Source organism: Echeneis naucrates, chromosome 2 (assembly GCF_900963305.1).
Source record: "Echeneis naucrates chromosome 2, fEcheNa1.1, whole genome shotgun sequence".
Taxonomy (NCBI): domain Eukaryota; kingdom Metazoa; phylum Chordata; class Actinopteri; order Carangiformes; family Echeneidae; genus Echeneis; species Echeneis naucrates.
Genome location: NC_042512.1, coordinates 13,641,179 through 13,845,078, shown reverse-complemented (window position 1 = coordinate 13,845,078; position 203,900 = coordinate 13,641,179). Strand labels below are relative to the sequence as shown.

Here is a 203,900-nt window from a genome sequence, read left to right as displayed (position 1 = left end):
AAACATGTGCCTGGACATTCCTGAGAAATTAGCAGCTCGGGCACAGAGAGACAGATAATTGGACATCCAGCTGATTGAATGAAATGGCTATATCTGGGTCATGCCTGTGTGTTTAGGCAACAGCAGGGGGGCGGCCAGAGCCTTATTTAAATAGAGCAAAGATAGACAGAAAGATTTCTGCACTTCAGGAATGGTCTTGTTTCATCATCAAAGTCAGACTTCCTGTCCTCCACACAAAGGATGTTCATGTTCCCCAGATGCCACGAAGGGCCAGAGAATGCACCTCTGCCATTCAAGCATCCATTATTTGCAGTTAATCTGCTCTCTCTGATCTGGCCACCTGACCTGTTTTCCGCCTTCTTCTTTTTTTTTTTTTTTTTTTTTTCCTCCCATTTTTCAAATTTTCCTCATGTTTTCTCTGGAACTGCGGAATAAATCTGGGCGGAGGCTCTCAGGCTTGTCAGCAGAGAGTGGCTCTCTTCTTCTCTGCATTGCCGCATGTGCACATAACATGAATTATTGATTAAATCGAAGAAGGAAAATGGATTTTGGCAAACATGAAGATTTTGATGTCACTCATGCAAATGCTTTTTAACATTCGTCTCTTTGGTGGGCTCTTCGGTATGTTCCTGTCCTTATTCGTCCTCCATCCAAAGTCACATTTCTCAGAGGCACGTGCCAGCGAGCCAGCACCCTCTGAAAACCTCAAAACAAACCAGAGAGAGCGAGGGAGGCACATCGGTGGTCCCCCCCACTGGGGAGAAAAGGGGATTATGGGGGATTAAGGCCCTCTCTGATCCTCCACTTTTCTTTCTTTCCTTTTAACAGGAAAAGTTGTCATCCTAAAATCTCCATCTCTCAGGCCGCTGGAAATTTAATTCACATGCATCAGATGGTTCAGTTGAGGAAGTTTCGATCAGAAATGTTTTTTAATAAGTGAATCAGGTCTGACTGGTTTGGCCATCATTTGTTTTCTTTTTTAGCAGGTTCACAGTCAAAAGCAGCTGCTCAGTGATGAAGAACAACGTTGGAATTCTTTCGGACTGAAACAGAGAAGTCTGCATGTATGTCTGTCTGTCTGTGTGCAGCCACACAGTCGTTACACCATCAGACACAGCAGGAGATACAAAGAGCTTCCCTCCTCGTCAGGTTGTTTATAGCCCAGACTGCTCCAGTTTATTGGAAAGTCAGATCTACGAGGTGACGTCATGGTGCTGTGTGTGTCCCCCTGGCTGTTAAATGTTAAAAAGTTCTGCAGACACAGTAAAACACGAGACGCAAAATCACAACAATTCAAGGGTGGCTTGACCACAAATCATTTTGTCAATCAAATATGCCACAAAATAAAGTTCATCATCAACACGTGAGCCAGATAGCCAGTCTAGCTAACTAGCCTACAGATGTCACAACATCAGCAGAAGCTCAGGCTTTTTCATTTTGACATTTAGACAGCCAATCACGGAGCATGACTGTTTATGGACCTGCCACATTTCAAAGCCAGCTATGTTTGTAATAGAAAGCATTTTTCCGTTTGTTGAACAAACTCAATGTTTTAAAGGTGTACTTCATATTCCAGTGTGACCTGCAGAGATGCTGAACAAACAGATTGTCATTGAGTCCCATCCCGGAACAGACTGAGTGACATCAACTGTTTGATGATGTGCTGGACGGTTTGTTCTCCAGCCAACAATGTGCTGATCAGCTCAGAGTCACGTTGCCGGCATGATCATTAAAACCGTTCTCCCCTCCTGCACATCTCTCTCCAGGCTGGAGGAAGGAGAAGCCTCGTCCTCGTGCGACATTGTAACGTGACCTAAAAAACGGAGCGGATGGCAAAAATAGCAGGGACGCTGCACAGACGTCGACGATGCCTCTCGGTCGAGGCGAACGTGATCTGGTTCTGGCTTCCATCGTCCTGAGGTCAAACTGGTGCAGCATTGTGGGCTAAACAGTCAGATCAGACTTTTTTAATGTGTGTAAATTCCCCACAGCTGGCGTTTTTTTTTGAGCATGTGTGCCCCAAATGTCCAACAAAGCCTGAGGCCTCACAAGAAGCAGGAACTCAGATCTGGTGCAAGACTCCCGGGATCAGCTCTGGCTTTGTTGAAAAAGGTAAATAAGCAGCTGAGGGCATCGTCTGTTTGGCATCTGCCTGTCTGTCCTGACACATCTGCAAGAGGGTGTAAAAGTCCCTTCACAGAAACTCACAAATCCTGCTTGTTGTTTGCAGAGACGGAGAAGGGGTGTGATCGGTGTGCAGATAATTTGACACAGCAAAGTTAAACAAACCCGTACTTTCCCTCAGCATATTTGCTCTGGGATCGTCTTCCCTGCACTGGAACCTCCTCCACAGACACAGCAGACCTTCCTTAGCATTGCCTTCCTGATGCACTTTTGCTCAGGGGGTCATTTAGTTTTCCTCCCTCCTGTAGCTGCTCACCCTAAATGTCCTGTACGGTCACGCGCTGGACTTTAACTCACTCTCTGAGCTGCCTCCTTTTATTTTCAACGCAATTGCAGCTCTATTTCTGTGTATCCTCCCTGTCTTCAAAGCCTCATTCAGCCCCCGTCTGGTACATACTGTTCAACCACACACTCGTGCAAATGTAAGTGCACACGGTCTGAGGTCAGCTTCTTTCATTGCAGCGTTTCCTGTTTGGGTCCCAGCAGGAAGACAGATCAGCAGCCTTCTCTCCTCCACAGGCCGTCCTTCTCAATCTCATACCCATTTCCATTATCTCAGCAAGGAGAAACAGTTTCTATCAGCAATGCCAAATATTTCAAACCTTACCTCTATTTTCTTTCAGTTTTATTATATTGTGCTAAATGCATTTGATAGTTGGAAACATATGTATGTATCACATTTTTCATATTCAGCCACAACAGCAAGTTTCAAATTAATTTTCATTCATGCAAAGGAATTTTACCATTCAAGACAAAATTTGGGGATTTAAGCAGAGCAGTCACATTTCCATTTCCTTCTAAATCGTAATTTCAGTCTTCCTGATCAATAATAAATTGTAGCAGCTCTTAATAAGCTCTTGTCCAATTTTTTTTTTAGATTTTATTTACATCCATAAAATACTCATCTTAGGTTTGTTTGGATGTTTGAAATATGATCATGCTAAAAATCTGGCTGCGTTTCTTTGAATTCTTTCCTTCCAAAGATGTGTGGGATGGTCTCACGTTTTCAGTCGGGCTCCAGGCAGCAGACAGTGACACGTGGAGCCCACATCAGCAGGAAGAAAATGCAGATTGAAGCAAGAAGAGCGCGCGCACGCACGCACGCACACACACACACACACACACACGCAGGGTAAAGCAGTGACATCAAAAACAAAGCAGTTCCGTTGATTCATGCCATGCGACTGCATTTTTCTCAAGATGCAGTATTTATTTATATAGTGACAGCCACATGTGATCACATCATATGCAGCCACGTTGCACAGTAAATGATTTCCATGTCCACCGACTTAAATGGGTGTTATATCCTTCCTGTAATTACCAGTTTATATCAGGAGCGTGACCTTCAGACAAGCTGATACTGATTTACTCTCAGCAGCATCAGATGATTTCAGAATTCTGTTGAAGCACTGAACTGCCTGCATGGAAAAAGGTTTTTCATTGTGATCTAAAACATCAAATTTCCTCCATCATCCTGTTTGTTACCTGATACATGAAATATAACTGATTGAGTAACAAGTTAATGTTGAAAAGAGACGAAAAGCTGCACTGCATTGGTTTGATGTCATGATAGAAATACACAGAGGCTGAGCTGATATTTGGGTCGGTCCTGCAGTGGAGTCACCTCCTTCCCTTTTCGCTGAGAGGCTTTGAGGAGATCAAGGTGCTCCAGCACGGTTCATAATATACACAGCATTAACATCTGTTCTGTCACACACACACACACAAACCAACAGTGTGCACAAACATTGTGTTTCCATCAGACGCCTATCAGAGCAGGTGCAGAGCTGCATGAAATATGACACAGAAAAACTGCAGTGAATGAAAAATTGCATGAAATTATTATAATTTTTGTAGGTGAACATTGTGTTTTTCCCTGAAGACATTTTTTTTAACCTTGTTAAAATCACTCTCACGTGATTGGTTGTATTGGCTGAAAATGGCTAAATTTACTAGCTAAGCACCTGGGTCTCTCCACCGATCAGGATAAAAGCCAGACCAGAACATGAGCTCACCGGTTGGTCTGTTAACTCGCTGCCGGCTGTATGCAAACTGACGTGTGTGGTCGTGATTGGCTGAAATTACTGAAGTCGTGTCCAGCTGGCTGGTTAGCTGAGAGATGATTGGACGGCTGGAGACGGCTCATTTCTCTGTTTATTGTGTTTGTGTTGACTGTTAAATGAGTTTTTAAACTATATGGAGACCAAGTATGGATAAAAAGAAAAGAAAAAAAAAAAAACAAGCAAACAACCTAGTCTGGTTTTTGTATTTCTTTTTACTCTCATACTTCCAAACTCCATCAGTGAGCGGAAGAAGGAAAGTTTCTGTTGCAGTAACTTTAGTTTTAGCTTTGGGTTCTATAATGAAACTAATAGCAGAGCTGCATGATTGTCATGTTTCTCATAGTTGTAACTCCTCTGACAGCTTGTGTTTCATGTTATTTCAGATGCCATTCCTGTTCCCACCTGCTCCATGTACCTAATCGTCTGCAGGCCTTCATCTGCATACCTTTCTCCTTCCTGCACATTTAACGCCTGGTTTTCTTTACCTGACCGTGGTGCTTTGGATGACACAATCACGTGTCAGTGTCAAGTAGCATGAGTTTAAATTATGTTTTTGTTGATCTTTTGTGTTGGTAATCATTTTATCTTCACATTACCGCTTAATTATTTGTACATAAACATATATATATCATTCCCACATTCTTTGTTATCTTCCTCACACTTTTGTAATTTGTCACTAATTACATAGCGGTTAAAAAAAAACAGAGAGAAAAATTTTTTCCTCTGCAGGTCCGAGATGATTTGACATGAAGCCTGAGGTGATAAACTGGTATGAAACAACTCTGCATAATGACATACCAACACAAATCAAAAATGTGTTTCTCCCTCATACGGATTGTTCACAGGGCCTGCAACCACCCAGACTGCTAATGCTCTCTACCAGCAGGAAAAAGACAAATATCAGCATCCAAACACCCACACACATCTGGTGAAAAGTACTAGGTGGCAAACAAGCAGCCTCCTCACTTTAAAAAAGGCTGCAAAGTTGATTTGTATGATGCGTTTACCTCAGTCTGGAGCCAGAACGACAAGAGAGGAACAGCCGTACTGTCCAGTTCATAGCAGCGTGCAATGAGGGGGAGGTTGGAAATGTCCCATATTTGACCCACATTAGTTCATAAAATAAGGTGAAGTGAAGCTCACATATAATATCGTGAGCAGCTTTTCTAATTTTCTGTCAGTTCACTACCAGATTTCTTCACTCAACATATGACAAGCACAGCTGTTCTTAGTTTTACGGTTGTATGACAATAAATCAAAGTACTGAAGTTGAGTGCACCTCATCCCTAAGGGAACATTAATGTGTGAACTCAGTTCCAAGGCTGAGCATTCAAGAGTTATTAAATTGTTCAAAATATGGTGTGGTACTGCACCTTTTAGCAAATGTTCTCAGTCATATTTATGGAGGAACAATTTAAAGGTGCAATAGTTTGGGCAAAGGGAAAGATGATGCTCATGTTTCTCACTGCCAATGTTCAATGCGTCGTGAAAAAAAGCTCTACAGTGATAAAACTGCAGCTGTGGTTTCTCTGGGTCTGTTTGGGGGGGGGGGGGGGGGGGGGGGGGATAAAAAGAGAACAGTATGTACGGACGTCTGAAGATGGGAAGTAAGCCAGGGGAGAGGAGTCCCATTATTTCATTTCGTTCCTTCCATTGCTTCCTTCTCAGATTCATTCATAATTTACCGTCTCACTGTTCTGTCTGCAATGGGGATGCAGAGAGGAGCCCCCCCCCCCAAAGCTTGCACGCACACTTATTCTTTTGATAGAATGGACAGTCTGGGACTCCCTGCCTCCCCCTAACTGCCCTACTTTTTGGTTGAGGTGGAGCAGAATCAGCCTCCTCATCTCTTGAGCCTGACACTTTAACAACACTGCCTCCATGTATGCACATGTGGCATGTGAAGCATCTCTGCTTCGAGACTGTTTGTTTACGAGACTATTCATAAGTCGTGAGCCAAATGCGTGCCGGTGAGAAATGGATGTGGACTGCAATCAAAATACGCACACCAGGCTAATATACATCCACAATCCCAATTCTGGGACACCAGAATTGACATAATCTCACATATATGGATGACAAATAGAGTTTGTTGTGGAATATTGGCTTCATCATGAGCCATTTGTGAATATGAGATCAAATTTTCGGCTTTTCATCATACATGTATCCCAGCAGGTAGAGAGCTGCTAAAACACCCATGAAGACATCAGACAGCACATGTGGGGGTAACTGAACTGGTCGTTGCCGGGCTCCTCCAGTAAAATGCCGTTTATAATAATCATGCAGATTCTTACATTGTTTTACTTAAGCAACAGCTTGAATGACATTTTGTTGTTGTTCAGTAACAGATCAAAACTCTTCCTCCATGACTGCTGGAGGATTACGACGCTGAGCAGCATGTACGTGGGCTGGTGGGTGTGAAGCTGACTCTGCACACCCCCACATGTCCACTTGGCATATCCAGTATATTGTATATGTGTGTGTGTGTGTGTGCATTGAGGACTGTTTGACTGTAAATTAATCACTATAAGTCACAACTCATGTTGCGAAGTGAAGGCAAGCCGCCGTGTTTCTACAAGCAAACAACATGATCTATGCTGCACACGTTTATTATATAAGGTCGTTTTAGGACAAAAAGCAAGGGGATGTGTCGTAGCATGCATTAAAAGGTGTTTGTTTACGTTGCTCAGGTACGCAGCAGGGCGAGGCCATGCTGAGGCGTGTTTCTGGATTCAAGTTTGGCTTGTGACATCTATTTTAGACCTCAGCTATTTTCTGGAGTTAACGGGCCCGACGGCCACGTCATGCACAGTCACAGCAAACTGTGCAAAGGAAAACATTCCTCAGACTAACCCCACCCAGAGTTAACATTCATCACCTTGACCTGGTTTCAGTGTGTGGGCAGTGCCAACACAAAGCCTCCTCACTCTCACAACCTCTGGAAACTCAAAACTTTGATGAAATTCCCCCATGACCCGCCCAGAACTGAACCGTAAACGAGTCACATGCTGACCCTTAATATCTGAGCTGATAAAATTGGTTTTAAAGTTGCCAGGTCTGGCCTGTAAACTGGAAAAATGGTGATGTGTTGTTTAGCCCCATAGGGACAACATGAGCAATCCAGCCCGGCAGTCTCAGGAACCTGTCTCCTGATCAGGATTACTGGTTTGGGAGATGGAGCTGTCCAAATCACTGTGCAGACTATAATTGTCTGAACAAACAAAAGAAAGTAAGTAAGCTGTCTGTGGTCTCTGGAGGTAAATCCACACTTAAATTGACGGTAATCTGTCGCCTGAGGGTTTGAAAAGCACCAAAGCTCTAAAAGTTAGTGACCGGCAGCAGTGGAATGTAGTTTTCTCTGCAAATTGATATTTCTTTATGCTGTAGAACTGTTCCTCTGAGATCAAGGGCAAACAAATCCTGCACGCCCCTCCAGCTCACAGAGAAGAGGGAGGATGAGCATCATCCAGCATATTTTCTTCGTTGTGGCGTGAGCTGCTGAGCAGAGTGTCTACACACACACACACACACACATGAAACCAGTTGAGCTGCAGTGCCACCAGTCATTCAGCGGGCGCTGGATGGGAGTCAGGCCTCAGGCTGGGAGCAGGACTTGAGCTGTGGTGGAGTAGTTATCCATTTAAAATGTGCACAAAACTACAAAAGTAGTTCAATATTTGGACGTTGATTTAAATTCTCTCTTACATGAGAAAACACTGAAGGTGTCTGGAGGATAAGAGTCTCTAATAATCACATTTCAATGAAACTGTCGCTATTCTTAGGACGAAAACATTGTATTCTCACACCTCTTATTGAGAAATCATCAAATATCCTTGTCCAAAATTCAAACATACTTAAATTGAATAACGGGGGGCCATTTGTCATTTTGATCACCCCTTTAACTCTTTTTGGATTAAAAAAAAATATTAAAAAATTAAAAAATATATATAAAAAATATTACCAAAGAGGCTTCTGCAGACACTTTCAGTACCACAAAGGCATCATTGTGGTATAAAAGGCAGGTCTCTTCTTTACCGAAAACCTTTGCTGTTGGTGTCATATCTGGAGTCTTGGCTGATGTCAACAGCCCAGACGATTGAAGGTTTTCGAGACTTGCTTTAAATAACCTGCTTCTTGGAAAAGAGCCCAGATATACTGTGCTGTGAAATCCAGCACATCTGTGAGGAATTTGATCTGCCCATTAAGGATGAGTGATACCACTTTGTAGATATCATGTTTTCATTAGAAGAGAGTTTTCTTCAGGCTGACTTGTTGCAGAAGTCAGATAAAAACCATTTGAACCTGCACACATCTTGCATCACATCAGCTTTTTTTTTTTTTTTTTTTTAAACAGCTTTCGGTTTTGGCAAAGTTTGCCGAACAGTAGTCAGAATTCAGGATTTTTATAGTCTGAAAAAGATTTTTTTACACTGCAGGTCAGCTGTTCATTCATTCATGGCAGCCAGCCAGAGGCGCTGACAGCTTTAAATCATGCATGAACATAGCTGAACAAAGTGAAATTTCTGTGTTCCCATGGCTGAATGTAAAAATGTAGCAGTGTAGCTTTTGGAGCCATTTAGTTGAAATGCAATATTTCCTGCATGGACTTTGTTTCATTGGAGAGCCAAATGATGAACAGATAATCATGATGATGGTGACGCACATCTTTAGGAGATGGAGATGTGTATTGTGATACGTCTGAATGAAGTTCTGTTCTCTCTTTCACAGGAGAAAAGTCAGTCTTAATCAGTTGTTTATTTGGAAATGGTAAATCCTTTCGACTCCCTGCAACCATGTAAATTTTTAAAAGACGATGCCAAAATGGAGGCGATTAATATGTCACAGTGAAACGTCATGAAAACAGCATGTGATAAAAGGCTGGTTTTCTTCACTCGGCTTAATCCGTTTCGATGGAGGGTATGAATGGCATTTAGTGAAAGGGTTTCTTAGCGAGTGACTCACTGACACTGCTCCTGGGGAAAGATCCTATGTTGTGTAACAGTTTGTTTGAGAAACGTTTTGCATTGCTGTGGTGGAAAAACAAAATTGCAACGCCCCACAATGACAGACAAAGAAATGAGAGGAGGGAAATCACTGGGTCGGGCCATGTTTGTGGGACTGGCACTGTGAGTTTGCGTCTGTGCCCGTACTGTACAATGCGCTCACTCACAGGGCAGAAAACATAAATGCACTGTGCCAGTGACACTGCAGCTTGTTTCTGGACTGTACTTTCTAAGAGCATGTTTTGTTTCATATTTTCTCATTGACTTGATAATTGAAACTGACGTGTGGAGCTCTGGCTGTTGTGACAGCGGGGCTTGGAGGTGTTGACAGGGCAGAGCAGAGGGCTGTCCGGCTGAAAACATGTTAATAAGGTCACATTCACACAGCGGACACCCAGACAGGCTTGTTATTTTCATCCTCCAACCAACCTTGAAGGAAATTATCAACTTAGCTACAATTATTCGTTGAGGCTGTTCATGAAAACAATCCTGATGTTGAGTCATTTATTACATGCCTCCCACACAAGTGAACTAAGACTCCCAGGTTGTACATATGAGCGGCTCACACATTGGATCAACACAGTTTACTCAGCAGCTAGAACCTTTTCACAAATATTCAATGAACTCATGGATTTTAAATGTGATATACTATGCAGTTATTTTACTCTGGCGTCAAAACCTCATGTTTATAATTTTTATGTAGATTGAGGAAACATTGTGAGCAAGAAGGTATTTTTTCCAGCTTGTAAAGGTTTCCTCTTCAATCAGTCTAAATCCACATTTGTACAATTGTGAATATTTCCAAGACTTTTTTAGGCCTTGCATAAGCATTTCCACGACCTCTCTTGCTGTCATGTTCCAATAATGTAAAGAGACTTATCACTGATATCTTGATCTAACAAATTCTGGCTTTCCTCAGAGGCTGATGCAACATTTGAATGTGGATCGATTTTCTGAAAAGGGAATATTTTTGATTTGTTTGGAGTTGTCTGAAGTAGCACAGTCACACCCTTGTTAGCCGGCGGAGGGACTGTCACCTCACAGATTATCAGGCGACCCAGCAAAGCGGAAGCTGGAACAGACTGTACCAAAACAACAGCATCACGTCGACAGTTAGAGAGCGGACTCTTTGCTTTTTTTTCCCTGCAGTGGTCACTCACAGCTTCACTTTCATCATCCGATCTAAAATACAATTCAACACCCCTTCTGATGTTTCCCCTGATTTGGTCTTAGCACAGCATCAAAAAAAAAAAAAATGCCAACAAGCAAATATCTTAAGTCTTTAATGAACATATTCAGCAATACCTTTTACGTCAACATCAGGTATCCAACTACAAAGTTCAGGTGGGGGTTTTTGCGATCATGCTCAACAGTTTTTGGCAGACATTTACTTGACACTGCTGCCCCCACTTGTGCAAATGCAGTAACACCAGCAATCCTCCCTTAAACAAACACCCGTAATAAGAACAACACAGGTTTACATTTAATCTGGTGACAAAATCAGAGCCAAATGAGACACGTATTCTAATGGCCACTGCCTGCTGGGCCCTGTGATGATTCCCACTGCTTCTTGAGCTCAGCTAGTTGTCTTTCCTTGTTGTAGATGTCTTCAGACATTTGCCTGAAGTAAAGCAGATAAAGGTTCACTTGTTTTAGTGTGCTGCCAATGTCCTTTTAGTCAATGAAAACAAATGAAAAGCGGTGTGTGGTTTTTATTGGAAAATCTCTTGGTGCTCTGGAAAATCCTTTTCATGACTTAATTATGGAACAATGTTTTGAATGTCGGAAAAACAACTAAATATGTCACTTTACTCAGCATTTTTTGCAAAGCATAGTTTGGAATAAGTGTATTTAAGTTGTATGCAATGTTGCATGACAGTTAATAGTTTGATCAGGGTTTGTTTTTTGTTTTTGTTTTTTACCTGTGGACAGCTTGGGTCCTGCTCAGTTGGCAGTGAAGGCGCTTGACAATGGCTTCATAGCGCTTGTTCTGGATCTGAGGCAGCGAAACACAAACATAATAAAGTTTGGTGAGTTTTCACTGAGACTCTGACATGCCCCTTAGGATGAATGTGTACGTGTCTGGTTGATTGTTGTTATATAAACGTCCGCCCTGTGACAGATAGTTTTCCCTTTGCCGTACTGCAATGTCTCTCTTGATCTGAGTGTGCGTCTCATGCTCCTCTTGCAGTCTCTTTCTCTTCTCAGCAATGTCCTTCTTTGTCATAGAAATCTTTTCCTTCAGAGCATAAATCTCTCTCTGCAGAAATAAGATGCAGATCAATGAAATTCCTACTGTGCAGAATGATTTTGGAGATTTATAATTCAGGATAATTTTTTCACCTTTGCCATATGCACTGTATTTCCATTTGGATTATTTAAGTCTTGATTCAGGTCCTCTATCTTTTGCCTCAATTTCTGGACCAGTGTCCTCTTCTCCTCCAGCCCCTGATGGGCCTCTGTCTGCCTTGCAGTATGCAGAACAGCTGCCCTGTGACCCTCCATCTTCTTTCGGTAGGTGTTGAACCTTTCCAGTGCCATGCAAGCTTTCTCCTCCTCGTTACATATAAGAAAGTGGAGTTCTGCGTTTTCTTTGGCGACGGCTACACAGCGATCGTGCAGGCCTGTTGTCTGCCGCTCCAGGTGCTCCATGTCGCCTTCCAGCAGTAGGATTTCCCTCACTGTCGACCTGAGCTCCTGCTCTGCCATCTCACCTTTCAGCTCCTTCTCTGAAAGAGCTGCCTGGAAAGAGGGTCATCCCACATTCAAATCAAGGGGGAACTCCCAAACCAACACATTTCAGTAATAAACTGTTATCTGTTGTTTATTGCCAGCACTGCCAATCACCACCCCTCATTACTGATAATATATATGTTTGAAATGTAGTGCAATCAAAGAATGTGCAAATCAGAGGTTGGACATTTTAGCCTATGTTGAATTAAAGGTCAAATGAACCTGGAGGGAGCTCAGTGTCCCCTCTTTCTCCCTCAGGTCCTCAACCTGGCTGTGGCCATGTCGGCTAACATCCTCCACTGCCTCGGCTAGAGAAAAGCCAGTTTCATCATGAGTTCCTGAGAAACAAGGAATACAATTTCATTTAAAAACAAGCACAATACCGCAGCGAGGAAGAGCATTTCAATATCAGTGAAATGGTGTACTAATCCCAACATTTAGCACAATGAAGTGAATCAATACGAGGCTGAGGTGAGAGCATTTAAGCTAGCAATTGGCTAAGAAGCCAACGTTAATGCAGTAAAATATTTAATGGCAAGCTGAATTTATGATTCACGATTTACTAACATTATTATTATTAATTGACATAATAATCCTACCGTCATCGGCTCTGAAATGTGACATTTTTCCAGTTTTCAAGCCGAACTTAAACTGCGTTAGTTTCGTCTCAAACAAGCCAAAACCGAAACAAAAATATCTTTAGTGACGAAATTAAAGCTAATTCTGAAAAATGAAAGACTTAATGAATAATGAATGACTGAATTTACTATACTGTTAAATAAATAGTTATAAAACATACACAAATGCGCCAATCTGCCTTAATTCTTAATGCTAGCTAACGTAAAAGTTTGGTAACTATTGTAACTATTTGTTATCTTAAATTCAATATTTAACTTGGAGTTGCACTGTGGTGGGGCAGTCACGAGGTTAAACTACATTTCCCAGAACCCCTTTCGGTGCTCGTTGACCTCAGTCACCAAACTTCATCCGGGCTCTTTTCCTGCTAGCTGCAGTTGCAATGGAAACACTTCAACAACCTTCGTAAATATAGTTATTTTTTTTTTTACATTTTTGAGCTGTAAATGTAGTGGCATGGCCGTCGGCCGCTGGCTTGGCTTGTGCTCGCTGTGCAGTCGTGTTGTTTATCACAATGGAGGAGGAAAAGGAGCACGGAGGACACTGGCGGGATATGCCAGCATCGGACGAGCTAACCTTCCAGATGTGTCTCACCTCTCGGCTTCCGTAGCACCGAGACGCCACAGGCACAGTGACCTGGGGAATTTATATCACAATGAGTCTGTCCAGAAGTACCTCCAGCTGCTCCTGGAGGAGCACAGAGACATCTGCAGGAGGCTACAGCACGTTTACCTCACTGAGTCAGACAGGAAAGTGCTGAGGAAGAGACACACAGAGCTGCTGCCTCTGGCAAACATAGCTGGCTGTATTGAAAAAGCTCAAAAGGATCATGAGGAAGTCTCTTCACTCCTGCATGGTGATTATTTTAGATTTTTTTTAAAGTAAGAAATAAGCAACTGGAGTACTTATTCTTATTCTAATGATTTCCTGATGTTCTTTATATATTGGGTCAGAATATTCAAGTGCATTTGCAGTTGCAATTAAGTGGATTTTCGTTCATATTTTTTGTCAAATCGTAGCTGGCTTCAAATGTCTGACTGACTGCAGGTTCAGCTGGTGCCAAAGATGAAGATGAACAGCTGGCTCAGCTGTTAAAAGAGGAGGAAGCGCAGATCTCCAGCAAGATTTCATCCTTGAGAAAAGATGTAAGAACAGATGCTCAAAATCCTATATGTATTGGAATGCATAAAAGCAATTGTTAATAAATGAGTGGCTTTCTTTCTCTACAGTTGATCAAAGAACTTGTTCCCACTGACCCTCTGGACTCCAGTAATGTCCTCCTGGAGGTTGTATCAGGAAGAACAACTGGAGGTGTGTAAGAATGCAAGAGCACCGGTTTCATTAATTTCCTGTTCTGTTCTGTTTGTAACAATTTAAATGTATCATCTTGAGAATAATATGTTTTCTCATGTAGTGTGTTATCTGTGTATGCGGTTTTAGGTGACATCTGTCAACAATTCAGCAAAGAAATGTTTGACATGTATCAGGGTTTTGCATCTTACAAGAGCTGGGACTTTGAGGTTTATAATTACGCACCTGCTGAGTATGGTGAGTCACGTCTTGGTTATATTTCTGTATCATTCATCCTTTTTAGTCTTAATGAACAGCAACAATTTGATTTGTTGGGGCAGAATCAGTGCTGTAAGTGCAGCACTCCTTCCAATGCTATGCCAACTTAAAACATTTGAAGAGGGACATTACAGCTAAAGTTTAACATTTTTTTCTTGTGAGTCACAGGTGGTTTGCACCATGCAGCTGTCAGAATAACTGGGGACAATGTGTACAGAAATCTGAAGCATGAAGGAGGAACACACCGGGTGCAGAGGATTCCTGAGGTGGGCCTGTCCTCCAGGATGCAGCGTATCCACACAGGAACCATGACTGTCATTATCCTGCCTCAACCAGTGCAGGTACACTTGTTTCTTTACCACCTGTGTTCTCAGGAGTCTGCATTTATTCACATGGCGAAAAGCATTTGTGTCATGATTTTTATCTGTACGTAGTTTGATGTCCACATCGATCCAAAGGATCTTCGCATTGACACATTCAGATCTCGAGGTGCCGGGGGTCAGAGTGTAAATACGACAGACAGTGCGGTGCGCATTGTTCATCTCCCCACTGGTATAACATGCCATATTTCTCAAGCAATCACAGGATTTTGTAACACATGCAAAAAGCTCTGTTAATTTAAATAGACACATGACTCCTAGTTTACTCTTCCAACAGGAATAACAGCTGAATGTCAGCAGACTAGGTCTCAGCTGCAAAACCGGGACACTGCCATGCGTGTGCTGAAGGCCCGGCTCTACCAGAGTATGATGGGTAGAGATACTGAGCGGAGGCAATCGGCACGGAAGCAGCAGGTGAGCGAGCGGCTCGCACAGAACATATTTTTACAAGATAAATAAACGTAATCCTCACATGTACTTAACTACAGGTGGGTACCCGCTCCCAGTCGGAGAGGATTCGCACCTACAACTTCAGCCAGGATCGTGTCACAGACCACAGAACTGGATATGTCACAAGAGATATTAAGGTTACCTATACAAAGTATCATTATGTCCAAATCCTGCTTAAATCATAAGACTCTGTTAACCTGTACATTGTCTTTGTTTGTAGGAGTTCATGAAAGGAGGCGAAGCCCTTGATGACCTGATCTCCAACGTACTTGAACACGCAGAGAGGGAGGCTCTGCTGGAGATGGTAGAGAGCACCGGCACCAGTCTTAGACAACATGAGTCTGGACAGTCCAACATAACATCCCGTCATGTGGACTGACCATACAGTGGCTTAGTAGCTAACTGTAAGCCATTTATATTTTACCCAAATTGTAATATACATACACACTTGCTCTCAAGACTGAATGTGTAGACATCATGATTTGTTGCCAATTAGGGTGTGGTAAAATCACCTATCAGCTTTATACACACTCACCAAAAGCGTGTCACACCCTGCATATGTGGACCAGCTGATGAGCAACCCAGTACTTCCTTCAGTGTTTTTTCTCTTCCGTCATCCTCTGATAAACAAATGTTCTCTTCACCTTTGCTGAACAATTTGTTATGGATGCTGGAATTTGAAAGTTAATTGTTATGATTTTTTATTCGGTTATGGCTAATGAGTGAGTAAAAAAAAATCCCAAAACATACATCTGTACATAATGTTCTAATTTCTCACAAAATCATCATTTAATGTTACATTTTCCCATCCTGTAATCTATGACATTTGCTTACTTTAACTGACATGTACTGCAATGAAGTTTCCACAAAAATGCCATATTAGCTTTTCATAAATGACATTGGTTAAAAAAAATACAAAAGTTTTATTGTCCAGCATGGATTCATCTCAACAACAAAGAAATATCTGTTCTACAATCATCAAGCCAGGATGACTAGAATATCGTGGATATGTGACCTTACTATAAAAGTGTTACACACCATGATGAAAGACCTCAGTTGAGAGAGAAGAATGTGGATTGTATCCAATGACAGTTATCTCATTAAGGAAAAAAGGATGATGGGCAAATTATCCTAAAAATGTTAATATAAAAAAAAAGAAGAAGAAGATATTCATGCACACTTCAAAGGTCAAATTGCCAGCCTGTTTCTATTAAGGTTTGTATTTGTGTAAAAGTATCAGACAGGCTTGATGTTTTTCTGCATTTGGATCAGTCATCATTGTCTCTCTGTCTGAGGCTCCTAGATTTGCCATTCTGTGTCTTGTTTTTCTTGAATGAAGCAGGTCCGCTTTCATCTCCAAGGGAGGTGATAACACGCTCTTTGAACTTGGGTTTGGGCTCTGGCGGCACATCAGCTGGAGCCTTGGCTGAGCTTCCCTCCACTTGCGGCAACTGTAAGTCCACCTTCGCACTGGAGAGGAAAGAAAAAATAAAGTAAGCCTTGTCAGCTGCAACTGAAATCAATTAGCAGCTGAGTCCTACCCAGCCATTTAAAGGCACTGAAACCTGCTCCAAAGTCTTCACTTACTATGGATCCTCCTCTTGCTGGATCTGTTCCCAGGTCCCATATGGATTGGCAGTTTTCAGCCTTTTGGCTTGTGTCTGCACTGGTGTCCGCTGTTCCTCTCTCTTCTCCTCAGGTACGGCTGCTGTAATTTGGACCTCCTCCTCTTTTTTCGGAGTTTCATCATTGGCTTTATCTTCTCCCTCCTTTTCTGACGGCTCAACCTCTGCTTTCCTTTTCTGAAAAGAGAAAAACTAAGCGTTTGTTCTTTTTTTCCATGGACAGAAGAAGCAGAATTAGGTCCTTTTTGTTGATCATCATGCACAACTAGAATTGCTCTCACCCTGAAGCTGATCTTTGGGATTTTGGACTGCTGACTTGTTTCTTCAGCGACTTCAGCCTCCTGAGATTCCTGAGTCCTGTTGGGGCTCTCTTCATCTGAAAGTGGCTCAGACTGAGGGGTTAAAGGCTCTTCCTGACTCTCTTCTTCTTTGACGGGTGAAGATCCAGAGGCCTCATTTAAATGAAAGTTCTCTGGTTTCTCCCAGCTGGATTCTGTGAGGTGAGAGAGACAAAGCATGTGAATATCTTACAGAATCTCAACAAAATCTGGGAAAAAGAAAGAGAAAGTAAAAAAGCAAACACAGAAAATAAGTGGTATTAAGAGTAAATTCTTAAAAACATATTCCACCTCCAGTTTCTGTGTTATAGTAGTATGTATAACCATCAGGACTGATGGCTTCCATCCAAGGACAGCCAGAAAAATTCTAAAAAAAAAAAAAGATACAAAAATATGAACAAGTACTGAGAACAGAACAATGCAATGCAGTCTAAAATGAAAACATCCTCAAATAGCACAAAAACGTTTTGATTATTCACCTCAGTCTGTCCAGATTGCGCAGAACTTTCTCCCTGGAGACCCTGTGGATTCTCCCATTGAGATTCTGTGGTTAAAACAACATATTATCACAAAGACATTGGAAAAAGTCAGTTACTGCTGAATTATAGAGTTATGTATTTTTAAAAAAACTTTCAAATGACATGTTAAAATAGAAATGCATTTTTAGGTTCGCTTACCTCCAGTTATTGTGTTGTAGTAGTATGTTTGGCCATCATCTGTTTGTCCTTCAACCCAAACCTGTGTTTCTGGTTGTTCTGTGAATTTCTTGCTTGCTTTTTCTGCTTTGTTTTTCTGTTTTTTTGGCTTGGATTTTACCTGAGGTTGAGGTTGAGGTTTAGGTTGTGGCTGTACGGTGCTTGCCGTTTGGGCTGGTGAACTTATTCCTAACACAAAAGATGATTTCAGTTGACCAAAAAAAGCTGAAAAAAAGCTTAGGTTCTAGGCAGCCCATACACTACACATCATTTTCAAGAAAATGTCAAGCACTAACCTGCTGCCTCCCGCTCCATCCTCTTCAGATCTTCCTCATAAGCTTTCATCGCAGCCTCCTCCATTGCTGCGAACTGTTTGGTCATACGTTCTTCCTGCTTTGCCTTTTCAATACTCTTCTTTTTAATCTGCAGCGAGATGGACAGGAGGACACGGGTGACTGGTACTAGCCAATCAGAAGAGAGCTTTGAATTGAAAGTGTTATGTCTGGAGTTTTATCTCCCTTGCCAGTCCTGAGGGCAGTGCCAAGACAGGCAAGTTTTTCTTGGCTCCATGCTAATCACTGAGAAACCCAAGTATTGGTTGCCGAACATTTTTATTTGTTGTTCACAACAACTACCCACTTAGCTGATCGAGTACAAATCAATTCAACATGTTAGGAATCAAACAATCATTTTAGCAATGTGTCAATGAAAACTGATTTATCCCTGTTTGAACACAAAAAGAAAAACGTGTACGTACTTCTGATATTTTGGCAGCCACATTTTCTTTGTGATTCTTTCCTCTTTCATGGAACTCAATACTCTGCAGAACAAAACAAGCAACATGAGCGACATTGGCATGACATTTGGGGAGTCCTCAGCATCGTAAACGTGATATTACGACCCACTAACAGGTTTGTTGTCTGCAATCCAGCACTTGCAGTACTGACAAAATTTCCTCGGTTGGGACTTCCAGTAGTCGGCCCTGAAACAGCACAAAACAATCTTATTAGCCAGCACATGTATATAAGTTATATTGCCTTTAGCAGGGACAGCTAACGTGCTTGACCTGAAATCAGAAATCCTGCCCAGGGCTAAACAATTCAATTGTGCTGGTAGATACGGTATAAATTAAACTGTTGGCGTAAATATTTTACTTACATTTTAGTTATGTATTTGTGGGTTAAAGTGCAAAGAAGAATTTAAAATGTGGGAAACACACATAGACAAACCGCTTCCCACATTTCAAGAATAACAACACAGTCCATTTCCGATGACGTCATCGTCAATCGCCGAGCAACGAAACGAAAAAACGCGGCACAAAATAACATCAGTTAGATGTTAGAAAAACAGGGAACAGGAATCAATACATAAAATATTCCTTTTTTTATATAATTTATAAGAAACTGTAACAACCCTACTTCTTACTTTGTGATTCTTTAAATACACACGGTCTTTCTTCGTGTGTAACGTCCCATATGGTCTAGCGGTTAGGATTCCTGGTTTTCACCCAGGCGGCCCGGGTTCGACTCCCGGTATGGGAACAAACTTTTCTTTTATTATTATTATTATTTTGTTGTTGCTTTGGTTGCAGGTCATTTAACACAAACCAAACGCATAAACTAACCTTTCATGCGCAAAAATAACAAATGCTAATATTAATGCAGTCACTGATAATGCGAAACCAAACATTTAGCTGGGCGTTAGTAGTGCTGGTTCCTGTTTTATGTCGAGCATCCAGAAGAAATTAGAAAAACATGTCTCTCCATGTAACGGATTAATGAATATACACTGAGGCAGTGGAGAAGTGCGTTTTAAAACTGTGACACGTCTAAACGAAGGTTTCTGGATTGTCCCTTGCCTACGTAATCACTAATGGACCGTGCGTATGAAAGCTGCGACCGATCGTCCGCCTTGGTCCGCTTATCGTGGTGTCCGGGCTGGTTGCAGGTTTCCTCCCCAGTGCCGCGCTGAAGCTCCGGGACTGTCCCATGAACGGGACCATGGCCGCGTCCTCGCACCGGATCATGCTGGGGCCGTTGGTGGCTGCCATCGACCAGGGGACGAGCTCCACTCGGTTTCTGGTAAGAGGCGATCCCGGCCGCATTCAATAACTGGCTCGGAACCACGTCCTTGGATTTACTGTCCAACCTCTGCGTGACAGCGCTCATTCAGCCTGGCTTCTGAAAACACGTCCTCAGAAGAAGCTTTCGGTGGAATACCCTGCAACTCGTTTAATCGTCAGTTTCCTTAGATTTCGAGATATGTTTTCATGTGTGCATGTAGAAGGTCAATATAAAAACACAAGTGACTTTGGACACGCCCCTCAAATGTGCATGTTGGCTGGATTTATCTTTTTGTCGTTTGGGTATTGGTTACACAAAGCACCTATATTGGAAATGTGTGTAGAAAACATTTTCATCCCACAATTTCAAGACATGTAATGTGCTGTGTAATAACTCAAATGACACAAGCATTATTAGTTGGTATTACGTCCATTTCAGGAGTTTCCCTTTGCTGTCATTGATGTTTGAATGTGTAAATATTTGGTAAAAGTTTCTGTGTCTGATTAATCCAGGACCCAATCTTTGAGAATTAGCTTGATTAAACTGTTTTGTCCAACTGTAAGTTTTACAATAATCTTTATGAAGTATGAGACGTGATACTGACATGTCAAAACAAAGTAAACCTGGTCAGAAATGAGTCAAGTGAATTCTTCCCCAGGTGAACTTTGATTGAAACATTTTGATTTAAATATTTTTATTGTTATTATTTATTAATGTATTATTATTTTGTGGGGGATTTAATCTCCCTTCTCTTAAAAACGACAAGTTGGTGCCCAAGGTGCAACATTGTTATTATTGGATGTGCCTGAAGGTACATCAGAGAAAGTAATAACATCACGCGCAAAGCATCAAACTATTGTTCTGTTTGTAGTTGAAAGGCAGTAGCCTGAAGTCCTACAGGTCAGACTCATGAGTCAAAGGATGCTAACTTTGATTGAACTGCAGGAAAATTTTAATTAACCAAGAGGAATGAGAAGGTACTTTTACCATCACTTCAAGAGTGACTTTTCAGTTAGGTCTCCGATGAGAAATGGAGAATTATGTCATACACCTGCATTTCTGATTGTCTTTTTCTTGTGGTTTCTCTTTGAAGGTGTTTAATTCGAAAACAGCAGAGCTCCTCAGCCATCATCAGGTAGAAATCAAACAGAGCTTCCCCAAAGAAGGGTATGCAAAAAGACCAGAGGAATATTTAGCTCAGTTCAAATTTCAAAGAGATGCAAATACAATCAGAAATATTAATCCTTTTTTTTTTGGGGGGGGGTCCTAATTTTCAGATGGGTGGAGGAGGACCCCAAAGAAATTCTGCAATCAGTATACGAGTGCATGGAGCGGACCTGTGAAAAACTCACCCAGCTGAATATAGACATCTCAAATATTAAAGGTACGTGTACGTGGCTGCTACGTTACAACCTGCCTCGAAAGTAGTTTCCATTGATTGTCTTATTTGTTTAGCTATTGGAGTGACCAACCAAAGAGAGACCACACTTGTTTGGGACAAGGAGACAGGAGAGCCCCTCTACAATGCAATCGGTAAAGTTGAAATTTTTTTTTCTGCAACTATTTCTACGTTGCTTTTGCTGTGGGAGATGACTGATTTTAACAACTGCTGTGTTTTTGTTCAGTTTGGTTGGATCTGCGGACTCAATCGACCGTTGAACGCCTAATTAACAAAACACCGGGAAGGAATAAGAATCACTTGAAGGTGAAATCCTCATTTATATTCTGTTTTTTTTTTTTTTAGTTTCTCACAACACTACACAATGTAAATTGAAGATTTCCGACAGTAAAGGCGTCTGTGATTCATCTCGTCCTACAGCATAAAACCGGGCTCCCTATCAGCACTTATTTCAGCGCAGTGAAACTTCGGTGGCTGATGGACAACGTCGCCGAGGTGCATGAAGCCGTCGTGTCGCACCGCGCCATGTTTGGCACCGTCGACTCCTGGCTCATTTGGGTAAGGGGGCGCAGGCACCAAGCCTCAGTCACGCAGCATTTGTTGAGATGTTGAGATTGCGGAGCTTACATTCTTTGATGGTTATCCAGTGTCTGACGGGAGGCAAGTCGGGGGGAGTCCACTGCACAGATGTGACCAACGCCAGCAGAACTATGCTCTTTAACATTCACACCATGGACTGGGACCCAGAACTCTGCAAGTACGACAGTTGTTTGATTTTGTCTCGCATGTTGTCTCTGTGTTACATTGAAAGGTTTGTAGAAATTCACAATATATTTATCCATTTGAATCCCATCAGATATTTTGGCATTCCCATGGAAATATTGCCCAGAGTGAGGAGCTCTTCGGAAATATACGGTCTCATGGTAAGCTTGTCTGGTGCCATTTCTAATCGAGCTACAATTTTATATGTCTTTATATGAGCCTTTATTCTAATACTGTATTGGTGTGTTTACTGTGACTCTATGACTGGAATGTCTCATGCCACAGGCTGCTGATAAAATAATGTTAGTCTTTGCTGACTGTGAAATACTTTTGAGGCATTTTTGTGTGCCACTGTCTCTCTTTTCTCACCGGTAGAAAATATGTTCTAGTCGGGTAAGTAAAACTCGCCATCACTATTTTACCTCATGCAGAGTAACCCGCCCTGCTTTCCGTGGCCAAACCGGAACACACCATCCATCACACAGTGCATTTCCAAGAATCATACGGACATTTCTACAATCAAAACCATTTCGTTTTACTTTTGCATTTGAACTTCTTGTTATGATTGCTTAAGAAGCAGCTTGAATTTATTCTGCTAAATGACATATAGGAGGTTAAAAGCATGCTTTCATTTTCAAAGTGAACCCTCTGTAAAACAAAGGGCAAAAAAAACCAAAACCCTGTTGGCAGCAGTTGAAACTCTCGCTCTCAAAAAAGCTCATGGTTAATAAAGAGAAACAAGCACAAATAAAGCTCTCAGGCCTATATGGCCATAATATACAACTAAAAGCACTTGAGACACAGAACGAATGTGAGCGAAACTTTTAAATAACCATGTGCCGACAAGGTAATTGCAATCAGCTTAATGAGGAGTGGTAAGGGTGACAACAAAAGCCAAGAAAGGACAGGAAGGAAGAGAGGTGAAGGAAGAGAGGTGAAGGAAGAGAGGTGAATGAAAGAAGAGGGAAGAAAAAGGGAGCGTAGATAGTAAATGTCAACATATCATAGGCGAGTCATGGATTGACATTTGGAAGCATATAGATCCTTCAGTTTTGATGCAGTAACGAAGCTGTCAACCTGAAACGTCACACATACTACAATGTTGCTCCTCAAATGTATTGCTCTGAAATGAAAACAATCAAAATGAAAACGACCAAAATTTTGATCGCTCCTGCGAGACCATGTACAAAAGCAACGTTCACCCTGATAAGTCTTTTTGGTGCCTCCAAGGAACCAATTGAAGGTTTAACCATCAGGAAACTGTATATTTAAATTTGGCTTCAGTGGCTTTTGAACCCAAATTGACATGACAAGTGAAGGCCTACAGAGAGTAGAGCTCAATTGGAAATGTGCTGGATGGTTCCTGTCCCTCATTGCTTCTGGTGTAGCATGCTACTTGGCAGGTTGTCACTGACAACCCCAGTTTTCCTGACAGACTATCTTCTGTCATGTTAGCTAAATCTCTTCACTCTTTGGTGTTGTTGTAGTGAACCTACATTTATTTTCTGTCTTTCAACCTCTCGCCAAAACAACCTCCTCACACAGGAGTGAAGACATTTTTGTTTACCCAGGTTCACATTTGCCCTTGTTTTCTCTCACAGTGTTTCCACTGATGCGGTCATATAAAAATTATGTGGTAGAAGTGAAATTGGTGTAGTTTTGTTATTTGGCTTTAAGCAGTCAAATAATGTTTCCCTTCTTTTTTCAATGTTGTCTGGGGAAGGTTGTTACCAAAAACAAACATATTTCTCCACACGACTGATTGTATTTTTGTTTCTTGAGAAATTATAGCTGCTCATTTGACCAACAAATTTCCATCATTAAATGACACCCAGGTGTATAATTGCAAGTTAACAACATTTTGTATTTTTGTCAAACTTTATTTTTGCTGAAACAAAAGTTTTTCTCACTTGTGAAAAAAAACCCAAAACCCTTTGTAATCCTCTGTTAGTATATAATCAGGAAAAAGAAGCGCACAGTTCCATTAATAAAACAATTCATCCTTTTTCTTGACAGAAATCTGGGGCTCTCTCAGGAATTCCCATTTCAGGGGTAGGTTTATCTTTGTTTGATTTTTCTAACATTGTCTCAATGTACATAAAGCACTCTTAAAATTGGGTAATTGCATGTGTTGTGAAACAGTGTCTTGGTGATCAGTCGGCTGCGTTAGTGGGACAGATGTGCTTCCAGGATGGGCAGGCCAAAAACACGTAAGAGGCTTTGTGTGTGGGTTGTTGAGTTTTTAAGATTGTCATTGTGGTTATGGGAAATGCACGGGCTCCTCTTTGTTAGAAATTCAGCAGAACTTTGTGTTTCAGGTACGGAACTGGCTGCTTTCTCCTGCGAAACACAGGAGCCAAGGTACAGTACACGGACTCAGATCCAAACACACATGGCGACGTCCTGGCACACATTACATGCAGTGACCTTTTCTTTTGTTTTTCAGCCTGTCATGTCTGACCACGGCCTGCTGACCACTGTGGCGTACAAACTTGGCCGGGACAAACCTGCCTGTTATGCACTGGAGGTAGAATATCTTAAATAGATTCTTCGTACAAGATGAATTATCGGACGTGTAGAATTTTATTCTGGTTTTAGAAGACAGGATGTGATCTTTCCGCTCAGGCTAAATTTCTTTGTCTTAATGACATCTTAGGGCTCTGTGGCCATCGCAGGAGCTGTGGTTCGCTGGCTGCAGGACAATCTGGGCATCATCGGCTCATCCGAAGAGCTCGGTACGTCCTCAACTACAGAACTGCTGCGGACTCAAAGTCAAAGTCATGAAAATAACACGCGGGTCCCAATCGTATTTGCTGAGGAAGTTGAATTTAGGTCAACTGTCTTTGAGTCTGAGGATGTCTCACATCATCTGTAATGCTTCATTAGTTTTCACTGACGGGTGGGGAAACCCAGATGTTGAATCTTGATGGTCATCCACAAGGACACCAGTCAGTTAGAAATGATGAAGCATCCCAAAGTCCAGTTCATTGAGAACCTTCGCTGACTTCTTGTTCTTCTTTACATTTCTTTTTCCTGTCCAGAGAAGTTGGCTGCATCAGTTGGCACGTCATACGGTTGCTACTTTGTTCCTGCATTTTCAGGTCTTTATGCACCGTACTGGGAACCAAGTGCGAGAGGGTAAGCTGTCTAAAGTTATTCACCACGACCTGCAGAAATTAATCCAAGGTTCTGATCCACTCAGTCTGTCTTTTTCCGTGTCACAGGATCATTTGCGGGTTAACGCAGTTTACTAACAAGAACCACGTCGCATTTGCTGCACTGGAAGCTGTCTGTTTCCAGACACGGGAGGTAGGATACAATTCTCAATCAAGACAAACAGAGTTATTGTGCTTGTCAATAGACGAGGCCTCTCGTGTGGTAATTGAGGTTTTCTTTTGGTGCAGATTCTGGACGCCATGAATCAGGACAGCGGAATCCCGCTAACTCAGCTCCAGGTGGATGGAGGAATGACATCCAACAGGCTGCTGATGCAGCTGCAGGCCGACATTCTCTGCATTCCAGTTGGTGAGATTTACAGCTGTTACACTCTGAAACTCAATCCTCACCAAACCAACAAACGGTGAAGGATTAGGCTCTGATCTATCAGTGAAGATTGCACCGATCAATTCAAAGACATGACTGCCCACTGCTGGTAGTCATGGAACAGCAACAACAAATCATTGGATTGAATTTACTGCAAGTGCCTCTAGATTTGACTGCCTATGCAGTAACGAATAAATAAAATACGACAAGCTGAAGTGAAATAAAATCCTGACCTGATAAATATTGTTTCCAGTGAAGCCATCCATGCCTGAAACCACAGCACTTGGGGCAGCGATGGCAGCCGGCGCAGCAGAAGGCGTTAGTGTGTGGAGTCTGAGCCCAGAAGACCTGAGCGAGGTCACATCTGAGAAGTTTGAGCCTCAGATCAACCCCGAAGGTACCGTGAGCTGATGACGCTCTCCACACACACCGTTTCTCAGTAGCTGCTCGTTCCAACCGCTTCTGTGTCACGTGTGTGTTTGGCAGAGAGCGAGTTTCGGTACGCACGATGGAAAAAGGCGGTCCAGAAATCCATGAACTGGGAGACAACAGAACCTGTTTGTAATGGAAACGGTAGGTAGGACGACTCTTACATTTGATCCAGTTTCAGCCTTGAAACAGACAAAACTATAATAACACTTTGAAGTATCACTATCCTTTAAATTCATAAGGCTGCAGCTTCAACAACAATACGTTTGACGTGTCATCTCTAATTGTGGGATATTTATAATCTAATTGAAACAAATAAAACGACATGTCAACCTTTGTCTTGGTTTTGATATATTTCTGAAGCGACTACACAGAGTGCAGGTTGTAAGATAGATTGTGAATTGAATCTGTTTCTCTGCTGTGCTTTTGGATTCTTCTGTTGGGACGACCAAAAGGTGAAACCAGTATCTTCAGCAGCGTTCCCCTGGGCTTCTACATCATGGGCAGCATGTTGATGTTGATTGGTGCAAGATACATCATAGGTCAGTGTCTAGTGTGTACACAGTGTAATATTTGTAAGTGTAATATAAGGACTCTGAATGGCAGCTCTACGTCCAACATGTGTCAATAGTTGTCGACCAGGAAATTGCCAAAAGAAAAGGATAACTTCAACTCTGCTCATCAAAACATTCCTCATATTGTTTGCAAGTGAAAGTGAAAATGATTTGTTTGAAAATGTAACTTGCCTTTCTTGTTTTTCTGTCAACACCAGGTCACACATAGGCTCCGGCTCCTTAAACCCGACACAAAAGATGGACAGTGGAAACTCGCTCTTTGTGCTCAATCACCTGCTCACTCTTTGGCACAGTTTTTCCAAAAGACATTCCAGAAGAAAATGATGATGAATGCTAGCACTGACTGGAAAACCAGGACAAATTTGAACTCATGAGACGTTTTGTTCTCATTCTGCCAGTTTTTTTTAATTTGTTGAATTTGCCTGATAGTTTTCTTTTCCAGCAGACGAGAGCATATAGTGCACATTAGATTTTAATTTGTGTGCATGCAGTATTGCCTTTCTTTCAGCGGTAAGTGTGAATTATGAGCCTATTTATGTAGAAACTACTGATGTTGTGTCAGGTTGCGACTGTATTTTTAAAGCAGTCTTTAATAGGGCTCATGTAATTTGCATTAGTTGTTGTAATTCATCACATGACTGTTAGACTTTAACAATCTTCCATCAGTCATCTCGTGACGGTTCATTGCTAAAGACTTGCAAGCCCTTTGTATTTTCTGCTTTGTCTCATGTCAAATGCGCACTAATGAGAGACTGACAGTTGGGAGTACGACAGGCAAGTTGAAAAAAGGGAAACAAAGAACTGACTGGGCTGCCTTTTGGCAAAAGTGGCTTTCTTTCTATTTGCCTGAATGTTTGTTAAAAGTCAATCTGTATTACGAGCAAACGTGCAACGAGGACAAGTTTGGACATTAAGGCATTTAAGGACTGAACAGGCATATGGAAATAGATATATTTCTGTGTATTGGACAAAACTAAACATGCCCAGAGGGTCAGATGTGAGTAATACAGTTAATGGTTGATGTATTGAAGAGAAATCTTGATCTTTTCCATCCCAGGAAGCTTGAGTACTGTCATAGTATCTAACTCCTTTGTGTTGCTCTGCTCTTGAATCTTTCTGTTCTGTTGCTGTTTTGTGGAGGGTTTTTTTGTGTGTTGTGTAATTTTTTTCTTTTATCAATTCATTATTTATTTGTGTCAGCTCACAAATTCTTTAGTTGAACAAGTGGAATGCAAATCATTCACATGCATCTGTATACGCAAGTCAAGAGAGCAGTTTTATTGCACTAAAAAGTAGAGATGTCAAATTTTCTGAGTATTGAATTGCAACGGAGCTTAATGAAACTATTGGAACGTGAACTTTGCCCTTTGCCATATGGTTAAAGTTTGAAGGACTGACTTAAAGGAAAGGTATGAGTCTATTTAATCTGTTACCAATTATTGTCCTGTTTTTTACCAACAGAAACAGAAAGAGTGCTTCCATTTTACGGTGCTTTAGTTAATCATTAAACTGTGCAGTCCATTGAAAGAATGGAATGACTCTGTGCAAAGGTTTGAAATGTTTTGGGCAACAAAGATAATTTACCCGTAGATAGTCAAAAGTGGATTGAATTTCACAGAAATGTCATTTCAGGGAGAGAGTGTGGACTGTTGAAACCGTCTTTAAACGACATGCACGCGTCAAACAATGTACGAGTAGGTGCAATGCTGCTGAACTGCTGACCTTTAAAATGTGAGCAATGAAATGTTGAGCTGGAAACAGGGTGAGTTGAAATGATGAAACTGTGTTTGTATGTCATCAATGTTTCTATAAAGAAGCGGCTTTTAAAGGTGAATAAATGTCAGCAAAAATGTCACAATGTCTTTTCCAGTTGCACTTTGGTTTTGCATGTTGCGGATGATTTGGAGTGGAAGACTTTCAATCACGTATACGTTGTTATATCAAGTGCTGTTCAATAGCTTTTTCCAAAGAAAATATTTAATATAAATTCCCTTGTTTTCTTAATCAGCAAACAGATCTTACTTGCGCGAACAGGAAATACAACCTGCCTCCTTTATGGAGGAAATCCCCGGGGAGTGGTGTGTTGACATCACTTCCAAGTTATTTGGTAATTGCTCTGTTTAAGTGCCAACGTTTCAGCTCTGGTGTGAGATTTGTCCTTCAGATGTTCTATGGCTCGAACAAGTAAGTATTGTTTAACTTGTATATTAGACAAAAAAAAAGAAAAGAAAAGACAGCCAAAAGTCATTTCCTGTTCTGTTCTCTGTCAACATAAAACACCTAAAACGTTTAATCTGTGATCTACAGATACTTGAGCAGGAATGAATATGACACAGCTTTTTTTCTTTCCATGCTCAGTAGTTATAGGGAGCAGTAATGTTGCAGATAATGTATTTATTCACATCGAAAGACAGTTCCTTTTTTTTTTTTTTTTTGGTCATTTTGCTTATCTACATAGACCATTTGCATATCATAACTGACTGTGAGAAGGCTGTTGGTATGTTGAAGTGACTGGCTGACTTTAGAAAAGAAATACTCTGTTTTAGGTTTAGCAGTTTCTGAATCTGCCTGAAATATATGAATGAATATCAACTTTGTCAAATAAAGCAAGTCAAACTGGATTTGCCCTGCAGCATAAAATGGAATACCTTTCCTTTGACAGCAGACCTGCCTCTGTAACATGTAAACCAGGAAGCTGCATCCAGGAGCGGGACAGTTTGCGTGGCAAGTTGTTCCTCATTTTGGAATTTACGGCCAACGGTAAGCACCTCTTAGGTGTTTTGTGCATGGCATGAATGCTGTTATACACAATTAACTGTCCTGTGCTGACAATCTGTGTGCACTCCAGGTGAAGCCTCCGCTCGGAGTGGTCCACCCTGTTAAACATGTTGGATCCAAGATTAAATCAGACTGGGGCAGAGCAGATCTTTTCAGAGGCCGCCAACTTCAGCCAGGATTTCACAGGTCAGATTTCAAAAGGTGTACAGTTATATTCAGAGGAAAACTGTCCAATCTTGGTGTTCCCGAACACGCAACTCAACTTGTTCCAGGACACCGGGAAAAGTCAGTCTACTTGTCTGATTCTGATGACATATTTTAACTTTGACAATCTGAATTTTGAATCTGATTGACTCCTATGACTTTTTTCTGACCCTTGAACAAGCAGTGTAGACTCATGTAGGGACCGAAATGACTATGCATAAAGAAGACAGACAAGGTTGATTAAGCACATTTTGCTCTGGTTTTTGCCAAGTTCCAGGTATTGCAGTAAAAATATTATAATTATGAATTGCAGCTTAAAAGGGAATGTAGAAAGCAAAAGAAAACAAAGTGAATACTTTCCAATTAACATGAAGAAATAGGTAATAAAATCAAGGCAAATGAACTGAACACCACCAAGAGTTGTACTTGTTACAATATAATGTAATGACACGATGGCTGTTTTTTCTGCAGGCTGTCCCGTCACCAATCCTGGGCTGCCAGACTACATTGCAGGTATACTGAAGGACAAAAAGAAGTCAGTAAAAGAACTGCTGAAGATGAAGCGCCAGATTTATGAACAGGTACTTCAAAACAGTCATGAACGTCATAAGATCAATTTTAGATAGGGTGCAGGTGTTGTCCTTGGATTTTTTAGCAAATGTTGCAATTAAGCCCTTTGTTAGTGTGTGATAAAAACAATATCTGTGGGAGCCATGCTTCATTCTTGTCGATTTTTTTTTTTTCTCTGTCAAATTGGGAAATCATTTGTTGATGGCAATTGTGACATGAAGGAATTTTGGGAAAGAGGTCAAAGTAGACTTTAGCACATGAAAATCCGAACACACCAAACGTGGGTGTGCTTTGATAGAAAAGATAACACAAGTTACACTCACATGGTTGTGTAAAGCAAAACATCCGATGACAAATTGGAAATTCTCCTCTTGCAGAGATGGAGCTGTTCTCAGGACAAAAGCATTTGTGAGCCTAAAGTGAAATGCGCTGAAATGGAACTCTTTGCCAGTGAAATGAGTCCTCACAGATTTGGTCAAGCACCAATGAAGCCCGACACCCCTGTTCATTTCCCTCCTACCGCTCCTGAAACCGGCCACATTACTCAACAACACATTCAGCCTCCAGCTCTGCATGGCCAAGTGGCTCTGTCCACTGGCGTCACAATGTCTTTATTTCACTGGCAAATCCAGCAGGAGATGCAGCGGATGGCAGGAGTTTCCCCCGAGCTCCTGAACATGCAAGATGGAGATGGCGACACGTACGTAGAGCTGATAAATGTGATCATCTGATACTGTCAGTTACATAGATAAAATTGAAAGAAGCAATTAAATGCTTGAATTAAAAGAAATGATAAAATTGAATCGGTCTAGTGTAAACAACGTTGGTTGAAAAGGCTCTCTCAAATTAGTGAGTCAGTACTCCATTCTTTGCTTTCAATTCATTTGATAACCTGTCAGTTAGCCATTTTCTCATTGCCAGGTTTCTGCACATCGCAGCAGCACAAGGTAGACGGGCCCTGGCATATGTGCTTGCTGCAAAAATGGCTGAATGTGGCTCCCTGGATGTGAGAGAGCACAATGGGCAGGTATGTTTGCTCAAGAACGTTGAATACATTAGTCTCACTGATGTAACGATGTGTCCTATAATGTTGATTTTCACGCTCCCTGTAAAACAGACAGCTCTACACATAGCAGCTGCTGCCAATCAATATTTAATAGTGCACGACCTCCTGACACACGGAGCACAGATCAACACCCGTGACCTGTGGGGACGAACGGCCTTACACGTGTGTGCCGAGAAAGGCCACTATCTGAGTCTTCAGGTAAGAGTGATGCCAGAAAACGTAAAATACTCTTCACAGTTAAAGCCACATTCCCAGATGCACCAAACTGCTGTGGATAATTCGGGCCAAAGACATTTATTTATCTGTTGATATGAACACTTAGTGAAGTCTTCATATTTTGAAGTCCAATGTTGAAAGATTGAAATTAACTTCTTCAAAGCTGTAGCTGTTTGCTCAGTTGTCAAAGCTTTTACAACTTTGGAATGAAACGATCACACCTGAGATCCCGAAATTTCCGAGTGGTCTTCTGACACCTTTGTGGTCAGGGTAACTGAAATGGTCTTGGAGTAGGATTGTTGGGGGAAGTGGAAGTCTGTAGACATAGTACAGGATCATGATTTATTTAAGATTGTCTGATTGTCATTTAGTAATTTCTCCAAATTTCCTTGATGTCTTTTTAAAACCTGCATTTTTGCAGAGCATTCGGAAGACCCAACCAGATGGCGACCAGCAGATTGACACTGAATGTTTCAATTATGATGGTGAGGATAAATTATTTTGCAGAAAATTTGGTGACAAATCTTCTCTTCAACTGAATTGTACTGTTGTCTTTCTGGAGGTATGACCCCACTACATGTAGCAGTTTTGTCCCACAACGCTGTGGTCAAAGAGCAGAGGCGTCTGGGAAACCCCTCTGTAGATAAGGCTGCGGAACTGGTGCAGAGGAGACAGACGTTTGTGGAATGTGTGAAGACTCTGCTGCTCATGGGCGCCTCCCACAGGACCAAGGTACAAAGGTTGAAGTTGGTCACCAGAAATGGTCACCAAAAATTGGAGTGTGAGATTAGTCAAGACAAAAATTCCACAAAGGACACAAGACAACACAACGGTTCTCACGCGTTTCTTATTCCATCCACACAGGATCAGAAAAGTGGAAGAAGTTGTCTTCACATAGCTTCTGAAGGTGCAAATGTGGAGTTAATGCAGCTTTTCCTTGACCACCCTTCTGAACTGTCCATTGTAAATGACAAGGTTAGTCATGCTTTTCACCCTAAAAGTGACAGTGAAGAAAACCCCCTGTGGTTAAGGGGCACTTTAATGGAGTAAGCTGCTTCTTACATATACTTCTGTTTGTTTCAGACATTAAGTGGAAACACTGCCCTGCACATTGTCAGTTCCTTGCAAAGTAATAAAACTCAAGTGCAAGCACTGAAGCTGCTGATGCAAAAAGGAGCCGACCCTGGGTCCAGAAACATCGAAAACGAGCTGCCGTGTCAGCTGGTGCCGCAGGGACCCGCTGGTGCCAAGGTGAGGTCAGAAACAGCGACGACAGATGCGGGCGCGCTTTGCTACTCTGCTTACTTTTTGCATTCCATCACCGTGAAGTAAACCTGACTGAATGTCATGTTACTTTTTAGGTCCGGCAGATCCTGAAAGGGAAGAATGTTCATGTTTGAAGCTCAAAACACTGTCAGTCAGACAGTCAAATCACTCACAATATTATTTGCCAAAACGAGGCAGATGCTGGTTGTTTCAATGAAACTTGCTGAATCGTTCATTACCATGTAATCCTTATTCACTATTGTTGGTTTTGATGGGTCATAAATACTGCATGGCTGAGTAAATGGAGTAAATGTATTCTTATGTAAGGTAAGTCCATAAATCATGACCTTGTTTGTTTTGGTTTAGTTTTTTTTATATATATAGATATATACACGCACATATATTTAGGGAGAAATCATTGGTTTGTTGTGTTTCTATGTCGTGCCAAGTGAAAATAGAAAATGTTCAGATATGTTGTACTCTTTGCTGTGGCATCATTATACTTGTGTATTTGCAGTAGAATAATGTGCATATTTCTACATGTTCAATGATCATATTCATGCTGATAATTCAGGTTGTAATACAATGTGGTGTAATATAATCAATATTTGAATTGTAAGAATTCAATTAACTGGACAGATATTTTTGAAATATTCTTTCTCAACTGTTGCTGTGGATATGTTGTCTTTGTGTCAACTCAAAATCACATAGATTGTGTGACATTTAAATGTTGGATATACTGTGGATTGTGTTGATGTTTGGAACAAGTTCGCTCTGTGTTGGGTGTGTGTAATGGACCACAAAAAATTAAAGTGGAAAAGTTGAATTGGATGTTTTTCTTTGCTGACCGTTGTACATGTATTACTTGAACAAAACTCAACTAGCATGTTATCACAATCTTTTGTGAATATGTAAAATAATTTGGTTCAGACAAATGGAAGATATTTTGAGTTTATTGTGATGAAAAATGAGAGATTACTGTACATGTTGATGGCAGTCACAAGCTTTCCAAAGACATTCTCAGCAAACAGCTGACAAATATAAATATAGAAAATGGCTGATGAAGGAAAATGTGACTTTTGGGAGTCTCTTCTGTTGGTCTTGGCTGGCTCAAGCCACCAGTTCAGAGACTGGTCTGCAGAAATACCTGAGCTCATCTTTGAGCTCCATGCTATTTGTGTTTCCAATTAACTCATTTCTTTTTCTTCTCCTGAGTAGTGGTGAACCATTGGTCCAGCAACTTCTTACTGTAGTAGATTTGCCAGGCGTGGACCTGCACAGCGATGACGATCACCAGGTACATGACAGACACGGCCGAAAAGCCAAAGATAAAGCGGTACGCTTTACCATGACGATAGAGCTGCTGGGCCACAGGGAACATCTCCATGCCTCCGTAGATGAGCGGAGCGACGCAGAAGAGGCCGGCGCTGATCATGGAGATAACCAGGTAGCTGATGTTGTTGCGTGGCAACGCCAAGAAGCTGAAGATTGTGGGAATTATGCTCAGGAGGTAAGGGTACTCCCACTGGTAAGGGGAGGCCACCACTTTGTGGGACACCAAGCTCAGCTGACTCACGATGACCTGAAGGAGGCGGGGGGAGGAGATATGAGTCACAACTGCCAATTAAGTGTGTCAGTTAGTACTGTTTGACCATTACCTGAGCTGCCATCAGGATCCATATGAGAAGATGGACAATGTTGAGTTTACGGATTTCAGACTTCAGGGCCACGCTGTGTAAAGTAAGAGGTCAAGTCACTGAGGCATGCATGTCGTATATAAACAGAGTAATCAGATTGTGTTTGTGCAGCCAAAATGTACTGTAATGAGACGAGGTAGCGTCACTGCAATCCCTTCAGTTTGCAATGCATGACAGTTACTGTGTCCTGTTTCTCCCCACCTCATCTGGTAGTGTGAGGCCACCCTCTCCCGGTGCTGGAAGTCACTGCCGTCTGTGCCTGCTGCTCTCGGGCCCGCTCGAGAAGCCATGATGGAGCTCTGACAGCGAAACACATCGGCACATGAATCAACACATGAATGTGAGCGCTGCAGGAACAGCACGATTCAGCTGAGGTGAGGTTAACCTGCAGTCTAATCCCTCAGCAGGAGCAGAACACAACAACATGCTTCAATGCCCCAAATATACGTGAGAACTCACGAGGACAAGCTAAGTGGAGCTAAAGCTAGGGCTAGCTAAGTGTCGGCTACAGATGTGTTTTTACATCCCTACATGAACACATATGCGCGTCAGGTGTGTTTGTGGGAATTGTATTTCAGACTGCCAGGTAAAGCGAAAACATGGTGAGTTTAATACTGTACTCACTTCTCCGTGCCGGTGTTCATAAGAAACCTGAACGTCCGGATTTCCGCAGCCGAGGGAATCCAGGTAGCGACGTGACGTCAGAAGAGGACGTGTGACATCTCGAGCTCTGATTGGTCAGAGTCCTCTTCCTCCTGTTGTTGTTTGACGGTGGTGTTGAGTTGGATTGTCGCCTCCTGTTGGATTAAAATGACGCTGCATGTTTGCAACTTTCCAATTAGTCCTGAAGTGTCCTGGAAAAAAAAAACAAAAAAAAAAAAAACAACAACAACAAAACAAAGGGAAAAACTCTACACAAGTCTTCCCTTTCCGACCTTTGCATTCCTGTCGTCATTACTTGTTGTCCTGAGGCTGTTTTACTGTTATAACCATTGTTGTTATCCAGCCCCACTTTAGACAGACAGTGTTGAATCTGAAGCTGTTATGTCTTTAGTCCAGGGTGAGTCAGGAAGAGCTGTTGGTCACTGTTGGGCCGAGGAAGATAATTCTAGTTAAGAGGAAGAAAGCAGTGAATCTGCTTGTTGGTTTGTTGTTGTGATGCTCTGAAAACCGTATTAATGAACAAGCAATTCAAAGAATATAAGTGTAGGAGAAATATTGTTTATTATACATATGTGTGTATGTATAACATGTATTTTTTTGTGTCTTGTTTTATAGGCTATGTGACATCAAGGACTTTTTTAACTGGTGCAAACTAAACAAAACAAAACGAAGGAGATGATGACTGATTCCTCCAACAACACAGGTGAACATCCGAGGTAAGGATATTGAGACTGTAACATCATACAAATACCAGGGTGTCCACCTGAATAACAGACTGGACAGGGCTGATGCCATATACAGAGAGGGACAGAGTCGGCTACACCTACGAAGAGGGCTTTAGTTGTTTGGAGTTTGTAGACCACTTTTAAAGACCTTTTATGAAAGTATTGTTGCATCAGTTGTTTTTTATTCATTTGTGTGTTGGAGAGGAGGGTTGCTCAGAGAGGGATGGCAAGAAAATCAACAAGCTGATGAGGAAAGCTAGTTTTGTCCTGGAGAATCCTCTGGGGTGTGTTGAGCAGGTGGGCGAGAGGAGCATGTTGCAGAAACAGCCCCGCACACCGGCTGCATGTGACCTGGAAACACCCTCAGTGTCAGATGAAGCGTTTCCTGAAGTCCTTCATCCCGATGGCAGTCAGACTTACAGTGCCATGTAGCGTGTACTGCTGTAGTTCTGGTTGTTGTTTGTTTCTGCTGTCATCACTGCAACTGTAGCACTTAACCCCACTGCAATTTTAACTTTTATAATTTTTAAAATCTTTTTTATTCTTCTGTCCTGTTCCTGTTCTACGTTATGCTGCAGTGACAAATGAATTTCCCCTCCGGCATGAATAAACCTTTCTTTACTTTTTATAAATACAGGATGGATGGATTGCTGGGACTCCACAGCGGTTTTTATCCACCTCTCAGTTGACAGAGTTGGTTTTTGTGAACGGATGTGGGGCTCTTTGTGGATATTTCTTTGAGTTGTTTTGATTTCTCCACCTAAGCGGTGGTTGACCTCTGTGTGTCGTTGTGTGTCGGCACTGAGATGGGCTGGTTCACCTGCCCAGGTGGCCCCGCCCTCGCCCGGTGTGAGCTGGGATTGGCTGCAGCAGCCCGCGTGACACGGAAGTGGCAGGTGCGGGACTGATGAAGCTCAGCTGAAGTGTGTCGGGCCTGATGAGATGGCGTATTAAAGACAGGACAGGCTCAGTTAGAGTCGAAGCTCCGGCGTGGTCGGTTCGTGTTCAAGCTTCTCTGCTTTCAGAACAGGTACGTCGAGGAGGCTTTTTGTTTGAGGCGGCTTCAGCCGCGGTCCTGGCGTCGTGTAGTGATCGGTCGTGTGTATGTGTGTGTTTTCTAGGCTCTTCCCGGGTCTACGGGATCCTGTGTCAGCCGCCTTTCTCGGTAAAGCGAATGAAGTTGTGTAGTTGTTGTGTTTGTCACGCTGTTTGCACCACGGAGGGTGGCGGGACTCACCGGGCACCTGTCTCACTGCAGCCATGTTTGTTTGTGTCTGTTTCCGGTTCACATGTGCCGCCAATCACATTCAGATGTGTACATGTATTTGAACAGTGGGATTCACTCTGTTTTTGTTTCTTGTGCAGAAAATGTGGAGAAAAATAAAAAATAAATAAATAAATGAAGAACCGAATTCAGGCTCCTGGTCCGGAAATCACTGAGGTGGGCGCGAAAAGACAGGAAGTGAGATCATCAAGGCTTAAAAAAAAAAACAAAACGAACTAGTATTGTTAAAGTAACAATTTCATTTTTGTTTACAGGGATTTTTAGGTATTGAGAAGCCAATGCAATGGCAAAACAAAATGGAGGACTGAACATGGATCAGCTGTTGAAATGTGTTCAGTCAGCTGACTAATATTTACATGGTAATGTATGTTGGCTCAGTCAGCATGGCCCCCCCCTCCCCAGTAAAGGGGCACACCTGGGCTATGACCCTCACTCAGGTAAGAGTAACAAAGTGTCTCTTCATTGTGCTTTTTGTAGCTGTGAAATTTGGAGTTTTTGGGAAGAAGCTGGGACTGAATTTGATGGGTTGTGGTTGTTGTTGTTGTTGGAGGGAGGGTGTTGGTTGCGCGGTCTCTTGCTTTGGTTTGGAACTTCCGCCTCGCGTTGACTTGACTTTGACTTTCTTGACTCTTCCACTTGCGCGTATTGTGTTCGTGTTGTGTTGCGGTTTGGCCTTGGTTTGGGGTGGGTTTGAAGTTTTTGTGAGTGTAATGGTACAGTATACATATTAATTTAAATGGTGCCCATGAGCTTTATTTAATACTGTCTTGTTTCTCTCTGTTAGTGCTGTAGCAGGAGTGTGTTTTGTGTTGGAGGTGCTGCCAGTGCTGATGTTGGGCAGACTCTCTGATGGGACAAAGCTGGGCCAGGACTCCCCTCCCACTCAGATAAGAGTCTCATTTATTCTCAGAAATAGCAGTGCAGTAAATGCCCACCTTGTGTTGCTGTACCCTGAAGTGGAATCTGTGCCGCTGCAGTCGTCGTGGTCAGTGGTGCCAGCAGGTGAGCTTGAACTTGTTTGCAAGATGACTGTTGCTGTAATATTATTGCATCAGTGGGTTGTCACTTTTCATTTGGTGTTGGGTCGTCACGTGGCTTCTGTTTTGTGTATGTTTGTGGGGGGGGGGGTTGTAGTATTTATTGACTGTCCTTCTTCTGGACAGTAACTGCTTGTAGGGGTTGTGTGTGCAGGTGTCCCTCCATGGAAGCAGTGCATGATGTCCGGTGCCAGTAATCAGTGACCTGTCTGGGTGCAGCTCGTCCACCTTCCCGGTCCACGACGGACGGATGGCTTCGCTGGAAGCTATTTGGTGAGTCGGTGCCATTATGTAACTTACCAGGTAACGCCTTCCACTATGTTCCATTTACTGCAGCCTTTCTCTTTCAGGTTCAACCTCACATGGGACTGCAGCGAGGGTCAGCTGAGGGTATGTACAAGCAGCAATTGTGCTGTAGCTGATAAATGAATTACTCTTTACAGTAACTGGATAGGTAATGAATGTCCTTCCTCCTTGCAGAGTACCGGTGTGATGGAAGGGGCCCGTCAGTGACGACGTTGGACTGATCAACTTTTGACATTAACTGTGAATTTTTTTTGTATGTTGTAAATAGGCAAAAATTATTTTAATTTATTTCTTTAATTTTTTTGTTTGTTTTTGGGGGGGTTGTACATGCGTCGCTAGTGGTTGTAGTGTAATATGTGGTTGCGTAGTGTGGTCTGGTGAGGTCTTGTGGTTCTGCAGTCAGTTTGGATGGTGTGCGCGTGCTTTGGGACTTGGTTGTTTAACGGTTGTGGCTTCAGGTTTGGAGCATTAGTCTATGCAGTGGTTGTGAACTTTGGCTGTTGTGGTTTAGTTGCTTGTCTGATTTTGGTTTGTGGTTTGGTTGTGTTGCAGAGAATGTTTGTTCTGTGTCCATTAACTACTCTTCTTTCTGGTTGCATTTCCATGTTCGTGGAGCTGAGCTAGATCCATTGAAGCATCATGTCTGCCTGTCTGCAGTTGGAGCTGGAAGGTTTGCACACATCTCTCTGCATGCATCCTCTTTAGCCACATAGCTAGTGGTGTCACATGTGGTGCAGTAAATGTGGTTGGATGTTACCATGCTTGTCTGTTGTCTTGGTTTCCCTTTTCTTTGTCTAAGTGTAGGAGCAGTGCTGCAGAGTTGGAAGTGTCCCTCCCCCTCATGACAGCTCAACTGTCATTAAGTGTTCTCTTGTAGCTGCCTGCTGTCAGAAGAAAACAGGTGGTGTGGTGAGTTGCTGTTGTCATTCAATGAGAAGCAGTTGTTTGTGTCCTTGGATGGCTGTTTCTCCTTTCAGTGGCCTGTAGATGGAAGAGACTCTTGCTGCTCCTCCGCTGGAGGAGGAAGATCTTGCTGATGATGATCCTGCTGCTGCTCCTTTGCTGGCAATGCCCCTCCTCCCCTGGATGATGATGCTGCTGCTCCTTTGCTGGCAATGCCCCTCCTCCCCTGGATGATGATGCTGCTGCTCCCCCTACCTGGATGATGATGATCTTGCTGCTGCTCCTTTGCTGGCAATGCCCCTCCTCCCCTGGATGATGATGCTGCTGCTCCCCCTACCTGGATGATGATGATCTTGCTGCTGCTCCTTTGCTGGCAATGCCCCTCCTCCCCTGGATGATGATGCTGCTGCTCCCCCTACCTGGATGATGATGATCTTGCTGCTGCTCCTTTGCTGGCAATGCCCCTCCTCCCCTGGATGATGATGCTGCTGCTCCCCCTCCCCTGGATGATGATCTTGCTGCTGCTCCACCTCCCTTGGATGATGATCTTGCTGCTGCTCCCCCTCCCCTGGATGATGATCTTGCTGATGCTCCACCTCCCTTGGATGATGATCTTGCTGATGCTCCACCTCCCCTGGATGATGATCTTGCTGATGCTCCTCCTCCCTTGGATGATGCTGCTGCTCCTCCAAATGATGTTCATGCTGCTTCTTATGGGTAGGGTATGTCCAAGGCAGAAATGTAAGTAAACTTTTTTTTTTTTTTGTCATTATGTGATGGCAGTGAAATGTTGGTGTTGCTCCTACATTTATTTGCTTGTGGTGTGTATTTTAGGATTGTTTGGTTGTTGGCGTGTCGCTTTCTTTGGCCTGGTTAATGCTTCGAGTAATTGCTAAGTGAGGTTGTTTCTTTTAGTTGGTCATGGTGGTTGTCGTCTGGACTGACTTGCTGCTGCTTGTGTACGTTTGAATTGGGGGGTGTTTTTTTTTTTTTTATTTAAAGTTTTTTTTTTTTTTTAAATTTATTTTTATTTGCCTATTTACATGTACTGTATTGTAAAATGTATTTAATGTGGTATTGACTGGTTTGTTTAATTTGTGGATTAAATTTTGAGGATTTGTCTTTGAGGATTTCATGCTATTGTGGAATTTGAGATGTAAATGTTTAGTATAATCTTAGTAAAGGAAAATGTACTACATGTCTTTTAAATTTAAAAGTTTTTGCTTTTATTTTCTTGGTTTTATTTAATTTGCCTATTTACATGTGCTGTATTATGTGGCATTGACTGGTTTAATTTGGATGTAAAAGTCTGTGAGGACTATGTTATTGTGGAATTTGAGCTGTAAATGTTTAGTATAATCTTAGTAAAGGAAAATGTACTACATGTCTTTTAAATTTAAAAGTTTTTGCTTTTATTTTCTTGGTTTTATTTAATTTGCCTATTTACATGTGCTGTATTATGTGGCATTGACTGGTTTAATTTGGATGTAAAAGTCTGTGAGGACTTTGTTATTGTGGAATTTGAGCTGTAAATGTTTAGTATAATCTTAGTAAAGGAAAATATACATGTCTAAAAAAAAATGTGAAAGTTTGGCTTAATTCATTTTTATTTTTTGGAAAACAATAAACCTAAGTAACGTAAAGCAGTTTTTGGTGTGAGATCTGTAGTTACTATTTCTGGTGTAACACTCTGACTTCTGTCCTTTTCCTCCCTCCATTTTCTTTTTTTTTTTTTTTTCTCGCCTCCCCCTCTTCCCCCATTACACTTCTCTTCTAAAAGCCTTGCTTGTGTTCAGGTCTTAGGTAAATTGTTTTAGCACTTTGCCCTTGCTCAGTATCCTCTTCTGCTCTTGTACAGGTTCCCCCCCCCTCTTTGTAACTCTTTATCATACTTCAATGTTCTCCTCACACTTGGTTTATTTCACAACTTCTCTAATCTCACGTTGTCCCTTTCCTCACTTTGACACTTAATCCATGTAATTTGTATGGAATGGGTATTTGTATTTGGTTTAAACTTTTTTTTTTTTCTTTTTTTTCCCCTTGAAAAATTTCCCTTCATTCTGAAAGTAACTTTCTCAGCAGTCATTCTCACCCTCCCCACTTTAACTAGTTTCCTTTCCTCTTCCTACATTCACATTTCCTTGTGACTACCACAAATTCCTTCATATTTCTGTTTAACACTAACTTTCTCTTTGCTGTATGTAATGTTTCACTTTTCTCTGTCCTGTCCTCCTTCCCCTCTCTTTTCTTTGTCCTGTCCTCCCTTCCCCTCTCTTTTCTTTGTCCTGTCCTCCCTTCCTCTCTCCTGTTTCTCTTTCCTTTTGACTATTTCTTCTTACAGACTTAATTTTTTTACATTTGGTTTCCTCTTGTCTGTCTGTCTTTTGCTCCTTTAATTCTTTCACACATTGCCTTTTATCCTTGTCTTGTTCATACAGCACCCCTTCATCTTTGTCCTTTTGTCCATTGTCTTTATTAGCAGCTCATCTTTTCTGTTGCCTTTGACACTCTGTCCTTCTTTCCCACCTTGACACTTTAATCCTTCCTAGTCTTCTGTTTTTATAATTTATCCTCATCTCCCCATATTGCCAATTTCCTTTCCTCCAGTCTAACATATTAAATTGGACTTTAATGGTCCTCCTTAGAATACATACAAATAAGACAAAATACTTTAATACTGACTTTTCTTGTTTTTTTTTTTTTTTTTTTGTTTTTTTTTTTCAGCAACTTTAGTATGCAAAGTCAGGAAGTTGTATGAAAACAAAGTAATTTGAAAATGGATAATGCTGTACCTGGTGGTCATTTTCCTACTTTAAGCACTGTAGCTTTCTTATCTGTGTCCTTTCCATCTTCCTCTCCCTTCTCTCCTTTTCTTCCACTTCAACACTGCCCTTTCTCCTGTGACTTTGGCAGTGATGGATCAGTAGAACGGCCTTTTCCTCTTTCACACTAGCTCTCTTCACCTTGACATGTGGACTGAACACCTCTTTCCTGGTCTTGTCTCTCACACTTCAGGTTAGGTGGAAAGCCTACTCTGTCCCATCACCCCTGTTTTTCCAAAAGTGTTTTGCCCTTTGCTTTCCGAATAAAGAGCCTGACAAACACCCTAGAAAACTTATTTGTTCATTAAATGTGAAGACTACAGCTGGAAGTTAGCTTTGAGCTACATCCAGCATATTTCCGACATGATTGTTTATGTACTGTTCTCAGAAATAAAGACAAATAAAAGAGCTGGCCTCTGTGTGCTTGACTCATGAGCAGTCTCTGCCTGACACCATGAACTCCAGCACCATCACTGCAGTTCATCCTGACTTGGTGACATGACAGACTCACTTCAGCACACGACAGTCCTACATGTCTCGACTTCAACATACCAGAGAAGAAAAAAGCTCATTTGGAAAGTTCTCAGAAAGATGAAATAAATACAACACCAGATCCAAATTAGAATTGCCTTTATTGATTTTATTTTTGTGCACCCAACCCTCCACAATCCATACTTGGGCCAGGAACACTTCCAAAACCTGCAACAACAAAACAAACACCAATTACAACCAGTGTCTGAAGGTTTTGGAAATAAAATTTTATCACCATATTGTTACAGAATAAATTTAAAATGAACTCCATCAGATAAGTATTGGTTGAAATTTCTCTTCATAGAGATGCAAATACACTAAAGTCAGAATATAGGCCAGGTATAATAATATTTGGTGTACCAAATATTAGTATCTTCCTTACAAATCACTTGCTGGGCAGGTCTCTGATGGAGTTCCTTACAGAAAATTGTTAATAGGAGGTCTTGGAAATAAAATTTTTATATAACCCCTTCCTTCTATTTCACTGAATCTCGGGGGGGCAGACGCCCCCCCTTACCACCTCCTCGCCACACTCAGGTGCTCTCACACCTGAGACCGCCCACTCAGGTACCGGAGGCGTACCTGAGCTGCATCGGAGAACGGACAGGAGACAACTCCACTATCACCCAACAGTGGTTTGGAACGGACAGGATTTGAACCGGGAGTCACACCATTGCCAACTTGCGCACACACACTTAAGACCACAAAGGAACCCTCTGCGCCACATGCTCCTTCTGTACCAACAAAGGTTTTCGGAGTCCTTTTGAGGTTCCACTTCTGGCACTGGGCTTGTAAAGACAATGTCAAGAGCAGGAATCGAACCAACAAGCCACAGAAGCCCAAGCTGCCAACCAACTGGCCGAGCTAATCGTTGTGACAATCACAGGAGCTCTGGGCGTATTTAACTTTTCTTTTTGTGCTGGAAGTGAAAAAAAAAAAAACAAGGTCGACCACAAGACTAGCTTCCTGTGTCCATGTTGGTCACAAGTTGCTCAAAGTGCTGTAAACAAAAAACACTCTTACCCTTTGGGTTGTGCGTTTCAGGTGCTGTGGTTGGTGCTTTGTGTCATTGGAGGCGGTGAGTCACACTGCAGAGTAAACAACGACTAGGGGAAAAAACAAACTCCAATGAAGGAAGGAATCAGGGACTCAACTTGGCCACACACACTTCAACAACTCCACTAAACAACCCAAACGGCACACTTCATGTCATGGACACACTCACCTTCTCCGCCTCACTCCATCATGGCCCCCACAACCTGCAACACAAACACAACATGGGAGGCACACACTTTGTCACTTGCACACAGGACGACACTTCTCACCCAGGGAGGAAGGGACCACCCTCAAAGAGGCTGCAAAACACACAAATACACCCAACGACTGACAGAAAAGACCAACACTAAAAACAGGCGACACTCACACACAACATGAGTAACTTGACTCTTGGAACATCACCACGTCCTGCACGACAGACACCATGACCAGAACTGCAACAATCACAGAGTGTCCCTTCAACCACACTAACGCAGCCAACATTTACGTTAGAACATCTACATCACCAACATGGCACATTCACCTTGGCCAAAGATCTCCACTGACTTTCCCTGACCTGGAAACAAACAAACGTTCCCCCGCATCAGCACAGCCACTTCTACACACCTACACTTTCTACAGTGGCTGCCACCGTTAGAGAGGCGCAACCAACAAGAGCACCAAAAGGGAACACCTACACGAGTAAAGGAAGACAAACAGCACCATCCAAAAAGAAGACGGAAAAACAAGCTTAACCCAACAAACTACAACTGAGCAAAGTCAGCCAACAACATCCCACCACTGCAGCAACGAATGACTAACCTGCAAACAATCACAGACAGAAGGACACACAACATACAGCTTCAATTAAACAACACAACAGGAAAGGTGGACCATGAGCAACACTGACAGACAGACAGCACAACCTTCACACCACAACAACACTGCTGAACTCAGTTGGGAACACAATAAACATGAGACTCACCTTCACCAACTTTTGGAAGCCGCACCAACATCCTGGAAGACAGACCAACTGAAAGTGTCAGTCCCACTTGTACACAACACAATGTGCTCCACAACTATGTGTGGAGGGGAGGAAGCCTTCCTTCCTCCATCACCAGCACAACAACACAACTATGTACTGCTACTCTTGTCAACGAGAGCAAAGGGGTGTAAACACCAAAACACTCACCTCCTCCAACAACACACACCACCACCCACAGCAGCTGAAACACAAAACACTAGTGGTGAGAAACGCACAGCCAAGTACAGAGACCTGCGACTACAACACCACCAACAAAGGGAAGAAGGAAAGAGGGACTTACCTTGACCACACACACAAGACTGCCCCTCACCAGCCTGCAACACAAACAGACAACGATTCACAGAAGCACCACTCAGGAAAACTGCACATTCAATGTGGGACTACAGGGACTCACCCCAGGCACCCTGCTACACCACCACATCTTCCAAGAAACACACACACACCGATCATACAAAATACATGCCATTTCGTACAAAGCCACATCAAACACACACAGCTATGCAGTGAACACATGAAACCACAACATCAACTCACACCAACGCAAAACAGACCGAATCACACCAGCAAAGATCTGGGAAACACTCACCTTCACCAACAGCAAAGCACCACACAGTGTTTTTCTCACAAGGGTGCACTCAGTGTGAGGAACAATGACAACACAGACATCCAAGCAATGCTTTCACAAGTCAGTCCAACAAACACAAAATGCAAACTACTCAATCATCAAAAACACACTTAGTGGCTGTGCCCCAGGTGTGTGTTAGAGGTGAGTGCTCTGACTCACTTCACACAAACTACTTCTTACACAGGGAACAGACACCTGCCACACAAGCACACACATCCTCTATGACACACTTCTACAACTCCACTAAACAATCCAAAAGGCACACAACACACTTGCTAATGCCCACAACTCAATCACACACACTCACCTGCAACAGGGGCACCAAGTCCAACTTCACCAGCCTGCTACACAAACAGTTCACAGAAGCGCCATTCAAATCAACTGAACACTCTCAGTGGGACTAAAGGGACTGACTTCCGCCAGGCAACCTGCAGGACACAAAGCGCAACATGGACTCAGGCGCGCGCACACACACTAACATGCTAAATCTCACACCACTAATGATTTCCCCACAACAGTGAAACACGCACAGCTATACAGTGACCACATGAAACCACAACATCAACTTACATCATTCAAAAGCAGAGCACACTCGAGAGCTACAAGTCCACTAAAGACTCAGCTTGTCGGAGAGGACAACAGCACACACCCTGGAAGAGAACACGCACACAATGACTACACAAAGACATGCAACAAAGTCTGCATCTCCCCCCCAGCGAGAAACACACAAACATCAAAACATCATCAAAAACACACTGTGCCTCACTTCCATCAAAAACTACCTATTACACAGCACCTCTAACACACACACCTGGTGCACGTCCACCAACACCTGCAACACAAACACACACATCCTCTCGTGGAGTTGTAGAAGTGTGTGCATCAAACTACCCAAACAGCACACTTCATGTCATGGACAGACTCACCTCCTCCGCCTCACTACATCATGTCCCCCACAACCTGCAACACAAACACAACATGGGAGGGACATAATTGGTCACTCACACACAGGGCGACACTTCTCACCAAGGCAGGAAGGGACCACACTCAAAGAACCTGCAAAACACACAAATACACCCAGTTATGTACCACACACATTCACCGTGCTGCTACGAGGAACGACAGTCACACTTCAACAACCCCACCAGAGGACACAACCACTCACATTGGCCAATGGAGGGGGGGGGCGCTCCTTCACAACCGGCGACAAGGAAACACAAACACCTATTCATACCACACAACGAACAATCCAAACACTGTCTGGGGGGACAGACAGTGAGTGTGAGGGACTTACCTTCAGCCAGGACAGGGGTCCCACCCAGCTGCCTGCCTGCAACACACAACTAATACCACAGCACACCTACACTTCAACAAACACACCACTTACCTGCATGGGGGAGGGAGGGAAGGCTGGCCGTCCGTCCTTCCTTCCTCCAACACCTGCCAGACAAAAACACAACTACATACACGCAACACATGACCAACATGTACACAGGAAACTGACTAGTCTTAAGACTGGGAGGGAGCCACCTCTTCACAACCTGTAACACAAAACAGTCACATTAACACACACGCACTACAAGTCAAAGACACCAAGGACAACACTCAGCACAGCCAAGGCAGCAAACCACACTAACATCCTGGGACACAACACAAACCCTACAAACAAACTACACTCCTACTCCACAGAGGACACGTCACGACTGGAACATCACCACGTCCTGCACTCCAGAGAAACCACGTAAAGAGACAGCCATCACCACATCAAACACCAAGTGTCACTTCTCCCAGACCAACCCATCCAACGTTGAGAATATCACATCTACATCAATAACATGACGCACTTATGTTGGCCAAACACCGCTGACACACTGACTTCCCCCTGACCTGCTAAACAACACGAAGCATGTTCACTCGTATTCATGCAATCAAACCTTGTACTGTGGCTGCCACAGTTACAGGTGCAACCTCTGGCAGACCTACACGAGCACAAGAAAGGAAACACCACCATTGCAGAAGCACATTCCCAAACTACCTTCACACAACTCACTACTGCTGACCAAAGTCAGCCAACAACATCCTACGACGACAGCAAAGAATTGCTCGACACAAAGGAAACAAACCGACCTTCACATACAGGAGGAAGTTACCTCTCACAAACCTGCAGAGACACACACACATCAGACACAGAAACACACCAAATACACACACAACGGGAAAGATAGGCCGTCAACAACACAAACACTGACAACCCCAAAAGTACAAACAGCACAACCTGGACCAAGAGCCACACCACCACAAGTTACAAGACTAACTTGTTGGGGCTAACAAACAATCACTACATTTACAGGACACCTAAAACCTCAAGTACGTGTAAATACATTCACTCAGCTGACATCCATTTCATAATTGTCAGGCTAACGCAGCCCAATAATGCGACTGACAGTCACCCTACTGCTGCATGTTGGAGCTGGAGAAGGTGACCTGCACGTTGGCTTGGGCTTTGCACCGACCTATGACCCACAAGTCAAAGAGCATTTCAACAATAACCATAGGAGGTCAAACCAAAGAAGCCAGCTAACTGCTGACGCAATGTCTGCAGCAAAAGCTCTTTTTTGGACAGACCCACATCCACTAACTTGCTGCCTCGCCACCCTTTCTTTCTGTCCACCTCTGCTGTGGTCTGTGATGTCACAGGTCCATCGGCAGTTGCCCATTACCCACAAACCAAAAGAGTGCATCTCTCATAGCAGAGGCAACATGATTTCAACAAATTCATCAGTTTCACTCCCGTGCATGAACACTGGGAGAAGACCAGAGGTCTGATTGGATGGCTTCATTGAGCTATCACCACAACTTCACTTCACTGTGCATGTACATGTCCTGATTGGTAGAAAACATGGGACTCACCTTCACCAACAACAGGAAGCCACACCAACATCCTACAAGATAAAAACCACTGAAAATGTCCGTGACAGTCACACTTACAACACACTGTACTCCACAACAATGGCTGAGCCACATTTTGGAGAACCCACGCCTCCACCAAATCAACTACACACACCCTACTTGACAAACGCCAAGGTGCAACCAAGAGGACAGACGACTACTGCGACTATATCGACCCTCCCGACCCTAACAGAATGAGGACAGGCCTCCAGAGAGCAGCCGTCCACACTTCCACCTCCCGAAACGCACAATACAGAGTGAAAACTTTAAAGAGCAAGCAGGCCAACCGGTGCCTGACAGTGACACACTCAAAGACGTCGAGCGAAACACTGCACAGCCCTGGGAGATCAAACCTAACACAGGGGAGGGGCCAACCTTCAACAACAACAACCTGCAACTAAACAAGCACAACATTTAAGGCAACCTGCAAACTAAACTACAGTCACACAAGCCACTTCGTCTGACATATATTCTACAGACAGAGAAGACAACCTGAGCATTACCACTCCAACTATAAAGCTACATGAAGCAATCCATTCACACAACGCAATTAAAGAGACCACGTAGGCAGCTTGGAAACTTCTTGGGAAAAACACACTGCCACACCAAGTGGAGACACGTGTTCAGAGTGACAGTGAGCCCCAACTAATCAAAATCACATCAAATCTGATTTATTTGTAGCACACGAGCAAGCACTTGGCAACAGTGGCAATGAAAAACTTCCTTTACGACACAGAAACCTCAGCCAGAACCAGACTGGGGGGGGATCAACTCTGCATCGACCAACACAAAACAAACAACACTGCAGGGAGGAACTCACCAAAGCTGCACAACAACACTCCAAAATCCTCAAAGAGAAAGCTAAAGCTGTGAACACAAATACACCAAGACAACGTAAAGAGAACACAAACGCTGCATGTCAAGTACAAACGATACAGCAAAAGAAGACACTTCACAATCCCAAAAGACACAAACACAGAACTAAGACACGCTCATGGAAACAGCCATTAAATTACATCCAGAGAAGGAAACAACCAAAGCTAGCCAAGTACACAACAGAAAAACACCCTTGGCGGCAAAGTCACAAACACACACCATCAACTATGCCCAGTGACTGGGACAGCTCAAAGGGGCTCACCTTCACCAAAAACAGGAGGCTGCTTTTGGAAAACCTGGACCAAACATCCTAACAGAGCAGCCAGGGACCCTCATTCATCACGAGGACACTTTGCTAACCTGCAAAAGAACAAAAGAAAACAAAAACACTACATGTTAGACACACTGACAGAGGCAACACACGACTGATAGAACAGACTACAGTGACCCACTGGCACCACAGGCAACAATCAACACTTCAACTACATCAACGCAATGACCACATATCACCAAGAGGAAACAGGAACAGGGCTCACCTCCACAAACAACGCAGAAGGACTCTGTGTAGCTCATGATTTCCTGAGTGTTTGTGGGTCTCCTAAAGGGGTGACACACAACAGAAAGTGGGAGGGAGAGAGGCACACACTCCATGGAAGACGCACACCAAGGACCCAGCCTCACTGAGCAGAGGAAGCAACATTTCTACGACTTGGAAGAAAAAACAAAATGCGCAACATGTTCAACATTTGTGGCATTAAATAAGCAACACAAACAGATGCACATCTCAGGTGAGATGAACTAAACTGGCAACAACTCATTCACAATCCCTAATGATGTTCAGCAGATGCATTTCTAAATACAAACTGATATTCACAAATCACACACATCCTTTAGTAGTTGTGTACATCAGTAAAACCAAGTTGGTGAACCTCACTCCATGTGCCGTGATGACTGAGTGCTGTGCAGACCCTGGAGGTTTACTGCTGAAGTCGATCACCACCTGCTTTGTTGACTGGTGCAAAGAGAACCACCTGCACATTTCTAACAGCTAGGTGTTCACATCAACAACAAACTGGACTGCTCAGTAAACACGACACACTTTACAAACTGGGCCAGAGTCGTCGGCAGAGCCACCTTTTCTGCAGTGGACGTTCAGAGAGGGACCGAAGAGGCTCAACATGCTCATCAGAAGCAACCAGACTACACAACATCTCTCTGTCGCTGCAATATAATCTGCACTCCAGACTTATCACATCAGCATCAAATTTCTTTTTGCACTACTGCAAAGGATTTCTTTCTCACCTTATCTCTACCACCACCACTTTATATTTGGTCTCTATTTATGATGCCGTCTCTTTCTATATCTATGTTGCTGTAACAAGGAATTTCCCATATGCGGGATACATAAAGTACACATCTACCACAAAGGAACACCTCAAAAGATGCACAATATGACACACTAAAGCAAAGTGGGCACATACTGAGCCATATCAATGATTTCTCAGTGGAGTCATTTAACACTTGCATGCATCCATCCTCATACACCTGCCATCTCTTGTTCACTCGCTGCCCGTTGGAATCGCACTGCACTTCTCAAACTCTACACAAACAATCCCAGGACTCAGTCCCTCATCTGCAGTTTTTCAGCTTCCAACAGCAACAATTTCTACTCAAGGTGACACATCCAGGTTCATTTTTAAACATGGAGGCCTCAGCGCCAATGCTTGATACAGACTGCTGCCTCATGAACCTTAGTGGGACTATATTAGTGCCTTGATGTTTGTCATCTTGTTAAATCATTAAATATTTGTGCTGTTTCTTATGCATTTCATATTTCACAATTTTATTGCAGATTGCATCATGTCAGGAAAAAAATAACTACATCAGCAACAACTTTATTCACGTTGCCAATCAGCACATCACATTTAGAAAACACTTTCAGTCCTTAACAGATGTAATGCATTTTATTTTACACTGAAAAAAAATTTTTTACTTTGGATATTTATATAGTCAAAGGTCATACAGACAACAGCAACCTGTATCATGCATTGGTTCTTTTCTAGGCCACCAAGATTTGTCATTCCACTTTCTACACATCACTACAAGACAACACAACTATGGCTAATGCACACAACTGTCGGAAACGCAGATGGACTGGATGCAGACGGCCCAGGGACAACAAGTCTGGTCTGGAACACCGACACGCTGCTGTGACAGGAAGCAAAGGACACGGCTCCAAGCAGAGCTCTGGAGAAAGCCATGTTTGATTAACATGCCAAGGAAACAAATTAGTGACAACATTTAAAGCCATTTCCTCCATCATCTCCACAGAACTTATCTAACGAGCCTCTGTTTCCAGCCATCTCCGCTGTTAGCTGACTCAAGGCAACCCAACATGAGCATTTTTTTCTAACTTGAAGCAATTTCAGACTCACCTGATGGAGCACATCAGTAATGTCCACCACAGAGCACCAAGCAGTCAAACAGTTCATGTTTTCTTCATACACAAAAAAAAGAAAAAAGACTTAGGATTTCCATTTACACACTTCATTAACAAAAGCGTTGGTCATTTTCATTAAAGAGCTGCAGAGCATTCAGAACTCTTGTGAAATACTGATCTATTTATTGAGTCACAGGTGCAGTGAATTCAGACAAGAACACACCTGATGATTTCAGCAAGGACTGCCCCAGGGGGATCCACATGGCTCCTAAATATTAACCAAAAAAGTTTTTATTTTACACATTTACAAACTAAATTGAAATTTACTTATTCAGACATGCAGAGATTTCAGACAAACAACTCACCAATAATGCCCACCACCATTGCAATCAAGGCAACCATTGATAGTTGTAGATGCCATGTCCCTAAATGGGGTTTGTTTTTCTTTGACATACTGCCTTTTCTGCTTTTACTTACAGGTGCTGTGACTTTCAGTCAAAAACTCCCCTGATGGTATCCAACGACGGGCAAACAGCCCCTTGTGTTTAGACAACATGTTAGATTTCCAGTTCAACCAAAGAGTTACTCTTTCTCACTAAACTGCAGCACATCCATAACTGCAATACTGCTTTTATTTGAGTCACAGGTGCATTGAATTCAGGCAATCAACTCACCTGAAGATCTCAGCAAGGACTGCCCCCATTGGGACCCACATGGCTCCGAATATTAAACAAAATCAATCAATCCAAACTGCAACGGGAGATTAGCATTTTCATTAAAGCTTCACAAAACATGCCACTGCCACATAATTTCTCATTTAGACATGCAGTGACGTTTGACTAACAACTCACCTGATATCACCAATAATGGCCCCCACCATAGAAATCACAGCAGGAACTTATGAAACAGAACAATTAGAAACAGGGCATTTAGAACTCCTTTGAAATACTGGATTTTTTTTATTTTTGCATTTACTTACAGGTGCAGTGAATTTCACAATCAAGAGCTCCCCTGATGGTTTCCTTACACAGCCAAGTGGGGGAAATGGCTGCTCGTATTTAAAGACTCACCACTTCACACAGGAAGTCTAAATAAACAAAACAGGGATTTGCGGATTTTCATTAAAACGCTTGCAGGATATCCAAGACTATTGTGAAATTCTTACCAGAGGAGGATTGGTCATCATTGGCCCTGTGTAGAGTCAGCACCAACATGGAGCTGCAGCAGGACAAAGCCAAGACAACCACTCAGATGAAGACAGCGTTTTTAAGTGATGTTTCTAATATCTGCTCAGCTCACCTGTGACGACGGCTCTTCTGCAATCCCCCAGAACCAGCACAGGAAGGGGATTACCATGTCCAACATCAACCTACTGTGGCTAAACACAAAAACAATTCTCGTATGTGAAACAGAGCACATTGAAAAGCTGTTACTTTCTCACTGCCACACAAAAGCAACTCTGTTGTAGCTACCTTCACTTTGAGCAGCACTGCTGAGGTCCTCCTCTCCGGACGGCGGCTGCAGACTGAGAACCAGAGCTCCTCCTCAACACCTGTTTAAGAAGGCAACGAGGGGGGCGGGGCCAACAATTACCAATCATCACACCTGTGATGATGACGACACAGAGAGAGGGAGGGGATTATACTGAGCAGTATCCAATTCAATCAGCACGTTTTACAGCTGACATTGTGTTAGTGATAGTAAAGCGCCTTAACAAGCCCCAAACAGCTGCGCTGCTGACTCCATATTCAACCGACGCACTGCGAAGAGGCTTAGCACAGCCAGACAGCAGTTTTCCAAACAGGCGCCATCTTGCTCCAAACAACGGCCGCTGAGTGTCACACTGATCCAGTCAAAGTATCACAGCACATGCTTCCCCACAACTGTCTAATAAATACATCAACAGCTTCACAGTACTGCTGCTGTAGTCAAATGGCGTCGTTTTGTTTTGCTACAGGAGCGCTAAAACGGCACAAATCAACACAAAACTGGAGGCGAACGTTTGGGGATCACAAAACGTGCTTACAATAGCCTAAACTGCGTGACCCAAACTCACCTGTGACAGGCAAACGCCACGCCGAGCCGCCATCTTGAATCTCCATTTTGTTTTTGGAGGTCGGCTGTCCCTCCGCCCTACGTAGGGAGATGAATGAAGTGGACTATTGAGGGAACTCATTCACAAAACCAGCAGTCGCTTTCGGACACTACTTTTGGCGCCGTTAATTAGCGTCATCACTGTCACAACTGACAAACTGACCCAACTCTCGGCAAAAGACAGAAAATAACTTTTCTGTTTATCACTCACTGCATTTTGTGAAAGGCACTGTTATTTTTATTCTCCTATTTGGTCTTTTATTATATTTTTATTTTCTGTTCTCTTGGCTCTTCGGTAACAGACACTCAAGTAATGTCAGATTACTATTAAAAACGGCTGATATTGTGTTTTACACAAATCATTAATTGCCTTGTTTTTTTATGTGCTTAAAATAAACTGTTCTATTCTGCTGGAATCGCCTTTTTGCCGGAGTGCAATGCATCATGGGGTATCTTTCTTGGGTGAGTGACCATCAGCTGTTCATTAGTTTTTAGCTTTTTTTTTTTTTTTTTAAACTCACCTGGAGAAAACACATTTAATCCGACCACAAACGCACAATCAGACGATGCTGTTTAAACAAAATCATAAAATGTCATCATACTATATCCCCATATAATACATAATCCTGTATCCTGAGTGAGGAGTGAGGACTGTGCAAGTCCTCTCTATCCAGTCCTGCCCTGAGAGAGAGTTGTGAGAAGTATCGGTTTATTCCGACATGTCTGAGTTTCCAGAAGGTTTCAGAGATCACTCTGCACCTTACCTTCTGGAAACTCATTCAGTAGTCGTTTCACTGCGCTTTCAGCAGATACATGTAGGTCTTCTCCAATTGATGACAGCAGAGCGAGAGATGTTATTTCTTTAATAATTGTCACCAACACACACACACACACACCAATTCACATATTTTTGTGTCTCAACACCTAAACAAGTGAACAGGCGTGAAAACAATCCAATGTAATCAGTAGTCAAACAAATAAATTACAGAGAAAACTAACACCATCCACAACCAAATGCTTTTTTACTACAAATCTTTGACGTCAAACAATCACATGTGCCAAAATGTGTGAATAACTAAACGTTTCTTTTTCTGTCATAGATCATGAACACAGCTACATTTCCCCATGAAGACTGACACTGACTTCCCAAACACTTCAACCACCTGCATGATATAACAACTGTGATTAGATGCGTCGTACAATGAAACTATTGTTGTTTCATGTGCAATATATGTGCCCGCTGTAAAGCAAAAACAAAAAAAAATCACATCACGCTGATATAATTTGTATGGTTGGATATAAGAATAAATGAACAATGTAAACATACAAGAACATACTGATGAGCAACATCTGGTAGTTTGGTGGTTTTATCGCTGCATATGTCCAGATGTCATGAATTGCCCGGGCGCTGCTCGTTCCAAAGCGTTATTTCTTGTATTTTGTCTGAAGTAGTTTCATGCTACAAAATTTACGTCATTAACATCATTTATATCGCTCGCGTTTAGCCACATTTCTCACATCGGGTACAGCAAGTATCCGGCAAATATCGAGTGGACGTATTGACCGGCGTAGAGTCCGGCGGCCTGGTCGGACGGCAGCTGGACGTGAACGGTGTCTCCTTGTCGTAACGGCAGCACGGCGCTCCCCGAGGCCTGATCGAGCAAGCCCTTTTTGTACTCGTCGTAAGTGTACATTACTGGCTCGTTGTTTTTCATCAGTGCCACCCACACGTTACCTCCTTTGCAGTGCACGTGGTAAGCAAAGTAGTAAACCCCTGGTATGCTGCAGGTAAAAATACCAGTTTGTGGGTTGTAGTCTTGATTACCATTGTGCAGAAGTTTGTCAAAAATTACCGGAGACCCGACAGGAGGGAACGGATTGGTGAGCTTCGCCGTGAAGGCGGGCGTCTCTGGGCCGTTGCCGCTGATATCGGCCCCGTTCCTCTTGTAGCCTTGTTTTTGGCCACCATACGGACCGCTCACGGGGAGAATTTGCCCGAGCTCAGGATATCCTGCAGGGAGTCCCGGCGGGCCCGGTGGACCGGGTTGTCCCGGTTGTCCCGGAAGCCCGGGAGGGCCGCTGGAGCCGGGGTTACCTTGTGGACCGATCTGACCAGGGGGTCCTTTCTTTCCGTCGCCGGGATAGCCGGGTATACCGGGTAGGCCTTTTTCACCTTTCTGCCCTGGAATCCCAGGAGGTCCGATCGGTCCCCCTGGTCCCATCAGTCCAGGGATTCCCTGTGGGCCCTGGTGGCCCATCTCTCCGGGCGTTCCTGCCTCTCCTCTTGGTCCCGATAATCCTGCGGCACCGGGGGAACCAGGAGATCCCCGAACACCAGCTTCTCCTTTTGGGCCGATGGGCCCTTGCAAACCTCTTGGGCCCGGTTGTCCGCCCTCTCCTGACCTGCCTGGAGGTCCCGGAAGACCTGGAGGCCCGAACTCACCTTTTGTTCCTGGATTACCTTTTGGTCCCCCGTTACCATCCTCTCCTTTCTGCCCCGGGAATCCGAGGCTACCGGGAGGTCCCGTCGGGCCCGGCGGGCCAGGCGTACCGCTCGGGCCTGTTAGACCGATGACGCCTGGAGGACCTCCTTGACCTTTGTCCCCTTTAGGACCAGGAGGTCCTGGAAGACCGGCATGTCCCTTGTGTCCCCGAGGTCCCGGGAACCCCGGTTTTCCGTAGCCTGGCAGTCCTGGACCCCCTGGCATTCCAGGAGGCCCCAGTTCCCCTTTCCCCCCGGATGGCCCCGGTTGCCCCCTAAAACCATCTTTTCCTGGTTTTCCGACACCTGGCAAGCCCGGGGGTCCCGGTTGACCTCTTTCGCCTGGCGGTCCTGCCAGTCCTTGCTCCCCAGGAGGACCGGGCTTTCCCGGTATCCCCTGTTGCCCGGGGACCCCGTTGAGACCGGGCGTGCCAATGCCCTGCGTGCCCACGTTTCCAGGTGGACCCGGTGGTCCGCCCGGTCCTTTCAAACCCGGCAAACCGGGTAGACCGAGTCCTTTGTCTCCCTTGGGTCCAGGCGGGCCAGGCAGACCCGGTGGACCTTTTGGCCCAGGCTCCCCGTGAGGACCTGGCTGTCCTGGTAGTCCCTGTCCTCCTGATTTGGAAATCCCAGGAAGCCCGGGAGGACCCGGGAGCCCCGAAGGCCCAGGAAGCCCGGTTGGTCCATCGCCGCCGCTAGGACCGAGATCGCCTTTCAGTCCTGGTAATCCGGGTCCTCCGGGTTTTCCCGGCAATCCCGGCATGCCGGGTTTTCCCATTCCTGGATATCCTTGAGGACCTTGAGGCCCTGGCTTTCCTGGTAATCCAGGCAATCCCTGGCCCGGTAGTCCCGGGGGGCCTTGAGGTCCCGGTGGTCCCGATGGTCCGGGGGGTCCTTGTATTCCCTGTGGTCCCGCTCTTAGACCTTCTCCGCCAGGACCAGGGGGAGGTGGCCCCTTAACTCCTCTCAAAAATGTTTGACCTGCAAAAAAGCACCGTGACACAGGTTCGGAAACGAGTGAGACAAATGGGATGGCTAAACAAAAACATTGATTTTTGCAGAGATTTTCACCTACATCTCAATCTTTTTTTATCATTATTATTATCTTTTTTACTTTAGTTGAGCTCACCTTTTCCCTCAGGTGGTGGCCTTTCTTTGCCTTTTTGTAAAGGCAGCTGAGGAAGCTCTTTTCCATACTGAGGCACAAGTGGCAAAAGTGGCATCTCGTTGCCCAAAAACTGTTGCTGAGGATGCCCGTCGTTGTACTGCGGCACAGGCTGGTGCTGCTGAGGTGGCTGCTTATGTCCGTAATACACCCCGCCGTGAGCCAGGCGCAGCTGGAACACTGCCGTGAGTAGACACAACAACTGGAGGGGGATAGCTGCCATTGCTCTGTAGTGATACAAAAAGTGTGATACGCCAGTAAATAAACTACAAAGTCAAAAAGATTTATTTGTTATTATCACTGCGCATCTTCTAACAATGTATATGAAGACCAATCATCTGTCAGATGGATGTTGTCGGGTCAGGCCAAATTTTCCGCTATAAATCTGACAGGGAAAGAAGGAAACAGGTATTCTTACTTGATCTAAAGGAGGCAAAATCCAGTGGAGCTCTCTGGAACTCACAGATGAGCTTTTTCTATACGAAACCAAACTTAACATTGGATAACTTGTTTTCTTGTCAAAGAGCCATTTTCAGGGACAGAAAGACATCACTTTCATTTTTCATGTTTTAACTCACAAAGACCGTGTCCTCTTTAAGTCTCAATGCCAAAGACAAAGCAGTCTTTTCATCTCGTGCGTGAACTCTGTTTGGATGAAATCTCTTCAGACACCTCAGCACCCCTTGCTTGATGGCAGTCCCGTGCAACAGAGAGTGCTCACTCCAGAAGGGATGCTGGTTCCCTCTGAAACGCTTTGCCAACGCTTACAACCGCAGCCTGTCCCGCTTGGTGATGAGCCACAGGTCTTTTATTGCCTCCAGCTTGGCTTTGAAATCAAATTTCCATTTTTCCTCTGTGGCCCTCTTCTGACTGAATCCAGATGGGGGACTCTGCTGCCCAATAAAGAAACGCTGAGCAACAGAGGCGTGTCATTGCTTACGGATGCAGGTGCCTGCCTTGTTTGTGGTCACTTCTGGCCTTTGTTGCGCTAAAGGGAAGTGACCCTGAACCAAAATAAGAACATTACCACCAATACTCTGTGCAAGCTCCACTCATCAATGCAACATATGCAAACGTTGCAACACTAATTTAGCATGTGTTCATTTCCTCTCAGACTCATTGCAACTGTTTATCAGCTGAAGGAATGAAAAACGTTTTTTCCACATTTGGATGGTGCACCAGTGAAAATAACTCAAAATACATTCAATGGTTCTGAGTTGCTGTGTGGAAGAGTCTACACACACACACACACACACACACACACACAGGAATGCAACAAACAGCTGACAGAAGGAGCCTCAGCTCCAAGACATCATCAAGGGAATGTACTCATGTGTGTGCATGTGTGTGTGTGTGTGTATTTGCTTGGATGTATCCAAGAGCTGTTTCTGTTATCTAACCCTTAAAAGAAAAGCATCTCTACAGTGACTTTCTTGGATGACCAAGTACACTCAAACTATACTCAGTTTCTGCAGGCAATCGTAACATGAGACATCTGAAGCAAAAAGGAAAAATCAAGAAAAAGAGAAAGAAACAGATACTCTGAAAGTTAATCAATCGTATTTTCATAGTTGCTGGGTTTCTGGTCCCAACCGCTGCTATTAAATAAAGTAACCATTTCAAAGTTGCAGCAACAAATATTTCAAAGTGGTACTTGTGTCAGAAGATGATGTCTGTGTGATACTGAAATAACACACAGGCAATAACATCTAAAATTGCACAATCACATTCTGGAACAAAGTATTAGAAAAAGAAATGAAGAATTAACCTTGTAGTAAGGCTGCTGGGTCAGTAGAGGGCATTAAAGCTCCATTTCTACGCCGTCAACATTTGGATCAGCCTACCACTAAATGTGCCTCCGATGGTAAGTCTCTATTTACTGGTCATTTACTGGTTTATCCTAGTACTCGTGAAGATTGCTTTTGGGCATCGCGTCACCGTCTCTCAGAGGCGCCTTCTTCTTTCAAAGCACGAGTCACTCCCTGAGCATGTTCTGAAACTGACTCTGTTTATCTTTTCTCAGTTCTCACTGAGCGGCTGATTTATCCTGGCTCGAACGTCGACAAACATTTTCGTTTCCCCCTCTCGACCCGTCTCATCCGCATCCTGCGTTAATCTTTCTTCCTTTTTTTTTTTTTTCTGCATTCCTTCACACCTACTCGGTGTCTTTGCAGAGCAAAGGCCCGGGGTCTCCTTCGCGGGCGACTGCAGCGAGAGGTGAGGTGACCTTTGGCTGGTTTGGCAACACTTGTTTTAAGGTGGCAATATTTTAAACTGTTGACCATGAAGGCAAGTAGCATCTGGGTGAGTTTCAAACTGGCAGCTGCGGTATTTGCTTACTGCTGCTGCAAACCTCTGACACGCACATCAGCACATGCACATGATTGCTCCTACACTACCCACAAAGTCTGCTCATACCGCTTCGCCCTTCTCATCGACAGATTTTTCCCTCTCCCACAGTTTTGTGAACCACAAGTCACCGAATGTCTGGCCGCAATTTTCATTTTAGGCAAAAATCACAGCGGGTGGAGAATTACTTTCCCATTAGCTATGAGACCTGTCAAAACATGGTATCTGGTGTCAGTGGACGGACGTTCGTGGCGACTCAGAGCTGAGCGACGCTTTGAATTTTTACATACTTGACGTGTTCAGAGAGAAACCATCAATGGAAAAAAGGATGGGAACGATGGGTATTAGAATCTGAGAGCATTTCCTCTCATGAGAGCTTACTCTGCACGATGTGCTCCACTATCTCGAGCAGCAGGAAAGAGACACTTGTGTGGATTTGGTGATTTTTATTTTATTATTTTTTTTGTTTTCTTTTGTTTTCTTTGGACTCTTCCAAGGTTTTGCCGGAGCTTTGTGTGGTTTTGTCACATTTTTACTCGCTCACCCTCATATTTGCACTGGCTCTTGGTGGGACACTCCACTGGTGAAAGATTATTTTTACAGGCAATAACAATGTTTGGCCAATAATCAGATCTGATCACGTATACTGTGCTTAAACCAGACTCCGGTGGGGAATTCTACAGTTTGCAGCTGCATAAATATATTTTATGTCATGTGCAAATTCACCTACACTGTGCCATGTTATTTCTCCCCTCTTCTTCTTCTACTTCAAAATAAGAATTATGAAGTAGCCTTCGTGTAATTAAACTCTTACATTTTTATACATCTACCTCATACACTTTAGAGGGATTTAGAGTAAAAGGTACAGTATTTAACTAAATATGCATGCCCTAAACTGTTGGTGGTACTAATGATTCAGCTGGTGACTTTAAACACTGCACTCAACGCACTTAATGCACTAAAGATCTATCGGCCAAGAGGGCTGAGCGCGTTGCATTTGTATGCAGATGGTTGAATTGGTTTTCCTGCTTTCATAAAGGATGTGAAAAGCCCCCCTCCCAGGCGGGTTAATAGGATAGATTCGTAAAACTGCCTAAAAGACAAGTTGCCCATTCATACTTTACATTCCCGCCAGCCTCATTTCATATATAAAAGTGGGCTAACCCTTCCAGAGAAGTAGTAATGGGTGACATTAGGAGCATGGGAGCAGTTTAACATTTAGAGATGATTAGGTGCTGATTACATGTTGCTTTGAGAGACAGTTTCTGGGAGTTTTTGCTGACAGTTTCACAACTCACAGCTTTCTATAAGTGAAGGGTTATTACGGTTATGCTTTTCCCAAACATCTCCATTAATTGACATCGTAAAATGGGCCCTGACCATTTTTGTCGCTGAGCATCCAACCGCTGCCGGCAATATTCGTGACGACGGTATTTGAGGAGACTTAATGTATTACGCAGTCACAGTGTAAAATGTGTTGCTCGGAAGAAATACAATCCTCCCTTTTCCTGCTGTCCAGATGTTTTTGCAGTGGAATATTTACGAGGCGCAATAAGGACTGAGACTGCGTCTTCATACGAGTTTAGATAAGAGATACTTTGCAATAAATCGACCAAATTAAAACAGTAAATTTCAACTAAACTACAACTTGTGGCACACAGACGGGGTAAAATAGATCACTGTGAGATCAATCGGTGGCAGAAAAGTTTATTCTCTTTGGATGTGATGCAACATTGTCACTAGAGCGATTCAAGTTTTGACACGTTTCTGTGCCTGCACGGTAGCAGGAGAAGCTTTGGAGGCTGACTTCCAATAGCTCAGGCTGCAGCTGCGGGATCAAGAGACGCGTTCTCCCTGAGCTACATAAATGCTTCCTGTTTGGTAGGTGAGAACTGGGAAGGGGTTCGAGTCTGAGACGGCGAGAGGAAAAAGTGCCAAGAGACATTAAGGCTGTAAAAAAAAATAGATGCTGACTGAAACATCTGATTCACTCTTGCCCTGATTTTCTCTCAGAAGCAAACTCCTGCAGCATCTGCTTGAAGGTCAAACTCAAAGTCTCGGCTTCTCAACAGCAAAAGCCATTCATAACAAACCCAATAGGAGGCCTTCACATCCTCTAGCAGCATCCAGCTCTCTCTATGATGCCCTCAAAGTCGTTCAAATACTACACTCGCCAAAAACAAGGGAGTGGATTCGCTTCACAACTTTGACCAATTCACTCCTCACTGTCTGGATCTGTACTGCTAATATGAAGCTGCAACCTGTGACCTTTACTCAGCGTCAGTTTAGCTTAGCGTAAAGGCTGATAAACTGAGTTTACCGGCTGTGATCAATCCTGAGGAAGAATGTGAGTAAACGTATTTTGGAAAATTTAGAGAAAACAATAGGTAAGAAATATATCGTGGTCGGGATCGAGCATCTGTTAACAGTTACAATGGCCTGCTGCTCCAAGACCAGGGTAAAAGAGTTCTAGTGATATTCTGAGATTCTCCAGTGTTGCGTTGAGCGGAAGAGTTATTATTTCAAAGAAACAGTCAATGTGCTTTTATCTTGGAGTACTGCTCTTACCATCATGTTTTTGAGGACTTCTGTCAAACAGATTTATCTAAAACAACACATCTCTGGGTAACCGCACGCTGATGATTTGGAAATAAAACTCACGTTCCTAAAAGGTGAATGGACATTATCATATTGAGTTTCCAAAAATGCAAAAAGTGCATCTTGGTGGTCGGCCCACATTATCTGCATATGCATATATACATATACATTCGTCAAGAATCCCAAACCTCCATATTGTCATTTTAATCTTCCTTCATCTTCTCACATCTGCTGAATAGTGCTATGTGCGTTTGAATGTTTCATGCTGATGAGCGCCAAATGACAAATAATAATAGAAACAAAAAAGATCCCACAACTGTTTAGCCTACGTCTCAACAGCTATTACAAGTGTTATGCTCATCAAAATGTTTTGCTAAGTTAATTGAGAGACTTGCTGAACCTCAAGTGCGTGAGCTCCTTTTACCACATTTTCCCCTAATTAAGAGTTTTCTCTCTGAGGAAGGAAAAACATGATCACTTTAAATCAAGAGCTGTTAGTTAGAAACAGCTGCAACTGTTAACAGAAGACCAACCAAAGTCGCCCTCACTTCCATAAAAACTGACCTTTCTGGTATCGAAATCTTTGTTTGCTTGTTCAAACCATATTTAACTGCAAGCTATTTCTATGTGCATGTCAACACACACATTTCCGCTCACTTTCGGGGGGGCGGTGGGGTTCTGTTGGAGTGAAGCAGGGATTCTCAATGGTTTCCTGGCAGGTGCGCTCTCAAATACTCTTTGGTCAATTTTTGCTAAGAGGTTCAAGAGGTGAATACAGCCAGGTCAAAAATGATCAGAAATATGTTGCATGAAAGGATTCCTGCAGCCCAGGCTTTCCATCTCAGAGTCAATTCTTCGATCCAGTGCTCTGCCAGAAAGCTTCTTTCTCAAATTGACTGTAATCCTATTTTCCTCTTATTTATGGGCCATAGTTAAAACTATAATAACCTCAACAGTGAATCCCTTTCTTCCTTCAAGCACAAAAAGTACCCATATTAGACTCTGAAATGTCAAGATGTTCCGTTAACTGATGGTAAATCCTGTCAAGATGTAGCACCGTGTTTTTAGTTTCACAAGAATTATTCTTCCCATGTGTCTTTTCAATTGTCTTTCTATTTGGAATGTCTGACATGATGAACACAGTCTTTATTTTTCTTTTTGCGTTGAGTCTCATTTTCCATGTTTCTCTCTTTATCCTTAAGTCTGTGAATCTCATGCAATTTCCAGTGACTCAAATATTGTTCCAAGAATTTAGGCAAGCTTTAACAGATCCATTCTTGCCAAGAGAGAAGAACTGAGAAATGACAGACAAGACGCTGCAATGGAGAAAACAAAGCAAAAAAAAAAAAAAAAAAAAACCCACAAACTGGGAGCTTGAATAGTCTCAGGATAAACCACTGAATACTTTAACGTGGCAAACGTGGTGATGCTTCCCTTACCTTAATGTGTGTGCTGCTGCAGGGTGGAAGTATCACAAGCTTCTGAGGAGTTCGGGACAGACGCTGAGCAGCAGCCTTGGTGAGAGTTTGGTTTTTGTCTGCAGGTGGGTGGAGCTGAAAGAGAAGAGAAGAGAAGCACTAGTTATGTTTCTGAGAGAAGGAGGGAGGAAAACAGGGTCTGAGACAGAAAACCTACTGCTGGAAGTACATGTTTTCAGTTTTACAGCTCTTTGTATACAAAGCAAAGGGAGAGAAAAGAGGAAACCAAATCAACTTCACCGTATATTACAAGGAGGAAGGTTCTCCTTTGAGTTGGACATCTTTGTGCATTCTTTGCGTGCTGAAAATTTAAGAGACCGGCTGAGGTCAAGATCACACTGCACAAGTGAACAGTCTACGCTTTCTGCAAAGTCAATTTAGAAGCTGCTCATATTTCTCAAATTTCCATTTGTTTTTTTGAGCCATTCAAAACTACCACAAAGAAAATAATGGTCCTTCTTCAGCTTGGTTAAAATTGCACTTTTGTCTCAGTCTCTCACGGCTCATTTGAGCATTTGACATTTCAATTGGTTTAAACGAAAGTCACGCAGGTACGATGTTCACCACGTTCGCCATCTCGCTGACATTGGCTGACACGTTCTAATTACTCAGGCCCACGCCGGCGACGCTGGTTCGATTTTGCCGGTGTCATTCGTGGCACCTCAGTTCTCCCCACCCTCTCTCCCTGATTTCCTGTCGCTCTTCAAGGTGTCCAAGCTAATAAATCCAGAGAGGCTAGGAAAAAAATTGTATTTGATGAATGAACTCATTTTCAATATTTGAAAATTGTTGATTCAAGAAAAACCTTTCATTGTCAGTCATTTGCACAGAGTTGTGTTTCTATTTCACTTGTTTGAATCCTTTGTCAAGGTACATGTACCGCTCAAACGTGACTCCTCCCTCATGTTTTTGGTGTAAAACATCAAGACACTTTTGCTCGTGTCCCAATTCTTTACAGTGCTTCACTTCACCGAGGTCCATCCAGAGGCACATTCACACTCTGGACAGCTGGTTCACATTTGAGGAATTATTCTTTGTGTTTTTGTTTGTGTTGCTATTTTAGCCCTCTAACTTGTTCTATTCATGCTGGAATCGCTTAGAAAGAAAACACTCTGGCCTCCCTCCTTTCACTGATTTCACTGTCTGCTTTCTTTGTGCTGAAATTCACTCAGTGCTAATTTGTGAGTGTTAAAGGAATGTGTAATGAAAACAGTCAGGGCCTCACTTCACGTTCCTTTTCTTTGTCATTGTTCTTCATGAAATCCAGAGAACATAAATCTATTTTCCCAGCATGCACCGAATAAAACAACAAACAGTCCTCTCTGTGGAAACGCTGACCTCATACCTGTCTGCCTCCTGGTGCTGCTGCTACGAACCTGCTCTGTAACGTGACTGCGTCGATGCAGACGACTGCGTCGTCAACTCCGAGCCCTTTCCTGTTTCTGATTGAGTTTGGTTTCATCTTGCCATTGGCAGCCAAAGCCATGAGTAATGCTGGTGGTGGACACGCTAACAATATCATTGTTTGTTCTTTGTATCGAGCCCTAGAGTTTTTCTGTGAAACTGGGAAGTCCTTAAAATGAACATGGATCTCACTCTCAAACCTTTCAAACAACTCAAATGTTCTCCTCAAGTAATTAATCCAGACTCCGCAAATATAATTTGTTGGCCGACAGACTTCATCCACCATTTGGCAACAGTCTATGGCAGGTTATGCTCCAAAAACAATATTACTCTAACATGAAGTGGGCGCTGGAAAACAGTTTTACATTTCCTGGCATCTCGCGCTTTTATTTGTTTCGGCCGGGGACTCTCTCATCCCTGACCGCTGCAGTTGATTGTTTTTATCATGGTGATTGTCAAAGTACAAGAAACGTGGAAGCTCACTTTGGACGTGCTTCAGGGTGTTTATCTAATCTTAATTTGCAGCGACATCAGAGAAAACTGCTGTAGTTGTATCAGATTGTATAACAAATATTCTTTTCTCGCGTTGGTTCGTTCGCACTGTGTGAGTACAGTTGCCCCTAACTCAACAAATTGCATCCCGTTCTGCTGCGGCAGCCTTGAAAGGCTCCAAAGTAAATACGCGTGCAATGCTGAGTAATTTTTTCATACTTGGGACAGTAACAGCTGTATTGTGTGTGTTTGCTTAGCGGAGATTACCCACAGAGAGAATGATGAAAAGAACGACACGACCCACTCAAAGAGAGGAGGAGATAATCTGTCTCCTGGCTTCAGTTCTGCCACCACGGATTTGTATTCCTGTCAGCCATTTGATGTAAACACAAAAGATTTCCATGATAATGGTCACTTCAAATACATACCCAGTGGACAACAAAGCTCCTTAGTGGTGAAATATCTTTAAAAACTGAAAATAAGAAGCTGGAGGATTTCTTAGCTCTGTCACTCCACTGCTTTGGCTTTTTCTTTTTTCTCTCTCTCTCTCTACTCAGGTCTCGCTTGTTGACAGCCTCTGGACGGCTTGCAAACCTTCATGACCTTTATGAGGCGATCCTTTGACTTTTTCTCAATTTCTGCCTTGAGGTCGACATTGTTGTTTCCTACAAAATGTTTTCGGTCTGTGGGCTTGCTTTTTTTTTTTTTCCTTCTATCAAACATAAATTTCAGCCAAGCTTCCCACCCGACTAAGGCTGAACAGACGACGATAAAACTGATCATTTTAATTTAAAAACATCTGTTAGTCATCAGGAAAGAAGCATTATTCCATGTATGCATGTCTTGAAGTGGTGAACCTCGCTGTGCTTCTGGCTTATATGCTACAGACAATGAAATCCCCGGTCTGCCAAACAGTCAGATGCACTGCAGATCAGAGACACTGTGCCACAAAATCCTATTTATTCTGTACCTCATCCATCATACGACACAAACTCTAAAGCTGAGTGGAAGATTTATGAGCTCTTAACTGATGTTTTGCTTTGCCAGCGCAAGATATTTTCAATGTTCATGCATCACGCTTATACGAAGGGATTTCCTCTTGTCGTCTTTTTTGAAAGCCAGCCAAAATGAATATGCGACACCTTTAAACTTCCCGACCACCCGTTTACTCTGTAAAGTTTTAAAGTAAGCGCACACGTGCTAATTTACAGATGGCAAGTGGGGGCCCGGCTGACGTTTTCTAGATCTGCTTTTCATCCTCTGTGGAAAGCACTTTTAAAAATTTGGCAAAACGAGACGAGTCGTCAACTTACTATAGTTACATGATGTAATTACAAGAAATGATGCAAACAATATACCGTTTACAGCTGTGGGGCAATAAGGCTAATGTTCTCCATGCAATGAGGCAGAACTACATATACGTTGCCTGATGTATTTTTCATAGGGTGAAGGCTATACGTCAGCCCACACTGTCTGCAGTGCTTCCCCCTAACTGAAACAGACAAACTGCTGGAAGCAGTTACTCAATGCGGTGACGAGCTGTTCACTGTCTCATGACCACCTCTGAATTTTTCTGTCTGGCTGTTAATCCGGTTGTCTCGGAGGCTGCTTTGAACCGGGGCTGCAACGTGAAATGTTCCTCTCTGTCTTTGCTGGACAGTTTGGGAATTTGGCAGCCAAACAAAGAGCGCAACAGCACCCGGACGCAGAAGTTCCTGGATATGACAGATCGTCTTTGTCTCTTCGTTAAAGCTACGGGAATGGCTCCAGACCGTGAAAGAAAGTCTGCCCCCTGACTCATTGTTGATGACTTTAAAACTGCTTAACTGGCTGAATGGTGTAATGACTCCCGTAATCTTTTATCTTTTGTTGTGCCAAATATGTAAAAGAAAATTGAAAATCAATTTCTTTGCTGGGATGAACCCGTCTCTCCTTCACTGTCCATTTGCATGCTGAAGCTAACATGGTGGTGAGAAGTCATCGACAGCAGGAAGCAGGCTGTCGCCGAGCCTTTCTGTGTTAATGGGCTGTCATTTTGCTGATTGCAAAGACGCTTGCTGAGCTCCCGCGCGAATCAATTGATCGTTCTCTGTGGGTTTATCGTGATGAGCAATTTACATCAATTCATGAAAAGCCTTTCAAATCCAAAATCTCCTCTTGTAGCAACAAGCTCAGAATCTTTTGAGCTGAAATTAAGCTGCTTTTCTTCTCAGCACTCAGGCAAAGAGAAGGTGGGACCCGCCGTGGTGTGTGGCAAATTTTGAGAGAAAATAAAGAGCCCATACAAACACCACAGATATGCTTTTGAAAGATCGAAAAGGCAAAGAAGTCAAATATTATCATTAACATGTCACGGTCAGTGAGCCGGTCTGTAGCGTGACAAGTGAGACGGCTCGCACAAACATAATGCTGTTCGTACCACTTAGTGCTGGAGCAATAACAAAATACAGCGTGTTCATTTGGTCGCTGTGTATTTTCCTTTGGTGAGGTCAGGCCAATTACCGAGCAAACCGAAGCACCGGTTCCATACGATATCGCAGGAAAAGGATCGTTAGCTGCAAACCGCCTTTGCCAACATTTCCTCTGGTCATTAAGTCCGTAGTGAAGGGAGAAATGGTGGGGTTGTCTGGGGGCACGTCAGCCTCACACGCCGGAGCTCCTTTCTAACTACATCTGCACCTCTGGGCTGGAAATATACCAATTTGTGGAGTATGTACGGATGCCGCTGTGGACGTCAGCCATGCTGTGGATCATTTTCCTGTTTTAATGCTTTCCTGACTATGATGCAACCGTCTGGGTTGACCGTACCTGCTCAACTTGCTGGCCGCAGTAAGTTGTTGAATTTGCTTTGGTTCGGGGAGTATTTCAGTGTAATCTTACATGTGGCCGTGCTGTTAGATACAATCAGTTTGGGATGGAAAACATTTCCAGATGGCTTGTTTAACTTTTGTTGGCACACCAACTTTCCCTGTCTAACAATAGCATTGATTTCCTACATTTCCCAGAATCTAGCCCTGAAGACGGATAGTTTCTTTGTCTAAATCAGATGTGCAAAACCATATGGGCATTAAAATACATTCAACTAGATATAGCCATCTATTTATCCACCTATACTATTGGCTTTGCCTATGAAAGAGAGCATTGATGTCATATCATATATGTAAATATATCATTAAAATCAGTTCTAAGCATATTTAAAGTAGAGTATTTAGAGGCAAAGTAGTATGCTAGTTTTGAAGTACAGTTGCGTCTATTCTTCCTTTTTCAGTCAATTATTTAAGTACGACTGTTCCATAGAGATTGGACACGTTTTACAAATTGCCAACTGCATTCATGTGTCTCAAAAGATTCTTATCTCTACAACTTTAGTCCATTCTTTTATGGCCACTGTTTCTATAAAAGGAGAAAAGTAATGCTGAAAATGGTTAATATGATCTGCAACTGCTTTCTTTTACTACGTCTGTGTCGCCTGGCAGTGACCAGCTCCTACACACTGCCTGGCTGTTAACTTCTGCCTTTATATCCACACACACCTAAACACACGTGCCTGCTAATTAAATTGAGAGTGCTGGAAAACTTTCAGTATTACTCATATGCGTACTTAACTAAAAGAAGCTACTCCATGCTAATAGGAAACATCACACATTTGTTGTGTGTGAGTAAAGTCCATATTACTGTCGCTTTTTACTGCAACTATGCAGAAGCATAGTAAGCATAGCAACAGCAACGTTATGACATTTCGCGTTTTGGTTATTTTTAGCTGGAATACCAAGAATTCATAACAGATTATAGACCAAGTCGTTATTGGGACGTTTAAATCAGTTTGGACTTGACGATTTCCGCTCCTTAACATTTGGGGATTTATGGTCTGTAATATAATGTTTACACTGGAACAACTGCTCAATCGTGTCCTATCTGCCATATGCACAGAATTATAGCACGTTCCCCTCTTTCATCCTAGTAATGGCAACTATGGTGTCATCTGACTCCGATCACAATCCGTCGGGCTAGGACATGAAGGCGATCTCTATCCGTCAAGATTGTATACAAAAGATACCGCAGCTTCGGGAAGCATTCCCTCTGAAATCTTTTATTTATTTGGCTGTAATTTTGAGCCAAAGGCTTTGGCCTTCATTTCATTCCTCTGCTGCCCTTGGAACAAGGGCAGGTATGTGAGGACTGGAAAACTCGCTTGATGGTGGGGAAGCAAATTAATCAATTTTAGGTGGATCCAAAAAAGAGCTTGCTCACAGCTTGAAAAGCTGCTGAGTCACTGTCTGTTTATCTGAGCTGCGGTCTGGCCAAAGTCTGGGCCCACTGAGTTTGGGGCAAATGCTGGAATTTGCTCAGTGCGGCACAGAACAGGACGTTTCCATTCTAATAAATATTCCTCAGAGCCAATACTACATTTCAACTGTTTTTATCAGTAGCTCACGGTGGAAATGTACATTTTGTTTTGATCTTGCTCCCGAGACAACATTAGGACTGACAGCCATTTTGCTTCAGCTATTTTCCATTTACAGAGAAAGAAGTTCCAGAAGGTAACTTCTGGTACAGAATAGCTAAAGTGAAACTGAGACGAAACACAAAACACCAAATGCCTTGGAATAAAATATGAGCTGGACAAATCTTCTACATTTGCTCAGACTGACTGGACTGAAGAGAGAACAGCGCTATTTCTACACAGAGATATGATTCTCCCAGCCTCACATCAGCATTTATTTTGCAACACAATTATAAAAGGATCCAGGAGGTCTGAAACAGAAAATAAACACGAGTTTAACAGTGGGTTCTTTTGGAGTAGTAACAGAGTGGTACAGCATGGCGTGGATTCAGGAATTAGGCTGCAACAAGAACTAATCATGTCCAGGGGATCAAATAAATATTTCTCTGTGAACACCATGCAAGCAGCATTCAACTAGTCTTTCTTAAACTCAAATAACCTTAATATGAAAAGCAGACTAAAAACATGTACATTATGTATATATTCAATGTAAAGTGGAGAACCTTTTGTTATTTGTCTGTTAAACCAAATCTCCATTTTAATTTAGCATCTTCCTTTCTTCAACTTTATGTTTTCATATCGTCTCTTTCTCACAGCATTTCTTTTCTTTTCGTGCTCTTTTCATGCACAGCATTTATATTAAATTATTTTAAATGTAAATGATGTTTTCCGTAAAAGACTCAGTAGCCTTGTGGTTTAAAGGTGCCGTATGAATACACATTGGATACATCTTGTCTGATCTGACTTTGGAACACTTTGGTGTGCGCGCTCTGGAGTCAGGGATGGCAGCTGTCTGGCATTCGTGTGTCTGGAGATGAAGGAATGAAAGATCACAGCTTGGTTAACTGGTCAATAAGCCAAATATCCTGTTTCTTTTTCACAAAACATGACTGTCAGTGCTGCCCAGACTAATTTCAGATAATGGAGAAATGATTGACTTCTTTTTTTTTCCCCTCTTATTATTTAGGCCATCTTGTGGTAGGTCATTTGCAGCACACATTTCACACTTTGAAATGCAAACAGCAACAGACCACAGGTATTTCAGTCACATGTAGTGAAGCGGTTGAAAGTATTCGGAAGCATTCGTGAAGTAAGGGAGCGTGATGTTGAACAGAAATACTTCCTTTCTGCATGCGATTGAGGCCAAAAAGAAAAGAAAAGAGAAAAGCTGCATTCTTTCCTGCTGGTGTGTCAGATAAAGCCACAAAGCCCTGTTTTATTTCTGCTCTTGGCAAATATTTGCATAGATATCTTCAAAACAGGCTCACTTTAACGCATCGCCAACCGGACCGGGACGCTGCGTTGGCCAGCATCGTGAACTGAATGTTGATCTACAACAGGTGTTTGCCGAGACATTCGCACATACGCACAACCCCACGTCCAGCCAGTCTCTCAGCGGCGTTAAGACCAACGGGCTGCAGCCGGAACACCAAAGCCACTCTGAGTTGAGCTCGTACATGTGTGTGTGCATCCAGAAACAGCAAAACTGAGCCTGGCTGGAAGCAACAGGAGTTGAAGCAGACAGTGCAAACAATTCCCAGCATTCCTCTGAGAAGCAGCGTAAACTGACCCTAACCCTTCTTTACCACACAGGCTGACGTTCACAGCGTTCGGTGGGAGTAACAAGCCTGAAGATGAGTTTTTCTATCTCAAACTTAACATTGCAATGAAATATTGCCAGTAACAAGCAGCCACTCAGAAGCGTTTCATACCCTGCGTACTTCTCCTTGCAACACCTACAATTCACCCACAACTATACACAACCAGCTTGACCTGCATCTTGTCTTAACAACAACTTACAACCTGAGGTTCTACTCCTCCGTCAGCAGAGCTTAGAGGGATCGTACCGTCTCTCCAGTCCCAGTTTACACACAGTCTAAGCCACAAATGATTCAGATGTACCTGATTTCAATAATACGTCAAAGATGTTGACATGTAAGGAAAATACATTTCCTCAGGACTCCTAATGCCCTTCATATACAAAGGAATATATCTCTAACGGTTACACTGACACTTTGCTGCTCTTTATTTTCTGGCAAAATGACATCCAGCGGTGGAAACGACTACGTCAGCCATCTCCAGGAGACTTTATCAACTCCACGAGGCTCATAACTCACAGTGTTGATGTATTCATCTCGACCTGCCTTGCATAACACTGATGTCTGAAACACATATGTCATTTCAAAGAACGTGAAAAGAGGTGAGAATGGAGAGAGTGAGAGAGAGACAGAGTCAAAACAGAGACGGTGTAATAATAAGACTGTAGCCAGACCAGAAAAGGAAAATGAAAGGCAGAGGGCTACTACGGGTCTCTGCAGCAGGCCGGGCCTCCTCGGCAGCTCTGTTCTGGGGTCCTGTTTGTCCAGCTTTGACCGACTGAGCGTGCCCTCTCTTCATCTGCCAGAAAGACTCGTTTTTATTGGCTGAGTCTCGACACTTGCAGAGAGATTACACACCGACTGCGCTGATTGAAAAAGTTGCTGCCTCAGTTTTCATGACGAATGCTAATTCACAGGCGATAAATCCCAAAATTTGCCTGCTTAGGATGGAATAACGTACACAGAAACTTTCTGCTTCATGGCTTCTCAAAACAATGTCATAATGTCTGCACAGGACGTGCCATTAATGGCATATGCCAGTACATTTTTAGCTTAACAACATAAATGATTTTAAATCATAAAATGATTAAATATATCAAGAAAAAGATTTAATATACTTTGTTTGTAAGACCAACAACCTTTTTGCCAACTCAGTCACACACTGAATACCAAGTTTATCTTTTAACATGCAACATGAAATGTGCCACAGTCCATAAGGAAGAAACAGGTCCTCAAGCTACAAATCCACTTTCTACAAAACAAAGAATAGGACCAAAGTGAAATATCTGTAAGTAAGTAAGTATATCTTTTTTTTTTTTTTCTTTTAGCTATAAGCATCCACTTTATAATAACAGGCCGACATCTTAAATCTGAATGCAAATGCAACATCTACGACGCTGATGCTGTCGACGTCTTCGAGGGGACATGCTTACACTGCACTGCTTCCTGCGGAAGATTTCAAGTGATCCTGCCTGCAAGAACTCACATTGGTCTGTTACATGACTAAGACCAGGCAGAGGGACTAATTGACTGCAGGTGTGTGTGGAGGCCATTTGCCTCCTTTTTGGGGCTACTGGTATTTATAGCATTATTCACATAAGCTGTTGGAGAAAAAAAATCTTGTGAATATCTGGGTACAGTATGTGCCCCTTTCAGACCACAGAACAAAAATGACAGCAGATGTGAAAAGTCAGCCTTGGCCTTGCTCTGCGACTACTGCTACTACAACCAGCAGTGGGAGACTTAGCTAAGCCTCAAATAAAAAAAAGGGAGACACTACGAAGAGCTCGAAAGCATTTGTGAGCCAGGAAATGCTAAACTCTAAGCCTTAGCCTTTTTGTACTGTTAGAGAGGAAGCTGAAGGGTGATCAAGGTAGTTTTGATGCAGTAGGGACCTTCAGAAATCATTCATCTTCACTGACTGATACTCTTTCACAGCACTCTCGACAAAGATGAAGCAAAAGCACTCTGGTGCCTGTGGTCGCCTCAAACCGCATTACAGAGAAGCATCCTCTTGAGAAGTGCTCTCTCGGTGGAACTGGCAGGAGACCTGAGAAACAAGATTCACACTTTGACTCCATGTTGAGATTTGGATGCATTCAGTGAGTGCCGGTGTATTCTTGCCTCCACGAGACTTGGCACAGAGGCACATACATGTGTCACAGACCTCAGCTCCTCTTGTCTCAGCCTTCACTCAGACTAATGTGCTCTTACAGGGTTTTCTTTGGCAGGGGCGTGGGTACCGTCTAGTTTCAGTGTCCAAGCTAAATAGAGAACTGTTGCAGTGGAGGACAGATGGTCCACAACGGCATGCGAAGAGCCTGACGAAAAATACCTCTGTCACACAAAAGCCCATACGCCGCTGGGCTCTTTAACCTTGACACTAGTGTTTTAACAGATGTTAGCCCTCTATTGTGCGAGCATTTTCATCTTCTTGTGTCTGATTACAACGCTGTGCTTTTTCCAAAGTAAAACATCAACATACTCATTCAGCAACTGAGCCTATTTCACACAAAATGCAGTGTGAACCTAGATACATCACAAATATGGATCATTTTTTATTTCAGGAAGATCAAAAGGATAAGTGAGTGAATTTTTTCAATAAATCGACTGCCAGTCGACCTGAATATGAGCTCAAACCATCGATTAAGTTTTGTTGCTTTAGGCTTGAAGATGTGCTTGTGTCTGTTATATCCACTAGTATTACAGCAACAACACAGAGTCATCCTCGATCGTAACAGCTTTTACTCCACTGACTCATAAAATACTGATTTGAATTGCATGCAAATAACTCGACTTGAGCAACTACATGTGGTAAATATTAGTAGTCAGGTTAAAACTACAAAAGTTTCTACACCATGTGTTCAATCCAAGCACTGCACTTCTTGATATTACACGATGATTCTAAAATTCACAAAACTTGAAGATGTTTAAAAGCCAACAAGCACAATAAGAGACACATCAGCTGTTACAGCATTCAGAAACTTATGCATTCACAAATTGGGAAGACTGCTAAACGACTGTATGCTGGAGGTTAAAATCTGTCACGTTGCCCCCTGGTGGTGTTTTACTCTAAATGCACCAAAGCAAAAAACGAAAAAGGAAAAAAGATACAGCTAAATACAGGACTCTGATAATTTAACATATCGTAAATGCGGTTATGGTCACTGTTTTCACATACAGGCTTTAAAAAGCTACTATTATACACTTACAGAAAGCTTTTAATTTCTTAATTTCCTTCCTAATGTAAAAAAAACCTACAATAATATGAGGCCACTCATACAATAGCTGCTCTGTATCCTCATTCTGTAAAAAAGGAAAATATTGAGCACACATTTCATAAGTGCCTAAGTACAGAGGGAAGTATATCCAGGCTACAGGGCCAAAGACATGAGCAATTTGTATATAATCCATGACCCACAATTCCTTGGGCTGGGTCCCAGCTGTCTGCTTGGACTCTGTTCGTAAATAAGATCTGATTTCTGAAATTGACGTACTTGAGGTAACATTCCCATGCTTTGACTCTGAAAAGCAGTCCAGGGTTCCAGGTTTGGCAAACACAAACAGAGAAACTTGGAGCCACAGGGAGGGAAACAGAAATAATGCAAGAATAACAGAAAAAGAAATATTAATAAATAAATAAAATTAAAAAAAAAAGCTCAACTGTCTGCGGCCAAAACTAAGGTCATTTTCAGAATAAACTCATTGATCATGATAAGTTCTTTTTGTTCTATTAAAATTACACTAATAAGCGTAATAGCAGGATATGGATCCAATGACTTTTGTTTTTGCTGGGTCCTTGTCCTCGTCCATCAAACATCTGTGTGTGCATCGTTACAGGTTCTGAAGAAGGCAGAGATACTGTAAGTGGAGGAAAAGCCAAGAATCGAGGCCCAAGGTGGAAAAGTATAAGCGCCTTTGCAACAAAGATAGATGTTACTCCATCTGTCAAAACAGCAGATCAAACTCTGGCAGATGAGAGACAAATCTGACCAGCTGGTTCAAACTCAATTTGTAACCCAAGAGGGTGCCTCGAAACATTCCTCCTGTCAGCACAATTTTTCCCCACTACAGACTTGGCCGGTGAACGCGGCACGTTCTTTTTTCTTCCCCTACGAAGGCCGATTGATTGGGAGTTGATGTAAGATTAACAGCGTTACACCCAAACTGCCACTCGACTGTCCAAGAATTACTGAGGGAAATTACAGCGCTTGTAACTCATTTCCAACTGTGACAGTGAACGAGAGAGATGAAGTGTGATAAAACAGGCCGGCTCGGAGGGAAACTGGGTTAAGCTTCGGAAACGTCTCATCAACTCACATTCTTAAGAGTTATTCTCCACATGACCACATACTGATCTTTGATTGGATTTGGATTGCTCATATCCAAACACAGAAAGATAAGTTATCGAGCTGCTCCTGGTAAAATTATGAAAGCTAAAAAGAGGAATTAAATTCCCTGAAAACCACAAAATCAGCACAACTTCGGTAACTCAAGTTTTTAAGATAGTTTGGACTATCTACTAAGATAGTTTGGAAGCGCTTGCGATGCCACGTTTTCACACGTTTGTTTCACAAAGCATTAAACCTCAGTTGTCACCCTGCTGCTGCACTGTAGCTGGCTGACCTTTCACCTCTCTACACACTGAGAACAGTCATAAAGTTTCTTATATGCACAAAATCGTCCTACTCTGACTTTGGGATACACCTCCAGTGGAAACAGCTTGATGTTACTTTATTCACACAACATGTGTGACCCAGCTCGTCTTGTAGAAGATTATCATTGAGATGATAAAAATATAGATTTTCTTTTAAAGATTAATGCCATAAAGCAAATAATAGGGAATGTAAATTATGACTGAAGAACCTGTCCAACCATAACCATTGACGTCTGTGAGATTTCATGGACTGCCAACATTTAGATATTTCAGTCTTCATTCTGTTTGGGGAAAAAAAACGCAAAAAAAAAAAGGAAAAAGGAGAAGCTCTTTACCTCCGACTTGCTTTCCTTTTGGATTCTCCGACCAACGTTTTGTGCCTCTGGGTGGTTTGTTGTTCTGGTTTCTCACCTTCCCTTGACGTTCCACTCCTTTTGTCTTGAACTGTATCTGAAGAGACTGTTTTTTTTTTTTTTGAGCACACTAGATTTTTTTTTTTCATCCCAAAAATCAAATCAAATCAGATTCTCACCTCTTCTTGTGCAACTCCAGATGTCAGGTCAGATAACTGGGACATTAACCCCTGTAATTTAAGATGAAAATGAAGACATTAAAAATAAAAAGATTGAACTTAAAATATGTAAATTCTGTAAAGCTGTTTTTGCCTCCTTCTCATTCAGGGCTCTGTGGACTTTCTCTTTCTTCACCGTGACCAGGACAGACTTGGCATCTCGGCCCTCAACTGGGGTCAATCTCAAGGACCACCTGAATCCACGTTGCTCCTCGCAGGATGGGACATGACAGAATAACGACAAATGTGTCAGGATCAGCAGAATGAATATTTCATTGGCAACCAAGCTGCACATTTTTAATGATATGTGTATATTTTACAAAGCTGGTCATTCTCATGCTTAGCAGACTTGTGTTTGAAGTTGCGGATCCAATCTGCCATGGATTTTGTTGGATGTTATTGCCTCTTTTTTTTTTTCTACTGAACGTTATCTAACAGACTGTAAATGCCAGAAGAATGATCTCAAACGATCCATCACATTCAGCTCCTTATTTATATCATCTTTCACCTTCCCGGGAAAAGAATGCCATTTTAGCGGTGATATAAAAATGCTTGTAACAGACACAGGCTTGAACAGTCAGAGAAAGTTATTACGGTGATAAAAAAGGTCAGATGTGCCCTCCAACCAGCGATAGAACTGCCTTTGAAGCCTTGAGCCCATTTTTTTTCTACTGACAGAAAAAAAAAACAAAAAACAACCCCCCCAAAAAAAAAACAAACGACCAAACACTGTGTGACAATTGAAGACAAGATAAAAATGGGAGGATGCATCAGTCTCATCATCTTCTCATCACCTCTTTCATTCTTTGTAATTCAAAAGGAAGCTTACTTTGTTGAGTTCAGTCTGTGAAAATTCCCTGGAAGATCAGGCAGTCACAGCCTTTTTGAATTACCCGTTATCTGCACCCTCTCCAGGTCCCTCTGTGGAGAGTCACTACATCCTTGTTTCATCAGAAAACTGAGGGCTAAATGAAAAACCTGTGCAAGAGCGACAGAAGTCAGAAGTCAAGCAGCACAGAGAGAGAACAACAAAAGTACCTGCAGTTTTTTCAGTTTGTCTTCTTTCATCTTTTTAATAAAATCCAGGTCATCTGCCGTCCGATGATACCCTTTATTTCATTTCAGCATGGAGCTTAGATGATCAGGCTTCAAAATATTTCCTGAACAAAGAGAGAAAAAGAAAAGCCAATAGATCAAAGTATTTTAGGAAAATGACTTCACTGCAATCAAATCAGATGTTTCAAACAGTCAGCTAAAAGGAGCAAACTGCCCTGTACCTCTGCTTCTCTCCGGAGTGCTGACATTACCTGTTGCACTCACGTCATGTTGTCCCAGTCTGCTTTGTCTGATTGAATCCATTTTAGTCAGATACAGTTAGACAAACGGGGACAGGAAAATCAGTTTACCAATCAATCAATTCATGAACATACCTCCGTGTTGTCACATGGTTCCTCATTTGAATCTCCATGACTAAGATCCAAGGGTCTCCTGACTTCTGTCAGAGGAGTCCTGGAGAGCTGGTGTCCTGATTGGTTGCTCAGGATTTCATCACCTCTGTCTGACACGTCTGAGCTTCTGTACATGTCAGGCTCTCCACAGTCCCTTTTGTGTGAACAAGGGGGAGCTGGTGCTTCTTAATCACCACCTGAGCATGTTTGCATCTGTGGCTGAAAGTCAAAATAGTTCCACTTTTGACCAGAAGATGGCGACATGTTCTTGTTTAGGGGGGGAAATCTGGACAAAATAGCATTCAGCTCATTTCGTACCAGACCCCAAAGGCAGCAAATACTTTGAAAATTAGCAACATTTAAAGACATGAAACTTGAGGGATACTTGCTTCTTTCATGCTACACTGCTCCTACTGCTGTCCAAACATTCATAACAGTTTCATATTTTATTTTCAGGTAAAAAAAAAAACACAGGAGGAGAATTTAGACTTTCCAGGACTACACGTTTCAATTTTGTGTTATTTCAAACCTCTTCTACTACATTTTAGAGATAGATATTGCCCTCTCTACTGTGGCACCATCACTTCACAGATTTCACAGCTGCTGTTACTTTATTTTTAACAAACTGCACAACAAAATAAAAAGCCATTTAAATTAGCTCCACCTCTATTACCTATAATTGAAAAACAAATTTTTAATGACTCCAAATGTGAATTAATGACTCATTTGACATTTATTTTTCCTTTACAAGACTGGGAAACGGTTTAACAATTTGTTCCTCCACTGTAAAGAGACTCACATTAACACATTCAGATTAACCAGTTCTCATGCACAATGTCCTGATTTAACTGTCAGACAGATAGACAGGCAGGTGCTGCAGACAGACAGATGGATCCTGATACAAAATAGCCAGATAGCCAACCAAAACCCCGTCTATCTTTAAACTGGCGGTGTCACACTGTCAGTCCCACATGTTCAGTGGAGCTCCAGGAACTCCAGGAGGAGAGTGCTGAGTCGTAAATACCTCTGTTTTTAAACTGCCCGCTACCAAAATGCCGGGGCAGAGAGGAAGGAGGAAGAGGGTCAGAGAGTGTCTCGGATAAATCGGTGCTTTATAACAGTCTCGGCAAAGCCCAGTGGAAAATACTGGCATGGTTTTACATTGCAGCTAACAAGTCATTCAAGTCATAAAAATCTATCTCAAAATTTCTTTTCTCATTTTCTTCATACCAGCAACTCCTCTATGGGCATGGATCTCTGTTTGCTGTGCATCTGTTATTGCTGATGGAGGAAACAGTAGACTAAAGTAGAGTAGTAGACTAAACTAAATACTAAATACTAAAACTTCAACTCAACAAAGAAGTCTAATTTGTGTTCAAGAATGATCTGAAACTCACTCGTGTTCCTGTCCTTGAGGACACAACCATAAAAATATAGGATTCAATCATTCAAAAAACATGACGTTAATCCAGCCAGGGATTAGTTTTTCAAATACGGCCTCTTTGGGAGCAATACACAAGGAGCAATTCCCAGTACTCCACCAAACATCCATTTACATCCAAGTCTGATCGCACATCAGTCAGACCATCACATACTCTCTTCAGTAAGCCAGACAGATCCACACTGGCCACTGTGACCTGTAAGAGCTCTCCAGTGCTCTCCAGTGCTGAGGGAAGTGTCCTGAAAAGGCCATTTACAGCTGCTCCGACATGTAACATATTGAACAGCCAAGCAGAGAAGTCGTAAAGGGACTGATAAAACCGCTCCCTGGTGGATGTGAATGTAAGACAAGTGGGAGCTGAACAGGTGCTCAGACTGAGTGAAAGACTAATGGAAAACGGGTTAGAGCTATTACTGTGAGGAGGAGGAAGGTTTTTTTGTTCATTACTCCCAAAGAAACAAAAGCAATGATGTATTTGGCTGCGCTTTGGTGTGAGACTGTTAACGGGTTTGTGTCTGTGTCTCTGTTCATGGATGGAACAAATTGTGGCACATGTTGCCTGTAAAAACCAACTTCCTTTGATGGGTTGACTCACATCTTCTCACATCATCTTCGAGACTTTAGCAGCAAAAAACTGGAATGCAGCCTCTCCATGTTTAGTCTTGACTCTGGGCACTCCCCGAGGTTCTCACTAGTTTAAAGACACAAAACAAAGATTTCTGTCCGAAAGAGCTTTAAAAGCTGCTGAGCAGAAAAATATTGAGTAAACACAAGCATCACAAATCCCCTCACCTGGAAATGATGTGTATTTTACCATTGGTGATGTATGGAATACACAGCTTCCTACCTTAAAAGATTACAGAATTAAAGACCTTAAATGTGGCAAATATGATGGTGGATGCATAACATGAGAGTAACATAGCCAGCTTGCAGCCCAAATCATAAACACATATGTTCACAAGAATCTGTGAGTGATGAGAGATGTAGAGTTGGAAATTCCTGGACCTGCACTTTCTGTTGTGCGGCTCTCAGAGCAGTCAGTAAAGTGAATATTGTGATGTTTGTAATTAGTGAGCAGTGTAAAATTACTGCATGTCTCAGGTCGGCCTGGGATTTGTTTTCAAAGGCCTCAGCGTGGTTTATTTCCAAACTGCTTCTCTGGTATGTGAAAGATTTTTGAGATGATAGATATGAGGATTTCATGATATATTTTCAAACTACAAATTCATTTTCCCTCCAGGGGTTTCCCTCATGTGTTCCTGCACTTTACATTGCTGTGCTCAGGCTTGCTCTTCTGCTTTTGAGTAGTGGTGAATGTATTTTTGACGACTTTACATCTGAAATTTCACCCAGTGTGCATGCAGGTTCATTACATACATACTTAAATTACTTCACATAGCTTTTGAAATACTTGCCAGAGCTGCCAAATTAAATATATCAGCATAACATTTGGCATAGCCCAAGCTGTAAACTTTATCCACTAGTGATCAGGTCAGTGCCAAAAGTGTGCAGAGACTCAGAACACTGATATACAGAACTAATGTATAAATTCACACACAAGGACACTTCAAAAAAGTCTACGTATTCAGTGGAGAGACCAATTCAAGTGTTTTTTCTTTGAAACTCTACAATAGTCAGCAGTGCTTCATGTTGAATAACTTATTTAAATTAATTAAATCAGAGTTTACACACCAGTCGTTGTAGGATATGTACAGCGGGAGTCTGGTCGACAATCATGATATAATGAAAGCAGTTGAAACCTCCACACACCCTTTGCTGCACTTCTATTTTCTTTATAGAGTTGAACATGCTGATATAATGTAGCCAGTCAGCCGTGTATTTGAGTCAAGGACAATCATATCCAATACATATATTTTTTTAACAGTTAAGAAAATTTTTTTGCGTAGGTGTGCGCCCAATTTCACAAAGCTGAGGCCAGAACAGCTGAGTCACTTTCCATATTCCACTGTAGGCTGAAAACCCCGTGTTTTCTCCTCACTGAATCACCCTCTCCCCCATCTCAACCCCTCCTGTATTCAAACCAAAAGCTGGGAAATATTTCCTGCACCCATCAACTGTTCTGCACTCACCGCCCATTTCATCTCCCAGATGATGTTAAAACGTGGCACTAAAAACAGTTTGAATTCAAGGGGAAAGGCTTGACATCGACAAATAACTGCAGATTAATAGGTTAACAACAACATATAAACAAGAAACTTTATCATCATCAAACACTAAATTAATCAAGATATTTGATTGATCATTGATCAGACTAATATATTCAAACATATCAGCAGCTGGCAGGTGCGATGTGCGATATGTGACCAGTACTGTGCAGTGATGTTGAAGTGAAGTAAAAAAAACAAGTTTCCTGTTGAAGAACTTAGTGCAGGGAGAATCTGAGTAGAGAGAGAGGAGAAAAAAAAAGTAGAAACTTAACTTTATTTTCTACAGCAGCTCTCAAAGATGCATCAGCTGAGAGGAGTTACAGGGGGAGTTAGCGTGTAAAAGAGTAATTGGAAAGTGTTGAATCTTTGGCTACGCGTGCGCGCGCACACACACACGCACACACACACACACCTGGGTAAATAAAGGTGAAAGAAAAGAGAGTTGGCAGGGAAATTTATGGCAGTCTGTCAAAGTAGAGAAACCACTGACAGCTGGAGGAGCGTGGCTCGGTCTACATGCAATCCAGCTCATGCACACTCCCACCAAAAGACACACACACACACACACAGAGGCACATTTACACATCCACAGGTCAGTCCTAACTGCGTTACCATGGTCTGATATTTATCTTGCTCAGAAAGAGGCAGACTCTAAATGGAAAACTAATTCATTTAAAAGCATTTTATTTCAGCTCTGTTTGCCACCTGAAGCCAAACCATAGCCATTATTGCATCTATTACTGCTCTGATGTCTGCAGGGGGGCTGCCATGATGATACTTCAAGCATCAGGTACCTAATTTTGGTGTGGGGGGGGCTTCCCTGAAGGGAAACAAATATTAGATATATTTTTTTTTTTCCAGGTATAGCATGCCCCCCTTGCTCTTTTCAGGGACAGTCACAGGCTCCCAAAAGCTCAGTCTTCTGTCAAGGGCTATATGGTACTGCCAGAGCCGTTTGTGTGTGTGTGTGTGTGTGTGTGTGTGTGTCTGCATGTTGGAGAGGGAGGGCAGTCATGGCTGAAGGTGTTGGAAGGGAGTGCAGTTTAAATTTAACTGCAACAGGGCTGATATCTACATGACAGGTCCTGTGTCTCCCCTCTGCTTGCTCTCTCTCACACACACCGTTTGTCTTTACAATCCTCAGCTACAGACATCACCATCTCTCTCTCTCTCTCTCTCTCACACACACACACACACACACAGAGAAGCAGCGGCTCGCTCTTTCAGTCAGTCAGGAGACGCTCCTCTTCCTGCCTAACACACATTAGACCACCTGGATTGTACAAGGCCAGCTGGGGACGCAACAGGGGAGAGAAAGGGTACAAACCGTCGCTAAAGAAGAGCAGATAGCAAATTCACACTGAGGATAACGCTTCATCCGAGCCGGCGGGCTAAAGGCACAGCCAGTGGCACTGCAGAGGCACAACAGCATAGTGGGCTAGAGAGGTAAGACCGGAGCTTGGCGTGGCGGGGCTGTGTGTATGAGTGTGTGTGTGTGCAAACCCTGAGAGAACCAATATGCATCTCTTTCATTGCGAGGCAAATGATGCAAAGGAGGCATGCCAGTGTGACTTTGTGTGTGTAATAAAACTGAAAGCTTTATGAAATGCAAAGTGATAAACTGAATACGTTTGGAATATTTATTATTTACACAAGAGTCACTGCTGTTTAATCTGGCATCATAGATATTTCAAAGACTGCACATGCAATTAATTAACAATAGATGTGCTCTAAAAGTACACGAAAAGGAGCAGTGAAATGCCGTGTTTAAATCACAGGCACATGGAAATGTCTGATTAAAACACTCACTGAGTGGGACCTAATCGGCACGATGGCAGCTTTTCCGCAAGATTGCTGCTAATTAGTCAGACATAGGGATTAGAGGTCAGAAGAGTGAGGCTGGCAGGGGGCTCTGGAGGGGTCAGGGAATCTCTGTTGATCTTAATTTGTTCAGATGGATTAAATTTAATCCAGTCCAGTACAGCCGGGGATTTCCAAAGGGCAGCGTGTCCATGAGAACCCACGACTGTGCCATACAAGATCCAAGTGTATGAGGATGAGTGAGGGAGGGGAGGGGGTCAAGTTACCAGGCCTGCGCTCATGTCTCAGTTTGGAAAAATCCTGAGATGAGCGGCGGGGAGGGACAACAGTCAAATATCAGGCATTTTAACTAGAGCTGAGTTTAACTCAGACACGCACTATGACTATTTTTCACTTTGGTCTAAAAAGATGCTGAAGATGTTATCACAGGATGTCCTGTGTTGGCATCTATGTAGAGATGAGGTGTTGGTATGTGTCTGCTTGTAAAGAAAGTTTATGGTTACATTTATAGCTGCATTAACATCTGATAGCTGCATTTTTGAAGATGTATTGTTAGTTTTATCTTCCTAAAAAGCGCAATATTAATATATTTTCAGGAAAAATAAACAATCGTAGTTTTTATTTTCAGCTTCCTTTTGGGCATTAAATAAAATGGAATATAAAGATTAAATGAATCCACAGGTGTTAAAATGTTCTGCTGATACGCCTACAAACATCCCTCCTGTGAGTAAATATTTGGTCTACCAGAAGCACAGCCCGGCACGCTCCAGATGCTTCTTGGGATTTGGCATGTGACGAGCATCAACAGGTTAATCTATTTAAGCGCATACGATAGTGGGACGGACAGCCTGGCATTCTGGCATTGGTTAAGCTGCCATAAGACTACAGAGAGGCCCAACAGACTGATCAGCCAGGTTAGAGTGAATGGATGAATGAAGAGAGTTAAAGTGGAGTAATAATGTTTCATTGGCCCAACTGTCTTTGACTTCACCTCATGTCGCAGGACTGACTACTTGAGATGGAGCTCTGATGATTTATAGTAAATGAGCAGCCACATAAACATTTGAAGGATTTCTATTTCTTTTTCCTGTTTGTCACACTGTCAGAATTTCTGGTCTGGTATCGAATAATTGTGTCAAGAGCTCTTTTCAGACAACGGTGGGAGGGGGAAATCTATGCTTCTATAATCAACTTCCCAAACATGATGGCTTCTTTGTTTGAACTAATAACTCACGAGATAAACTGTATGCAATGTCTTTCTTGGTATTACTGTGAGACATTCCCGTATTTTTAGGATAAAAGCACTGGTTCATAGTACTTGTTGCTTTTCCTGTTTGCCACACATTTTCTTTCAGCATGATTGACAGTTTGAGGGCAGTGGGGCAGAGATCATTAAACAAGACACGCATAAAGCCAAACCTCCTTGCACCTTGAGCCCCACCATCTGTAGGTGGGATTAGGCAGCCTGGCTCTGAGGGTTTATTGAGAAATTTAATTCATCATCAATGGGGAGATCTTGTTAGTGATTCCATGTTGTGAAGCGAATGAGTGTGTGTGAAAGAAGCAAATCTCTTCTTGATAAACCCTTAAAAACAGATCAAAGATGAATTCATTTGGACTTTAAATCTTTTTTCATCCTCCTGGATTTGAACTAAGTTTCAAGTAGCTTCCTTAGCAGAAAATTACTTGAGAAGAAACTAAATTTGGCTTTACCATAGCTGATGAAAGACAGCTGTCAAGAGAAAAAGTAATACCACTTGATTTTTGATCATCAGAATCCATGATATGTGTCTCACTGATGTGAGCTCTGACTGCAGTCATAAATGACATTATACTTAAAAAATTATGCAGATTTAAAATAGATGGTCTCATTTCCAGCCAATTATCGGACAATTGATTAGAGCTTGGTTTGTATCATGATTGGAAGAAGCTGGACTTTATAAATAGATCGCAGATAATAAGAACCTGAATTTATTACAAATAGAAACTCTGGAGATACAATTCACCTTTGTGCTGTCCTTGAGGTTTGACATCATACATTTTGACGTCAATACTTGGTTTCCTGCTAACCACCTTATTCACTGCATTTGGTGGTATAATTTCATGTTTCCTGCTGTGTTGGTCAGTCAGCTGAAAAACACAAAGCCAAAGTTGCAGTTTGCACAAAAAGCATCAACTCCACACAGCACCTATATGGGTCCCTATGCTACCAAAGAACTGCTTGGTGGACCTTTGAGGGGTCGCCCAGTAGAGTAGGAGCGTTGATGAAGGGCCACATGGCGTTTGCTGCAGGAATAGTGACTTGTTTAAATCATGGGGATCCTGTTTCTCTCACAGAATAGCAACCCTATCAGAGCTCTGGGAAAAGAACACTATATATACCAGGAGAGGAGCACCAATGTTGTCGAACATGAGTTTCTCTCTATCTCTCTCTCTATCTCTCTCTCTCTCTCTCTCTCTCTCTCACAGCTTGACCCGCAGCCCTCCGCTGTCAAGTGAAGTCAAAATAAATCAACTGGGATCGGTTAGTGCAGCGGGGTGAGCATTGAAAGATCAGATGGGGTCCCTGTGCATTTCGCAGAAGCTGTTCCTATTTGAGCAAGTGAAGACGTTCAAACAGAAGAGGCTATAAAGAGGGGAAAGTTAATATTAGCAGGAGCAGCTAATAGCGCTTTATTCTGAAGTGCAGGAAAGGACAGTTAAAAAATTCAATATCAGCTCAACCTGTTTGCTGAGGATGCTACACTTAAATGAACCATTTGGTAAAACACTTCCGCAGAGCCTTTTCTCCAGGAGTGTCACTACAGAGACCAAATAAATAATTCACATCCATATCTTTAAGCCTGTGCCGGACCGAGCGGCTACACTGTGATTTGCTTCTGGGGAGAGAGCCACTGCTCATCTCTGTGGAAGTGTAAAAGTGAGTAATGCCTGTGCTGCATTACTACACCATGAAGCGTTAGTGATGGATGGCTGCCTGCGCTGGATTAAAAACTATCAGCATGGGATGACAGCTGTAGGCCCTGATCTTATGTGTGAAAACATTGAAGGTGCATGGCTGCACTGGCTTTAAAGTTTCAGCTACATCGAACGAAGCCTTGGTGAGACAAATGTCATTTGTACATTTAGAAAATCTGCTCCTCTCACATCTATTTTTTAATGCTTGAGATGGGGTTCTGGATTTACTCTCTTTACTTGGCCCAATAACAGTATTACGAACTGTGGAAAGAAAAACTAAACAGTCAGAGCTGGCGGGAGCATATCAGGCACGGAAGAGATAAAAAGGAGATTGTTACTCTCATGAGGCTGATCTGCATCACAAGTGCTGGCCTGCGTTATGACTATGACAACCAGTGCTGTTATTTTTGCAAGTAATGATGACTTATAAGCAAACAAACATGATCTGGGAACTGGAAAATGAAAGTATGAACACTCAGCCTTTGAATATCAGACTGATGAAATCAGTTTTTTGAGAAGCTGATGATTTATTTATCACCATCTTTTCACTTGCTGATGCCATTACCGTTTCTCATCTACATTGCTCAGACTTGCCTTTATTTAGTGAGTATGTTCTATGTTAAATATACAACGAAGGTCCACCGAAGCCAGTTTCCACTGTGAGCTGCATGACAGGACCAGGACTTTCCATGATGCAGCAGAAACGATCATGTGACGTCCACTGCTGCTGTTACAGGTGCCATGAAATTCTTTTTTTCCTACTCTTCTGGATATGTGACTACTGGCTTGCTAAATTTGAACCTCATCAAAGAGTAGTTCATTCTCCGTGGGTACTGCTTATATTAGCTTGTATTGTAGCCATGCATTACGTAAACAAAATGATTACAAGGCTCCGGATCCTGCCAAGCTCAACGTATACCAACTCGTATCTCACCGCTATTTCTGCTTTGTGTTCCCACCAGGGACACGGCAGCTTTGGCTGTGAAATTCTCAGCATATTTAACATGATTGGATAAAACGACACAGGTGGCAGCCTGGTGCTAAAAATGCACCGCAGATAAAAAAGGAAAAAAAAAAAAGAAAAAGAAAAACACACACACACACACACACACTAACACTCCAAGGATCCTGCTGGAAATACTCCTGTTTGAGCTAAAGCCTCCATTGTTTCCCCTCTGTTTGCTGTTGCTATAGAAATGAGATCAGAGGTCTTAACGTGGCTCTGGTACTTCAGCGTTTACCAAATGACAGGGTCAATTATCCGGCTATTTTCTGATGACCCACTAACATTTTCAATGCTCCCTCTTATTCAAGACAAGTGAGGCCTGTTGAGATCCAGAAGGAACAGAGGGCAGGAGTGTTACCGTGGACGGCTATGTCACTGCCACACTCTTGGACAGTTAGTTCGCTCACTTTAGGTTGGACGACAGGTTGGGGTTGGTCTTCTGCACCAAATATTTTACAGTATGAAGATTAACTCGACTGCTTTCTGCTGTGCAAAAAAAAAACAACAAAAAAAACCAGCAACAACAACAAAAAAACTTTGAACGTTAATTTTAATGCTGACTTTGATGATATTGACGCACACTCTGCAGCAATGACTCATGCTGTAACAATGCACCGAAACTCAGCCAGAGAACAGAATTGCAGTGCCGGCCGCTTGTGCGACCAAGGCACACTGTTTTGAAAAAGAAGACATGACTCAGCTCACTGAGAAATACTGCTTTGCTGCTTTTTGAGGCAGCACATCAATTGATTATTAAGAAAGCAACAGAGCACAACCTGTACAGTTGTACCATGTGTGTCTAAAGCCTGAATCAGCACTCTCTACAATCAGGCTCCAGTCCGTAGCCAGATTTGGACACAATTCATCACAGGAGGATGAAGCTGATCAATGATTTCCCTGATGATTAATCTATCAGGCTATCAAAATCTTTTCCTCCCTCTCCAGATGCCATGAGCTGACGAAGCAGGAAGCTGGAGTCAGTATTATTAGTGTTGTGACGGATTAAAATCACTGACCTGCGTAGGTCATCTGCAGCCAACTAACCCCCTCTTGGTAAATTCATACACTGCTAATTAGTGAAATCTTGATTCGGGTATAATGGCATGCCAGCAAGACACTTCAGGTCTTTGTGGATACACAGATGCTACATCTACCTGCTTTTTGTAAATCAAACACAGTCCTATGGTTTGCTGATTTGCCTTGTCCTGGAGACAATGGTGTCATAAAAATTGATGCTCTATTCACAGCAGAGACATTGATTTGTAAATAGCCCAAAGCTGTGACTCATTGGAGGTCTTTTTCAGGAAGTTGTTGGGGAGCTGGGCTGGTGTCTGGCAAACAGGGAAAAGTCTATATCGACAAATCTAAGCATAAGATTTCAAATAAACCAAAGAATAAATCAACCAGGGGGTTCTTCCCTCTTTCAGGACATTACTCACATACAAAAGCAAAAAATCTGAGGAGGCTCATGCATAACAATGTGCCACAAAATACATCTGCATCTGCAACACAATTTCAGATCCGCCAGTGGCAGCAGATCTGATCTGCCAGAAATCTGATTAAACTGTTGACTTCCTCAGAGGAAAGTGTTTTAGAGACTGCAGTTGAAGAAACTCAACCATTCCTGCTGACTCAAGGCTCTTCTGACCACTACATTCACGAAACTGCTGTGAAAGCGACAGCTTCCAGTTCCCCATTAACATACTTTATTTTGGCACATCAAACAAATATTGAGCATCTCAATTACACACTTTCACGGTTTTGTGATTTAGGCTGATAGCGGAAAGCACCTTCAACACTTCAGCTCAAGGATAAACAGTTCAATGGCTCAGCAGGACGTCGTCCAGCACCACTAGGCAGTTTTTGTCATCTACTGTGCAGGGGGATGGATGACCTCTAATTTTAGCCCGGGGGTTTGTCGGCTGCTGGACAGTTTGGATTACAGGCAAAGAAGGGCATTTACGTCATTAGCTGGGGAGATAATGAGGAGTATAAAAAATATTCCTTCTTCATTTGTGACTTGATTTTTTTATGCATCTGATAAACAGGGCAGGTTTTCCTTTCAAGTGTCTGGGCTACACGGATAACGGCCAACAGGCACACACCGACTGTTAAACTGTTCTCTTTTGATTGCGCAATGACAGCATGTGTCTCAAAGTCACTTGAAAATGCTGACATGTTGTTCAGCTACAATGCTCATACGCATGTTGTCAATCACTCTGCTGAAATCGGTCTCTTTTGTACAATCAGCAGCACACAGAAAAAAATCTGTATTTTCTTTACAGCAATATTAAATAAAGCAAAAATGTTGCATTGACCAATCCAAAAGCTCATTTCCTACAGAATTTTGACAAAAATCCGTGTTGACACTAACCAGATTACATGCTTGAATCCGTGTTATCCGGAGAACTGCACACTTTGAGCCAAACGCATGAATCAATGGCATCTGAGAGGCAGCCTCCTCACCAGAGTTAATCTTTTCTTAAGAGGCCGTAGTATGTGAGTGCACTGAGGTGACAGCATGTGGACCAGCTGATGGCTGCTGAGACCCAGTAATCCTCAGCTGTCAATCCTCTGTCACTACACAGATGGATGGACAAGCAGTGTCATTCACCTTCCTTTTGTTCAATTTTTTACTAACTAATTGAAAAATACCAGAGCGTGAATAATATTCTATTTCACAGTTTGCTCGAGATTATACCGGATCAGACACACTAAAATTTTCATTTTAAGGAGACAGGTGAAAACAATTTAGTGATTTCTAGGATTGTAGAGCCATAAATGCAATTCTTAGAGACAAATATGTGCTGTCAGTCCTCAGTTTTGGGGGTAATGTACAACTCCTTATTGCAGTGCCTTAAATAGTCGAGTTTCCTGCATGAAATGAGAGAAACAGAAACAGACAGAAACAGGTTTTCATGGCAGAAAAACACTATGGAAAGTTGAGGCAAACTCTCTGTTCCTGGCTATTGACTGAAAATCAGCTTTGATAACAAGATGCCCTCAAAACACAATATTACAATCAGCTGTTTTGTGACACGAGCTTCCTGCAGGCCACAATTGCAATGACATATTTCACCCACAGTAAATTGCATTTCGGTGGACCACATCACATTGCTGACACCGAATTATATTTGTCAGGGAGATAAAACTTAAATCAAGAAGCATACAGCAGAACGGAGCAGCCACTTACATCATAAATGTACTGAGCCACATCCACATTTGCAAAACCACAATCTCTGCGTTGCCCCTGAATACTTTTTCAGTCATATACAGCACAGGTGTGACAGGACCTGCAACGTTGCTAATGAGAAGGTATAATTCAGTCAAGTACTCCAAGGGGCCACTCCTAAAAATTAAAAAGTGACGCCCTCTGCTGGCTGAACAGAGCATAAGGTCCCAATGAGGAGCCATGTTTCCTCAGAAAAGCAAAAACACTGCCATAAACTGGAGTCGTGGTTAATGTTTTTAACCTGCTAATCAGATCTAGCTGTTAGATTAGCTGTTGCCTCCAACAAAAAGAAAGGGCAGCAGTTAGTACACTGACAAATACAAATATGTCCCAGGGGGCATGTCTAACTTAAGAAGCCTGTCGTGGTTCTGACATGGGTTGTATATTTGCATTTGGCTTGTTTCTCACTTTTCATCAACATAATGTGTTCAGTGTTAGTCTGGGACGAAGCAGAGAGCACCACAGTGTCAGGTGATTTGTCTTCGTCCCCGGTGGCCCTTGTGGTGACAGATCATTTCAGCTATTCGCACCTTCCAACTATTGGATCTGTCTGGAGCTGCTCTGTCATGCTGGGCACACAGGGCCCTTCAGGAGGATCAGGTCTGTTGAAATCTAAATATTAAAGTAGTCTGAAACATAAATTAACCCACTTTCCATCACAGCACTCTAAAACAGGGGCCTGCTTGAACACCTCAACTTCACAGAGGACAAATGAAGCAGCTGGCAGAATTTGCACAGTATTGATGTGATTGATGTATTTCATGTGCTGCTCCCTTTTATCTATTGCTTTTCATGTCACTGGTATAGAAGGTACGGTTTTTTTTTTCTGTTCCTCTTTTCTGCCAAGTCACAGCTTGCCTTTGCAAATACAAATTTGAAATCTCTCAATTTAAAAACACAAATGCTCTGGTGACCCTGAAGACTTATAATTAACCAGAGTGGTAAAACATGTGACATTTCTTCAGCAGTCAAATCAGCTATGGACAAATAAGTGTGATTGGAAATCTGTTAGAATAGGAGGAGGGAGGAAGCTGATTGGTCTTTTGGAGGCTATCAAACTGCAAAGTGGAACCAGTGAGCTGAATGTGGAGAGCTGAATCAGGTGATTACGTGCAACACATCAGTGATTAGTGCAGCTTTAATTTGCTGCTATCCAGCTTCGCAAAGTCATGTCAAGGTCTGAAACACACCGGCCACTGAACCGGGTGACCCTCCACTTTTGATTTGCTCAGTGTGACAGCCAGCGGGGCGATATTATTACCCCCCAGTAGCTACTCGCCAACTCAAACCACATCGGTCCTCAGACTTCTCTTTCTCATAATCACTTGCTCCACAACAGACAAGGTTACAGTCTGATGACACTGAGCATAGAGCACCTGCCAAGACATAAAAGCCAACACAGGATATTAAATATACCGGGCGTGTTTAGAACATGCATCGAGGCCGGGCTAAACATAGAGTGAAATTTTTGTGGCGCTAAAGAGCAACAGTGGGGGACTGAGAGGTTCACTTCATGGTTGTCGTTGCTTGATTCAAAGCAGTATGACTGGTCTCATTAAATTCTCATCTGGTCTCAGTTCTGGTTGAGAAGTAACTGAACTACTGTACTGCTGCAAACTGTACACATTGTAAAATGGAGCTGATGAGATTACAATAAAGTCATCTCCTGACAACAGTGCTGCTCAAAAGCAGACAAACAACCAGAGAGAATGTTTACAAGTGCGTGTGCATTTACCCATTCAGTGCAGCAAGTTAGACAAAGTGCACGTCTGCTTGGCAACATTTCATGGCTTAACATCAGACTTGGCTGTTCTCCCACACTAAGAACTGCTTCAACAGGACAAATCACCTTCATTTTGCTTTACAATGTCAGAACCTTTATGTCAAGTTACCTGGATAAGCTCAGAGATCATGAACAGATCCATTTGTTTATTTTGGCTCAGGCTGCATCTGTGTTTCTTCTCTTTCTCCAAAGGTTTAATATCTTATCCTGAGGTTCATGAGGGGAAGTCTGTTTCTACACACTCTGGTCTTTGTCTGTGAGGACATCTCTCTCAAACTGATTTATAGAGCTCACGAATAGATAAAGAACATATGGAATAATATCCATTCTTTATCAGCACGTTGTGTGAATTGCTTTGAGAAAAAGTCCTTTTGGCCTTTATTGCTGCCACTTCACATGTGTTACCTTTCTGCTCTTTTCCTGAAACCTCTGCTGCATTACAAGAGTTTGGAAATTAAAATGTTGATGGCGACATGGCGCCCCCTGGTGAAAAAGACACTCCTCTACAGCTCATTGTGTTGCAGAGTCACTTCTGAAGAAACTTAGAAATTTTCATTAGATCTATTGGAACTGATTGCTAGTGACAACTACCTGACAGATACCGTGCGCAGAGCAGTATTTCAGGCCTGCATGATGAGCTAAATTCAGTGTTTTTTTTACCCTCCAGAAGACAAGCGAGAAATATTATCATTTAAAGACTGTCCACTTCCCAAATGATGACCTTATTCCATATAATCAGATTTAGAGGTGGAACAACACTGTTGCTGAATATGATCTGTTTCTGTGAGACATGCTTGCAAGGGAAATGTGCAAAACTGACATTGTTACGGTTTCTGGCCAGTCTAAAAGATTTCCTGGGATTGCATCATCTAGAGAGGAGGTTTTGATGTAAAAAATGTGCAAAAGTGTTATTTTTCAAAAGGCAGGCAGTTTAACAGCTATAAGCCTTGTAACAGCCAGTCACAGGCTCATGCAGATTTGAACAACAGTGTGCTTATGTGTGACCTCAAACATCTCAGTTTGTCTGCCTGATGGTCTCTGGGGAGACCCTCCTCAGCCAGTTTGGAGGAAGGACTTGAGCTGTGGACGACTTAAGTGCAGAGCAATTCCCAGACCACTTCTCCTGTTGCTTTACAGTCCAGCAGCGTGAACGCTTGCAGGAAACATCTCCGACAGCTTTATGGCACCTCATTCAACCTTGAGGCCTAAACGCTGATCGCTACCTGTTGCTGTGGCGACGCCCGCACTGTTTGTAAACATCGAGTTTAAATTTTTTTCTGGCTCGATGATGGAAACCCCTTCAGCACAAAGCGCTTTTCTCTGATAGTACATTTGTGGGTGCTATTAACCTTCCTGATGCACTTAACACTGTGTAATAACCTTAAAATATCCATACAAATAGAAAAATGACTATATTCATATGTCTGGAATAGAATATTCTCATGAATCAATCATCTATTTTCAGAGTGTTCCTTTAAAACAGTGTTTTGCTCTCTGATGGCATATACACTATATTTATTATTGAAGCCATTCACACACAGTTTACCTGTCTGCACAGAATTATGATGTATCATTAATGGGATCTGAAATCTCCATTGCACAAAGACCTGACTGTCTTAAGTCCACAGTAACAGCTTCTGCACTGTAACAACCTCCTACATGAACTCTTATATATTCTTATCAAGCTTATTTCAAGATGTTTTCACTCTCCACTGCCAAATAAATTTAAACCTCCCACTGAGCCAAAAGGAAAAGTGGTCATTCTGGATCTCAGGGCTTCCTGACCTCCTCTGGGTCTGTAAGTTTGTAGTTTAATCATCACTGACACTGAATCTTACTTGCTTTATTGCTGCCTTTTTATTAATTCTTAAGTTCTTGCAGAGTGTGGCCTGTTCGAAATAGCCACATGCGTGGATGAAGCAGGAATGTTTAAAGAATGATAAATAATTGATTTCACGAATCACTAATGCAATATGTAGGTCTGTGTGACACATTTCCTCCAAAGGACAGAGCAAATAAGTAACAGCAGACAACACACGGGCTTACAGTGCCTACGGAATCAATTTTGATAACTCCTTAACTCCTGACTGCCAGTGATATGCCAACAAGAAAGTCCAACAGAAAAAAACAAATAAAATAAAGAAATCATTTCACAGCTCTGTACCTGGATGTGATCTCACATTCATCACAGCTGGTTGGGACTTTCAACAACAACAACATCTGATTTGATCGAACATGTATTAGACACAGCATGATTAGCTCACCTGCAACTATCCAGGGCCACCTCTGATAATTATGCATGACTCCACAGTGCTGCTTTGAGTCAATACATGCTGAGAGGAAAATAAGCATTTTAAACCTGATTTGTCACAACCTCTTCTCTATGAAAACCAGCTTCCTACACCACATGATCAATTTTTCATGGGCCACAGACTCTGTGGGTTAGAGAGAGAGGAGAGCTGCTTCTGTAGCTGAACAATAACCCACAAAAGTGAAAAAGGCCACAAAATGAAAACATGTGATTTCTTACTAACCAAATTCATAAAGAAACTGCGTCATAATAGTTTGACATTTTGGGATATTTGCTTTCTTGGTAAGCCTTAGATGAAAAGATCTAACAACCTTATCTTTTCATAATTACTATAAAGCGATAGTCTTGTGGAATAGAACAACAGAAATCCATCCAGCACCTGTAAAGGGGAGTAAATGTAAATGTTTAGCGTGTTATTTTTCCCATCTTCTCCTTCTGCCAAGCTAAGCTAACCAGCTACTGGAGATACCCAGAAATGCCCAGTGATTCTCATGAAACGTTCTGCGAGAATGCAACAACCAATCATCAGATGAGACTAATAGTAATGCTAGGATGTAACCATTTTTGGATAGAGATTAAAAAAAAAAAGCACACACATCAGCTCGTTAAAATAATTCTCCCAATGTGGGTTCAAGGGTTCAAAACGAATGGAAAAACCCCACAAGTGATCTTTGTGTTTCTGCTTATGTTAAAAAGTGAACTCCTCAGGAACGCAGAAAAAAACCCCTCCTATTTAGAAACATTTTGCTGATCTGGGTCTATCCAGTGGGATTTTACAAAACTAAACTAAATGTGACAGAATCTTCTCCAGCCACCTTGCAAATCCATACTTGAAAGTCCATATTTAAGAGTGATGATTTTGTGTGTACACTAAGCTGCAGACAACCAGCAGATCCTCCTAAGAACAAACTGCTGCGCCTCCATCTTTCCCTCCCTTCCCGTACTTTACTCTGTGCTTTTGATCTAAATTTCTCCTCCCCTCAATCATGCTGACAGCAGCATGATGTCAGGCCGCAGGAATTTACTCCGATTGTGTGTGGCTGTGTAGCAGTGGGTGTGTACATGTATGTGTATTCTCTGTGCATGTTTCTGCATTACCGCACGTCCAATTGTCCAACAGGCTGCTGTTGGTGCTATGAAAAGAGTGAGGAGGTCTAGTTTTTGTGGCACACCTGTTTCCTCACCTTTCACCCTCTTGGGTTTAATGGCCCTACCTCTGCACAACTTCCAGCTGACATGACGAGTGAAGTCATGACTAAAAAGCTCTCAGGGACACTAAGTGTGCTGTACAGTTTCATGTATATTAACAAAGGTTGGTAAACATGTGGAGGAAGGTGTTTATGCGTGCACGTGTGTGGTGCTGGTTTATATTGTGGGTCCCAATAGTCACAGAAAAGATTCATGATCATAAAGTCCCAAAATAATGAGCCTAATGGCTTTCTAAATTGTTCAGATGTGATAAAATTACTCCGTAGCCATTATAGATGGACTTTATGGGGTTTATGAGTTAGTGATTGGCTTGCGGAGTTCATTGCATAAAAACTATTTGAATGAATGAGCCTTTTGACCTGGTAGCTAGTTGGTGGTCCCGGTTAGACTTGTCCAAACTGCCAACTGTTTCCAGGAACAGCTTTGCTTTTGGCTTCAGACATTGTCCTCATAGCTTAATGGCAGCACAAAGTAATGGAAGAAGCCCAGGCAAGGGAGAGGAAAAAAAGAGCAAAATTATGAATGAGCTGCTGTTTTTTATTAATAATTTCGAGCACGATTGACTTTATTGCCATGAAAATTTGTGATGAACTGTGATCATGTTGGTGATTTGTCATCACATTATTCTTTTGGACTTTACATTGTGGGTGTGATATGGGCTCTGGGAAAATACTTCAAACATAAGTCCTACATTGTTTAAGGTTTCAGGATTGTTTCTCTCATATATATACATATATATTCATTATAAATTAATTAATTCTCCCTACTGCTCAAACCATGCTTTACTTTCTCAAATTATTCTTTTCGCTGTTTTTCTTTATGGGCAAACCTGAAAGAATCGCCTAAATTTGTTGCATAAGATCTGAGCACCTGTTCATCATAACGTCACCTCGGCACCGATCTTGCTCATGAAATGAAAAAAATAAAAAAATAAAAATTCATAAATCACAATATTCAAGCTGCTCAGACAAAAGCGTCTGGATGTGTTTAGTAAGAGGACAAAAGCGTGGTTAAGTCATCTCTGGGCAATTCCACACATGTCATACACTCGTTCAATCATGCTGTTGTTGTCAATTACTACTTAAGAGGTATAAACAGGTAGCTTCTAGTCTATAGACTGGGTAATACCATGACCTCATATGAAATATTGTTGATAATTTGTTGACCTCTATAATGTTGATAATGTTTCTTTATATTAAAAGACCTCTTGACCTGAACTTATTTGGATACTTGGATATTACAAATGGCCCTCACAAGGTTATCCAAGGTCTCGTGGCAGCCAATTAACTTTGTGCAACTTAGTCTTCATACCTTCTCTGTGAACACAACGCAGTCATGGAAAAAGCGCGCACACACTGCGTTCATAAGCATTTTAATAGCCATTATTTTTCGCTCCCCCGTAGTGAATTAAGGCTGATGGGAAATTACCCTACAGACTGTTTTTTGTGCTTTGATTTGGCACTGCTACCAGTGTCTTTTTACACCCTGTGTTTATTTAGAGTGGGATTAACTCTCGTTTTATCATCTTCTGTATGCGAATCAACTGAAATCTATTTGCTTGCTTTATTTCTCACATTTAAAAAATTATTTTGGCTACAAATCTGAGAGATTTGATATTCAATCTTATCTAATCTAATGATTCCAGTATATTTTAGGCACCATTGATCCCATTCAAATCTTCCAGGGACAAATCCCTGAATGGAATCAGTATTTCTTTAAAGACAGAAATGTGTTTTCAGCAGTATAATTACAGTTCAACAGATTATTTTGACATCCGTCTGTGAACAAATCTGCATAAATTTTGACTTCTCTGCTGGACCTATGCTCACTATTCCAATGTCTCAAATTTAGACTCCAATTGCTCCAGGTTTCCAGTAACCATCACATTCCACCAACTCACATAAAACACTGATCTCAAACTTCATTTACTCGATTCCTGTCTCAAAGGTGAGGGACTCATTTGGAGATACATCAAATCCATTGGGAAGCTATTTTCCCATCCCCTCAGTGAACCTTTTTATGAACTATGTGATATATTTCTGATCCATCTTGGACATTTTGCAGATACGTGATACTTGCACATGTAGGAATCCCAGCGAGGCTACGTTACATGTCTGTGACCTTCGGATCTGTTGCTCAATCTCCGCTCAAATCTGTGTCCTCAAGCTCATTTCATGCACGTGTAAGAGTGAAGGACTACTCGATGCACCATGTCACAACAAAGCTGCAGTTGTGCTGTAGACACTAACAGCTCAACATAATCAAACTAATAACTAATATCTACAACAGCTCCTCTTCAACAAGGGTCTAGTGAAGCTCAGGGTAAGATTACAAACACAAACCGTACTATTTCCTTCACATACTGTCCAGAAAGACCTGCACTTACCCAAATTTGTATCAACACACACACACACACCTACATTTTGAACAGTTCTGCCTTTTGCCTGTAGCCCAGATTTCTGAGTAAGCCGATGTGGAGTCTGTCTTAGACTGCAGGGAATTACCTCAGCTCTGAATCATGTGGCGCCTTGCCTAGAGTGTGCACAATGCAATCACCCAGCCATCTTTTTTACTCATAAACTGTCAGAGGGCCTCACACAGAGGCTGGACCCACACTGAAAGAGTGTCGAACACATTGTTTCGAAGTTCAATTTGGGCTGTCTCAGGCAAATTCAGTCAGTGTGGAGTTTCATTTGCCTGAGTAGCAAATATTATTTTACAGTCTCACTTTGTTTGTCTTTTTTTTATTAAAAAGCCAGATATATATTTATGTTTTATCACCAAAAAAATAAATAAATAACATTTAACGATGAGGAAAACATACCTCCCACCACAGTTGCAAGGTTTCATGATTTATGACTGGACTGTTATGACTGAGGCTCTGACATAAGGTGAATTCTAATGTGGTACCATAACCCTAACCCTTAAATATATCAGAAATACATTGTTAGAATTGACACTATTTTTTGTTGCTGGGTTACAAATGGCAAAATACAAGCAAATATATTGTGAAACACTTCTGGAATAGAAACTCTCAAGCTCAATTAGCTGGAGACATTTTGATGCAAGTTGAGCTGGCTAGATGATGATGCAATGTCTTTATTATTCTCTCTTACATCAAACCCTTAGAAACGAGTCCCAGCATGCCTTTCAGATGCGGTTTGCCTGTTGGACATATTTACTTAAGCTGAACATAATGCTGAGAAAGCTATAAATCATTTGGCAAAAGAGGGAACCACTTTTTTTGTTTTGTTTTCTTTTGTCTGAGTTTGCAGCTTACGGCATTTACCTATTTATCATTTATTGATGAATTGTCATCAGTGGGTTACTGAATGGCTCATTCATGAACCAGATGTTACAAAGACACACTGTACATTCAAAACAAACCTTGGTAGGTAGACATGATGCTTTTTATTCATAGCTCACTATGTCATTTCTATACCCCTTCCACCGATCACTCCCCAGACCCAAACACATCAGACCACCTACTGTATCATCATCTGAAAAACAAACTAACTGGTAAACAAGAATCCAAAATACTCCAGTCCATAAATCCTTTTTTTTTTTAAGAAAAACTGAATTGACATTTGCGGAAATTCATCAGCCGTGAAACACAGTCAGCAGCTTTATAATAATTCATAGCAACAACAACAACAAAAAAAGAAAATAAATTCTCCATCTGTCAAAGAATTTGAGTCATAATCATGCTCTGTGGCCAGCTGTACGATGTGGGGACGGACTCTATTGCACTGAGTGACTAATGTTCATATCTTAGGCAATGACAACATGGTGCTGAGCTACAGAAATGATAAATGTGGAACCGGGTGTAGGACGAGGCTCTAGTTTATGACCTACTCGCAATATGATGACATATCAGGTTATATCTGTACGGTTATCTGTTCAGTCTGCCATGCAATAAACGGAAATTATGTTTAGACATTTACACTGTCCCCCTCCTGTTATTGAATATGTTATTGAATAAATAAATTTTTTTGCTCACTGTGTTGTTTGGTGCAGTATTTCATTTCCTGAGATCGATTGATGTTTAGGGTTTGTTGAAGGGCAGTCTGGGAAATGTAAAAAAAAAAAAGCCATCCGTGCACACATCCTCCGGCCAGGTAATGTCAATCAAAACCTGTCATCAGTCACAGATGACACGTCACAAATTCATGGCACATGACAGCTAAAAGTCATCTGAACATTTAGGTCATGGATTGAAATTTGGCACATTATGCATTCTAGTTGTTGTGTTTTTGTTAAAATACTGCAGGATAAGACACTCAAATGGTGCAGACATTTTGTGTGCAAAGCTAAAATAAAACCTTTATACCTTAAATAAACCTTAACCTTAAATAAAACCTCCTTTTTTCTTCTGTTCAGGTAGTGGAACATGCGATCACGCAGCAACAGTTTGGAGGACATAACCAAGGCCAAGCCAGCGCAGCAGAAGGCCGACACACGTAAGCGATCAGCAGAGCGAGAGGAACCATCGGGAAAGGCTGAGCGCCGCAGCCGACACCGCGAGCCACCGGATGACACCGGGACTATCCAGAGGAATCATAAGACACCAAAGAATAGCAGCAGTACCACTGGGAGTGGCAATGCCAGTGGTGCTACAAAGGGCGGTCGGAGAGAGAAGGGCAGGGATCTTTCCCGAGATGACCTGGTCTTTCTACTGAGCTTACTGGAGGGAGAGCTGCAGGTAACCCAACATGTTGAGGTCACGAAAAAAAAAAAAAAAGCTAACTTGGATTTAGCTCCGAGAACATTAAGCTGGTGCGGCAGACACGCCTCCAAACATGGCACTGACCCCAGTGGGACATACAGTCAGACATGGTGACTCAATGGGCATTCAAGATGGACTAAATCTTAGTGTTAATGGACAGCTAACAGCTGAGGCCACTTCCTGTGATTCTGGATCCAGGAATCCCCTGGCAGTGTTGTGAAATATCAACAAGCCAAGTTAGAGAGGCTAGATACAGCACAAGGAAACAACAGGTCAGAGTTAAAAATGAGTGTTATGTAGCACTGACTTTACAGAAATGATAATTAAAAAGGCAAACTGAAGATCCTCATGCTGCTCCTTACTTTGGAAGGATCTAATTTTACAGTGTGTAAAAAAGCCTGGTGGAGAGAATAACTTCCTGTCACCTGAAACGATCTTTGAGAACAAAAGTTCACAAAGTTGAATCAAACTAAATTCCCATTCCTCTCCATCTGCAGGCCAGAGATGAGGTGATCACAGTACTGAAGGCAGAGAACACTGACTTGGCACTGCTGGAAGCCAAATATGGTTTTGTCACACCACAGAAGGTCCTACAGGCCCTGCAGAGAGACGCCATTCAGGGCAAGTCTGAGGACTTACAGGAGGACATTTATGAGAAGCCCATGGTGGAGGTAACACAGACTCTCACTCAGAGAGAAAAAATAACTATAATACACTGAATGACAGTGAGTGACTAACAGACCAATCCAGATGTGACTGAGTTTTTCTGCATCCTCCCTCCACAGCTGGATAAGTTAGTGGAGAAGCAGAGGGAGACACATCGGCGGATGCTGGAGCAGCTGCTGATGGTGGAACAGTCACACAAACAAGCCCTGTTCAAGCTGGAGGACGAGAAGAGGAACCATGGAGAGTTCATGAAGAAGAGTGACGAGTTCACCAACCTGCTCGAGCAGGACCGTGAGAGGTCATTGTGACACAATCCTTGTCTGAGCTTTGTGCTGTGTAAATGTATTTGTGTTGGCTTCCTTGGAGAGATATGGCGACATGCGATCCGAAAGCAACTATAGAACTTGCTTTGGTTGCAGGAGGCAACTGACGATTTCTTAAATGCTAATTCTGGACAACCTCCAACTGAATTCAAGCAAACTGCATGTGCTAACCTCTTGCTTATATGACAGAGTTGGCTAGTTCTGGAAATTAGGGTGTCAAAATTATACCGTTCATTTCTGTTTTCTTCTTTCTGAACCAAACAGATCCTGCATTATTCTCATTTCTTAAAAGTACCAGAAAACATCCGCGGACCAACCGCAGTGACGTGCACTGCATATTCCATTAAGACCCAACAGGCAGAACAGTAAAAGCTCAAAAATGAAATGACATTGAAGTCATAGCACCACCACATGCTTTAAAGTCCCATTCAGCGGCTAAGTGCAGTATCAAACTGAACCCAAAAATTACAGCTGAGGTAGCTTTCTTATTTTAGCAAAACTGTCATCTCTAATTGGCTCACTGTCCCTGTGGTGGGGGTGTTTTTACAAGTCAATGTCAGCATGCTCTTCAGAGTTTGAGGGCCTCTTGAATCGTGTCAGCGGACAGAGAGGGAATAATGTGATCAGATTTAGCCTTTTCCCTTGACCTTGTGATGGAGGATAAGAATACTGGCCATTGAATAATGCTGAGACTTGAGTACTTTGTTCAAGAGGAGTTTGTCAGCTACTAAAATAATGATCCAACTCGGCACTGCCAGATTCTGCAGGTCTTAATAAACTGACGTGATGCTTGCATTAAATCAAAGTCTTCATCAGTATTAGCAGGGAAAATCCCCATTTAAAGGACTCCATTTCGGTTTTTCCCATGACTGAGACTAGGTCCTTACTTTTATTATCACCTTTTATTGACCAACTCTGCATAAGCCCACAGTTTTTTCTGGAGATGATCCAGAGACCGAGAGCGCCAGGCAAGTCTTTGTCCACAGATAATTTAGTTCAGAGCTTAAATACACAAATAAGCTTTACATTTACAACCCTGTTTTATGGTAGCACTGCGGATATTTGTGAAGTAGAGTGAAAATTCATATCCCTGGAAAACTATCATACAGCTACAACAACTCTGTATTTCAGTGGCAGTGGAAGTCAGAGGCAGCAGCTCATATTGAAGGACATTGTGAGATCACGCGCTTCATATTGTGCTATGATGTGAGAATTCTCTGAACTCTCCTTGGCTATAGAAATATAGGAAAATTGCTTCAATTGCGCTTGCACCCTTTTATTTCTCTTTCCTGCACAACAGCCTTTAGCCAAAGCAACGCTGAGCCTAAACAAAGATTAACTGAGCCACTGACTGAGCTTCAGATCTTTTTTGCATGACTACAGGAATCAAGTGAAAATTAACCGTGCATGATTCATTTAGGAAAACTAAAACAAGCTGCCTTTCTTCATGGAGCAAATTTCAAACAACCTTATCAAAGCCATAATTCCATCTGTGCTAAGTTATAAAGCATTTTACTGTAAATGTACTGAATTAGGAGACATTGCAACCACTTCAGATTATTGTGCAGGCATGACACAGAAGTCCTGACACACCAAATGGTGTGACCTGCTGTAATTCAAAATGGACCTGGGCTAAATTATTTGGAAACTCTGGTAACTGTTTAACATTCCCAGCAAAGACAGAGAAAACTGGAGGCCAAAGGTGGAAACGCGTCCTACTGATTTCTTCTGTAAATGTCACTTAGAGGTCTATTTACTGCTTCCTCACCAATATCACATATCGTGCACACACAGAGGGCTTGTGCACCAAGCCAGGAACTCACCTAAGACTCTCATTCACAGAGCTTGCATGCATACATGCACCCTCAGCGATTAATTTTTACAAAGGAAACACAGCTGGAAGTCGGCCCCCTGACCTATTTGGGACAATCTCATCATTGCACTTTAGCCGTAGCATGATGTTTGAGTTGGACCAGAACTCGGTGTGGAGATGGCCTGTGCTTTGTCACGCAGCATGTCAGGAAGAAGAGGCTGCCATGAAAAATAGACCTCTGTCCAAAGGGTTGAGCTAATTACTGCGTGAGAAAAAGTAAAAGATTTATATGACTGAGAAGATTAAAAAAAAAAAGAAAAAAGAAAATGCAACTAGCCCAGTGGCTCTGAGATGGATCAATCATGCATGTCCACTAGATGCCAGATTACCATGGAATAGTTGATGAGGGTGGATTTTTTCAGTCTTGGGTTTGCCAGTGGACTTCAAGGTTAGTGCATGTACATAGAAGGAAGGAAAAATTTGTGCGGGGCAGTGCTCAACATCTGCTGTTGTCATCTGTGTTCAGCGGCTGGACGCAGCCTTGTTTCTGTAGCTGAGTGCTCTGTTACGGTCACGGATGTGAGCGTGTGTGAAGTTATTAGGTAAACCTGTGAGTCCGGAGGTGTCCCCTTACCTCATTCCCTCCCTGAGATGTTTGTCCAGACAATCCTCACATGAGCCATTATAGCCTTCAAAGCTGCCACACAGATTATTATGAGTTATACTTTATGGCACTTATGTAAATGTACTTGTGAGGACTCCATTCCATTTTGTTGCATACAAAGCAGCCTCCATATCTTAAACTGAACAGTGGGTGCCGAACATGAATGTAAAGATCCTCTGCTCACTGTTTTTCCTGCAAAGTTTGCTGGATACTTATTGCAGCTTTGTCAGCAGCAAGGTACTATACAGACCCGATCAAGTATCAGTTAAGTTGCTTCATGGATTATATGGGAGAACTTCCTCCTTCCTGGAGGTTTCTTTGTCAAAAAGCAGCTGACAGTTGAGCAAATCATGACCAAAAATAACATTTTCTGTGTTACGTTAACACTCAGTGCACAGAATGTTAGTTAGTCTAGGACTGCAGCAGGACAGTCGAGATATCCCTGTTTTCAGAACTCAACACACTTTTAAGACCACAAAGTCGTGACATGGTTAACATGACACAACCTGAGTTAAAACCTGAATTATCCAGGAGTCAATAAACATGATGACGCACACTGTGATGTTAAAAAATCCTGTGTTCGTCACAATGAAAGTTTGAACAAGGCGCACTGATGACAGATGTATTTCTGTCATATAACAGCCCAGTGCTCTTAAGATGTTGAGGTAGACATGCTGTCAAAACCGCCTCAAGCAGGGAGAAAGAGGAAAACCCTGGATAAATGGCATATTAGTCCTTCGCCCAAGAACAAAACCTAGAGTTTGTTCAGCAGCTTCTGTTCTGCTCTGCACTGTTTCCAAAACATTGTGAGAGAGATAGAAAAATAGCAAAGCCTAAAAGGCTCTGAGTTATAAGTCTTATTAGTCTGATTTGAGGAGAGCTGAAGCAGCTCACTATGTTTTGAGAGCCATGGCCTGACACGTACGGTAAGAGAGGCACCACATTGCACCAGGCTTCACTCTTCTTAATCCATTGTTTAGTGATGCATGTTAGATGGATGTAATCATTTCCGTTTACTGGGTCCTGGAAAACAGCAAGTTGTGACTGCATCCTATAATGTGCAGCAGGGTTTGGTATTATATATCTTTTTCCCTGTCTTGCTTTCTCTAAGTGCATGCACAAAGTGCTACGTTACACATTTACAGCTCCTCATCTCCTGCTCCCTCTTTCTGGTTTTGATCTTTTCATAGCAAAAAGCCTCTGACTGCGAAATGACCTCGTCCCTGGAAGTCTTAAAAAGCATGCAAATCTGGGCAGGGGGCTGTGGACGAACCTGGTTCCCCTCTGATTAATTGTCGATTGAGCAGCCGTCTATGAGTGATGACCTCATTGCACGCCGGGTACTGCGGGAGCAGCAGGGGTGTGAGACCAAGAGCAGCATCCTAACCATCAACAGATGTTACATTAAACATGACTTCAGCTCACAGCTACACACACACTCCATACAGCCGCAGCGCAGCAGGCCACTTGCTTGCCTTTGTTCTTTTGTAAGTAAGTGAGGGGCAGGGAGCAAGTTTTATAGCAGTCTGTGTCCTTTAGTTTCATGCATAGAGGGGGGAAAAAAAAAACAAGACAAAAGTTAAATCCTATCTTAGGTTTGGGACATACCGTTAGTATACATCACATGACAACATCCAAATGTCATGTGATGCTCTGGACCCAGTATGAAATTATAAAGCATCAGTCAATTCTCCAATTCATCCTCCTACTATTACCATGTCAAGCTAAACCAGGAGACTGCACATGTTGACGTCTCCAGATGGCAGGAATCAGCCTGAAACATGACCACTGAATACATAGGACTCTGATGATGTAATGTCATGTTTACCAAGCCAGCTGGGTTGGGAGTCTTTTCTCCCAAAAGGTGAGAAGAGGCAAAACATCTCATGTTACTGAGTACAGGTTTTTGTTGGACGAAATGCCCACTTGCTGTTGCTAGGTTGGGGTTTTCATTATGTTTCTCATATTTCTTTTTGTGGATGATCAAGCCGATGTGCCTGGTGCCAGAGTTTAATTTGGCGTCTACTCATCATAAACACTGCTGGAAAATCGGAAAAAGAGAAACCACATTGAGAAAGATGAAAAGTGCTCTGAATAAAATACTTATAGCCATTGACTGAAACATATAAAAAAGGCCGGTTCTGTCTTCATACATCACTGAATATTTTTATCTGATTTCTCTGCAACATTTGCCTAATATATTGTCCAAATCAAATCTCATCATTCAGATGAGAAGAAAAGTGACCGCCTCTCACCAGATTTAACGGTGACTACAAATGGTGATCTGTCTTTTGGTAATGTGGGATATTTGTGCAAGAGTCCCATGGTTTAAAGCATTCTGAGAGTTTATGCAAAAATCAGTCTGTCTGCCAGTCTGTTAAAGTGGTAGTTTGTGTTAGTTTTGGTCTTTAGGTCTGAGTCTGAGCTACCTGTGTGTGTGTGTGTGTGTGTGTGACAGCATCATTTCAGGGGTCACATAATTTGGATATCTATCTTTTCCCAAGATCTTGAAACTGTAATTTTCTGTATTGCATTAGTTACTATTCTTGCACAATGGATTGAAGCCTTGATGAGGTAATTCAACAGTTGTGAGTTTTGCAATGGAAACAAAGCTGTGTGAGAGCAAAACAGCCTGCAGACGACGAGCAAAAAGTGAGTGTGTTGAAAGTGTGTTCAAGAATCTGCTGGCATAGTAACTGATATTTCCCGCTGCTAAGTTTTTGATAGAGACTAAAAAAAAAAAAAAAAGACCAGTAGCTGCAAAAGTGACACCACATGACCTTCCTCCTGCACTTAATGATTTGAAGGATGTGCAGTATGTATTCATGCCATCTGGGTGACTTAACTGCAGCGGTGGTGACATCACTCATGTGGATCAGATCAAGAACATTCTGTCCTGTCTTTGAAACAAAAAATGGCACTTTTGATTTTTTTCCCCTCACAATCTGGGATTTTTGGTTATTAATGACCACTTTTCCTGCCTCTGCAAGATCACCTGAGGGAAATGCTGTGAACCCTGAAGGGGGGAAAAAAAAAAAAATCAAAGTTGGATGGTTTGTTGCACAAATGACAACATGCTCTAGGAAGCTGTCAAGCAGCTGTTGTGCTGTATACACATATTCCCCTGCATGCATGAGCAGGATCTGTCTTCACCTATGAGTTGTTAAGATGTTATCAGTACTCCTAAAACTATTGGTTGGAGACAGAAATCTGCCTCATTTATCAACTGCAGCTGACATGTGATTGCTGAGTTCTTAGCAAAGACTGTAACCTCTTTCCTGACTCTGAGCACACCTGTATTCATCCCATGAATGTTTTAGCCTTGTGCATGTTACACATTCCTCCTCAAAGCCAGACGGAGCTTTGAAGACGATAAATGAGAGGATAAGATATAACAGAAACAGTCTGCTCAATCTCTAGACTTTCTGGTGGGGGGAGAGGGCTTATTTATCTTGTTTATGATATACTGGCACTGGAAATTGCATATCTGTAGCTGCATTTCTTGAAACTCTGTGTCAAACCTTTCCTTTTATGGGAGGGAAAGCTATTTCTCAAACTGACTACTGGAAGGTATATGACGCTATTCAAATATTTGCAGTTGTACTCTTTGAAGCCCCACCAGCGAGCCCCCATGTTGAGGTCAGGAATCACACAAATATGCCACATTCAGCGACACCCGTTAAACACACATGACATGCAGTCACATCTTTACAGTCGTTCAAAACACATTCTTCCTTGTCTCTAAATACGTCACCATAAAACTGGCTTTCATTTCCTCAAAAATCAAGAGCAAATACGTTTAGATTGAGTTCTCAGCACTTTGTTGGTTAGATTTTATGAGAGTTTCTTCCAGATGCATCAAAAAAGCTACATCCCAACCGTGCATTTATGGAGCAAGACAACCAAGCAATATGGAAGAATATAAGGACTGAAGAGACACTACATGACAGTGGTTCATGTCTTCAAATACACTTCTCATAGTGTTATAATACATTCAAAATATTAGATATCAGTGCAGCAACCTGATTGGTTCTCCTGCTTTCCAGTTTGGAAAATAGAAATGCGTCCTTTAATGAACTGTAAACATTAATCCTTATTTTTGTTCAAAACTGTGAATAGGCCTTTCTGCTAAAATGGATTTACTGCTGAAGACTCCACACATGAGTTATAGGTGCATCATCAGCTTAGGAAATATTTTTTACTTGGCCTGAAACTACCCAATTACTTATAAGGCAGTGAAAACAACTCCGGCCAACTATTAAGTTAAAGATGCACTTACACATTACATTAACCTTTACTCACTCGCCAGAAATCTTTCTCAAAAGAGGCTGACAACATTCAGTGCATCAGTAATGAAAAATCAAACGTCCAAATCGAGAATTACATAACTTTCCCAAGACACACTCTGCTTCCCTTTGAAGACTTTTACCAAAGTTGAATGTCCAATGAATGAATGAATGGATCCACACCCTGTTGCATTTGTTTTCCTGCTTCACATACCACCTTAGCCTGTGAATCTTGATGCTCATCACTATCACTCCCACATCATAGGAAAAACTGAGCAGCTACTGACCTAATTTGGGCTGGTCAGCCAACACTCCCTTGCCTGTTTTGGCCAGATAACGAAAAGATTACACCACAGTCTTCTCAACCGCAGGATCATTTGTCTGACTCTACTGTAACATGGTTGATGGTATTGAGACAAGGGAATTTACCCTTCTTTTCTTTCGCTTAACCTTAAAAGCTGTTGACTTGCACAACTTTTTCTAAAAATAGCTGAGTCTAAGATCAATTTCAAGAGTGAAGAATGATTTTCTAATGATAAAAAATTAATTTGCCACGCACTTATGGACTGTAGCGCTTTTTTATTAGGTTTAAAAGCAAAACTGACCCTGCATTTTCAGATTTTGTCTTAATTCATGTAGAGAGTGACAGGGCCTCCACAGTACACTGAGTTACATTAAGTGCAAATAGTGAGCAAATAGTGGGCTCATACTGTGGGTTTGCTTTGTCACATAATTTTAGGACAAGGAAAAAAAGATAAGCAGTATTTGTGCCCTTGAGAAAAGCATGTCCTCCTGATATAACAATAAAAATAAAACTGTTAAGCAGCTTATTCTTTCTTTGAAGCTGTCAGTTTGCTCATTTTAACTCAGACAAAGGATGCAGCTAATCTTGAACACACTAGACGCAAGGTTTATCAGCTCTTACAAAGGCCCACTCGCTTTAAGCTGCTCTGCGCTGCAGATGTACCCACTGGTAGTGTAAGAAGACAGAAGCCAGGTACGAAAACAGACACCCCTCGGATGAAAGCCCATGTTTATATGCGTCCTTTTACCTTAAAGTGTGTGCGAAAATATTGTTACACGACATCTGTTAACAGGGTGGTAATTGGGCCCAGAGAGGCGTCATTGCATGGCGTAATGTGATTACATCTCCCTGACAGAATGCAGCGATTAGACCTCAATAACCACAGGGACGCGAGACTTACTCTTAGTACTTTTCCAACCTTTTTTAGACTTGTTATAAAAGGAGAAACATAAACCCCAAAATAGAAATAACATGTTGTAAGCCATTTCTGTTGACCATATAATGATTTTGAGCGTCCAGCCTCCTCTACAGCTGCTCAACTGACAACATAAATTTTGTTTTGCATTGGGAACAGAAATATCCCTTTTTGTATTCCAGTCTTTCTGGTGGTTTCGTAAAAGAAATGGAACTACTCACTGGGATGAACACAAAGCAGTGGGAGACATAGTGCTTTCAAACGGCAAATATGAAATGTAAATTTCCAGTAACATGAACTGAGCCAGAGATCTTACAACTTCTTTGTAAATGTCTGAGAGGGCTTAAAAAAGAGAGGCAAAAACCAACTGAGTAGAGCCTGACAAATGACTACGGTGACTGGGAATCTGCAGGAGTGATGTATGAACTAATCTTCAACTTGTGAAAGGAAATAGCATCAAGGGTGGAGGGCTGGGGTCAAGCAGGAAAAGTGCAGCTAATGTGGAGTTAGCATGACATTTCTACGCTTGCTGTGAACCGTGCATGGCCTCTGCCAAGGGTGCAGACAGCGAAGAATGGCGAGACTCGATGGCATCAGGCAACAGCGAAAACCAAAGAATGACACGCTAACTCGACGGTGTAGAGTATACTTTTGCCGTCCAGCCAGCACTAGTCTCTCCAATTTCCCTTTTTGTCACATTTGTTCTAGCAAACACCTTCTTAGGTTACAGCTTGGCACAGTCTGGCCAAAGGGAAGCCATTTTTTGCTCACGTCCTGTCAGGCGGGGAGGAAGCGACAGCGAGAAACTTGCACATTACGTCCTCGAAGCTGGCAGCTGCAGTGTCTGAACAATGAGCCTGTGCCTTTGCTCCCGGCCAAGTCAGCGTCGAGATAGTGAGTGAAATATGGAGGGAGGAAAGCGCCTGCCTGGATCTGCCAACTTAAATGTCTCATTGTGGTGAAAGGGCCATCTAGATGTGTCCACTTTGCATTGTGCAAAGAGGGAAAGTGAATCAGTGGGGCCACTTTTCTACTCCCCACCTTCGTTTTTGACAAAGAAATTATTACTTTCGTAGTATAGTGGGTATTCAGCAGCCCCTGTGTACCATGTAAAAGCAGCAGCACGCATAGTGTAATGTAGATTCTGTACATGCGGCAATTTAAGAGTTCATTATTAATTAAAATTTCTCCTCTGAAGCATCATTGACTGGACAGAAAACAGTTAATGGATGACCGACTACATACCCAACATTTTAGCTGCCGACATACCTTCAATCAACAGATACAAATACATAATAAATGCATATTTGTATGCTTCTGATGAAAAGTTACATCTGTTGTTGTACAGGACACTTACATAACTATAAATACCACACTGTAACAGTTCTTTATCATTACTTTTCAGATATGAAATAGGAGTAACAGTGAAGCTAAAAACAAAACAAAACAAAAATGCAGTAAATGCCAAAACGATGGGAGATGAGTCTACTGAGGATGTTCCTGTCAACGCTTCTCATGATCTCATATCCTGTTTCAGCCCGTGGGAGGAAAAACTAGTTTAGCCAGACCTTAGGCAATGACAGTAGTCCTGTGGGACTCTTTTGGCAGTTTGGTTTATCTTTTACTTCCCCAAAAACTGTATGCAAATGTTTGTCTCACAATCCTCCTTCTAATTCAGAGAAGTTCACATCTCAGCATGTGTCCGTCGTCTTGATGAAACACACCCGTGCTGTGTCGAAGAAACAACATCCTATCGACCGATTGCAGTGTTAGTGATTTAATGAAAAGGCTGGTGATGTAGTAGCGTTCTGCTTTTACTTTACATGTCAAGAAACTATAGATACTATAGATGAAATCCCCTTTCATGTGTGACTGCATCTGAGCCACTGTTGGGATTTTATGAGATTTGTGTAAAATTGAAAGTAGGTCTTGTAACTTTCTCTGGGTGCTAAGAAGCAGCTGGAGGGGGACGATAGCTGCTAATTACAGATTTTTATAAGAAACAGGGTTCAATTTACTTTTCCTTGACAAGGTTTGTCTGACAGAGACAGAAAAAAACCCTGTCTTATTGGTTACTTGTAAATACATGTCTTTGTTTAAGGACATGCGATGAAGTAAGTTAATGAATTTGAGGTGATTGTGGGACTGAAGGAATCTCAAGGCTGAATGCCTGTCTCGAGTAGGACATGTAGAGACCAAGGTGGTCGTGTGTCTCGCTGCGTTATGGAAACCAAAATTTTGGTGATAGACTGTTTGGCGGGGAACAATAGAGAGCTGTCAGAAGGACCACCCTGTCCCAGTGCTTCCTGCCCTTTGACAAGAGTCTAATGAAACCGAGAAATAGAAGCCACTGTGGGGTTTTATGTTCCCTCCTCCCAGTTCCAATGTAAGGTGCTGGAGATGATTGATGAGCATGTTTTCCTGCAGGGTTAAGGGACTGGAAAAAAAACTGACACTGGCCTGTTTGAGGGCAGGTATTTAAGAGTAAACATTATCTTTTCAGACACACCTTCCCACACAGTAACAATTACTGTTTTCATACACATTTCAAGGAAATTAATAAAGGTTAGTTATGATCTATCAATGAGTAATATATTGAGAAATCGCTTTCTATAGGAATGTAGAAGCAATGTTGAACAATTTAATGTTTTACAAGCCCACCAAGGCTCTGCAAAAACACTGCAGAAATGTAATTTAACTCTCAATAAGATGCATGACTTAACAGAAAACCAAATTCTGCCTTTTTATGGCAGGAGACAAGACCAGTGCCAAGCTAATTAATACTCCAGTGCAACAAGCCCAATGGCTCCTATGGTTAATAATTTATATTCATGGGTTGCATAAAGTGTGGAAGAATGCAATTTCTGAGCTGCAGTATCTTAACAGCAAAACAAACATTCACCTTCCTACGCCCAAAGCTCTGAACCACACTCTTCCTAGAAGTCGTTTCCAGAATGAAACATTCTTTTTGATGGGAATCCAAACCCTCAATTACACTGTATTTTTCCAAGATTATATTATGCAGTCAATTTAGTTTTACTCAAGAATCTCCTATCCTGACATTGTGTTGACCTGGTGAGGAGCCGGTGAGACATAAATGGATGGCACTCAGTTTGATAACAATGTAGAATAAAGTCAAAAGTATTTTGATGGGGCATCAGCAGGATTTAAGATGGCCTGTGCATTTTGCCATAAAAGATTAGTGCAATGATATTAGGCTTTTGTCAAAGGACAGGGGCTGATATTGCTGGACAAATGTTTTTGGGCTTGAAACTGAACAAATCCTCCTGGCAATGACAGAGGTGGAGAAGGGTGGGTTGGTGAGTGGTATGACTAAAGGGTGGAAAAATGGTTTAAAGGGTCTATCCAGTTTCAGGAGCCTTTCAAGGCCTAGTGTAGTGGAAGAAAGAGGAAGTATCCATGTCAGTAAGGTTGGACACTAAATCCATATGAGGCTCCTGCAAGGAGTATGATTAGCATGTGAAAATGTTTTATACTTTTCTTCCCTCCCATTCCTCTGCTACAGTCACCTAGTAAACACAAAAATCCTTATCTTAGTCCCACAGAAATACTGTCATATTTTGTCATGCAGTATATCAGTGAACCCTTTGACATCATATCACCTATAATCTGTTCAAAATCATCTTACAATTTAGAAAGGGTCTTGTAAAGTTGAAGCATGCCAAAGAGGAGGCACGATATCTGTGGTTTGGACAAAGAGCAAACACAAGAGGGAATAAATGCTATGCCTGGATCTCTCTAATTTAATGTAAGTATAGCATGAGCTCATTCCAAAGGCTTGTTTCTTTTTTTCAAACAAAGAAAATTATGAGCTCACATTTTGAGAAGCCATATATTACAGCCAGATTTATGTCCAACCCAAAATAACTAAAACTAAATAACTAAATAAAAAAAAAACGATTTAGTGGCTAATCTTTTGCTCTGCTTGGAACTTTCATAAGTACTTCTAAGGATAAAAAACAAACAAACAAAAACAGCTATGTTTCAAATGAAATAGAAAAGGGATAAGCAAAGTGAAATCGATATAAAAGCTGTGAGGGCTCACTTTTATTCATCTATAAACATGAGCACCTCTCAAGACTAGGTCCGGGCTAATTTCACTAAAAGAAAATAAGATCACTATCAATACTCATCATCTCTTTATGTCTGCTAACAAAGCAAAAACTTGTAACCCTTAGTGCTAAAATGCCTCTCTGGATTCCCTCCAGATGTCAGCCATCTGTTGTCTTCAGTCACTGAGGTGAGACTACTCTTGTCTTTTCAGACAGTGACATCACCCAGAATAGAGGCAGGCTCAAATCCAACATTAAGTCCTTTCATTAATACTGCTGCTGATCCAAGCCTTTCAGGCAGCCCCTCGGTGGGAACTAAGGTATCCCACTGGTGCACTTCATCAACATTGTGAGTATTTCTGCCATGGGAAGCCTAAAGTAGTCAAGAGACCTTGAAAAACCATGTATGCCCTGTACCATGGTCCCCCTAACATGCCCTTTTGCCCCCCACCTCCCTGACAGATTTTATGGAATGACGTGGAATCAAGTCAGAGTTAAACAGTTAAAAAAGTGGGCAAATCTGACCTATTTAATACATGCTGCAGGTTGGAAACTGACAGAAATTTTGGAAAAGATATCCGTTCATCTGGCTTAAACACAAACACGCTGCAACAGATTTTCTGCATTCGCCACAGTGAACCTCTTACTCATCGCACCAAACCTTTGAGATTTTCACAATCATCAAACTGAAGACTGAATTAAAAATGCCAATCTTCTCATAAGAGGATAAGACAGTTTTTGGGGGTATTACATTAAAACGTCAAGCCTCAGCTTCTCGGGATGTGCCAGTGACTGCAGCAAGCAATGGATGAGTAATGTCTTTGATCAACCACACAAGACTTTCCAGTTTTTCCACCAAGATGGAGCTGATTAGAGCTATGAAACATCTTTCCCTTTATATTCAAGAACCTATTACGCTCTTTGTATTCAACTTGAAGGAGCTTAAGGTTAGGCCTGTGCTGTATTGACATCATCGGAGAGGAAGGCTAATGACAGGAATGAATGCCATGTTACAACTTGCTCGCATTCACATAAACAGCCAACTCAATTTATTCACAAGTGTGGAAGATAATTAAAGTAATTACAGGAAGAAAACAATGCAGAATAATGAGTTTCCTTTGCATAACAGGGAACTCCCGAGCCTGTTGATATCGATTGTAAATGAATTTGAATTGCGATCGAAATTCAGGATGATTGAAGTTATGACTGAAATTGAAGATACATGACCAAAAAAAAAAAAAGCAGCTATTTCATTTTCTCGTAGTAGGGAGTGAAGTATAGTGAATCTCCACATCTAATCCCTTGTCGACAATGGTTGAGATGTCAAGACCTTTGCAACACATAAATAAAACGTAATGCATTCCGCGATTGACAAAATAACACACAGGAGACAAAATGGCAACATGGTGCCAAGAAAAGCTTGTCTTTTAAGGGGAAAAAGCTGCAACAACAAATACAGATGATGACAAACAACAACTTATGCAAAAATGAAGTGACGACCTAGATCATAAACAGCTAGAGCCTCAGTCTGCTTTTCCTCACTTTAATTCAGAGGTGGAGACAATTTGAGACTGTTTGCAAAGTAATCATTATATTATAAAATGATCAAGGCTCGAACAGAAGGTGAGCAGACAATAGAGAGAGCTTAAGTCACAAATCCCAAAACTGCCTCCCAGCTCGGGTGTTATCCCCTCAGAGCACTCTGGGAGGGGGGTCCAACAGACGCTCGCACAGCCAGTCCATCACAGCGCTCTCTCACTAAAGTAGATTCAAGCGTCCCACCCAACATCGCGAAATGCTATCATATACATTCCTCAAGGACACAAAGAGGTGAGCAGCAAGTTGGAGGACCCAGAATGAGCATGCATCTGGCCAGTTGTGATGGAAATGGGAAGAGAGGAGCAGGCAGATAAGAAGAGGGAGAGGAAAGGAGGAGAGCGAGACCAAAAGGAGGAACAACCATTCTAATAAAACATGTAAAGGAAGTTGTTACAATAGGCAGTGACTGTTGAAGGGACTGGGAAGGTCACATTGTCTATTTTATGTCTATCACCGTGGTATGTGCTGATTAAAGTACAGCGTCCTGAAGAGAAGTTGTGCAACATTTTTGAAGCGTGATGCATTTGCGCTGGTCTTTAGCGTGTGTGTGATGGAAATTGTGGAATGAGAAAACAATTTTTTTCTTTTAGGTCAAACAACATGTTGAACAGTCTTCATAAAAACGATGCAGTACACATGTTATCTACAGTCTTTATTTATGGTAGTGTGATAACAGTTTTTCATTAAATGTCGTAGATCGCCAGTCATTGTTTCTAAACACACTAATCCCCTCACATGTGAGCCATTATTTCTGAAAAATGATGTGTCATCTGAGGTCCTGGACGGAGCCAAAGTGCTATGAGAGGGTTCGAGTAAGTGACGAATGAGGACATCTGGCAAGTTTGGTCAGGGTTGCGTCATCATAAGAGAGAGACAGTGGAGGGACAAACAAAAAGAGGAAGGGGAACAGATGGCATCACATGGACCAAATATAGAGTGATCAAGAGAAATCATTACAGATAGAGAGAAAAAGATAGCAAGAGAAAGTATTTCAGTGTATTCAGATATTTACAGACTCTCATTCTGGGCACAACATGTTGAGAAATAAAGCTGCAGCTATATGAATATCATTGTGCCAGGAATGAATAAAACTTGGTTGTTGTTAATGAATAAGAGTTAGATACTGGGAACATGGAGTCTGTGACAGACTGCATTCCTTTACACACTGGTCACACTGACTCTGTACAGTGTGTTTAGTTACACTTATTTGGATTACACAAATGTGATTTTATGCTGCATTCACTTGGAAATGCCCATCTGAATCTCATAACTGTTGAGGTTTTGCCTTCAGTAGATCATTTGACATTTCTTGATAGAAGACATATTCACGCTTTTATTGTGTATGATCGTATTTATGTGCAAAACTACAGCTTGTTGCTGTGACATATTTACGAGATTCTGTTTCAACAAGAAGCTTTTACCGTCATAAAAACATTAACATTGAAAGAAACTACAATGATTGGTTTAAATACGAGCAATGTTTTACTGGATGTTTGCAACACCGCCAATTGAGTTGCTTGACAATACAGCCATTATTATGGCTATATTCTAGCTCCACAGGTCTTAAATCCTTTGGTTGCATTTAAAATGTAAAGAATAAATGAATAATGATAGTTTTGTGTAAAATTATCACCTTTCTTATCGGAATAATACAATTATCCACATGTATCAATGTTACAAAAGGCTATAAAGCAGAAGAGATAGACACCATGGGCCTCTCGAGGTGCAAAAAATCAGGACACAACAGCAAAACTAAATCTAGTCAGTTATGTGCTAACTCAGAAAGATACAAGTTTCCTCGGTCAGATAAAAACCCTTTATAGACTGAGACTGACATACAGCATGATGTTGGTTGCAGCCTAAATGCCAAAGGTGTGTTTTCGTGCGACATAAACCATGCCTCTCTCTGGCTCAAATCGATCCTCATAGATCGCAGCTTTTGGATGCGTCCCTTTATAACTTGCCTGTGCTGAAATAGCAATGTGATGACACCCATATCAGTCAAGGGGATTTTGCAGAGGCTTTTGGATTTTTTCCATTAATGAAGTTGTGAAAGGATGACCCATTTCCCCTGTTTAAAGACACTGAACAGTGTTTGTAGATAAGTCAGAGGATGAGTAAATGAGCTGGATATCTTAGCAGAACTTGACACATCGTACTGATGGCAACATTCCCTCTGTTGTTGTAGATCTAAGATACGTTGTTCGTCCCAACTGTTCTGAAAATTTGTGTCAGAAAGTGTAAGTGGTTACACTGAAAACTATATTACACAGAAAGATGATACATGCATTTCCCTAAAAAAACCTCCTTCTGTTGGCTGGTGGTCAAACTGTAATTTTTCTCAGCTGAACCAGCATTTAGTTATGTGCGCTCCGTCTTAAACACAGTCTCAGCACTGAAGGCTTTGAAGTGCAGTTATCTTAAACTGTGTAAATACACCGTTCGCTTTGGTACAGGTTGAGGGGCTGATTAGGACAGAGGTGAGGTTGGGGTGTGGATGTTGCCCCTGGGAAGGCAAACATTAAGGGCTTAGCTAGCAGTGGAGCTGTTAGTAAAGTGCCAGTTCATCCTACTTCTTAATAACTTGCAAAACCATGTTTAAGGTTGAGAGACATGAGATGCGAAAACACAGATTTTACAGCCGAAAAAAGACATGAGCAGGAAGATTGTAAAAGCACACTGGTTTGAAAAATATCAGGGAGCATTTTAGGCTTCTATCTTGATATCTTGAGAAAGCTCAACTCCTTGAAATCTGATTAGAGAGCAGCTCTTGTACGCCTCCACCAACTTGAGATCAATGCTAATCCATCAGGAAACCATCAAAGAGTCTCCTGAGGAGGATATATCCCGCTCACCTGACAGCTGGACAGATTAGTGTGTGTGAACACCTCCTTTCTTCCTGTGTGAATTTGTTCATCAGGTTACAAGATCCATGTACTTTTGTGTAGTCATTGTCATTTTTAGTGTTCAGAACGAGTCGCCGCAACTGCACTGATCAGCATTTCAAGCATCATTACGATATACATTATACTGGAACAATCAACTTTTATAGAATTTATAATGTTGAATAATATCTAGTTTGAGCAATTTGGGCTAAATTAAAATCAAAGCACATCTGGACGACAATGGGTGGTGTGGAGAACAGCTGCTTTGTGTAGGCAATGAAATATGTGGAGCCGAGACTAATGGAGTAAAGGAGTTGTCTCAGAGATGATAAGTTAGCATCAGTTGTTGCACATTTTTATTTGCTGTGCCTCTTACAAATGAAATTTATATAATAATAGATGAAATTCCTGACTTATGTTGTAGTGACAATCTCAAATGTGAGAGGAAGAACTTTGGTTCAGGTTTTTCAGTGAAATATTACAAAACAACTCAACCCAGAGTCTTTGAATTAAACCAGACCACACTCCATTCTAAACCTTAATGTTTGTGACTGACTAAGTACAAAAATCAACATTTCCTTATTGTGTAAATAGAAATGATAAATCGGAACAACCTGACAGCCATATGGTGTAGGTTTAAATGCTCTGAACAGCTGGATCCATTCCTGACACTCTCCAATGTCCGAGACTAAAGACAAGATGTCCAAAAAAGTAATATAAATTGGAAAAAAAAAAAAAAAGGAAATGTAAACTAGTCAGCAGTACATTTCCTGAACATTTTCTCGCTTCTAATCCTTCATCTCATGTATTGACCTCAGCGTCTGCACTCTGCAGGACATTATGTAAAGCCAACTAGAGCAAAGCTCCTACCATGTTGTACATGTGAGGGCTGGTGGTTGATCTATGTCCTTGGGCCTTTGAACCACATTTGTGCAAACAGTAATAGCAACATCCTCCTTAAGTGTTTGCAATTTACATCAGAGTCCACAGTGCTGGGGGTTGGGGTAATGATTATAAGCTGTAACAATTGAGGGCAGACGACACACGCCTATGACCGACACATGCACACACACACACAAATAGTTCTGCACACCTCTGAATTACTCAATCCCAGTGTGACCCTTTGTTAGACAATAGCTGTTGTGAGTCTATAAATTACAGCATGTCTGCCTGGTCCAGTCTTCAATCTGAAGCCACATGATTGATTCCCACCCATAATCTTTTATCACCGATTGGTGGGATGAAGTGTGTAATTTGTTATGCAGTTACGTACAGAGAACTATTTGTTCCTATCACTGGAGCAGGCAAAGAAAAACAAAAGCATAGTCTTTCAGGAACTTGGAAAAATGAGCTGTCCCGTACCTTTACCACCTCAATGTAGTTTATCTCAATTATTCAACCCATAAAGCCTGCAAAGACAAATTGAGGTTGCACGAACATTCCTTTCACAGACATTTTGAATTTGTTTTGTCACTGTTAAAACACACCTCTTCACAAATTCCTTTCTTTTTCACATCCATCAGAATCGGGGAGGGATGTATATTCATTAACTCATTTATATCTGTCGTTAATGCAGGTTGAGCTGAATCCCACAAAAAAATCTGGAGATAAGAGTGACTCTATGTGTCCTGAGGGCAAGTGAATTTGTGAAATCCCAATTATGTAACAGTGGTAATGATGAATGGAGACAGGTACAGAAATGAACATGTTGGGATATTTTCTTTTTTAACATTAATAATGATAAATAATTCAACTGTAAAGTCTCCTCGACATATTTTAGTTTAACTAATTTAAAATAAAATTTGAACCTCATTCCATTTTAAGTCAGAGAAACTGTTAAATTTCTATAAGCATCAAACTTCAATCAAGGAAAATTTAAGAACTTCAAGGAGGGGAGAGTGAATATCACACATTCTCGGTTTGCAGCCGTAAAAGAGAAGTGTTGAGAGGTAAAGGCCACATGACCTTACTTTCATACTCTCCTCTCATTTCATTTGAGAGACATGTACAAATACCTCCTGGTACTGTACATAAACCTGGGTCCAGGCATATACATAGGGCCATGCATTAAAATATCCAAAGCTGTATAAAGTTAGAGCTAATGAAAAGACGATATAATTTAAAAGGGAAACAAAAACACAGGTGAGTCAAGCCCACCTTTAAGAGGCAATTAAAACTTTTTGAACCATGCAACATTCGATCACAAAAATAAGCAAAAGGTTGCCATCCAAAGAACAACTGTAAAACCTGAATTAGGCCATAAAAGGCCAGCAAAGGTCCACATGATTTTTTCGCCTGGCAATCCAATTCACATTCCAGTTTAACAGCGAAGTTCATGCTGAGGCCTGGGCTAAGATCAGAAAAAACACAGAAAAAAACAAAAAACAAAACAGAGGTGGTGGATAAAGATGAGGGAGACTGTGAAAGAAAGAGAGGGGGACAGGCGCTAAAAGAAAAACAAATAGGAGGAACATGGAGACAAAGACATGGGTGGATTAAAAGAGAGACAGGATTCCAGAAAGAGATAGACTCAAAGACAGAGAAGAGGAAAGGAGACATATGGATTTGATTACAAGCCCATGATGTCATGTATGTCAGGTAATCAACCTTCGGGCTGTGTGTATTGCACAAGCATGTGTGTGCCAGCACTGAGTGTATAGGGCAAGACCAGGCCTCGTCTGTGATGGCTGCAGAGAGGCAGTTTGTCTGATGTGCAACAGAAATAACCCTCAATGCAGGGGTTTAGTGTGTGTCTATCTCTGACTGTCTGGTTCTACAGCCTGCAGACACTTCATCAGATCATTAACTCACACATTTAGCTTTAGGGGAAAATCCAACAACAAATCAGACAGACATGGATTCACTATTGTAGGTCTCACACAGGTAGGATCATGCTGCAATTTGTCTCCTTCCCATCTGTTTTGGACATTAATGGTTTTCAAGATTAATGTCTCATATCAAGTACCAGCCAGCACACACACATACACACGTGTGACAGCACCCTCTGTCACGTGTCTTTGTCTGAATGCATTGCCAACACTTTAATGTACTCATATGACAGCTGTACTTTTCATCACTTGCAACGGCAGCCTATGTAAGTAACAGAAATCAGGGATATCCCATATTATGTGTTCACTCAAATAACCTTCACCGTGGAAATCAAGTCTTTAAGGTCTCAGCAATGACTAAAACTAAATATAGGTGTGAACTTGTGACTTGAGGCATGAGTAAGAAGATGAACTACTAATCCTAACAATTTCTGGATGAAAATTTCCGTAAATTCCAGAAAAGCAGTTTGAACTGAAAACTGAGTTGGGATTCATGTTATGTTGCTGTGTGTAACAAACAATTGCAGAATAAGACAACGTGCAATGAGATGTTGTAACAACAACTCTAGTTCCTCAAACAGCAAAACGCAGCAGGTCACAATAGTTTCTTCTGTTGTAAGCCATCTGTTGCTACATGAAATACACACATTCATTCATCTGTGTAGCTCATGTTTGGGCATTTGAATTTCTGGAAACTCTAGCTCTGAAGAACAGGCTGAAATGCCAGAAGGCCATACCTCTAGATTTAACAACTGCCTTACCAAACCGCACACATTGCTCATCCAAACCAAATCCCAAACCTCCACATTCTTGTGTGTATTGTCAGTGCTATTGTCATCCCATGGAGGTTACATAATACATCTTCATTTCCCCAGTATTTGTCATTTGGCAGAAGCTTGTCACAGCAAACATGTTTGTGTGGCCTGTTCTTGTTTGATCCCTGACATCTGTTTCAAGTGTACAGTACTCAATATGTCCAGATCCAGAAATAGAATCTAATTTTGGATGGCCGAATTGTTTGTTCCAAGAGCAAACAGTTTGTTGCAGGGAAAAAGGAGAGAACACAAAACTAAAATACATCATAGTTTATAGCTGGAGCTCAGTGGGCAGTTGTTGGACTCTGAGACAGCAAATTTGCACATTGTGAAATGTGAAGTGTGCTTTAAATTGTCTACAATCTATCCCTCTTTACCCAAATGTGCACTATAGTTTACCTATTCCCCCAAAGTACTGCAGGCAAAAGCGTCACAGTGCTACTTAAAAGCCTTTCAAGTGTTTCAGGGAAATGTCTCTCATAGGAATCAAGTGGACAGAGGTACTGGTTCCTCTGAGGATTGACAGACATTCAGGACTTCCTTGATATGTGAAAAACATGTGATAATTACCACATAGTACTGAAATAAAAGCCTGCCCCATCACTCATTCACTATCATGTTTAAACTTCCACTATTTCCAAACCTAAAAAAAAAAATTGTGTGCTTATATATGAAACCAAGTCAGTTCCTCACTCTTTCTGCGCTGTCAGCAGAGATTTCATTTTCTATCCTTTATGCTTTTCACCTCTTCACCAGGTCAAAAGATTCTTAATTGTATATATATGTATATATACACACACATGCGTCTTTGCTTTACTTCTTTTTCTGTAATTGCCAAGTCTGTCTGGCATCCACTCCATCTCCATCCATCTCCATCTAAACCGACGGTGTTACGGTGTGCATACTGGCATTTGTTTTATTTGTCAGCAGTTCCAGAACAAAAATTCTATTCTTTTAATGTTCATAATAAGTTGTTGGTCAGATTTGATCTGTGACTTATGTTTACCATATCTGGTTACTACTTAAAAGTTGTACAGTTGTAGTTGGTGAAAACGGTTAGTACGCAGATGCCTGTGGACTTAAAACTGCCTCATTCTGAACACTAGAGCCTTGTTTCCTATCAACAACGTACGTCTGTTGTGAAATTACACCCTTTAAATCCAGGAATAAATCCTGGAGACGACCAGGGACTGGTAATTGTGCATTGCGGTGCTAAACTGAAAGGATGGGTCATGAAGTCAGTTTGAATGGCATCTATTGATTGGCCATTTACTTGTTCTATCTGCATCACTGTGCTGGTCAAATATGTACAATGTGTCATTATTTTGGCATTTTGAGTGCAGCTTTAGATCCTGTTTAATCCTGTTTGGATGTAACAGTGACCTCAGCCATAGCGAAGCCATGACATATTTTATTCAGTGGGCAGGAGACAGGAAGAGTTGTGCCCTTGTTATTCCGTAACACTGCTGGGATCACTTATAACTGTAAAGTACTGCCTGAAGCCTGGAGTGACAGAATACATTTTGGGACAATATAACAATGTGCATCTTGCAGTGTCGCCAGTCCCAACGCCTGAATAAACAGTGTAGATTTTTCTCAGAACTGTAGAAAGACGAACAGCTCCCTGAAAAACTTTTAGAAAATTTGCTCCCATCATATCACAATCGGTGACACACAATGTTGAGACGTTTGAATGATGGATTTCGTCAGTGGCTATAGCCAGAGAAATGTACGAGTTAGGTAAGAGCAAGCTGATAATGAAAGTAAAGAGTAAAGCTTTGTGAACTGAACAATGTGCCACTGATAAAGAGAAATGCGCCCTGGCTCAAACAATGATTATACTCCCACATGAAAATCCTCTGTTTTGTTTGTGGAGTCATTAGTGTAAAGCCTCTTTGACACCCACAGGTAAGATGTTTAATTACTCAGCCTCACCTCAGGTCTTCTGACATTGTCCATCGAAAGATGCATAAAGTAAATGGAAAGTAACAGAGTGCCTTGGCAGAGTTTTACAAATTCATGACACTGCATTGCTCATATCAGATTGTTAAATATTAGCTTAGCAGAAGAAGTGGAAAAAACAGAGGAAAGAGTCAATGAACAACCATCTTTAAAGCTCCCTAATTCAAACAAAATTTTCCGAAATGTGAAACTATTCCTCTCACATAAAAAATTATAATACATAATAATAAATGGGCCATCTGTACTTTTGCTCTGAAGGGAGGTCAACATCTCATCCATCGCTCATGTACACTGGCATAATGTACCAAATCGCTGATATAAATAGTTTAATGCTTGTTGAAAGAACAGATCATTTCCTGGCGCTACATCAGCCATGATGTGCGCAGAAACAACTGTTACCAATACCCTGATGTGACATCAACTTTTTCATCACTCAAATATGTCAGAGACCAAATGTTTTTTACTTTGAGCTTCCCCACAAAAGCGTGTTTGCAGTGCACGCATTCTTTCTTGAAACTATAAAGACACCACAGGAAGTAGCTATTGGCGCACCACTATCTCAGTCAGCAACAAAACATTTAAGAGCAGTGAGACTGTTAGGGGCTCTCTCAGGTGTGGGCTGTGAATAGACATTTCACATGTCAGACATGTATGTTACATGCCTTATCTTGTTCTTCGCTATTCGTCTCCATTACAAATCCTCATCCAAGAATTTCAAATTAACTTTGTAAACTGATTTGTTTTTTTTCTCCCTCCTTGTCTGAATAAATGACTGAAGTTGACAAGACCCAGAAAGAAATACTGTAACTCGAACTCCTCGTCTCTCTTCACCTACTTCCCTGCCTCCGGAGCAGTGACAGACCGGGCAGACATTTCACACGTTACATACGTCAACAAAAACCTTTCCCTCTCCTCTGCCACATCCTTTCGTTAAACAGTTACTTCAGGAGACGTGCATAAACACTCAGACACGAACATAGCACACACTCTCACAAATGAGCAAGCACACCCCCTTCTTGAGAGCCTCTGCAATGCAAAGCTCCATATAAGGACATGATGATGTAATGGTCCATAGGCAAGGAGCACATCCCTTATTGTTTGGTCTGACTGCAGGAATGCCCACATTACAGCTACTCAGAGTGAGACACACACAGAGGAAGAGTTGAGGGGATCGGCCGTTCTGCGTCAATATGATGAGCTTATGGCAATGAAGCTGGGAAATTCTTTGGCACAGGTAGGTACGCCAAGCGTTATTCCAAAACTCTGCATTTGTAGGAAACATTTCAAAACTTTTAAAACTGTTGTCGATCACTTCAACGGCTTGCAAACCGGAGTTCAGAGTAGCATCACCTCATGCTTCTACATGTATACTTCTTAGTCTTAATGTTTTTAATAATTCTTCTCTTTGGATTGACAACTCCTTTTCTATCTAATGCACATGACATCTGAAACAAATGGACTATCTATGGTAGACTTACGCAGGAGAATATTTTTTCCAAGTCAGCAGAAGCCAAAACATCAAAAGCAACCAGTTATTTGCCAGAATGTGAGGACATTTTATAATTAATTGAATTATGTGTAAACTGTGGTGGGAACTTCATTGAAGTCTCAAAGCAAGGCATAGTAACTCATCAGTTTCATTCACTTTCATGAAACTAGATGTCACATATTTCAAAAATGCTGAAAACGTTTTGATTAATTTTTTAAAAATTGAGAAAGTAGCTATTTTTACATGTCAGCGAAGAAGACAGTGAGGCGACTGAACTAATTTTAATTTTAAATCATTTTAAATCATTTCGAAAAGCGATAATGAGCATGTTCCAATAAGGACCACAAAAGATAACTGTTGATAAGTTTGTCATATAATTGAATAAATAGTGATGACTCAGTTCTACACAGCAAACTAAAAATATTTTGTCTATTTGTACAGAGCAGCAAAAACTCTCCATATGAGGTATCTGAAATGGTAGTCATGTGCACTCTAGCAGTTTTTTAAGCACAAAGCCCTTAAGATATTTATTTTAAGCCATAAAGAACATTTCCAAGCCCATCACTGTCAGATGAACCTAGTTCTTTTCTTTCCAGTTAGACTGTGATTGTGGAAATCAATAGAATAATCATTGTTGAAATATAAAATATAGAAGTGATATCTTGGTGTGATACAATTACAACTGCTTTTATGAAAGTTAATGAAATCATTGACATGAACTCATCAGAATATCAATGCGTAAAGCAGCAGCATTGTATTAAGGACTGAATCTGTGGGATAAAAATACAGAATGGGAGGTTATCTCAAACAGCAACATTTCCATAATGTATATTTAGGAGTTTGGAAATATCAAACACAAATTAAAACGCAGCCAATCTGGGTTGCTTGGTTACACACCACTCCATGAACCATTTTGCCACAACCAGGAAGTTAATAAATATCCGTGCTACATATTTCACAGATGTTGATTGCACTCTCGGGACATATCACTTCGCCTGTGTGGACTTAAAATACGGTGCATGCGCTGCATTAATCAGCGGCCTGCCTTCCAACTCTGTCACACAGGAGGGTAATTCAGCACACTGAGCATCAGTCTCGGTTAATACAGAGGTGCACATTGGTCTATACATATATAACCCAACCACTTGTGGTTAGGAAATGGCACAGCAACAGTGACATATGGAGCATGCAACATAGCTTTAAGCAGTGGGTGAGCCTCAGTTTCCAGCTTCAGGAGCCATGTAAAGAGAGGGAAGCCCTCTGTAAACCTGTAATATGTACTGCTGTGGCTGGTTGTGACTCCCTTGATGGCTTCCCTTTCTTTTTTAACAGCATTTAGGCTTGGCCACATTTAAAGGTAATGCAAAAACATATTTGCAACAAAGCCAGAAAAACGTCTGTGAATATTCAATTTAGCTCCCCAACCCACCAAATAACTCTGAACAACCCAGTTTTCCATGAAACATTAATGTCCCACAGTGGTGATCATGCATGTTTTCAGGGGAAACCAGTCTAATATTGGTGTCTGTTGCAAAAGTTGGACAGGCTGCAGAGTGGGTGCTAAGGTGCTTTGTAATGTTAGCCATAAAATAATTAGGCTTTAGGCATAAATTTCACAATCTGTTCCTCCAAAATAATGTTCTTTCAAGTTGTACGGGTGTCTGCATGAAAGGCTTGTTCTGTAAGGACAAAAGCATCCCTGAAAGCATCAGGAAGCTGCTTCTCCTGACTTATAGTAGATACTGAAAGCTGGTCCGTTGAGGTACTACTTATTAAGTGTGCTTGGTCCTCCACATGAGTTAAGGGTCAGCTGCAGGATTACACTTTTTCACCAAGGTCAGTGCGTCTACTGTCCCTTCCATCTATGTAACTTGGAGACTTGAAAATCTACACAAATATATCAAACAACAAAAATGATCTCAGATGTGGCTCTACTGGCCACATGTCCTCCTCTTTGTGTGTGTCCCTGATGAGAAAAAATCCAGGAACAACAGATATGGATCAACATTTCCTTATGCACCACAAAGTGCACTGGGAATAGAAGAAAATAGTCCCTTTGAGGGCCAGAAGTGATTTCACTGATGTGAGGTGAGCAGTGTTTTTACCATTCAAGCCATTCAGTTTCCTCTCAAAGGGCTTGCATTTATTAATGAAATGTGTCTTTGCATAAAATATCCAGCTCAGGCTCAGCATTTTAAAACTAAGTGATAGGTAGAGTTTCGCTGTCCTACTCTGGCACAAAGTACATTTCTCTTTCTATTTTGGCTGATGACTTCACAAGAAAAACAGTGGGGACTGAGATAAGAGATTGAATAAACAGTGATTACAGGCAACAGGCTGGCTTGCAAGAGAGGTGTGTGCTTGTTGCACTTAACAACGAACTGCTCCGACATATACAATCCATTAAAGATACAGTAACACACATTTTCGAAACATACAAGTTTTTCAATAAGGAACGAATATGTCATTGTTTAACAATATTAATGTTAATGTAAATTACTTGGAAAAGATTACTAAAAATGCTGTAAACAGATTCTAGGATTCATATAACAAGGGCAAACTTTAAGTCAATCAAGCTGGAAAAAAAAAATAGTAGTTTTTGGTTAGTTTAAGCTTTGGTTTATCGTAACTTTAAAACAACTGTACTGTCAAGAAAATATATCAGTGGTGGAGGAAGTACTTAAACCTTTTACTCACATGGTGAAGGTCCTATTTCACAATATAAATAGTACTTTCTTGGATTATAACTTAACTGTGGTGTAAGCAACACTTAAATGTTGGAGCTGGTGACAATGGGGCCAACTTTAACTACTAATTGTACTTCCCGACAGCTGCATTTATAATTACAGAATGATTTATTTGTTGTATTAAGAGAATGCATCTCTTGTTTAACTATAAAACTGATTACTTTTTTGGAGTATTTACCTCCAACAGATGGCAGAGTGGATGTATTATGTGATATAAAGTACAATGCAATTACTTCATTAAAAATATGGAAATATTGTACTTGTACTTCATGCAGTTACTGACTTTGTACATCAGGCTGTGCTGATCGCTGGCTTTCATTATGTCTTAAAATACTCTGATTATACCCTGGCTGAATGGTGAATCACTGTGAGGGAGGCATTTTCCATGGAAGACACAAAGTGCTTCAGGATAATTTACAGCAAAATTCATAAAGTTGATTCACAATTACAGGACATGGACTTGTTAGAACATGGCCACAACAAAAAACGCAACAGCTCTGAGTGCAACCAAACCACACTGATAATGAACTCTTAATTATTATGCATATCCTGATAGTATTTTTACTGAGTGCTGTATGGTCTGGATGTAAGTCCGACACATGGATCTAGTTACATGTGTCCCTCTACCCACTCCCAGCTCTTAGCCGCTACTGGGGAAAGAAAAGACATACTCTGTTGCTGAGGAGTGACCCACCCTACAACGCTTACATCATGGCCCGCGTGTGTGTGTGTGTGGGGATTTCTGTATAAACTCTGTGGGGCTGTAATTGCCTTTGGAAGCAGGGGGAATTCCTTTAAATGTATAAGAAAAAAATGGGGAGGGTAGGTGGTGGTGGTTTTTGTAAGGAGGAGGAGGGTTGGTAGTAGAGGAACCCCTTAATTAAAGGATTGTTCCATGCCAATGGGCCATCTGTGTGGAAATGCCTGGCAGCTGCACACACAGCAGTCATAACATCCCTTCCCTTCGGGCTGTAAACACTTTGGCCTGGTAATGTATATATATGCCAGACACACTGACCCTGGCTGCACACTGTACTTACAGTCCTGCATCCAATGGCACACGTGTAATACACCTTGACATGATTTTGGTACTTTGTACCTCATCTGGGTTTCATATATAGAAATAGAAGACACAATTAGCTGTGGAAATATAAATATTACACATGCTACACTGTCAATTCAATTTCTTTTTTTTAACAAGATGATGCTGGATTTTGTAACTTGTATATTTCAATTCTAAAAGTAACTTAAGTGGTTGCGTTCACAAGAGAAATGCTGTTTACACCAAGTCTAAAACAATTGCACTTAACTCTGCATGTTCACCTTAACCTTTTATCCATGCACAATGTCTTTTATGTATCCTCTGGCAGAAACAGAACACACAGTTTCTGATGGGTACACGTTAAATGGAAATATGTTTCAGGTAAAATGACTAAAACATCTTTACATCTTAAAATTCCTATGATTTATATCTTTGTATTTTGCTAATAGTATGTCACATTCTCAGCTGAGGTCTTTCTCAGAGGTCAGCATCAACGACTTATTCCCAAAAGAACTTTGAGGTTCTATGATACACCCTTGAAAACTATGGAAACTTTTCGAAACTCACTGATTGTTAAACTCAAGCCTGAATATTTACAGCAGCAACTCAGGTTTCCAGACCATTTGAAAATTAGTTGGCAACAAGGCAATAAAAAAATGAACCACAGGTATTTCAGACGACCAACCTGAGAGAGTTAAAGTAATAGTTATTTATGATGTGTTAAATTTTCCATGACATAAAACCTTTAGTCCTCCTGAAAAAGCTGGGAAAATAACAGCGTTTATGATGTGTCATTGCTTGGAGTGGGCCCAACGGTGAATGACATTGGGTAGGGTGTCGGGTTTCTCGAGCACCTTTTATATAAACATAAGCCAAGAATTTCATTTTAAGTTTCACAATGACTACAATGTGCCGATAATCATAAATAAAGTAAAAAAAACAGTGGTAATGGAAAAATGATGCTCCAATCCTGAATTCTTGTCTATATTGTTGCGAATTTTCTTCATGGAGATGAATATTTCTGAACTGAATTTGATGATGATTATGCATGGCTTGTTTTTGTCTTTTACAGGTTGAAGCTGTTAATTGATCAGGAAAAGGCTTATCAAGAACGAAAAGAGGAAGAGAACAATAAAAAGATCACAAGCCTGAAAGAGGAGCTGACAAAACTCAAGTCATTTGCGTTGATGGTTGTGGATGAACAGCAGCGTCTCACTGAGCAGCTGAATCAACAAACAGCCAAAGTCCAAGAACTGATTGCTAGCGCTTTACAAGCCCAGGAGGAGCTGAGCTCAGCTAATGCTCGTCTACAGGAAGAGGAGCAAAAGGTCCTTCGCCTGGAGTCTGAGCTGCGTGACCAAGCTTCTCGATACCATCAGGAACAAGAGACCATGACTGCCAAACTCACCAGTGAGGATGCCCAAAACAGGCAGCTGCGACAGAGACTCTCAACTCTCAGCAGGCAGCTTGATGAGCTGGAAGAGACCAACAAGACTCTACACAGGGCCGAGGAAGAACTGCAGGAGCTGAGGGACAAAATTAGCCGTGGGGAGTGTGGAAACTCTAGCCTCATGTCTGAGCTTGAAGAGCTACGGAAACGCGTACTTGAAATGGAGGGAAAGGATGAAGAGTTGATCAGAATGGAGGACCACTGCAGGGATCTCAACAAGAAACTGGAGAAAGAGGCCAATCAAAGCCGAGGCCTGAGGGTGGAAGTTGATAAACTGAACCACAGGATTATGGACCTGGAAAAATTGGAGGATGCATTCAGCAAGAGCAAGCAAGAATGCAGCTCACTCCAAAGTAACCTAGAGAAGGAGAGGACAGTGTCAAAGGTTCTGACTAGTGAACTGGATGTCCTGAAGGTCAGGGTCAAAGAACTGGAGGCAGCTGAGACCCAACTGGGAAAGACAGAACTGACACTGAAAGAAGATCTAACCAAGTTAAAGACTCTGACAGTCATGCTGGTAGATGAGAGAAAGTCAATGGCAGAGAAGCTCAAACAAATGGAAAGCAAGGTCCAGAACAGCACTGGAAAACTCCAGGCTGAACAGGACAAAGTCACATCAGTCACTGAGAAACTAATTGAAGAGAGCAAGAAAGCACTGAGGTCAAAGGCCGATCTGGAGGAGAAAATGTGTAGCGCTACGAAGGAAAGGGACGACTTGAAGGCCAAGTTAAGGGCTGAGGAGGAGAAGAGCAATGATTTGGTTTCAAAGATTAATATGATGAAGAAAAGGCTGCAATCACTCGAGACCATAGAAAGGGAATACCTGAGGAGCAAAACTAAAGAGGAGCACAAAACACCTATTGCTAACCGCTTCCAACAGGAGGACAACAAAGTAAAGGATTTGACACAGGAGGTTGAACGGCTCAGGCGCAAATTAAAGGATATGAAAATGGTAGAGGGGGATTTATTAAAAACAGAGGAGTTTGAATCACTTGAGAAAAGGTTCAACAGTGAGCAACAGAAGGCTAAAGTCTTGATGGAAGAGCTGGAAATATCAAGAAAAGAACTCTCAAAGTATCAACTGGCTGAAAAGAAAGAGTGCAACCAAGAACATGTTCTCTATAAGCGCTTGAAGGAGGAGGAGGCCAAGTCTAGCCATCTGACCAGAGAGGTAACAGCTCTGAAAGAGAAGATTCATGAATATATGGGAACAGAGGAATCAATTTGCCGTATGAAAACTGACCACTCTACGCTGCAAAGAAAACTGACCCAGCAGGAGGTGAGAAACAAAGAACTGGCCAGAGAAATGGAGACACTCACTCGAGAGCTTGAAAGATATAGACGATTTAGCAAAAGTCTTCGTCCTGGCATGAATGGAAGACGCTTTTCAGACCTCCATGTTTCCACCAAGGAGGTTCAGACAGACCCGCTTGACCTCATGTCTCCCAATGGCAAAGCAGTTGCGCCACTGGAGCGTGCTGTGGTGAACGGCAAACTGTATGATGACAGTGAACCTGAAGAAAATGCAAATTACAGCAATGAGCTTCAGCTCACCAAATGTAGCCCCTCACTCATCAACAATGTAAATAACATGAACAACACGAGAAGAGCCAGAATCCCGTTCCCTAAAAACAAAGACACCCCCCATCAGGTGAATGGAAAAGTGCAGCCACGGCAGAATGGAAGCCACGTCCAGCCTGGAGACGTTGTGCTGACCCACAGTCCTGGGCAGCCTCTGCACATTAAAGTGACTCCTGACCATGGACACAACACAGCAACCCTAGAGATCACCAGTCCGACCACAGAAAACACCCAGTCATTCACCAGCACTGCCGTCATACCCACAAGTGGAGGCCCGCCCAAACAGAGAATTACCATCATTCAGAATGCCTCTCTATCGCCAACTGCAAAATCCATTTCCCCAACAACAAAATCTAAAGGTTCCCCTATATCTGATGAGCCGTGTTCACCCGATATGGCCCTGTCACCATTCACTATGGCTACATACTCCAGAGCAATCACCCCAGATTCCTGTGGCTCTGTAACACCAGACAGAGCCATGTCCCCCATACAAATTGTGTCTGTCACAACTGGCAGCCCCGACCGTCCCCTCTCTGCAGAGCCAGTGGAAGTTGTCGGAGGGCATGCTGTGTTCCGTGTGACTCCGGAGAGGCAGAGCAACTGGCAGGTTCAGAGGTCTAACAGTTCAGGACCTAATGTCATCACCACAGAAGACAACAAAATCCACATTCACTTAGGGAGCCCCTTCATTCAGAGCATCAGCACTCCAACGCAAACACTCAGTCCATGCCACACACCTGGACTCCAGGAGCAAAGAACTCAGTTGCTTGCAAACTGCAGTACTCCTACTGCCAAAGGCAACAGCAAAATCAAAAGTAGCATCATGATTAAGGCCACCTCTACCCCAATCCAAAGGCCATCACAAATTACAGTAAGTAATGTCTATGACTGACCCGACAACCCCCAAAACCCTCCATCCCATCCACTGCTAGTGAATCCTGCCCATCAGTTCCAATACTGGCTCAGACCCTTCATCCCCTGATACATTGTGTGTTTCACTTGATTTATGTGCTTAAACTGGCCCTTGAATGTCTTTGCTTGGTTCTGTGTGATTAAGTCAAACAATAGTTTGCCTGCATGAGAAAACAATGCCATTTAAAAGCACTAGAAATCTTGATTTCATTCAACATAACACCAGGTTTTAACTTATGTGAACTTACTGTATTGTACTCAATGGCAACTTTGCCATATAGTCAGACTATTCACACTGATGTATCATACCATTTTTTATACTTCATATTACACATAGTGCATTATGATTTAAGTTGTTTGATTTCTGAGAATTAAAGCGTGCAAAAAGAAGTGTTATCTTTTAGTTTGTCATCCATGCTTGCCAATTCCATTTATTCACTAAATCCAGCATGTTTTATTGTGTAAAATTAAAAATAATCTGAGGAAATTGCAATTAGATTGAAATAGGTTGTTTGATTTGATTTTTCTTTATTTGGTGCATGCAGATTAATGTTTTAACACTTAAAATCCAGAATTCTTTGGTTACAAAGTGTGTATAGTCAAAAGTCAAGAGTTTATCTAAGGTTTGAAAACATGAAAACTGTCAACACTTTGTTAGCTCCAATTAAATAATATCCAAGTGAAAGAGTCGTCTGAAAAACCTTTGTGCTCATACATACAGATTACAAGAAGAAAACTGGGATTCTCACATGTGTTTGCTTGCTTGCTTGAGTTAAAATCATAGGCTGATGTCATAGTTTCTTCCTACCAGAGCACAGAAACCCAGGGACTGAGAATAAAAACCAGTCTAATGTGAGCTTGGAACTCTTTTAAATGGTACAGTGGAAACTCTGGTTAAAACCTTTAAACTTCAGAGGGGTGCTCCATAGGGCTGCTATGGCTATGAAAACATGTGCATTAGTCAGTGTAAAGGATGTTTACCACATTAGATCACAAGATTTAAAACAACACAAGTCCAACAGACCAATCTATCTATCTCTGGCTGTTAACAAATCCGAGAGGCAGCAGGGATACTGTTCTCACTGATCTTAACCCATCTGGGACAGACATAGCATGACAAGGAAAATCCTTAAAATGAAATCATCCATTCCTGGTAATAAAGAAAAACTGCCCTTTATTGCACAATTCTTCAGCCACAGGCACTAAACACTACACCAAAGGAAACACACAATAAACATGAAAAAGCCCCTTCAAAAACAATGTTTCAATCTGAGAAAGACTAATGTGTTTGTTGATAACTCGACCTTAGTGGTCTTTTAGTAGAAAATTTGAACAAACTTGGGATTCATTGGGGAGCAACAAGAAATCCTTGTTTTATTTTTCTTCCTCCTACAATTCTGGTCATCTGAAATGAGTCACAAATACAACTTGCAAATGTTCCTCCATGTAAATGCATTCACATGATTTTATGAGTGCACAGTCATGTGTGATTTGTTTCAATGCTATCTGCATTGACAGTCAGAATAGCAAGATGGAGGCTAAAGGACAGGAACTAAATTGATGTAGGAGGTGAAGAGAAAGGATACAGGAAGAATGTAGGATTTTCTCCAGTGATACATGCTTCATGTTAACATCACATCTCAAAACAAAACTAATGTAAACTGACATCTTGAAGAGAGAAAAATTACAAAGTAACTCCTAATTAACAATGAAAGCCATGAAATTAACAATGAAGAGTTGTCAATACGTAGTGTACTGGTTCCTGATATAAATATCAGTATGCAGGAATCAATGTTTCAATCAAACAAAATGTGTACTTGCTAGCTGGCAAAAACTGTCATCTCATAACCTCCAAATTAAGGTCACAATAGAAGAAACACATTCAAGTACAACTGTACAAATACATGTTGACATAAAAAACAACTTGCTAATCAGTGTGAGGAAGAGATTGAATTAGATGTGATGATTCCCTGTAATGAACAAAAAGTAGGAAGGTAAGTTTTTACTGGAAGGAACTGAGAGCTGATAACATCTCCAATTACCAGAAAACTATTCTAAATCGCCAGACATTTAGATGGAGCAAGACAACTGCTGCAAGAAAGCAGCAAACCCAACCCAAACACACATACACACACAGCCCAGTGTGACAACAAGGAGATGATTAAATCAAGCATTAAATTGAATGAGTGGGAAGGAGCGCAGCTGGAGAAACCGGATCCAAAGTAGTCTGGGTGTGATGAAATGATGCCGGGGCTAAACAAGATGCTATTCATTAGACCACTACTTGAGAAAGCCTTTAGCAGCTGGGATTGCTGTCTGCAACCTCAATTACCCCCTGACTCACTTTAGACTCGGTCGATTCATAAATTGTGCTGGTCCAACTCAGCCAAGGAAGACAGATTGTGCACGGTGTCCATGCCAGACTGATAAAATGAGTATCAAGTGATGCACTGAAAGCCAAAGGGTACTTCATACAAAAGCCTACAATGATGCTTATTTTCTTTGGCTGACACTGTGGCTGTAATTATACTAAACACAGTCGTACCACTGATTTACAGCAGCCTTATTAGGGTTCAAACAGGACATTAAAACACAACAAACTGATCTAGCTTTAAACAATCAGCAACTCATCTGCTTCTGAATGCAGCTACGAAAAGCTGATTACCACACTGAATGCCAAGACAAAGTGTGTATCACACTGCAAGCGAGAGCGGATTTCCTTGTTTCAGCCCGCAATGATAATAATCAGAGGAATTTGCTCACCTTGACCTACAGGCACAATAAACATTGGTATGGGGTCATTCTCTAAACTAAAGGCTTTGTGCTGCGTGTAAGAGCGCCGACACTACAAAAGTAGCCTCTCTCCCACTGCAGCATAAGCACCAAAACAAACCTTGTGTTTGGTTGCCTTGGAAACAGCCATGCTGGTATTGCAGTGTGCTGGGCAGAGGAAGAACTTAGTTGAACTCCTGCTGCACCGCTGATATATGAGAAAACAAAGCTGCACATTAAGGTCTTTCCATGTAAAATCAGCAACACTCTCATGATGTTGAGCCCGGACAGATTTTCTGGGCCATTAGCTCTGTTACCCTTCTCAAACTGAAATTTATACCCTGTATGAATGTTTAAGGACAGAGTTCACTGTGGATATTTGTTAACTTTCAAAAACCTCAAGCCACATATGAACATAACCAAAGGTTTTTCTAAAGTTTGCGCCAGAGGCCTGGTGCTCAGTGTGTCAGTGATGTGATGAAATTCATTGAAATACTGAAAAGTTTTGTTGTTACTCAGCTGCAGAAATCTAGACCGTATCAATGACACATTTTGTCAAAGGGAATCACCCCTCCCTGAAAAGACTGCAGTTAATATCATCCAAATGGATTGTTTGAAGGGGTGTCCAAAAGTATCTTGTCAGCTCATTTCACAAAGTGGAATTACTGTTTCAAAAACTAAATGCTGAAGGGGGGAAAAAAAAACATTGTGATGATACAATTGAAAATGACTACTTGCCCATTACCTTGATAACTTTGAAGAAAATGCCTGCTGACTATTGTCATCAACTAATTTAGTCTGTGGAACACGGGGAGATGCAGACAGATGGCTTTTTTCATTTGTCTGGTTTCTCATCTTAAGTGTGATTCATGAATGTAATTCAGACATATGGAGACACAAATACAACCTCACCACTGAAGGAAGAAACAAGAAAAAACCTCGAACAACACACACAATGTTTGCCTCGCTGAATGCGTAAGCTGTTTATATAAATAGAAATACCCCTCTTAATGAATTTGCAACTATCCAAAATGTCCGACAAATGAATGAGGTTTACGTAGTCAAGCATGCTACAGGGTGATGGGGTTTCTCAAAACTGTGGAAACATCTTATCGGAGTAACTATAAACAGGATATGTAAAGTGATGTACCTCACTGGCCTGGCACGCTGCTGCACATGTAAACACGCTGATTAAAACCTGATTGCACAGTAAGCAGAGCACCAAGTTGTTTAAAAATCTGAGGAATATGTCATGTTTCCCCTAGATAATTCCTATTCTTGTTTGCCGTATTGTGCTCCAAAAACAGCCAAACACGTGTTCCTAAGCAACAAAGTCACTGGAACAGGGGCTATATTAGGGGAAACAATCATGAAGAGTTTTCTATCCAGTGTGGTAGGTTAGTAATAACCCATTTTCTTTACTGACTTCTCTTTTGACTGCACTTGATTTATAAATCATTTGTTTCCAGATTGTCACAAACGTGTGACAGCTGCCCTACATTTGATCATGAAGATATTCTGTTTTTGTTTACATTGACTACTCGACTAATTGATGCAGCTTTACACGTTTAGCTTTTTTTTAGGTGTTCCTCACAAAAAGCACAAAGTACAAATGATGATGAATTCTGCTGTTTGATGAAAATCTTCAGATTTCACATTGAAAAATTAGAAAAATTACATGAAAAGACAAATTTCATTTCATTTCTATTAGAGAGTTCTTTTAAGGACGAAGCACAGCAGTCCAGTCATGCAGTAAATATCTGGCAACGTGGTTGTTTACTGTCTAAAAATTAAGATTTGATATCATCTAGTGGTCACAGTCAGTACTGCAGCAGACAGATCTGTCCACTATCTGGTCCAAAGTCTAAGCCTACACTTTGTACATGCCACCTACTTCTGCAGAGTGTATTTTCCTTTTCATGTATTAGATAAATATGAGACAACGGACACTCAAAATCTACAATACCACTTTGCACACTTAATTGTCCATCTGTGTTTTCCCCACAGATACCTCTAGAAGCATTCCGGCGACCAGGACCTACAAGAATCCCCAAACCAAAAAGCTACAGTTCCCAGAAAGGGACAAACGGCACAACAGCAAATCTGGGGCAGCAGAACAAGTGTCAGTCACCACAGACTCATGGAACCACCGGGAAAGAGCACCACACACACATGCCTGCAGCACACAATAACAACCCAAATCTAGTGAACCGCAAACTGTGACATTGGTAGTATATTATGTTCAAACTTTTGATCACAAATTGTTTTTGTTTTTTTTTTTTTCATATTTTGGAGCATATTTCCCTCACACTAAAACAACCTCTTAGTTGCTAAACACTAAAATTATTGATTTTCTCAATGCGTCAGTTTGCAATAAGACTACCTGCAAAAAAATAAATAAATAAAAAAAGTCAGTCGTATAAGCAAAATTGTCAGTGCTGCTTCACTCTAATCTCTTCAGAAAACAAGTTCCTCTATCAACTAATCCAACTGTGGTGCTCTGAAAATCACATAAGGCAACTGATTATTGTGTCAATATTATGTTTGTTAATGAATACAATATAAAAAAAAAAACAAAAAAGTATTTTTTAGCAAGTAGTTTCAATGTAAATTCATTTAATAAATGACAATAATCAATTAGAATTACAAGTGTGTGAGAGGATGACGATGAAAATCAATGAAAGTGTAATATTAGGACACTAAGTGTGTTATATTGTCAATGAAAATTGTTACTTGTATTGAGACTAGTATTGAAACTAGAGGCAATAATGTACATAAGTGTATAACTGATGTGATGCAATGCAGCTACTTGATAGTGAGAAGCTCTCAAATGTGACATTTGTGTTATTTTTGGTTATCAATAAAGACTTTTTATACCATGAAAGAGAGAAATGTCTCTCACCCTGATTATTCACACTATTCACATCGGAACAACAGACAAACTGACAAACTAGACCGGATGATAGTTCAACAAAGACTTAGTGAAAGCCAAGTTAGATTATCAAAGAATATATATCTCTACAAACACAAGGAATATATGTATATGTCTATATTTTTAGAAATGATAGCGGTACATTGAGAAAAAACAAGAAGCGCTCAGAATAGGACATTTCAAAGACATGAAATGAAATAAGAGATTCAATTCTGCAGCTTTGCATTCAGGTATTACACAGAGTGGACAGGGCCTCAAGCTAACAGCGAAATGACAAAAAATGGTTTTTGTAATGCAAATGTACAACTTTCTGGATTCTTGTAAATATTGAAACCATTTTTTATCCTTCACAGGTGAAAGTGACAGGTTTAGAATATAAAACGTGGCAGGACTGCTATGTCTTATCTGAGAGCAATACACATCAATTGAAACAATTGTCTTTTGAGGTTTCCTTCAAAAAGTGTGACACTTGTGTCCAAACCTCGCCATACCTTGCGGTTGATCATCATCGTGCCGTCACCTATGTGCTGCCAGAGCAGAGCGGATGGCTGAGCGCACTGCAGACAGGAAGTATTGTTTCTCTTCACCTCTTTCTGTGGCACACACCCAGGAACGACAAGGACCCTCCAGGACAAAGGCATGGCAGACGTCTACAGAGACAGAGATGTAGATGGCCAAAGATGACGTGACCTTATATTGACGATGACTGAAAAATACCTTAATTGAAGCCATATTGAATGTTCATTCCTTACATCGGACCAAACTTACACCGTGTGTGGGTGATCTCTCTGACAGACAAGCTGGCAAGAGACACAGAGGCCAGGAAAGTGTGTGTGCTCCGCTGAGCCAATGTGAAAGGTGTGTGATGTACATTTCTCTGTGTCAGCACCAAAGCATCAGTAAACAGGAAGAGGCCCACATCAGACACATGCTCATAGGTTCTATCATATACAAAACACACAGAAGAAGATTTAATCAGATACACACAGTGCCATTATTTTTGACATATTGTCATTTTCAATGTGGTGATGAAAGCGAAAGAAAGACTATACAATACTAATTTAGCATAGATGTTTATGATTGTATTGATGGTAATTCATTAGATAATCCTTGTGCAAAGACAATATTCTTTATTATAGGTTAGTTGGTTAATGTACCTTGATAATTAATTCCACTTACCAGTGAAAAATAAGCAGAAATACGGGAATCATTTGTGCTATTACCTGAGACACTCTGGAATAGTTTCATCAGGACTCCTGAGCAAAGCAGCATCCTGAGTCATTACCAGCTGCCTGTTTCCTTCCCTGAGGTTCTACACACAGCAGTCAAATAAAAATAATACGATTTCAGCTTCATAATAAATCTGACAACAAGAAAATAAAATGAGGATATACAGAGTTGTGTCTTTACGGGACAGCCTTGGATCTTCTGTTGTGTTTCTTCCATCAGTTTGTCTTTTTCCGAGCTACGCTTCAACTGAAACAGACAAAAAGATGTTTGTGTAATTGTTGCACTGAGCATAAACTTTTACATTTAATGCAATCTACAGAGTAAACGGGATTGGGCTCTAAACTGGCACACTGAGCTCCCAATCTTGTGATAAACATAAGAAAAACGCACAACAAAATATAACTTTTTTTCCCCATTTAGTGGGAGATGAGAATTATTTTCTACACATTTTAAATATTTGGCTATTATGTGCCTAATATTCAACTTTGTATTTTACAGTTGCCAATTTTAATATTAATTATTCTAAAGATGGCACAAACAGATTTTCACATTGCTGCAACAGTAGCATGTAGACTATGTAATACCTTGAGTGTGAATTCCCTGTAGCGTAGCATTGTATTCAGGGCAGAGGAGATGTGTGCGTGGTCAGGGTGATCAGGGTGTGTGTGTAAAGACAGACCCTGAAGCAGAGCCCCATACTCCTCGATTCTCCACACTGGGCACAGCAGAAGCTCCTGTAGGCTTCACAAACACACAGACCTGTTTCTTTACACACTATAGTATTTGGAAAATAACTGAAAACTAAACTGTTTTTCCATTTATGTGTTATTACCTCATCATGTGTGTTGCAAGAGTTCTGTCTGCTCTCCGCAGGAAAGCTCTAAAAGCAGGTTTTGTCTCCCGACACTGACAGACACACATTCTTTGGCTCAATAAAGCTGAAGTTTCCAAAACTGATCATACCATTCAACTCAACAGAGCAGAACTAAAGCTTTACTTGCGTTTACTCTTGTAAATGTGAGATGCCATTAGTTAAACAGCAACATAATCATTGCTTTACCTTGTCAATGGTGCACAGGGCCGTGGTGTAGTTGTTAAGGTAGTTGGAGTAGATTCTGAGACTTGAGCACAGTTTCACAAACACGTCTCCAACACACTGCTCTGCACCCCACTGCTCCAGCCGTGCCTGTAAATCCATCTGAAACACTCTTCCACAAACACACACATACACCGATGATAAATGCAAACAAGACAGTAACACATACATGTAAGCTTGTGTGTGTGTGTCTACCTATTGAGGTGCAGGATTTGTGTGACAGGGGTGAGGATAACTTGCATGTCAGCATAGCTTAGAATGGCTCTGTGGGAGTTCAGAGCTGCTGTCAGTGGCTCTTGGTACACCTGCAGCACAAAACAGGGATATGAATCAATTCAATAGCTTGGATTGCTAATACTTAGAGTTTTTTGCGACCTAACATGTAATGGTGTCACTTAGCTTCCATGATTGAAGACATTTCAATCGTATTTTTGTTTTAATGTTGCAGTGTGTGTATTACCAATTAAAAGAAATGGAAAGTATCTAATACCTTCAGCACAGCGCCCAGTCTCCCCAGATATAGACACTCACTTTGGTGCAGCTCTCTGGCAACTACACTTCTCCAGTCTAACGCCGTCTAAAGACAAAAACAAAGAGCTGTGGGCATGAAGTGCGCCCCTTTAAGCTTGTACAGATGGACACATTCCAACATTACACACTAGCTCAGGTAATAATCTCTGCGGGCTATGCGTTCCCAAAGAGCACTTGTCTCTCCACTTGTCCTCTCCATCGCACTCTTCTCCCTCCTTTTCCTCTCTCCATCTTGTGAGAAAGACAGCAAGAAACTGCAAAGGTCTGGACTGATGGAGCAGAAAATAGAAATTAAACACTTGACAGACTGTTCTCTGTGTTCAGAATTTTTTGCTGTGGCTTTAGGGTACTTATGTATGACAAAACATTCTTACCTCCTCCTGTCTGGTGAGAGCAGTGAGTCCCTCAGTCAGAGCCTCACTGAGATCTTTGGAGACAGGCAGCTCCTCAAGGTGGATTTTCTCCCACAGAAAATTACCTGTAAATACACAAACAGATGATTCAGAAGATTTACAGGACACATAGCAGGCACACATGTTTTAACTTGATATTAGCCCTGCAGTGTGTGAGTGGGACCTACCGAGAGCTCGACCCCTGGCCTGGAGGCTAACCTGGTGTAACTGTGGCCCCAGGCAGCGCCTCACCTCCTCCAGAGCCACCTCCATCCACTTGGCCTCTCTGCACCAGGCCTGCAGGATACTCTCACACACATAATGAAATGCTGGGGCTGCCACTGGCTGGTTTGACAGCCTGCTAGACACACTGCTGTGAGTCCACTCACTCAGGACTGTGAGAGGGAAAGGGTTGTATCAAAGGGAAAAAAAAAAAAAAAACAACTAATTTTGAGAGCGTAATGATAATATACTTTCACTAAAGCATGCCACAGAGAAAATATTACTGACCATAATAAGAAATGGAGTCTGATTTAATTAAACTCATTTTCTAATTTAATTGAAAACATTTTCTAGAAAGTCACCCAACCCAAGATTCACATCGAGCCCCTTCTGGTTTAGATCAACTTATTTTAAATTTCACAGCTGTGTCAAATGCGTGCGTAAGGGGGAGACTCACTGCTCTGGAAACCTCCAGTAAAGAGACCCATTGGTGCCCAGACCTCCAGACCAGTCAGAGAAGAGAGGGCCTGAATAAGGGTCATTCCTGATGCTAAGGACAGAGGAGTAACAAGTGAGAGATAATTAAAGTGAATGACTTCGAAACAGTGACAAAAATACAAAATAGAGAGAAGTATCTCTCTCACAAACTATTTACCAGATGCAGCCAGTGGGGAGAAGATGTCAATCCTTCCTCCGTCATCTGCCGGTACCAACCAGCCACACAGTTTTCCCCAGAATTCTCTATGGTGAGGGGTCAGTAAGGTCTTCTCTGACAGGCTGGTACCTGAAGGGTCAGGAATAAAGTATTGGGGATTAACAAGCTACAAAACCAAAAATTAAAAAGCTACAAAACTAAAAATAGTTCCTCCAAACATTCCAAAGAAAACAGTAAAAAATATAGTTAATTTTCCAGGAAATTCTGCCTCACTTGCAATTAGGAAAACTATGACAAAGTAAATGAATCAATGTGCACTGTTTCCATTCTTTAAGATAAAAATATGATCCATTCTTACTATGGAGCAGATGGATTTCCTCTGTTCCTCCTGGAGCTAGTAAGCCCAATCTCAGAGCTCTCTGCCCACAAATAGCCCTCTGGACCTGGGTTAACAGAACTGACAGAGTCCCTCTGTGGTCGTACAGAACCACTGTCACTCCTGCCTTCACACCACTCAGCACCAACTGGATTGAGCATTGGTAGACAAAGAAAGGAGCAGACAGGGAGGAATTCACATTTTTATTTCTAATTCCATCGCACATTGTTTCCTCTCTTTTCATTTCTAGCTCATTCAAAGAGATTCGAGGACTGAACTGACACATTTATGGGAACTTTTCCTCTTACCTCATAAGCAGGGACTTTGTTGGAGATCAGTAATAAAAGGGCAGGAATGGTGCCATGGATGGGTGCAACATGTTGTGGGGCAGGTTTTTTGACAAACGGGGACAGTGCGCCACTGGCTTTGTTTAGACTTTCACTGAAAGAAGAAATGTAGTTGGATTTTAACACTGAGTCTTAAGAAATTGGACATTTTACATGTGGGGTTCTGTGTAGATGCTGGTGGTGACTTGTGAACAGCAGCAGAAGAGAGCGGCAGACCTAATGTGATCTGTCTTAATTTATTATTTCACAGATCCAGGTGAATTCCGGATGAAGGTCAGAGTGGTTTCTCTGTTAAAGCGGAGATGCACAAATCTCAAATCCTAACAGTCAACAGCAACTACATAACAGAAATCACTCAACATATTTTTATCTGAATCAAACATATCAAAGTAAATCAGATTAAGAAATAGAAAGATGCAAGAAATAAAAAAGGTCTTGAAATATGAAATGAAATACAGAACTCACTGAACGTATACAGAACAAAGGAGACTTCATCTGAAGGCAGAACCATCTGAGCACATGGGCCTCCTACCTGTGGTCCTCTGGTCTGCGGCCCCTCTTTGTTATTTTACATTTGGTAATGGCAATGCTTACTTATAGTGAATATTGTGAAAATCCTTTTCATGTGAACTGTGAAAAGCCCAGCTTCCTTCAGGGGCTAAACAGTTTTGATGGAGGACCCAATTTGGCCCGTAGCAGCTGATTGTCTGACAGTGGTTTACAGTATCATGGAGGTATGAAAATTACCCTTTTCCTCTGGCGTGTGTTTATTTTAATGGCGATTTTACTCTCAATATAATTGAGGCTGTACACTGTGGCGATGTGTTACAGTGTATTCAAATTAGGGTGAACTTAAACTTTTACTAACGGAGTACAGCCTAAAAAGCATTATTCATCCATTATCAAACCAAAATTAACATCATAGACATCACAAAGACAGATGATCTGTTGATAGTTGCAGACTGATCACCTGAATGAACTTGTGGCCTGGACTCTCTCCACATTCTGAGCTGTACTCCACCCATCCAGGCTAAGACTGAGGCCAAACGTCCCAGAGCTAGGTCTCCCTGCCAGGGTGCTCCCTCTGACTCCTTCTTGCTTTGTGTAGCTGCCCCATTCCTTCCTGGTTCTCATCAATATTCCTGTGAATATGACAGACATACACTGCTTTAGCTTTACTTGCTGAAAAATAAGAAGTCAACATAATAAAAACCTGTCATTTTACTTACATACCTTAATTTTTCATTTAAATTCTTTATTTTGCACTTACTCTTCTCCTCCTGAAGTTGTTCCCTGATCATCTGCCTGGTTTGCCTCTCCTTCCTGCGCTCTTCCTGCTCTTCTGTCACCCCTATGCTTTGCTGGTTGAGGGTCTGATACTTCTCTGGTTCCGCACCGGGAGTGAGCCAGTCCAGTGTGGAAACACACGAGATATAGTGTGTCTTCCATGCTCCAAACTCATTCTCTCCAGGGGTGTAGGGAAGGAACCAACCTCTTCGGGTGCATCGGCTTGCCCAGATACAGTCCTAAACACACAGAGGTGTAGAGATTTTATTGTTATGAAGACCTGATCAAAACGGCTACCTCTCTTTGTGGGCCTCTCACCTGCTCAGCCAGGAACTTCCAGTGCCAGCTGACCTGGGAAGCGGAGGAAAGATCACGAGGGGACAGGAATGACATCACATACAGAGACAGGAACCGAGGCAAGACCACTGTGAAGTCCACTTGAGTCACAGGAACTGTCTTGATCAGCAAATCCCTGCAGTACCTGCTCAGATTGGTAAAGGGGTACAAAAGAGGTTTGAAAGGTGGCAAAAGATCAATATAATACAAAATTATAAACACATAAAAGTGGGCCTGAACTACTTACTTGAGCTGGGACTTGGTGCAGTGTGTGAACAGAGAGTGCAGCAGGTGTTTTCTCTGCTTGTCAGTCCACAGTTTAAACCAGTGGAGCACAAGGTTCATCCGCTCCTCAAATAACTAGGAGTAAATGAAGACACGACACCAACAATGATGAGAAGCTTAACCTCAGTGCATAAGAGTCTGCATGCTTTGCCAAAAACTGCAAACTGGCATCCAAAGCACTGATGAAGACCATGGATATGGCAAGGCCCCAGGGGAAAAATGTTCATACATTAGTGTGACAATGGCTGGAAAGTTACTGAGTAAGTCCTGATATGCTTTTTAAATATACATACTGTGCAGCTCTACAGGTTTCATATCATGACAGATGTGCGTTAAAATAATATTCTTTGAACTGCAGCCAGTAATATCACAGCTTGAAATTTATTTGATGCTATTCCATTAATGCTAGCCTTTCTCAACTCACTACTCAGTATAATATGAATTACCATTATCTATTAGTAAGACTTGGGTCCTGCCTCACACAAGCAAAAGAGAAAAGTGAATATGAATTTTATTGAAAGTAGGAGGTGCAGTACAAATAAATGTTAAATATAATGCTTTTATTATAAAGCAAATAGGCTAGTTTACCCTATGATTTATGTTCAATGACAGGAGCACAGCAAAAAGAGGAACAGATACAGTGCACCTGCTTCAAATTGTCAAATTATTTGCACAAAACACAAAAGCATTATTCCACTGTGCTATTTTAAAGCGTTCCCTCCAGGTTTTCACAAAGGCCATTAAATCTGCAGCACCTCATCTGTAAGGCTGGGTGTTATAATTGAGCCATTTCTGCCACCTGCTGGCTAAAGAATACAATGAGTATAACACCACCTGAGGTTTTCCTCATTTCGCCTTTTAGCTGTTAGTGTCTGTCCTTCTGACCTGCAAGTTGTTGGGCTTGTGGTTCAGGGGAGTCCAGGTGCTGAACCGGGTCTCAGAGGGCAGGCTGTGCGCTTGCTGTGGCTCATAATCTGTTCCGCTGAGCTGCCATCTCTTCACTGAGTGAGGAGCTGAGTTCAAGTTGGTCTCCATGAGTTGAAAAATCTAAGTAAAACTGCCAGGGACCCTGTTTAGATGACCGAAGTCATATTTACTGACTCTCCTCTAGGGAAATATCTGCTTACTGGCTGCTCTCTGCTCACTGCTCCCTGTAACCTTAGAGACCAATCAACAAAGAGATGAGCACGTTCCTTCACTCCTGCAAACACACACACAGACACACAAGAAGGAAACATCCAGCAGGTTCTTGTCAGTCGAAAATCAATCATTAAAATACTGCGCAAAATGGAACACTTTTTATTAATGCACTTTCTATCTTTTTACATTTAATAGTTAAATGTAATGAATAGGGAAGCTATAGTGTGCAACATTATTACTTGAATGGACCGTGAGAAGTATTTGAACATCCAAATGCCAATAATACACAAATAATTAAAGAAACAAAAGCTGAATGGCAACACATTGATAAATAAATATCTTTTATATTATACTTTTGTGTGTGCCAAGCCCAACCCATAACCTTTTCAAACACACACATCATCACCCCACATCAGGCACAGTGAAATTCTCTAAAATACAAGTTATTTATCATTTCAGCACAATTCCTAGATTTTAGTTTCAGGAAAAATAATACTCAAATGATCACAGCAAGGTGCTCCACATTAATTGATGAATTTTCAGAGTGAAAAGAGATGCATGAGAAAGGTTAGCCTGTAACACGATAAGCATTTTTTCTCCCTCTCCTTTAAAATTTTTAAATTGTGATCAGGACTGAGACAACACATGTATTACAAGGGTCAATAAAAAACAAAATTACCACAGTTAAAACACTAATCCCATATCAGCTAACATCACTGGTTAAAATAAGAGACAAAGTAGAGGACTTGCAACCTTAAGCAGCATCAAATCACAACATAGTCTTAAAGCCAGAATACAAACATAAATTCAATGTGTTCAATGAAAGTCACTAAAAAAGGTTTAAAACAATAAGGCAAAGCAAGGACAAAGTAAAAAATTAAGGCATGTCTGTGATGTCAACATTTGGATTATTAAGTCTTTTCCAGCATCAAACTAGCACATCAGTGACCATGAGTGTGTTTTGAATGTTGCATGGATATGTGCAAATATATTCAACACTGAACAATGTGTTGGTGATATGAGGCCACTCACATGTAGCAAGAAATTAGAAGCAAAAACACAAAATGGAGTCGCCGCCCATTTCTTTTTCTTTCTACTCTGGACAAACAGAGCTTCTCTGTGTTGAAACGTTACTGTGTGTTAATGAATTTAAGAATTTAATCACTTCTCAAAATCTCACATGAAAGATTCATAAATGTGTTTAAAGTTCTATGTTGAGATGTGATGATTACATCTCTGTATCTATGTTCTCATGTTTGTGATGTTACAGACACTGACAGCCTGTGACAGTAGATATGATGATGTGCAACAAAGTATGTTCATATAAATCTTGCAAAAGAAATCAAGTTTGCAGTCAGTTCATGAGCTGAAAATATTATTTAAGACCTGTGAAGTCTTCTTTTGTCAGGTGAGTTTTATCTGTTTAACCTTCGATTAGCATATATTGGAAATCTAGATTGTTTAAAAATTAGTGAACTGACTAAAACTTGACTATAAACAGGCCATAACAGAAATGCACCAATGCAAAAATGTTTAATATACTGCACTGCTGGTCAGACAGTAGCTGAAGATCTAGAAAAGAAGTTAATATATTGCTGCTGATTCATCAGAGGAGATGGTAACAACACAAGGTGAGAGTAGTTTTCTAATTCATTTTCAGCACTAAACCTAATACTCAATGTTGGTTTATTGTGAATAAAATTAAAGTTGGTGCATCCTTATTAGGAAATGTTACAATAAAGCCATCCCCCTGTGCAGACAGCCAATGCTGGTGAACACCGTTGTTGTCATTGCTGCAAAAATACTTGAAAAAAGTAGAGCCTACAAGCTTTCTTGAGCTCCAGCTTATCTTACAGGCTCTCTCAGTGGCATAAAACAAATAGCTGGGTCAGATGAAGTTGAGAAATAACCAGGAGAAAAATCACATGCTGGCAGTCCGTGGGATCTCTTGGGTGTCGGCTAGATTCAGTTTCTGACTGGAGTAGCAAGGTCAAAGCAAAACACAGGCATTATTTAGACAGGAACAGCTCTGGAGGCAAAAAGATGTATGAGAACAGATGAATGATTGGTATTGAAAGGATACATTGAAGAACTCAGCTCCTCAAGCTGTTCAAAAAAAAAAAAAAAAAAAAGAAAAAAGAGAAAAGGATATTTTAATAATATTAAATATGTGAACACTCTGTCACAACTTCCAAAACCCCTTAATGATTATTCTTGGAATTTATCCTGTTGGATATGCAACAAGTATTTGAGTAAACCTTTGAAGAGTTTAATGCTTTTGAGTGGAATAAGCAGGTGAATCCTTCCTGGGCTCAATGAACAGCTTTATCCAGGATAATACGACATAATAAGCTCAACATGCTGTAAAACAAACTTTCTGGTTGAGTACTTCTGAGCGTTATTCAACATATTAATGACACGTGACCCCACACAAACACATAAAACTACAACTTTTGAAGAATGTGTTGCAAATGCTGTCTCTGCCTTACATTAAGAAGCAACTTGTCCATGTTGGTGTCACAGGCTACTTTCCTCTGGTCCTCAGGCATTTCATCGACTTCACCATAGAGGTCAAAGTGCAAACGGGCCAGTTTCTCCTGCATCTCCCTCACATGCTCCATCTGGTCAATGGAGCACTCATTGCCTGAGACAGAGTAATGACGAGGAGTTAGAAGGAGCTGGTGTCTCCAATCTGTCATCTGATTTAGCTTTATGAGGTCATTTACGATTCCAGACATTTGTGAGACCAATTGTAACCTGCTGAAGTGCTCTGAGTTATCTGCGTTACCAAATGCTTGGAGTTTCCCTGAGTGGAAGTCATTGAGAAGGCTAAGCAGGCCCTTCTCCATCTCCTGAACATCTGAGACATCTGTCAGAAAGGAGTGCTGGATGGTTGGTGCTGCCTTGCTCTGGTTTTGATTCGCTTTGCCACCCGGACCGGCCTGATACCTGGGTTTATCCCTGACCCCCCTGGAGAGAGAGACAAACAACACACAACAGTCTGGCAACCCACTTTGCTTCTATAAAAGGGACAGCACGATGTTGCACGGTGAAAATGGGTAAAATGTTTGTTCCTGTCGGAGTCCGACCTTTTGTTTTTGTTCCTCTGGCTGGAGTGAGTCCCCACGTTGGAGCCGTGGCCGACGTGCCGTCCCCCGGAGGAAGCGCTGTTTTTCCGGCCAGAACCTCCGCTCGGTGCCGCCGTGCTGGTGGAGGTCCTGACACTCTTTCTCTTCAACTTTCGCTCCTCCATGACTTCATGTTACGGTGCTGTCAGGTTTCCTGGTCCAAAGGCAGGGAACACCTGTTAGCTCCGTCAGTCCGAGCCAAACCACCTGGCTAACGCTAGCTTAGCAGCTAGCTAGTGGATTAATCCTCACAACCCTCAGCACTGTCTAGGAAAACTACAAACCAAAAGGATGAGCCAATGAAGATACAGACTCACAGCAGCAGTGGAGAAACTGACAGGGTGTCCACAACACTAAAACATATCTAAACCGTCACAGTTTCCCCATGAACCTCGGAAGCTAGCTAAGTAGCCTGCAAACTCCAAAACTTCCTCCTTCGGTGGGACGCAACAGAGCGGACCGTGGCCCCATTCCAAACAGCTACACACTCACCCTTCAACCACAGCTAAACAGAGCACATCACTTCACTCTACACAGCAATTTTGTTTTTTCTTGTGTGTTTTTTTTTTTTTTAAGTTTTCCAAAAGCAAACAGGGAATTTTAATTTACTGGAAGCCAACACGAATCTCTCACCTGCGCTGCCTGGCGTCCTTCCGAGGTTCCTGCAACAACAAACGGGACGGAGCCCCTGCTGGCCGAACAGATTTTATGGGTGTGCAGTCCTGCAGGACGAAAAGTGCTCAATATCTTGTGAACGACGCTATTTTGCATTGAGATAACAGTTTGATTTTACTGGATTTAGAGCACTCATAAATCACACTGAGTCATGATTTCATAAATGTAATGAGAAGTATTTTAATGACCTCTAATCAGAGATCATTTTTCTTCGAAATGTGAAACACCTGTTGTGATTTTATTGGGACGCAGGAATGAGTGGCTATATTATTACTAAGTGTACAAACCCGACCCTCAGTTCAGTGTCAATTATTTTTCTGATATAAAACATTATTATTTATATGACTGGACTGAAATAATGTCTTGGCTGCCTGTTTTTCCTCCAGTAGAGACAATTGTCTCTGTATATTGTATTTGTTGTCCAGGATTTTTTGGAAGCACAGTTGGAGTTTTGGAGGAGCAGTTTTCAGAGGAGATTTCCTTTAAATTCAACCAAAATTACGATCGCAGAAGTGCACTGGCAACAAACAACCACAAGGTGGTGCTGAGTGACCATCGAATAATGGCTGCAGTCTGTCGCCTTTCTTGAGTTTTTTAAATGATTGCAACACATTAATTGCAAATGAGACACAGAAATCTAACACAATGTAACTCCAGATGTGAGAGAGAAGCTAAAAGGTGGGAGGACGTGGACGAGGATAACAAGGACTGATGTATCACAGGAAACTGAAGCGACTTCGGCAGTCCATGTGTTGTAAATCATGGCGTGACTTTTCAGTTTTTTTGTTTGTTTGTTGTTTTCTACAAACAACCTCAGCAGATAAACTGTTGCCAGACTAATTTAGACATTTTGCACCAATCTAATATAACTTTTCTCCGCTGTCTACGGTAAAAACAGTGCAATGTAGAATTTTATGTGCACACTGGATTTGCTTTTTGTCACCCATTCAGTGCATTCCATGTTTACAACAGATTTTCATCATCACAGCAGTTGACCAAATGGATGCAGAGCAGATGAGACATATTGTCATCTGGGACAATGTATCTGTCCACCAATCTGCTTTAGTGGTGGTTTCAACAGCTTTCAAAATTTTCACACAAATTCCTCCCACCCTCTCTCTGTTTCTGGCAAACTATACAGTGACAACATTTTTTTTTACTTTCAATAATTTCACAGTTTTGAATTAAAATTTTTTTTTTTTTTTTAGTTTTCAATAATAAGTCTCAAATATGAGGTGGTCTGCTATTTGTGTATGCTTATGTATGAACTGTATGCTGCATTTGTTTTGCTTTAGCATTTGCTTTAGCAATCAAGAATAATGTAATTAAAGAAGAAACCGGTGATGAACTTTTTAATTAACTGTGTTTTTCTTTAATTTAAATAATATTCAACACCATTTAATCTTGTAAAGATTAATATTTTGCAATGAATGAGGATTCAAGTCTGTAGCTTTTGCCATTTCGCTCTTCTTGAATTGCTACAAAATAGCTTATTTTATCCAGTTACACTTTCTTTCTTTTTTTATTTACAGGAGGGCTTTTATGAGCCACTTTACAAGGAAAATTGTACTAGACAGCAACATAAACGTTTCATCTATTTTCGAAAAAATATTTCAATTTTAGTCTAAACTGTGACCTCCTGTTTGAGACTCAAGACAAAAGAGTTTACTAATGAAGAGCTCTGAATATCAAAGTATGATATTCACTTTAAAATTATGTCCTATTTTTTTGCATGCAGACCTTGCCACTAGCCAAATTCTGGTCTCCCTACGCTTACTGTCAAGTTAGAATCTAAAATGTGGTGGTTCAGACAGTGCAGCTGAGTGAGTCAGTGCTCATCGCTGTTGCAGTGTAATGGAAAGGGGCTTCAATCACTTCAGGTAACTGATGGACAACACTTAAAAATAACTGGTGTACAAGATGCACATGCATTATGTCTCTAAATATCAGCATGGCTCCATCTCTCCAGCTCCACACCAATAGTGAAAAGGTCAGGAGAAATATTAGTTAACTTAATTAGCTGAGTTTTATTTTTAGGACAGGCTTGTGATCAATGAACAGTCAAAAAGGTACAAAAAAATTATTCTGACTTTTTGAAAAAGTTCCAGAGTTTTTGGGAAACTACCTGCTGAGGAAAATGGACTCATGCTGGCAGATAATTTTGGCTTCTCTCTTTTGCTCTTTCACTTCTCTCTGAGTTACATTGTTTTTTCTCTCTTTCCTTCTCTTTCGTGTCGTGTGAGCTTTTGTGTGTGCATGTGTGTGTTTAAGTGTGCACGACAGTGGCTGAGTGAGATGAACCAGGATAAAATGTTACAAATGAACACATTTAGACAGTCACGTCCACAGAGCCATTAACATAGTGGACACACTGAAACCCACAGGTAGACGTACACACACACACACACAGCTATCTCTCATCCATAATTGCAGTGTAGGTGCTGCTTGGAGAGCTAGCTGCTGGTTAAAGCCAGTTCATTCCTTTCTCATGTGTACGGCTGCTTGAATTATACATCCGACTGGAAACGAATGACAACTTGTCTAATTACACACCCCATCTTACTGCTAATTCTAAGTTAGCTGCCTTTCTAATGTGCCATTATTCCAGCACTTTAACAGACCTACTTTAGTGACTGAAGATACTGCAATCCTGGACAAAATGTGATTTGAATGAACAAATCAGGGACATCAAAATGGTTTGTGTGCATGTGAAGAGAAGGCTCTCCTTACAAATTGATTCAGAAAAATAACGCCCTTTATTTCACACTGAAATGAAATATGTTTTTAAATCTTCCTCTCTGTGGACATTACCAATGTTAAGGGCAGAAATGTTCATGTTGGATCCATCAGGAATAAAGGAATGAAGGTATGAAGGCCGCTCAATTCACTACTGTTCCTCCTCCTCCCAGTGTGACAGGACACTCAGGGGACGTGTAAAGCAGACACTGGGTGTTTGCGTGGGTCGATGGGGAATTAAAGTAAGGCAGGAGGTTACAAGTGTGTGCGTGTTTTTATTTCAGCAGCTGTGACCCAGAATAAGACATTTTATTCACCCTTCATTTTGCTTCATCTACCTCATCTACCCCCCGCAAACAAATATGAAAACACTTCAACTGAATGTTTCATATTAAAAAAAAATTAAATCTATTTCTTTCAGTGTGCTGTATGAATGGATATCATTGTGTTGATCCTTCATTATTTTGTCCTCCATGCAAGGACAAGGAACCAATAGTCTCACATGAATTCACATATGCAGTAGGCTAATACACATTAGCTGAGCTAAATGGAGGGAGTGGATTAAAAAGAATCATAATGGGATATATGTATCACCTCAGGGTCATGAAAACACAAAAGCCTGAAGTATAAGCAATATAAGAAATAAATTAAAAGAATAAGACTTGATATTTAGGATCCAACTATCACATTTTACTTTAGATATTGGAGCCTCCTTGAACACACTGACGAAAGGGCCTCACAAACTTCCCCTTCAGAGTAGCATATGCTGATAAATCTAAATTATAGGTTTCAAGAGTTGAAGATGAACACTGTAATAGGACAATATAATAATCAACCTATGTTCCTCGATCTGGGCCAAAGAGTGAGTCTTGAAAGCAGGTATGTGATCACAGTTATTTTTTATAATTGCACTATGCTACATCTGTTATGTGTTTCAGCCTCTCCTTCCTTCCATCCACCTGTCGTTTCCAACTCTTCGTTATATCCTCTTTAACTTTTGTGTCCCTCTCATACAATTCCCCGTCTCCTCCCCCTCTCCTCCTTCCTCCCCCACCACCACCCCTCTCCCATTCGCCTCTTCCTGTCGTCCTCTCACCACTCTGTACAGGGTCCAAGTGACATTTGGCTGTCCTCTGCCTCGAGGGGGTCCAGGAGATGCAGACGTTTTTGGCAGGCAGGCACAGGGACGCCTAGGGGTCCTGACGGGGACTCCTGGACTAGGAAGAGAAAAAAAGTCCACATCATAAATTGCACCCACACTCAGAAACACACATACGCTCTCTGGGTGCACATGCATAAGCAAACAATTGCACAAACAGAGAAGAGATAACACAAACACACACCGACACATGTAAATGTGTGTGTGCACAAGCAGTCATACACCTACCAATCCAACAGGCATAATGAAGACACAGTGGATGGTAAATGCGAGAAAGCGAGGGAAGCTGCCCCCACAGAAAAGTTTGGAATACAGTAAATAAACAGGGAATTGGATTTGAATTGCTAAACTATTGAGCATTGAAATGCCCTTCTGGCTTCACTCCTTGTGCTCCTTTCTATCAAAACTTTATTTACTTCGGCTGATAATGATATCTGATATGAGACACAAGGAGGAACCACAGAAATCAGATTTAAAAAGAAAAACAAGAAATTCCAAATTACAACTTGGGCAAAAAAAAACAAAACAACACAAAACATTAAAAGTTCAAATGGAGAGTTTTGGCTCTGTCCTAGGCTCCCACCACTCATATATCCCTTTGAGATCACTCAACTGTCCATTTTCCCTGTGCACTCTCCTGTCTCGCGGGTCTCTTCAGAGAGATAATACGCTGGTCATCGGGGGAGCAACAGGGCGAGGGAAGATGGAGATGAAGGGCTAATTGCATGGTGCCGGAGCTCATCGGTGCGACACTGCCTGCTTTTTTGGCTCCGCCATAATTACCTGGTAGCCACAGATGTTTCATGCCATTGTTGTACACCCAGACAGACAGGAAGGGATGGATAGATGGATGGAGAGGAGAGGAGATATAAAGAGGGAGAGAGTGAGGTATGTTCCGTCTCGTCAGTTGCAAACTTCAACACTCATCGGGGGGAAAAAAAAAAAAAAAAAAAAACGGCGATCAGCGCTTTCTCTCTTCATTTATCCCTCTATGTTTTTACCTATTCTTTTATTCATCTCTCAATCCATTATCAAACCGGCCCTTTTATATTTGCACCTTGAGTGCTGATGGGTAATAATAGTTCTCTGTGTGTTTGTGTGTGTGCATGTTTGTGGGTGCGCACAGGGTGCAGCCTTCCCACTGAGGCAGAACAAAGTAGCGTAATAACTCAGACACTGAGCTGACCCTCTCTGCTGCTCTCAAGTACACTTAATGGAGGTGTGTGTGTGTGTGTGTGTGTGTGTGTATGTATGTTCATGTGTCTGTCCGTCTGTTGTATTTGAATATGACTACCTCCACACACCAAACGGTGAGTTTGTGTGTGCTTGTGCATGTTTGGCATGTTTGTGCTGTGTATCCCTTTTTTGTTGTGTGTATGCGTGTGTGTGTGTGTGTGTGTGTGTGTGTTTGTTCATGCATGTGTGTGTGTGTGATTGCGGGTGTTCAAATAGCTGATCCCCTCCAGGGGTGAGTTGTTATGGATGCTGTTCTGTTGAAATTACTGTTATTTGTTTCCTTTAAAACAAGCTAATTGCAGCATAGAGGATTTGTGTGTGTGAATGTGTGTGCGTGTGTGTTTATTCATGTGGGTGTCAATTTGTTTGCTTCCTTGTTTATTGTTTGTTTGTGTCGCATTGCAGACCCCTCCAATTTCTTTAGCATGGACACATTTTCACACCGGTGTCAGAACTCATTGTGCTGCAGCTGTTGGGCAGCAATTTGACTTTTCATCCAATTTATTTTTTCAAAGCTCAACAAAAAACAAGGGAAATTAACTGCACATGAATTGTATTAAAAAAAATCCCAACCACTTGGAATCATTCCATTACTTGTTGGTGTTTTTAAGCCAAATTCTTATTGAATATGAAAAACAAAAATCAGCTGCAATGATTTGATTTCATAGTGATGATTTTCTTGCATTTAACTTACAAATGAATTAGTACAAAAACACAAAATATGGCTCCAACTCAAGCAAAAAAGTTCATTGTCTTGAGACCACTTAGGTCTGTCAAGTGGTGGAAATCCATCCAATGGTCTTGCTGCCTTTACATAAGTTAAAATATCAGCACAAAACACTCAATAGCAATGAAAACATGTTGTGTGAGGATTTGAATGAACTAACCCTTGAAGTCATTTAAAAATTAACTAAAGGGATGAAATTTTAAACCAAATTATGCAGCCATATTTCAGTAACATACAGGAAACTGCTGTGCAAGGATGGCCAGTTCAACTTGGCCCAAAGTTACCATTTATCTTTAAATTGTAATAAGTCCTACTTGAAATACTGAAACATTAAGTGTCAACACTCCCACAATGCCAAGCAGTGTGTATAATAATGTTTGTGTGTGAAAGAGGCTGGGAAAGAGAGGAAGAAGGAAGAAAGTAAGCACATGGCGCTGTCGAGTGGGTGAAGTGCATTAGTCAGTGTTAAGAGGGACAGCTTAGGTAGACCAGGCCGCCCTTCTCTGCCAGACAGGTGAGCCAGTGTCTTTTTATCCATCTCACTCTCACACACATACACACACATCACACACACACCTCTGCCAGCTCCTTCACGTCCCCCTGTGCCAGGTACGTCTACGTCCCGTCTTTGTGTGCAAATGAAAGCACATCAGATCTGACGAGGAAGAAAACACACACACACACAGCATTCTCACGGGGGGGGGAGAGGAGGGACGAGAAAAGGAGAGGGAGAAGAAGAGGTGGCCTCGCCTTCCCTCACATCCCTCAATCCAACACTTCTCCTCCTTTCGTTTGGTTCCATTCGTTCGTCAGTTCTTTCTGTTTTGTGCTGTTCCATGTGCTGGTGCTATGTCTGCCTGTCGCTGCCTCCACTCTTCTCCTGTCCTGCCTTTCTTTGCGCTCCATCCTTTTTCTCCCCTATCGCATCGCTCTCTTTTTTTCCCGTCCATCCTCTTCTTCCTTCTCGCCTCATTCCAGATTCCAAGTGCTTGGAAGGGGGCTTACTGCTCCGGTCACTGCTCGGGGAGTACGGTGAGCTAAAGTAAGCTCAGCACAGAAGAACACCACACACACACACACCCACATGCATGAACATAAATGCACACTTGAACAAACAAACGGAAAAAGGCCCTTTCTCTTGCTCCAATTTCAATTGTGTCTTGTTTGCTACCTGCATATGTTTCTACCTTCTCCAGATCCCGAAGCTTATCTGCACACACAGCATAGAAAGCATTATGAGAACTGGTCTGACATCATACGTACTCAAACACCAAGCGTTCAGAGATAAGCCTCCATGTTCCTATCTCAATCAGTTACTCAGCACTCCAGGCCAAGCAAAGTTCAGCACAAGCGAACGGCACTGAACCAGCAGAAGAGAACATACTTGATTACTCATGCATCTGCACATTATAAAAGTTGCTGTGGCCTTGAGGAAAACAGAGACAATAATATGTGTTTTCAATTAGAGAGAGTTTAGACAGGGCCTGAAACTAATGTGGACTTGGCCTGCAACAACCAGAGTGTTATTACCAAATACAAGACCCAAACAGAGATCTTTTTTTTTTTTTTTTTTCTGTCCACAAGAAGGGAGAAAGCACTAAGCTCTTACTGACGACCGGCTCACTTAGACATCCAAAGTTCAGCAATTTGGAAGGATGATCAGCAGTATAAATATATATCAATATAAAGCATGAACGTTTTCATATCTTGCATACATCTTTGAAGGCATTCAGATGGAGCACTGCTCTATGCTGTACACTTGTTAGTTCTGGTTCAGTTACAGGCCACCATAACTAAAACAGAGACAGTGGAGCATACTGTTCTTGACACTATGTCGGAAGTCAAGCAGCTTTGTGATCTGCTTGCATCATCCTCAACCTTATGCCACTCATCTTCATCTTCAGCATCATCATTTCATATTGATTTTGGTGTCGCTCTGCAGGTGTGTGCTGACCTTTCACATGAGGAGCTCATTCTTCAAGACTTCAAGAGGTGAGGATGATTGAAGTCTAATCTTTCATATGTGGGCGTGTGGGTTGGTTGCTTAGGACCACCGACGGTTAAGGAACCAAAGGTCCTCAGGGTATTAGAGCAGGATATCAGGGAGTCAGCTCTCACAAACAGAAATACACTCATGCTTGCACACACACATTGTGGTGTCTCAGCGACCTCTTGGTGAGTTCAGTGGCAAGGCATGGTGGGAGTTGTCGTTTGAACCTGTAGATCTTAAAGATCACAAACACACACTGGCCACCACATACACAGATTAATGGCAAAAGAAGGAAACAGACCTGTTTTAGGTTCAGTGGCTTTCAGAGGCTGTCGTCATGGAAGGAAAGGTGGACCTGAAGTGACCTCTCTCTGGTCTGATGCAACTGAAAACAAATGATAAAATGGAAGCAAGTGAGTTAGCCCAACTTTCAAGTCAGTATGAATGTGAATCCTTGTCAGAGCTCTGAGATGGCCTTTCGCTGCGAGCTGACCACAGATCAGTGAATATTTATGGGAAATTCATACAAAGGTTTCCAAATACAACCTTAGAGAAAACCAACAGAACAGTTTAGATTAGATCCATGCAGTGGCATGCTATGAGATAACTTTGGGAATATTAATCAATCTGTCATCAGCATTTTCAAAGACGAAATAGAAATTTGTCTCAGAAAAAAAAAAGACTCAAAAATTAAATGTTGCTGAAGAACAGGAGTTACGGAGAAATAGGAGGGGGGGGGGGGTGAGGAAGAGGGGAGAGATGAAGGAGAAGAGAGTCTTTAATGTACGTGGGCCTTGTAAGGTCAGACAGGGGGCTGGGGAGGGGGAAAGGTTACAGGAAAGGTTACCATGATTTATTTAATCACTGATCCATCAGACGCTGCATGTACACACATACACACACAATCAAAGTTCCCTCTCACAGACACAGTTATTATCTCCCACTTACTTTTTCCCCCTTCATACACTCACACACACACACAAATACACAACAGTTTATTCCTCTGTTAAAAACAGACAAACAAGACAACAAGAGACACAGAAATTAAAGTTAAATTCCACTCAGTTCACTTAACTCAAAGCATGTTTTACATGAAGCAGAAATTATTATTGGTTATATTCAAATTGAAGCTACAATTGAGGAATACACAATGTTCTATAAGCAGTAGTTGAAGACATGACTGTGCTCTCTTCGTTTTGGTGAAGTTATGATGAGGAATTCTTTCACTTTCTGGGAAGTCTGTCACATCAATGTTCATCTCAAGATAAATCACCTTTTCCTCTTAATATTCAGATCAGTATCTTTTATCCTGCACTGTTGCTGCAAACCCAGTTGGACAACTGCACAAACTGCCAGTAACTACAACGGTTATCGCAACTGTATTTGTGAACTTTCCAGTGTTCTTGGCCTTAGTCCCTGTTGGCTCTCTGACCTAACCTGATACTGACACAAGCGCCAGGTTTCCTGGAACGTGTAAAGAGGCACAGGAAGACTAAAGAGAATTGGAGAGTGAGGCATTGCCTGTGCATGCAAAAGAAAGCTCATGAAATATGGACAACTGTGGAATAGTCAATGAAATTAATGTAAGAGTTGAAACAAAATGTCCACCACTGCTGTCATATTACTTGTTTCACACACACACACACACACACACACACGTACAGACCTCTTATCCAGAAAAGACAGAGGGTCTGGTAGATGGATGGAAAGGATGATGGGAGGATGAAAGAGCCACACTCATTTTTTTCCCCTGCCTTTTGTTGCAGAGAATGCCCTGAGGCAAGATTTAACAGGGGGAAGAGATGGAGAGGGGAATGGACACAAAAAATAAGAGGTTCCTCAGTGACGATGCCAAAACCAGCATCAATACCTCCGTCCGCTCGCACTCCCTCAGCTCTGTTCTCCAGTACCTTGCTGGAGGCCTCAGTAGCCCTTTGCGACCTTGGTGGTCACTGAACTGGTGTGAACACGCAAGAAACAAGCAACATGGGTGAGACAGTGCGAGAAGGAGATGTAGAGATCCAAGGAAGAGCTATCTACTCCTTTATGTGTCTGTGCCCCCCCCCCCACCCCACCCCCCTCTCTGTCACACACCGTCTGGGCTACATATGTGCTCCTTCACCCCTATCTCCTGGCCAGGGCCGGGGCCAGTGCCCCTGCCACCTTACCCAGGGCAAGGGCTGCATATGTTGGGAAGGTGGGCACTACAGAGGGGGGATATGGGCTGGGTGGGCAGCAGATGGCTGAGCCTTAAGGCCTCCGCTGGTGAGGCCGGTGGTGAGTGTGTACGCATGTGGTGGAGGGTGGGAGGTAAGTGTGCGCGCGTGTGTGTGTGTGTATGTGTGTGTCTGTTGGAGGTGTGTGTGGGTAGGTGGGAGAAGTGTCGGTCTGTGTGAGTTTGTGTGTGTGTGCGCAGGTTTTCTGCTTGGAAGGTTGGATGGACGGGCACCAGTGCAGAAGAACTTCTTCTGGTCACGGTGAGAGAAGAGTGGAAGAGAAAAAGAGAGAGAGACAAATGAAAGAGTCGATCCTGCATTTACCTGGGTGCTTTTTCTGAAACCCACCACTCATTTCTTCAGCTGCAGCACCTGGATCCTTTGGTCGCAGCAACTTCTCACCTTTTTCATGCTCTTTTCAGAAGAATATCTGCTTCAATGACTCTTAAATGTTGGTGCAAATCATGGCTTTCTGTCATTTTTGTATTCTTTTGTCTGATTCAAAATGACTTATTTTAAAGATCCTTCTATCTAAATCGTTTCTTTAAGACACACAACCAGGATCTTTTTCTCACCTTACGTCGGTAAATATGTGTCAGAGTTCGAGTAAGGCCATTTAAGATTCCAACACACATATATGTAGCTATAATATCAAATATTAATATTAATATTAGGTTTAATATTATAACTATTCCTACTGGCCCTTTTTCTTTCAGCGTCTTCGTGAAAAATCCATATCTTCTAATGCTGAACTGCGTGTGTTGGCTGCTTTTCAGTTTAGTAAATCTGGAGGTAAGTGAAATGTTTGATAGCATGGGTAACAATGTCCTTCACATACGGATTATTGTACAGTCTGGGTGATCGTGTGGTTGTGTGTCGAATGGATGTATACGGCCTCTGGCACCCTGTCTCCTCTTTGTCCTCGAAGGAGGACAGAGAAAACGTCCATGCTGCCCTTCCTCACAAGAGTAGGAGACGGGGAGCGGGGGAGGCAGAAGATGTCACTTTTGTCCTTCATCTCTCCCAGTATCCCCTCTTTTGCTCCATTACAGACAAGGAGAGCACCCTGAAGACGCTCGCAGGTATGACACAGCTGCCACGCTCTGAATGTCACATGCACACACACACACACACACACACACATATACCTTCCAGGTATGGGCTAGTTGCCATGCTCTAGATAATAGGCTGTTCAGGGTGCAGCTTGTTAGCCAGCCACAGCTGACATGCCAGACATGAACACACACACACACACACACACACACACACACACACACACAGAAAGAGCCAAGAATTAAACAGAGAATAACCAAGGATGCAGTGATGACTCAATCATCTTTGCTGTGACTCCTTCATTGTTTCTTTTTTCCTTTTCTCTCTTCTCTAACTTCTGACCTCTTTCTCTGAATCCTCCCAATGCCGCTCTTAGTTTTTTTTCCCTGATTCTATCTTCTATGTCTCTTTCAGACAGATGGGTTGGCCTGCTGCTCCTGATGTTTCTATTAAAATGACATTACTAGCCATAAAACTGGCACTGGACCATCTAACAGTCCATTCATAACCATTTAGCTTACACCTGTGTGTTGGGAGGTGCGTATATCATTTGTGAAAGTTTAAGACATGTCACAAGGAGCTCACTGTTCTGTTCCAGACACAAACATTCATCGGCCTCATGCCAACACACACCCAAAGTTATACAAACATGTTCACACCCCACAGACTCCCAGAAGGTCATCCCCTCTGGGAATGTCTATTTGAAGTAAAGACATCAGTCGCGAGCTGCTGGAGGCCTAATTCACTGTCAGGCATGTTTGTCTGTTTGAATTTTTACATAGCTGTGCATGCATGTGAATGCATGGGTGATTTTCAGATTCATGGTGGTTAATTACTTGCATTTCTTTCCAAGCCACATGATTTAATCTTTACATTTGAGCTTTGATTGTCTTTTTACAAACGTTTTGTACATAGTGCTTTGCCTGGTTTTCAGTCTTTTCCATAAGTTTTGTCACGCAAGTGTGTGTTTGTGTGTGTGTGTGAGAGACACCCACACCCCCAGGCTGTGGTATATCTTTGCTACTGGTAATGGATACTAATGGCCATGGGCAGGCCTCCACGGAGCAGGGGGGTAAATTTGTCTGTTTGATCCCATCCTGCTGCCTTCACCCCAGGAGAGGAGGGCCTGAGGGATGGGAGGCCCTGTGGGAGTCTGGGTCACCATCAGCATGCATAACGCTCAACATAAATACACACTTTTGTCTGTGAAAGTGAAAGCGAAGGCATGCAGACAAAAATCACACACACAGCAAAGTAACAATTGCATGAAAGATTAATATTATTATGAATATGATCGATTTGCAAGCTGTAATTTTAAAACATCTACATTTTAGTATATTAGATCATGTTGCATGAGCATGTGTGTTCAAAGTAACAGGATAAAAGTACTTTTCTAGCTATTTCCCATCTAAAAACACCTTAAAAAGGACTTTGTTGGATCAGACAACAGTACTGACCACTATGCCTGAAGAAAAAGATTTATATTTAATTTTTCTGTTCTTGTAAAGGTCCTCCAAGCTGAGAGTAGCTAAATTTGGCTTTCCTTGTTCTCCCTCCATCTCCAAGTAGGTGAATGTCAAAAAGAGGGGAGCAGTTCAGGTAAACAAAACTCTCAGGGGAGAAGTGACCTTTGGGTTCACAGTCAGGGAGACAAAAAAGAGAGGCAGAGGGAAGGAGGGGGGGCAGTTTGCAGGGAGCAGAGAGGGGAGGGAGGAAAAACTGCTCATACGGCTGACTGTCCTCGGCTTACAGGGAAGCTCAGCGTGGCGACATTCACAGCAGAACACACCACACAGATCACTGCCTGCTCTTCTTGTTCTGAAACTTTTCCTCTGTTTCATTGCTCTCATTGGTGTTGTCTCGACTTTGATCAACTGTTCTTCTTAAATTCCCTTCATAAAAAAAATTAGAAAAGAAAACAAACTTTATCTGGCTGGTTCTCTCTCTTTCTTTCTCTGCACCCTTCATCTCCCACCGTGGCAGGCAGATCAGAAGCCCTAGGGAAGGGCTTCTCTGTGGGAAGGAGCCTTGGCTTTAAGTGGCTCTAAGTGGCTCTTGCTGTTTGTCTCTTTAGTTGTTTATTTTCTCCTTAGCACGCCCCAGGCAGTGAGGAGAGAGGTACACTTTGCGTCGGGGAAATCACAGCGTGGCCAGGCACGGAGGTTTAATACCGCTTAGTAGCCTGCAGAGTTTATGTGTGAGGGAGCCACAGAGAAACAAAGTGCAAATGTGTGTAAGTTTATTATTGCAGATGTAGTGTGCGGGTGAGTGTCTGTGTGTTTTTGTCATTAGAAATGTTATAAGGATGTTAGAGGGCTTGCATGCTTTTTACTATGCTGCTGTAATTATAGTGTGTGTGCTCGTGTGTGTGTTTGTATTGACAAAGCCAAAAGGTCCAGGTATGACCTTCTAAGATGACATTATGTGCCATTGATTTGCCTTTGTTTCGTATTTTGTCTCACTGGGACTACTGTACCAACAATTGCCCTCTTGTGTTCTTCAAGACAAACAGCTACACTGTGTTCCATCATCAAAAAGGTAAAACAATTGTGTTGGACAATGCCTCAAATCAGGTGTTTTTGTTCAAATTCAACCACAAATTAGGAAACTGAAATGTCTTTTATGCGATCAAATGGCACAGCGCCTCTAAAATGTGGGAAAAAAGTACTCACGAAGACACTGGGCATAATGTCACCCAAAAAAGCATTCTTGTTTCCATTTCTTGAGCATTACAATCAGAATCTTTCAATTATGGCTGGAATTAAACTACCGTGACACACAAATGTACTGTACAGTCCTCCTCTGTTGTGCCACTGCCACTCCAAAAAACCTTCACCTCTGATTTTGGATACGAACAGAGGTTTTGAAATGGATCTCAATCAGGTTTGTTGACAAAGGGAAAGGGATGCACAGAAAAGAGAGCAGTGGATGAGAAGTGTCGTGCAGACGGGAGACAAGTGCTTGGCTGTTTGGTCACCCGGATCATTTTGTCAAAGCTGTAATAATAATTTTGCTTTAAACAAAGAGGTGATATATTAGGACCTTCTGTTGCAGCTGATGGATGTGTCTGTAGTGCTGGTTTACAATAAGAGCTGCCAAGTAATTTCACTTTGATGTGATTCAAACTAACACGCTTAGAAGAAGGAATGAACTTCTTTGTGTTTACAAATATACAAACAGCAATATTCTTTTGGATTATATGTTTTTTCTCTTGTTCCAAATCGATGGATGGAGGAAGTAACTGTCCCATTGGTTGGCATGAGTTGTTGATCAAAGATTAAGGCAAAGTGTAGTTTAACTGCAAGAATGAGCTGCAAATTCATGCAAAATGTCAACGAGCGTGTGTGTATGTGTGTTTCCAAGAACCTAAGTGAATGCATCTTAGTGTGTAATGTGTGCAAGGCTGGGCAGCTGTACAGAGAGAAAATAGCACTCTCTTAAATACTCACCTCACCTGACACATATTAACACACACACACACATCACAAATGAACACTTTCACATCGTCATGAAAATTACCTGCATGGCCTCACATTGTACCTCTCATCCCCTTGAAAACCCACAGAAATATGCACAGTTGCTCATCTGTCCTTCTTCCATCCTCCCCCCGTACCTTTTCCTTGTTCTCATCCTCTCTGTGCCACACACACACACACACACACACACACACACACCCCTCCAGTGTCCTCCCTGTCTCAACTTGAGCAGCAAATGAACACAATTAGCCACGGCTCCACAAACACACACAGGGGTATTGTTCTGCTCACACTCACTCAGACCTTAATCCGGTGCTCCACAGAGACCTTATTTGTGCGTGTGTGTGTGTGTGTGTGTGTGTGTGTGTGAACGGTGTCAGTCGAGGGGAAGCGTTGCAGTGCAGAGCCCAGCTGACAGAAGGGGCTTGCAGGCCCTTTTCCCTCAGAGGTTTCCACGACGATGATCAACTCCTCGCGCCTTAGTCCTTGCTGTGCTCGCCTCGGTACGCCCTCCACACCCCCAGCCCCCCGACCAACACACGTACTGACACACTCTTTGAGCAATGGCCAGTTAAGCTTGAATGCACTTCAAACATGCACACACAGACACACACACACACACACACACACACAAAGTCACAGTGAGTCACAGCCTTCGGTCAGAGCCAGATGTTACAGAGTGAACAAAGGCATTGAGTCACAAGTTACTGTTCTCAACAGCAGGTCGAGCCTCAGGTCATGATTAGCACACACACACACTCCTTCACACACAGAGCTGTGGACCTACTCACTACAGTGCACATCCACTGACTGTGCTTGTTGTTCCTTCCCCTTGAGCAAGTGTGTGTGCTGCCTGCCTAATTAGACAGCAGGTATCTGCCTGACAAGATTTCTTGCAAGAACACCTTCCTAAGTGTCTGCCTAATGACTGCACTTTAAGATGCCTCCCGGGCCTTTCCAGCGGAGCTGCGGCCCTTCGTACCCAGTTCCCCAAACTCAGTGGCTCCAGGCCAGTCATCACACTTGCACCACCAGCCTGTGGCGTGTCGCTCAGCACCAATGCTAAATGACTAAAGCCCAATCCCCATCCTCTACACGGGCCTGCATTTAAGATGCACAATAGCTTCTTGTGACACCAACCTGCTCTTTCATAACTTTAAAACTTTCTTATGATAAGTTTATATCACATCATTAGTTTAAACTGGTTTGGGCTTCATCTTGCTGTTTACCCATCCTGTGATTTTTTTTAACTAGCAGAAGCATCTTTTGTCTCATGGCCATGAGTGAAAGCGACGGAGAGAGCCATGGCACATCTGCCAATTTGACTCTTCTGTGTTTACAGTGACCTTCCCTTCGGTGTGAGGTGCTGTTCGAGTGCTTCTGTCACCATGACAACTGGACATTTTTTAGTGGCCACTCAAGTTCTGCATTTCATTAGTATTTGTCAGATGTTAAGGCCATAACAGACACACACACGCACACGAACTTCATGACACATTGTCTCCTTGTTACCTATTGTTTCTAACAACAAAACCACAGGTCAACATGTTTTTTTCCACCAAGAGCTCCACATGTACCAATGCAAAAGAACTTAGTCTTTTGCTTACTGAACATATTTACATTCTAAATTGAATAGTAAAAAAGATTCTGACTTTTAAATAATCTTTTCCTTACCCGCTGTGACCGTGAACAGGATGAGCAGCTTCGAAAATGAAAGCGTACTACTCTCCTCTGTGAAAAATAGTGCAACATACTTGTGATTGTAAATAAATTAATGAAATGGGTCATTAAAAATACACCTTTCGTGCTTATCTGCAAATCAGAATAGTAAATATGATGACATATGGAGGAAAGGGAGTTCTCCGACCTAACTGCTGTTTAATGAGAACAATAATTATAAAACTATGGGCATGCATAAATGCTCAAAATAAAAAAACCTAATCAAATGTAAAAATATATTCTGGAATGGTTTGCAGGATGACACATTATTACTTCTGACGTGTGGTGTGATGATGGCATTTATGTTAAAGTTTATGACAATGTTAGGTTGTAAAAAATGTCCAAAACATATCTTCTTTAGCACACAAATAAAACTTTCTGCAGCATCTTCCTGAAAAAATTATTAAAATACAGTAAAAGTGATTTTACAAATCCATTCGTTCCAACACATATGAAAAACATTTTTAATCATGAGGTCTTTTTCTTTTCTCCTGTGAGAGACAATGAGAGGAGCTGAACCCTGTGAAGCACCACAGTGGCATTTGGAGTGGACGCACACTCCTAATACACAAACACACACACTGTCATTACCATCGCTGCATTGAGCCAGAGCTCAGTCTCAAAGTGCACCAGATGTGCTTGCTCGTGCAATTATTCCAGCAAAGACATTGGCTCAGATGTATTTATGTTTGTGAGTGTGTGGATGTGTGTGTTCATGTGTGTGTGTGTGTGTCCATAAGGTCTTGTTGGAGCTGTAAATGTCTTCCATTTGAGCTGCTGGCTGACCTTCTAGCTCTCAGTTTTTCATGTTTAGCCTTTCCCAATGTTCTCACCTTTCCTGCCAAGTCAACTGTAGTCCCTCCATCTCTTGATCTTTTTCAGATTTCTCTCCTCCTCATCTCAATCACTTTGTCACTTTTTTAACTGTTGATATGTATATTCCATCATGTGACAGTCTTTCTTAATTTATTGCATCTTTTTGGGCTCAGTCATTATGGGATACATTATAAACATGTAAAAAATTAATCTGAGGAATGAAATGTGTTTTATAGGGCATGTTTGAGAGAGAATCTACTTGTGTATGTACATACAGTTGTATGTTCTTGTGTCTGTGCTGTCTGTGTGTCTGAATAAAAAATAAAACAATAAAAACTTCTCTAACAATCAGACATAATCACATGGTCACATACAGTACAAATATATAAATACACATTATATGACTGTCTTAGCAGGCGCACACACACTCACACACATTGAACTTTTGATTTACGTGTCCGTTACTCATGTCTTCCCCTTGTTCCCTTCACTTCACGTGACAGGAGCTCCAGCTTTGTTTGGATAAATTGCTGCAGAGTCATTTGCATATGTCTGTCCTGTGCTTACAAGTTCACATTGTTTTTAATCTGAAAAATATGCTAATGCTTTTGTGGTCTGTGTGTAAATGTGTCTTACTCCACAATGTTGTGTGTGTGTGTGTGTGTGTGTGTGTCATGTGGCAGGCCCTGTAATAGCAGAAGGTGAGGGTGACAGAGGTGAGACCATGTGTCGAATTAATACTCATTGCAACTATTAAGTCCATTTGCATTAGTGCATATGCTGCTGAAGAGCTGAAGTGCTGCCTGGGATCAGATTATTTCTGTATTTTTAGCTGAGCTGCTTTGGAGGACGGAGAGTAGCGAGCGCTGAAACATAAAAGTTGACCCAGTGATGTGATTAATGTGAGAGATTCCCAAAATGCCCCTGGACAATTGTGAAAGCAGAGATTTTCACACCAACATGAACTCTATTCATTGGACATTACAGTGCATTAATCTGGATAAACAACTATTTTCCAGCTGGCTACCGCCACAGCCAAATTATAAAATGAAGGTGCAGCATTAATATGAAGAGACGCTGCTGAGAAAGAGTCGTAGAGAAAAGGGGAGAAAAGACAATTCTGCAGATGTGATAGGGGCTGCCAATAATCATCTCTTAGAGGCTTAATGTCATTTAAAAGTGATAATACGAGGATCACAAAGGTCACAAAGTTTTTTCACAGGTGTTCTCAAAGAGAACCTTCACATCAAATATTTTCCATTTCCTCCCTGCTCTGTGCCGTACAAACACACCCACACCTCGATGTTGTTGCACATGTGTGCCCCCGCTTCCTGCTCCCATCCCCTCTATTTGCTCTCTTAATCGCCCCTTGTCACAATCGTCCTGTCTCTCTCCGCGAAAGTATCTCCATCTCCTCTTCTGTGTTCCTGCCTGCAATTAAATGCGTAGGCGTTTTATCCTGTGATTAGTATCTTGGTTGTTCAGTGTGCAGGCTCATTATCTATGCGCCCTGTTAGTAAAAGCCTTAACGGTGCCTAACGAGACGTCTAATCAGGCTGGTTTTAGCCACAAAGGGCTAATTGCAGCTGTTGCTTCTGTCCTCCGAGGCTGAGAAAGGCAACAAGAAGCCCTGTTTGGATTGTTGGGTAATTTCAAAAATGCACAGACGCACACGCAACAAAAACAAAAACGCAAGCTGTGTTATTGGTGGTTTCAATGTGATTTTCATGTGTGTGTGTGTTCACAGAGGGGAGTCTCATTGTGGCTTCTTGTCATCACAGGGCTGCAGGTTTGACATGACGAGATGAGGAAAAAACCTGAGAGATGCTACACACACACACACACACCTCAGCTCAAAAAAGGTTTTGCATAAATACCTAACAGGGCAGAGAGTGTGTGTATGTGTGTGTGAGAATATAGATCTCTTTGTTGATGTTTTCTCTGATTCTTTGCCAGCATCACATCCATCTGTCTCCATGACACACACTGTCACACACGCATGAACATGTGTGCGTGCACACACACACACAAACACACACGCACAGGTGATGAGTTTTAATTTTTAGGCTCTGCACAAATCAAAACTGGCCCATTTTTGTTTTGTTTCAGGAAACATCCTGACTTGTCTGAGAAGACGATACAATGACATCAACCTGCTACATCCGTGCTGCTCATCAAGAAAAATATACTGAACGGAAGCTCAGCAACAAAAAAAAAACAAAAAAAAAAACTGAAGCCCAAAAATAGACTCTATGTGAACCGGCCAATGACAATCACTGTATCATTCTGGCGAAAATACCCTGATGTCTATTAAGAAATACTAATATTCCCCTGCTCTCCAGAGATTTATACCAAAACGCCAGATCAACAACTTTCAAGGCTTTTTCCTTATTATTTGATGCCAGATGTTTGTAAAACATCTAACGAGTGATTCCTTGCCATTAATTAATTGCTGTGATGTGATTTCAGTCGAATCAAGTCTTATTAACAATGAAAGTTAGTCTTTTTGGGAAGGAATCTGACATTTAGTGCATACTCTGATTTGTAGCAATTACACAAATAATACAGCTGTGCCTCTTCTGTTGAGTTAATGTGTACATTAGCAGCTAAAAACATTTACACCTGTGTTTCCTCTTCCTTCATGCCTGTTGAATTGTTTCGGTACACTGTAGTTGTAATATTTGACCAGTAGGTGGGGACATGCTCAGTGTCTCCAGTATTGCTCTGCTTGGAAGAATTAAAGTGAATATTTTATGATGGTGAGGATGATTTTAAAATCCCTTCATAAGCAAATAACTCCAGAAAATGGTTGTAAATTAACTTTCATTCTGTTTCTACACTTATCTTATTGTCCCGAATGTTACACCGGACAAAAAGTTTGCTGGTCATGATTTCTGGTTTGACTTGGTAGAATCTATAAACTAATACTGATAGTAATTTCTCTCTGGTGAATAAAAAAAAAAAAGTATATTTTCTGTCCTTTCGGTGCAGCTTTCCTGAGGACCTCTTTTTTGTCCTGCCTAAGACTGCTTATCACATGGCTTCTTCTTTTTCTCTGTGTGCGGTGTGTGTGCGTGTGTACGCAGAGTTCAGTGGGTCCTCTTTTGTTCAGTTCACTAAGTATGTCTGTGTGTGTGTTGACCTGATAATCTGTGTGCTTTATAGAGTGCTGTTCACACATTGGGCTCCACTCTGATCCCAAACCCAAACACAGCTTCCCCCCGCCTTTATCAACACACACACACACACACACACGCTACCATAGTATCACGCCGCCCTGTGATTAACAAATTGCTCTTCAGCCGTCCATGTCCCAATGTATCCTGTGATACAGTGACTTGGTTGAACAGGAGAAACCTAAAAACCTGATTTTAGTTGGTGATAAAAACAAGTTTAATCTTTTCCCAACATTTTCAGTCACCTCGACACGGATTTATGAGGGTGCAGCATCAAACACGTGCTTGCCGTCTCTTCTTCTGAATTAATCTCCATACCTGTCTGTGTCGCTCTCTCTCTATCCCTCTTTCCTTTTTTCCCAGAGGCCAGTTGTGCTGATCACACGGTGAATCCTTCACAGATCCCAAACTCAAACACTGATTCTTTATCAGAGACAGTCACACATAATCCCTGGATAACTACACCTGTGACTGTGTGTGATTCTGTGTGTCGGAGCATTTGTGTGTCCCCTGTCCCGTATTAATTATCAAGCTGTGCTCCTCTAAAGACAACACCATTTGAAGAAAGGTGTGTTGCTGTGATCAGAGCAGATCCACATTGGGTGGTTTACTTGACTTTTCTTATTTAACACCATATGTGATTACATGTATATTCATACAAACAGGCCAAACATATGCGGATTCTTCTGCCTGCTCCCATGTAACTGCAGTGATCAACAGAAAGCTGTAAATCTGAATGTCAATGGCTGTGACAATTTCCAGCGTACTAATAGACATTACAGTGGGAAGAGTTTCTGATGGAGTCTGATTGTGTGTCATATTTTATTTGATTTTGTTTTAGTACACAATGTCAAAAGACTGGGACTTCATTATGATAACGATTGCATACATCGTTTTAAGAATTGTTTTTTTAGTAAATTTTACTCAAGAAACAAGCCAGAGCTGGCAATCTCATTTCAATCAATTACGGGGGAAACTATAGGCATAAACTGGGTGTGGACTTTCCATTTATTTTCGGTTAATCCCATTTTTTTTTATGCGGTGATATTTAGGTCATGCTGTAACTGCCCACATTCCTCTTTTGCTCTTTTAGAAAGTTGTACTGGAAAACCTATTCTACCCTGCTGACTGTATTAGCTATTCGACAGGTGTATTTACTAAAGCTAACTGATGCCAAAGATAAGCATTGATAGTTCTCCCCACACCTCATTTAAACGTGAGTTACAGTTAAACTTTCAGTACAGTAAAAATGAGTGTTGATTAAATGAGCCGCATCTTGTTGATGTCAATTACATCTTTATTCGTGCATGTCTAATGTAAATGTCTGCTTTGATTGCTCCTCAGTCTCCTGTCCAACAGTGAAACAGATTTCTCCCTCATTAGTCGATCACTCCTTCAAGTGCCCCTGTCCCCAAGGACATGCCCTCAACAAGCGCATGTGTGCGAGTGAGTGTGTGCTGTGTGTGACAGAGATGCAAAAATGGAGGGAACACATGAGTCCATATGGAAAAGTTACAAAATTCAAAAGCCGCAAAATGTGACCACAAAATGGGAGGAAATTACACTGAGTGTGGAAAATAAAATTGGTCAACTTTTTAACAACTTAGCCTCGTTTCTTATTGACATCCCCTTTTACTTACGTCAAACAGCATGTAATCATCACCCCTCTTTCAGCTATCCTATTCTCTCCAGTCAAACTCTGATTGCTCCTTTAGCTGCTTTCATTGTAAAAGATGTCATAATTTATGTCATTTTTCCTGGGGTCTTGTTTGAATGCCAAGGCACATGGAAAATATCCATCAACGGTTGTGAAAAGACAGGGTTTTGTTTTCCAAGAAGTGTCTCCTTTTATGTGAACATGAGTGGACTACGTGGTCCACTGCACTGTGTTCACAGGATGCAGGTGTGTCGGTGTCTGAGTTGCGTGTTGCATTGCGAACTATTTACAGCCCTTCAAAAAGCATGACAATGAAATTTCTGGAAAAGCTGAGAGGACAAAATAAAAGGAGATTCAACAAGAATAATAGGTAACAAGAAAAACAGCGCAGAGGTTCAAGGGGTGTAGAAAAAAAATGTGAAAAAGAGAAATGGGAGAATCCAGGCACGTCGAAAAAGTCAGTGAGGAAACAAGGGAGAAATGGGGGGAAAGATGCCATGTGTTGCACACCTGAGCCATGCAGCGAGGGGGGCATGGAGGAGGTGGGGGGATGATGGGAGAGAATCAGTTCCACTACACGCTCATTACCACCTATTCATCTGGAAGACATCTCTGCACAGATACACTCCTGACTGACTCAGCCGCACTGTGTCTCAAAGTCTAACTGTGCGTGTGTGCCGGTCCATGTGCCTGCATTTGTTTGTGTACATGCTCATGCATGTCTGTGTCGTGGTGTGTTAATGCATGTGTAAATGTACACGTACATGGGGGCCGGGCATCGTGCCGGGCATCGTCCCCCCCCCCCCCCCACCCCACCCCAGTACTAATAAGATAAATGCTTTTAGAATGACCCATATTTACATCCAACCCTCCTGCTCTTTTCAAGCTCTTTCTCTTATTCAAGCATGCTGCATGATTTTCTTTCTGCTGCTCCGCTCTTATTTTGAAGACTACAACATATATGAGAACCCCTTAGCATGAAAAGCAACAGTGCTTCCAAGGAAGTACATATATGCTTGTCCAACAAGGTCTCTCATTAGGCCAGTTAGGCCTTTTCAATTTAAATGCTGTTCTGAATATGCTTTTTAAGAACAATGGAAAGGCGCCAGCAGCCAAGGACAACTATACCAATATATACAGGATATTTTATCGTATGTCTTCATGAAGACATGGGTAGGTCTAGAATGGCAGGGCATTAGAAAAAGAAAAGTGAAGGAGAAGAAGAAATACTTCAATTTACTTTTACACAAAAAAAAGGGGGGGTGCAGATAACAGATGGGGGGGCCGCCCAAAAGGATGAATCAGTTCTTTTTCTACTGGAAGGGAGAAAGTTTACAGCCGCACACAGTAGTGTCCACTTATGCCTCAAGTATTTGTACTCTTCACTATTGTCTCATAAAATCAATAAGGGCCATAAAATAAATATTTAATAATGTGCACAGAAAATTAATAATGCAATGGTAAATTAGTGAGTGAGTATGATAACACTGATAAGCTGCAAAGACCTAAACGTGGGAAAACTGTGGCTGATAAAGAACAAAATGCCACCGAAAAGGTGATTTCACTGTGTCAAAGCTGAACAACGATGAACTGGACTCAAAAATACACAAACTGTCAGTCATTCGGACAGAAATAACACACAAGAGACTAAATGCAACCACCTATTTCAGATTGTCACAATACCTCCTCCATATTAAACTAAACATGTTCCAGCCAACCTTTGTTGGACTTAGTGAATTAGTCTTCACAGATTCTTGTCTGCCTGTTTATTGCAGACATTTTTGTGTGTGCATCACTTCCCATTATGCACGTGCCCATTTGTGTGTGGCGTACAGCTGGCAGCCTTGCAGACAGGTGGGCTGGCAGCACTTCCCTTCCAAAGAGTCGTAGCCCCACAAATGTTCCCTCCTCCCCCATCTTTGCCGCTCGCTCCTCCCTGTGTTGCCTTCCTCCTCGTTAGCTGCTGCTTTTTAATGTGCTGTCCCAATCTGGAGGGACATATGTAGTTGCACATTTCCCCCCTCATTTGGGCTCCTAAGAAATTGTCCCACATAAATATTGCAAATTAGTAAGACCAAATGGCCTTTTATGAATTCTTCTGTTACCAAAACAATTTCAAATGGCTGCTTTTATTTTCTTTCTGATGTACATCTGTTAAAGGAGATAAACAAGAAAACAGCAACAAATTTTTTGCCTTTGTGTGCATGTTTGTGTCGACAAGAAGGAAGAACAACATGTCTGAGGGTGTGTTCACTGATGCCCAAACTTTCGCACTTTCATTGTCTGGTTTTCACAATAAGTCTAAAGATCCAGGAAATCTATTTTAGCTTCTCGAGACCTTCCCATGCCGGGATGTTCCCGCCTGGATCGCCTTCCCAAATCGAGCTATTGTGTCAGATCTAAAGGCCGGCCCTGCCGAGACACACACAATGTCACCCCACCAGCTTGAGCATTTGTCCGCATGACTATGTGTATGTGCGTGTGTGTTGCAGACAACCATGCCAGAGCCCTCTGCCCCTCTCTCCATCTGCTGAAGCCCCCCAGGCTGGACCAAGGTCACTTGTCTCCTCTCCTTCAGCATGGATGTGGAGCTGCGTGCATGTATCAGTGCACACACATAAGTGTGTGTATTTGTGAATGTGCGCATAAGTGTTTGCGTATGTAACGGCAACTAATGGAGGTACAGTTGGAAAAAGAATCAGGAAGGAGATATGTACAGCAATAGAAATGAAATATATCAAAGACCTTCCTATCATGTGTTAGAGTTCAAATGAAATAACAACACTGACTGATGATTTAAATGATCCATCATTTATGTTTGGTCAAATTCTTCAAAAACGTTTAGATTTAGTGACCTGATGTGAATGTTTGCTGGGGCCACCCTGTTTGTTCAATACTTAAATAACCAGCTAATAATAATTTTTCATTAGCATATCAGTAGCTTGGTGGCTTTTAAAAGCTATGTTCTTGTGCTGAATAACATCTCACCTGACAAACTCCACACAGCTGACCCTGTGGGAGATGAAAAATGCTGCAAATGAAGTGTAATTAGAGTCCATCAATTTCCCTGGAAGTATTTTGTAGTTTTTACTCATAGTGATTATTAATACATTCTCTCCTGACCAATGAAAATAAAATCTACATAATTATAAACAATTATAACGATCTCTAGGGAGTCAGTAAATAAAGGATATAATAGCATGTCCTTGAAAAAAATAAGTAAATAAATAAATAAATGCCAAAAACAGAACGACAACAGTTGTCCTGAAATCTCCAGACAACTCACTGTCGCACACACATGCAGAGCTGAAATCAAACATTGACAGAGCTCTGCTCCTTCTCTCGGTCTTAAGACGCACTCGTTCCCTCCAGGGGAAACAGACCGGGCACACTGCCAGACACTGTCGTCCACTTAGCAGCTAATAGCTCACATAATCACCACATATACAGACACGCGCACAAACACACAATACAATGTCTACACACACAGGCAATGACAATAATTATGACTAAAAACAAATAATAAGCTAAAGCACAGCAAGAATATACTAGCTAGAGGAGCTTTGTCCTCAGAACTCGAGTTGTCCTTTTCTCAGCTGTCGTTGAGCCTGGAAGTACAAAAATACACCAACTGCTTTCACAAAACTGAATTATGCCTTTAAATGATCCCATATATTATTCCTCTTGATTTAACATTCAGGCAAGTTTATTAATATGGTTTTTAGCCACATGTTGACACACACGTAATTGAACTGTCTGTTGGCAGCTCTTTTATTTGCTTTGTCTCAGAATGTGTAACATTTGTCATGGGGTAAACTGAAGTGTGTCTGATGGCAAATGGCAAATTCAACCCGCTCCTCTTTTATCACTGATGACACACAGGAGAGGAGCTGAACACTCTTTGTGTTTTCTAATTAATCTATTCAGCACACCAGCCAATAAATAACATCCCTTTTGTAAGTCAGAAGATGCTAAAAAAGAAGAGCTTGTAGAAAGCTGCGTCGAGGAGGAATGTGGCTGTGAATGTGTGAGTTAAATTATGTTGAGCTATAGTGCGTGTGTCAAGGTGAGACTATCTCCTCCCTTATCTGCTGTGTCTTCAAGGTGCACTGTTGATTGGTCGATAGCAGACGCGCACACGCGCGCACACATAGCACTTTTCATTCATCACAATGTAACTTGCCATCTTTTGAACTTGACATATTTTCCTCACGTCACATCAACTTTCACACTTTCATCCACCTTCAATATATTCTCAAGACATAAAATGGATCACACAAAAAGCTGCGCTAGATGTTTTCTTTGAGCAAAACAAACTTCATTTCTGTGTAAATAGTTATCATGTGAAAGAAAGAAATCCAAGAAACAAGGTTAGGCAGGAGATGGGCAGATAGATTTACAGTCCATGCACTTTGATAGTAACTTGGCTACTGTAAATGATAAATATGTGTGTGCGACTCCTTCTCCCCATCTTTAGGATTATAGCGATGCAATTTCTTATATTTTTCCAGTTATTTAAGTATGCAAATCCTGGATACAAATTTGCAGGCAAACATATTGACACAGAAACACCGTTGAAACAAATATCTAAAAACTTGGAAACAAAAATCCACACACAAGCATCGAAACTTCCAGAGATGCACCTGCTGGTTTCATCAACTCAAAACACACATAGCTATCGCTCTCTCTCTTACAAACACACACACACACACACGGCTCTGCATACAGAGAAATGTCACCTTACTCTTGCAAGCTGTTAGCCAAGCACTTCCATGCCAAACCACCCTGCCCCACTGGAACTTGGAGCGAGGAAGAGTATGTGTGTGTGTCAGTGCACGTGTATCCGTTGGACAGCTCTTTAAAGTAGAGAGTTGCCTGAGGCAGAGTAGGTTGAGCGGACGAAGACAGGCAGATAATGGAGGGGCATCTGTGTGCCAAGGACTGCACCTCAAAGTCACTCACACACATACAGGCATGAGTGAATACAAACAAGTGCACACATACACAAAACCACCTGAAACACACACATCCCTGCCCACACCATATACATTTTCTGTCCTTGTGTGGGTCTATTTGTCATTTCCACGTTTATCTGAAAGCTTTTCCAAGATGTCTCTTTCTCTCTTTCCATCTCCATCTCTCCGTCCCTTTTTCCCTCTCTCCTTGTGTTTTAGCCTTTGCTCTCTCCCTCTCTCTACTCCTCATATCTCCCTTCAATTCCACATATCTTGAATTAGCTGCAGATAGCCTTAAGTACCCTGCAGTCCACTTCAGATAGGCCCTTATTTACAGATGGACAGATATACAGTATGTGTGTGTGGGGGTGAATAAGCCAGTGATTTGGAGGGCATGCACACTAAAAGGGTGCTGGTGTATATGTAAAAGTGGCCAACTGATGGTCCCTGCAGACTGTCAAAATAGTGTTATAGGTCATAACTCCAGCTTTGTCCAGTTTGTTCATTTGGACTCAATGATTGTTTGAACTTCATAATATGGATCGAATTACCATCAGTGACACAGGAAGGTTTACTGATGGTGACAAACCTACAGGGAATTATGACCTGACACAGTTCCCTGCAGCTCTGCAGAGCATTACAACATCTGTCACTAACTGGTTTGGTTTTCTCGCCCACTGTTTTATTGCTCCGTTAGCTCTTGAATGTGCATCAGGCAGCTGTTTACAGCAGAAAAGGTATTCTACCAGGGCAGCTCCGAACGGCAGGAAGACTAAGTTGGGACACTGTTGAACATTCATCAGCTTAGGTTTCACTTCTTTTTACATTCTCTGAGTATTTGAAGTTTGCAATTTCAACAGAAAGGCTGTTAACATCAATGAGCAGGAAATCTATCTTTGCAGTTAATGGAAGTATTTCACAGATTTGAGAAGTAAAAGCCTTCGTCTTATGTTACATAGCCACGAAGAATGGTAAAGCTGCAGAAACAAACATATATTTAGATTTATTAATGCGTTACTTATTGAAGTTTATGTTGCATTTGGTTTGGATTATCTTATCTTGATCCGTTGTGTGTTTTGTAATACAGTCCATCTACAGACAGGCTTTGGAAAACAGAGAGTCCAGCCGATATAACATCTATAAACATTAAATAAATGAACACACTTTGAAGTTAACTTTAACTGTTTCCTCCACACATGTAGGATGAGCTGCGCTTTGTATGCACTGACAGAGAGTGTGACAACTATACACAGAGCAGGTGATAAACACATTCATTTCAGTCAGTTTAATCAGGAGACGGTGTGAATCTATAAGTGGAACATCTCCCATAAGATTTATATGAATTCTGACCAGTTTCAGTTCTGATGTGCAGATGAAATAAAAGGCTTCCTGCCATTATTGCCTGTCTGTTTAACAGCCATCCATTTTGATTCAGGGAGAGACATTTTACAGTGTGCGTCTCAGTTGGATGATGTGCTGTATGTTTATGTGCTGCCAAAGTATTTCCAAGCACCTGCACTGTAAGGTAGCTGTCTCACTGTAGGACAGATTATTTGCCAAAAAAGAGGTTTGATTTGCACAAATTGACTACCAGAGCGTGCAATATTAGTTTTAATTCTCTTGAAAGCCCATTTTGAGCTGTTATTGAGATGAACAAGCAACACCTGGGGGTGATCAGGTGAGAGTCAACATGATAGGTGACCCAGATGTGAGTGCAGGGTCCAAGTGGACTGCCCTCAATAAAAACCGGCATTTTTCTGTGATCCTAAAAGGACGTTGCAAAATTGCCTCAGCAAGGTTTGGCAGATTTGTCCAGCCTTTAAGAATCCTTGGCATCTCTTTGTCACATCCTACCATCTGAAAACTACACCAGCTACTGTATCTGCTTTGAGGTAAATCATTGTTGTCTAAAAAAATGATCTACGATTGATGTGATTTTTCAGGGCACATGAACGATTCAATTGTAAATAATTTAAAGAATATCAGTGTTTTGACTAGCTTGAATAGACCACAAGGCAATGTTAAATGAAAACAGAGGGTTAGGGTTAGGGTTAGGCAGGCTGAGGGAAGAGGCTTCCAGAAAACATGAATTCAAACATTTGCAGATGACTTTTTCCTCTTTAAAACCTCCCTCTTTGCTGCCAGTTAGTGTATAGCACTTCAAAACATAATTTCTTTTTACATTGTGTGTGCATGTGTGTGTGCAGTGAGCTCACACACAAATGCCCAAAATGACACACAGTGCTCCTATTAGGATAATGCACCAAGCATACAAACACCATACTCACTCACTCACTTACTCACTCACTCATCTTCATCCGCTTCATCCATATCCAGGTCGCGGGGCTGCTGGAGCCAATCCCAGCTCGCATCGGGCGAGGGGCGGGGCACACTCTGGACGGGTAGCCAGTCCATCGCAGGCCCACCATACTAACTCAAAAGTTAAATTTGGTTTTAATATACACTAACAATCCAAACATTTAGTGCGAGGTCATCTCCAGTGAGATTAAATATATATCGATATAAATTTTTTTCCCCCGTCTCTGCAACAAAAGTCTTCCAAGGTCTTTTTTTGCACATACAAAATGACATGCTTTGGAATGTTCAGGCCTTTCATTGTAATCTAACAATTGAAAATCTGAATATTTTCTTCACCCTTCATTTATTCCCTCTCTTCTTACTCCTGCATGTCCAATTCCTACATTTTGTCTGTCTCCCCTTCATCTATTGTCCTCCCTTTCCTTCATTTCTGTCCAGCACTAACCTTTAACACCCATGGTGCTTATTCCATACAAGGAGAAGGTCAGAATGTTACCTCCAGAAAAAAAAAACACTGCGTTTATTATTCACAGGACGCGCACACATGCCGTCTTTACATAAAGAATTTGGCCGTTGTTTTATTCACGATCTCTCACAACTTTCCCACGGAGAAACAGAAAACAAAACTGCTGTCTGCTGCACGTTGCCGGTCACTGTTCCCTGTGTGCATCATTTATTAGATTGCTGCCATCAGAGTACAGTGACAGACGACCGCCTGAAGACATATTAAAGAGTAACAATAATAATAACGCGCTCTGCAACTTCCAGGGGTGGCCTCAAAATGCATCCCTGCAATCAACTGCTTCTGCTGGCGTATTGTGAGACACAGAATCATCTATAGGTTTATTTATGAACGGATATGTAATTTATAAAGCGTCTGCGATAATCCCTCCTTCATAAATATATTTTTCTACAAATACAAGCACTGTCGTAGTTGACAGGCTACAGTGTTTTATTTATGGCAGTCACAAAATGACATTAAAAACATTTATAAACAATTTAATTTGCCTGTTGAAAACTTTGTATCTCCAATGCAGGGGGAGATCTCACCTGCTTGCAATCAGCCCAAACAGACAACCATCAATTAATCTAATGAACATACAAAATGCATGTTTACATTTTTTTCCCCACTTAATGTAATGACAGCATCATTTTGTCTCTTTTTTTCACTCATATTTGCTCATTGTTGGCTTTTGCCTCGTACATTTAGTTTTGTTATTTTTCTCGATGATGATTGAAAAAGGTTTTTTAGGTGTGCATATGAATTGATTGAGTGTGTATATGCATTGGATTAATTTTGTATTCTGTCTTATAAATTACAGTCTTTTCAACGTGTGGCTATCACAGTATAGTACGAACACGTGCGTCTTTGTCAGAGGAGAGTGCAGTGCGTACATTAATAACTGTTTTGTTTCTTGCTATGTGGATCTCTTTTATTCATTTATGCCATGACGGCCTAATATCTGCCTGTCAAACAACTTTTATTCACTCGGCTAACAAACTGGAGACTGATACTTAAGATACAAAAAATACACACCTACGTAAAGTGCGCTAATACCCTCCTTGGTAGATTAGTGGGTAGTGAAGGAGCCACACTAGGCATTATTTACCATTCTTTCGCCAATCAATTACTATTCATTTATTCCAAAAGGAGTGACCTTGTCGTGATCTGAAGAGGTATTATAACTAGTGTCTGTGCCTTGTTTATTCAAATCTTTTCCACAAAACTTTCTCAGTTTTATTCTCCACCTACCTCTGTCACCCTCTTGGCTATGTGCTCACTTTTTTCTTTTGTCTGATCCCATTTCTCCTCCTCCCTTCCTTTTTTTTTGTCGGCATCTTCCAACTTTCTCCCGCTCTTTCATTATTTCGGTCCCCTGTTGTCCCCTCTCATCACTGTGTCCTTCCTCTCTTTCTGAGCATTTCTCAATCATCCCTGCCTAATCTGTTTTCATTACCTGCTGCACTTCTTTTTTCCATCTGTAGCCCACGAAAATCTGCTAAATTTTGCAGTTGAGGTTCTTCATCTCTCTATCTAAACCAGTTCTGTTTAAATCTTCAAATTTCCTGATGTTGTATTGAAAAAAACAAAAAAACTGTTAAATTGTTGTTTCATGGAGTCAGCTGGTGGTAAGACCTTGATCTGTTACGGTTTCAGGTCTTGTGTATCACACAGAATCATGGATCTGTGGTTTTATGACTATCAAGCAAACTTGGTCTGGCGATGAGGACCAGATAAAAGCTAAGCTTAGTCCTAATAACATTCAATTTTGAGCCCTTCACATTCAGTAAGAACAATGGTACTATCCCCCCTCCCCTCCGTGTCTCTCATCCACAGATACATTGCATTAGCCTGGGGTGGGGACTATTTGCTGTACTGACATTGGTCTAAATTGGCTGCTTTGTGGTTTGTCTGTGTGAGTGTTTTCATTCAGTTATTTAACACACACATTTAACACATTTAAACATGTAAGCGTAAATAATTCTCAGGAACTTTACAGCAGTGTGATTAGACCAGGCTTATAAATCAGGTGGTGTCGTGCCTGATGTGGTCTATACTGACAGTAAAATGATACTGTATATAACACAGGGCTTTAAACAGTGTGGAGGTTGTACACCTGCTGTGATCGACTGTGCACAGGCTATTAGTTTATCACTAAAATCTGTGCCTTGTGTGGAATTTTAAACACACACACACACACACACAATGTACTAACCTAATTGAAGTTCTTTTTAATAATATTTTTCTCTTTTCTTAATCAAGCTTTCCTCCTCCATCTTTTTTCAAAGCCACATCAACCCCTTCCTCCCGTTTGCCTCTACTCTCCCCCCACCCCAGCACCCTCTCATTGTAGGAACCAACAGGTCTGCCAGACAGAAAGAGGTCAGACTTCTTATCTGAGCTTCATAATGGTTTCTCAAGAGCAACAGCCCTGTGCAATGCAATAATTAGCAAGCCATTGGACAATAGATGCTGCATAATCAGTATGGAGATGTATGCTGTCTGCCTGTCTGTTTGTGCCTTTCCCAAACAAACACTCAACATATTCCAGCTTCCTTGGAGTATGTATTCATCTGTGGAGCTTTTTATGCTGTCTGTTATACTGTACGTTTGTCACTCACAACTAAACGGCGTGTCCCTCTTCCCCCTCCCGCTTTCTTTGCCTTCTTCTCCTCATACCACGAAGGCAGCTTGTTCCTCTCTAACTTGCTGAGGTGATTTTATGAAACATCCTGCCTGGTCTACAAAACATCAGTCTACTTGAATGCATGGTCAAGAGTCATTTGTATTGGTCTGTGTATGGCCTGGAATATGTATATTTACATGGTCAAGAGTTTGCACAAGTGACTAGGTGAGTTTTTATGTGTGTGTGACAAGCTGATGTGGTTGCCATGGTCGAGCAGTAAATCCCCACCTATTGGCCCTGAGACAGCAGCACCTACACACCAAAGGCTCTTCACACATCATGTTCCCTTTAAATTCTCCTTCAAAGTTAATTTCTGCTCAAGATATATCATCATGATTAATGTATAAGGTGACTTTGAAAGAAAAATCAGACTGTCGAGGTCAAGGTCGATTCAACACTGACTTCTCTATTATATTAATCTCATCTATATGAATGGACCTTGGACAATAGCTTTACTTCAGCTAAATCACTTTAATCCAGTGATCACTTATGGGTTTCATGTGCATAAACATCCTGAATACATAATGCCAGCTCAGTTGCACATTACTTTTCAACTTTTTGGCACATGCCTGTTTCAACTTTAATGTCTGGGACTCATCATAATTGTGTCGCTCTCCTTTAATTTTTCAACTTTCATTTTGCTTGCATATGAAATCTCATCAATTTGGAAATGAGAGCTTTTAGTAGTAAAACAGTAGTCGTGACAGGATCCATTCATATTCTACCACTTGCGGGGGGCTGCTGGAGCCAATCCCAGCTCACATTGGGCAAGGACGGGGTACACCCTGGACAGGTCGCCAGTCCATCTCAGGGCCAGCACACAGAGACAGACAGAGACCAACAACCACTCGGGGAGAACATACAAACTCTACACAGAAAGGCCCCAGGCCCTGGAACCAAACCCATGACCTTCTTGGTGTGGGGCAACAGCACTAACCACTATGCCGCCGTGTTGCCCAGTGACAGGACAGGTTTTACCATTGCGAGCAAAGTATGTGTGAGTTGTAATGGCTTTTCTTGATGGTGTTGCCAAAATAACTGCCAAACATGTTGTGACATAGTTTTCTGCAGATACAGAATAAGGCTATTGGAGTGTATTTTGAAGGTCTGAATGAAACTACAGCAGTTTTTAATTGTTTCATTTGTGTTTTAGCTGCTGTGCCACTATGTTAGTACAGTTGTTAATAATGTAGCTCATGTTAATTTTGGCTTTGAACCACTGTTGTATACACATGCACATATTCATATGCTCATGCACAGGTTTGTCTTTCAGAAAACTGTGATTTGGGCGTCCTCCAGAGCAGATGGCTTCGAGCAGAGAGGAAGAGACTGAGGGAGGGACGCACAGCCTGCCTCAATTCACATGCACAGCAGATATATAGAATCAATGATCAAGTCTAAATATCAGTGAAAATTCTGTTGTGTCACAGATTGTTGATTGTTGATTCTCCTCTTTATATGTTCTTTCTAACTGCTACAGGACAAACATGGAATTTAATAATCCCCAAAAAGTGAAAATGACATTGACATAGCATACCTTAGATTGATCACAGAAACTCACACACAATCTCCTGCAGAGAAAAAAAAACTAAATTTCCCTGTAGTTTGAGCAGTGTAAAGCAACTGAACTGACCAAGGATACAGAATCAATGCAATGCAATCTCTTGGAAACATAACTGAAGGATATGTGTCAAATCATCATGCACAGGGACAAGGCTACGGGGACACAGGGTCATTTCCATATCAATGCAGAGAGGCAGCAATTTAGCATTTGCATATGGTCTGATTATGACTCATCTGGACAATAACTACAGTAACCCTGCATACCTAAAGGAGGCTGACATACTGGCTTTAAAGTTAAGCTAATTATAAAAAAATCCCAAAACATGAACTTTTAATTGCAGTGATATCACTGATACCAAAGTGACGCCAACAGACACACCATGTGCCTCACCTCTCACTTATTTAGTTTTAAGCTTTGGTTTGTGAAGTTTAAAAAAGACAAAAAAAAAAAAAAAAAATTGAGTCTATTCAATGTTGCTGATTTGTTCTTAAAGCATTGGTGCATGGGCAAATGTCAATAGAGAAAAAGAAAAATTATTATAGCGTAAAATAATTAGCACTAAAACGCTAATGAGCAATTTTTTACACTAAACTTAATGAATGAATATTAAAAAAGAAAAACATACTTGTTTTCTTTAATTCTGAATCAGGCTATTTCTTTGTCGGAATATACACACATATTTTTTCTATCCCTTATAGCATCAGAAAGACTTTAATAAAAAATGACCTCCATCCAAATACAGGCTTCTTTCAAAGTGCTTGAAGTGCAATTAAGGCATGTAGATTTAACGATTAAAAGTTGGATATCTTTCTTTAATTGAATAAGCAGTGAGGATTAAAAAAAAGTTAATTAGGTTTTTTTATTTCCTTGCTATTTTTATTAGATGGCAACGATTTGTATAAAGGCACAGGTATGTGTGTTTTGGACCAAACCAAGGTCAGCACCTTTCTCTTTACCACTGCAATTTTAAGGGATATTCACGACTTACTATAGTGAAATTGAAATGAACTTGAAGTTTCCTTGAATACTGCCAGGAGTACAAGTAGACAGTGTGCGTTCATGGAGGCATAGAGGGAAACTGAAGATGTTGTCACACACTCCTGATTACATGCAATCCCACACTCTGACATCCTGACCATACTTTGGTGGCGAGCCTACGTTTTCTTTTTCCTTTTTTCCCTTTCTTTTTTCCATCTCTATATGAGGTCATTAATTTTCTCAGAGCTGCAGACTTAATGAGTGGATGGCTGAGAAGCTGAATGGATGCAAATAATAACATTTGATAATGCAGAGCCACAGAGAGGGGGAGAGGCCTCTCATTCACTGAGATGGGACTTGAGGTAAATATGCACAGTAATTATATATCAGTGCACTTTAATTACTAGGCTACACAGGGAGTGAGAAAGAGAAAAAGAAAGAAAGATGGACAGAAACACACTGAATTAGATGTAACAGCATAAAAATTACATTTGAAATAAAGACACAATGAGGGGACAGAGGACGAAGATTGGGCGATGAGAATTAGTGGAAAAAACAAAGAGAACAACAATGATTAGAAAGAAACACACACACAAGGTTGCACATACAAAGCTTCATTTCATGAGCATGTGTGTGTGTTTCTGTAGACATGGACAGGATAAAGTAATCCCCCCAGTAAGTGGCACTTACTATAGATGAGAATCATGAACAAAAGAGAAATCAATAATCTCAAAGAAGACCCTTTTGCTTTTGTGTGCGTGATTGTGTGTGTCGATGTGTGTGCATGCGTGCATGTGTTATAAGATCAGCAGTATGTGAGTGTGTGAACCAAGCAGGAGGCCAAACGTGACATTTTGACTTAGCTGAGAACAGTGTATTTTTTCAAAGCTTATCATAACTCTACAGGCATCATAAAAGCATCCAAGCTCAACTCACTCTTTGATTTTTACGACGTACTGCCTTGAAATGAAACCAGTCAAAGCAAGAAATCGTCACAAACTTCCATCGAAAGGGAGTCGTCTTGTAAAAGTTTGTACTTTTTCTGGTTATTTCTTTGGTCCAATCAATTTTCAGCGAAACCAGTCAAGTTGTTCAGCAGAATACAGTTTATTAGTTAAAGTGTCTGCCATGAGCCAAGGAAGGTGTCGACACCCACTAAAGTAAATACACCTAAAGTGAAATCAGATCATCACACAGAGTAACAAAGCCAGCGCTGCCTCACACTATAACCTCCCATCACATCAGGGAAGAAGAATACAAAGATGTAGAGGACACATGTTTATGGAGAATAAAAACAAAAAGGAGGAAGCATGAAGTTTGCCTGCTATGTCATCTATATGCTCTTTAATATGTGACGGGAATTTACACATTAATGCACTGAAGAAAAGTTGGGTGGGTGGGTGGATGGATGGCTGGATGGAGAGAGGGCTCTTCAGAATAGGGATGAGGAGGATGATGAGTGGATATGGAGTGGACAGATGTGCTCTAATGTGTTTTGGCCCCATCTCTGCAAGGACAGAACCATGAGCGCACACAACAGTCAGCCAGCCAACATATCTATTATCTCCTCCTTTATGTTCCACTGTTTTGGAGGAAAGGAAAAGATTCTTTTCCATTTTTTTTTTTTTTTTTTTCTTTTAGCTTCGTAGTTCTTTTCTCTTCACTTTTGAAAGTACCACTTTGGACTTCGTCATGCAAATCAATTCTCATGTGAACGAACAAATCTCGAACAAATACACACAGGTATTTACACACTGTTTACATGGAGAGAAAGCTACTGCGGCATCCAACCGTCCGGCACATCCTCTGCTGCTGATTTCAGCCAATCACACAATTAGAGAGTTGATGACCCATCTGTCGACATGATTGCCTGATAGATGTGCCTGAGTGTGTTTGCGTGTGTGTGTTTGTGTGTGCATGCGTACGTGTGTGTCTCAGTATGAAAGGGCCTGACGAGCCCCCGAACACATCTAGCCAGTGACAATTTTCCTTTGTTACCCGCAACCACCAACATTTTCTGAGAGCGACACAGAGCTAATGCGAGCCCATGAACAACTTAATAGCACTTGAACCAGTTTGCCAACTTGGAGAAATGATTTCATTCAATTAGATGATTCTGCCCCTCTCCCTCTCTCACTCATTCTCTTGTTCTCGGGAATGAGTCATTTGTGATATAATGGCCACATAATGGTTTGAAAGCGGGATCAGCAGGAAAAAGACAGATGTAGGGTGAATAAAAAGGGAAATGGTGAGGAAGAAGAGGCTCAAGAGTCGACACAGACACAAGCTGCGTTGCTACCATAACGACAAGAATCGTGTCTATATATCTATGTGGGAAACTGACAAATGTACTGTACACACACACACACACACACACAGTGCCCTATTTGCTGTCCATTAACAGTGTGTGGTGCGGAGCGATAGGAGGAGAGATAGCATCTTCTCCGATGGTATCTTTTATCGAAGTACACGCGTCCTTCAGGCGTCCATTGTGCTATCGCTCTTCTAATCTCTCCTCTGCCTCTCTTGCCATCCTCCTCACTCACCTCCTCTCTCCTCACCTTGCCTTTCCAATGTTCCCCAATTCTTGCTCAACATCTGTTTATATGCCCCTCGTCTTCTCATCTCTCCCGCATTCTTCATTGTTTTGGAAATCAGGTTTTATTTTTATCAAAGGATGCTTTTACCTGTCAATCATCATGTCATCTATATTATACAATGTTGCTATCAATTTTAACCATCAGCCCAGGAGCAGGGTTGCCTGCCCCTTCAATATTTAGGGGTACAGGAAATCAACTTTTAGAGACGTAAATCAATTTACATTTTCCAAAGAGAGACTTATCTACAGAGACTGGGTTGCAGACATGAGGATAAAAAAAAAAAAGTTTCGGTATGAATTATCATTCATGATTATGGTTATTTTTAATAATCATTGGTAAGTCGCAAATAACTTGTCACTTTCCAACAACATTAAGAAACTTTTAATTGAGCGCTGGAACACTGGAAATGAACAGCATTAAAAATCCATATCCCAGTTTGCACAAATGCACTGATGTACCAAATTAAAAATGAAAACATGATATTAAACTTGAAAGTGAGGTTCATTCTTGACCTTGAGTAGAGACACACTGTGGTGAAAATGAATATTTAACATGGACATGAGGTGCTCAACATGTCCAACAAAAGGGAAAAAAATGCAGAGAAAACAGTCATTTTTAAATCACATTATTTGTGTTCCCAAGGTCAAGGTCAATTAAAGCTGCAAGCAGCAATGAACACGACGCACAGCCCCCCAGACCCGCCCCCACTCAGATCCCTTAAAACATAAATCTGTTAGCTGTGAGTGCCATGTGTGCAACGTTTTGTAAGTGTCCACTATGTGGCGCTAGAACACATCCATAAGTTTTTCCGTCATGTGGTAGTGCACATATTGTGAAGAACACGTCCTTTAATATCAAGCATAGCAGACAATGTTTGCGTAGCAAAGCAAACTTGCTGCGTAGAATTGGTGGTGCTCTGAATTAGACTTAGATAAGAATTTAGACCTGATTGGAGAAACATGCTGGAATTATGAGGACTTCTTTTTTTATATGACGAATCCTGCAGCCAATGACATATTGAAATTTCCCGCATTCCTGAGATGCAGTCCGAATTCCATTAATTTTGGGGTATGTCTCTCCCAAAAAGGCCGCCATAGAGGCAGAAGTGTAATTATAATAACGCCAAGGGATGCAGTAGGGCTCTTGTGTTGTCAAGTGCTCGGGCCCTAATTAACCTCAATGCAAATTGCTTCCTGTTAAAGGCAGCTGTGGGATCACAAGAGCATGAACCTTGAGTTTCGAGTTTTCATCCCAGAATGTGATTTAATTGATTATAAGCTTACAGATGTCTGATCCAAAATGGAAATCTGTGGCTCATGCAGCAGCTGACCAGCGTTGTGTTTCCTGTCAACAACTGATCAAAGAAGAGAGTCTGCAAAAGCTGTTTCTTCATTAAGAGCCATCTTATTTCAGCATTTCTCCCAAAGGATCACCTCATATCGTCTTAAAGTAACTTTGCACTATTAACGATTCATTTGTTCTGCCTCATACATCAATGTGCAGTCAAAAGTCCAAAGCTTTTAAATTACTGCCCTTTATTCTCCATTATCACTGGAAATAAATCAGGTCTGCTGCTCCAAGTAGACGTTGCCTCTTAAAAAGCTTAGGCCCTGTAAACTGGCTTTTATCGTCATATTGGCCTTATGCTGCTTTTGGAAAAATGACGGAGGAAGTGAGACACCAAGCTGAATTTTACTCAGTACCCTTCTATATTTTTCTGGCTTAATTAGTATGGCCCATTGCCATTTATCCATTTTAAATGGTTATCATACTTTGTGCCTTTCTATGACGAACAAATCATAAAAGGGTATTTACACGTGTGTGGTCAAGCTGTATCTGTTGAAAGAATTAAATTTGCACATAAAGGCTCCACATTTCAGTGATGCAGTTACATTTACTGAATGCTTAATAATTTTGAAGAAAATCTAAAATAAAAAGTTTTGAGAACCGTCTAACAGTCTAAAGTTTTCAAAGAATGTTTGACAAAAAAGCTGATTGTGTTGAATCAGTTGGTGCAGAATTAGCTTCATATTCCCCTGCATTTACATCATTTTGTGGGAGTGTTTCAGCCAAAACCTTGATCCACAGCTGAATTGGATGGAATGAAATTCTTAAGATTATTATTAATCACTAATGACCCAAGCTTTGCATGAATCAACAGCGTCACACAGAAACAGATTAAAGAAAAAAGTCTGAGTGTTATTTTCTATAACTGTAATATTCGTATGACTGTAACAACAGATTTGGATCTTACTTTCCATGCAATTCGCTCCTCAGAGGATGAGAGTCATGAACCGCACAGCTGAACTACCTTGTCCCTTAAGGACTTGAAGCAGCATTCATACATGACGGGAGTTGCAGGCATGCACACACACATAGATGAAATTCGATGTCTAAATTACTGCTGCATTTTTGTGCAAGTGGTCTCTTCAGGTAAAAGGTTGAATTGGCTGATCGATTCCATCAAGGATTTTTGCAAAGAACCGTGCTGTACTGAGAAGAGCAGGGAGAGGGGGTGGAAGACGCCCTCTCTCTCTACCTCTCGTCTCTCCCTCTCTCCCTTTCTTCATCACCTTTGCCCTCGCGCCCACACAAATGTACATGCACACGTCCACGTCCTCCAGGAGGTAATCAAGCTCTTGTGGAAAGGTTGGAGTAGTTCATACGAACACCACTCACTAAGTGCTTACTTGAGTCAGGAGATTGTGTCTTCGTCAACACCACCCCTTAACAACAATCATCCTCTATTACACCCATTTGTGGGTGTGTACTTCTGTCTGTATTTAAATTGTCATGTATTTTGAACTGTTTTTGATGTCTTTTCTTGAAAACAAAAATGTGGACATGCATAGATTTCAGTTTGCACCATGTGCCCGATATGCCTATCCCTGAGAAATTACTGCACGTGAACATGTGTGTGTGTGTGTGTGTGTGTGTGTGTGTGTGTGTGTTTGAGGAGCAAAGAAAAAACTTCCAGGGCCATGGAGGTGATGGAGGAAATGAGAGGATAGAGAAGGGAAGAGATTAAGGAGGTTAAGGAAGGAGCAGGCCGAGCAGAGGAGCGAGGGTAAGAGGAGACCAGGAGGTGAGGAGGGGCGTCAAGGAGGAATGGAGAGAGCTCTTGAGAGGAAGAGGGTGGTAATTAGCTGAGCTCCTTCTCTGTCTGTTTCTGCGCTTTGAATGAGTTTTCTGAGTTATGAGTCGCAAAATGTGTCACAATTCACCAGTGATGGAGAAAACAAATGATCAGATTTCTTATCTAATCATCGATCTGAGGAGCTACTCTGGTATTTTCATTTCATGTCATAACTGAACATAAGAAGTTTCAAACAATGGGACATGTTTTGTTTTATTTTCCACTACAGTAAATATATTTATGCTTTTTATTTATGAAAAAACAAACCATATAATTACACTGTGTGATGCCATTATAATAGTTTTTTATGTTACAATCACTCCAACCAACATTTTAATCACACTGTATGAATAGTCCAGAGTCTCCGTTTCTGACTACAGCATAGATTAATGAAGTAAAAGCTCACCTAAAGCCATGCCCTTGTCAAAACTCTACCACGGCACCCATTGATGGATAGATGGAAGGATAGATAGCAGGAAGGAGACAAAAGAAAGGAAGAGTGGATGGAGGGAAGAGGAAAGAATGATGAATGAAGACACTGTGGTGTGACTGATGGAAAGGAATCAAAAAGAGACAGCAGGTGATGTGGCAAAGACAATGTTTATGGTGTGTGTGCTTTGGTAAGTGACTGAAATTGACATCAACTTGTTTCTGAGAGTCTAACTAATATTACTGTTTCTGACAGAGAGAAAAGTGTGTGTGCGAAAGCCAAGAAGCTGCTGATCTCAGCATATGCCATTTTTCCTGACGATAAATCACTCTGAGTCACAGCAGGAGGAACAAAAATCCCTCTCATCTGTCTTTCTCTCCACGCTCCTCTTTCTCCTTTACGCTGCAGGACCCTGTTCATTGACAAAGGGCTAAAAAATGAAGTCAAGAGGTGGCAAAGTCTCCAACTGGAGGAGCATCTTGCATGAAGGCAGGGGAGATCCACTCGTCGGGTGACCAGTTGTCAGTGGAGCCTGAGTAAAAGTGAAGCATACAGTCGCTTCAGATTGTTGAGACCACTATGCTGTTTGCACCTTAAGTGCTGTAACGTGGGTTTAAAAAAGGATAACATAGGGCTCTATAATCTTTGTACACATGGCTTGGGGCAGTTCATTCTCTTCTTTCTGGCAGATCCTCTAAAACTGTACCAGCTTGAATTTGAGGCATCTGTGAGCTTCCATCTTCAGGTCTCGCCACAGATGTTCTATAGGAGTTAAATCTGGCTTTGGCTGGACCATTCAAGGACAAAAGGGCGGTCACAGACTTGCCCCAAATCCGCTCTGTTTCTACTCTGTGTCGTCTTGTCTATGTTCTGCAGATAAGTGCTGAATCATCACGACAGTCGCAGGACACTAAACACCGGAGCAGGCTTTCTTGATTTCTGCCTCTACGGTCTGACCAGTAGCCCCACAGCATGATGCTGCCCCCGCCGTGGTTCACCGTTGGGATGGAATTAGCCAGGTGGTGAGCAGTGCCTGCTGTTCACCAGACATTATGCTTGGGGTTCTGCCAAAAGGGTTACATTTTGTCTGATCCAACCAGAGACCAGAGGATGTGATCGCCTCAGTAATTAAAGCCACGTTGTCATTAACAGAAAAGTCAGAGGATCTGAAGTCATTTGGGATGCATCAGCAATGACTTTCTTAAATTTCACAATTTTTTAAACCTGAGAGGCAAATTGGATAATTGTTGAAAACCAATAAATGGATAACCAGTAAACAGTATTGATGTCCACAGCACAGCTCATTCAGTGAGTCAACCTGGCAGCATGCTTATTACCACTTCAGTTCATTTCTATTGGTCCTCGATGGCACCTCCCTGGTGACCATCTCCAAACAATCATCCATCATAAGCATCTCCAAGACAGACACTACATCCTGAGAGCTCTCCATCTTCCTTCTCTCTTTTAGCTTCCTCACACATTATTGTCTCTATCGTCCTTCCTTCTTCCTGTTCTTTTTCCTCCCCCAGGTTTATTATCTTTAGAGGCTCTCTTGTTTCTCAGTCAGTTAGTCATTGTCACATCCTCAGTGGCCTCCCTGAAGGATTTAGTTTCGGCCCATGTGTCTTTGCACTGCAGGGACATTCTTTGTAGCATCAAGAGTGGAACTTTTTAAGAAGAACAGTAATCAAACAATGTTTCTCTGTTCATCTCCACTCATCCCTGTCTCTCCTGTCGTCTGTCTGGGGGATTAACATGTGTAGCTGTTCTTCTCATCTTCTGGGATTTGTTATTTTTTTCCTCACCTCCATGTCCTTCCTTTCTGCTGTCTTAGCAGCTGTTCTGTGTCATGTTACTAAACCACTGTCAGCATTAAATGTTTAACATGATAGGCATGACACTGAAATGCATCATAAAAGATTTTTGGCTGTTCTAAAAAAAAAAAAAAAAAAAACAATAAGTGAAAGATATTTTTCTTTACTACACATATTTACATTGGATTGTGAAAACATGGTTTTTATATTGTGTATATGGCATGCTAGGATTTGCATGTGTGTTTGCCAAAACGGTTTTACCATGAATTCTTATTTCATCATTATCTATTATTTTAAACTATGAAATGCTAAGGAACATTTTCTGAGTGACAGCAGATGAACAGGATCTTCAGTTCCCTCTGGATCATTACTGAGGGCTTTTTCAAACAATACCATTTCCAGAATTTCCCATTCAATCGTCATTAATACAATAAGAAAGGAAATTCTCCTCCTTGTCTATTTTACTTTCCGATTCACTTGGAAGGTATTATTCCCCGATCTCCCATTCCCGCCGAGAATCACATTGTTCCAGCAAGTATAAATAGAAATCAAGAAAAAGTAAGCTGGAGACACAAACTTCTTTTTTCCTTTAAAGTGAATCCACTTTTCAAAACCGTCTTCGTCTGTGGAGTCCAAAACCATAAGCCGGGGAATAAACTTCCACTAATGCTCTTCCATGTTTTCCTTCAAACAGGCCTTCAGCCGCAGTAAAAAGGACTGCTATCTTGGCTGCCATTATGCTGTATAGACAGACAGTATGGCACTAGAAAGAGATGTGTCAGAAACCATATGCTCACTTGCACACAATGGCTGTCGTAGCCATGCCTATCCTCAAGACGGCACAGGCAGACACACATCAACATGCACTCAGGTGAGGGCAAGAACACACATTCTCTCCACATACTATATTTAAAAATAAAAACATATAATTCTCTAGGAAATAGCTGGGAATATTCACTTTTAGGGGCATATCCTCAAATATGTTGTTCTTACAGTTTCTGGCTCACTGTTCCTTTTTTCTTTCCTTTTGCTAACTTGCCTTTCTGTTGCCCCCCCCCCCTCCTTCCCAGCCTCCTCTGTTTCTGTGCCATGTAGTGAAAACAGGACGCATGTGATAGACCAGGAGGCTCCTCGCAGTCCCTGGGCGCCACAAATGTGTGCATATGTGTGTGTGTACTGCACGTGTGTCTGCATACATGTATTACTCTTTATACATGTGCGTATGTATCAGCAAGCTATATCGACACAGCTGTCAGCTTAACACTTCCTGTAGTTCCTCTGCTGACCTCGCATTAACCTGGAAGTATTTCTCAACACCACAGCTCAAGTCTTCCTGTTTGGAGCCGCTCCAGGTCTAAGTAGCATGCCTGTCTCTCTCTCTGTCACACACACACGCATAAATAACAAATGCACAGATGTTTCTTCAGACCCTCGGACAGAAGAGAAAAGGAAAACATGTCTGCATACTGCATCTGATACACCCTCTTTTCTTGTGCTGTCTCACTGTGTGCGCAAATGTTGTCAGCACAAAACAGAGCCTAACTGCCACCCTCGCTGGCCTTACTCTACCATTAAAATCCTGAAACTCTAATATATATATATATATTTTTTTTTTTTTTTTTTTTTTTTTTTTTTACATTTAATTCATTTAAAGGCTGCAACTTATTGATCACACATTTGCACAGCCAAACTCCATGACATGGCATCCTTTCAAGATGAGTGGCTGTTATTCTGTGTCTTCAGCATTGTCCTGAAGCCCTCTCCCTCTGTCCTCCCGTGAGCTCATGAATAAAAGAACAGCAATAAATGAATAACTAGTTGTATGAATAAAAACAAAAGGTGACATGACCGATATGAATGGCCCTCCGGATACGCTGCTATGTGTGGATTTTTTTCTGCTCAATGTGGCTTTTTGGATAATGTGAATGGGATTTATGTATCACCATGTGAATATGTGTGTGTGTGTGTGTGTGTGTGTGTCCAGGGGCAGGGGTGGGGAACAGAGCTCCACTCAGGAGGCCTTGTTGGGCGTTGAGGCCCGGGGCTGGCCTAAAGGCAGAGCCCGTCTGGAGGAGCCCTTGGCTGGGCAACAGCTGAATAAAAGATGGAAGGGAAGTGTCAGTCTGTAAGGCCTGGACCTCTGGGAAGCCCGACGCCTCAACGCTGAGGACAAACAGATGCTTGCTTAGACAGAGAGGAGAGAAGGCAGAAAGAAAGACAAAAACAATAATGGGGGAAGGAGAGGAAATGAAGAGAAACTAAAGATGGAAGGAAAGAAATTACAGGAAGCAACAAATTTCCATTTGTCATCTAACTGCATTTTAAATGGGCTGATCGTGCAAAATGCAAAACAGAACTCATGCTCAATATGCCTCAAACTGAGACCCCCCCCCCCCAAAAAAAAACAAAAAACAAAAAAACCCCGATCCAACTGGAACTTATATTAGTCGTAGGAGCAGGATCGAGCAAGCATGTTTCACCCCTAATTTAAACAATATTTGCATCTGAACTGTGATGAGCAGCAGTAGAAAGTAGAAAGAGAAATTGCCATAATAGGCACAAAAACTTCAAAACGGTACAATTTCATTTCAACACATTTCTTTCAGGACTCACAAGTTCTTCAGTCATGACAAGCGTGGATCTCTGCAGAATGTAGTTACATTGAAATATACATGTAATATTTAATGCATAATACAAAAAAATTAGAAAGTAAAATGCTGTATGCACTTTAAATCCCCAATTTCTACCTGTACAGTATGGCCCCCTCTCATTCCCTTTGTGTGAAACTCGGTCAACAGTTTTTTCTTATATGCAGCCAAGCAGGGATGATTATTATCTGTACGTGTGTGCATTTGTCTGCAAGTGTTTTGCGTTTGAATTGAATCTGAAGAGGCCCAAAGTGTTTCACAAGCAATCTGCACAAACATAGTTAGTTTTTTATCGAAGCCTGTCACTCCTCAGTTGTATGTGTATGCATGCAGGAGCATATGTCTGATCATAAGGATGTGGGTTGTGTTTGTCATGTCTTGAACCTTTTTAATAAATTATATCAGGCTTTGGATAAGAAGATTACATTTCCTGTTACTTTCTGTGTTTTAATCTAGTTTGCTGTTTAAATGAATTGTGTGGATCATTGAAGACATCTGCATTTAAAGTTCTTTGAATAAAGACTGAAGCTGAGAGTTTGGGCAAGAAACTAGAATGAGTTGTTTAAAAAAATACAACAAAAAATCTGAAAACACAGTTCAAGGATGAATTGAGAGAAGTATGAGTGGGGGAAAAACAACAAGAAAGGCAAACGACAGGCGACAGAAGACAGAAAGCGATAGAGACAGAGGTGGAGGGAGAAGCACGTCCTGTGTTAGTTATCTCAGCCTCTCAGTGTTAGTTGATAGAATTGAAGTGTTTAGCATATATGCTAATCATTCACACAGGCACCGGATTATCACCACGCTCTGCCAAGAGTCCTTTCCCTCCGCCCAATCCTTCCATCCACTCCTTTGGCGTTACCTTGCTCTCTACCTTTCAACCCATCTCCCATAAATCCCTGTTCGTTGTCTTCTTTTGTTCTACATCTCATTTATCCAACCACATTCTTCTCTTTTGCCTTTCTCCACATTTTTCCTTCCCTCCCTGATGCTCTTTCTTCCTTCCTATCACTGTCCTCCTGTCTGCCTGTTGTATTGACATCCACTCTGGAAAACGTGCTGTTCTGCAAGTCGAACAAGACAGCAAGAGCTTTATATGTGATGGACAAACACTCTTGGACACAGACACACACGGTGATCGGCTCAATGCAGGTTAATAACAGGTGATTGGTTGGTGGGTGGTGAGCTGAGAAGCACACTGTAGGAGTTGATAAAAAATGAATGTATCAGAGTGTGAGAGAGGGGCAGAATAGACGGCGGCAGAGAGAGCTGAGCCGGTGTTTACAACAAGGGGGGATAGAGTTCAAGCTCTGAGGTTATCTCACTCATCCACGATGGTCGCTGTGCAAATATTTTACTAAAGATTTCATGGCAACACACACAGACTGCATTCATGCTTGAGCTTTCTCTCTCTGTGGCCCTGACAACCGACCAGCACAACCCCCCCCCCCCCACACACACACACACACATCCAAGCAAAAGTCCTTTAAAAGCCACAGGAAATGTTGTGCTCTGTATCTGACTACCTAGCTGATGTCACGGCTCCCATTTGTGGGGGCGATTTCAGGTCCTTAGCCAGATCAGTGGCCCGGGGTTGGAAGGAAGGAGAGTGTGGGGTATTAATGGTTAGACAGCCTGCCCTTGAACACAGCGTCTGAGGGTGGGGGGTTAAATGTTTCAGGGGGGCAGTGCTGGGCAAGCCAGACCCCTGTCTCTGCCCAGGGATTATGGGTCTTTTTTTCTGTCAGAGCTGTCAGGGGTTCCTCCTTTCACTGTGGGAGGTGGGTTTCCCATGTCATGTTGTTGTTATTGATTAAAAACGTGTGATCAGGAGAAGCTGGGTAATTGATCACTGTTAAGGAACAGATACATTCAAGGATAAGCCTGATAAAGCACTATATTTCAATGCAGCTAATCCCTTAAAAAGAATAAACATGGCATTGAACCGATTCAAACAGTTTGTGCTGAGCAGAAGCGCTCATTGCTTGTAGGCCACAGAAAACCCCAAACACAATACTGAGCCACATAATTGGAGTGGATGGCACGTTCTTCATTAACAAAGACCAAAAGCTATTCATCCTTTTCATTCATTCATTCACTCATTCTCTACCACTGCTGGAGCCAATCCCAGCTCACACTGGACGAGGTCGAGGTTCACCCAGGACAGGTCAGCAGTCCATCACAGGGCCAGCACACAGAGAGACCACTCACACTCACACTCAGACCTACGGACAATTTAGAGTCAACAATTAACCCAAACATGATGTCTTTGGATGGTGGGAGGAAACATGCAAACACCACACAGAGAGGCCCCAGGCCGGGAACCGAAGCCGTGACCCTCTTATTGTGGGGCAACAGTGCTGACCACGATACTCCCGGCCTGCCCTGACCAAAGGATATTTTCAGTCAATTACACATAAAACTGTGCATTCTGATTAATCCAATCATCAACAAACAGAAATGTAATTTCACCATGCTTATCCTTTCAAAAAGGCCCCAGAACATCCACCACTATCTTTACATTTACTCCCTTTTGATTTACAAAAAACACTGTATATCATATTCACACATAAAAAGAAACATTATGAAACCTTTTCCTAAGTACCACAGAGTCTTTAAATGTCTATCTTGATACAGGCAGTATGAAATAAAACGTCTCAGTGGATAAAGCACAACAGACAGGACTACTTTCCTCAGTCACAACACAGCCACCGGCATCATGGAGTAATGGCATGGACACACACACACACACTAATGGATATGTATGTAGGAGTAACTAAGTATTTATAGATATGTGGATACTGAAGATGCTGTTGGATTGGAGGAGAATGATCTGGCATGGTAATGCAGAAAAAGACATGCACACACACATACACGCACAGACACACACTAATTTTTGCTTATTATTTTTCTTTTATCACCCTCAGGCTATTGGTGTCTTCTGCGAGACAGCGTTTCCTTAGACGTCAGCTTAAATGACTTTGAATGATGTTTATGCACGATTGTAACACAAAAAACAAACCCTGACCCATTAGTGTCCACCTGGATTAAACATATTTGTCTCTTGCTCTGTGATTTTGTTTCTCTCAAGGCTCAACCTCCACACAAGCTTATTGTAGACAGATGTGCTACTATTGTATTCAGACTCTAAACCACACACACACACACACACAAACAGAAAAGGCAAAAGCATCTGTCTTACCAGCAATCTGTCTCACTGAAGAGCACAAAAACTGTTGCAAATATTGGTACGTCCCCCAAGAGGATGCTTTTATTTTTTGTGGGGTAACAATGTAGATCAGCACCATGGACAGCGCTGAATTAAAACAAGAAGGAGCAGCCGTTTAAGAAGCGCTTTAAATTATTTAGATGAGTCTTGGTAACACTGTGTTGAAGGGCTGTTCGACAACAAGGAACAAATGCAACAAGATTAGACAAAGACACAGTGGATGGAGCAATAATTTTATCTCCATCTTCATTCCCTCTTGCGTCAAACGTAATTCCTGAAATGCATCCTTCATGCACTGCCAGTGAGAAGTTTGGACGTCCTTTGCAGTAAATGAATATTCTTCAACATGAAATCTCTCCCTTTGTCTCTCTGATAAACGCAGTGTTCTGTATCACTGTACGTACTTTCAGGTTCCTTCTGATGATGCCTTGTGCTGCTTTGAGATAAACAAACATTGTACTGACTTACACTGTGACTGTGGGCTGCTAGGCTTTCTCTCTGCTGTTTTCTCCCTCTGTCTTGGCATCTCTTGCTCCCTCGTTCCCTGTTATTCCATTTCTCTGCCCACCACCCCATTTCATTTCGCTATCTTTCTCCCTCTCACTTTCTCTGTCCGCCAATGTCTCTCATCCTCCTTGCAGATAGTGGCAAACTACATCAGGGCCCTGGTGTGAGGTCACAGGCAGCCTTCTTGTAGCATATGGACATGTTTCCTTCCAAGAAAACCCCGGCCAGATGAGACCACACACGTGCACAACAACACACACACACAATCAGAAGCATACACACACACACAGATCATTGAGAAATATAATAATGAAATCCAACACGAAGACAACATGTTTGTAGGCATTTCGTATGCAACACTTAAAACACATACATCCACACACTGGCAGTGGAAGTGTGTGAGATTAAAGAAAACCAGAAGCTATCTGATCTCGCTTCTTATCCTCTTTGTGACCCAGGGGCTCAATCTACTTGACTTGGAGTAATCTTGGTGTTAAGACACACATATACACACACACACGCACAAACCCAGTGCACTCAATATGCCACTAATCCACCAAAGAACAGCTGAAGAAGTGTCAGTGCACAGGGAAACACACACTCACAGACTTAATCATGGCCAGAAGCAAAACTATAACCGTCTAATAATCTGGCACATGCTCAACTCACTGACTTTTTAAAGCGCTCTGAATGAGACACACACACGAACGCTTCTCCGTGAAAACACAAACACGCAAACACACCTGCCTGCTCCGGCAATCTGTAATCTTAAATAAGTGTCTGAAAAGCACACGGAGAAGTTAAGTGGTATCGGGTAATCTTTAGCAGCCTTCAGTGTGAGCTCTTGGACACACTCAGGCATATGCACACACATACGCATACACTCATACAGAGCTGGTAATCTTCCAGCCAGCTGAAGTGTAATCAAGAAGGAGACAGCCATATGTCTGAGGGTGCTGAGCATTGGCCTCTCCTCCTTTTCCACTGTCTCACTCTCTCTCACATTTCCTCTTCATTTTCTTTTTCTGTGTTGTTTTCATCATTTTTGTTTACCTTTATCTCTCTGTTTCTTCCTCTGTTACTGCATTTCTAATCATTTTATCTCAAAAGAAGTAAAGGTGGAGAGTAAAGCCACCTCAAGTCACAGAATACTTATTTCATGCAAAAGTACAACTGTTGCATTTAAGGTCATAGAAGTGATTGAATTTTGACAGAATTTTAATCATGTATTGTAAAAGTGCAATTCCTTGCGTTGATTTAGCTTCATTACAACTTACATATAACCTTTTTATGAACAGTTTTACACCACATTCCAGTTTCACTCATGTTTTATCCAAATTTTCATAGACAGTCATCAATAATTTAACTATATATGCAGGGGAATTTGTATTTGTATTAATGTCTGTTTTCTCTAGTTGTGTTCTAGGTGTTGTGTGTGTATGTGTGAGTGCATGTTTGTGTGCCCCGGTCCCCTGTGTGGAGACAGCTGGTGTGGCAGTGACCCCGGCTGGAAGGAAGCCTCATGCTTTTTCATGTCTCCCGTCCCACAATTCCCAGGGCCATTTGGGTCCTAACAGGTTTTGAGTGCCAGTGGTACTGAAAATAAGGGCAATGTGTTTTGGGATGTTTTGGAAATTCACCATTTTGTTGGTAAAAATGCACCTCATATATAAATCAAGTCCTAAATAGTCCCTGATTATAAAGATTTAGTTCAATTCAATAAAAGCAAAGAGCCAAAACGATTTTGTGTTTCCTCTTCCAGTCTATCCCTCAATCCCCTCGTCCATTACAGTTTCTTATAGTCTATTTTTTTCTCCCCTCTTTCACTCTTTCCTTAATCCTCCACCCGTCCTCTTTCCTCAGTTTGATGAAATGACCATATCTAATCCTTTGGTCCCCTTGGGAGAGATGTAACTGTATTAAGACAGTAAATCCGTGTCCTTGCAACTGCTACAGATGTCTTTCTTTATTATCCCCTCCGTTTCTCTTTCTGTCACTCTTTCTCCCTGTCTCTTCACATCTTCCTCTCAAATCTTTTAAATCTGTTCATCATAATCTTATGACTTTCTGAGCTCAAAAAAATGGCACATGCATAATCTCACATTATGTTTTTGTGGATTTGTTGTAGTGTTTGTCTTTTGTCTGTTACCTAATTCCTCACAACGTTCTTAATCCAAAGAGAGGACAGTCTGCTTTTCAGACTCTTTTGGCATCTTTTGGCAGGACCCAGAGTTGAGAGTGGACAGGAAATGAAGGAAGTAATAGATGGGGAAAGACATGGCATTGTCCTCTTAAACTGTTCATCGTCAGCACCTTAAACCCCCGACCACCAGGAGTTCATCCTTTTGTTTGTGCCTATGATTTGTATCCAGATCAGCACTCCTCACACAGTTTGACTCCAACAGCTGAAGAATACTCCTCATCTCTATTAAGCTCTCTCCCTGTCTCTCTCCCCCTCCCGAAGAACACAGCAGCTATGTGCAGATGTGTCTTTTCTTCTTCATTACACATTAGCCACTCATTCTGGTGGGCACTGTGTGTGAGTGTGTGTGTGTGTGTGTGTGTTTCCTTTGGAGTCTTTCCAGGTATCTCAGTGCCACCCTACTGATCAGACAAGCAGAAGAAAAGCTTCATGTTTTTCTGCTCCATCGACTGCAGCCGCTGCTTCTCTCCTGTAAGCAGGTGCCAAAGAGGCAAAGCGCGAAGATCTACGACAAAATGAGTGACACTGCCCTGTTTTTGTACTTCTCAGCTTGTTTCAGCACATATATGGGCAGCTTTCATCTCAGCGCGCTGTCTCAACAAGTGCCATTTAAAAGCCGGTCTCCTGTGATTCAAGTTTTCAATGTAATAATTACCATATTTTAATATCTGATTAGTTTAAATACGAAAGAGTGAATTGTGTGTCCATCTTATCATGCTTGTTGGCATGTAGCCTGTACTGCTGGACTGCACCATTTGCCACAGTGCCTTAGGCAGATAGACACACACAAAATCTGCCACACACACATGCTTGCAAGGGGCGACAGAGGTTAAAGAAGGAGAAAGGACCAGCTGCTTGCTCTCTAATGTTTAACGGCAAATGAGAGGAGATTTAGAGCAGTTAAAGAGGGGATGGGCAGAGATGAAGCAATGTTAGAGAGAAGAAGGCAGGAGGAGGGCAGTCAGCAAAGGAGTAAGGACAGAGGAGGCAAAGCCACTTCCATGTCATCAGTGTTCAAATGTTCAAATGTGTTGAAACTAATGACCTCATGCAGGTAATATTATGAAATTAAGACTTTTCAAGTGCTTCATAAATACATGGAAAGTTACACTGACAAAGTTTGTGCTTAAACAAAACATCCAACAAACAAACAAGTTGATATGTCCTCCACAAAGTCCTTCCTGGACAAAGACCCAAGCTGATCTGCTCCAGCAGTGCTCCCATGTTACCGATAGATACAACACCAATATCACCTGCTCACGTCTAAGATGCTGGCAGGATAATCAGGATTTTCAGATCAATTGGATTTCAAACACAGCTCAGTATGGGAATTTTTTTCCTCTAAATGCCGAACACACACACACACACAGAACTGCCAGTCAATTGAAAGCAATGACAAGTATACAAAAATACACAAGAGGACAGTTAAACACAAAAGAGTTACTGATCTATAGTAAAAAGCAAAAAAGCACACAGACTGGCAATGAGGCAGGCAGATAAACATCATTCATCATTCATTTTAGGCAAAAATATGGCATGTTCGTCTTTCTATCGAAGAATTAACACTTTTTTCTGTCTCTTTATTATTACACTGTATAACCAGTAGATTTTCCAGATGGAAAGTGCAC

At 41.7% G+C, this 203,900-nt stretch overlaps 9 protein-coding genes, 2 long non-coding RNA genes and 1 other non-coding gene across 19 annotated transcripts; 6 read left to right on the top strand and 6 right to left on the bottom strand.

Moving 5' to 3' along the window:
* Nucleotides 1–10,774: 10,774 nt before the first annotated feature.
* ccdc122 (coiled-coil domain containing 122) lies at nt 10,775–12,607 on the bottom strand. Its single transcript, XM_029513383.1, has 6 exons — nt 12,583–12,607; nt 12,206–12,321; nt 11,594–11,992; nt 11,394–11,510; nt 11,173–11,246; nt 10,775–10,871 (listed from the first exon to the last, which is right to left on the bottom strand). The coding sequence occupies exons 1-6, from the start codon at nt 12,605–12,607 to the stop codon at nt 10,775–10,777; spliced, it is 828 nt and encodes a 275-aa protein (XP_029369243.1).
* Nucleotides 12,608–12,979: 372 nt separating this feature from the next.
* Nucleotides 12,980–16,319, top strand: LOC115054797 (peptide chain release factor 1, mitochondrial-like). 2 transcript variants are annotated; one of them, XM_029520229.1, is made up of 9 exons: nt 12,980–13,475; nt 13,673–13,764; nt 13,849–13,930; nt 14,060–14,167; nt 14,357–14,529; nt 14,623–14,740; nt 14,846–14,982; nt 15,057–15,155; nt 15,239–16,319. In XM_029520229.1, the coding sequence occupies exons 1-9, from the start codon at nt 13,076–13,078 to the stop codon at nt 15,395–15,397; spliced, it is 1,368 nt and encodes a 455-aa protein (XP_029376089.1). In that variant the 5' UTR covers nt 12,980–13,075; the 3' UTR covers nt 15,398–16,319. The 2 variants fall into 2 exon arrangements, with proteins under 2 accessions (XP_029376089.1, XP_029376080.1); XM_029520220.1 differs by having other exon boundaries at nt 13,667–13,764; nt 15,239–16,316.
* On the bottom strand, nt 15,703–18,939 carry wbp4 (WW domain binding protein 4). Its single transcript, XM_029520242.1, has 10 exons — nt 18,835–18,939; nt 18,586–18,658; nt 18,434–18,496; nt 17,973–18,099; nt 17,659–17,865; nt 17,461–17,525; nt 17,273–17,348; nt 16,925–17,136; nt 16,606–16,820; nt 15,703–16,488 (listed from the first exon to the last, which is right to left on the bottom strand). Coding segments are annotated over exons 1-10 (1,242 nt in total). The 5' UTR covers nt 18,837–18,939; the 3' UTR covers nt 15,703–16,286.
* Nucleotides 18,940–19,145: 206 nt separating this feature from the next.
* trnae-uuc (transfer RNA glutamic acid (anticodon UUC)) lies at nt 19,146–19,217 on the top strand. Its single transcript has one exon. It is a non-coding gene; the product is annotated as a tRNA-Glu (tRNA).
* Nucleotides 19,218–19,550: 333 nt separating this feature from the next.
* LOC115054788 (glycerol kinase) lies at nt 19,551–29,341 on the top strand. 3 transcript variants are annotated; one of them, XM_029520205.1, is made up of 23 exons: nt 19,551–19,757; nt 20,833–20,906; nt 21,017–21,123; nt 21,195–21,272; nt 21,365–21,444; nt 21,559–21,696; nt 21,786–21,895; nt 21,995–22,061; nt 22,276–22,293; nt 23,917–23,952; nt 24,043–24,110; nt 24,219–24,261; nt 24,347–24,427; nt 24,557–24,635; nt 24,942–25,038; nt 25,125–25,209; nt 25,305–25,425; nt 25,697–25,840; nt 25,930–26,016; nt 26,328–26,414; nt 26,645–28,631; nt 29,110–29,207; nt 29,296–29,338. In XM_029520205.1, the coding sequence occupies exons 1-21, from the start codon at nt 19,665–19,667 to the stop codon at nt 26,653–26,655; spliced, it is 1,704 nt and encodes a 567-aa protein (XP_029376065.1). In that variant the 5' UTR covers nt 19,551–19,664; the 3' UTR covers nt 26,656–28,631; nt 29,110–29,207; nt 29,296–29,338. The 3 variants fall into 3 exon arrangements, with proteins under 3 accessions (XP_029376065.1, XP_029376054.1, XP_029376046.1); XM_029520194.1 differs by lacking the exon at nt 22,276–22,293 and having other exon boundaries at nt 29,113–29,207; nt 29,296–29,341; XM_029520186.1 differs by lacking the exon at nt 22,276–22,293.
* A 1,215-nt stretch (nt 29,342–30,556) lies between these two features.
* nfkbiz (nuclear factor of kappa light polypeptide gene enhancer in B-cells inhibitor, zeta) lies at nt 30,557–33,424 on the top strand. The gene is made up of 7 exons (XM_029520255.1): nt 30,557–31,026; nt 31,117–31,263; nt 31,703–31,766; nt 31,844–32,013; nt 32,146–32,256; nt 32,365–32,532; nt 32,643–33,424. The coding sequence occupies exons 1-7, from the start codon at nt 30,982–30,984 to the stop codon at nt 32,679–32,681; spliced, it is 744 nt and encodes a 247-aa protein (XP_029376115.1). The 5' UTR covers nt 30,557–30,981; the 3' UTR covers nt 32,682–33,424.
* Nucleotides 33,425–33,482: 58 nt separating this feature from the next.
* On the bottom strand, nt 33,483–34,948 carry LOC115054821 (protein jagunal homolog 1-B). Its single transcript, XM_029520267.1, has 4 exons — nt 34,869–34,948; nt 34,446–34,543; nt 34,206–34,278; nt 33,483–34,129 (listed from the first exon to the last, which is right to left on the bottom strand). Exons 2-4 carry the CDS (start codon nt 34,532–34,534, stop codon nt 33,740–33,742), a joined length of 552 nt encoding a protein of 183 aa, XP_029376127.1. The 5' UTR covers nt 34,535–34,543; nt 34,869–34,948; the 3' UTR covers nt 33,483–33,739.
* On the top strand, nt 34,507–40,809 carry LOC115054835 (uncharacterized). Of its 4 annotated transcripts, none has more exons than XR_003841642.1 (8): nt 34,507–34,618; nt 35,523–35,623; nt 36,461–36,662; nt 36,754–36,797; nt 36,998–37,073; nt 37,172–37,354; nt 37,702–38,344; nt 38,435–40,809. It is a non-coding gene; the product is annotated as an uncharacterized LOC115054835 (long non-coding RNA). The 4 variants fall into 4 exon arrangements; XR_003841641.1 differs by having other exon boundaries at nt 37,172–37,919; nt 38,109–38,344; XR_003841643.1 differs by having other exon boundaries at nt 37,172–38,344; nt 38,435–38,930; nt 39,065–40,809.
* Nucleotides 40,810–41,850: 1,041 nt separating this feature from the next.
* On the bottom strand, nt 41,851–47,485 carry LOC115054861 (uncharacterized). Its single transcript, XR_003841644.1, has 2 exons — nt 45,792–47,485; nt 41,851–45,649 (listed from the first exon to the last, which is right to left on the bottom strand). It is a non-coding gene; the product is annotated as an uncharacterized LOC115054861 (long non-coding RNA).
* A 6,941-nt stretch (nt 47,486–54,426) lies between these two features.
* LOC115052927 (collagen alpha-1(VIII) chain-like) lies at nt 54,427–76,874 on the bottom strand. The gene is made up of 5 exons (XM_029517415.1): nt 76,840–76,874; nt 76,643–76,766; nt 63,614–63,727; nt 57,192–57,454; nt 54,427–57,043 (listed from the first exon to the last, which is right to left on the bottom strand). The coding sequence occupies exons 4-5, from the start codon at nt 57,448–57,450 to the stop codon at nt 55,095–55,097; spliced, it is 2,208 nt and encodes a 735-aa protein (XP_029373275.1). The 5' UTR covers nt 57,451–57,454; nt 63,614–63,727; nt 76,643–76,766; nt 76,840–76,874; the 3' UTR covers nt 54,427–55,094.
* Nucleotides 76,875–80,252: 3,378 nt separating this feature from the next.
* ect2l (epithelial cell transforming 2 like) lies at nt 80,253–150,551 on the bottom strand. The gene is made up of 26 exons (XM_029517100.1): nt 150,027–150,551; nt 149,726–149,907; nt 149,427–149,581; nt 148,963–149,043; nt 146,683–146,826; nt 145,760–145,872; nt 145,495–145,657; nt 145,160–145,415; nt 144,860–145,031; nt 143,851–143,983; nt 143,525–143,690; nt 143,167–143,295; nt 142,969–143,061; nt 142,478–142,684; nt 142,272–142,375; nt 142,026–142,166; nt 141,857–141,943; nt 141,562–141,671; nt 141,331–141,478; nt 141,103–141,176; nt 140,855–141,011; nt 140,451–140,516; nt 140,264–140,352; nt 139,809–139,981; nt 139,532–139,690; nt 80,253–80,458 (listed from the first exon to the last, which is right to left on the bottom strand). Exons 1-25 carry the CDS (start codon nt 150,188–150,190, stop codon nt 139,557–139,559), a joined length of 3,441 nt encoding a protein of 1,146 aa, XP_029372960.1. The 5' UTR covers nt 150,191–150,551; the 3' UTR covers nt 80,253–80,458; nt 139,532–139,556.
* Nucleotides 83,252–134,010, top strand: filip1l (filamin A interacting protein 1-like). 2 transcript variants are annotated; one of them, XM_029517079.1, is made up of 5 exons: nt 83,252–83,381; nt 100,636–100,957; nt 101,479–101,652; nt 101,767–101,945; nt 130,466–134,010. In XM_029517079.1, exons 2-5 carry the CDS (start codon nt 100,646–100,648, stop codon nt 133,314–133,316), a joined length of 3,516 nt encoding a protein of 1,171 aa, XP_029372939.1. In that variant the 5' UTR covers nt 83,252–83,381; nt 100,636–100,645; the 3' UTR covers nt 133,317–134,010. The 2 variants fall into 2 exon arrangements, with proteins under 2 accessions (XP_029372939.1, XP_029372947.1); XM_029517087.1 differs by lacking the exons at nt 83,252–83,381; nt 100,636–100,957; nt 101,479–101,652; nt 101,767–101,945 and adding an exon at nt 125,249–125,349.
* Nucleotides 150,552–203,900: the final 53,349 nt, after the last annotated feature.

Excerpts from the sequence above, each read along its gene's own strand:
- filip1l (XM_029517079.1), top strand. The coding sequence starts at position 100,646 with ATGCGATCACGCAGCAACAGTTTGGAGGACATAACCAAGGCCAAGCCA. Across the intron at positions 100,958-101,478 it reads TACTGGAGGGAGAGCTGCAG|GCCAGAGATGAGGTGATCAC; the intron begins GTAACCCAACAT and ends CTCCATCTGCAG. Across the intron at positions 101,653-101,766 it reads ATGAGAAGCCCATGGTGGAG|CTGGATAAGTTAGTGGAGAA; the intron begins GTAACACAGACT and ends CTCCCTCCACAG.
- LOC115054788 (XM_029520205.1), top strand. The coding sequence starts at position 19,665 with ATGAACGGGACCATGGCCGCGTCCTCGCACCGGATCATGCTGGGGCCG. Across the intron at positions 24,636-24,941 it reads CGGCTCATCCGAAGAGCTCG|AGAAGTTGGCTGCATCAGTT; the intron begins GTACGTCCTCAA and ends TTTCCTGTCCAG. Across the intron at positions 25,039-25,124 it reads TGGGAACCAAGTGCGAGAGG|GATCATTTGCGGGTTAACGC; the intron begins GTAAGCTGTCTA and ends TCCGTGTCACAG.
- LOC115054797 (XM_029520220.1), top strand. The coding sequence starts at position 13,076 with ATGGCCGTCGGCCGCTGGCTTGGCTTGTGCTCGCTGTGCAGTCGTGTT. Across the intron at positions 14,530-14,622 it reads TCCTGCCTCAACCAGTGCAG|TTTGATGTCCACATCGATCC; the intron begins GTACACTTGTTT and ends ATCTGTACGTAG. Across the intron at positions 15,156-15,238 it reads ATGTCACAAGAGATATTAAG|GAGTTCATGAAAGGAGGCGA; the intron begins GTTACCTATACA and ends CTTTGTTTGTAG.
- ccdc122 (XM_029513383.1), bottom strand. The coding sequence starts at position 12,607 with ATGTCACATTTCAGAGCCGATGACG. Across the intron at positions 12,322-12,582 it reads ACATTTCAGAGCCGATGACG|GAACTCATGATGAAACTGGC; the intron begins GTAGGATTATTA and ends CTTGTTTCTCAG. Across the intron at positions 11,247-11,393 it reads AGATCAAGAGAGACATTGCA|ATCCAGAACAAGCGCTATGA; the intron begins GTACGGCAAAGG and ends TCGCTGCCTCAG.
- wbp4 (XM_029520242.1), bottom strand. Across the intron at positions 18,497-18,585 it reads GGATTGCAGACAACAAACCT|AGTATTGAGTTCCATGAAAG; the intron begins GTTAGTGGGTCG and ends TTTGTTCTGCAG. Across the intron at positions 17,526-17,658 it reads CTACAACACAATAACTGGAG|AATCTCAATGGGAGAATCCA; the intron begins GTAAGCGAACCT and ends TTTTAACCACAG.
- LOC115054821 (XM_029520267.1), bottom strand. The coding sequence starts at position 34,534 with ATGGCTTCTCGAGCGGGCCCGAGAGCAGCAGGCACAGACGGCAGTGAC. Across the intron at positions 34,279-34,445 it reads GCCTCACACTACCAGATGAG|CGTGGCCCTGAAGTCTGAAA; the intron begins GTGGGGAGAAAC and ends TACTTTACACAG. Across the intron at positions 34,130-34,205 it reads GGATCCTGATGGCAGCTCAG|GTCATCGTGAGTCAGCTGAG; the intron begins GTAATGGTCAAA and ends CGCCTCCTTCAG.
- ect2l (XM_029517100.1), bottom strand. The coding sequence starts at position 150,190 with ATGGAGGAGCGAAAGTTGAAGAGAAAGAGTGTCAGGACCTCCACCAGC. Across the intron at positions 143,984-144,859 it reads CAGGCCACAAGTTCATTCAG|TGAAAGTCTAAACAAAGCCA; the intron begins GTGATCAGTCTG and ends TTCTTCTTTCAG. Across the intron at positions 142,376-142,477 it reads GGCCAGGGGTCGAGCTCTCG|GTAATTTTCTGTGGGAGAAA; the intron begins GTAGGTCCCACT and ends GTGTATTTACAG.
- LOC115052927 (XM_029517415.1), bottom strand. The coding sequence starts at position 57,450 with ATGGCAGCTATCCCCCTCCAGTTGTTGTGTCTACTCACGGCAGTGTTC. Across the intron at positions 57,044-57,191 it reads GCCACCACCTGAGGGAAAAG|GTCAAACATTTTTGAGAGGA; the intron begins GTGAGCTCAACT and ends GCTTTTTTGCAG.
- nfkbiz (XM_029520255.1), top strand. The coding sequence starts at position 30,982 with ATGGCTGAATGTGGCTCCCTGGATGTGAGAGAGCACAATGGGCAG. Across the intron at positions 31,027-31,116 it reads TGAGAGAGCACAATGGGCAG|ACAGCTCTACACATAGCAGC; the intron begins GTATGTTTGCTC and ends CCTGTAAAACAG. Across the intron at positions 32,533-32,642 it reads AGGGACCCGCTGGTGCCAAG|GTCCGGCAGATCCTGAAAGG; the intron begins GTGAGGTCAGAA and ends GTTACTTTTTAG.